At 38.8% G+C, this 206,025-nt stretch overlaps 3 protein-coding genes and 4 non-coding genes across 8 annotated transcripts; 3 read left to right on the top strand and 4 right to left on the bottom strand.

Annotated features, from left to right (window-relative positions):
- Positions 1 to 73,873: 73,873 nt before the first annotated feature.
- On the bottom strand, positions 73,874 to 91,825 carry LOC130916436 (overexpressed in colon carcinoma 1 protein homolog). The gene is made up of 6 exons (XM_057837159.1): positions 91,638 to 91,825; positions 82,487 to 82,511; positions 81,664 to 81,699; positions 77,883 to 77,962; positions 77,506 to 77,590; positions 73,874 to 74,684 (listed from the first exon to the last, which is right to left on the bottom strand). Exons 1-5 carry the CDS (start codon positions 91,678 to 91,680, stop codon positions 77,586 to 77,588), a joined length of 189 nt encoding a protein of 62 aa, XP_057693142.1. The 5' UTR covers positions 91,681 to 91,825; the 3' UTR covers positions 73,874 to 74,684; positions 77,506 to 77,585.
- Positions 91,826 to 98,747: 6,922 nt separating this feature from the next.
- Positions 98,748 to 134,549, top strand: appl2 (adaptor protein, phosphotyrosine interaction, PH domain and leucine zipper containing 2). Its single transcript, XM_057836344.1, has 22 exons — positions 98,748 to 98,885; positions 102,459 to 102,557; positions 102,827 to 102,886; positions 104,457 to 104,528; positions 106,338 to 106,425; positions 107,382 to 107,423; positions 107,510 to 107,568; positions 107,662 to 107,808; positions 107,918 to 108,000; positions 110,398 to 110,550; positions 114,051 to 114,239; positions 114,314 to 114,356; positions 114,429 to 114,485; positions 114,584 to 114,686; positions 115,061 to 115,094; positions 118,298 to 118,453; positions 118,617 to 118,669; positions 118,776 to 118,950; positions 121,820 to 121,856; positions 121,932 to 122,099; positions 125,129 to 125,176; positions 130,944 to 134,549. The coding sequence occupies exons 1-22, from the start codon at positions 98,829 to 98,831 to the stop codon at positions 131,073 to 131,075; spliced, it is 2,055 nt and encodes a 684-aa protein (XP_057692327.1). The 5' UTR covers positions 98,748 to 98,828; the 3' UTR covers positions 131,076 to 134,549.
- On the top strand, positions 115,093 to 115,164 carry trnag-ucc (transfer RNA glycine (anticodon UCC)). The gene has a single exon. It is a non-coding gene; the product is annotated as a tRNA-Gly (tRNA).
- Positions 128,749 to 128,820, bottom strand: trnag-ucc (transfer RNA glycine (anticodon UCC)). The gene has a single exon. It is a non-coding gene; the product is annotated as a tRNA-Gly (tRNA).
- On the top strand, positions 129,108 to 129,179 carry trnag-ucc (transfer RNA glycine (anticodon UCC)). Its single transcript has one exon. It is a non-coding gene; the product is annotated as a tRNA-Gly (tRNA).
- Positions 134,550 to 138,938: 4,389 nt separating the features above from the next.
- Positions 138,939 to 205,182, bottom strand: tubgcp6 (tubulin gamma complex component 6). Of its 2 annotated transcripts, none has more exons than XM_057836748.1 (25): positions 204,850 to 205,182; positions 202,837 to 203,643; positions 199,570 to 199,733; positions 197,084 to 197,297; positions 190,694 to 190,852; positions 188,202 to 188,323; positions 188,009 to 188,072; positions 187,811 to 187,920; positions 187,643 to 187,734; positions 180,393 to 180,532; positions 174,541 to 174,690; positions 168,365 to 168,446; positions 167,823 to 167,911; positions 161,827 to 161,942; positions 161,541 to 161,679; positions 161,393 to 161,464; positions 159,870 to 161,256; positions 155,306 to 155,446; positions 155,059 to 155,218; positions 150,209 to 150,350; positions 147,393 to 147,587; positions 147,194 to 147,326; positions 142,400 to 142,613; positions 142,129 to 142,322; positions 138,939 to 142,056 (listed from the first exon to the last, which is right to left on the bottom strand). In XM_057836748.1, exons 2-25 carry the CDS (start codon positions 203,620 to 203,622, stop codon positions 141,965 to 141,967), a joined length of 5,157 nt encoding a protein of 1,718 aa, XP_057692731.1. In that variant the 5' UTR covers positions 203,623 to 203,643; positions 204,850 to 205,182; the 3' UTR covers positions 138,939 to 141,964. The 2 variants fall into 2 exon arrangements, with proteins under 2 accessions (XP_057692731.1, XP_057692732.1); XM_057836749.1 differs by lacking the exon at positions 204,850 to 205,182 and adding an exon at positions 204,556 to 204,809.
- trnag-ucc (transfer RNA glycine (anticodon UCC)) lies at positions 150,437 to 150,508 on the bottom strand. The gene has a single exon. It is a non-coding gene; the product is annotated as a tRNA-Gly (tRNA).
- Positions 205,183 to 206,025: the final 843 nt, after the last annotated feature.

Below are 206,025 nucleotides of genomic sequence, written 5' to 3'. Positions count from 1 at the left end.
ACTAACTTGTATCATTAGCATAGCGTTCGCGTTAGCTTAGCGTTTAGCATGTTGATTCAGTGAGTGTCTTCTTAAACTCTTGGAAACATACAGTTCGTGGCGTCCAGGTGAGTTTAATTAATTGCAAATAATGTGCTGTTTTCCTGCTGAGTGTGTGTTATCATCATGAAGATGTTGATGTCCTTGTAGACAACAATTATGTGCTCATCCGTCAATTTTTATTCGAAATTGTTGGAAACCTTTTATTTATGTATTTATTTATTCATTGACTAAAACTTTTGAAGTTTATAGATGAAAATAGTTTGAGAATTGTCGACTAAAACTAGACAAAATTTGTCTATTTTCATTGACTAAAACTAGACGAAGACGAACACATTTTGAAATAACTAAAATGTGACCAAGACTAGTAAGTATTTTCGTCCAAAAGACTGAGACCAAGACGAAAAATGGGCTACCAAATACAGCACTGCATTGTATTTAACTCATTGCCTGCTATTGAGAATGATAAAATGATAATATGATGATAAGGGTTAGGCTATTTCCTAACAAGAATAACCTTTTGTGTACTCCATATGTGACTGAGGCATGTTTTGTTTCTCGTTTTTAAAGGGCAACTGAAGAGCTTTTCGGATTTCGCTCTTGAGTGTTTTACTCGGTTGAATTGTATTAAATGCATCATTCGGTGTCTCAAAAAGTCACATAAAAAAAAAATAATAATAATAATTGACCGCGTAGTTTTTGAGTTATGGCCTTAGCAACAGCATAGCAACGAGGGACGCGCCGCCCTGCCAACTGCTACCTGATGACGGAGCTTCCAGGGAGCGTTGCCACCACTCTGAACACGGAAATATAGCACCACGCTATCCTCGCCATATATTGCAAACATTTTCTGGGTTTTACTCGCGAGATTCGTCATGCCATCTCGATGTGAAGCGATAATTTGCTCACAGGAAGACTCGAGACTCTATGAGTGGTCCAAAAAAACTTCTCCTGCAAAGGTTTGGACCGTTTTTGTGCGCATGCATACAGGTCCCCAATCGGCTCATTGTTTTCATCATTTCAGCGACGACAGCTTTGAAAACCTACAACAATGCAACTTTGGTTTTACAAAGATGTAAGTAGACCCTCTGATTCTAAAATTTGATGCAATTCTGTTGATAAACGAGGGGGACTCCGACTGCCTGTTTGTTGAAGCGCGCCATTTTTTTTTTTTTTTGCTGTTGCCCTGTCATAAGTACATAGGTTTGCTGACAGGTCAACTCATGTGATTTTATTACTATATCAATAGATATTATGTAAATTCAAATGTCCCCAGCACCAAATAGGTCCTTGGCTCGTTGTTTTTTGGCCTGTCACAGGGTAAATATAAAGCCTCAAAAATCAATAACATCATTCATTTAGCCACATTTGGGCTAGCTTTACCATATTTAGATCGGTAGGAGCTGTCCCATTACCTAATATCCAGTTTTAGCTATGTGGAGAGCATGGAAAAATATACAACCATGTAATCGCATTCTCTCAAATAAAAAAATCACGATGCTGGACTTAGGCTTACCACTCACTCTCCCGTTTGTGAAGTGTCGAGCGGTCAATTGGCATCATGACGACATCTACTGTGTCAAGTAAATCGCTGTCATCTGACGCCTCAGGTTCAAACATGTAGGGATTAATTGTAGTTCATCTTTCCTGGGAGCCTTTGCCATCGGTAGCGTCACGAAAGAGCGATCCTGAATGGTTACCTTTGGAGGAAATATCACTGACATCGTTGTTGCTGTTATGCTAGCTGTGGATAGTCTTCTCTGTTGCGTCGGGGAATCTACGTCACACTTCCGGGTTTGCGAAGGGACCATTAATGGAGTGCAAAAAAACTAAAAAAAATCGCAAATTATCCTTGCAATTACGTGTTGATAATTTCATGGTTGTTTTGACGAACTCGTCCAAAGTTTATATTCGTAAAATTACACCAAAATCCGGAAAGGTCTTCAGTTGCCCTTTAAATCCGTGTTAAGCATAATAACAAGCAACATTGTTGTCCCAAAACTGCAATCTTATTGGAGCCTAATTTGTTTATCATTAAAAACATTGATTGACCTAGACCAAATTTATAAACTTCCTCCTCTCATATTAGGCTCCAAAATAAACAATATTCCTGTAGCAGGAGAAAATACGAAGGTCACCTCGGAGACTTGTCCTCTCTTTGGGTTCAGAGGATATGCGGCCAAAGTTTTTATTGACCTCCTTATGAGGTGGTGCACGAATGATATACGGAGTAGCACTCTGCTAATGTGCCGAGTGGGTGAGTTGTGTGTGATGGTGGTGAGGGGGAGCTGGCAATGTAAGTGTTGCATACCTCTGTGAGGACAAGCAGTAGCCTTTCACCTTTCAGGCTGTGTGCTGCCTTTGTCTGTACAGAGGTGGACATAAATCAACACAAGTTCTGCACCAAAAACGAATGAAATGGGTGGTGGCATTGTGTATTGTGGAACTACTTTACAGAGATGTTTCATCTGGGAACGTAGCAAATGCCTACAAAAATACAAGGATTAAAGAAACGTGTTTCAATGTGAGTTTTGACTGGTTTGTCTGCACGCAAGTGTTTTAGGTTACTGAAATCTAACTTTTTGGAAAAGCACGATAATTGAGACCCTAGCATTACGGTATTCCGCTGTATCCGTTGTAAGATATCCATGTATTTTCTCTGTCAAAAAAAATAGAATGCAACAAAACTTGACAGTATGTAATAGGATTTAATAAAATTGGAATGTTACCAATGTTGCTTAATTGAACTCTTACCCCATTCACTGCCATTAAAACCAATGCAAATCAAATGTATTAAAACTGGGATCACTGGCATTGATATTCAGGTGCCATTAACAGAGATAGACGTTCCATACCAATTTGGATTTGGATTTAGCTGCCAATGGCGGTCAAGAGTAGGAAGGTTGTAGATGTGTTTTCGTAATTTCAGTGTTGTAAGTAATAATATGCCAAAATTACTGTGTGGTCAATGTAAAAAGAAACAGTAGAGTTGTCCGATAATGACTTAACCGATAACTGATATCCCAATATTGTCCAACTCCAAAAATCCGATACCCATATCAAACCAATACCGATATATACGGTAGTGGACTTGCAGTATAGCTAATTGTATGGTGGTGCCACACTGGATGCTTTATTAATGATAAATGTAACAACTTCAAGGTTTTCCGAATAAACATTCTGTGAAAAGTCAGACACTATATTTAGTGTTGAAATCAAAATAGTGCAAACATCAGTTTTTGGGGGGATCAAGTGTAAGTGCAACATGCCAATAAGGCACTTATTCTGTCCGTAATGTGTGTGTGGGTACACAAATCGATAGATAGAACAAATCAGGCTCCAAAAGGAAGTCAGACGCTGGAGTAACTGCCTTTAATCTCGTCATCTTTATCTCGACAAGGGCACTGTTACTTTTTTGTAAGACTAAACACAACAAAACATTGGGTCAATAATATGAAATAAAGTCACAAAATAAAGCAAAGCATAAACCACATGAATAGGAACTGATAGTACAAGTTGCAAGCTATGAAATAATGTAACCACGTTTACCACAAATGCAAACAAAATGAAATATACACACCTCCAATATACTACATAAGACTCATAATATAAAACAAAGGAAGAATATAACTTAGAATATAACAGTGCTTGTACAGTGCCTTGCAAAAGTATTCGGCCCCCTTGAATCTTGCAACCTTTCGCCACATTTCAGGCTTCAAACATAAAGATATGAAATTTAATTTTTTTGTCAAGAATCAACAACAAGTGGGACACAATCGTGAAGTGGAACAACATTTATTGGATAATTTAAACATCTGTGGTATCTGCACAAGACCTGAGACTGGGACGGAGATTTATCTTCCAACAGGACAATGATCCAAAACATAAAGCCAAATCTACAATGGAATGGTTCAAAAATAAACGTATCCAGGTGTTAGAATGGCCAAGTCAAAGTCCAGACCTGAATCCAATCGAGAATCTGTGGAAAGAGCTGAAGACTGCTGTTCACAAACACTCTCCATCCAACCTCACAGAGCTCGAGCTGTTTTGCAAGGAAGAATGGGCAAGAATGTCAGTCTCTCGATGTGCAAAACTGATAGAAACATACCCCAAGCGACTTGCAGCTGTAATTGGAGCAAAAGGTGGCACTACAAAGTATTAACGCAAGGGGGCCGAATAATATTGCACGCCCCACTTTTCAGTTTTTTATTTGTTAAAAAAGTTTAAATTATCCAGTAAATTTTGTTCCACTTCACGATTGTGTCCCACTTGTTGTTGATTCCTGACAAAAAATTAAAATTTTATATCTTTATGTTTGAAGCCTGAAATGTGGCGAAAGGTTGCAAGGTTCAAGGGGGCCGAATACTTTTGCAAGGCACTGTACACACCTCCAATATACTACATAAGACTCATAATATAAAACAGAGGAAGAATATAACTTAGAATATAACAGTGCTTGTATAAGGCACAAACAACATGGTGAGATGGTAATAACTGCTATTGTACACTGGCTGCAGAAGTTAGCTCATCAATTTAGTTCTCTATTCGCAACGAGCTTGCGTTGACATAGGATTACGTCAGCAAAAGTGCTGGAACTTCTCAAAACTAATGACAACTAGGCGCCAGCAGGGTGTGACAAATCACCAGAAACACAGGCAGGCAATAAGTGGACATGACAGCACAGCCATATGCATATTGGCCCAAAACCGATATAGATATTATCCGATATCCTTTTAAAATGGTTTAATTGACCGTAATTATAGTCTACCCAGTAATATCGGACAGCTTTAAAAAAAAAAAAAAAAAATAAATCTGTTCATTTTTAGAGCAACTCTGGTTCATTCATTGCCATCAATGGAAGCCAATGAGTTAATGTGTTGGCAGGCCATAAAAAATATCCATTTAAATAAAAAGTACATTTTACTTAACTCATTGATGACCATTGGTGGTATTAGATGACCAATCTGTTTGATTTGGAAGAGTTGGTAATAATTATTCACATTCACCGCCAATGGATGTCAATGTCAGCTAATGAGTTAGCATCCCTCCATTAATTGTCACGATAATCTATGTTCTTCCACATGATCGATGGTGACCTAGCATGAAGTCCACCTATGTACAAAACCATCTAAATATGACTCGAAAAGAAAGTTTAAGGTGTCTCTTGTCATACTGTCATCATTAGCGTGTGTAATCGCTCGCCTTTAGCCTCATCTGTCACTCTTCTGGTGGTGGATTGTAAATCGGCGATGCTTATCATCCGTTACGCAACGCAGAAAGCCTTTTGCACTCTTTCTGACTTGTCCCGACAGGTGAGGCCCTCATTTTGGACAAGGTGTGAGATATTTGTCTCCCTGCAATTATCTGAGAGTTGTCAGTCCATGGAGGCAAGGCATTTTTGTGGTTTGATAAATCAAACAAACATTCTGGCAGAAAGTTCCTAATAATATGAATGGCACTCTGCATTGCTTTTCACACAAAATACTACTAAATTCTCATATGGATAACCCCTTGATAATTCCACATGATTTAGGGATTTACTGTGCCTTCTATTGATGTTTATCTTATCTTATTAGGATTAGTAAGTATTAAACTAATAATATCTATTTAAAAGATGTTTAACAGCAGTGTTGTTTTTGGCAGGACTTTTAATTTTTGTCTTAGACTTTTGGACGAAAATATGTTTTTGTCTTATTCGTATTTTAGTCATTTCAAAATATGTTCGTCTTTGTCTAGTTTTAGTCAACAAAATCTCCTACAAATTTTGTGTAGTTTTTGTCGACAGTTACCGTAGTTTCGGACTATAAGGCGCACGTAACTATAAGCCGCCACCCATCAAATTTGACACGAAAACAGCATTTGTTCTTAGATAAGCTGCACTGGACAATAGGCCGCAGCTGTCCTCACAGTAGTATGGCATATTTATACCAAAAGATAATAACCTGTAACTAGGGGCGTCAAACGATTAAAAAATTTTAATCGAGTTAATTACAGCTTAAAAATTAATCGGAATTAATCGGAATTAATCGCAGTTCAAACCATCTATAAAATATGCCATATTTTTGATGGATATATACATTCAACATACGGTACATAAGTACTGTATTTCTTTATTATAACAATAAATCAACAAGATGGCATTACCATTATTAGCATTCTGTTAAAGCGATCCATGGATAGAAAGACTTGTAGTTCTTAAAAGACAAGTTATAGAAATTTTATCTCAAAACCCCTCTTCATGTTTTTGTTTTAATAAAATTTGTAAAATTTTCAATCAAAAAATAAACTAGTAGCCCGCCATTGTTGATGTCAATAATTACTTACACAATGCTCATGGGTGCTGAAGCCTATAAAATCAGTCGCACCCAAGCGCCAGCAGAGGGCGGCAAAACTCTGAAAAACATAACAAGTACACCTTTCACTGTGCTCTCATTTTAATCTGTTTGAGGGGGGCATTTGTGCGTTAATTGCGTCAAATATTTTAACGGGATTAATTTTTAAAAAATAATTACCGCTCGTTAACGCGATCATTTTGACAGCCCTACCTGTAACACTTTATTTGATAGCGGCATCATACGACTGTCATAGACCAAATGAACCACCACGAAGCCTTGAACCAATTGGCTGCAAAGCTTCATTGCTTCAAAAAGCTTAATTTGGCCTCCTTTGGGTACACAGTCAACCTCTGCTGCCACCTGCTGTCAATAATGTTGTCGTCCGACATTCCTCCTAGCATGCATTGCAGCGCTACAGATGTAAATAACAAATTCATGTTCTGTGCGAATTATTTCAGCAGTTCCTGTTCCAGTTGTTTAATTAATTGCTAGCTCTGGTATTTGGTAACACTTTATTTGACAGTGGCGCTATAAAACTGTCATAAGACCATTATAATTATGACATGAGACTGCCATGAGCATTATTGAATGCTTATGACAGATGTCCTTTTGTGCCATCTGGCAAATTATGTCACTTTTGAATAGATGTAAAACATCCGAGCTGGACATAAATGAGGTGGTTGGTGACATAATTTTCCGAATGATACTTAATAACATCTGTCATTAGCATTCATTAATGCCCATAATAGTGTCATAATCATGTCATAATTATAACGGTCTTGTGGCACTCTTATGACGCCGCTGTCAAATAAGGTGTTACCTATTGACCCAAATAAATGAATAAATAAGCCACACTGGACTATAAGCCGCAGGATTCAAAATGAGGGAAAACACTAGCGGCTTACAGTCCGAAAATTGCCGTTCTCGAAATGTTTTCGACTGTAAAATTCCAAAGGTTTTAGTCCAAAAATAAATCAAGCTTTCCAACAGTTTCAAATCAACATAGACAGACTAGCACATATTGTAGTGTCTGCATGGAAGACGCCAACTTCGTGATGATAATATATATATATATATATATTCGCCAAGGTCTATCCCATGGAGGTTGGATGTAGAGGGTTTGTGGCTTCTTCCACCATCAGGCTGCTGAAAGACTTGGGTATCCATGGGCAGGCCCTTCGGCAGACAATTAGATCAATCTCTGAAGCGGCCGAAAGAAGCAGCCAGTGGATCTGGATGAAGAGGAAGGACTCTTGCTGGGCTCATAGATCATAGACCCCCCCCTCCTTTTCCCTCACTAATCTCTTCCACACCTGCACAACATCTGATTGGGCATGGGACACAAGCGCGGGCGTGATCAACCTGTCGCTGGCCACCATCGATGAGGGTGTTTAGTGATCAAAGGCCGAAACACCCCATGATTCGATGGAGCACTACTGATGATGTGTCCCAAAATTGACATCTTCCCATCCCTGAGGGACAGTTCCCTGCCACTCTCAAAAAACCTCATGTGCGTACCATCCATTGGCACAATGGACAGAATACCATCACGTCCAGTGTTTCATGAATCAATCAGCAGGAAAAGCAGTGCGTTATTTTCAATTAAACCCACCTAGAACCCATTAACTGTATGTACAAAAATAAATAAACTTTTTTTTTTAAACTTGTCTGAGCGTTTAAGAGGAGGCTCGCCACACGAAAGTTGATGCTAATACTAACGCAAATGCTATGCTAACACGGCGAGTTACATTTAGTTTGTGATTATAAGCTACATTGCATATTCTCTCTTGCCAAGATGAGAAAACAAATCTTACCATGGGCTTCGAAACAAGCAAGATGGAGTGCAGCCTAGCCTAGCTTGAAACACAGCCTAAATTCCGGTGAAGATAGTGATAGTGCACATCTCACATGAATGACACGACTCAAACACTGCTAGGATGCTGACATACTCAACGTACAATATGAAAATGTCACACGTTGTGAACATATAACCGAAACTGTGTCCCATTTTCATCTCGTTGCCGTCTCATCAGACGAAAACTTTCGTCTCGTTATGTTCTAGTCTCCCAAGCCACGTTTTTAGCTCATCATCGTCCTGGAAAAAAAATGTTCGTCGCCGAAATAGTTTGAGTATTGTTAAAGATGTCATGATCGATCGGGATGTCGATCGATCGGGTCCGATTACGTCATTTTCAAAGTATCGGAATCGGCAAAAAAATATCGGACATGCCTTTTTGTTTTTAAATTTTTTTTTATTTAAATCGTTTTGTAATTGTATTTAATGTTACAGACAAAATGTCTTACACTCATCCAGAGTAGTTTTGGCTTAAAGTAGGACTATCAAATTTATTGCGTTAACGGCGGTAATTTTTTTTTTTTAATTAATCACGTTAAATAATTAATGCATGCGCCACACGACCCACTCACGCATTGTCGCGTTCAATCTATAAAGACGCCGTTTTAACTATAGATAGAGCTAAAAGGCAGCGTATAATGAGTAGAGAGAATTTTGACAGCCTTTGGAGCCATTTTTTTATGTGACTAAAGCCTTACAATACCTCTCTCAGCAATTAAAAATAACGTGGGAGGCAATGTGGGGAAGAAAGGTAGTAGTTGATCATTTTCTTAACACCCTATGTTCTTTCCCAACGCAGAGAAGATATATCAATTGGTGCCCTTACGCACAGTCATGGTTGCACTTCCCATCATGCATTTGGGCAGAAGTTAAATGGCTGCAGTATCATTTACTGAAAGCTCAACAAATACACCAAATGGCAATATTTTGTCACAATATACAAAGTCACATTTATCCTATAAGAATTACAAGTCTTTCTATCCGTGGATCCCTCTCACAGAAAGAATGTTAATAATGTAAATGCCATTTTGAGGATTTATTGTCATAATAAACAAATACAGTACTTATGTACTGTATGTTGAATGTACATATTCGTCCGAGTTTTATTCATTTTTTTCTTAATGCATCGCCAAAATGTATATGATCGGGAAAAATTATCGCGAATGATTGGAACTGAATCGGGAGCAAAAAAAAAATGCAATCGGATCGGGAAATATCGGGATCGGCAGATACTCCAACTAAAACGATCGGGATCGGATCGGGAGCAAAAAAACATGATCGGAACAACCCTAATTATTGTTATTGATGACAAAAACAAGACTGTTGAACAGTATAAGTTCTTATTACATTTTGTACAAACTCATAATTAATTCTTTGAAGACCACACCATATCTTACTGTGACCTAATTTTGTTTTGACTTGACGACCTAATTTGTTAATTTTTCCTTGCTAATCTGGCTGCATAATAAATAAAAAATATTCATGTGGCAGATGGTTACCTAAAAATATTAACGCAGCTTCGGAGACTTGTCCTCTTTTTCGGGTTAGTGGCCATCACACTCCTCCAACACGTTGTATATTTCTGCATCCATGACAGGTTTCTAAAACCAGGATATTTTTTGGACAGACCATGCAACCTGTTGTGAAGCCTTTACACAGATATTTATACACCGGATTTAAAAAAGTTTGGACACCTTTGCATGCTAAACTTTGAGAAAGGAATAATGTGCAGTTGCAAGGCTTAAAATAGATACAAATAAAGTGTCAAGCAGGCAGTGGGCAAGTTGGAGGTGGTGACGGCAGGTGTGAGCTGCTACCCAGGTGCAGCTCCACAGGCCATGCATGCAGCACCCGTAATCAGCACGCCAGGGTGCTAATGACAGGGTGCTGTTGTCAGACACACAAACAGCTCCTGTGGCTTGCACGCACATCTTATCGCACAGTGTTCGCTACTGCTTCACTCACAGGTCAGCACATCCATAATAGACTCAAGAGGAACAGCTGTGGGCTTATGTAATCCACTCCCGTTTGCGCTGGCGGATCGACCCAAAGGTCAAACAACACTTGAGGACAATGCATTGGAGGCAGAGGTTGTTGTTTTTGATTGATTTCAAACGCGGACTATGCCATGGGTTGGCAAGGGCTGTACTGGACTTTTCTTCAAGGGATCCTCTACCTTAAATACATGTAGGCTCTAATAAACCACAATTGTTCTCTTGTACTAAAATATGTTGTTAGAAACACATAAAATGTTAAATCAAAGGCAATATTTTATAATATTTAGTACATATTTTGACCAATAGTTGGCGGCATTTCTTTGCGGGCTTGCAATGATGACATAATTGGGATGTTTCCAAATGTGTACCGTGTACAACAATTGCGTATTGCTGCCTAAACTTGCGAAGTAAAATGCCACGATGTGCTGCTTTTGGATGCAATTTCCAGTCAAATGGAAACAAGGGGAGTGACATGAGTCTCCACAGATTTCCTGTTGACAAGAAGAGGAGAAAGGTTTGGCAAAATGCCGGCAGACTGGCAAAACTTCCCAAGGACCCGAGGCTTTGTTCTCGCCATTTTTCTCCTACAGCGTTCGAGGCTTTTAGTCAACGACAACTTATGAAAGAGCTCACCGGAGCGGCTGGATATAAGCGCAGACTAAAACCAAATGCTGTTCCAACTATTTTCCCTCACAAGTAGCCTCAACGTGCTCGGATATCGAGTGAAATGTGTGAAATAGCGCCAAAGACAAACTGCTGAGCAGCCAAGCCGCTCCTGTCACTACAGCGGTAGGCGAACCTTCGGGCGTACCGCTAGTCACAGAGGGAGCTAATAATTCACCTCTACTGTCAGTTCATCAGGTCGATCCCCAGATTTGTTGCCATAAGATGACGAATTTAACGAGGACAGTCAACCACGACACGACTCCGTGTGCATTCATAGTTTTATTAGCTTCAGTGAGAGTTTATAAGAGTTTTACCTAACTCTTGTCTTATCAGGTATTTACTGCTCGCATTTTGCCCTGATGCTCGTCTTGTGAACGACCGACAGTGCTGCCCTGCTCTTCACTTTTCCGATCTGGTTCAAATTGGAAGGGCGAAACCAACAACATGTTGGGGTAGCTAACGAGTGACACGCTGGAAGTTCGGCAATGGGCCCGGTGACATAACAAGAATGGCGACCTATCACTTAAAATAATTTTACAAACTTTTTTAAAACGAAAACATTAAGAGGGGTTTTAATATCATATTATTAGAACTCATACTAACATTTAACTTTTAAGAATTGTCTTAAAGATCGTGGATCCCTTTAAGACAACAGATATGGGCCTGCTCTTTTCTAAATGAGATCAATAATGGTAATTAAAAATGAGTTTTGATAGTGACAATAATTCATTCTCATTATTTGATTATACTATTTTACTTTACTACTACTATTATTATTATTTACATTTCATTACGTGGAATAATTCTAATTAAAATCACTTAAATATTTAAAGAATTCATACAACTTGAAATACATTATTTTTTTCTGCATATCTGGATCATAAATACAAATACTGTGATCCCTTGTTTTACATCGTTTTACATATACAGTGATATGAAAAAGTATCTGAACCTTTTGGAATTTCTCACATTTCTGCATAAAATCACGATCAAATATGATCTGATCTTTTTCAAAATCACACAGATGAAAAAACTGTTTAACTAAAACAATTGAAACATTCATAGGTTTTCATGTTTTAATGAGGATAGTATGCAAACAATGACAGAAGGGGGGGAAATAACTAAGTGTATAAATCACATTTAATATTTTGTAGCCCAATCTTTGGCAGCAATAACTTCAACCAGACGCTTCCTGTAGCTGCAGATTAGTCTGGCACTTCCATCAGGACTAATCTTGGCCCATTCTTCTCTACAAAACTGCTGTAGTTCAGTCAAATTCCTGGGATGTCTGGTATGAATCGCTGTCTTTAGGTCATGCCACAGCATCTCAATGGGGTTCAAGTCTGGACTTGGCCATTTCAGAACATGTATTTTGTTCTTCTGAAACCATTTTGAAGTTGATTTACTTCTGTGTTTTGGATCATTGTCTTGTTGAATGTCCATCCTCTTTTTAGCTTCAACTGTCTGACAGACGGCCTCGGGTTTTCCTGCAAAACATCCTTATAAACCTTTGAATTCATTCTTCCATTGATGATGGCTAGTTTTCCTGGCCCTGAGGCAGAAAAACAGCCCCAAATCGAGATGCTCCCCCCACCATGCTTCACAGTGGGGATGAGATGTTGATGTTAGTGAGCTGTTCCATTTTTCCTCCACACATGACGTTGCGTGTTACTCCCAAACAATTCACAATTCAACTTTGGTTTCATAGTCCACAAAATATTTTGCCAAAACTTCTGTGGCGTGTCCAAGTGCTTTTTTGCGAACATTAATCGAGCAACAATGTTTTTTTAAACAGCAGTGGCTTCCTCTGTGGAGACCTCCCATTAACACCACTCTTGGCCATAGTTTTACATGTTGTTGATGTGTACACAGAGACATTGGACTGTGCCAGTGATTTCTGTAAGTCTTTAGCGGACACTCTAGTGTTCTTTTTTTTTTTTTTTTTTTTTTTTTTACGTCTGAGTATTCTGCGCTGAACTTTTGGTGTTATCTTTGTTGGACGGCCACTCCTTGGGAGAGAAACAACAGTGCCAAACTCTCTCCATTTGTAGACAACTTCTCTGACTGTCGACTGATGAACATCCAGACTTGTAGAGATGGTTTTGTATCCTTTCCCAGCTTTATACAAATCAACAATCCTTGATCGCAGGTCTTCAGACAGCTCTTTTGACCGAGCCATGATGCACAAAAGAAAATGCTTCTCAACAAGACATTTCTCACCAGGTGTGTGTTTTATAGTGGGCAGGGCAGCTTTAAACCACTCATTAGTGATTGGGCACACATGTGGCTTAAAATGTTTGGTAAATATTGGTTTAAATTGCTCTTTAAGTCTCCTCAGGCAGAGGGTTCACTTACTTATTTTTCCCCTTTCTGTCATTTTTTGCATGCTATCCTCATTAAAATGTGAAAACCTGTAAATGTTTGGGTGGTTTTAGTTAAAGCAGACACTGTATTTTCATCTGTGTTATTTTGACAAAGATCAGATCACATTTGATGGTGATTTTACGCAGAAATGTAAGAAATTCCAAAGGGTTCAGATACAATTTTTTATACCATTTTATGTTCATTAATGTTGACTTTCCTATCAAATAAACAAATAAATTAAATATATAAATAATGTAAAATGTATGTGTTAAATTGGTAATTTAATTTTTTTTTTTTTTTTACTTGCAACAAGTTTGTTTCAATTAATTGAAACTATGATATCAGAATATAACATTTTAATGTCTTTTTATTTTTGGGGGGTAGGACTGAATGGGTAGATATTTGATATTGTTAGTCTTTGATGGTCAGTGTATCGCTAGCAGCATGAAGTCGACTCGTCCGCCTACTCTTAAGATGAATATGCGGCCAGTGTGCGCTCCCACTACATTCTGAGGTAGGTAGCCAGGCAGCTGTTCAGTCTTCCATCTTTTGGCTTTTTCATCAGTAACGTGGCTATCTTTCTCATATATACATTTATATACATATATAAAAAAACATGCAAGGAGTTTACTTTTTGTTTCTTGTGGTGATGTCAAGACATATAATGAGGGAGATCGGGCTTGCAGTCTAGCCAGGATGCCATTATGAGATACCCGTGTCACCCACATGCTATTTTTAACCCCGTCCCTTCCCGCTCAAACCGCATTCACATCCAGCTCAAGTGTTTTTACATTCATTCCTTTGACCCTGCCTGCAAATCAACTTTTGTGTGTACATCTCAGACACATATCTCATACTGCTCTTTTTTTCAGCTGAGACAACATGGCAGAGCAGATTAAAAAAAGCTTGGAAAGTGATTGTCCTCTATGACCTTCTGACTGCAAACACTCACTGGGCCTAATATATAAGGTGCTCTGCAAACAGGGCCTCTGACCTAGAGGCCCCACTCTGGAAATAATGAGTCAACCACTGTAAACACTCCAACCAGGTGTGAATCCAGTATATAAGCTACCACAGGTGTCAAATTTATAGCAGCTATTGTTTCCATTATTTTTCCATTATCCATATTCAACCAATTTTATTTTGAATGTTTAAATTTTGATTAAAAACAAACAAACAAACAAACAAACAAACAAAGTTAACACAATGAACTCGATATTCTAAGTAAGCTGTACTTCAGGCAAGTAGTTTGAACTCAACACTATGTTAAATTTTGTAATCATGACCATCTACTGCTAACGATAAAATTACTCCCCCCAGAGTTGGGTAGTGACGCGTTACATTTATTCAGTTATGTACTTTTTCAGAAAAATTTACTTGAAGAATAGTTCTACCAAACCATACACTTTACTTTTATTTGAGTAGATTTGTGAAGAACAAACACTACTGTTACTCTGCTACTTACGGCCACACTAGAGTCATTGGCACTAGCAGGTTCACCAACGAGACGTCGCGACAATAATCACCTGACTCCATTATACTAATTCAGTACTTCTCAAATTGTGGGGCTGCCCCCCCCCAGGGGGGCCAGTGTTTCCCCTAGGAATTTTTTAAGCTGCGGTGGTGGGCTGCATCGGAGTCGGACTGCCTCACCATGTTGTGCTACGGCAAAATTGCGTCATATCATGACTTTTTTTTTTTCCAAATTTTGTTTCCCAAAAGAACCATGACAAAGATCTATTTGAAATATTTCATGAGCCAGGCTAATATCGTAGCTCTCGGCTACGGTTCATGTACATAAAATGCGTAGCTGATTACCGTTACATTACTCTACGTAATAATACCTTTTATTCGCCCTAATATGTACTACATTAACACAACAATAATAGTACTTCTGTTAATGGACCAATAGCGTAGGTTCGCATAGGGACGTTAGGGACATGACACTAGGAACTTTTCAGGATGCTCAAATTGTCCCCACCAAATTTTAAGCAACCTTTTTGCATTATATAATGAGTTCAGTTATAGAGGTCATTTAGATTGTCTTCACATATTTTGTAAGGATAGAATTGACCCTACCATTAAGTTAATGACTTTCCTTATGTTCAGACTTCAAACGCACGTTTGATTGGCAGTTGACTAAATTCCCTTGTTTTCAATCTACTAGAAATAACTGAAATTATCTGCCAGTGCTTTAAGTAAATTTTACTCAGATTTCTTGAAATATGATTATATTTTCAGATAGCTATTTTTAACACACTTATTCTAAACAAAAAATAAATAAATAAACGAATAAAGTTTTTTTTTTTTAATGATATTGTTCAAAACATTATTTAAAAGCATTTTCCCCCTTGATTTTGGTGGAAAATGACCAACCTTTAGATGTATGGGCTTAATTAGAACAAATGGTAATATTTACCTAAAGTAAATTGAATAATCTGACCCATTAATCTGTTAACTAGTCTTTAACACTCAAAACAAGATAGAGAAAATTATTTAAATAGTTTTCAGAAAAATCATCGTATTAAAACATTCTAAATTAGCAGTGTGAAATTTGGTACGTCAATACAGATTTATTTTTGCATTAATCATTTATCCTATCAATTAATTAGGCTCATCTTGGTGAAAAATGTAGCCCAGACCCCCGTTCACCCAATCTGTTGGGTCTTATTACGGTAATGTCCATCCCCAGCAAAAAGTGTACATGGAGGTTATGCTGTTATATCGTCCCTACCAATATTGAGGCCAAACCTACGCCCTTGTAATGGATCCATTTTAAGGAGTAGGAGGAAATGCTAATTGCCGTGTAAAGAAATTTAAAAGTTTCGGTGAGAAAGTGAATATTTTTTTGTTGTTGTTCGTAAACTCCATTTCCACACAAACGCACATTGAGGTACCAATTAGCTCAGCAAGGAGAGTAATTTTTCGAGTGTCCCAGAGCTCGCAAAACTTGGAAAAAAAAAAGAGCACATTTATCAAGGTTTCATCAGCCGCGATTGCGTATATCCGTCCGCCGAAAAAGCCTGGTAGCAGATATAATAACTACGCCTGCCCCTCTGCCATTGAACGCGTTGTTGATATTAGCGCAGTGGCGCTCTCCCCGCCTCTCGGCGCAATTTCATTCAAACTTGCCGTTCCGTCCAAGACGGCCGTCCACTGCTTAATTTCGCCGAAAAGTCCGATCCAAAATACTGTAATGCCCTGGATGGGGGGGAAGAAGGAGAGGAGTGTGTATTGGCTTACCCACTTTAATGTGGCAACAATAATAAAGAAAAACAATAACAAAATAACAGCGGGCTTCCGTGACATGCGACCGCTATCTCACTTCCCTCTACGTCACAGTCCCTCCTTCGATCGTCTCTTAAGTGGGCCTCGCAGAGCTACGGACATTACAATACACAATGAATAGGTTGCCGCTGAACCCTTCACACTAGGCTGCCGCTAGTTTGAAATGGCCTTAATTTTTTTTTTTTTTTTAACATTTGCTTTGCACGGCGTGGCGGCTTTTATTTTGGTGTGGCGGTGCGCCACAATAATTAATATGTAGGGGAAAGCCTGGGGGCGCAGAGTGATGCTGAGGGTGGCGCATGTGACCTTGTGGAACATACTTTTTTGCCGAACTAGAATAAAGTGTAATTGCACATCTGCTGAGTGGGTGGCAGTGGCGCTCTCATTTTTAGCATGTGCGCAGTATTTTTGAACCAAACAAGAGCAAAGAGCACTGGAGATATGAAGAGCTAAGACAAAGAAATATGACAAAGCATATGTAGCATTTGGCTTTTGACTTTTAATACAGTGGGAGACGAGGAAAGACCAGTCTGTTTACTTTGTCTAAAAATGTCCGCAGCGGACAGCAGGATTTTTTTTTTTTTTTTTCCCCAGCAAAAAGGTGCTGAATATTGCCAACAATCGTCCCGCTTTGTCAGTGTTACATCAGTAAACCAGTGAGCACTGTCAGCATCACATAAGGTGGATTACCAAGTTGCTCAATGCAAAATAACCCAACACCACAGCAAAGGAGCTGATACTGACTGCAGCAAAAAATAAAAGTGTCTCTCTGTCCAATGACACTGTTGTTTTTGTTCTATTTTTGTTTTTTCAGTCTAATGGTTTGGCATATTGTCCTCTTGAGTTAATGTTGCTAATCAATTTGACTTCATGATTATTTTTTGATTATATTATCATTATTCTTCAGTAGCAAACTGTCAAAAAATGTATCTTGAGTCTATTTTTACAGTATGGATGTGTTCTTTTTTTAACACTTTTTTTTTTCTTTAATATTAAAAAGGACACAATGTTATTCAGAGGTGTACTTATAATAATAAGAATTTTGTGGACAAATGATACTACGGTATATTTACAGTGGCAGCAGAGAGTTGGGGGGGGCGCGGAACATTTACGTCTTCCTGTGGGGGGGCGTGACAGAAAATAATTGAGAAGCACTGTACTAATCAGACATCACAATACAGTCACATGACCACTCAGATGCCTTCAGTCTGAAGTCCTATCATCGCACCAGCCTGTTTGATCACGTGGAGTCTTCTAGGCGCCGTAAAAAAATAAACCATTTCCTATACAGCATTGCCATCAACATTCCTTAAAAGCGTGGATTTCAACCTCTCTCCCAGTTTTTATTTAGCACCGATAGACCATGGAAAAACTGAGATATGATTGTTTTAATTTCATGGTAGGAAATATGTTTTTTCTACTATAGGGCACTCGTGCTCTTTGGACGGGTGATATTTCATTTCTGTGGTTTTTTTCTAGTTGGAATTTGATGATTTTTGTGTATTTCTTGGGCGTAATGTGGTCATGTAATATGTTATAGTTGTCACGTCTCAGAGGTCTTGTTAATGTTTTGTGTTGATTCATGTCAGATTCTTTTATTTTGGGAGTGGCGTGCCTCCTTGAGTTAGCTTTACTTCCTGCCCTTGCCAGTCAGGCTGACCGTGTACACCTGTGACCCTCTGTATAAATAGCCTGCTTCAAACTTTGCCCAGTGTCGGTTTGTCTGCTATCCTGCCACGTCCTACACGACATCCTTGTGTCAGCCCTTTTTTTTTTTTTTTTTTTGACAACGATTCATGTTTTTGAACCAATGCCTTTTTGTTTCTTGTGAAATTTACTCAGTTGATTGATGTCCAGCTGTTGCTGTGAATTTTTGTTAACTTGCTTCTTTTTTTTTTTTTTTTTTTTTTAGCTTTATGAACTGGAAAATAAACCATTGTTTGGCTTGAACTGTCGAGCATTTGGGTCCTTTAGTGCATCCTTGTCAATAGTATAGTATAATAACAGAGGATGTGCTGAGAAAAACGTACCATTGTTAAAAGAAAAAAAACAATTGCTCATTACTTGAATATCCTTTTCACTGAGTGTTCAAATTCATTCAACCCCACAGTGGATAAGTGTTTTTGTAAGTTTGACATTCGTTTTTCATCTTGTTTATAATCGCATCAAATAATAACATGTCAAACAGACAAATAAAACTGAAATAACAAAAATGTTTTGGGGAATATTCCAATTAATGGTCTTTCTGTGATTACCTCATTGACAAAATTATTCAACCCCCAAAGTCCACCACTCTTAAAAACAAAGGTTTCCCTCAGGTGTTGTCAAACAGCTGATGAAAACATCTGTAGATGTGAACGGATCCTTAATGAGCACCAACTAAGCAGATTTAAAAGGACTGTGACACATGGCTCTTCTTGGCAGGGAATGACATCTTTACAACATGCTGAGGTCCAAGGAATGGTCAAAAAAAGTTCAAAGAGGAGGTTATTTCACTTCATAAGCAAGGATATGGATATAAAAAGATAGCCAAAGGACGAAAAATGGGAGGCTAGTCAGCTAGTTTAAAGCTAAAGGCAAAGTGGAAACGCTACCTGGGCCTGGTAGAAAGAGGTTACTGTCTGCAACTGCTGTGCGATACCTGAAGTGAAAGGTGGAGAAAAATCCCCAGGTGACAGCTGAGGAACTACGACAGGACATGTCATAGGAAGGTATTCAAGTTTCATCCTCGACAATAAGCCGCACACTGCGAAATAATGGCTTCCATGCAAGAACTCTCAGGCGCACCACCCTGCTGAATCCAAAGCACAAGAAGTATGCCAAAAACCATGTGGAAGAACATGACTGGAGTGATGAGACCTAACTTTTTGGGATCAACGGTACGTATGGAGGAGAAAGAATGCCTATAAAGAAAAGAACACCCTATCTACTGTGAAGCACAGTAGAGGTCAGTCATGCTCTGGGGTTGTTTTGCTTCTTCAGGTACAGGGAATCTTCAGCTTGTGAAAGGTATTATGAATTCAGTTCAATACCAGGAGGTCTTGGATGCAAATGTCATGCAGTCATTGACAAAGCTGAGACTTGGGTGAGGCTGAACCATCCAACAGGACAATGATCCTAAGCATACCTCAACATTTACCACATCTTGGTTGCAAAAGAAGTGCTGGAAGATTCTGGAGTGGCCATCGCAATCACCAGACTTAAATCCCATTGGAAATATCTGGTCGTACTTGAAGAAGGAGTTGCAGCACGCAAGCCCCAAAATGATAATGAACTGGAGGCCTTTGCCCATGAGGAATGGACAAAGATACCTGCGGATCGCTGCAAGAAACTTATGTCAAGCCATGCTTCACGTCTAAAGGATGTTATTGTTGCAAAGGATGTTTTACTAAGTACTAAAGTTATACCTAAAAGCAGTGGCGGACTTTGCAATTTTGGGGCCAAAGAGAACATATCCAGGGGCCCTCTTCAAATGTCAGGGGTTAAAAAGGTGAGAAGGATGTGGAAGAAATATGTTCCGGTACACTAGGGCTGTCCTAAACGACACATTTTCTCCTGATTAGTCAGCCGACTAGTTTTACGATTAGTCGACTAATCTAATAGTTTTCTTTTTTTTTCCTTTTTCTTTTTTTAAACTAAATTAGCAATTAAATTTTTGTTGACACTTATTAATTCACAAAACCATTTTGGAACACTTAAATTCTTTATTAAAGTACAAATCATCATTTAAATAACAATAATTAATCACAAATAAACAATGAGGTTAAATGCTGATAGCATTTACTAGTGCAAAAGAATGGAAAGTTAACAGATTCAGAACACTGACTTTGCCTTTCTAACATTATTCAAAACAATTCTTTAAAAAAAAGTCTAGCATTATTATTATGGTATACTACTATATATAATAGTAGTATAGTAATTATAATATTTATTCATTGCCAATCATACTTGTCAAAAAGAGTGTCATTTGAAAGCTATTCTTGGTGTTGAATCTGTATTCTGTAGTATTTACTCTACATATTATAAATTAATTCTGAAGTATGGGGGGTTAACTCCAGAAATTGTTATTTATATGACGAACATGACGTGCTTTTATTTTGAAAAGTTCACCGAAGGCACGTTCTCTAAACTGCTAACCGAAAGCTTTACACTCCGGAAAAAAACATTCTTCGTCATTGCTTGAGTGTCACTAATAGATTATTATTTTTTTGTTTGTTTGTTTGCAAATGCTGTTAACCAGCTGTTGAGTGTTATTGTATAAGTGATTGGAACTGTACTGCATAATTTCGCCACAGGGTGTGCTGTCGTGTATTTTATGTTCGGTGTGAAGAAGAAGAAAGTTAAAAGAGGCATTAGCGGCCTGTTCTCAACTTCTCCCTCACTGCACTTTGGCTCTCATGGAGAGCACTTTTGCCCGTGTGTGCGAAATCAACGATAGCCGACGTGCAAAGTAGCAAGTGAGCTGTAAAAATAGCGAGCTTAGTGGCGTGAAAAATGCAGGAGAGCTAAGTGAAGCTAACGAACAGCTAAGCTATGCTAAACGGAGCTAAGCGAAGCTTAACGGCTCTAAATGAAGCTAAGCGACTGATACTCAGTCCGTCGTCGTGGAACAGTCCATTGTAGTGCAGGTGTGTGGGAGAGAGATAATATAAATGCAGCATTCAAATGGCTTTCTTTTTTGTTTGTTTGGTATGCTGACATAATTATACATGACGAATAGTAGGGGGTGCTGCTGGCTCCGGTGGCCCAAGCCCTTGCTCGTTGGGGCAAGGGCAGCTGGTTGTGGGCCCCTTACTGGTTGGGGGCCTAAGGCGATCGCCTACTTTGCCTTAATAGTAGATCCGCCTATGCCTAAAGGGTTGAATAATTTTGTCAGTGAAGTAATCACAGAAAGGCCATAAACTGGAATATTCCCCAAAATATTTTTGTTGTTTCACTTGTATTTATCTATTTGACATGTCATTATTTAATGCGATTATAAACAACATAAAAAAATAAAAGCCAAACTTGCAAAAACACTTATCTACTGTGAGGGTTGAATAATTTTGAACACAACTGTATTTACTTGAGTAAATTTGTTAGGTGACGACCTTTACTTGAGTAGTATTATTTTAAAGTAACTCTACTCTTGAGTAAGTTTTGACTACTCTAGTCTATTACTTTGGCCTCCTTGCTGTTGGTGGCAGCACTGCAGATTTCAAAGCGGTTGCCAACAAAAGCCACATCTGTCGACTTTCATAAGATTAATCCCTGACATTGCACCTTTGCCCAAATGCGTAGCAGAACATCATACTTTTATCCTTTCATCCAAGTTTCCCGGAAATTGGTCAGCTATTGCGTTATTATGCAAACCTAGAAGCAAACATGGTCAGAGCGTAATCTCCTTGTACGGTCATTATCGGAATTAAAGCACATTACCGCACATTCGGGCATGTTGACCAGAGTTCCGCCATGTTTTATGTAACCACACATTTAGCCGTCGCCACCTTCGCTACAGAGCTGGTAAAGAAAGACCCAAAAGAAAACATCTGTCTTCAACACATTTGTTTTGGATTGTTCTCAGGGTTATCAAGACCAAACAAGGGCAACAGTGCATGGCAACAGAGTAGGGGGGACAGTTGCCAGACAAATGTGTGTGTACTCCTTGGCAACAAGTACTTTTGGGCGGGAAGATGAGGGGATGTGGAGAGGACAGTTGTGGCTTGGCACAGCAGTTCTGCATAGAAAGCTTTTTATTTAGTGAGAGTGAAAGAGACAGAGGGATCATTATGGGCCTGGAATAGCATAATTAGAGAGAAAAGTCTCGATATTTTTTTTCCCCATCATCCTCCTCTGAGTCTAAGGTATTCTTTCAAAATTGTTTCTCTGTTTTTTCACTTCCCTAAATCATATGAAATGGTACAAAAAAATCCTCAAAACATTCGACAATTAGATTTACGCTGCAAGATTTTGAATGGTCTTTGCATGGTCAATGAAGAGTGATTATTGCGTCAAAACAACATACATAAAAGATCCTTTTTCCGTACGATCTGCGTCTGATTAAGAGCCGGAAACATTTTATCAGAAAGTCAAACAACACAAATTGGACGGGTCCGGATTGGAACCGCTCCATTAGGCCAAGATCAGACGCGGTAGCCTAATCACGAGGGAATCTCAGGGAGGGAATGTTGATGGGATGGCGGCTACACACACATGCAGTCAGGACGGGTTCAGGAAGAAGTGGTGGGAACAAGGAAGTGCAAATATTTTCTTCTGTGCTCATGCCAATTTTTCAGGTAACAGTATTTCTTTTCTAAGAAGAGCTGTTGTATATACTGTAAGTGAAAAGTATAAACAGTATAAGGCGGAAAACACAGACAACACTGAAAAAGCGGTTTCTGCTCTTGCAACCCTCTTTAGAATAAACTGCTGTATTTTAAGCCAAAACAACTGTTGTGTTTCATAGAACTATATGTTTATATGCTGCCATAGCAGATTCATGGCGCACTAAGCCTCCGAACTATTTTTAATTTGTCCGTTTACAGACGTCGCACAACCTTTTGTTTCCCACAAGCTTTTGTTTCAACCCAGCCATAAAACGAAGGTACTTATATTTAGCATTCAAAATGTCTGTCATTTTTAGCTTAGAATCATTAATTGATGTCTAATATTTCGTAAAAAAAAAAAAAAAAAATATTCACTCGCATATTTTAAACTTTTAAACAAATTACGTTACAATCAGAAAAATGTTGTCTGTAAAAAAGTCACGGATATCTACCTCATAACTATCGCTTAATTGAATTTTTTCTGTTACTGTCTTATTTTCCCCGATATGTTAGATGATAAATAATCGATTCAAACAAAGAAAATTTGAAAAATAACGTTTAAAAGGGTAAATATATGAAAAAGAAAATCTCGACCACCCCTTGTTGTCTGCGATTTCTGCATCGTGAACCTTGTTATATCACCATGTTTTACCCATAAAATCCCCTAAAAATCCGTCTGTATCCATTCACAGCTGTGTCTTGACACTCGGTGATACATGCGACATGGAGTTTTTGGATCAAAACAAGGTAAGTTCGTGATAATATCTCTGTAAAATTGTGGTGTCTTTAATTGCTCTCGTGTGCTCTCGCCTCCAGTTAAGGTTTTGCTGTTTAAAAAAAAATATTTTTTTTTCAAAACGCCCGTCTGTTCAAAATTTTTCCTCCTCCAGAAAATTGACACTTTTAAGCTTTCCAATGAGGTATCACACATAAGCCTGTCGCAATATGCAATAATTCCATTTATCGCATGATAAATAAAAATGAAGGCGGTAATTTTTCCGCTGCGATTTATCGTCTCACGTGCACGTGCGTGCAGCAGACGTGCTGTTAAAAGTTCGGATTCCTTGTTACCAACTGCGCAAAATTCTTCGTTCCAGGTGTTGTTGACGTGTGGGCGCTCCCGTCAGGGGGTGACATTTCACGCGGGGCGGCTATTTTTCGACACAACACCGGATATTTACAGCGAAGTCCGCCAAAACACTGATACCGAGTTGGCTGCTACGAACAACCTCGCTTTGACAACGGACATGATGAACATTGAGTGGCAAATTAAGATCGCTGTGCTTCAAACTCGTCCTGTTTATGAAAGTCGATTGTCATATGCTGGTGTTGTGCAGTAATGAGCAGATGTGACTTCTGTGGCGTTTGCTAACTTTTTTAATGCGAGCACACACTAGATATCATGAAATAACAAACTAGATGTGCTACGTCCCATGCCATTGGCTACGTGAGCCCAGAGTGATTATGGGACACGTAGTCCTTATACTACATCGATGAATTATAAACCGCCATGAGTGAATGGAAGTTAAGAAGGCCAAATCAATCCATACCAGTGACTATAGATAATGCTGCAAATATCCACAAATAGGATGTCTTGCTCATGTAGTAAACCTAGCTGCTAAGAGAGCTGTAGCAATCAACAGTGTGCCCCGCCTCACTTTACAAACAGTAAAGATTGTTCTCGGCACTTTTATACAAAATTTCTTCAGATAAGTAAGAAGTAAGCACATAAAAATTATGCACTAAAATGCATGTTTATAGGATGGCAATTTAATTTTTGCTCGTTAGCAAAAAAACAACAACAAAAAACCCGAAACAAAAAAATACAATTGTTATTTTCTTTCAGAGCATTAAATGTATTGAATCGAATCGAAAATCGTGTCCCCCGTATCAAAAATCGTACCGAATCATGACTTAACTGTATCGTTGCATCCGTATGGAACACCATAGCAGAAGCTATGAGGGGAAAAGTTTTCATTTGCCTAAATGCTTAAGTTATTAAGTGCAATTTTATTTATTGTTCTTGAAAAAAACATTTATTCTGTTTTTTCTGTGCGGTATTAATATTGTTGTCTTTTACTTAAGAGGCATGGTCTATTGTTTTTAGTTGTGATTTCTTAAAAAGTATTTTTGAATTTAAGAGTAAATATTTGTTGTGTTTAAATGGTGCACTTGATCTATTAATATATACTGTATTCTCACTGTGTTAATATAAATTGGTTTTTGAAAAAATTTGGGGGGGGGCACAATAATATCGCATATCGCAGTAATTTATGAGATAAATTATCTCACACTAAAATTTGTTATCGCGACAGGCCTTATCACACATGCATATAGGACAATTTTGAAATTTGGCAAAATTGTGTGTCTCAGAGCGGAACTTCAAGTCACCTGAGTGTTTTCCGCCATAAACATTGAAGTTTGGTGCATTTCAGATTCCTTAAAATAGTTGAATCAGCACCTGTACTTTTACCATATTTGTTACAAACTCCTACAAGTACTTAAATCAAAGTCAGTCTTGCGGCTGCTTTGACCGGGTAAATTAATTGCTGACCGTAAATGTTTTGTTATAAGTCGCACGTTTGGTGATGTTAACTTCCTGCACTTTATGATTTACATATCAAGCACTGGTCTAACTTCAAATCTTAAACTACTCCATTGAGGTTTTAAAATGAGGATAATTTTGACTTTTACCAAAGCTGTTTTCTGTTAAGATTAGGGCTGTAAAACGTTTAAAATTTTTAATCGTGTTAAATACACCTTAAAAATTAATTAATCGTAATTAATTGCAATTCAAACCATCTGCCATATTTTTCTGTAAATTATTGTTTGAATCGAAAGATACACAAGACCGATATATACATTTAAAATACTGTACATAAGTACTGTATTTGTTTATTATAACAATAAATCCACAAGATGGTATTAACATTATTAACATTCTTTCTGTTAAAGGGATCCACAGATAGAAAGACTTGTAGTTCTTGAAAGATAAATATTAGTACAATTTATAGTAATTTTATATTAAAACTTTTCTTAATGTTTTCGTTTTAATAAAATTTGTTAAATTTTCAATCAAAAAAATAAACTAGTAGCTCGCCATTGTTGGTGACGTCAACATTGGCTCCCTGCCGTTCTTCCAGTGTCTTTAACTACGTAAGGTAGTAATTGTAATACACCACAAGGTGTCAATGGCTAGTTTTAAATTACTTAGAAATCAAGCAAATGAGTGTGTTTTGTCCCTCGACTGACGCCGTAGTTCCCTGTTTTACTGGGTTCATCCATTCCATTGTATTTCAGGGTCATTTGAGTGCTGGCTTCACAACGTATGAGACTTCTGATTGTTTGTATATTGTGACTAAATATTGCCATCCAGTGTATTTGTTGAGCTAAACGATATGTTTGAAATAGTTTGACCAAAGTCTGAGTAAGTTTTATGCGTATTTTGCATAGCTATTTTGATTGGGAAAGCCAGTTCTCTTTGCATTGTTGTTTAACTGTGTGAAATAGGAGTGCAACGGTTTGCGGTTCAAAGCCGAACCGTACGGTTTGCCCTGTACGGTTCAATACGCCTTTATGAACCGCGCCTTTTCGGTTTTGCAATTAATTTATTCCGAACGCTTGTGGAATGAATTGGTCAAGCTCTGTGTGCGACGTGAAGCACAGCTGTGGAGAAATTCCCGCCCCGCCGCAAGTAAATGTCCGATCGCTGTCAAGCACCTGTGTAATAGAAGCCGAGTAACGCCCTCTCTCGCTTACGAGCAAAGTGAAAGTGAAACAAGAAAGAAAACAAAAAGCTATAGCAAGCGGAGGAGTGGAGAGACCGAATTTTGAGGAAGCACTGGCTTCTTTCAAATCTGCGGTGTGGCAACATGTCGGTTTCCCCGTGGACTACAATGCGGTGGGACAGAAAATAGGAGGGAGAGAAAATATTGGGAAAAAAATAATAATATGCAAGCATTGCTCAGCGCTTGTTCCCTATGCTAATGAACATGACTCCAGCACCTCAGCCAGCATCACCCACAGATATCACTTTCTCAAAGCAGGACAACCCCGGAGATGACACCAGTGAAAACACACGGCGGGCTTCGTTAATTTATTTGCAACGCTTAACCCGCGTTACATTGTTCCCTCGCGAACATATTTCTCCAACAACGTATTCCCCGACATTTATGAAATAGCACGCAAAGCCATCGTAGATGACTTCGCTAAAGCACATAGTTTCGCCGTGACCACTGATAGTTGGACGTCCCGTGCTACAGAGTGCTACTACCTAACTGTGACGGTCCACTATAATTCATACCTGTCAAGTTGTACGGTCTCGGCGTAATTTGTACAAGTGAGCACTGATTTTTAAATGTGTACGCCGTACGTTACGTTCAAATTCTGTACGTTTTTCGTGCATTACATTCTTTTTTTCCTCCGTTCGTTAATACGTTGGTTGAATGACGCAAGAAAAGTCAGAGGTACGGAGAGGGAAGAGTGTTTGTTGTGACGCTGTAGCAAACGCGATGCTAGGCTAGGTGGCGCCAATATTTCCTGACTGTAGCCGACACCCTACAACCTATACCTAGATATCTCATTCATATGGAACTACATGCGAAAAGACAGAATTGGTAGCGTTAGTAAACAGCCGCCATTTTAGAGCAGTAAACTTCTCAGAAAGGCTCTGTTGTAGTGAACCTTCCTAGTGAACCTAAGTCACTTTTTATCTAAAATACTCCTAAATCGGCAAAATCTTGACTTGAGTCTATCTTTAAATGATGAAACAGTTTTAAAATTTTCACATGTCAAAAGTAGACAGAAGGGAACTAATGCAAAAACAATTTTATCAACTTTAACGGTTGATTCAGAACATTAAATGGCCTCCAAACATAGCAAAAGTTACTATGTTTTTTTGGGGGTTTTTTTTGTTGTTTTTTTTTTAAATGAAAAAAAAAAAAAAAAAAACATGAAAGGTAAGACCAGTTACTTTGCCAAGTAACTTTTATACTACTGTGTGTGTATTTCCGTAGTCAGTCACTAAACTAGCCAAAGAGCTAAGAGGCATTTTAACAGTTGAACATGTTTACATTTTAAGTGTTTATTTCATTTTCTTAAAAGAAAAATAAAAGCAGTTTAAAAAAAAAAAAAAAATGCAAAAGCAAACCGAAACCGAACCGAAACCGTGATCCCAAAACCGAGGTTCAAACCGAACCGTGGGCTAACTGAACCGTTGCACCCATAGTGAGAATAGGGGGAACCTTTTTTTTTTTTTTTTTTTTTTTAGAGATAGGAACATTATTTTTGTTGTGCTTTCACTAAATGATACTAATGTTTATTGTGAAGGAGTTGCCGAAGCTCATGCCAATATACTTGCCTGGTACACCAGACTCACCGCTGTTCCAGCTATTGAGTCTGGCCACCATTCACTCGGATACAATTTCCAGGGCGGAGCAAGCCACAGCAAACAGACAGCGGAGTGGACCAATCAGCGACGGGCAGACGTGACGTTAGTAAAATGGCGACGGCAGGACGAGGGACCTGCGCGCGGAATTAACCTTTTGAAGAGAGCGGAGTTTATTCAACATGGCTAGCGCGAGACAGACTGTTGTCAATGACTCGTGTCGATGTGTTTTTGGTCATTTAAAACTGATTTTACCGTGGACTGGAACATATTCTCGGCTCTGCCGTTCACCATCTGTGTTGTTGAAGAGACGACTTTCGACGCGCAAGAGTGACGTTGCTCGTGAAGAACACGTCACGCAAATAAACGAATCGGATTTGTGGATTGTGGAACTTAGCACAATGTCACTTACAGCTACAAATCAAGTCAGAAACCTTGGCGTAATTATTGACTCAGACCTAAAATTTGATAGCCATTTAAAGTCCGTCACTAAATCCGCTTATTACCACCTAAAAAATATAACCAGAATTAAGGGGCTTCTGACTCAACAAGACATGGAAAAACTTATGCATGCATTCATTTTCAGCAGATTGGACTATTGCAACGGTATATTTACAGGTCTTGATAAAAAATCAGTCAGGAAGTTGCAGCTGGTACAGAATGCTGCAGCCAGAGTCCTCACAAATACAAGGAAGCTGGACCACATTACACCAGTTTTAAAATCGCTACACTGGCTTCCAGTAAGTCAAAGGATAGACTATAAAATACTACTGCTCGTCTACAAAACACTTAATGGCCTTGGACCAAAATACATGCTTGACTTGTTAGAGTCCTATGAGACATCTAGACCCCTAAGGTCGTCTGGAACCGGTCTTCTGCATGTTCCAAGAACAAGAACCAAGCAGGGTGAGGCAGCATTTAGTTATTATGCTCCTCACCTCTGGAACAAGTTACCCGAACGTCTGAAGTATGCTCAAACTGTTAGCTCTTTTAAATCAGGGCTAAAAACGCTTTTGTTTAGCACTGCATATCTATAACTGTCTATATATTTCAATCTACCTGCTTTCTATTCCTCTTGTTTTTATCTCCATTGCTGATTTCAATTATTATTATTTGTAGTAGTTTTTGTTTTATTTTTATTTTATTTATTTTTATTCTGTGATTAAATGCGATCTTTTGTCTTCGTTTCTACGTTGTGTTGATTTAAATGTGATTTTTATGATCTTCATGTGATGTAAAGCACTTTGAATTGCCTTGTGTTGAATTGTGCTATATGAATAAATTTGCCTTGCCTTTGCCTTGTGGATTGATTTTGTATCTGCTCGAAAAGGCCGTAAATGGGATGGTTCCCAGACTATTTCTCTCAGTGGAGAATAGTCTGGCAGAGCCAGGCAACCAATATACGACGCAGTCCAATGAACGCCTGTGTCCACTCACCTTTTTCTGCCTCTTAGCTCTCAGTGTGCAAAAAATGGCGTCATTGTAATCTGTTTTAGGCAATGCATGAGCGAATCATTCCGCGCATGCGTTAAATGCGTTAAATATTTTAACGTGATTAATTTTAAAAATGAATTACTGCCCGTTAACGCGATAAATTTGACAGGACTAGTTAAGAGACCTGTCTTTTTGACTAAAGTATCTCTTCCAGTGTACGATGGCGAAACCTAGCTGACTGCAATAGCAGTTGTGGCTGTGCCGATGAAAAACAAGGAGCTGAATGTGTCGCCAGGACATGGGTCACAGTTTACACAACAATGGAACAACCGATTTTGGCCTTCGTTAGGTGGATTAGAAGCCTAATCTAAAACACTCCGGGAGCCTCTCATCCTGAACTCTACACACCCTCTCCAGGGGGTCTCCTACCTTCCTTTCTCAACCATAACATTAGACTTCAAATGCTCCATCTGTAACCCCAACCTCTGGGTGCTACCCCCACTTCTTCATGACCTGCCTCCCCCTTCCCAATCTGAGGCTGATGGGCCCATGTGAAGGTGCAGCTGTTGAACAATCTATTGCTAGGTTAATTGCTGGGTGAGAGGCATTTGTTGCCACAGGCCTGCCAGAGCACGTCTGATTAAAGGTTCACCTGCTATCAGATCATAGTGTAGAGGTCATATAGTTCAATAACTCCTTAATGGGTCACATCAACTGTGATGGGTCGGACAGCGAGGACAACACATGGTTTGTTGTGTTGTTTGTTTTGATTTTATAATAGAGGGTCTGTTGTGCAGGGACTTCATTCTGAGATGTCCTATGTTGTGGGTGTCTAATCTAAAGTTCACAAAAGCATAAGTTCAGAAAGTTTAAAGAAAAAGGAAATATTTTTGATGATAAAAACAGTCAAAGGAACTGTCAGCATGCAAAAATAAACATTTACTAAAAGTCGCATTTAAGTATAAAGACATGTAATTCTTAAAAAGATAAATGTTAATATAAGTTATAACGATTCGATATTAAAATGTTAATGTTTTCGTTTTAATAACATTTGTAAAATTAGTAGGTCGCCATTGCTGTTGACGACACAATGCACTCTGGGCGGTGACGTCACTGGGCTGCGCTGCCAGGCTACCACTTTAGCTACCGAAGCATGTCGTCGGTTCTGCCCTTCAAATTTGAACCCGAGTGGAAAAGTAATGAGCAGGACAGCACTGTCGGTATTTCACAAAACGAGCAGCAAAAGCAATTACAGTAAATTAAGGTCTCCAGCAGGATTCGAACCTGCATTTCCCGTGCAATAGACGACTACATAGACCACAGGACTATACTTCTGCATCATGATGTTCCTTATAAACAGGGGTGCACATAATTTTTTTGCCCAGGTTCTCAGAGGAGGACCTGGAGATGTGACTTGATCCTCATTGAGCTTGAGAGCTGACCCGCTTGATGCGATAAATTTATGACAAGCTTTACTGAGAGCCAATTAACTTTAATTAATTATATTAACAATTAATGCTTGATTAACATCAACTGGCACAACAAAATTGCCATTACTTTGAAGTGAAATGTAAAGAAATAAACATAAAAGCACCAATTCAAAATAAAGGGCATTATGCGGCTCCCACATTAACTCCAAGCCTTTTTAAGAGTGGGATGTCCTCCTCATAAGACCTCATTGAACGTGCATGTTTAGCTTTGTAAAATGCGAGCAAAAACACGTTTGTCAGTGCATGTCGCTGTTCATTACCTTTATTCCCCCCTATTCCGCCACTTGTTTGACATCGATAGTTTGCTTAATTGCCACATGCTCTCTGTTTTTTTCGTGCTTTTCAAAGTTTGGATGGCTGAAATTCTTTGACCCTACATAAAATGCGCTGCTCTTATCGGCAACTTTGGGATTCTCACGACACATTTTGTAACGCATTTCCGTGCTAGCATCATTTGCTTCTAGCCATGGTACCTCCTGTAGCCACTTTTCAGCAAAAGTCCTTTTTTTCGGTAGCTCCGGTGACGTCTCTGTCGTCTGTCTGTCTTTTGATGGGGGTGGGGGAACACGGAAGTAATTACTCAGTGTGGCCTGCCTCTTCGACATTTTGAGAAGTTATTTTCTCGTGTCCGCCGCAAATACAATGGTCAGCCATCGGTACGCAAAAGCGTATGGAAACGGTTGAGGCGCGTTTGTCTACGTCCAGTACGCATGCGGACCACTTATGTGCACCCCTGCTTATAAAGCAATCACAACCCACATGCGTTGTCTCTGTCTGCGGTAAAACCTAAAGGTAAACGCAACTGAAAATAACCACGGAAAAAGAAAACGCTGCTCACTTCAGACAGCAAGCAGAACACAATAACATAGGGATTGTGTAAAAGGGTTTCTTGAACACACACACACAACAACAACAAAAACCGCGATTGCAAAAAGGTAGACACAAAAGGGTCCGTGACAGTAGGTCGGGATCAATAAAACAAAAAAGAGGGAAAACAGATGGAAAACCGCGGTGAGAGGCAGACAAACGAAAAAAAAAATCCAAAGCAATGATTCAACCAGCAACGAAGAGTTATTTAAACTGTCAAATGGCAGTCAATATCTTGGCAAGCCGCTTAGGATCGGTTTAAAGACACCGCTCCTGAGCTGGAATTGGATGCAGGTATGACGTTGGGATCTCATCCCACAGCTGTGTAACAAAACAATCCGACCAGCAGCAGAATGTGACAAAATCATGCCAGTTGTAATACCAGCTTTGCTTGTGAGCTAGCACAGCTATTTTCCCAGTCCAGCCCAACTGCGTCATCACCCCCAACGTGCATTGCGTGCGTAAAACATGGCACCCTCCGTAGGTCAAAACATGGACTAAATATGACAGATTTTTAAATCAATGGCAATAATATATGTGTTTCTAATAACATACAGTATTTTGGTAAGAGAGAGAACAATAGTGGCTTATTAGAGCCTACAAGTCTTTAAGTCCAATGTTCACTTTAAAAAACCTCTACTTGCAGTCCAGAAAATACAAAACTTCTCTTGAATGCACATCATTTCAAATATTAACGAGAGTTGCTGGATGCTTAAAATTCTAACCCCTGCTCCAATTATTTCTTTGGGCCTCTTGGAATAAATCGTCCTTGAGTTCTGAGGCTTTGTCATTCTACGAGAACTGATTTTAAAGACTAACCATGATAAATTCATCATTGTGGTTTTTCGGGGAGAGAATCAAGCCAACGCGTAACCATGCTGCTTTGTGCCTCTAAAATCTCTGTTATTATCATGACTGCCTGTGGAAAAGGTTGATTGTATGTCCTAAAGGTCAGCCAAGTTCACAGGGGACACGCTGTTCCTCGCTTCTGAAACATTACATCTGTTTAATACTGTTGGCATGGCAGACATACAGAGAAGCTCATTCAGAAGTTCATCCAACATGCTTTCCCTAACCATTGGCGGATTTTTCTAGTTCGTCCCTTTCCAGCTTTGAATGCAATTGTTCAATTGTGTCAATACGTCTGTGACAGATCATCTCACAGCTGTCAAGCGTTGTTCCAACCATGCATAACATGTTTGTTGGCGAAGCGAGAGTTCTGTTTGGAAAAGGGTTATTCACTGGCTGACTGCACAAAGGGTTGTCAGTCAGATCAAAAAGAAGAGTCAAGTATACAAAACTAACTTGGAGCCAGTGTCTCTTGTTGATTTCAGTCAGTAGAGTAGAATGAAAACATCCTTTGCATCAACAAAAGCCCTCAGCACGCTTCTTTTCACGCCGTTGATTTACGATAAAACTGCTGCTATGGCAACATCTATATACTCATTAATCATTGCTCGCAAGGCGTATTGGCGCAGTAAAAAATTCAGCCCCTTGAATTTTCGTGTATCAACATGAAATTTTTTGGGTATGCCGATCATGAATTAATGCACAAAGAAGTCCTAAAACCCCTTTTTGTAGTTTTACCCCTGGTGGTCAGAGACCGCGAGCATAACAGGAGTAGGCAGGTGTGAATGGAGGAGGCAGTGACAATCAAAGTGCAAATTTAAGATTTAAGATTGAATTAACTCATTTGCCCCCAAAAACGTATAAATACGTTCTATTTTTAATTGTTTCAGTGTCCCAAAGACGTATTTATACGTCTTTTACGTTTTTTAAAAATTTTTTTACAAGAGACATCTCTGGGTTCTGATTCAATTTAGCTCCAAAGCACAAAGCTGAAAATCCATTTTAAAGCAATAATAGTGGCCACTGGAGGGTTGTAGGTAAGACCCGCAACCCGATTCAACGGCAACGAATGGCCGGGCGGCACGGCCGGGGCGCCAGCGAAAGTCGACCGAACGGAGAACAACCTAGAGGATGCCCGGGATGCCAGGTGCTGGACGACCGAGCAGAACGACCGGGATCACCAGTGCAGCGGACGATGCCGTTGAGTCCGTGCTGCTCGCCAAGCAGACACCGCAGAGACTAAAAAAAATCCATCTTTATGAGACAGGCGGCGATAAGGGAAAAGTTTACCCGGCTGTCGCGGCCAACACAGCGTCATCTCTTAGTTCAGTAGTTTAGTTATGTGTAAATAAGTTGTTACTTTGCTATCAAAAGCACTATTTGTCTTGTTGTTTATGTTATTTTGTAGAAAGGAAACAATATTCAGATGTTTGGGATGTCACAAAAGAAAAAAATAGCTGTGTTAAAGTCAGTTATGTTTGAAATGTATGCTTTTACAAAAAGCTCAATTTATCTGTTTTTTTCATCAGAAATTGGAAATCTGCTCAAACTAAGCTATTTTCTAATGCTGATTTCTAAAGAATGGAAAAAGATATGAGCTCACTTTTTTTCCTGCTGAAAGAAGAGAGTCTAATCTTTCTTTTGGTTTATATAGCAATGGAACAGTATTTTCTGTGGGCCTTGCAAAATCAGTCAAAATCCAGTAAATCGGCCGGGAGCGAAGGAGGTTGCACCAGTGAAAATGGCTGGGAGTTAATGAGTTAAAAAAAAAAAAAAAAGCAAACTTTAGGCAACAGACACAGAGCACACAAACATATACCCCAACCCTCTGCACTATGCAGCAAACATGAAATAAAAAGTCCCCAAAAATCCCCACCTAATCCCTAGCGTGACAGGCACTCATAGTGCCCCAAAATACATGGGTTTGTGTTGCTGCGCTACCTAGTGAACTAATACAGAGGGTTACCTACATGATGTGGAAGAACAGATCTGTCATCTTGAAAGGAAATTTAATATAAAAACACAATAGAGAACAATATGCTGAATAAGTGTACAGTGCGTGAACAACGAAATGTGAATATACTGTCCTCACCAGGACGCTACGGCTTGGTCCTGGCTATACAGCGAGCTAAACTCCCAAATGACGATGTTTGACGTCCGTATAATATGCAGCATCAATTTCGTCCGCGATACGAAACAGGTTCGCATCAACATAAATAAATGATAATTAGGTGCTGTTACAGCAAAGACACAAACGGTTAGCATGCGTTCGCTAGCATTAGCACATTGTTCAAACAACCACACAACTGGCTTTAAGTGTCCGATCGCGGGTGAAAAACACACAACAACAGAAAAGATACACACAGGCGTTGCCTCTGTAGAGATATTTTACAAGCATAAACAATGAACGTAGGTTCGCAGCCGTGTTTCTCTCTTGCTAACTCGCCCACTCACTCAAGCTGCGTAGCTGTCCGTTTTCTTCTGCCTTGTGAGCGCTCTTCACGTAAACAAGTGCGAGTGCGCCCTCACGTGGGCGTGAAAGCGCCACAAACTAAAAGCATGCATTTCAATATGAAAAAGTCAATAATACAATTTAACACACATTGCCGAAGGCAGAAAGCGAACGTGGCCATAGCTATTAAGAGTTATTCAGATAACTATAGCATAAAGAACATGCTAACAAGTTTACCAAACCATCAGTGTCACTCCAAAACACCAAAATAACATGTGAAATGATGTCATAATGTGTTAGTAATTTCACACATAAATCGCTCCTGAGTATAAGTCGCACCCCCAGCCAAACTATGAAAAAAAACTGCGACTTATAGTCCGAAAAATACGGTAAAAGGAAAACAACCACATACCTGCTCAAATGCAGAAATTACAGCTCATTCGTAACACCATACCTGAACAGAAAGCCTGCCATTTTGGTTAAAAGTCGCCATTTTAGGTTACTCCATGCACACAGAATCTGCTTCTTCCTCTCAGAATGCACTTTCTTTGGACCCATGGCAGAAATGTCTAGGGGGAAATCTTGTTTTGTGTCATTTGGAAAAGAACTCACTCAATGTGAGACAGGGTTAGGAGCATGGGGGCCATTCAGTGACAGGCTGGGATGGATTGAGCTGGTGTAATCAGTGGTGGAGCTCAAATCAAATTGACTGTAATCTTCTGTTTCCTGATATTAACTGCCACCAGCGATCAAACTGCGATCAGGGGAACTTACCCAAACACATTTAAAAACTGAACCTTTAACATCTTACTAGCCTTTCTCAGAATGTCTGCTTGCTCCCAACTGTAATTAGATAAACATGTCAGATTTGTGGGTACAGTAAAAACAAATAGACAAATCGGCCTCTCTTATTCTGCCAATTAGCCCGAAAGAGGACTGAAAAGAAGTCAACTCATAAAACTTGGATTCGACCGTGGAATTTATAAGTGGGAGACAGAGACGGGAGAAAAAATTATCTGCCACGCTCGAATTGGCTCTGGCAGAGCTTCACCCTGGAATCTTTACTTTTTTTTCAAAAAATGCCTCTGAACTATGAAGTAATCACTCATATACATCCTCCGTCCAGACGACGCTGGCTGGGCTCCGGCCCAACCTAAAAATACTGCAGCATGTCGTAGATTCTTTCATCTTTGCCCCCCTTTTCATGGTGCACGTGAGAGCTTTTCTTGGCCGGTCCCATGCCTTCAAGCCTTCTCCTACGAACTCGCGCCATGCCAAACATCCATTGATTTACTGCTCTGAGCGCACGCTATGCCTTTGCTCTTTTGAGCTATAAACGGCAAAGTGTTATGTCCAGATCCCACTTGCTATATTAACCTACATTCTTTCCAATAGTGGCTGCATGTACTGACTATAACCACATGGGGAGAGTAGGCAAACCTCCCGGTGCCTGGCGGCAGGCTCTCATAAAGGCCGGCTGGAAGTGGAAGGATGGGATTGCAGACTGATACGATCTCTAGTTGAACCGCTCTAGTGTACTATATTAAGGGCAAGCCAATAACATTCCTTTACAGCAACACATCATTGTCTTTGTGACCTTGTGAGACCCTCACCCCCCTCCACATCCTATTAAATGTTTCCTCGGGTGGGACAGAAAGTCCAAAAAGGCCCGCTGAGATCTATAGTGCAAGACACGAGCAAGCCCGTAGGCACACTAGGAACTCTCTGACCTGAGAACATTTCATAGGGGTTCTTTTTGTTCCCGTGGCCCTTACTTGATGGCCTGCTTTTGTTTCTTTCCTCACATGAACGGCGAACGGGTAGACTTGTTTGGCAGCAACAATTGGATGCACGTCAGCAATAAAAGAAACAATAAAGTGGAAAAGCAATATTTGCGGACCAAAATTGTTTTTGAAGCTGGCTCGGTTACACAATGGGTCATGCCTCAACTGTGCCAGTAACCCAACCTGTGAGTGTTTTGTGGGAAATGTTGAACAAGATTCCAGCAGAACCAGTACCTATAATCTTGTGGTGGAGAAAAAGATATTGATAATTGACCACAGTAATTGTTAATGAGAATCAGATAACCAAAGCATTGATGAGCATAGGCGGAGTTTGACTTTTGGGGCAAGGGGGGGCACAACATGTTGATGACCCCAAAACGCAGCGTCAGCTATAAAATTAACTTACAAGAATATTTAAAATAATAAGTTGACAATGAGCGTTTTTTGTTTCCCATCATTCTTGAGGGGAATTCTAAATCAGGCTGCTTGCAACACTTTTCGCCAAGATCGTCATCCATTGAATTTGGTACGCCCGCCGGTTTCGTGCCAATGTAGTTACCCCAGTCAAAAATTGTATCCCCTGGGCAGAGCCATATGAAGGTAGATTTGGGTCTTTATTATTCAATCCAAAAAAAAAGTTGCTTCAATTAAAAAAAAAAAAGGTAACACTTTACAATAAGGGTCCCTTAATTAACATTTTTAGACAATAACTAATGTTTAGGTAAAATTACAATAATTAATATAATTGCTTATCTAACATTTATTAATATATTAATTAACATGAGTTAATGCATTAACTAATGCATTAGTTAAGGCATTAGGTAATGCATTAGTTAATGCAGAACCAGACACTAACTAATGGTTTGGTAAAATTAAAAATATATAGGCCTATATAGGGTTATGGTTAGGGTTTAGGGTTAGGGTTTGTTAACTTAGCATTTATAATTTCTTACTTAAGTATTACTTAACCTTAATTAACCATTACTGAATGTTTTTTGGACCCTTATTGTGAAGTGTAGCACACATATCCCTTAACTAAGAAATTATAAATGCTTAAGTTCCCCCATCTTAACCTTTACTAACCATTACTGAATGCTTTTTGGACCCTTATTGTAAAGTGTAGCACATGTGCCCCTTAACTAAGAAATTATAAATGCTTAAGTTAACAAACCCTAACCCTATATAGGCCTATATATATTTATGATTTTACCAAACTTTTAGTTACTGTCTGGTTATGCATTAACGAATGCATTAACTAATGCATTAACTTATGTTAATTAATATATTAATAAATGTTAGATAAGCAATTATATTAATTATTGTAATGTTACTTAAACATTAGTTATTGTCTTAAAATGCATTAACTAATGCATTAAATCATGTTAATTAATATATTCTTAAATGTTAGATAAGGGATTAAATGAATTATTGTCATGTTACTTAAACATGAGTTACTGTCTAAAAATACATTAACTAATGTTAATTAAGTGACCCTTATTGTAAAGTGTTACCCAAAAAAAAGTTTCTTCAATCAAAATATATATTTTCAACCAAAAAAAAAGTCGCTTCATTGGTTGTCGCCTTGTAAAACTGCACTGCTCTCTAGAGCCCGGCATGAATACTACATAATTTTCATGCGGAATGGTGTACAGCAAGCAACACGTCACTTCTGCTCATTAATATTCATGACGTTAGCAATTGTTGCTAGGCGGGTCAACCTCCCGTTTGTCCCTAATAGTAAATGCATGGAAATAGTGTATGAACGAGATATTTACTGAGCTAAACCTACCAATTATGTCCGAAAATTATCTCCCTGGTGCCAAATTAACTGGTAAAGCTACATACAAATGTTCAGTTAAACAGATGGCTTGAGCGTCGAAGGCTGAAAAAAACGGGAAAAAGAGCTGAGCCAACCTGATCCAGAGGTAGCTTTTTTATCGACACCTTTTTCAGTGTGGATTGCCTTATGCCACTGACAATGACGTTCTCCTGTTTCAACAATCTATCCTTTACCACCATATGCCCTGTCTTTCTTATATATTATATCTTCTGGTTGCACTTCCTTATTTTTCCCCCTTCTGTCATTGTTTGCATACTATTCTCATTAAAATATGAAAACCTATAAATGTTTGGGTGGTTTTAGTTTAAGCAGACACTGTTTTTTGAGCTGTGTGATTTTGACAAAGATCAGATCACATTTGATGGCGATTTTATACAGGAATGTGAGAAATTCCAAATGGTTCAGATAATTTTTCATACCACTGTATATATATTAGGGGTGTGATGGTACACACAAGTCACGGTTCAATACGTACCTCGGTACGGGGGTCATGGTTTGGTGTGGGTTCAGTACAACAGGCAAAATAAAAAGGCATTTTTCTCACAGCATTTGAACGGTAACGTTTGTATGCCATTACACTCTTATACAGGTGAAATTTAAGAAAACGTAAAAAGGGGACCTATGTTTTTTGGGGGATGAAAAAGTTCAATTCAGTCAGTTAATATAAACATACAGTGCCCTCCATAATTATTGGCACCCCTGGTTAAGATGCGTTTTTTAGCTTCTAATAATTCTTTTTTAATTCAAATAATATGGGACCTTAATGGAAAAAAGAGAAAATCCAACCTTCAATACAAGTGCATTTATTCAGTGGGGGAAAAAATCCCACATAAAGAAATAATTATTTGACATCAAATAATGTGTATCACAATTATTAGCACCCCTGGTGTTAATACTTTGTACAACCCCCTTTTGCCAACAAAACAAGTTCTGGGGACTGAGATGGCCATGGGAGGAGCTTGATTTTGTGTCTGGTGAACCATTTCTGTGTACATTTGGCCATATGTTTAGGGTCATTGTCTTGCTGAAAGACCCAGTGACGACCCATCTTCAACTTTCGGGCAGAGGGCAATAGATTTTGATTTAAAATGTCCTGGTATTTCAAAGCATTCATGATGCCATGCACCCTAACAAGGTTCCCAAGGCCTTTGGAAACAAAACAGCCTCACAGCATCACTGACCCACCCGCATACTTCACAGTGGGTATGGTCCCAGGCTTCAACTGGGACCGTGTGCTTTGGTCAGATGAGACCAAGATTAAGCTTTTTGGAACCAAACACTGTAAGTGGGTCTGGCATGTCACGAAAGATGCGCATGCTGAAAAGCACCTCATACCTCAATTGTAATGGTTGGATTTTTCTCCCTTTTTTTGCATTAAGGTCCCATATTATTTGAATAAAAAAAAAAATATTAGAAGCTAAAAAACACATCTTAACCAGGGGTGCCAATAATTATGGAGGGCACTGTATTTGATGTGAAAGACGTTATAAAATTGATCATGTAATAGCATGTTGAACATGAAAAGTATCGTCAGTTACTTTGCCGAGTAACTAATTACTCTTACGTTGAGGTAACTGAGTTACTAACTCAATTACTTTTTAGGAGAAGTAATTTGTAACTAACTTATTACTTTTTTAAAGTAAGCTAAACAACACTGATTCTCACCACGACGAACTTCACCAGAGTTCAATTGTAACTCATCCAATATTAGAAGCACTCCATCTCAAATTGTCTTTGAATTGAGATTAGAAAAGAAGGGGGAGATGTTGCATTGGGAACGTTGTAACACTCGCAAGAGGATCCTTCAACTTCCTTCACCTCAAGATTAGCTCTGCTGTGATCGAGCACCGGTTCTCGCTGGCCTCTGGAATGCGGCGTATGACGGATCTATTTTCCTACATTGTTTCACCTGCTCTAAATGGAAACACATGTTGCACAAGACCGGAGCACCTCTCCTTTGTCTGTAATTAAAAGCACAAGTTAGGCTCCGGAGTAGTCCATTGGAGCCCGCCAAAACCAGTAAAGCGCTTTCTCTTATTCATCCAGTCGTAAGTGGCAGCCTTCAAACTCTAAGATGGACCTCAATTCCGGACTACGACAGTTTGACCTGAATCAAGCGACCCGTCACGATACGTCAAATGCAACACAATGAAGCAGCGATATCATGTGTCGAGTGACTTTTTCAAGGGTGCTGACTTAAATTGGAGTGATGGTTGTGCGTCTGTTGAGGAAAAAGAGGCCTTGACTTTAGAGTTTGACAAGCTTTGAAAACACGAGCCATCATCAAATCCCATCAACTAAATCTTGTATCGCTGACTTGCCAGATTACATAAGTAAGGAACGTCTGCTATTTATCAGCCCCATCGCTTGTGCTAATCACACTTGTCAATGACAGAAACGAGGAATCCGTCAGTTGTAGCTGGAGGGGGTTGAAAATGGATGACTCTGTACAGTTCGCACGAGGTTCATTGCTATTTTATCAATGATATCATTGATGAGGCTGAAACGAAGCGTTTCATGAAAGAAGAAGTCTTCCTTTTTTTTCTCTGTGGATGTTTGAAACCAGTGGACACCTGTTTCTAGGTTTCTATGTAATCCTCTTTGGAATCTGATAAAAAGCTATCTTAATTGGAACTTGACACCTGCTGTAAACTCATCAAGGTAAACCAATAGGAGTTTCCAAGTAGCCTCAGTGCTGTGGAATTGGTATCCCGTTGTACAGGGATGATAAAGGGAAAGTTTTTGACATTAATCTTCGAGTTACCGGGCGTTTACTGTAATTAGTCATTAGAGTTGATTTCAACAAATTCCGTGCAGTTGGTTAACTATTCATTAGTTTCAGGACTCCGGAGTGGCTAAGCTAACATTAGTCTATGGACCCATCCTAGGGTGACCAAACGCCCTCTTTTGCCCGGACAAGTCCTACTTTCACGTAGTATCCTCGTAGTCCGGTGTTCTGCCAAAATATCCTACATCGGCGAAACGTTCTACATTAGTCGAATTTGACACCTAAATTACTACCGTGCGCTCTAAACTTGTTTTGTTTAAATGCATACAAGAATAAGGTACTAAAAAAATGCCTGCAGAAAATACTTAAATGTAGTTATATCAAATAAGGACGGTTTAAACACGCTGCGTGACTAATGTGGTCAACTGCTTCAAAGCTAACACAAAAAAAACACAATGTTAAAAGTATGAGAGGGTAATACATGCAAAAAGTATCTTTGAGGCTGTGAAAAGGTTCTAAATAACTAAATAAAAACAAAAATAGTGAGTAATCGCCGCCTCTAACCGATGTGCGCATGCGTGTGAATGCATGTGCAAGCGCCCTGAGCATTGTATAGGACGTTTCGCTGCGTAGTAAGGAATGGCCGAACACCGGGCGGGTTTTATAAATTCATAAAAATGTCCGGTTTTTATGATTTTTCACAGGACCAATTTGAAGAGAATCATTCCGGCCGCTTGGTGGCAGCGCCTGTCTGCGATGACATGGCTTCTAGTAGTAGGAAGGGAAGGAGTAGTTCTTCATGTTTTTGTTGCCAGTTTACCCCTATCATGAGGCATTACCGCCATCTACTGGTTTGCCGATTTGGCCACAACGCCTGCCCAGTTGTTAAGTTTTTTACGATAAATACGTATATAATGGCAACTGTTGACTTCTGTCGGAGCTTTGACTGTAAAATCCCGTTTGGTGTAGCATCGTTGCGCTGCCGATGATTGTAAACTTTTATAGCAAAGTTTGATTTTTGCCTCAGCTAGCTATCAGTAAGCTAAACCACGCTAGGCATTATGGGAAACGTAGTTTTGAACTGCTACGTTTGGAAACATGCTGGTTGAATTGTTTGTCAGTTTATTTCGGTTATTGTTTGTGTGCAATCTAGAACATTGAATGAGAATATCAATTGAATGGGAATAACAATTCGTCAAGGACAATTGTCGTGATAGTAATTTATAAAAAATGTTTAGTTGGCACATAGCCTACTGTGTGTATGTGTATTGACTGGACTACATTTCCATGGGTCTGCATTCTATATACAGTATAATCAGAGTGAGGGGGCACACTTTAAATATATTAAAGTGATATAGGCATCTTTGAGTGAAATTCAAGTATCTTGATGCCCGGCTGAGTGTCCTCTTTTTTGGAAATCAAAATATGGTCACCCTAACCCATCCTAGCATGCCAATAAAAAAAACAACATATGCACGCAAGAAAACCACCGATCACCCATGTAATCAATAATGTTTTCAGGATGAAATTATTGAAATTTACCATTGTATATCAATAACTGCAGTATGAACTAGGGCTGTCAAATGCTTAAAATTTTTAATGGAGTTAATCACAGCTTAGGTGACTGGAATGGAAAAATAAGACACAAAAAGTACATAAACATTCAACATACTGTACATAAGTACTGTATTTGTTTATTATAACAATAAATCCGCAAGTTGGCATTAACATTATTAACATTCTTTCTGTTAAAGGGATCCATGGATAGAAAGACTGGTAGTTCTTAAAAGATAAATTTCAGTACAAGTTATAGTAATTTTATATTAAAACCCCTCTTAATGTTTTCGTTTTACTAAAATTTCTAAAATTTTCAATCAAAAAAATAAACTAATAGCTTGCCATTGTTGACGTCGCCGAGCGGGACGTCACATGGGCTCCCTGCCGTTCTTCCATAGTGTCTTTGACTACGTAAGGTAGTGATTGAAATACAAGGTGTCAATGGCGAGTTTTAACTTAATCAGAGATCTAGCCAACGAGTGCGTTTTGCCCCTCGACTGACGCCCTAGTTTCCGGGTTCATTGTACCTTACGTTCATTTGATTGTTGACTTCACAATGTAAGAAACCTCTCATAGTTTGTATATTATGACTAAACATCGCCCTCCAGTGTATTTGTTGAGCTAAAAGAAATGTTTGAATAGACCAGTGCTTTTCAATTATTTTCTGTTACGCCCCCCCCCCAGGAAGACGTAAATGTTCCGCACCCCCCCCCAACTCTCTGCCACCACTGTAAATATACTGTAGTATCATTTATATATAAAATTTTTATTATAAGTGCAGCTCTGCATAACCTTGTTCTTTTTAATGTTAACGAAAAAAGTAATATAGATCAACTTAGTGTTAAAAAAAAAAAAAAAAAAAACACTATTCTGTAAAAATAAAAATACACTTAAGATACATTTTTTGACCGTTTGATGCTAAAAAATAAAATTTACTAAAACCAATAAATAATAATGAATTTAAATTGATTAGCAACATTAACTCATTAGGACAATATGTTGAACAATTAGACCAAAAAAAACAAAAATTAATACAACAGAAGGACAGTGTCATTGGACAGAGGGACAGTTTTTATTTTTGCTGTTGGCAGTATCAGCTCCTTTGCTATGGTGTGGGGTTATTTTGCACTGAGCAGCTTGGTATGCCAACTTATATGATGCTGACAGTGCTCGCTGGTTTACTGATGTAACACTTACAAAGCGGGAGGATTGTTGGCAATATTTGGCACTCGCTGAAAACAAATAATTCCTGCTGTCCGCTGCGAAAGTAAACAGTCTGGTCTTTCCTCGTCTCCCACTGTACTAAAAGTCAAAGCCAAAAGCTAAATGCTACATATGCTTCATCATATTTCCTTGTCTAAGCTTTTCATATCTCCAGAGCTCTTTGCTGTGTGCTCTTGTTTTGTTCAAAAATACTACGCACATGCTGAAAATGAGAGTGGCACTGCCACCCTCTGAGTGGATGTGCAATGACACTTTATTCTAGAATGACAAAAATGTATGTTCCCCGAGGTGCGACACCCCCAGCATCGCTCAGCGCCACCCTGGGGGGCCCCGCCCCACTATTTGAGAAGTACTGGAATAGAGTTTGACCAAAGTCTGAGTAGGTTTTATGTGTATTTTGCATAGCTATTTCGATTGGGAATCCATTTAATAATAATAATAATAACAATACATTTTATTTATAACGCACTTTACATTCTCTTTGCAATGAGAGCTTTTCTTGTTGTGAGCATTATTTTTTTAAGAGATAGGAATATTATTTTTGTTGTGCTTTCACCAAATGATACTGTAGCAACTTAACTGTTCCACCCAAACGCATGATGGGAAGTTGGGCAACCATAACTGTCAGTGGTGGCTGCAAATGTTCTGCGTTGTGTTCAATAAAGCAAGTTAAGAAAAAGATCCTGCCACTCTTCCCCACGTCGCTCGCCACAATAGTTATGTTAGTTGTGAAAGAGTTGCCAAAGCTTATGCCAATTAAAGGCGCGGTCCAATGAACGCCTGTATCCTCTCACATTTCTCTGCCTTTTCGCTCTCAGTGTGCTAAAAGGGCGTCATTGTAAACTATTAAGGCAATGCATGAACGGGTCATTCCGTACATGCGTTAATTGCGTCAAATATTTAACGTGATTAATTGAAAAAATTAAGTACTGCCCGTTAATGCGATAAATTTGACAGCACTAGTATGAACAGCAACAGTTGTAATCCAGCAGCTCTGTAGGTAAAAGGCTGCAGTGTTTATGTCGTAGCCAGCAGAAAGCATCCACAGTTTATATTGTTCCTGGTTCTTCATAGGGAATTTGAGGAAACTCTCATTTGCCCATTTCTTCTGTCTGTTTCCACAGCCTCTAAATGCACATTTTACTATGTTGCGGTTCTTCAGTCAAGAATCCGTAGATTGATGCTGCATTCGAGGAATGTGGGAAGTCGGATTTTCCAACCTCCGACCAGGAAAAATATCATTGGAACGCCACTCGAACTGGGAGGCCCTAGTCGCGAAGTCAGGAAAAAAAAGTACCCCGACCTCACGAGTTGTTTCAATCAGAAGTCACTCGACAAAATGCGCTGCCCGTCGAAAAGCGGACCGTCAATATTAAAACTAAAGAAGGCAGTTTACAGTAAGGTCTATTTACCTTAGCCATTGTTTTTTCTCCACTATTTAATCGCTTACGAGAAGGCAGGTTTTCTGGAGGTCAACATGTCTTTTGATGGCCAAAATAAACGCTTTGAGGTCTCAACTGGTACCATGCGAGTGGGATAAGTCCAACTTCCTACCTTCCTCGAATTCAGCATGAGCACGAGTGGCCGAAGAACTCCTCTCTAATGTGGTCGCTTTACGCATCTTAATACTGTTTCCATCAATGGTGTCTTTATCATTGTGGTCAGACTGGCAGGGTTGTCAGTAAATTATCATTTCTCAGTGCTGTTGAGAGTTATAAACGTTCAATCTATTTGAACTGGGAGGGCCTTCCTTACAGTCCAATTGTATAATGTCCATTGCCGTCAATGACAGGAGATAACTTAATCTACCTAACTACATTAGTCCACATACTACTACTTCCTGAACATCAAATGAGATTTATTCTGTGTGGAAAAGACAAAGAGAGAAAATCTTTCACCGGCCACACAAAATGGCACAAAGGCTCAATTTGGTGCTTGGGCCTTGAGTTTGACACCTGTGTCGTTGCAATTTTGGCACCACACATTAGAGATATTTTCAACCGCTGGCTGACTCTTGACTTTTTTTTCTTTTCTTTTTTTTTTTTTTTTTTTCAATCACATCGTATCCCTAAAAAGTGTTTTCAAAGGCCGTGGGGGCAGGAGAAGGACACTGTTCTCAGTTTTCATGGACCAAAAGGAAGGCATCCATTAAATGATGTGTGTCTTTATGCTCCTTCAGGACAAAAGCAGATGAGCTGAAGCCTGTAGTTTAGTGCCACCTGTTGGTGAGGAGACGTCTCCTGTGACATCCAAATTAGCGCAATGGGAACACCCAGCTGTCAAAAGTGTAACTGCACGTTGTGGAAACGGATGCAACCTTGACTAAAATTCTGATTTTTTTAAAATTTATTTTGATTTAGAATGAGCACTGTGATGAAAACCTCAGTTCAATAGAGCTTAATGGGCATTTAAATGGAGCTTAATGGGCATTCATGACAATATGAGGAACTCTTATTATTCTGAGAAAGACGTGGATTAATGTACAAAAGTTTATAAACACGTCTTTTTAATGCATTCCGTTGAAAACTTACATTTGTTGTCTATGATTAAATTGTAAGATAGCAAGACATTAGCGAGTTAACCACTTCAGACCCACATTTTTTCTGCTCTGCAAAAAAAAAAAATCTTGGCTGATTTTTATTCTACTCAAATTCCAGAACAAAGTACAATTTTTTGGTCAGGGATTTCATGCTTTTATTGGTTATTTTCAATGTTAATGTTACATTATTTTTAATGAGGAATTAGCACTTCTGTGTGAACGCAGGGCCGAGAACGAAAAGTGGTATTTGCCATGTGGCATTTTTTTTTTTGCCATGTGGCATTTTTTTGCCATGTGGCTTTTTTTTTTATTATTATTATTATTATTTTGCCATGTGGCATTTTATTGCCATGTGGCAAAAGGATTTTGCCGCGTGGCATTTTTTTTGCCATGTGGCATTTTGTTTTTTGCCATGTGGCAAATGGATTTTGCCATGTGACATTTTTTTGCCATGTGGGAAATGGGATTTTGCCATGTGGCATTTTTTTGCCATGTGGCAAAATGGATTTTACCATGTGGCATTTTTTTTTGCCATGTGGCAAATGAGATTTTTGTCACCTGGCATTTTTTTGCCATGTGGCATTTTGTTTTTTGCCATGTGGCATTTTTTTGCAATGTGGCAAATGGATTTTGCCATATGACATTTTTTTGCCATGTGGCAAATGGGATTTTGCCATGTGGCATTTTTTTTGCCATGTGGCAAAGTGGATTTTGCCATGTGGCATTTTTTTTTTTTTTTTTTTTTTGCCATGTGGCAAACGGATTTTGCCACGTGGATTTTTTTTTTTTGCCATGTGGAATTTATTTTTTTTTGTCATGTGGCATTTTTTTTTGCCATGTGGCATTTTTTTGCCATGTGGCAAAGTGGATTTTGCCATGTGGCATTTTTTTTTTTTTTTTTTTTTCTGCCATGTGGCTTTTTTTTTTTTTTTTTTGCCATGTGGCAAACGGATTTTGCCACGTGGATTTTTTTTTTTGCCATGTGGAATTTATTTTTTTTTTTGTCATGTGGCATTTTTTTTTGCCATGTGGCATTTTTTTTTTTTTTTTGCCATGTGGCAAAAGGATTTTGCCACGTGGCATTTTCTTTTTGCCATGTGGCATTTTTTTGCCATGTGGGATTTTTTTGCCATGTGGCATTTTGTTTTTTGCCATGTGGCAAATGGATTTTGCCATGTGACATTTATTTGCCATGTGGCAAATGGGATTTTGCCATGTGGCCTTTTTTTTGCCATGTGGCAAATGGGATTTTGCCATGTGGCATTTTTTTTGCCATGTGGCAAAATGGATTTTGCCATGTGGCTTTTTTTTTTTTTTTTTTTTTTTTTGCCATGTGGCATTTTTTTGCCACGTGGCAAATGGATTTTGCCACGTGGATTTTTTTTTATTTGCCATGTGGCATTTTTTTTTGTCATGGCATTTTTTTTGCCATGTGGCATTTTTTTTTTTTTTTTTTGGCCATGAGGCTTTTTTTTTGTGGCAAATGCCACTTTGGTTCTCGCTGTCTCTCTACGTTTGCCTTTTTGAAGTTACGTTTTGTCAGTCATTTTCAAACAGCCAAAAATGGCAAAGAAGACGTGCTAAACCTCATGATTTGATTTCGATGTGGAAAGTTTCGTCCAATCCTCTCCCAGAAGTGGCAATAGCAACTAGATTCAGCATATTTATGCATGTTCAGGTCTGAAGAGGTTAAACAAAATGTTTTTGATAACAATTAAAAAGTGAACAATAAAGTTAATACATTTAAATGTAGCAGCAGCTCGTGCATGTCAAGTGTTTCAGATGTTCCTTCCACAGCTGAAATTCTGAATGATTAAAAAAACAAAAAATATAAAAGACAATATATATGGCGGAAAAAACTCGGTGACTCGAAGTTCTGCTCTGAGACCCCAAATTTGGCCAAATTTCAAAACTGTCCTATATGCATGTGTGATACATCCTTGGAAAGCTTAAAATCTTAATTTTCTGGGGGAAGAAAAATTTTTGAGTGGAGTGCATTTAAAAAAAAATGAAATAAAAAGTTCAAACCCCTAAACCCTAACTCGAGATGAGAGAGCATAATTAAAGACGCCCTGGTTTTAACAAGATATTATCGCATACTTACCTTATTTTGATCCAAAAAATCCATGTAGGATGTTTCACCGAGTTTCAAGACACAGCTGTGAATACCCACAGCCAGACTTAGTGGAGATTTTATGGGTGAACGCTGGAATATAATAAGGGTCGTGATGCAGACATCGCAGACATCAAGGAATGGTCGAGATTTTCTTTTTCAAATATTTACCCTTTCAAACGTTTTTTTTTTGTTGTTTTTGTTTTTTTGGGATCGATTATTTATCATATAAAATATTGGGATAAATGCAACAGTAACAAAAAAAAAATACAATTAAGCGATAGTCATGAGGTAGATATCCGTGACCTATTTACAGACAATATTTTTTTCATTGTGAGGTAATTTGTTTAAAAGTTTAAAATATGCGAGTGAATAATTTTTTAAAGTAATTTTTTTTGTCAACTAGACTCCAGCACCTCCACAACTTTCATGAGGAAAAGCGGCATGGAAAATGAATGAATGAATAAATATAAGACATTAATTAATAATTCTAAGTTAAAAATGATAGACATTTCGAATAATAAATATAATTACTTTCCTTCTTTTTATGGCTGGGTTGAAACAAAAGCGGTTGCGCGGTGTCTGTAAACGGGGGTCTCCAGGGTAAAACGGACAATTTCAAAATAGTTTGGGGCCTTTTTGCGCCGTGAAACTGCTTCGGCAGCATACGTATAGACATATTGTTCTATCAAACACAACAGTTCTTGTGGCTTCAAATATAGCAGTTTGTTTTAAAGAGGAGTGCAAGAACAGAAACTGCTTTTTCAGTCTTGTTTGTGTTTTCCGCCATATCTATATACATATATATATATATATATACTTTTTTTGTAATCATAAAATTTCATTTAATTCATATAGCTGCTGGAACTGTAGCCATATGAATTAAATGAATAAATATAAATCAAGTACCTATATACTGTATCAAACTACCTAGAAACAGAATGGTTGTTTGATGATGTGGTCCAGTTTTACAGGTACAAATAAAAAATTTAAGCAGTTCTGAACAAGTTGCAGCTTCCCAATTTATTTTTTGCTCAGGTCTGTCTGGACAAAGTAAGCTCAAATAAGGTGAGCAAATGATAGATGGATAATCAGGAATTCAAAGAAATAATAATAAATCAACATTTTCCTCTAAGAATACAAAAGGATAATTGGTCCCCATTCAAGGAAACCATGCTGACATGAGATTAGAGGTGCACAAAGAGCATCTGGGATGTTGTGATAGAGCAGCTGCACATATGGTGTGATTAAGGATGTGTGCTCCAGCACGTAGCCCTTGCACACAGCTCAAAGCATTGTTCCCATTTACCTGAGAATGGATTGCACAAAAACACTTGGGAAATCACGAAAGTCATAAATGCATAAATGAGTCGGAAAAAAACAAGGGTAAATGAAAAAGTATCATAACAAATTTCAGAGAACCAGTGCATTCTGTGAAAAGCGATTTCCTGGCGCGATGAAAAGTGGTGTTTATTAAAGTGGAAAAAATGGCAAACTGAAATTCAAATTTCTCTTCCTTTGTCTTATTTTCTTTCATGTTGCAATTAATTTACAAGACAACCGAATGAACATGTGATAAAATACACAGATGAATTGAAAGTTTTTGCCCAAAAAAACCCCTAACCCCTAAAACCTAACCCTCAAAAACCCTGAGAAATCCTACAAATTAATTTAAGTAATATCTAGGTCAGGCTAATTTCCCTTACACACACACACACATGCACACACATCCATACATTACACATAACATACAGTGGGGCAAATAAGTATTATTCAACCACTAATTGTGCAAGTTCTCCCACTTGAAAATATTACAGAGCCCTGTAATTGTCAACATGGGTAAACCTCAACCATGAGAGACAGAATGTCAAAAAAAACCAAAAAAACTAGAAAATCACATTGTTAGATTTTTAAAGAATTTATTTGCAAATCACGGTGGAAAATAAGTATTTGGTCAATACCTAAAGTTCATCTCAATACTTTGTTATGTACCCTTTGTTGGCAATAACGGAGGCCAAACGTTTTCTGTAACTCTTCACAAGCTTTTCACACAATGTTGCTGGTATTTTGGCCCATTTCTCCATGCAGATCTCCTCTAGAGCAGTGATGTTTTGGGGCTGTCGTTGGGCAACATGGACTTTCAACTCCCTCCACAGATTTTCTTTGGAGTTGAGATCTGGAGACTGGCTAGGCCACTCCAGGACCTTGAAATGCTTCTTACAAAGCCACTCCTTTGTTGCCCTGGCTGTGTGTTTGGGATCATTGTCATGCTGAAAGACCCAGCCACGTCTCATCTTCAATGCCCTTGCTGATGGAAGGAGATTTTCACTCAAAATCTCTCAATACATGACCCCATTCATTCTTTCCTTTACACAGATCAGTCATCCTGTTCCCTTTGCAGAAAAACAGTCCCAAAGCATGATGTTTCCACCCCTTATGCTTCACAGTGGGTATGGTGGAATTCGGTATTCTTTTTCCTCCAAACACGAGAACCTGTGTTTCTACCAAAAAGTTCTATTTTGGTTTCATCTGACCATAACACATTCACCCAGTCCTCTTCTGGATCATCCAAATGCTCTCTAACGAACAGCAGACGGGCCTGGACGTGTACTTTCATCAGCAGGGGGACACGTCTGGCAGTGCAGGATTTGAGTCCCTGGCGGGGCATTGAGATACTGATAGTAGCCTTTGTTACTGTGGTCCCAGCTCTTTGTAGGTCATTCACTTGGTCCCCCTGTGTGCTTCTGGGATTTTTGCACACCGGTCTTGTTATCATTTTGACGCCACAGGGTGAGGAGGGAGTTGAAAGTCCGTGTTGCCCAACGACAGCCCCAAAACATCACTGCTCTAGAGGAGAGCTGCATGGAGGAATGGGGCAAAATACCAGCAACAGTGTGTGAAAAGCTTGTGAAGAGTTACAGAAAACGTTTGGCCTCCGTTATTGCCAACAAAGGGTACATAACAAAGTATTGAGATGAACTTTTGGTATTGACCAAATACTTATTTTCCACCATGATTTGCAAATAAATTCTTGAACAATCAAACAATGTGATTTTCTGTTTTTTTTCCACATTCTGTCTCTAATGGTTGAGGTTTACCCATGTTGACAATTACAGGCCTCTGTAATATTTTCAAGTGGGAGAACTTGCACAATTAATGGTTGACTAAATACTTATTTGCCCTACTGTATTTACATACATACTGTACATTCAGTACAGGCCAAACATTTAGACACACCTCATTCAATGCAACACAAATGAAGCTCCCCACCCCATTGATAAAGCAATAAATTCCACTAATTAACCATGGTAAGGCATACCTGTGAAGTCAAAAAACATTTTAGGTGACTCTTTCTTGAAGCTCATCAAGAGAATGGCAAGAGTGTGCAAAAAAAGTAAACAGAACAAAGGGTGGCTACTTTTAAGATACTAGAATATTATACGTTTTTAGATATTTCACCTTTTTTATGCTAAGTACATAATTCCACACATGTTCATTCATAGTTTATTACATTCAGTGAGAATTTACAATGTAAATGGTCATGAAAAAAATGAAAATGCACCAATGAGAAGGCGTGTCCAAACTTCTGGCCTGTACTGTACAGTATATGTGTGTGTGTGTAGAGGTGTGTGTGTGGGGGGGTGGGGGGGGGGGGGTATTTATGCTATATATAAAATCATCTCCTTGGCTTTCTCCACTTTTTAATCATTACTCACCTACTCACCTTTTAAGTAGAGGTCTCTCTCCTGTCATCCTCTTTGCTCCTCTGGTCTGACTCCAATTAAGGTGGTGGAGTCATTATTATTCGTGTAAGTTTATGACTATCCACTGATGATAATAATAAGTGAATGAGCTCATACTCATCTATACGTACAGTGAGAAACACAGCTGATGCTCCAGAAGGAAGTCACTCCAAAGAAAGTGGGGGGGGGGGGGGGGTGCTAGCTGGATTATCAGAGATGTGGGCGTTCTCTGTATGGTCAAGTGGAATGGATTGGATTTCGACGCACTGAAGGGGCTCTCTACCTTACTCTATGAAGTAAGGGGAAACTGACAGATTTATTATATTATTTAAGTTAATAATGAGAGGTTATATGATTATTGATTTAAACTAATATTCTGGCAACGTCATAGTAAATATGCCAGCGTTTTTTGAGATTTTTTGGTTTTTTTAATAAACAGCACCAACCTATTTAGGGGGTCTTCAGCCCCCTTGAAATAGACCTAACGATGCAACTGGTGTCTGTAGATGAAAATGAATACTTGACTTATTTTTGTCTTTTCCCTTTTTGCTAGGCAGAGCTCATCCAGACTTATTAGGAAACTTGTCACATGCTAGCCATCACAACTTGTTGTGTCAATAGGAACACGTTACTTTCACATAGTACTTACTTTCTTTGAAGGTTCAATGTTTTGTGTTTACAAAAAGATTTTAGTACATACATTTTTTTTCATACTATTCTAAATTGTCTTTGATGTTCGCCACGACGAGTAAATTAGCATTTTTGAGACTAAATTATCTTTCTGGGCTGACAGTGTATATGGTAAAGTCATTGAAGACTGATTTGGACTGGTTTGATGTTTTCATTGTCAAGTTCATTAAGGCAAAAATCATTACGTTCACCAAAACGTACTTTAAATTAGCTTTGATTTTTTTGTTTTACAAGAACACATAAACTTAAATTATATACAGTGGGGAGATCAAGTATTTGATACACAGTCAACATTGGCAGTGTATCAAATACTTGTTCTCCCCACTGTACATATATATTAGGGCTGTCAAACGATTAAAATTTTTAATCAAGTTAATTACAGCTTAAAAATTGATTAATCGTAATTAATCGCAATTCAAACCATCTATAAAATATGCCATATTTTTCTGTAAATTATAGTTGGAATGGAAAGATAAGACACAAGATGGATATATACAGTACATAAGTAGATAGATACATAAGTATTGTATTTGTTTATTATAACAATAAATCATCAAGATGGCATTAACATTATTAACATTCTGTTAAAGCGATCCATGGATAGAAAGACTTGTAGTTCTTAAAAGGTAAATGTTAGTACAAGTTATAGAAATTTTATATTAAAACCCCTCTTAATGTTTTCATTTTATTAAAATTTGTAAAATTTTCAATCAAAAAAATAAACTAGTAGCTCGCCATTGTTGATGTCAATAATTACACCATGCTCACTCATGGTACTAACCCATAAAATCAGTTGAACCCAAACGCCGGCAGAGGGCGCCAAACACCCAAAAACAAGTAACAAGCGGACATTAGTCATTTTAGTATGTTTGAGCAGGGCATGCGCGTTAATTGCGTCAAATATTTTAACGTGATTAATTTTAAAAATTAATTACCGCCCGTTAACACGATAATTTTGACAGCCCTAATATACAGTATATATACAAATTATATACATAAACTTTATTTTTTTATGTGTAATAAAGTACTGTATCTTTACTTTTCTTCACTCAAGACTAAATTACTTTTGATGTTTGTCAAATTTGCTACAATTTCTTATTTAACCTGTTCAGGGACAGTCGTTACTACAGTGGACAGCTATTCAAAAGTTGATCTTTTACCCTTTTTAGACCAGGTGACTATTTTTGGTCATTTAAAAAAAAAACTTTACAATGAGCAATTATTTATTTTATATCATATTATTTTCTAAAGTATTAATAATTATTGTATTTTGAATTTATACATTATAAAATGTGAATAAAAACTCATTGTATGACATTGATGACGATAGATGTCCAATTCATTTAAACTAGGAAAACTCTGTGAATGCTAATTGTACAGTGCCATTGACGGCGGTGGATGTCTGATCCATTTTGACTGGGAGTTCAAGTCAAAATGGATTAGACGTCTAGCACCATCAATGGAGGCCAGTTAATTAAATGAGTACCCTGTAGGAGTTAACCTAAAAAAAAAATCATAATTCGTGCACGAAAAGGTTAAACACAACATCAATAATCATCAGTCGATATGTACTGACAATTTCCTGCCCTGCTTGTCCCTTGGTGCCTTGTTAAGGAGGCTTGTACAGCCTGCATGGAACCCATAATGCCATGCGGGCTCCTCAGAGACACAAGCTTACTGCTGTGCATTGAGAAAGTAGACCTTTAACGCCTCGCCAAATCTACCAGCAGCTCCTGGCCTACGCACACACCCACTACACAGTCAATTACCCCCAGTGTGGGGGCTGTGATTGATGGCGCCGCATGCGGGCCGCCTGCACTGAGACTACCTCTTCCGTCATGATAATGTCCTCCAGTGACCATTCTTGCTTGATTTTGTCCCTCGCGACACCTCAGCGAGCTCTCATAATCTTTTCGAGCGTCAAGGTTATCGATCACGGAGGGCCAATACGTTTAGGAAAGAGCTGGTAAATAACCACCACTGAAAACAGGTGATAGAAAAAATCTTTAATCGTAAATTGTTGACTCCAGGTTACGGTGAACAGCTTTAGGAGTTGTTTTTGGTCATCAGAAAGCTCCTGATGCTGATATTTTGACTGCCGATCCAATTTATTCAAGATATGTTTAGCTATTACCGATGTGATACCGATTCGATACCGATATTTTTAGAGTAGAGTAAGAAGAGTAAAAATAATGCATTAAAAAATCATGTTTTTTGTCGTAAACCAAGCTCTGCTGGTACCCTCAAGAATATTACACTAGGCTATGTTACTATCATCTAAACTTGTAGATGAATGGAACTTTGTGTCTGGGGGGGGGCTGGACGTGTCAGTGTGAAATGGCTTGACCGATTTTCTGAAATTTTACACATTTGTACTAGAAGCGTATGGGAGTGTTCTTAGATGGGTTTGATCTCTGTTGGCCTCCATTTTGTGCGGGAAATAAATCTGAAACTCCAAAAATTAACATAGAAAATCATGAAAAAATAAAAAATCGTGGAGGTGACAGCACCATCTTTTGGGCAAAAGATGTCTATTGCGATTGCTATCTCGCAGTTAGCTTTCATACTTTACGGTTTCGTGTACAAATTTAAATGTGCTGTGATAATATGTTGTGGCCTTGAGAACTCCACAACAAGATGCTGGATAAAATAAAATAAAAAAAGATTAACATTTTCTGTAATATTACTAATATTATTATTCATTTCGGCTGGATATTCATACTGTAATGACTGTTATTTCTTATGTGTTACGCTCGCAATGGTTCATGGGTAGCTGTGGCATCCATGACCAAAAGTGGTAGTTGCCATTATTATTTTCTGGTTAGTTTCACATTCCTCAGCCTCCCTGAGAAGCTCTACTCAGGAGTAATAGATAGGAGGGTTGAATCTCAGATTCAGGAGGTTTTCATCCGGGCCGCAGAACACTGGATCAGTTCTATACCCAAAGCAAGGTCTGTTGGGTTCGTGGGAGTTCGCCCAGTCAGTCCACATGGCGTGACCTTCAACTCTCACTGGAACGGTTCGGAGCCGAGTGTGAAGCGGTCAGGATGAGAATCAGCACCTCCAAATCTGAGACCATGGTCCTCAGTTGAGAAAAGGTGGAATACCCGCTCCACGTCACGGATGTGGTCATTCCCCAAGTGGAGGAGTTCAAGTATCTTGAGGTCTTCTTCACGAGTGACCGAAAAATGGAACAGGAGACCAACAGATGCATCTGCAGTGATACAGACTCTGCATCGGTCCATTGTGGTGAAGGGGGAGCTGAGTCGAAAGGCGAAGCACTCTATTTACCGGTCTATGTTCCTACCTTTACTTATGGTCACAAGCTGTGGGTCGTAACCGAAAGAACAAGATCCCGGATAGATTCCTCCGTAGGGTGTCAGGGCTCTCCCTTAGAGATAAGGTGAGAAGCTCGGTCGTCCGGGAGGGGCTGGGACAAGAGCCGCTGACCCTCCGCATCGAGAGGAGCCAGATAATGTGGCTCGAGCATCTGATTAGGATGTCTCCGGGGCGCCTTCCCGGTGAGGTGTTTCGGGCATGTCCCACTGGGTGGAGGTTGTGGGGCTGACCCAGGACACGCTGGGGAGACTATGTCTCCCAGCTGGCATGAGAACACCTTGGGATCCCCCAAGAACAGCTGGATGAAGTGGCTGGGGTGAGGGAAGTCTGGGCTCCCTTCTGAAGCTACTGCCCCTGCCACCTGACTTCACAGAAGCGGAAGAAGATGGATGGATGGATGGTTTCTAAAGAGTAGTAGTCTCACTCTGTGGACATATTTGGCTAGTGCAGTGGTTCTTAACCTGGATTCGATCGAACCCCAGGGGTTCGGTGAGTGAGTCTAAGGGATTCAGTGAAGGTAGGAAATGCAGAGCTCTATTTTCGTACACTGATTAAATCTGGGCAAAGTGGCTTTTTAGAACAGGTTTTAGATTGATTTGATTCCGATTTACAGGCTTAATCAATTTCTTTTAAATGCTAGTCCTCGATCTGATGGCAGGAGGAACTGGTTTGCTGAGTGGAAGGTTGACTTGCACTTGGTATGAGGGAATACAACTGACCAATGGGCAGCATGGTCTCAAATTTTGACCTGCTTATAAATCATGCTGTCAAAATGAGGAGAATTATGAACAGGAAGTTATTAGCTTGCTAGCTTAGATATATCGTTTTTTAATTTGAAAAAAAAAAAAAAAGCTTTATTATCTAAATCTGAAGGGTTCGGTGAATCAACATGGGGAAACTTTTGGGGTTCGGTACCTTTAGCAAGGTTAAAGGCTGAAAAGATCAGGGTCGGATCCCATCTTTTCAACAAATCAGACATTGGCCGATATGCCAATAATACCGATACTGAGTATTGGATCAGGACATCCCTAGTTGTAATTAGTGATCTGTGCATAATTTAGAAGGAAATAATACAAAAATAACTGTTACAGTTAAACTGTAATAATAACATCAATGGCATCCAATGAATTCATTTCAAGAAGCATAGTTAATTTTAATTTCTCTAATGAAAGCAGGCTCCTGCACAAAAGACCACATAAATTCATGACTTCAAAAAAGACACCAGTGTGACACAAAACATGTTTCACGGTTATTTCACTGAATAAATTAGTCATACAATAGTCACCGGGGGGAAAAAAATAAATACATCAGACTGTGACTCATATGCACATCGTGCTCCCCTGTGCGCAGGCCATTGATGGTGACATTCATCATAGACAGCAGGAGCCATCTTAAAGGGCAAAGTAATGTGGTTGACAAAACCCGAGAGACAGCAGCCAAAAGCAGGTAACAAACTAGAATAGCACCCAGTCAAGTAAAGACCTCTGCTAAGGTTCAACCCATCACAAAAGTGGGACAGAAAATACTGAAGCACCACATTCATATTTGTTTGTTGATTATTATTTGATTTGCATTTTAGTTCAATGCCACTAACGTATCAAGACCAAATGAATGAAATGCTCTACCACTCGAGAAAATTTAATCGACTCGGGTATTATAGCAAATTATTGAGATTTTTTTATGACCTGTTATTTGTACATTTAGCTTAAACTAGATATACCATAATTCTATAGGTGTATACAGATTTACATTTAATTGTTTGAAGAAATCATTACTAATGTTTTTCCACTGATCCCTAGCTACTTAGCGCCCTCAGTCCAGCTTGGATTTTTTTTCAATTAAAAAATTCATTCATTCATTCATAAATAAAGATGAGCTGTCCTGATCCGATCACGTAGTCTAACTCTCGCTCCTGCTGCTTTTCTTGGTCAGCCAGTGCACTGGAGTTGCTTATTAAAGTTAACGATGATTGACAGACGTTAATGTTTGAAATTGCCATAGATGCTTGGAAGCCGAAACTCCAAAGCGCCGCATGCGTTAATCATTGTTTAGCTTGTTAAACAGTTCCTGTGGCAACTCATTTTTTTGTAAGTGAGCAGCTTGAGTGGATTTGAGTGGACTCACTCAATGAAGCATTGATTAAAGACAAGCATTTTTATACTTTATTCATGTTTAAAAATAATTTGGTGGGACAATTACATATTCAAAAACTTACCATAATTATTACATTTGAAGTACTACATAAAATTTTTTTTTTTAATTATACTTTGGGGAAAAAAGTGAAAAAACATGGCTTATATGTATCTCTTTCCAATGCTAAATCTGAGTAAATACATTGAACACAAAAAAATAACTAAATAATAAATTTTTTAAAAATCTTTTAGTAGGAGTGGGTGCGCTACTTCGCGGTTTCTCCCTTATCGTGGCGGGTTCTGGTCCTCATTAACCGCGAAAAATAAGGGATCACTGTATTACTTGAAATAAAGATTTTACAGTGAAGGCCTAAACGTTCCACGAATTAAGTCAAATTATGGGTAAACTGACATTAAATCATTATTTCTTCAGCATATAGTATATACAGTACGTACTTTGTTGTGTTTTACATGAGAAACAAATAACGAAATGTAAAATAATGTATGGACTGAGACAAAAATGAAAATTCATTTAAATCAAGCCATTGTAGTTATATTTATCCTTTGAATTTCGTTGTATGTATGTCAAAAATGCAACAGACGGGCAGGATTTCACCATTTCCAAAATTATACGAAAATCAAAACAATCAAGATGAATGGGGCAATGAATCAGCAAGAAAATGGTGCAACAAACTATTTCAGGTGTGCACTACATTCACCTTCAAACAAGAGAGTGTTTGCTGCTATATTTGCGTTCAATGATTGCTCGCAGTACCACCAATCACTTTAGACTGATGATGACAGAGTGCTTGATTTTCCAGCGACTGGTCTGGCTTTGTCTACCGTGAAGGGGAAAGCAGCATCCCTTGAGTCCCAAGTGTTTAAAGTCGACCTGATTGAACCGTCCTCCTCCTGCTTTGTGCTCGACGGCACACTCAATTATAGGCGAGCTGTCAAGAGTCTGGCTGACGAATCATCTTGACCTTCATACCTCGGATTATGTTTTGGAGTCTAGTTTTTAGGAAGGGAAGGTGATTTTCCATCTTATGTGATGATAGATACAGTATATCTTTTTGGATTTTATTTTAAAGGAAACCTGGGACTTAAAGACTTGTAGGCTCTAATAAGCCACAATTGTTCTCTTTTACGAAAATATGTCATTAGCAGTGTTGTTAATCTTAATTTTAAAAAGTCATTAATTATAGTTACAAATTACTTCTCCCAAAAAGTAATTGCGTCAGTAACAGTGTTGTCAGTAACGCATTACTTAGTAACTGTAATCTGATTACTTTCTTCAGTAACGACTAATCTAACGCGTTCATTTTTCCAAGCCAGTAATCCGATTAAAGTTAGTTTCCCTAGTGCCTGTGCGTTACTATTTTGTTTTTGCCTCTTAATGTATGTAGAATGAAGAATACTGTAATCATGTACGAAGAGCATTTCTCATCGGGGGGGAAAAAAAACCGATCGATCAGGTCCGATCACGTCATTTTCGGAAGTATCGGAATCGGCAAAAAAATATCGGAAATGCCTTTTTTAATTTTTTTATTTATTTATTTTTTGAATTAAATCGTTTTCTGATTGTATTTAACGTTACAGACAAAATGTCTTACACTCATCCAGAATCTTTAGTTTTGGCTTAAAATAGGGTTATCAAATTTATCGCGTTAATGGCGGTAATTAATTTTTTAAAAATTAATCACGTTAAAATATTTAACGCAATAAACGCATGCGCTGCACGACCTACTCACGCATAGTCGCGTTCAATCTATAATCGCGCCGTTTTACCTATATATAGAGCTAATAGGCAGCGTAACATGAGTAAAGTGAATTTTGGCAGTCTTTGGAGCCAGTTTTTAATTGGCTAAAGCCTTACAACCCCTCTCTCAACTATTAGAAATATCGTGGGAAGCTATGTGGGGAAGCAAGGTAGTAGTTGATCATTTCCTTAACACCCTATGTTATTTCCCAACGCAGAGAAGATATATCAATTGGTGCCACTACGCACAGTCATGGTTGCACTTCCCATCATGCATTTGGGCAGAACAGTTAAATGGCTACAGTATCATTTACTGAAAGCTCAACAAATACACTAGATGGCAACATTTAGTCACAATATACAAAGTCACATTTATCCTTTAAGAATTACAAGTCTTTCTATCTGTGGATCCCTCTCACAGAAAGTTGTTAATAATGTAAATGCCATCTTGAGGATTTATAGTCACAATAAACAAATACAGTATTTATGTACTGTATGTTGAATGTATATATTCGTCCGACTTTTATTCATTTTTTTCTTAATGCATTGCCAAAATGTATATGATTGGGAAAAATTATCGGGAATGATTGGAATCGAATGGGAGCAAAAAAAAAAAAAAAAAGCAATCGGATCGGGAAATATCGGGATCGGCAGATACTCAAACTAAAACGATCGGGATTGGATCGGGAGCAAAAAAACATGATGGGAACAACTCTAGTCACGTGTATTACGGTGCTGTCTGAGGCTGAGCACTGTCTGCCACGGCGGTCAACAACATAGCATTCTGACGAGGCAGTGAAGCTAACAGTGAAAGGCAGGATATATACCGCAAATGGATGCCTTTGCTCACTGGAAATACAGCCATTACTTCACATTTCTGTCCAGTAAAGATGACAAAAATATCTCCGTGTGTTGCAAACTTTACGCTTGCTGAAAATGACTGTCGATCGCTAAATCAACAAAGAGGCACTTGGAATTACAGTACAACGCGACAAAACTTGAAACAGCCTACAGGTATCAAGACAGCCTGCACTTCTACAGTTTGTAACCAGCCTTTATGCACATTTTATTGTCAGTGTTTGTAACCATAGGCGGAGTTTTACTTTTGTGGGTAAAGCATGTTGATGACAAACAAAAGTCAAAAGTTTGGACACACGTAAACATTTTTACGTTTTATACTGTATATTTTTACTACTTTTGTAAATCCTCTCTGAATACATTAAAACTATGAACGAACATGTGGAAGGGCCAAAAAAAGTGAAATAACTGAAAACATATATATTATATATATTATATTCTACATTCTTCAAAGTATCCACCTTTGAGGTGTCGCCAAACTTTTGGCCAATACTGCATATATACATATATATAAAACTGTTCAAGCTCAGTTGTTGTTGGTTGCGTTTGAAAGCTTAGGTTTACAGAAATTCTAAATATCCGTCTTGCCTCTGCAGGTGTAGTTTTGGCTTAGCAAAGCAAAAGCTAGTGTCTTAGGTGCTAGTCAAATGATCTGCTCGAAAAATGATTTTGACCCATTATGACACGTTGTAGGATTCTTGTTCATTTCATTAATTTTTGTTGTTTGTTTTATTGCTTTACAACTTTTGCAGACAATATTTTAACAGCTAGGTCTTTATTTTAAAGGGGAAGTTCAGAATTTTTTACATTAGGCTTAATCTTGGAGTTAGCGGGGGTTTATTTAGTCGTTGGAGTTTATTTGAACAAATTCCGTGCATTTTGTCAGTTATTTGTTAGTTTCAGGGCTCCGGGGTGGCTAAGCTAGCGCGAGTCAATGGTGGTTGAAATCAACTCCATCGACTAATTAAACCCCCGCTAACTCAAAGATTAAGCCTTATGTGAAAAATTCAATTTCATGTGATGACATTTTTTTGTTGTCATTTTTATGTTGAGGAAGCAAAAGGAGAAAAATTGGTAAAAATAAGTTACTTTTAAAATAACTTAGTTACTTTGATAATAAAGTAATCAGTAAAGTAACTAGATTACTTTTTTAGGTGTAATCAGGAATTAATTACTTTTTTAAGTAATCTGTGACAACACTGGTTACTAACATCTCTCCTGTCATTCAAATCCAGTAACTACATAACACGATCATCCAACTACTTAACCCTAAACATTCCATTCACTCGCACTAATGTTGGCAGAACTGGCTTTAGCTACTATACTCCTCTTAAATGGAATGAATTGCAAACTACTCTTGAACTACAGTCAATCATTCATCTTGGTGATTTTAAATCTCTTTTGTCTGATATTTTTACTGTTAATTGTAACTGTTTCAGTTAGGGTATTTTGTGTTGTTTGATATTTGTGAATGTTTCTTTGTACTCAGGCCTCTCTTGTAAAAGAGATATTAATCTCAATGAGACTGCCTGATAAAATAAAGATAAAATAAAAATTTTAAAATAACTCAGTTACCTGAATGTAAGTGTAATTAGTTTCTTGGCAAAGTCACTGGTGATAATTTTCATGTTTTGTTTTTTTTTTTCCTCGGAAACCCCCCCCCCCCCAAAAAACCATAGGTCACATTATGTGAAGTGTAAAGGGTTTTTGGGAAAATTGGCCCTAGCCCAATTTTTTACGCTAATTTACTCTTTACTCTGAATCAACCGTTAAAAGTTGTTAAAATTGCTCTCATTATTGCATTAGTTCCCTTCTGTCTACTTTTGACGTGTGGAAGTTTTTAAAAAATTTTCATCATTTAAAGATAGATTCAAGTCAAGATGTTGCCGATTTAGGAGCATTTTAGATAAAAAGTTACTTAGGTTCGCTAGGAAGGTTCTCTACAACAGAGCCTTCCAGAGAGGTCTACTGCTTTAAGATGGCGGCTGTTTACTAACGCATCTAGTTCTTTATGCATGTTGCTAATGCCGCCGTGCCTGTCATTTGTATCTAGCTCTATAATATCTGATATCTACCGTGGCATCATGTGGGCTTAGTTTGTAGGCTATTGGCTTCAGTCAGTTATTACTGGAGCCACCTACCATCGCATTTGCAACGACATCACTCTCTCATCTCCGTGAGTCCATCTCTCTCAGGCTTTTCTCGCGTGATTCAAACAACATAGTTACGCATAGTAACGCATGCCTTTCCCGCCTCAGTAACGGTTTTTATTGAGACTTTTATTACATTTTCATTGCCTCAAAATACTTTTTGCATGTGTTTCGGGCTCATACTTTTAACCATTGTGTTTTCTTCTGGTAGCTTTAAAGCAGATTGTTGATCTTTTGACCGCATTAGTCACGTAGCGAATTTAAACTACCCTTATTTGATATTATTATGTTTAAGTATTTTCTCAAGCCATCTTTAGTATGTTCTGTCTGTATGCATCTAAACAAAACAAGCTGAAAGCGCATGGTAGTACTTTGAGTGTCATATTTGCCTCATGTAGAACGTTTCGCCCATGTAGCACATTTTGGCAGAACACCGTTTTGTCATACTCTCGTCTCGTTTCATCCCGCCTTTCCTGTTCATTTTGCTTTTGCTGCTTGTTTTGTGAAATATCAACAGTGCTGAGTCTGCTGACACTCATTAGTGTTTCTCTCGGGTTCAAATTGAAAGGGCTGAACAGATGACATGGTATGTCGCTAGAGTCATACTCTGGAAACCCGGCAGCGTAACCCAGTGGCGTCACCGCCCTGGGATGTCAACAAAAATGGCGACCTACTAGTTAAAGTGATTTTACAAACTGTATAAAAATGAAAACATCAAGAGGTGTTTTAATATCAAATTATTTTAACTCATAATAACGTTTATCTTTTAAGAACTACAAGTCTTTCAATCCTTGGATCCCTTTAGGTGTTCAGGTTTGCCGCCACTAAGCATTAATTTTAGTCCTGTTATCTATTTCCTCAGATTATATTAATTTATTCCCAAATGTGTTCCCAACCAGTGTGCTGTGAGTCATCATCACTTTTGCCACAGGAAATGAATTACTCCCAAATTAATTTTTCATCTATCTATGCTAGTCATGTTCTATGAAGGTACAACACTCACATGGTTTTCCATTATTTAGCAGTACTTCTGGTCATAACTGTTGATTTTATTCTCTCTTTATTGGTCATGTTAGTCCATAAATATACACTCCGAACTTCTCTAAATGAAGTATGCTATGTTTCTTGCTCATGGTGAGGCAGTGAGTTCTCATGGATTTGTAAATATGTGACTGGTTGTGTAGCACTAAACATACATTTTACATATTTTAATTAAATATAGTGCTAATGACCAAAAAAATTGAAAAAAATAAATGACAAATATTATCACATAATAAAAAAGTATCAGCTATAAAATAGAGCTTGAACATGTTCCTCAATGTCTTGTTTCCAAAAATGTATCATATCAGATTAGCTTTTCAACATGCACGTTAACTCTTTCAGTGCCATTGACGATGATCAACCTCCAATCAAGTGACGCTTTTCATCCTTATGTTGTGAATTTAAATTTGTTTGTCTCTAGTGACTGTCCAATCCTTTTGAACATCCTTTGGATGTCTGTCGTCATCAGTGGCAGCCAATCAGTTAAGGGAATGTATTTTATCATGGGACAGTTTTCCAAAAGATAGTAAGAGGTAGAGTGAAACATGGAGGGCAGGGCATTCAAAAATATCATCCAATATCCTCTATTTCGGTTTTTAGTGTTCACTCTTTGGCCACAACATTAGGGACGCACGCAAAAACATTGTGGTTGTACAATCGTTGCATGAGCTTTTTGGTTGCCTTTTTCGGCTACATCAGTTTTGTGAAAAACTAAACCACTAAAACACTTCTTTCAGAATGCAGAGTACAAAAAAAGTCCTTTGTAGAGGAATATATGCAGGGGTGCACATAAGTGGTCCGCATGCGCGCATGCGTACTGGACGTAGACAAACGCGCTGGCCCTCAACGGTTTCCATACGCTTTTGCGTACCGATGGCTGACCACTGTATTTGTGGCGGACACGAGAAAATAACTTTTCAAAATGTTGAAGACGCAGGCCACACTGAGTAATTACTTCCGTGTTCCCCCACCCCCGTCAAAAGACAGACAGACGACAGAGACGTCACCGGAGCTACCGAAAAAAAGGACTTTTGCTGAAAAGTGGCTACAGGAGGTACCATGGCTAGAAGCAAATGATGCTCGCACGGAAATGCGGTACAAAATGTGCCGTGGGAATCCCAATGTCGCCGATAAGAGCAGCGCATTTTATATAGGGTCAAAGAATTTCAGCCATACAAACTTTGAAAAGCATGAAAAAAAACAGAGCATGTGGCAATTAAGCAAACTATCGATGTCAAACTCACTCACCCTATGGACAAGTGGCGGAATAAAGGTAATGAACAGCGACATGCACTGACAAACGTGTTTTTGCTCGCATTTTACAAAGCTAAACATGCACGTTCAATGAGGTCTTATGAGGAGGACATCCCACTTTTAAAAAGGCTTGGAGTTAATGTGGGAGCCGCATAATGCCCTTTATTTTGAATTGGTGCTTTTTATTTCTTTACATTTCACTTCAAAGTAATGGCACTTTTGTTGTGCCAGATGATGTTAATCAAGCATTAATTGTTAATATAATTAATTAAAGTTAATTGGCTCTAAGTAAAGCTTGTCATAAATTTATCGCATCAGGTGGGTCGGCTCTCAAGCTCAATGAGGACCAAGTCACATGTCAAGGTCCTCCTCTGAGAACCTGGGCAAAAAAAATTATGTGCACCCCTGAATATATGATATTATACCATTATCTTTACTAATACCGTATTGGCCCGAATATAAGATGGTGTTTTTTGCATTGAAATAATACTGAAAAAGAGGGGGTCGTCTTATATTCGCGGTCTAGACATTATACCCATTCACGACGCTAGATGGCGCCAGATATCATTGAAGCAATGTTCTGTCATGACAGATCTCAGGTACTCTCCCCATTCACGACGCTAGATGGCGCCAGATATCATTGAAGCGATGTTCTGTCATGACAGATCTCAGCTACTCTCAAGTTTAACCAGTTTGCATTATTTTACTGCAATGTTTTTCCTTATTCAGATTTGTTTCAAGACTACAGTTACAGTTAGACTTCACTTTGATGGTTAATGCAGTTATTTCAATTTTGTTGTTTTATCACAATAGATTGGTTTATTTACATTTCAAAAACCAGAAGCCATTCATTTACGAATGTGATTGCACTTTAGTTTACATATTTAAATGTTCAGATATTAAGATTTGAATGAGGCAAAATAACATGGTTTTTCTCTCAAATAATCATTTGTTTCAGATGTACTGTAATTATTTTCTGTATAAAAATTAATTTGGTGTTCAAAAAGTCTTTTTTCAAACTTGAGTCTTGAAAAAGAGGAGGTCGTCTTATAATCAGGGCCGTCTTATATTCGGGCCAATACGGTAATTTATGTTATGATTTATAATTGGCATTTTATCCATTGATTTTCAAAATTTGTTTTGAATTATCAAAAATATAACTGTGCTGCTCAACCTCTTTATTTTTTTTTATTTTTTTTATTACTACGATTACTTTACAGTCGTTAGCTGTGTGTAGTGAAAATTTGCCATTGATGACTTCATAAAAAATGTACACAACTGCCGACAGGTACCACAAGATGGTAGCAAAGTGCTAGTTTCAATCATACAGGGTGATTGCACCTCTACACAAAGCTCCTCACCTCTAATCTACATAAATTTTCAGCACCAAGATGCCCCAAGATGACACCAGGCACTAAGTTTATATTATACATATCACAAAAAAAGTTTTTATTTGGCTACAAAGCCAGTTTGTTTATTTTTCTATTAGAAAGCACAATGGTCGAACCAACTTAAGCGCCCCACTCAGCTCAACAAAGGCATTTGGCAGAAAAGCGCCACCAAATGGAGTCAAATGTTCCAATTGTATCTGTCTGGGCCTTGCAAGTTTGGGACGGAGCTGGAAATTGGGGTGCGTCTGGCCATCACAAGAAAGTGCCAACGATAACGCACATAAGTTGTTTCATAAATGTATTCCTAAACATCTCCCAGATTTGCACTTTGCTAATGATCACTAAGTTTTTGTGCTTAAAAATCATTGGCCAACCAGCTTGCTTTCTGCTAGCATCAGCTAGATGCCTCGTTGACGCCAGAGTGGTTGAGGTTAGTCTTGCGAATAGGGCTAATTATAGACCACTTTACTGTTGGTAAACACAGATGATGTCATTAGAACAGTGCTTCTCAATTATTTTCTGTTATGCCCCCCCCACAGGAAGACGTAAACGTTCCGCGCCCCCCTAAAAAAAAGAACAAATCCATACTGTAAAAATAGACTCAAGATAAATTTTTGACCGTATGATACTGAAAAAAAAATAATAATAAAATTTAAAAAATAATCCTAAAGTCAACTTGATTAGCAACATTTACTCAAGAGGACAAAATGCCAAACAATTAGACTGAAAAAACAAAAAGTAATAGAACAAAAACGACAGTGTCATTGGACAGAAACACAGTTTTTATTTTTGCTGCAGGCAGTATCAGCTCCTTTGCTGTGGTGTTGGGTTATTTTGCATTGAGCAACTTGGTATGCCACCTTATGTGATGCTGACAGTGCTCGCTGGTTTACTGATGTAGCACTAACAAAGCGGGACGATTGTTGGCAATATTCGCCACCTTTTCGCTGAAAAAAAAAAATTCCTGCTGTCCGCTGCTAACATTTTTAGACCAAGTTAACAGACTGGTCTTTCCTCGTCTCCCACTGTACTAAAAGTCAAAAGCCAAATGCTACATACGCTTCATCATAGTTCTTTGTCTTAGCTTTTCATATGTCCAGTGCTCTTTGCTGTGTGCTCTTGTTTGGTTCAAAAATACTGCGCACATGCTGAAAATGAGAGCGCCACTGCCACCCACTCAGCAGATGTGCAATTACACTTTATTCTAGTTCGGCAAAAAAGTATGTTCCCCAAGGTCACATGCGCCACCCCCAGCATCACTCTGCGCCCCCCCTGGGGGGGGCCTGCCCCACTATTTGAGAAGTACTGCATTAGAATGTGCATGCAACTATGGCTCAGATAATAGTCCACTTGTTTAAAAGGAACCTCAGACTTATAGACTTGTAGGCTCTAATAAGCGACAATTGTTCTTTTTTACTATAATATGTGATTAAAGAAACACACAAAATATTGCCATTGACTTAAAAAATCTATAATATTCAGTACATGTTTTGACCTATTAAGGGCGCCATGTTTTATGAGCGCAATGGACGCTCAGGTGATGACGTAGTTTGTCATTGACTAGACGAACACTACCGGTCTTTTGCAATTTCTTCTACGCAGCAAGACGTCTACCACATGCGCACTTCGGTTAAAAGCGGCAAGTCCTTATTGTGTGTTTTCATTGAGTCTTTTATTACCTTTTCTTTGCCTCAAAATACTTTTTGCATGTGTTTCCCTCTCATACTTTTAAGCACTGTGTTTTCTCGTGGTAGCTTTACAGCAGATAGTTGATCTTTTGACCACATTAGTCACGTGACGTATTGAAACCACCCTTATTTGATATTACTACGTTTAAGTATTGTCTTAAGGCATCTTTAGTATGTTCTGTCTGTATGCCTCTCAACAAAACAAGCTGAAAGTGCACGGTAATACGCCTCTTGTAGGACGTTTTGCCGGTGTATCACATTTTGGAAGAACACCGGTTTTGTCATACTCTTGTCTCGTTTCATCCCGTCTTTCCTGTTCATTTTGCTTTTGCTGCTCGTTTTGTGAAAATATCGACAGTAGGAGTGGGAACCTCTTGGCACCTCACGATACGATACGATTTGCGATACAAAACTCACGATAACGATGATCTGACGATATGGCGATACAACGATTATCGATACATTGGTCAGGAAATCATTCTAGAATATTCTACAAACAACTAATAAACATAAAAACAAGCTTCTGCTGTGAATTCGAATGAGTTTATCACTAGTAGACATTCAATCCATTTGACCTGGGAGTGTCCCTCCCAATTCAAACTGATTGAACGTCTTTGGCCGTCAGTGGCAGCCAATGCCAGGCAATGAGGTAATTTTGGGCTATTTAAGGTCGTTTACATGTTGTTTTTACGGGTCACTTCCTGTTTATTTTGCGTTACAGAACAGGAAGTGACCTGGGAATCGCCCGAAATGAATAGGCAGTGACTCAAACTCAACAGGAAATGACATGTAAATGCCCTGAAAATCGGACAGAATGACTGTGAATGCTCTGGTTTCAAATGAACGAACGTTCGCAGTCTAAATGGATTCGGCATCGTGCACCGTCAATGCAGCCTTAGAGTTAACTGAGACACTATTAAGGTGGATGATTTTGGTCGCAACTTGTTGGTTCCTTTTTATTTTTTATTTTAGACATTGACACCTGTTTAAAACGATATCTCGATTCTTGGCAAGAGCATATTGATAACCTTTTGTGATACAAAGTATCACGATATATCACCATTTCGATATTTCGACAGTGCTGTCATGCTCATTAACGTTCCTCTCGGGTTCAAATTGAAAGATGTTGAACAGATGACATGTTCAAGTTGCTAGAGTCATACTCTGGAAGCCCGGCAGCGTAACAATGTGACGTCACCGCCCTGCTACGTCAACAACAATGGCGACCTACTAGTTAAACTAGTTTTACAAATTGTATAAAACCGAAAACATCCAGAGGGGTTTTAATCTCACATTATTTTAAGAACTACAAGTCTTTCTATCCCTGGATCCCTTTAAGTGTTCAGGTTTGCCGACACTAAGTGTATTGATCGCAAAACCTGCTATCAAAAACTAACCTTTCAGATGGACAGCATCTTAACAACCCTTATAACTTGCATCCACTAGCTTCTTCTCTGCTCGGTTTACCCACAATTCTTTAGCCGCTTTTTGACTGTACGAACCTGAGTACTTAGTTCCTATAACTCTTGGCCTCTCCAGTAGTTATAGGAACTATCCTTCACCAGGCAGTCGTGTTCGCATGTGGGTACTGCGCCTGATACGAACTGCTGTGACGCTGTAATCTGCGGTAGTGACACATTATTTACTCGCCACACCCTCCTCTGGCAAAATAAAACCGCAAAAACTAAGCTGAATGGAAAACAACGAAATGGAGACCATTGAGGACACAGCAACAATTCTTGCATGTTTGAATAGAATAGATTCCCTTGGTGAGCAAATCCACCTTCTAATGACGATACTGGAAGTGCACACAGATTTAGTACAGGGTAGTTATTTTAAATATGGCGGCTCCTCACGACGCGCGAGTATGGAAAGGTGTAGCGACTGATTTCAGCGAATCACCAAACACATATGTAATCGAGTTCCTACTGCCCGAGTGAAAGTCCCTACCTCATAGCAGGAACTAAACTGGTTCTCTGAACTGGAGTTCTTGGTCCCTAGTTCCTACATGTGCGTTGCCCAAAAAGTTGTAGGAACAATGGATAGATCTTCAACTTCCTACAGTGCGAAAGTGTCTTTCGCGCTATTCACAGGCACAAACACTTGTGGGTACCCCTCAGTGGTGTTACCAGGATGCCAGGTGTGGGTGGGCATTAGTCTTACCAGGCGGGCAAAAAAAAAAAAAAAGCTACAATGCTCAAGTAGGTCGAAATCCAGCGTAGGGCTATTGCACCTTAAAACATGTTTTGTTTTCTCCTTGAGATAACTGTTGTTGTGATTTGGTCTAAACAAATAAATGTTGATTTGATTTTGACTGAGAACACATCCATAACTTAACAGCATGGACATGCAGGTGACAATGTTTTTTTTTTAGGCAGCCTATTGTGGTTCCTCGGTTTTATTATTACTATTATACTTATTCTTTGTTCCGCAGCCCCTTTGAGCTCAAGTTGACCCCCTTAGAATGCTTCAAAATGCACCAAAATCGGGAGGCAGGTCAAGACAGGTGCAATCTTTGATACCGCTTAAAGACAAATTCCAAATACGCTATGTAGCGCCCCCTAGCAGTCATTCTTTGTCCCGCCGACGCTTTGAGCCCTACTTTGACCCCCTCAGAATGCTTCAAAACTCACCAAACTTAACAGCCAAGTGAACACTGGATAAAACTTTGATAAAATGAAAAAAAAAAAAATCTAAATCAACACCAACATTTCATTTAACCCTTAAAGGCCTGCTATATGAAGCTATAGACCCTACCCACGTGATGTCACAACTCCTTCCTCCTGACTGGTGCCGCCCAATTGTCCGTCAACACATCATGTTTCCCTGTTACGGCTACGTACATTCCTCCTATTTACGACGTGTTTTTCTGCTCGTTAACATTAATAATCAAAATGGTGAAGGCATGTGTGGCGGTCGGTTGCAATAACAGAGAAGATAGACGGAGAAGACGGAGAGACTTGAAGTTCTACCGGATTCCGAGAGACCCGGAGAGAAGAGAGCGAGATGGGCTGCTGCAATTCGACGAGAAAACTGGGCTCCAAACGATTACCACAGATTATGTAGTAGTCATTTTATATCTGGTAAGATGCATTTAATATATATTTAGAGGGTTTGGGGCTGACAACCACAATTAAGATCATTGCTAGGCTAATCGCCGACAACATACACGTATGTATGTAGTGAGAGTGCTATCGCTAAACCATATAAACATTAAAAGCCCTAACTCCATTGACAAACGACATGAAATACATTAGACTTGACAGTGGATGTTAGCAATAACAAAAGATTTTGAATTGAAAATTTCGTAACTCACCTTTCCAAGCACAAGATAGATTCCTGCCGAATTTTCGTGGACGAGGACCTGTTTCACCCAACCAGCAACGAAGTATTTATAAGCCTCCAAGCTCTTAAAGTTTTTCAAACTTTCGTGAGAATAGGCTGATTTTGTGTGGACAAGATAGTTGTACAGTTCAGGGTAGCTAGCAGATGTCAGGCAAATACGGCGGGGACAGCGGGTCGAAAAACATCGATTTAGGCATCAAATATGGATCTGGCGAATGGATAAACTGAAGCTTTTCCACATAACGCCTTTTATGCAACGCATCAAGTGAGTTTACGGCATCCGAAAGCACCGGGTCTTCCATGAAATGCATTATAAATTGCTCGATCAATTGAGACCATTGATAATACAGATACAAAATGACGGTCAAGTGGGCGGAACCATACAGCGAGCACGTGATTTTGTGACGTCGGTGGGTAGGGTCTATTGTCAGAGAATCCCAAAATTTGAAAAATAAGGTCTTAATGAAACCTTTTTTTTTCAAATTTGTAAAAAAGACCAAATTAATATGTGTAATAAGCGCTCTAATATCTATAACCCCTGTTTTTTTTTCTCTCATGGAACCTACAGATGCATGAGTTGACTTGCATCCATTATTTATTTATTTTTTTTGAGCCAAAATATTTCAAAATTCTGAATTAGTCTCAAAATCATAAAATTCTAAGTGCATCAAATGTGATGGATACATTTGGCAAGAAAGTTTTTTTTAATTTTTTTATTTTATTATTATTTTTTTTTATTTAGGTGAAAGAGGAGGTAACAACGCAAAAGTTAAAACTTAGAACACATCAGTACTATATGAATGGGATACCATTCGCGGTGCCCAGACTTTTGTTAGTACTACATCCAGTTTTCTTTGGGTGGGCAGAGCGTGTTCGTGGGTGGGCACTGCCGCCCCCGCCCCGGTAACGCCCCTGGTACCCATCATGAGTGGCAAAAGTGACTTTACATAGTTGGTGAGTTCATGACTTGCGTGTTCTGTGGATAACGGTGTGTACCAAGTAAGGACCTACTCTGTTTACTCAGAGGAGGCTGAACTCCTTTGTTAAGTAAAATTTCTCCCACAGCTAATATATGTACATAGTCAGTGGTCAAGCTGATACAGTCATTTCGAACGTTGAAATGTGCATGCGGCAGTGTTGTTTTTCTGAGGAAACTGGGCCGGAATGATCGAGTGTTAAAGGCTGCTAAACCCTGATATAGAAGGATTAGTAATAGGGTTAGCTGTAGGACCAGTGAAGTATTGCTAGCTATGCCCTCATTCCAGACTCACCCCAATTTCCACACATACCCTCGTCTCGCAAGCCTCTTCTAATTTTAAAGAATAGGTTAGATTTGGAAATGCCAAACCGAATATGAAAATTATGAATCAATTTATTGATAAATTTCTCAATTTATTGGGGAACAAAGCATAAGGTCTGTACAGGTGTTCCTAATATTATGGCCTGTGAGCGTTGCTTGAAGGGCCTCTCGTTGTTTATCTGACATTCTTCCTCTGCGTAGTGAGTCACTAATGTGTTGACCGCTATTTGTGGCGTGCTAATGGAAAAAAACAAATCTTAATTGGCCAGCGACATTTCATCACTGTGACTGACACGCCAAAATGGCCGTCACGACACTCACTGCCTGCTGCTGCCTTGCAGTCCCCTTGAGGGCGCCTGTCGACTTCCACGCCCATCGGTTTATTTCTGAAGGATAATTAGAGATGGTGTCCGTAGAGCTCCATTTTGTGTTGCCTCGCCTCCCGTGAAGAGTTCACGAGGCAGCGTGGTCTTCAGAGACTTAAGGAAATGTCCGCATCTTGACTCAAGCGACGCGTTAAGAGGGCTGACGTGTCAGTTGGTGAGGTCACGGTGCATCCAAGGCGGAGTCCATAGGGGGCGCCTCAAGGTGAATATGTGTGGTGCCTGTCAAGATGAGGAATTAAATTGTCCATCCAGGACAAGACATGTCCAACATCCAACGAATGTTCATTCATGAAAAAAAAGTGTTCATTTTTCAAATTTAGCCAGTCAAAGTGCTCTCAACCCTTGAACACCAAACGTGTCGGCAGTGACAAGTATACGCAAATCATCTTTGAAGCCTTGTCACACTGCAATTACGTCACCCACGTGCCGCTGGTTGGTCTCATTTGAAAGTGCGGAAGTTGAGGTCCACGCCCGTTTTTACTCGAAGTCAGTCGACCTAGTAAAACAGGAGATAATGTCATTTGACTTTTATAGTTTTATTTCCCTCATAAATAAACATTAAAACGCCACATGGACCATGTGTTTTTCAAAACCGAAAGCACCACAAAAAACTTAATTCCTAGGAGCCATTGTGAGGTCACGAAAGACGGACATAATGTGAACATTTTAAATAATTCTATTAATAAGCAAGGCGCCACCTAAGGAGAGGGAGGCAAGGTAGTGAGTGACAGCCGGTTGGATTGGGCGAGCGACTTTGAAATTAAGTTAGATGAGTGACATGCTGACACCAGTAAGCAAACGGTGGAAGAGTGGGCTGAGTGACGTACGTAGCTCTGTGTCTTGTTCAAGAGGAAACTGGGTGGCATGCTTGAAAAAATTGAACTGAACTAGTTTATTGACAATATTTTTGAAAAGACTTTTTTTTTTTCAATGTTATGGTTGACTTCCCTCCTCCCCCACGATCAATGTTTTCAATTTGTATACAGATGTGTGTGTTAGAGAAACTTGATTGTATGTACCGCTACTTTTTTCCTTCATTTTGAATCCTGCGGTTTATAGTCCAGTGTAGCTTTTTTGTTGATTTATTTGGGTTAATAATGACGGGAATAGGTACTATTCTCGCAGAAACTATATAACTGTCTAAATTAGTTTAACACATTCCTTATAGTAAAGCAGTTAGGGAGATGTTACTACATACCATTTGACTCAGTAAAGTTGACCGGCTTATCAGCCCTCGCCTGATAAGCGAAGAAAAAACATCAGTTCTCCGGTGGAGTCAGGACGAAGGAGATGGTACCGTTTCTCGTAGGCACTGTCTAACTGTTTGCATTACTCTAACACACGTAATATAATCAATCAGGGAATTGTATAATATTTCATTTTTACTGTAGGACTTTTTGTATTCCTCTAACACACCTAATATAAAATAAATAGCACTTACACCATAGTTTAATGATAAGAAGCAGAATAGAGGGCATAAAAGATACACAACGCCATCTTATCACAGAAGCCCAACGTGTACGTCATGAGCAAGATTGACGCACCAACTCTCGCAATCAGTTGTCCCGGGCACTCCAGGACAAAGAGCAGGGCGCTCTGTCCTAAAACAAGTAGCATAGGAGAACAGCCTCGCCCAGCCAGGATAATAAAATTGATAGCGCGGCGCCTTGGACGTCAAGGCATGCGTATGTTGCCGTGGTCACCATAAAGGATGACGCACGAACTTGACCGCCCAAACCTGCCACAGAGTGATGATCCTAAGACAACGCCCCGGCACACCTTCCGCCTGGCCCACTCCACCGCAGCTTTCAAAAGACTGAACATTTAGCTAACAACTGTCATTTCTCGGGAACATTCCGATGGTTTGGGGACCTTGGATCCGACACTGCCTCTCCGTCGTCTGTTTTTGCCTTGCTGTTTGACTATTGTCGACGAATAAATTGTCAACCTGTTTTCGGTGAGCCTTCTTTAAACCGTTCAAAATGGAGTCAGTAGAAAAGGTTAACACCGGAGTGAACGCGTGGGATTGGCCCCTCCCAGCCGACTTGCGGGAGCGGTGACAGCGGAACACTTTACTGTCAAATGGCATGAAGTAACATCTCCCAAACTGCTTTACTATAAGGAATGTGTTAGAATAATGTAGACAGTTATATGGTGTCTGCGAGAAAGGTACCTATTCCCTTCAATAGGTAACACTTTACTTGATTTTTTTTCTTCTCATGGCAGTGTCATGTCTTAATTATGATTGTCTAATGACAGTCATATGGCACCACTGTCATAAAAAGTATTACCAAATACCATAACTAGAAATCAGTGAAACAACTGGAACAGTAACTGAAGAAATAATTAACACAGCACATGAATTTTGATTGTTATCTACATAGGTAGCGCTGCCATGCATGCTAAGAGGCATGTTGGACAACAAAATTGTTGACAGCAGGTGGCAGCAGAGGTTGACTGTCTCCCCCAAGGGAGCAATGATGACCAAATGAAGGTTCTTGAAGCAATGATGGTGGATCATTTGGTCCTAGGACAGTCGTATGATGCCGCTGTCAAATAAAGTGTTACCGGTTAACATATTTTCGTGTAAATACCCCATAATACATGGAGGACAACTGTGGCTTATAGTCCAGTGCGGTTTATCTATGAACAAATGTCGTTTTTGTATCAAATTTGTCTGGTGGCAGCTTAAAGTCAGGTGCGTCTTATTGTGCAAAAATTACGGTATATACTTTTGATGAGGTGATGGGTGCCATACCTAATCCCACAAAAAGATATCCTTCAAACCCTTTTTGTGTTAGATTGTATATGTATATACCAGTATATTCATTGTTTTGGATCGTTGCTATACTGCATGTTTTGACCATAGTATGTAGAAAGGACAAAAACACCTATGACCATACTTGCTGTTTCTGTTGAATTATCAAATATAAAACTATTCAGTCTCATTTTTTTCTGTTGAATATTTATCCTAACAAGTTGAAAAAATATTATCAAGCTTCAGAACATCTAATGTTTCGTTGTCAATGGGACATCAATATTACAAATTTTGACAAAAAAATTGTGATTTTTTTTGGTCTATTGGGGTCCTAAATGTTGATTATAATTGGTCAGTCAAAAAACAACAATTTGGACATGAAGGTTATAATGGCCTGAAAAAAGGGACCCAACCAAGCCAGTGTGAACATTTTTTCTTTGAAATATAAAGGTAACATAAAAGGCATGCAAATTCGGACAAAATAGGCTCAGGTGTTAAAGAGTTAAAAGACTTTTCTTAGTGAAATTTGAATGACCTGTGATGAAAATGTTGCACTTACCTCTACTGCGCTCACTTTTAGTGACTACGCTATTCTGCAAGAAGATGATCAGTCACGAGACAAGAATTTTTTTTCACTTTTCACTCTGTAAAAAAAAAAAAAAAAAAAAAAAAGAGGTTATCACTGTTGTTGTGCCGTGGGTACAAAAATAAATCAGCAGATGATTTCTATGTAAGAAAAAATATGTTGCTTTCATATGTCGTTACTGAAAATAAGTGTTTCTGCAAAAAGAGAGGAAAGCAGTTTAATGTTACGATTACAGTCTAAAAACAAAACAATAACGGCAAATTAGCTCAGGCCTCTCCAGATGTTTTTTTAAATGACCAACTTGCTGTCTTCTGTCGGGACCACTGTCCTGAAAGCATTAAGGGATTTACCTGTTCGACTCGACTTGGACTGACTCGCAGCCACCGTTGTCAAGTCTGCCGGGAGACCCACGTACACGCCGCCATAATTCCTAAGTGGAAATCAGTTGAGTATACTTTTGTCATCATTATGTATTTGCATGAACAAAAATATTCAAATACCTGTTGCTTGTACTTTTGCTTTTTTTGTTTTATGAAATAAAAGATATTGTAAATAACAGAATCAAACAATTCAGCAGTGCAGTTCTAACAAGGGCGTAGGTTTGGTCTCAACATTGGTAGGGACGATACAACAACATAACCTGCATGTACACTTTTTGCTGGGGACAAGACATTAATAAGACCAAACAAAAATGATTAAGAATTAATAAATATATATGATTAATAAATAATAAACAAATATTATGAAGATTGCTTAAAAGTTGTTGGGGACAATTTGAGCATCCTGAAAAGTTGGTAGTTTTATGTCCCTACCGTCCCTATGCAAACCTACGCCCTTGAGTTGTAAGGTGAACTTTAACTTTCTAACACCATTCTGCAAAACTGGTCTTATTTTCCACATAGGACAGAATGAAACTTCTCAAGAACAATGCCATGTAAACCAACAATACAGTTTTTACTTTTGTACAGTAGTATGAAAAAAATATCTGAACCTTTTGGAATTTCTTACATTTGTGCATAAAATCCACATCAAATGTGATCTGATCTTTGTCGAAATCACACAGATGAAAAAACGGTGTCTGCTTTAACTAAAACCACTCAAACATTTATAGGTTTTCATATTTTAATGAGGACAGTATGCAAACAATGACAGAAGGGGAAAAATAAGTATGTGAACCATCACATTTAATATTTTGTGCCCCACCCCTTTGGCAGCAATAACTTCAAACAGACACTTCCTGTGGCTGGAGATCAGTCTGGCACATCAATCAGGACTAATCTTGGCCCATTCTTCTCTACAAAACTGCTGTAGTTCAGTCAGATTCCTGGGATGCCTGGCATGAATCGCTGTCTTTAGGTCATGCCACAGAATCTCAATGGGGTTCAAGTCTGAACTTTGACTTGGCCACTCTAGAGCGTGTATTTTGTTCTTCTGAAACCATTCTGAAGTTGATTTACTTCTGTGTTTTGGATCGTCTTGTTGCAGCATCCATCTTTTTTTTAGCTTCTGACAGATGGCCTCAGGTTCTCCTGCGAAACATCCTGATAAACCTTTGAATTCATTCTTCCATTAATGATTGCAAGTTGTCCAGGCCCTGAGGCAGCAAAACAGCCCCAAATCATGATGCTCCCTCCACAATGCTTCACGGTGAGGATGAGGTGTTGATGTTGGTGAGCTGTTCCATTTTTCCTCCACACATGAGGTTGTGTGTTACTCCCAACCAATTTGATTTTTGTTTCATCAGTCCACAAAATATTTTGCCAAAACTTCTGTGGAGTGTCCAAGTGCCTTTTTAAGAACATTAAACGAGCAACAATGTTTTTTTTTTAGACAGCAGTGGCTTCCTCCGTGGAGTCCTCTCATGAACACCATTCTTAATAATAATAATAATAATACATTTTATTTATAGAGCGCTTTTACCGGTGCTCAAAGGCGCTTTACAGTTGAGGGAAAAAAAATAAAAATAAGGCTCACACAACGTGGGCAGTACAAAACAATAGAGAAAAGAATCATAAATTAAAAGCCTGTCTAAAAAGGTGAGTTTTTAATAATTTTTTGAATGTGGGAAGATCAGAACAGGTACGGATGGTTTTCGGGAGTGCGTTCCAAAGTGAGGGGGCAGCAATGGAGAAGGCTCTGTCCCCCCAAGTACGGTGTGTTATTTGTGGGGGCAGTGCGAGAATGTTTCCATTAGATGAGCGGAGGTGACAGGAGGGGGTGTGGGGACAGAGAAGGTCCGTGAGGTAAGGAGGAGCCAAGTTACTGAGTGCTTTGTATGTGAGAAGGATGATTTTGAAATGTATCCTGTGTGAGATGGGAAGCCAGTGCAGTTTGTGAAGGACTGGGGTAATGTGATTCCTTTAGGGGGTACGGGTAAGAAGGCGTGCAGCGGAGTTCTGGGTATATCGTAGTTTATTGAGGAGTTTGGCTGGAGATCCGAAAAGAATGCTGTTACAATAATCGAGTCTGGAGGTGACGAATGCATGTATGAGGGTTTCTGCAACAGAGTAGGTGAGGGAGGGGCGGAGGCGGGCTATGTTCTTGAGGTGGAAGAAGGCAGTTCTGGTGATGTGGTTGATGTGCTGGTCGAAAGTAGTAGTTTATTGTCGAAAATGATACCTAGGTTGCGAGAGTGTGTTGAGAGAGGGAGGGTGCAGTTGTCGATGGTAAGGGTGAATTGACTGTTTTTGATGTGAGCTGTAGGGTCTATGATGATTATGTCCGATTTGTTGCTGTTGAGTTGAAGATAGTTAAGTTGCATCCAGGATTTAATTTCGCTGAGGCAGTTGTGAAGTGTAGATTTGGTGCTGTGTGAGATGGTTTTTGTGGAGATGTATATTTGGATGTCATCGGCGTAGCAGTGAAATTGCAGTCCAAATTTTCGGATGATCTGACCAAGGGGGAGGATGTAAAGAATGAAGAGGAGGGGGCCAAGAACTGAACCTTGGGGGACACCTTGTGGTAGGGAAACAGCAGGGGACGTGCAGTTGTTAATGCTGATGAATTATTGTCGGCCGGTGAGGTAGGAGTGGAACCAGGAAAATGCAGTACCAGTGTTCTTGGCCATAGTTTTACATATAGTTGATGTGTGCACAGAGATATTGGACTGTGCCAGTGATTTCTGTAAGTCTTTAGCTGACACTCTAGGGTTCTTTTTTACCTCTCTGAGTATTCTGCACTGAACTCTTGGCGTCATCTTTGTTGGAAGGCCACTCCTTGGGAGAGAAGCAACAGTGCCAAACTCTATTTGTAGAAACTGTCGATTGAGGAACATCCAGACTTTTAGAGATGGCTTTGTATCCTTTCCCAGCTTTATACAAATTGACAGTCCTTGATCGCAGGTCTTTAGACAGCTCTTTTGACCGAGCATTAGATAATGCTTCTCATCAAGACAATTCTTACCAGGTGTGTGTTTTATAGTGGGCAGAGCAGCTTTAAGCCACTCATCAGTGATTGGGCACACACCTGACTTAAATTGTTTGGTCCAAATTGGTTTCAATTGCTCTTTTGGTCTCCTTAGGCAGAGGGTTCACTTACTTATTTTTGCCCCTTCTATCATTGTTTGCATGCTATCCTCATTAAAATATGAAAACCAATAAATATGTGGGTGGTTTTAGTTAAAGCAGATACTGTTTTTACATCGGTGTGATTTTTACAAAAATCATATCACATTTGATGGTGATTTTTTTTTGCAGAAATGTGAGAAATATCAAAAGGTTCAGATACTTTTTCATGCCACTGTAAGCAGCACTTCAGCCACTGCATTGTCACATTTTTTAAATGTATGTTACTTTTATGCGAGTACAAAACGGAGAAAACCACTGTAACAATAACTAAATCCAAAATCTTCTGGTGAATATTGTTCTTTTTGTACTCTCAGGATTTTCATCTCTTAGCAACCCTTTTTGAGACTGCTCCTTAGGGCTGCAAAAAAGGGTGGAGCTTGACGCACTGCAGGCTGTCGATTGGTCGACTGAGAAGCATTAAACCGCCATCGCACTGCTCGATGGAAACATGGCTTGAATCCCTCTAATCAAACATTGTTAATTCTCCAGCATAGGAGCGTTATCACTGTATGTGTTAAGAATTTTAAATGAAGTTTAATTACGTCTGAAGAAGACAAAAAAATACCTTCTTTTCTCATCGTCTGCCAAGGGATCTTCTGTCCTGATTGAGAGAAGACGCACATGTCAGCTCAAAGCTTTCCCCCTTCTCACAAGTGCACTTGTGAGATTTACGCGAGCCCAAGCAACAAATAGGCTTGATGTTTGGATTAAGCCGCCTGTTATGATTGGGGTGGCTTATTTATGGCTCTATTTATTCATTTATAATCATCTTTTCCCCCTTGTTTATTCAAAGACCTGGACAAACCCTGATTAATATCACAGTTACTGCAAATAATTTACTCTTGGGATGTACTATTCACTTTATTCTCATGTTTCAAATAGTGTGTACGTGTTTGTATGTGTAGGGGGTGCACATGTGTGTGTTTGGTGATATTTTGCTGCGCAGCGCGGTCTTAACATGCTGCTGTCAGCTCTCATGAGTCCTGTGCAGCTCTGATGTTTATCGAGGAACACACACGCACGCACTCACGTATGTACAAACTACAAACAAACACACACACACACAAATGTGCACACAAACTGATTCCGAGATTCCCAAAGCCCCTCCCTAGGTTTTAATATATCCTTTTTATTAAAAGCAAAAGGACAGGCTGCCCTCTATAAGAAAGCAAAAAGAAATCGCTTTCATATCCTTTATTTATTCTCATTGGTCGTTTAGTCACAATTATCAAGCGTGCATGTGAGGGATTAATAATTTAAGAGTAAGGGCAGACTGTTTTCCCTGAGGTAAAAGATCTAAAGTGACCCTTTGAAGTTGATTATGTCGCACAGTTACTATTTCCAAGTGAACTGCAACAAAAAACAGACTCAATGATAGATGTACTCACACTTCCCTGGAGGCTTCGGCTGGCCCTGAAAGTGAAGAAAAGATGCTTTATCTTGGTCAAATAGAAGTACAGTTATCTCTCGTTTTTCGCGGTTAATGGGGACCAGAACCCAGCACGATTAGTGAAAAACCGCGAAGTAGCTGTGTTTAATGTTTTCCTTTTACAAACAAAGACAAATAGAGTTTTTGATAGCAAAGTAACAGTTTATTTACACATAACTAACTGAGAGATGACGCTGTTATGGCCGCGACAGCCGGGAGAAACTTTTCCCTCATCGCCGCCTGTATCTGCTCGGCAAGCAGCACGGACTAAACGGCACTGTCCGCTGCACTGGTGGTCCCGATCGTTCTGCTCGGTCGTCCAGCGCCTGGCATCCCGGGCGTTTTCCTAGTTGTTCTGCTCGGTCGTCTGCCGCCTTGCATCCTGTAAGTCCATTCGGTCGTCTTCTGTGCAGCCCGGCCGTTCTTTCCGTTGAATCGGGTTGCGGGTCGTACCAAATGTGCTACCGCCCTCCAGTGGCCAGTTTTATTGCTTTGAAATTGATTTTCAGCGTTATGCTTTAGAGCTAAGTTGAATCAGAACCCAGAGATGTCTCTTATGAAGAAAACGTAGAAGACGTATAAATATGTCTTTGGGACACTGAAACAAATAAAAATAGAACGTATTTATACGTTTTTGGGAGCAAATGAGCTAAGCACTTTAAATGTAATAATTACAATACGTTTTAAACATGTTACTGTCCCACCAAATTATTTTTAAACAACAATAAAGTAGTAGAAAAATGCTTGGCTTTATTAAATGCTTCATTGAGTGATCCCACTCAAATCCGCTGAAGCTGCTCACTTAAACACTGCAAGTTGCCACAGCAACTGTTTAACAAGTTGTTTGACGCATGCGGCACTTTGAAGTTTTGGCTTACAAGCATTTGTGGCAAGATCAAACCCAAACATCTGTCAACACCGTTTACTTTGATAAGCAACTCCAGTGCACGGGCTGATGAACATAGAGCAGGGAGAGGGAGGGAGCGAGAGTGAGACTGGCTCGGGACACTTCATCTGTATTTTTGTTTTTTAATTTTAAAAAATCGCAATGGACAGAGAGCGCGAAGTTTGAAGCGTGAAGTAGCGAGGGATTACTGTATTGAAGGCCTCCACTCGAAGGATTCATTTACTAAAAGGGACAGACAACACCTTTATCATCAGCAACCGAGTGGAGAGAATCTTGTTTGTTGTTTGAATTGAAAAAAATATTTTTTTCAATTTGTAATGGTTAAGAAAAATGTACAGTAAATAAAACCTAATATTTCCAGAAAGTGCGAGCATAATTTATCAATGCCGGTACAATTTTAGCCAATCAAATGTTATCACATGCACCTGGGAGCATGGGTAGAGCTGTTTACATGGTTGCGCTCCAAGAATAGATGTCATGTTTGTATTTACATGGTTCCATCTCCATTCGAACGATGTCGCAATTCCGCTTGAAAACGATGTAATATTCAAGCCGGGCCCTAGAGGGCAGTGCAGTTTTACAAAGCGACAGCCAGTGATGCACTTCCTTGACAACAACCTCCTCAGCACGACGACACACCCACACACTCAATACATTTTTTTTTCTCCATGTTTTAGTTTGCAGTTTTATTCACGGTTTTTGCTGTATACTTAATTTTTCTCTCGCATTTTTTGTACATTTGCTGTTCTTTACGAGTTTAAACGATTGTATGACATTGCTTGTCAATAAAAAAGCACTCGAAGCAATGGCGTCCAACACAATTGTTGCAATTAATTTTAACTGGAAAATGGATTGAACTGAACCAGCTGAAATGGATTGGACGTCTATTGCCGTCAATGGATTTTTCAATAACAATGTCCTTCTTTTATGAACTACCATAACACATACTCCGTGACCTGGACTGGCAGTGAATGAATTAAACATTATTTTCTCCATTATCATAGTTCTTAGGAGTTTGCAATATTCATACAACACAAAAAGTGATACTGCTTATTAGTGCTGCCATTTTTTTTTATACTTCAGTTATACCCACTCACATACACACTAATGGGCTCGAGCCCAGGTGTATGTCATGTTAGGTGTTAATGATGTAACGGGAATGGGCGGCTAATGTGGGATACTCGGCATTTTATTGATTAAAATAGTATCAACATTATTAAATGTCTGCCTGTGTCTGCTGACCACTTTCTTGGAAATACTGGCTTTTAATGATATTTTTCTCCACTATTGCACATCAGAAAAATACAATTCTGTTTTTTTCAATGAATTACCGGTAATTAAGATTCCACTAGGATGCAAATGATAAAGGTGCAGTGTTTCCCTATAAATATAAAGCAAACAAATAGCTTTCCCATGAAGGTGATTTATACGAGGTATTGTCTGTCCCTTTAAGAACGTTAAGAAGAAGAAAGAAGAAAGAAATGGATTTAACTACCGTATTTTTCAATTTTTCCCAGTTTGGCCTGGGGAGCAACTTACAGAATGTGTAAAATTATTAACACATTATTATATCGCTGATGGGGCTTTTGGGTTGATATCAACAGGATGTGTCCTCGAAATGTCCCCAAATCAACAGGAAGTAACCCGATATCAATAGAACGTGTCCCCGAAATGTTCCCAAGTCAACAAGAAGTGAACTGATATCAACAGGACATGTCCCCGAAATGTCCCCAAAACAACAGGAAGCGACCTGATATCAACAGGACGTGTCCCCGGAGTGTCCCAAAATCAACAGGAAGTGATCTTTGTTCAACTGGAACTGTCCCAAAAATGTACCCAAATCAACAGGAAGTGACCTGATATCAACAGGATGTGTCCACAAAATGTCCCCAAGTCAACAGGAACTGACGTGATATCTACAGGACGTGTCCATGAAAGGTCCCAAAATTAACAGCCAGTGTTCCCAATATATCCCCAAATCAACAGAAAATAACCTGATATCAACAGGACGTGTCCGCAAAATGTCCCCAAATCAACAGAAAGTGACCTGTTTTCAATAGCGAATGTCCCCAAAATGTCCCCAAACCAATAGGAAGTGACCCCGAAAAGCCCCCATATCAACAGAAAGAGACTCCAATACGACCTAAAATCAACTGAACGGGTCTTCGATCTGTATGAAGCGTGATGTGCGCGTCCGTGAACTGGCTCGTCAGTGCGGCCGTAGAATGTCTACGATTGTCCGCCTCCATTTGCCACTCTTTATAAGTTAAGGTGAAAATAATTATTATTGTAACATCGCCAAAGAAATCACCAGCTACGTCAGGTTTTTAAATATTTATATATATATTTATAATAAATATTTATTTCAGAACATGTGCAACACAACATGCCTACTGTCTGCCACAGCTGACGCCCAACAACAGAACACGAAAAGTAAAAACTCTAATGCACTCTCTCACTCTGTCGTCAGCTACGCGGTGCGTTCAGGTACACCTCGTTACATTATTACAGGTATTATTATTATTACTATTATTGTGTTATTATTATATTATTATTAGGGCTGTCAAACTTATCGCGTTAACGGGCGGTAATTAATTTTTTTTAATCAATCACGTTAAAATATTTAACGCCTTTAATGCATGCGTGGAACGACCCACTCATGCATTGCTGCAAACAGACTACAATGGCGCCGTTTTATGTATATTGAGAGCTAAGAGGCAGAGACAAGCAAGTGGAGTGGACACAGACATTTATTGGGGCCGCGCTATTTATTGGCATAAGCTTGGGCATCTCTTCCACTACAATTATAACTAATGTGGCGAGCGACGTGGGGAAGAATGACAGGAGATTCTTTTTCTTAACACCCTGTATTGAACACAACGCAGAGAAGATCTACCATTTGCAGCCACCACTGACAGTCATGATTGCCCAACTTCCCATCATGCATTTGGGCGGAACACTTTAGTAGCTACAGTATCATTTACTGAAAACACACAAAAAAATAATAATATTCCTATCGCTCAAAAAAAAAATGTTCACAAAAAGAAAAGCGCTCAATGCAAAGAGAACTGGCATTACCAATCAAAATAGCTATCCAAAATAATACTCAGACTTTGGGCAAACTTTTTTCAAACATTTCGTTTAGCTCAACAAATACACTAGATGGCAATATTTAGTCACAATATACAAACTATCAGAGGTCTCGTACATTGTAAGGTCAACACTCAAATGAACGTAATGTACAATGAACCCGGACACTACGGCGTCAGTCGAGGGGCAAAACGCACTAGAAAAACTTGGCTAGATCTCTAATTAATTTAAAACTCGCCCTTGACACCTTGTGGTGTATTTCAGTCACTACCTTCCACAATGGCGAGCTATTAGTTTATGTTTTGATTGAAAATTTTACAAATTTTATAAAACCAAAACATACAGAGGGGTTTTAATTAGGGCTGTCAAACCATTATAATTTATAATCGAGTTAATTACAGCTTAAAAATGAATTAATCGTAATTAATCGCAATTCAAACCATCTAAAAAATATGCCATATTTTTCTGTAAATTATTGTTGGAATGGAAAGATAAGACACAAGATGGATATATACATTCACCATACGGTACATAAGGACTGTATTTGTTTATTACAACAATAAATCAACAAGATGGCATTAACATTATTAACATTCTGTTAAAGCGATCCATGGATAGAAAGACTTGTAGTTCTTAAAAGAAAAATGTTAGTACAAGTTATCGAAATTTTATATTAAAACCCCTCTTAATGTTTTCGTTTTAATAAAATTTGTAAAATTTTCAATCAAAAAATAAACTAGTAGCCCGCCATTGTTGATGTCAATAATTACTTACACAATGCTCATGGGTGCGGAAGCCTATAAAATCCGTTGCACACGAGCGCCATCAGAGGGCGGCAAAACTCCATAAAACACAACAAGTGAGTGTTTCACTGTACAGTCATTTAAATCTGTCTGAGCGGGGCATCTGCGTTAATTGCGTCAAATATTTTAACGTGATTCATTTAAAAAATTAATTAACGCCCGTTAACGCGATAATTTTGACAACCCTAGTTTTAATATAAAATTACTATAACTTGTACTCACATTTATCTTTTAAGAATTACAAGTCTTTCGATCCGTGGATCCCTTTCACAGAAAGAATGTTAATAATGTTAATGCCATGTTGAATGTATATATCCGTCTTGTCTTATCTTTCCATTCCAACAATAATTTACAGAAAAATATGGCATATTTTAGAGATGGTTTGAATTGCGATTAATTACGATTAATTAATTTTTAAGCTGTGATTAACTCGATTAAAAATTTCAATTGTTTGACAGCCCTAATTTATCATATTATTATTCCAAATTTTATTCATAATTTATTTGTTTTTGCTCTTTGTAATTGCTATTTACAATAGTAACAGCAGTATTTATGAAGGATTTAGTGTAGATTTTCGGGCTGTGGAACGAATTAATGGAATTATAATGTATTCTTATGGGAAAATCCTACTCCACATACGACCATTTCAATTTAAACACGGTCCTGGAACGAATTAACTTCGTATGTAGCGATACCACTGTAAATAGAAACAACTGAGAAGGACCAAACAAAAGAAAATCATATTCTGCAGATTACAAACTGCGAGTAGTAAAATATGCAACCGGAAACGGTAATCGAGCAGCAAAAAGAAAGTTTGGAATTAGCCAGAAACTTGTAAGGGACTGGCAAAATGCGGAGATTACTCAAAACAAAAAAGCTAATTGTGGGCTAAAAGCTAGGTGGTGTAGATGTTCTTTGTGCCATAGTTATCTGAATAACTCTTAATAGCTATGTTATGTTAACATACCGGACACGTTCTCAGTTCGTCGTTGATGCGTCATGGAATGTTAGCATACCATACACTTATTCAGTCTGTTGTTCTCTATCCATCCATATATTCATCCATCCCTTTTCTACCGCTTATCCGAGATCGGGTCACAGGGGCAGCAGCTTCAACAGGGAACCCCAGTCTTCCCTCTCCCCACCCACATCATCCAGCTCCTCTTGGGGATCCCAAGGTGTTCCCAGGCCAGTCGGGAGACATAGGATAGGTTCATACCCCAGATCTTAATGCACAATTTCGATTTTTTTGTCATATTTATTTTTTGGGCGTGCCTGTTCAGACTGCCTTTGTCCAAAGAGCCCATTCAAGTATCACGCATGCGCACTAATTCGCAGTCTGAGATGCGCAGAGCAAACTGACCCACATACTCTGGATCATTAAAACAAATGACCACACATACTAGCTCAATGTCATGAAAGGGTGACTAATCATATTTTGATTTCCAAAAGGAGGACACAAATAACAGGCATAAATAATCCCAGTTTAGTCTTATATTCAAAGTTTATATGGATCGATAGCATGTACGCACTTTCCGTGCATGACACACACAGACATACGGACAGTTAGCTTCGACTCTCGGCCGTGTAAGCATTCTTGAAATATTGCTCATTTGGAGCGTAGAGAAAACCGAGAATTCACAGGCTTACCTTCAACCTATTTTATTTTTTTATGACTGCTGTATATCCCGCCCCTTCCCCAAAAGCCGCGTTCAAGCTAGGCGCTAACGCTAATGCGCAGCTGCACCGCTACGGTAGCGCCCTGTCTTTCTCGCTCTTTGCTGACGTAATTGCTGAATGAATTCCGATCTGGTGGACTTGACGGTTCAGACCGCAGCCACATTCTGGAAATTGTGGCCCGGATCGGATTTTAACCACATACGAAAGTGACCTGGATCGAATTTGAAATGGTCCACTTTTATGCGAGTTTGCCCATTCAGACCATCAAGTTAATGCCTCACTCGAGTCGGAAAAACACGAAAAAATCGGATTCGTGCATTAAGACCTGCGATGTGAACCTATCCATTGTCTCCCCATTGTGTCCTGAGTCGGCCCTGTGGCCTCCTCCGTGTGGGACATGCCCAGAACACCTCACCAAGAAGGCGCCCTGGAGGCATCCTAATCAGATGCCCGAGCCACCCCATTTGGCTCCTCTCGGTGCGGAGGAGCAGCGGCTCTACTCCGAGCACTTGTTCTTGGCGTTGGATTTTATCAAACAAATTTCCCCCCAAAAATGCAATTTATACTCTGTTGCAACTTATAGTCCGAAAAATATGCTAATATGGCTACCACTTACAGCGAAAGACATCCAATCCATTTCGACAGGGAACCAATGATCGCTGCCAGTCCTTCCAGTCAAAATGGATTGGATGTCTATCGCCATCAATGACACTGAAACATGATCATGTGGACCGGATCGAAAGAGATATTAAGATACACAAGGAAGGATTTCAGGAAAACGTGCTATGTGCAAGATTGGTATCTCTGTGAAATTGAAGTATTTCCGTGCATGGAAAAACTGTGACTTTCCCTTACAGCTGTCAAAAAACAAGGTCTGCTGACATGACAGAGGGGCCCATTCAGAGGCCAAACAAAAGCTCATTCATATCTCAGGAATCGTAAATAAGGGCAAGGATGGGCCGTACAGTGTGTGTCTTGGCGGTAACTCGAGTTTACTAAGACCACAGCTTGAAATTGAAAAAACGGACGCGCGTGACTCAGCCGCTGTGCTTCCAGTATGACTGATGTGTGATTTGATTAGTTATGTTGAAAACCGTGAATGGGTGTAGTGATGGAGTACGGCCAATGTTGCTGAAATGACAAGGAAATTGTCTTTTGGCTGTGGTCGCATATACCCAGGGTGATGCTTGTTTTCTTTCCAGCACCTTCTCTCATTGTGACGGTTCAAGTGACCCAATACCGATTGGATTCCCCCAAGTGGTAAAAATCAGAAAAGGAAAGTCACTTAAATCCTAACACACACAACATAGCCAGACATGTCTTTGTTGAAGTTATTGAATTTACACATTTCTGCCAGTAGGGGATGGCGATGAATCTTCACAAGTTGGCATTTTCATCACCAACAAGGTTTTGGATCAGGCTCTGACCTTGTAAAACTGACTGAATAGTGTTTTATGTCAAGTCATAAAACTTTGCAGTCATGCTTCACGCACATGTGACGAGAACTCAGGTTTTCTGTACTAACAAATGAAAAAAAATCTCAAGGACTTTTTTATTTTTAGACGAAACCACTGTAAACAGCGGAATTAGTTATTGCACTAATAGTGGCAAACTGTGAAACAGACAAAAAAACAAATAATGCTTCCCCTAAAAACATATTCAATGTTAATATTTGTATAGATGCATGCTAAACAACATCTTTCACATGCCAGCGTAGTATTTTTGTCGACAGTAGAGGATGTTATTGGACAAAATTAATTCATCTATTTATTATTCAATGAACAAAATATAAATTAAAATGCTGTGTTTCAACCAGTGGCAGCACATAGAATAGACTCTTGAAAAACTATACGGTGTTTTGCGTTTAGTTCCCCTTTAAAAACAAGAAAGCCTTCAAAATAGTAATTTCTTAACACCATATCAGATCTGGGTCACTTGACTTTGTAGATAATGCAGTTGTCCTTTGTGTGGCCTTTCTGTTCTGTGTTGCATTCACTGACCGTTCTCAGTATCACTTTGTTGGAAATTGGTGGAAGCTGTTTTTTGTATCTGTAACACGCTAATGTCGAAACATATGCAGTAGGTGGACATTTGAACATTTTGTATAAAAGTCATGAACACATATACTGGAAATAAGCAGTAGTTATTCAACAAGTGTTGGGTCACCTCGCTTGCTTGTTTGATGGACATTAGAATAGATGGAGGGCCTTTCCTTTGCACCTCTCACAAAGTTGACTGCATAGTCCGAAATGTTTCAACAAGCTTCAGTGATGTATGGATTTTTAGACTGCAACAGCTCATTCAAAGATGTTTGGCTGAATGGGTATGAGTTTTTAAAAAAAATGTCAGCACAATATTTTCACGAATGAATTCTGGTCCTAAATCATGTATACTTAATGCACCCAGGCAGAAGCTATCAATGCACAAATTAACTATATTAAGAATTACTAGAAGTCAGTGGGCACACTCGCCATGCAAATGCTTTCCTTTCATTCATTCATCAGTGACTCCAAACCCAACGCACTTCATTTACATTCTAATCGCCTTCCAGCTTTGGTGCAGACACTGATAACTCTCCGGCATGATCGTGTCTCACATTCCTATGAAAAAAAAAACAAGAAAACACTCACCCCCCCCTGTGGTGCTGGCGGCGGACGAATTGCCACAACCCATGTTTGCATGGACGCAGCCGTCGTCCGAATGGGAGCGTCAGACACCCGGCGACAAAGACGAGGAGGTGAAGAATGAGCAACACATCAGGAGAGGAGGAGAGGGAAGGTCAAGGAAGCGTCTCCCACAGTTACAGTGAGAGTGAGCCAGGAAGCACACGGCGAAGGGCTTTTATACACATGCTGGGGGAGTGGAGTGTGTGTGTAGGGGGATGGTGGGGGCTAAGAGAGAAAGATGCTTTGCTTTAACGTGATTTGCTCGTCTGTTACACCCTGACATGGTTGCCCTGGAAACCAGGAGTGGGGAGTGTGTGTCGAAATAACCAATGGGGAGCCTCCATTTCATGTTTTAAACTTCATGCATCTGTACATACAGTTCTGTCCTCAAGTTGCACAAATGGTCACTGACAGCAAATGCACATCGGGTATATAGCTGTGATGAAAGTTGGTTCTGGACCTCATTTTACTGTCAAGTGAAAAATTAGGACACCCACTAGATATTGAGTTCTTTATTAAGAAATGTTCACATATCAATGTCTGGCCCTATTTTTCTTTATCTCTGGAAAATAAAGTAATTTAATTGCAGGTAAACAACAAAAAATAACATTGTTTTACTCACTAAAACAAATATATCAACAAAAATGCATATTCTAGCTGAGGAAAAAGTTAAGACACCCTACCACCTGATAGCTAGTGTTACCCCCCTTTCGCTGAAATAACTTCAGATGCTTTTGTAGCAATCTACCAGTCTTTGACATCAGTCTAAAGAATGTTTGCCCCACTCCTCAACGCAGAATACTTTCAACAGTGACTGATTGTTGAAGTGAGAGAAAACAGCATGGCAAGATCAAAAAGAGCTGTTTGAGGCGTTCAAAAAGAACACTGTAGTCACGTTTGAGCCTGGTAAGGGGATTTCAAAAGATCTCAAAAGAATATAAAATCTTTCATTCCACGGTCAGGAAAATAGTCTACAAGTGGAGAACATTCAAAACAACTGCCAACATACCCAGGTCTGGCCGTCCAAGCAAGTTTACCCTGAGAACAGACCACAAGATGCTAAAAGAAGTCTCCCAAAACCCTAAAATGTCATCACAGGGCCTATAGCAGGCTCTTGCTTCTGTTGATGTGAACGTGCATGCCTCTACAATCAGAAAAAGACTACACAAATTTAAAACATTCATTGGAGGTTTTGAAGGAGGAAACCTTTGCACTCCAAGAAGAACATGAAGGCCAGACTGAAGTTTGCCTGAGTGAATGTAGACAAAGACCAGGACTTCTGGAATAATGTTCTTTGGACAGATAAATCTAAAATTTATTTATTTGGACACCAGAACAGAGGACATATTTGGTGTGAACCCAATACAGCATTCCAGGAAAAGAACCTCAGACCAACTGTGAACCATAGAGGTGGAAGTGTCATGGTTTTGGGATGCTTTGCTACAGCAGGACCTGGACAGCTCACCATCATAGAATCAACCACGAATTCTATTGTGTATCAGAAGGTGCTTGAGGAACACGTGAGATCATCTGTGAAGAAAATTAAAACTGAAGCGTTACTGGACCCTGCAACATGACAATGACCCAAAACATACCAGTAAATCCACAAAGGACTGCGGAAAAGAAATGGAGAGTCCTGGAATGGCCGAGTCAAATCCCAGATCTTAATCCCATTGAGATGCTGGGAAGTGACTTGAAACGGGCTATACAAGCAAGAAATCCCTCAAACATCTGACTTTTGAAAGTATTCTGCGTTGAGGAGAGGGGCAAACCTTCTTCAGACTGATGTCAAAGACTGGTAGATGGCTACAAAAAGTGTCTCACTGAAGTTATTACAGCCAAAGGGGGTAACACTGGCTATTAGGTGGTAGGGTGTCCTAACTTTTTCCTCAGTTACAATATGCATTTTTGTTGATATATTTGGTTTGATAAGTAAAACAATTGTATTTTTTGTTGTTTACCTACAATTAAATCACTTTCTTTTTCATTGATAAAGAAAAACAAGATCAGACATTGACATGTGACATTTCTTCATTAAAAAATGAAGATTTAATGGGATGTCCTAATTTTTTCACATGACTGTAAGTATCTAGTGGTAAGTCATTTTAAGTGAGCTTTCCATGTGATTTGAAATCTCCTTTAAAAATACAAAAAGAAACACTGAATCACACTATGCGTACTGTAATGTTATATGGGCTTGAACTTTTTTTTTTTTAATCCTGTACATACATTAAGTACATTTCAACTTCAAATTTACTTTCAAACATTTATGTGGTTTCAATGCTAAAGCAGTATCTTTCTGGTGGACACTATAGCCTATTACTATTGTATTTTAATTGTGGTCATGATGGTGGTCTTTGGGGAACTGAGTTGAACTTATTTGAGGTGGTACACCCCTCGCATTTCTGCAGATATTTAATTAAATCTTTTCATGGGACAACACTGACAAAATGACACTGTGACACAATGAAAAGTAGTCTGTGTGCAGCTCATATAATAGAGTTCATTTATTTTCCCCTCAAAATAACTCTGCAGAAATGCGAGGGGTGTACTCACTTTGGTGATACACTGTACTTGTAAAAAATCTGAACTGTCTGGACTAACAAACAAAATAAGAAGAGGTGGGTAGAATAGCCAAAGATTTTACTCACGTAAGAGTAACTTTACTTTATTACTCAAGTAAAAATAGTCATCCAAAAATTTACTCAAGTACAAGTAAAAAAATATTTGTTGGCAAGAATACTCAAGTAATGAGTAACATTGTGAGTAACTGGTTACAATGTTAGATTTTTTAAACATTTTCTTTTTTAGTAACGGTATATTTTTTCCCAGCACAACTTTATCTATATGACTTGTTATTATTATACTGTACTATAATACTACTACTACTACTACTACTACTATATACTGTACTATAACCTACTACATGACCATATTAGGCCAAAACAATGACACAAAAATCATCGAATTCAGGCCACAACAACACTAAAACATCACCTGTCCAAAGTGAATGAGTGCCCTCTTGAAAAAAAATGTTACCTCTGATTGGTATAATGGAGTCATGTTTTTTGTTGCAATGTCTCATTGGTAAAATTGAGACAGTTACTGTCGGCATCTCTGGCAAAAATAAAGTCAATATGTAGAATAAAAAGGAAAAATGTAACTAATCTAGTGTAGCCCAAAATAGAAGCAAGAGTAGTGTTTCTTCTTCACCAATCGACTCAAGTAAAAGTAAAAAGTATTGGATGGTAAAACGATTCTAAGAAGTACATTTTTTTCAGAAAGTTACTCAAGTAAATGTAACAAAGTAAATGAAAGAAAGTTACTCAAGTAAATGTAACAAAGTAAATGTAACGTGTCAACTCTGAAAATAAGGCATGTTGGCGGAAATAACATAAGGATGTGTGTGGATGTTTCTGCCACAATGTTTTGCAGGTGTCACAAGTTGTGATTTCTGACCAGTGCTCCAATGATAATCAGTTCCAAGAATGAATTAAAATATTGTGTGTGTGTTTGGGGTGCATATAATTATGTCATCTCTGCTCTTTCTTGTCTTGGCAGAAATGACCAAATGGAGGCCAGGCTTAAAATTGTTCCGCTTTTTCATTAGGTTTTGTTTTAGACCTTTTTATCATTCCAAACCTATTTTGTAGTGGCCTATAACTTACCTCGTCTTTTGCTCCTGCTGCTGCTGCTGCTGCTGCTGTTGTTGTTGAGTAACCTCTGATCAAGTGTGTGCCACCTTTTGCAGTCTGGACTACTGAAGAAAAAAAACGATTTTCTCTTTAGGAGATGACGACACACAGTTAAGGAAGAAAAAGGGGGCAATAATCACCTAAGTTAAATACATTTAGTCATTAATGAACAATTAAAAGCAGGCTGGCCTGGACCTCGTCCCTTGAGTGCCACATGCTCCCCTCGAGAAGATTCGATGTCAGGCCTTCCGAATCATACTTTTTATTATTCCATATGTGAATAGGCAGGCTGATGCCAGCCCACAAGTTAACCCTGTGAGGGCACACGAAAGTGGAATTTCACTATGCATGCAGCTGCACCCGGATCACAATAACATTATGTGCTTACAATGATCTGAGAGGAAGCTGAGAGCTCCTGTTCATATCTTATAGTCATCGTAGTTATAGTATCTAATAGTCACAAGTTACAGACAGTTAGTGAATAAGACAATATGGAAATTAATATACCAAGTAAAATTAACAAATATAAGGTAATAAATATTTCCACACTACTGTACACTCCTGTTTCATTTGACCATGTTCAAGGAATTGAGATACAGGATAAATGGCTGAACTAGTGATTTAAGCCTCCTTTTTTTCCAACATACTTTGAATTTGTGACGTTTAAAACTACGGTATATTCCCCGTAGCAAATTGTTTCAATTTTAATGGTATAGTCCTGCATGCGATACGGTTAGCGTAAGATAGTGGAAAAGCCATTATGTTTTGCTAAATTGACATAACTGGGACAAAAAGCTTTCTATAAACTCAATGGTGGAAGTTTTCAGTCTCTCCCTTTAAGGTGGCTTGAAATTACGTTATACTCTGTATAATGACAATTAGGGCTTTCAGTTCTATTCTATTCTATTCTATTCTATTCTATTACAATCTCTGACATGTGCCGATTTCCGGTTTCAAGGTATACTGTGGTAGGAAAACATCAACGTTTCAAAACTGCAAACATTTTCTGTCATACCATCCCTACGGTATCAGCTATTTTTAATGTCCCAAAAATGCATGGAGAAATCCCTCGCTTGCAGCTGCAAGGCTCAACCCCACCGGTTGTTGCTCAATGTTAGTGAGTCAGCTGTGCTAAACGATGGCTGGAGGAGGTGAAACTCCTGAACATTTTCCCCCATCAAACAAAACAAAATTGCTGGAATGGCAATATCAGCAATTTCGGCTACAGAAAAGTTAGTGATGGCCGCGGCTTAGAGGGGGGCCAACCGACATGTAAAACATATTTGCGGAGGGTGGCTGCCGAGGAGGCAATACCTCCAATTTGATTTCGCATTAATACATAATTAAAGGTTAGTAAACACAGTCATGATCGTTTCCCACCAGCTACGAGAGTTAACTCCAGCATGTTTAGTGTGTCTAGTGGTGGTAAAACATGCATGCAGTGTTTTTTTTTTTTCCCTACCAACTGTCTGTGTTGAGAAAGAGAGTGTGTGTATCATGTAAACTTGAAACGAGTCATACACACGTGCTTTTTATGGAAATAATTCAATTATTTTTGTTCTGACGATAATCATGTTGAGATTTGGCTGTGGGTTTAGGCTCACCTAAAGGGTTGCATTTATTTTAATTTTATTTAGATTTTTTTCTAAATTTTAACTTATCATTATACTTATGTTCCAATTTGCTAATGTTTTTTTCATTCATTTTGAAAACTGAAAACCCTGTTCAGTGGGAAAAAAAGATTTTATTTGTTGAACCCAGATATCTCAAAGTAACACATTTTAGACCTGTAATCGAGATACCATGAAACTGGGATATTTTGGCTTAAGGTTATCATACCGTCAGAATATCATACCGGGTCATGCCTTATTCTATTCTATTCTATTCTATTCTATTCTATTCTATTCTATTCTATTCTATTCTATTCTATTCTATTCTGCCACTAGTCTTATGATCTTTTTTGTTAGATTTGTATTTGATTGGTAAAAAGACCCAATAGAGACCCAGCCATTATGAAAAAGTCAATTCTACTTTTAAGTTCCCTGTAACGGCTTTACTGTTCTTAGTTTTTAAGAGACAATTATTGTGAAAAATGAGAGCGCTGAAAAGAAAACGATTTTTGGCCTCCTTCAAATTGCCTCACATATAATCTGAAATGTTATATCCGATGCTTGCAATCTTCCAAATAGTACAATTTACGTCCTGTGTTCAAGTGAATCACTATTTTGTTTGAAATTAAATTTATCCATCGGCGGTAAGCAAATAATTTTTAATGTCCGCTTTGAGTCGCTCTAGTGAATCAACCCAGTCATCTGCTTCAGAAACATCACGTAGCCAATTAAAGTGCCAACCTGTCCGCTGGGGAGGGAGAGAGAAGTAACGGGGCTCCATCTCAAGCTGTGTGTGTGCTGCTTGTCAAGACTTGTCTTTTTTTTTTTTTTTTTTTTTTTTAACGGCTACCCTGCAGCATTTGCATTGCAGTTATCATTGGGTCACTATTCAGGGCCGAACCCTCTCAGATTATGCAAAGGAAGCTGATTACTCAGCAGTTTATGAAAGCACTCTAAACAGTGTGCTTCTGTAACATGTTTAGCACTTCTTGATTAACAGCTTTTGTTGTGGTTCTCAAGCTTTTTACACCAATCACTACTTTGATGATGAATATCACCAATGATTGCTTATTATTCATCATAATTCCCCAACTTTTACTCTCTTTATGTTGCTGTTTTTATTGTTATTAGTGGACTGATTGTATCCGCTGCCTAACAATTACCATACTGTACTCTTTTGTTGTTGTTTTGTTTTATATTTGTTGGTCTGTGCTTGTGTTTTTCTGCCCAAGTAGAGTATGATGAAAATCAAACGTAAGACAACAATGGTCTAACTCATTATAATTGTGCAACATCCTTAGGAAAATAATCAATACAATTACATAATCTTATTCATCAAAACCAAGACAACTGTATTATTCTTCACAAGTAAATGACTGTGAATGAGTTTAAGCCTCTGTAACAAGCAGCACTGCACTCATATATATATAGTGTTAGAATATACAGTTAAAAAAATCAAAAACATTTGGAATTCTTGAAAAAAAATTTTTGAATGGACAGCTCTTGGTTGCAATTTATCATCATGCCACTCGAGGCCGCTGTTTACAACATTAATGCGAAACCCCAACACGACGAGAGCTTGTAATTGTGCTGCTTTTCTTTCATTTTTTGAGATAATTAAAAAAAAAATGTATGCATTGATTTATGAGATAAATATTAATAAAAACAATTATTAAATTTCACTTTGTCCTCTTTGACTCCCTAATAAATTGTAATAACATGAACGGACGCGCCTACAATACAATCCGTGCTCTTCCGGTTCAGTCGCGCAAAGAACACTGGGAAATAGAGTTCAACGTGCTTAATAATTCAAACCTTTCACCATTTCTTTCTTCTCCGCCGCTCTCAAGATGCCGGCCGTACATCATAAACTACTCCTGGAGGACGCCCTGCTGGACAGTCCTCAAGTAAGATTTTATTGTATTTATCCCCTTTCCACAAATATACGTCACAGCATGAACAACAATGATGAACGATGCTAGTTAGCCAACTAGCATGGGCAGCTCCTGTTTTGTAGTCTGTTTCCACTTGCCGATGACAGCTCCCAGTTTTTACAATGACAACATTATCAATAACCTTAACACCGTAAATATAAATTGAACGTTTTTTTGTGCATTAATGTGAGGTTTATTGTGTCATTCAGTTCTCGCCTATTAGATTGGTATTCATGCGTTAGCCCGCAATCTAAGGTATATGTATAAAAACCACAACAATAATGTGGTACAGCATTGTATTATTGTAAATGGTACCAGGTTAAGACGTATTCAACTTCTGCTGGGATTTAAAGTGTGTCTATCATGTCTCAATTAACACTAGACGTCACAAGATGACGAGGTTGTCACATGTTAATGTTTCTGTTGGGACTGAGAAGGTATAATGTCTCTAGTAATTGAATTTTAGGCCTCACTTTCTGGATGTAATCCACGTGTTGTGAGAATTGTTATCCTGCATATATAATGATTCACTACTAATACAGAGGGTTGCTTGGGCCTCTTAATGGCTTTGGCTAAGTGCAACTCATGCTTGAGGCTCATTCTCCGCTTTCACTTTGCATGTTGTTGGCACAGAATAGAAGCTAAAACTCTTAGGAGTTCTAAGTGTATGTAATGCAAAATAGTTAGTGTACATTTTAGGTAACTATATGCTAGGCCACTCCATGTTAAGTAAGTACCGTAGTTAAATTAACACTCAGGTGACTTGAAGTTCCGCTCTGACAGCCCCAATTTGGCCATATTTCAAAATTGTCCTATATGCATGTGTCAAAGCTTTAATCTAAATTTTCTGGGGGAAGAAAAATTTTGAACAGCAGGCCATTTCTAAAAAGAAAAAGAAAAAAGAAAAAATTAACAGTGAAACCCTGACTGTAGGTGAGAGCATGAGAGAGCATAATTAAAGACACCATGATTTTAATGAGATATTGTCACATACTTATCTTGTTGCAATCCAAAAACTCCATGTGGCATGTATCACCGAGTGTCAAGACACAGCTGTGAATGTCCACGGACGGATTTTGGGGGATTTTATGGGTGAAACATGGTAATATAGCAAGGGTCCCGATGCAGAAATAGCAGACATCAAGGAGTGGTTGAGATTTTCTTTTTCATATATTTACCCTTTTAAACGTTTTTTTTTTCTTTTTCTTTTTTTGGATTGGATTTTTTGAATGTAGCAGTCCATTATTTTCCCCCTCATATGCACATTTGATTGGCTGATGACTTGATGCCCCCACCCCTCTGGACACACACCATTATGCACACCCACATAGCCCTGACAGATTTACATGTCGACGACATGCCACCTCCTCCGCCCACTTCGATGAGAGAGGGATATTAGAAGTTTTCTTTTTTTTTTTTTTTTTTCCTCGGTCAACAGCAGCAGCCACTGTAAGTAATGTAAAAAGACATCAATGTTGTGGAGGTGGGGAACACACCACTAATTATGCTACTGAAAGTCCAGCCAGCATCAGAGTTAGTATAACATTAAACTGTGTGAATTTGCTAACCTGCAAAACCCGAGTAGGAAGCTGCTAAGAGAGAAGATGTTATTATCAAGTTTGTATTTATTGTGTATGTTGTTAATATGTTATGTTCAAATATTGCAATTTTAATTTGCTAGTAAAATCTAGACATTTATTCTGGAAGTTTTCAAAATGTTTCATGAGTAGTTTTTGAAAACAACGGTTTTAATCGAACGGTGTATCACCTGAACCATATGGAAGTTAGTATAAGTTAATACAGATTTATTTTGCATTGATCATTTAGCCTATCAATTAATTAGGTTTATATTAATGAGAACTGTAACCCTGACTCCCGTTCACCCAATCTGTTTGGTCTTATGCTGTCCCATCTCTTGCAAATCTTTACATGCAGGTTATGCTGTTATAACGTCCCTACCAATCTTGATACCAAACCTATGCCCTCGTCTAAAGTACATGGTAATATTGTACGATGATAGGCAAAGACTTTGGCCATGACAATTTTTAAATGGTTAAAAAAAAGGTTATGGTCATGCAACAAATGTCAAATATAAAACTAGAATTGGAGTCTGAAACTTTTTGATACAGAGCTACTTCTTGGGTAGTGATTAAATATATGATTAAAGATCAATAAAGGGCTACTAGTTTTTTTTTTTTTTTTTTAATTAATTTAAAGCAAGTCATTGAGTGAAATTCATATAAATCTCTGCGTCTTGTTACATGTTTAAATGAATACTGCAACATTCATAGGAAAATGACTGGTCAGCAATTTTATTGACCGGTGTTGTGGAGTGATACTTGGGCATTACCTCTTGGTGACCTATATGCTAGTGATTACCCATGATGTTAATCCTCAGTGGGTCAAATTAAAAAGAACGAAGCACGCCGTATGTGCCATGTGAGTTAGAGGAACCTACACAACAGGCCATGCATTATTTATTATGTTGGGTCCATCGCCCTTCTTACTATAAAACTTGACTTTCACTAGTGGGTTTGCTCCTGTTTGGTTTGCCTGGTTTTGTCTGTTCAAGTACAAAGACACTCTGTTGGTTTCGCGTTGCACGCCTGTGGGATGGTCACATTATTGTGCTTTGAGAAACACCTGTTTCATTTCTTGTGCTCTCCCACTTTTCCACACCCATCCACATATTTGAGACATGAAAACAATACAGTGTTACGTTGTGGACTTTCAGTCAGTTGTGATAAGAACTGTTTCTAACTCTTTGATTACCGTATTGGCCCGAATATAGGACAGCCCTGATTATAAGATGACACCCTCTTTTTCAAGACTTAAGTTTGAAAAAAGACTTTTTGCACACGGAATTAATTTTTATACAGAATATAATTACAGTACATCCGAAACAAATGATTATAACGATATATTTGAGAGAAAAAGCATGTTATTTTGCCTCATTCAAATCTTCAAATCTGAACATTTAAATATGTAAACTAAAGTGCAATCACATTTGTAAATGAATAGCTTCTGTTTTTTTTAAATTTAAGTGAACCAATCTATTGTGATAAAAATACAAAATTGCAATAACTGCATGAACCACTAAAGTGAAGTCTAACTGTAACTGTAGTCTTGAAACAAATCTGAATAAGGAAAAACATTGCAATAAAATAATGCAAACTGGTTAAACTTGAGAGTAGCTGAGATCTGTCATGACAGAACATCGTTTCAATGATATCTGGCACCATCTAGCGTCGTGAATGGGGAGAGTAGCTGAGATCTGCATTGACAGAACATCACTTCAATGATATCTGGCGCCATCTAGCGTCGTGAATGGGTATAATGTCTAGACCGCGAATATAAGACGACCCCCTCTTTTTCATTGTTATTTCAATGCAAAAAACACTGTCTTATATTCGGGCCTATACGGTACTTGAATAAAAATCAGGCTGCATTCCTAACACCACTGTAAACTTCAACTGGAATAAAGGGCTGAAATAAATAAATCAAGCTATAGCTTGTAGTCAAATGTCTTTTTATCACTCCCCGCAGACTCGTTCCTTGCTCAGTGTGTTTGAGGAGGATGCGGCCAACCTCACTGACTACACTAACCAGCTGCTGCAGTCCATGCAGCGTGTGTTTGGAGCTCAGGTACTGATATTGTGTCTCTGAGCCAGAACTTTACACTATATCTAATGAGAGCTAATGTAGAAGATTGCTTGAACAAGAATTTAAATGCTCAAGCATGATACATTATTATCTTTGGAATTGTAAATGCAGATTTCCGTTTATGTTTTTTTTTTTCTTTTTTTATCCAGCTCTTGTAATGGATCTCACTACAATATGCCACTATGACTAATATATGTAGCATGTGTGTGCAAAGAGGGTATATTTATATTTATCTTCTATTCATTCCAAAGAGTGAGATGGGTTTGGCCACAGAGCAGCTCTCAAGACAGCTTCTTGCCTATGAGAAGAAAGTAAGTATCCTGTTATGGACAGTGACTCCAACTGTTGAAGCAACACTTGGTAACTTTTCAACCTTTATAAAATATTTTCACAACATTTGTGACGATATGTCGACTGACAACTAGTTGGATGACACCTCTTTTATACCTTGAGGGGGTCTGTGTCACTTTCACCAGGACTAATTAACTTTGAGGAGGGTGGTAGGTAGAGGCGTGCGAAATATCCGATTCTTAGATTATTCGCGATTTGGCCGTGGAAGATTCGAGATTCACAAACATCCAAATTCCGATTATTTAATTATACAAGGTAAAACGAACTAAAACACAGTCAGCGCGGTCTTCAGGACACAATGAGGAACGGACCTAGAGTAAATATCATGTTCATCTCATGCTGCTAGATAAAAAAAAAAACAATAATACCTGACTGTGGCCGACAGCCACTACAAACAACGTTCAGTTGCTAGTTGCTACAAACGTACGGCCAAATAATGCTACGGTGGATATCGCACATATATGCAACTAGATACGAAATTCCAGATGACGGCGGCGTTAGAGCATGTATAGAGAACTAGATGCGAAATGACAGACTTGCCGGCATTCGCAAACAGCCGCCATCTTAAAGCAGTAGACTTCTCTGGAAGGCTCTCTTATATCAAACCTAAGGAATTTTTTATCTAAAATACTTTTACATCTAAACTACTCCTAAATCTTGACTTGAATCTATCTTTAAATGATGAAACACTTTTAAAACTTTCACATCTCAAAAGTAGACAGAAGGGAAATTATGGAATAACGGGAGCAATTTTAACAACTTTAACGGTTGATTCACAACATTAAATTAATTGAATGTAGTTTAAAGCTGCTGATACAGAATGGGGACTTGAGTATTTTATTTACTGTTTTGAGCTGTTAACTTGATACTGAAATAGTTTGGTTTAGCCTGAGAGGATTTTTTAAAAACAATTTTGGAACTAATGTACGAAACATAAAAACCGCAGGGGGTTGGGGGGGGCATCGAATCGTAGCCTCTGAATTGGAATCGAATTGTTAGGTGCCCCAAGATTCCCACCTCTAGTGGTAGGAACCTGCCACACAAAAAAATAAGAATGTGCTGACTCCTTTACGGCATACGTCACCTCCCCCTTTCCCCATTCATTGTAAAGACGGAAGTCGATGCGAAGGCTTTCGCGCGAAATCTGCAAAGATGGCAGAGCAACAAAAGAGACAAAATGTTATAGTAGTCTGAGGAGGAAAAAAAGGATAAAAGGACACTTAAGAATAAACATTGGCCCGGCTTTCCCTCGCTGGCGTGACGGTTAGCCAGACAAAGGTTAGCCACACAAAGCCACACATTGTTTAACCACAAATGTCGTTTAATCCATCTGCAGGCGACCGGTAGATGAGCATCTTACGACAATGGTCCTTCTGGGAAACCCAGTCTTCCTTATAAGGCAAAACACTACCGCTTTTGTCCAACGGCGTCGCTAAAATCGACCAAAACTGAAAAGTTAACAAGTGCTGCTTTAATGTGTTTAATGTGACTAAATTCTGTTGCATATTAATTTTTATTTCTCCATTTTAGAATTTTGCCCTCGGGAAGGGTGATGAAGAAGTGGTGAACACACTGCAGAATTTTGCAACAACGGTGGAGGAGGTGAGACCTTGATGTGGCCAGACTGAGCCTTTCAACAAAACTTGTTACAATAAACATTTGCTGCCATTGACATTGATAGACATCTAATCCATTTTTACTGGGAGATGATGGCAGCGATTGTCAAGTCAAAATGGAATGGATGTCTATCATCGTCAATGGAAGTGAATACGTTAATGTGAATTTTAGATGGAAAAAAATATTAACCTTGTAGTAACATTTTGAGATACAAGATTAATTCAGTTAGTAACCTTGCTCACAAGTCAAGATCGTTCCTAGGACTGCCACTGTAGCTAATCTGGTGAACTTTAGCACTTGCTTGTTCTGTAGATAAGAACTGAGGATTAATGGCAGTCTGAAAGTAGGCCTGGGCAATGAATCGATTTTAGAAATCAATTCAAATAGTTTTGGAAGTGAATGAAAAAAATAATTAGTGTGGTTGTTTGTTGTTGTTGGTTTTTTTCCAAAGAGGAATTCTAGCAACCAGCTATTCAAGAGATTATTTCATGAGTCTGTTTCTTGGTGTAGTTATTACTTTGGATCACAGACTTCACTGTCAGTTGACGGGACACGGGGCTTGACCTAAAACCAAAACAGACACCTCCCATAGGCATATATGAGTCTGCATGAGCAGCGCCATAAAAAAATTCAAAGTCGTTCCCTTATAAAATCCCGCTTAATTATTTTTTTATACAAGTATAACAAAGCTTAAAATTGCTATCAAATTCTCAAAATGTACGCTAGATGCACAAAAATTACCAAATGCTGAGATAATCACCTATATTTTCAGGCTCAATAGCAATATTTAATATATCAATTAAGTTTTTACTCAAAATAGCAACTTTTTTTGTTGTTGTTGGTTTTCAACAGCTAGTCACTCAATTTTCACATCAGAAACTCAGCTATTGTGTAGCGATACAAAATCCAACATGGCAGCCGTCACGAAACAAAGAGCTTTTTAAGTTGAAAATTCTTGCAAATAAATGCTTACATCGCGTAATTTCTATAGATATGAACGTAAAACAGTCTAGATTCTTGATTAAAAGCAAAAAACCGGGGAGTTATCGTTCATTTTACGTAAATATTTCAAGCCAAAGTTACAGTATTGTTTAATCCAACATGGCAGCCGTCACGAAACAAAGAGCTTTTTAAGTTGAAAATTCTTGCAAATAAATGCTTACATCGCATAATTTCTATAGATATGAACGTAAAACAGTCTAAACTCATGGTTAAAAGCAAAAAAAACCACACAAAAAAAAACGGGCAGTTATCATTCATTTTGCGTAAATATTTCAAGCTAAAGTTAGGCTATTTTTTTCCATTCATTTCATTGTATTCACAACGTTTCAAAGTGCATGCATGGTGCAAGAAATATTATAATTACCTTGAATCCTCCACCAAATCACTCTTGAGACACTCCTGCCTGCTTGTATGCAGTAAAACCTTTGTCCTATTTCCACCTAAATCTGGCGTTAGAACGCAGCGTGTGTTTGAGTTTATCACAGTGAATAGTAAAAGCCACCTAAACACTCTATGGGTCGGCCCCCTACGGGAAGGCAGGCGCAAAGTATGTGGGACTTGTCTTGTCAACTGATGGTGGAGTCTATGTTTGAATTTGGGGTTTGACAGCACAAATAGGGGAAGTAAAAAAAATATATATAATCAAACCATATCGCCCAGTTCTATGTGAAAGTTATGGGTCCACAGTTACATAGTGTGTGGACATTTTTTTGTAAAGTTGAAGTGAATATTATATACATTTTTCGGTAAACATTTTGTGTTGTCCTTCACTATCTGTTTCGTGTCATCCAGCTCAATGCTCTGCACTTGGAGCTTGCCAACCAGATGGCAGACACCATGGTATTCCCCTTGATCCAGTTCAGAGAAAAAGACCTGACGGGTAGACATGCACGATTTCATAATGCGTGAGGGTCATTCCAGATTTGGAGAACATCTTGAGTTCCACCCTTCAGATTTCATCAATCCACAAACAAAATATTAAAATATGCAGTTTTTGAGTAAATATACTTTTCCTGAGACCAAATCTATAAAAACGAAAGTGAAAAGAATGCTTGAAAATATTTTTGGAAATATCAAATAAGTCTGGATTACTCAAAAAAATGCATTTTTTCTCTTGTTCCAACCACTCAAATGATTAAATTAAACCTCAAATGAAACAGTTTGTTTCCCTTGCTGTCTCTTTATTTGCCATCTTGTTATAATAGACATAATATTTCAAATATCAATTATTATTCGAGGAACATGTGTCCCACAACATACGTGCAACCCTCTTAACAAAACATTTGTATTATGGTAGAACAATAAAGCAGTGAACCACATGATACATCATCAGTTTTCCAAATCAATGGCTAAAGCAAATTTATCTTTTATTTTTCATAATTTTGTAAAATAGCTAGCCTTTATTGAAAATCGCACTCAACTTTATAATGTATTATACAACCCTGTTATGTGTATAATCAGAATAAGACAATTGATATTTAAGTTCATCGTCTTGGCCAGCAGTAACAGCTAGCTAAAAGCTCACTTGTGCTAACATTACACAAGCTAACATTAGTACAGATTTACAACCCTGTTACTGTGAGTATGCTAAGTATATGATATTTACATTGAAAATATCACCATTGATTTGAAAAGTGAGCTAACCAAGTATTTGATCCTTTATTACCTATAATTGACGAATATGTTGCTGAAAATCATAAAATGAAGTCTTATTATTGAAGAATTCTGAAGCCAAGATGTCGTCCAATTCTGGAATTATCCATGAAACACATGAAACAAACATCTTGTAATACATATTTCAATCATATTTTCAATTCTTGTACTATTATTTTACAGAGATAAGCACGCTGAAGGAAATCTATGGCATCGCCACCGATGGCAAGTTTACAAATCACATCCAAAAAAGGGGAGTTTATCGTTAATCTCTCTTCTACGCATCACTTATATATCTTCTTCTTATCTAGAGCATGAGGCGTCCATGGTCAAGTACAGCCGCTTACCCAAAAAGAGGGAGAATGAGAAGGTAGTGTTCTTCCCCACTACTGATCTCTAATGGATCTGTAGTGCTCTCATTTGCAAGCCAAATAAATGCAATAAATCGCTCCCCTCTGAAAAGCTGAAGGCTGATCTGGTAAAAGAGGTGGCGTACACTCGAAGGAAGCAGCACCAAGCCTCGCTGCAGTATTACTGTGCACTCAACGCGCTGCAGTACCGCAAGAGGGTGGCCATGCTGGAACCCATGCTGGGCTACACGCAGGCACAGGTATTAATGCGTAGATGGCCTTATTACATGTTATTTCTGCACAACAGAAAAAAAGAACAGAGAAAATATTGAGTCCATTATACAATAAAAACAATCTATCCTCTCTTAGGTCGTTTTCTTCAAGAAAGGGCTCGAGTTGGTGTCAAAGAAGATAGACAACTTCCTCTCATCTGTGTCCAACATGACTAAAAAGTAAATACTGCTCATCCTAACCACCCTAAATCATTGGCTGCCAGTGACGGTACTTGTTATCGAATACATTTTGAATGGGGGGGTTCATTCGCCTCAAAATGGATTGGACATCTTGCGACGGCAATGGCAATGAAACGTGCATTTACTGCCATCCTCCCAGTTCAAATGAATTGGATCTCTTATAGCTGTCAATGGCAGGCACTTCTGCTGAAAGAATATACTAGTCCTTTAAAAAAATGAGCATATTGTGATAAAGTTCATTATTTTCTGTAATGTAATGATAAACATTAGACTTTCGGATATTTTAGATTCATTACACACAACTGAAGTAGTTCAAGCCTTTTATTGTTTTAATATTGATGATTTTGGCAAACAAGTCAAGAAAAAACAAAAATCCCTATCTCAAAAAATTAGCATATTTCATCTGACCAATGCAAAAAAAGTGTTTTCTAATACAAAAAAAGTCAACCTTCAATCAATTATATTAGCTATGCACTCAATACTTGGTCGGGAATCCTTTTGCAGAAATGACTGCTTCAATGCGGCATGGCATGGAGGCAATCAGCCTGTGGCGCTGCTGAGGTGTTATGGAGGCCCAGGATGCTTCCATAGTGGCCTTAAGCTCATCCACAGTGTTGGGTCTGATGTCTCTCAACTTCCTCTTCACAATATCCCACAGATTCTCTATGGGGTTTAGGTCAGGAGAATTGGCCGGCCAATTGAGCACAGTAATGCCATGGTCAGTAAACCATGTCATTCGGAAATCAATGTGCCAGAGTTTGGAGGAAGACTGGGGAGAAGGAAATGCCAAATTGCCTAAAGTCCAGTGTCAAGTACCCACAGGCAGTGATGGTCTGGGGTGCCATGTCAGCTGCTGGTGTTTGTCTACTGCAGGGATGTCCAAACTTTTTGCAAAGGGGGCCAGATTTGGTGTGGTAAAAATGTGGGGGGCCGACCTTGGCTAACGTCCTTTATGTAGAACAATACATTTAGGCAAATTTTAGCAAGCGATTCTGTGTGTCACATTTTCTTTATTATTTTTTTAATTAATAATTTCAACAATATCGCAACTAGCCTTTGTGGCGTTCTCTTTCGGCTCTCGGGCCCTTGTGAAATACTGCTGCTGTAAAATTAAACTAGCTTCAAGTTGCTTCAATTTCTAGCTAAGTATCTTCCCTGTAATCTTGTACATGTCTGCATGTCTTGTTTGCTAATATCGCCTCACATTGAACTTTTTAAAAACACCGACTGTCTCTTAGCAAATGAGGCAGACACAGTTGTTGAGTATTTTAGTGAAGCAATAGTCCAATTTCCACCTGTCCTTGAAGCGTCAGCCGTCGCAGTCAACTTTCTTTTTTTTTGTTGTTTATTGTCGCCATCTTAGAATATTGGGAGTAAAGGGTCACACAGGGTAATGTTGCTTAGAGTGCTGCCACCTTTTAGTGAGTAAATAAGGAGCAGCATTTAGTGTGTAAGCTGGTAGCAGTACTGCTGACCAATTTATTAAGTCTGTGTGCAGGCCAGACGTTATTGATTTTATGACAGAGGCTGGGGGCCGGATGAAATTTGACCACGGGCCGCATTTGGCCCCCGGGCCGGACATTGGACATGTCTGGTCTACTATTTTGGAGAACTTTATGCTTCCATCTGCTGAAAAGCTTTATGGAGATGGAGATGAAGATTTCATTTTTCAGCACGACCTGGCACCTGCTCACAGTGCCAAAACCACTGGTAAATGGTTTATTGACCATGGCATTACTCTGCTCAATTGGCCTGCCAACTCTCCTGACCTGAACCCTATAGAGAATAGCCCATGCCGCATTGAAGCAGACATTTCTGCAAAAGGATTCCCGACCAAGTATTGAGTGCATAGCTAATATAATTGATTGAAGGTTGATTTTTTTTGTACTAAAAAACACTTTTTTGTATCGGTCAGACAAAATATGCTAATTTTTTGAGATAGGGATTTTTGTTTTTTCTTGACTTTTTTGCCAAAATCATCAATATTAAAACAATAAAAGGCTTGAACTACCTCAGTTGTGTGTAATGAATCTAAAATATATGAAAGTCTAATGTTTATCAGTACATTACAGAAAATAAGGAACTTTATCACAATATGCTCATGTTTTGAGAAGGACTAGTAAGAGCATTTGTTTTAAACTTTCTCAAGGCTAGTGTTGATAAATGCTCATTTGAAAACCAATTTTTGATTAGTCAGTTAATTGCGGTGGTTAGGTAATGGCCGTTGAAACGAAAACAAACACGATGTAGTCCCTGACAAAGTTGAGGTTCACACCTCTGCAGAATGCACTAGAGGGAGCCAGTGTACCACTGTTTGTACTTGTACCACACTTTGAAAACCACTAAATTTGGCTCCGAAATGTGCTTCGTATTTAGCATCCAGGCCCAACTGGACGTGGAGGCCGAGGTCATGCGTGTGTCCCAGAAGGAGCTCCTGTCCGTGGATGACTCGGTCTACCTGCTGGATAAGGAAAACGAGCCCGTCAATCGCACACTCATTCAGAAGGCGGGCTTTCTCAACATCAGGAAGTAAGAATTCTTCAGGAACAAATATACACTGAAAATGTCCAAAATGCTCTGAGGAATAGAGTAAGGATTTTTTTTAGATCAAGCTGCTCAAGAAAGTGTTGAGTCTGCTTTTAGAGGATACTGAGCTAATGGCTTGCCGTGAAAAAAAGTTCAAATTATACTCTGTGGAATGGGGTGACTGCTTTGAGGTCACACAGAAAAGCAATTTTAGATTTAGCTGATTGGGTACACGAGGTTGACTCACGGAGGCGCCTGTAAACGAGGGGAGTTGCAAATTTGATTCCAAGTCTTGCGATCATGCATGGGTCAGCCAAGGCTACTTGTAGTCTAGCAAAGGATAGTCTAAAATTTTCAACATACGGAGTGAAAAGTCTGTGTCTTTTAAATTTAGAAAAAGAAAAATGGAATATGAGTCTATTTCCGGTTTTTATATTCATGTGTAAAATGGGAAACTGGTTGTGTTCTGTTTCTTGATTAATAATTGGAAAACAAAAATGGTAAATGAAGCTTCAGCCATTGTTTCATTGAGAGTTTACTTAACACAGGACAAGGGGAAAAATACGGCCATTATTTAATTTTTTTTGCCACCAGGTTTGCATTGCTGTGAACAGGAAGACGTTCTTCTGTCGCTTTCTATTCTGCGGCTGCAGGGGGTTTTGCAGAACTTACGCCTCATGTTGCTAATAATTTATGAGCTAGTGCGATGATTTAGAGGCAGACGATTGCAGGAGTCATTATGATCCAAGTCACAAGTAAGTCCCGAGTGTTACCTGTTGTAGGCAAGTTGAGTAGAGTCACGAGGTTATGTCGATTCGACTGGAGTCGAGTCACGAGGTTATGTCGATTCGACTGGAGTCGAGTCACGAGGTTCGTCAAGGCCTTCGCCATTGTTCCCCAGCCCACCCACAAAGCACTCAAGTTTATCTTTGAGGGAAACCTTACTGTCAATGAAAAAAATAATAAACAATGCAGTGTTGTCTGCAGGAAATAAACCAGCATTAATGTGTTCCAAGCGGATCACTGGCAGGTGGGAACCAATCTGCGATCCAAGTTTTTGATTCAGCTTGTTGGGTCTCGAGTCATTGTCTCACGAGTGGAGTCAAGTTTTGAGTCTCGCACCCTCCCAGCTCAAGCAAGTCAAGCCGGAGTCTGCATTTTTTTTTCTTTAAGTTCGAGTCGAGTTGCAAGTCAATCATTTTACAACTCAAGTCAACTCAAGTCGGGGTACCGGTGACTCGAGTCCAATTGTCCGTTTACAGGTCTCCAGACTTAGAAACATGAAGTACATTGCTGCCAACATCCCTATTACTAATCGTGTGCAGGATTGAGTCATATTAGAGCAGGGCGGTAAACCGAAAATTTACCGTCACCGAAATTCTTAACGATGACCGACGTAATTTTGACCATGTCGGTAAATTCGGTAAATTAATAAAACAAGAAAATAGTCTTTTCATCCCGCTTTGATTCTGTGTTGTTCGTCTATGTTCATTCCCCTTTAAGAAAGCAGTGAATGTGCTTACGTAGGGAGTCACGTGATCATCAGGAAGCCAATCAAACAAAAGCCCGGTAAGCTAACGCTAGCAGCTAACGCTACAAGCAAAACGTGATGGAGTGTGGCTTAAGGGAGGTTCACCAAACTTTCAACCGACATTTAGTAGACTCTTGGTGGCATCCAGACGGGCTTTCACCCGCTGTCCTCCTTTGTTCTCATGATTTCCGGAGATGGTGCTTTCAGTGCTTTCTACTGGTAGCCAGGCTAACGCTAGCTAGCGGCTAACGCTACAAATGAACGTTATGGAGTCGGATAGAGGCTCTAACCTGGTCGAAACGGCTGAACTTAATGAGTGGATTGGGCACGGACTGCATCTAGCAATTACTATGTGGCGTTATTTTGTATCTGTCTGTGTGTGTGATTCCTCTGATAGCTTTTGTGATGGTAAAGAATTCTGCATAAAGTACAATCCAACGGCGAAACTTATAATGACCGAGAAATGGCCCCAGCTATTTTTATTGTGCGTGCATTTATGAAAAAATGCACTGGGGGGGGGGACCCTTAAACCATAAAGTAAACACTTGTATTTAATAATTATATCACAGCAGCCATTAACAATAAGTTGTCTTTTTGAAGTGTACTGTTCAAGCTGCAAGTCATTTGTGTTACAATTACATGTTTACACAGGCATATTGATAATGTACATTGTTCAAGTCATACACGCTGTTATAAATGTTCATACTTGAATTCTTATTGCTTACAATACATTTTTATTAGGGCTGTCAAACGATTAAAATTTTTAATCGAGTTAATTACAGCTTAAAAATTAATTAATCGTAATTAATCGCAATTCAAACCATCTATATAATATGCCATATTTTTCTCTAAATTATTGTTGGAATGGAAAGATAAGACGCAAGATGGATATATATTTTCAACATGCGGTGCATAAGGACTGTATTTGTTTATTATAACAATAAATCAGTTCTAAATCAGTTATAGAAATTTTATATTAAAACCCCTCTTAATGTTTTCGTTTTAATAAAATTTGGTAAATTTTCAATCAAAAAATAAACTAGTAGCCCGCCATTGTTGATGGCAATAATTACTTACACTATAAAATCAGTCGCACCCAAACGCCAGCAGAGGGCAGCAAAACTCCGCAAAACACAATTAACAGGTGGGCCTCTCACTCTAGTGACATTTAAATATGTCTGAGCTGGGCAAGTGCGTTAATTGCGTCAAATATTTTAACGTGATTAATTAAAAAAATTAATTAACGCCAGTTAAGGGGGTAATTTTGACAGCCCTAATTTTTTATAAATTTAATGTTTAGACTGCATGTACAATTGTTAAATACAGTATATCAAATTGAATGCTGGTAAATAAATCAACAAGAAATAGTTAATCTGTATTTCATGCATTGATTCAGATTTTCAAACTATATAACAGTCCGCTTGGGCGAATTTATCGTCATTTATCGTTATCGAGATAAATCTGCTCAATTTATCGTGATACATGTTTAAGGCCATATCGCCCAGCCCTAAGTCATATGTATAATTTTGTTGTGGGAATTTTTTATCTCTACAAGAAGACGATATGACAGTGGAGAATGTCTACTCAAGATTTCAAAATTTTAGCTCTAGCTAAAGGAGTAAGAGGCATCAGAAGAAGAATGTCTTTCGGGTCACGGCAAACTGAAATTGGGGAAAACAAATTATAGTTGTATTATTATTATTATTTTTTTTTGTTAAATATATCATTTCTGTTTTATTGGAACATCGCAAGGCTCGTTTTTCAATTACCGGTTATGAATCAGAAGCTGCTTTCGTCTGTTTTTTTTTTTTTGTCAACCCACATGAAATGAAAAACAGAAATAAGCTCATTTTCTGTTTTTAGAAGAAAAACAAATCGACAAAAGGTACACGGATCAGGAAAGGGGTGACTTTGATTTAAAGTTGCACAGAAAAGTACTCTGTAACTCTAATCTCACCTATTATTTCTCCAGTAAAACAGGCCTGGTGACCACAGCATGGGACCGCCTGTACTTTTTCACGCAGGGGGGCAACCTCATGTGCCAGCCACGGGGGGCTGTGGCAGGGGGCATGGTGCTGGATCTGGACAACAGCTCAGTCATGGCTATCGAGTGTGAAGACAGACACTACTGCTTTCAAATCACTTCCCCTTCTGGAAAAGCGTAGGCATCTATATTTTCTCACAAAAACATCTGCTCTTTCTCCATTATTGCACATTTATTCTTTGTGTCTTCAGGTCTATGATCCTACAAGCAGAAAGCAAAAAGGAATATGAAGAGGTAAGATCCTTCCATTTTTCCTTTGTGTAGATCTTTAGCTTTAAACGGTCATTTATCTTGTTTCCTCCTCAGTGGATTTGCACTGTGAACAACATCTCCAGACAGATCTACCTGACTGACAACCCAGAGGTAGAGGACTCCGCTTCAAAACTAAAACATCCATTCTTATGTTAATATGTGTCTATGGGAACATGTAAACTCATTGGTTTTGTCTTATACGTCACCAGGCTGTGGCTATTCGACTAAACCAAACCGCCATCCAGGCGGTCACGCCTGTCACCAGCTTTGAGAAGAGACAGGAAGGTTCACCTGACCCTGATAGGTCTGTTGGTATTGTATCTGGCAGTGAATGATCATGTTTCAAGTCAAAATGAATGGGATGTCTATCTCTGTCAGTGGCAGCAAATGAGGCAAACAATGGTTTGAAAGAATGAAAATGAGGTTCAAAACAACTGGCAAAAAAAAGGTGGTTGAAAAAGATGAGTGATGACAATAAAGGCCCACATAAAGCAAAAGCTCAGCAAAAACTTGATATTCAAACAAACAAAATCAAGCAATGACAGAAGAACTGTTTCATTTGAAGTTAGGTTGCGTTTGCAGTTTGGCTAGCACATGGCCATTTATCTGCATTTCTGTCAAGGAGTATTCCGCCTAGAAGAAAAAATGTGGTTCTATGATTATATGAGTATATCTGTACTTCGCAGCTCATTCTAACATTCAACAACAAAATCCAACAGCGTTGGTGGTATAGTGGTGAGCATAGCTGCCTTCCAAGTAGTTGACCCGGGTTCGATTCCCGGCCAACGCATAGATGAGTTTTTCTTGATTCCGTGACATTAACCTAAAACACTTTAAATATGATGTCTTGCTTTTATTTTTAAGGGACGTTGTTGACTTAAACATTATCTGATCCTGTTTTTTGAGCCACTTGATAGGAATTATATATTTTTTTATATTTACGGTTTTTATATTTAAAAAAACGACTAAAAGCTTTTATTGTCCAATTTAAAGGAAAAAAGTACAAATTTTTAAAATTCGTTTTATTCATTTTTAAAAGGAAAAATAATAAATATTATTTTTTAAATTAATTTTGTTAGTTTTTTGTTTCCTAATTAAAACACAAAAATAGGAAACATTCTCAAAAATATACAAATTTACTAATTTAAAATAATAATAATAATGATACATATATATATATATTTTTTTTTTTTTAAGAAAAAAAACTGGATAGTATGTTGTCCATGATCTTGCATTGCTGACTACACACATTTTATTGAAATTTCATTTTAGTGACAGAAAATGAGGTCAGTGCCCATGAATTATTGAATTTTCGTGGGCCATACAGTATAAAGTGGCGGCCAGATCTGGCCTCGGACATGAACGAGCTCGACACCCGTTTTTTATTATCGCCTTTTTCGTGAATTTTCCACAGAAAATTGGTAATGATAAGTCAGCAAAACATTATTTGACCTTATAAAGCAGGGGTCCCCAAACTTTTTCCTGTGAGGGCCACATAACTTTTCCCTTCTCTGATGAGGGGCCGGGTCAGTTTGTAACAGAAAAAGTGTAACAATTGCAGGAGTGTCTAAATGTAAAAATGTATTGTTTTTCAGAGAGCCACAATCAAATAACCCATTCTGGATTCTTCACGGAACAAAAGTAAATAAAATAAAAATAATAATATAATATAATATAATATAATATAATATAATATAATATAATTAGGGCTGTCAAACAATTAAAATTTTTAATCGAGTTAATTACAGCTTAAAAATTAATTAATCGTAATTAATCGCAATTACTGCGATTGGCTGGCAACCAGTTCAGGGTGTCCCCTGCCTACTGCCCGTAGTTAGCTGGGATGGGCTCCAGCACCTCCGCGACCCTCGTGAGGAAAAGCGGCATGGAAAATGAATGAATGAATGAATAATCGCAATTAATCGCAATTCAAACCATCTATAAAATATGCCATATTTTTCTGTAAATTATATATATATTCTGTAAAATAAATTGTTGGAATGGAAAGATAAGACAAGAGATGGATATATACATTCAACATACGGTACATAAGGACTGTAGTGGGCATTTCACTCTACTGTCATTTAAATCTGTCTATGCTGTCCTCACTCCGAAGCGTCTACTTTTTCCAAAGCTAGACAGCTTGTGAACGACGCCTTAATAATTAGACTTCTTCCTTTTTCATCTGATTTATTAATAAAATGGCCTCAAACCATTGTCCTCTTTAGACCGTCGTAAAACTACAAAATAAAAGTACACAAACATTGCATTAGCAACAACGTTAGCTTAGCACGCAATACAGGTTCACTAAACATAAACAAAAAGCGTCTCATACAAAAAATATAACATTACGCTTACTAACATAATATGTACATTCTTTACAACAACCATACTTATGGACAAATCTTGTCCAAGGATCATATAAGCACAACATTATCAGCCCGAGACGTCGTGGAGCCATAATGAAGAAAGAAAGAAGAAAATAATAAACCATGTCGCAAAGCGACCACAAGAGTTCGCTGTTGGACAGCGCAAAAAGCCTTGCTGTAAAATTTACCAAAAGGCAGAATACTTTCTGAGCGGGACATGTGCGTTAATTGCGTCGAATATTTTAACGTGATTAATTTAAAAAATGAATTACCGCGCGTTAACGCAATAATTTTGACAGCCCTAAATATAATATAATATAATAATAACACTATTAATTAAATAGATAATAACCAAATAACCTTGTCTGGGTTCTGCACAGAAAAAAGGCCAGGAAATAAATAACACTATTGAGAAAAAAAAAATCTAAATACTCTCTGGTATTGTTCAGGGGGCCGGACTAAATGTGGAGGTGGGCCGTATCCGGCCCGTGGGCCGTAGTTTGGGGACCCCTGCTATAAAGGGTTTTATGTGGGTCATTTAAAAGCATTAAAAGTCACTTAATGGATTTTGTCAAAATTCAGGCCTTAAAAAGCGTTAAACTAAATATTCGAGGCATTAAAATTATGTAAACTTGACTATTAAAGAAACCTTTTTTACATAGTTTATTATTTTAAATAATTTCAAAATGAAAATAAATCATTTTGATATCTGTTTTTCATTATCGGTTTTGGGCCAATATACATGTTGCCTTCTGCCTTCAAAGTGAATGTAGAAGCCTTCTGCTTTTGTTTATGGGCTGGTGACAGCCTAGCACAGCAATTATACTCATTGACTAGTAGCTCTCTCTAAACTAAGATGCTTGGAATTTTTTATGTGAGCATACCATTTGCATTCATTGTGCAAAAATTAAATGAACAATAAATGATTGAAAAATAATGAATTATAAATTCATGACATACCTCATTCACTGTAGTGAAGCTGTGTGTCTTTGTTATTATTTTGAGCCAGAAGCACTCTGTGAGCCATATATGATATAGCAGTGTCTTATTGGCACCTTGCACGTGCACTTGTTCCAAAAACTGATGTTTGCACTATTTTGATTCCAACAATAAATATAGTGGTGCAATATAGGCACTTTTTTGATAACTTCAGTTGAAGTTGTTCCCCTTTTTTTCACAGAATATTTATTGGAAAACCTAGAAGTTGTTACATTTATCATTATTAAAGTATCCAGTGGGGCATCACGATACACTTTAATATGTTAAGCCCACGACTGCGTATATTGGTATCGGATTTTTGGAGTTGGACAATATCAGGATATCGGTTATCGGTTAAATAGTCATTATCGGACAACTCTATTTAAAAAGTGTGTTTGTGAAACGATCTGCAGTTGGACATGGGGATTAAGTTTGTTTAACGTGGCATTGAAAGTGACACAAGCATTAAATTAGATTTGCTTGTACTTGTAGAAACCCTGCTATAATAATGGCATCCAATCCTATGTGCTATTTTTTTGCCCTGATAACCTCATCACCACCTTCGTTTCCCTACAGAGCCAAGCCAGGAGGCGTCTACTCCACCAGCGCTGCATCACAGAAGTCGGGAGCGGGTCCGGAGCCGGAAGACCTGATCGCCCCCGGGACGCCCATCCAGTTTGACATCGTGCTGCCGGCCTCAGAATTCCAAGACCAGAACCGGGTGGATGGGAGGTTAGCGCTCGCTCTTTTCGACAAACAAGCAGGAGGTTGACTAATTTCCTGAACACCCTGTACTGTTATTGACTTATTATGTCATTTCCCGGAGGCCAAGAAGCCTCCTAATGGGTCAGTGAAGGGCTGTAATTATTATGTTTTTCTCCTTGCTTCCTGGCAGGCGCACAAATCCGTTTGGCGAAACGGATGACGACTGCTCCCACGAAAGCGACGGTGAGCATTTTCCTGTTTTCATTCTCAATTAATTAGGGAGGTGTACGTTGTTTTTAGCTACTTCCTGTACACAACCCTGCCTGAGTGTTAATCTGGGGGTACGCAGACTCCCTCTTGCAGCAGGTTTTCGCAGTGCGCTTCCTGGGCTCCATGGCGGTGCGCTGCGGCGACAATCAAGAGGTGATCTATGAGGCCATGAGGCAGGTGCTGGCTGCTCGAGCCATTCACAACATCTTCAGGACCACCGAGTCGCACCTGATGGTGACTAGCAGTAGCCTCAGGTAATATCACAGTTCAAACGAGAGTGTTCAAACCGAGCTGATGTTGACTTGATGGTAAGTTTGATGTTAACATAAACACACGCTGCAAGATGCAACATGTATTAGCAAATGTACTATGATTCGCACAATCACATCAATTGGAGATGGCAATTTGACATTTTCTTGTCACAGGATTGGGAAAAGTACACTTGGCCAATTCATCCACCAGGTGGCGCGATTTGACTAAAATCACAAAGGATGAGAAATCCTAGAAGGCAATTTATAAATTCAGGCATGAAAATCACTCATTTTTCGGGGAAATTCGCCGTTTTGAAGTCAAAAAGCGTGACCTACGTGAATTGTGTAGATCCGAGGAGAACATTTTTAGGGGGGGGGGGGGGGTCGTAAGTCCATCTGACTAACTAATGACATTAGGCCTGAACGATATTGGAAAAAACTATTGCTGCGATTTTTTTTGGGTTTGCGATATATTGCGATATTATATTGCGATATTAAAAAAAATGTATATATATTTTTTTTAAGAAATTTTCACAAGATGACTTAAATAGCTGTTTGGAAAGCCTTTAGATGACTCACCATCACCACAGTGTACAGTCATCCCTTGTTTTTCGTGGTTAATGGGGACCAGAACCCGCCGCGATAGGTGAAAAACCGCGAAGTAGCCCCCCCCCCATTTAAAAAAAAAAAAATTCTGTGTGTGTTTTTTGTGCCCAATGTATTTATTCAGATTTAGCATTGGAAAGAGATACATATAAGAATGTCCATGTTTTTTTCTCACTTTCCCCCCCAAAGTGATTTTAAAAATTTATATAAATAAATGGTTTTTAAGCACTTCAAATTTCATAATTATGATAAGTTTTAAACATAACTGTCCAACCAAATCATTTTTTAAACAAGAATAAAGTACTGTAGCAGATAAATGCTTGGCTTTATTAAATGCTTCTGTTTATCTACTTTAGCTGTGACCGTTGAAGTGACATGTAGAAATTTCAAACTCCTCATGATCAATTCTGGCATTTAAATGTCTCCAACGTCCCCACAGTACACACATTCATTCCAGCGCGGCTTCCTTTCAACTGTTTAACAAGTTAAACGATGATTGACAGATGCCCGTGTGAAGTCTGCTTCTTTGGCCAGATCAAAGCCATTGTTGTGCCGCAGTGACTGAGAGGATCAAAAGGCTGGGAGAGGGAGGGTAGGAGGCTGTGCGCAGACCAGAAAGTGAGGCGTATGTGGATCAAAAAAAAGAAAAACTATCGCACGTGCTTGCGATGGGACTATCGCGCACACGCACATCGCGATGGCGATGTTTAAACGATATATCGTTCAGGCTTAAATGACATGTTTTATTGAAGTTGCTAAGCCTGTCTCGATATGCAATGAGTCCATTCATCGCAAGGTAAATAAAAATGAGGGCGGTAATTTTCAAGGCTGCATTTTATCACTGCGTGCGTGCATACATTTGTGCGTGCGTGTAGATGACATAGGAGACTCCAGCTGTTGTGTCCAGATGTTTATTGGTCATCAACACGCCGTAGAATTACAGTTCACACATACAAAATAAGGAAACACATCTATATTAAACACTGTAAACGTTAGCATAGCTACATTGACACTAAGGGAACAAAAGACGACCTACTTTAGCCTGCTATAAAACTTTGGCAGTCTTCTCCAAAACGCAAACTTGCGGTTTAAAGGTGACACTTCAAACATGAAAAATCGCTGGTGAAGAGCATTTGCAAACAAAAAAATGAAAGGAAAAAAAAATGTATTACTGACACCACAAGCAATGACGAAAAGTGCTTTTTGCGAAGTGTAAAGTTGTTAGCAGTTTAGCGAACGTCTTTCCGGTGAATATTTAAAAATAAAAGCATGTCACGTTCGTCATATAAATAATGATTTCTGGAGTTAATTCTGAAGTATGTGGGATTAATACTATAATATGTAAATACTATAATACTAAAGAATTCAGATTCTTCACTATGAATAGCTTTAAAATGACACCCTTTTTAAAAAAATATGACTGGCAATGAATATGATATTATTATAATAGTGTACTATTATATATATATATATATATATATATATATATATATATATATAGTAGTATTCTATAATAATAATGCTGCATTTTTTTTAAAAAGAATTGTTTTGAATAATGTTGGAAAGGAGAAGTCAGTGTTCTGAATCTGTTTACATTCCATTTTTTCGCACTAGTAGATGCTATCAGCTAAGCTTGCGCAATTAATCGTTTAAACATCTCCATCGAAATGTGCGCATGCGCAATAGTCATATCGCAGGACATGCAATTGTTTTTTTTTTTTTTTTTTCAACATTTCAACTTTTGTTTCACTTCATAAACGCAGCAAGCGTGCAGATCCTGTATTAAACTGCATTATAAATTTGGGCCGATGGCGCCATTTTTCAGAGCATCGGTATCGGGTGAAAAAGGATCGGGTTTTTTATTCAAAAACAACATACATTCATGTTTTTCTACTTCATGCTCGTACAGCGCCACAGCGTCTCACTCTCCCTCCTGCTAGGCAGAGCGACAAAACTGTTTTTCTTTGTCAACAGTGCAGCTATTCCAAATGGAGCTATTAAGTTATTTGGTGAAAATTTTCTCGTTTTAATATCGCAAACTCCTCAAAAATCGCAATGATCGTTTTTTTCCAATATCATAAAAAAAAGTAAAAAAATATTAGTCGACTAATCGTAGAAATAGTCGGCTAACTAATCGGGAGAAAATTAGTCTTAGTGAAAGCACAATCGAGGAGCAGCTGAATACTGTTAATTCTTGAAAGTCATCCCATGTTGCGTAACCTATTAAGTTAAAACCAGGCTAAAATGTTTCCGTATGTTTTGACAGGCTGATCGACCCTCAGACTCAAGTGACAAGAATAAGCGTAAGTCAGTTGTCAAGTTGGCACTTCCTTCGGTTTGCTTTAATGTGGGCTAATTGTCGCCTCTTTTCTTTCTAGTTCCAGCTTGGAGAGGTGTGTCAGTTTGCGGCCCATCAAGAAAACAGCAGGTTGATGGGCTTTGTGGTGGAGGGCCGCGACTGGAGCGGCGGTGGAGACAGTGAAGACCAAAATGGGGAGCCCTCCTTCAGCGCCTTCGTCTTTGAAAGCAATACTGAGGGAGAGAAGGTGCCGCTGGACTTACTGTATTTTTCGGACTAGAAGTCGCACCTGAGTATAAGTCGCACCAGCCATAAAAAAAAAACATATATAAGTCGCACCGGAGTTTAAGTCGCATTTTGGGGGGAAATTTGCTTGATAAAATACAACACATAGAACAGATATGTCATCTTCAAAGGCAATTTAAAACCGAAATAAAATAGAGAGCACCATGCTGAATAAAGTGTACAGCATGATAATGTTACATGATGCATGAACAACGAAATACGACCGTGGCCGGTATGTTAACGTGTTATAGCTATTAAGAGTTATTCAGATAACTATAGCATAAAGAACATGCTAATAAGTTTATCAAACCATCAGTGTCACTCCAAAACAACATGTGAAATGATATAATAATGCAGTAATCATTTCACACATAAGTCGCTCCAGAGTATAAATCGCTTTCCAAGCCAAACTATGAAAAAAACTGTGACTTAAAGTCCGAAAAATACTGTACTTTTTTTGAATGTCAATTGTGCTGATACTTTGCAAAGCAAAGTTCCCAACATGTAAAATTCATAATTTTTTTCCCCTGTCCACTTTTACCATATGCCACATTTCCTTCACACTTTGACTGGTTCACTCCGTTCCAACCACAATATGTTCCGAAAAATCATGTATTGAGGACTCCTTTTGTTTTTTTTGTTTTTCTTTTACAAAACAGCCCCATTCATGTCCAATATTCAAAATGCTACTTGTCCTGCAGTTTTTGACAAATCACACAAATTCAAATTCAAAACCTTGTTCTGTTCATTTAGACATAAAATTTATTTTTCCCGTTTTTCCACCATCAGGTCTTTCAACAGTTTTAATTTTGATATCTGCAGCAATGTGTTCGTCTCGGATCCAGACAGCTTAGCCTTAGGCAAGTTGCGCCTACTCTGTCTTCCGCTCGCTCTGCCTCTACTAGCTTCCGTCAACAACAGAAACGCATATAGTGACATCACAGGTGAGCAGTGTTGTCACAGATTACTTGAAAAAGTCATTACTGATTACACCTCAAAAAGTCCTTTAGTCACTTTACTGATTACTTCATTACCAAAGTAACTAAGTTGCTTTAAAAGTCATTTTTGAGTTACTTTTAATCAATTTTTCTCCCTTTGCCGCCTCAACATAAGAATGACAACAGAAAAATCTCATCGCATGTAATTGACTTTCCGATAATTGAATTAAAAGGGGTAGATAAGAATTGTTCACATAAGGCTTAATCTTCGAGCTAGCGGAGGTTTAATTAGTCGATGGAGTCAATTCAACCACCATTGAGTCGCGCTAGCTTAGCCACTCCGAAGTCTTGAAACTAACTCATAACTGACAAACTGCATGAAATTTGTTGAAATCAACTCCACCGACTAAATAAACCCCACTAACTCGAAGATTAAGCCTGATGTCAAAAATTCTGAATTTACGGGTTAGGGTGTAGTAATTAACAGCATCGTGTGTCAATGTAAAACAATGCAAATTTACTGCACAATAATCAGCAACACACAAATGAATTGCACAGTGCAATAAACACAAAGGTGGGGGCGGGCGTCAAAGCGCAAACAAAACATCGAAGTACGCTGTGTCTCACACATCTTAACACTTGACTCGAATGAACACCCACCTGGCCCACGCCTTTCTCAGTCCCACAACACGTAGCGCGTGTGACTCGAGACCAAAAACAGGAAGTAGCGGTGAGTGGTTACCATGGAAACATGCACCAGGAAATTTTCTAGTGTTTTTTTATTCAAAATGCTCTTTGTACATGACTACAATATTCTTCATTCTACATACATTACGAGGCAATAACAAAATAGTAACGCACAGACACTAAGGAAAGTAACTTTAATCAGATTACTGGTTTGGAAAAATGAAAGCGTTAGATCACTCGTTACTGAAAGAAAGTAATCAGATTAACAACACTGCAGTTGAGGATTTTTTGTTCCCAAATTTTGGCATAAAGTGTTTTCATTCACGCCGATCGGATTAACAATCTGCATACACCACCCCTCTCATTTGGAATAGAATCTTGATTAGTGCTGCAATGATTAATCGATTAACTCAAGTGATTCGATTAGGAAAAAAAGCTTCGAATCAAATTTTGCCGCTTCAAGGATTCGTTTAATTCGAGTAGCATTGTAATGGTTTGATTTGAAAGTGTTTGCATTTAGTTTTCTTCATTTGGGAGGATACACTACCCTCTAGTGGCAACAGCAAATATGATATAACTCATATTGACTGTTTGAACAATTTGTTAAGTGCATTGCAAAAAAAAAAAAAAAAAAAATGATGTATAGCATTTAAGCTAGCAGATTTTTGCAATGCAGGCTGGCCAATTGTTCTTTTTTTGTACTAATATCCTCATGTATTAATTTTTTAAACCGTTTGAGGCTAAGTTCAGGTATTTTAATTTTATTTTTAAATGAAAGTGCAATCCTGCATAGTTTGAACAAACACTTGGGAATTTTATTTTCTATTCACATTTAATGCTCTTTTGAAAGTGCAATCTTAGCTTTGTTTTAGATCTCCTAAAATGTATTCTGCTACACAATAAATTTTCCTAATCCGATTCCTCGATTATTCGAACTAACTAGTTGATAGATTAATCTAAAAATGATCTAAAACTAAAATAATCGATAGCTGCAGCCCGAATCGGATTAGAACATTCTGAATGGGGTGTATACATGAAGCATTTTTATTCCGGTTAGGTTTTTAAACAGAATAAAAGTGTCCATTTAAATGTAGACACTCAATTTGTTTAAATTGGAAGGACTGGCTTTGAATGCTCAATCTTTATGTGCCATTGACGGGGCTAGGCGTCCAGTCTATTTTGAATGGGAGGGGCGAATGAATGGATTGGATCCCCAGCACTTTCAATGTCAGCCAGTGAGTTAATGAGTTACCTAAAAATGCCCTAAATTTAGAAGGGAGTGACCCATGAATGCACAATTTCACCAAAAATTGCATTTACTAGTTCTCATAATAAACTACTAAGATGACATTTTTTCCCCACACAGATATGCTATACCATGAGTTTGGCCAAGGACATTACAGAAGCAAAGAAGGTGAGTTTTTAAGTTCTCGATCCTATTACATTGATATGACCGTGTTGGCCCGAATATAAGATGGTGTTTTTTGCATTGAAATAAGACTGAAAAAGAGGGGGTGGTCTTATATTCACGGTCTAGACATTATACTAGTGATGCACGATAATACATTTTTCAACCGATATCGATAACCGATCATTTCCTGGCCCTTCCACCCGATAACCGATAATGTCACGCTGATAATTCTATTCTAATATGTATGTAAAATTTTAAAGTATACAAAGATCAAATGTTACTGTGCAAAAATGTAATTTAGTGCTATTTTTTTCCACATCAAATGTGAACAAGTAGTAAATTCCAACATCTAAACAATGGCAATGACATTGTGTAATTGTAAGCTTTTGGCAACAATTACTTAGAGAGTAAACACCCAAGTTGCACAAAAATGCCTTTAAAAGTAAGCCATTCCTAACATATATCACATTACTACACTGCAAAAACACCTCCTTAAAACTAGCAGAATTGGACAAAACTGTTGATTGCGCACATTTGGAGGCTAAATCAAGTATATAATTATCGGATTGCATTATCGTTTGAATTTCGTTTTATCTGGATTATCTGTGTGACATCATAATTGCCATTATCGGCCGATAATTATCGGTGACCAATATTATCGTGCATCTCTACATTATACCCATTCACAACGCTAGATAGTGCCAGATATCATTGAAGCGATGGTCTGTCATGACAGATCTCAGCTACTCTCCCCGTTCACGACGCTAGATGGCGCCAGATATCATTGAAGGGGTGTTCTGTCATGACAGATCTCAGCTACTCTGAAGTTTAACCAGTTTGTATTTCCTTATTGCAATGTATTTCCTTATTCAGATTTTTTTCAAGACTACAGTTACAGTTAGACTTCACTTTGACGGTTAATGCAGTTATTGCAATTTTGTTGTTTTATCACAATAGATTGGTTTATTTACATTTCAAAAACCAGAAGCCATTCATTTACGAATGTGATTCCACTTTAGTTTACATATTTAAATGTTCAGATATTAAGATTTGAATGAGGCAAAATAACATGCTTTTTCTCTCAAATATATTGTTATAATCATTTGTTTCGGATGTACTATAATTAATTTCTGTATAAAAAATAATTTGGTGTTCAAAAAGTCTTTTTTCAAACTTGAGTCTTGAAAAATAATAATCAGGGCCGTCTTGTATTCGGGCCAATACGCCAGATAAGTAATGCGTTGGCTGGGAATCAAACCCAGGTCAGCTGCTTGGAAGGCAGTTATGCTCACCACTAGAGCTGGGAATCTTTGGGCACCTAACGATTCGATTACGATTACGATTCAGAGGCTCCGATTTGATTATAAAACGATTATTGATGCACCCCCCTCCTTTTTTTTCTACTCTTTTTTTTAAAAAAATGTTTTGTACATGAGTTCCAAAATTGTTCAAAAATACTCTCAGGCTAAACCACACTACTATTTCAGTATCAAGTTAACATATAGCAGTAAACAAATATACAAAAATAACATTAAATAAAAAACTCCAGTCCCCATTCTGTATCAGCAGCTTTAAACTACATTCAATTAATTTAATGTTGTGAATCAACCGTTAAATTTGTTAAAATTGCTCCCGTTATTCCATAATTTCCCTCTTGTCTACTTTCGACATGTGAAAGTTTTAAAACTATTTTAAAGATAGATTCAAGTCAATATTTTACCGATTTAGGAGTATTTTAAATAAAAAGTTAATTAGGTTTGCTTGGAAGGTTCGCTACAACATCCTTGCAGGGAAGTGTACTGCTTTAAGATGGCGGCCGTTTATCACGCCCTCATCTCGCTTTTTGTAGATGTGCTGCTAACACTACCAAATCTATATTGCATCTAGTCCTATATAAATAATATCTACTGTAACGTTGTAATGGATGTACTTTGAAGCAGCTTTTCGGCAGCAGTCAGGTATGTTGTTGTGTTTTTTTATCTCGTTGCATGAGTTGAGCTAGAGCCGTGAGTTGAGCATTGGCATTACCCGAGGGGCCGGGTAATGGGAAGCATGATGTTTAGCTACTCTCGCTCCGTTCCGTCTCGAAGACCGCGCGGCGCGCTGAGTGTTGTGTACTTCCGCTTTACTTCGCATATTTCAATAATCGGAATTTGGATGTTTGTGAATCGTTCTCCAATCTTCCACGGCCGAATCGCAAATAATCTAAGAATCGGAAATTTTGCACACCTCTACTCACCACTATACCACCAATGCGATAATGTAGTAAAAACAACAAAAAATGTTTGGGTTTTTTGGTTTTTGAGAAAGACCCAAACAATGGCATCTAAGTTCATGTCGATAAGCAATTTTGAGTTGCATGCTTAATTATGAGGTAAATTAAACTCATAAATCAAAGTAGCGAGCTATTTTTAATCATAACCCTCTGGTGCATCGTGGACAGTTACCGAAACATACCTTTCTCTTCAATGCATTGCTTTCTATGGTTTAACTGCATCTGAATCAAGACAACCTACCCCCTCGTGTCGACTTCAACAGGCATATCCTGTCAATACTTCTATGCGTAAAGAACTACATTGGTTAAAAAAGAAAAACAAATATGGTATACAGTAACATCTAGCGAAAGTTAACATCTGGTTGGAATGTGAAATATTTGTGTATAAAATACAGAAGTTTACAATTAACCATATGTCCAATGAAGTGGACATTATCATCCTCGGGTATGTTTTTGAACACAAGTCACATAATTGCGGGACTGTTTTTATGACTGTTTTGCTTATAAATTAGTATGTAATTGTTATATTCATAAGCAATTAATTTAGAGACTTCATTTTTTGTGCAGATTAGCTGTAGTTTGCATTACTATATGCAGTTTATCTTATTTTGTAGACTTCAAAAGCAGAAAAGAAGTTTAAGAAGCAGTTTACAGGAGTAGCCCAGGACAATTACATCCACCTCCAGTGATGATGACTGTAGTGACAACATTGATGATGAGTGGCTGCCAGACAACAACAAAGACATTGGTGCTTAGGTGTAGGATTCACAACTATAAGTTTAATTGGTTTTCTTATTCTGGCCTATACTTTGTCCCTATAGTGTTGAAAGTGTTGAACTTTCCCAAAAATTGTTGAAATGTTTATCAAAGCATATAAAGAAACCAGGGTTTCTTTTTTATTTTATCGTAAATTCACATTGTTTTAGATTTAGTGTGCAGGCACAAGGATTCCACTGGATTGGACATGTCTGTAAGTTCATGAAAAAAAAAAGTCGTATTTTTGAAAAATTACAAGACATTTTTAATGCCCTTAGAAGAAGGAAAACACTTCAGAAAACCTTGACCAAGGATTTCATAATTTATGCATCAGAGGATAAATCAGTCAGAAACTGTTTGAAAACAAGAAATCAATGATCAAAGATTTGAATTTTTTTTTTTTTATCCTAAAAGGTTCAAGGAATTTTCAATGACTGCCAATTATTTGAAAGCATGGCTAATGCAAGTTGTTCCCTTACCCCGAAAATAGGATTTCAGCATTTTTAAGAATGAAAATGACGAGACCAAAAAAAACAATGAACACTGCGTTGGCCGGGAATCGAACCCGGGTCAACTGCTTGGAAGGCAGCTATGCTCACCACTATACCACCAACGCTCTTTTGAGATCCAAGGAATGCAGGAAAATTGAGTGAATTTTTTGTCTTTTTTTTTTTAACAGTTATTCACGCAACCCTAATATGTTTGTGCAACCCTAAATATTGGTGCTTTGCACAGCTGTGACGATATTTTAATGAACGTCCGCTTGCTTTATTTTGTGTTGCCACGTCATGCTGAGACGTGCGTTAGTCCCTCATGCAGCCACATCTGGAAAGCATTCCGCTCAGACGGCCATGGAATGCTGCAGACTCAGCACTTCACAACAGTCTGCTTTTTTTTCTCGTTGCGTTGGTGGTATAGTGGTGAGCATAGCTGCCTTCCAAGCAGTTGACCCGGGTTCGATTCCCGGCCAACGCATATCATTTTTAGTTGTATTGAGTTCATTTTGCCTACACTTGTAGATTTTTCTTTTATCCCAGACAATACCTGAAGTAGATGATTTAAAGAGCATACGACAGGAGAAATTTTTTTTTAAATAGCATTATTATGTGAATTAGAATCCTATTTTGAGACGATTCGACTATATACAACAATTTAGCAAAGCGCAGATGATGAGAAATTACTCAGAATTTAATCTGCCGGTTAGCCACGCCTACCATTATAGGGCTCTAGCATCCCCAACAGGTGGATGACGTCAGCGGGACACTGGGCTCATTGGTTTTACTATTCAGCCCATTGAGGGGGAATTATTCAGAACGAGATTAACGCGATGAAGAGAGCCGCAAAATGTCATTGTTTCAGTCTCTCTACTCCAATATTTTTACAGGATATTCTTTTTATCCAAGTATTTTTCCCCAATAGCTAAATAAATGGCTTGAGAAGGACCAGTCAGCCCGTCGAGGGGGAACTATTCACAACAAGGAAAACGCGACGAAGAGAGCTGCAAAATGTCATTGTTTCTGTCTCTTTACTTCAATATTTTTACAGGATATTCTTTATATCCAAGTATTTTCCCCAATTGCTACATAAATGGCACGGTCATGACAAATAACAGTCTTGTGCTAAATGGAATATGAAATAATAAAAATGCACTTATTCAGGACGACATGGCAAAATTACTCCATAATGGTCAAAACTGTCGACTTCACCTTTACTGTCGCACCTCCCGAACGATATTTTATGACACCTAAATCGGATGTATGTAATTTCCCTTCCCCGGCTTCGGAGAATGTAAACAAACCAAGAGGCGTGACAGCTAGCCGACATGCTAACCCGAACTGAGTGATGTTTCAAAGTCTTCGAAGCGGAAAATCACACATAACTAGCCCGGATTATTTGACATGACGACTGGGTTGCCGATTGTCTTTGTGGATCGGCAAACTGCCCGGCGGAGAGAAATTTACAGCTCGTTCCCCGGAGGAGGGCGGCTGCAGTTGTTGTGCAGCTAATGTGCATGAGGAGAGCTTTTTACATGCCTATCAATGATCAAACGTAAGTAGTTCGTTATTTAAAGAAAGTTTGTAGTGTTTACTTTGTAATCGCTGTATTCGTATTTGACATAATACAAAACAAGATGTTTACGCACTTCCTCCTAAGTCCAACGGTCCTACAGTAGTAGGGCTTGTTTTGGCCAATATCCACGGTGAATGGGAACCTTTTGAAGCTCCAAAAAGGCACACACGCCTCTCCCTCATACAGCAAGATTGTTCTGCAGCCGTTTGGCTGCCGTGATGCGAAAAATAAACGTATTAATCCGCAAAATCAGCTGAATCCTTAGTCCTCATACACAACAGTACTGCTGTATAGTGAAGAGGACTCCTTCTCCCATACACGACCCAGCGCCCTCCTCCTCAATGCAAGACCGAAGCCGGAAATCACTCATTTTCATGGCGCGGGATTCAAAAAACTAAATAAATATAGCGATCGCTTCCACACACATCCAAGCAGTCCATATCATTCAGGAACATAAAATACCGCGTGTATTATGAAATAAACATGCTTTTTCGTGTCACATGCACTTTAACTACCTGACATGATTTGGCGAACCCTTCCGCTTTCGTCAGACTAGCTGGTTTTTTAGTCTTGAATTCAACAACGCAAATTTTCAATGGATCGATTAAATAGTGTTTTAATGACAATTATATTATAATTTTATCTTATGTTTGGCTTTTTTCTCATCAGGACCCGGTGGCTCTGGCGCAGCTCATGAAGAATATGCCGCTCACCAACGATGGCAAGTTCCTCCTGCTGGATGCAGAGAACAGTGACACAGCTGATGGAGACGGACCAGAGGATTTAGAGTCGGAGGCCTAGAACCGACAATGACCCGGGACTGCTGTCTCTCCAATGCTGGACCCTCATCATGGTACTTTCGAGGCGTCCCCTTCTCGATACAAGCGTGTTTTTTTCCTTGGGTTGGCATGAGTCGCATTTGTTGAAAGCTGAAATGGTTTGAAGTGAAATTTTTCTTAAACCTTTTCCACCAAAAATGATTTATACCTAAAATAATGCCTAAAATATACTGGACTGCAGTCACCCAAAAGTTTAAGCCACTTCAATGTTTGACTATAGCTATATATTCCAATTCAGGGTCTGCACACTCATCGAGTGCATTGGAGATCAGTTGTGCTTCAAAACTGTGCGAAGGCTTTCCTAGTACCCTCGCAGTCTCGGAATGAGCCCACATCTTTAGCAGTTTTGAGCCACGGCAGCACCGCTGACTGAGCTAACGGCTGCGTCCCAGAATGCTTTTCGTGCTGCTTCCACGGCTAAAAAAAAAAAATCATCTTAAACGGAAGCTTGTACTGATAAAGTCAAAATTTCACGTTTTTGACTAGTGTTGCACTGATACTGATACTGATACTAGTATAGGAAGGGGCCCCCATACAGCTCTAAAAACTAGTGATGGGCAAATGAAGCCTCATGAAGCTTTCCCGCTGGTTCCATAGGAAAATACCACTACTCACAAAACGGATCACCAACACAAACTAACAAAGTGTGAGCAACTCCATTACCGGACTTATACATTCATGAATAATGACAATCATTGGACCACTTTCTGATTAACTGAGGCTTCGAACAATGTCAGTGATGTCACTTGCCAGTAAATACTTTTGGCACAGTAAGATCTATCACTATTGTAAATGTAGACACCGGTATCGACAAGTACAGTGGTACCTCTTCTTACGAAACTAATTGGTTCTGGGAGTAGTTTCGTAACTTGAAAATTCTGTAAGTAGACACACGTTTTTCATGTAAATGCCCTAATCTGTTGTAAGACCCCCAAAATTCAGACATAAATCTATTATAATTAGGGCTGTCAAACGATTAAAATTTTTAATCGAGTTAATTACAGCTTAAAAATTAATTAGTCGTAATTATTCGCAATTAATCGCAATTCAAACCATCTATAAAATATGCCAAATTTTTCTGTAAATTATATATATATTCTGTAAAATAATTTGTTGGAATGGAAAGATAAGACACAAGATGGATATATACATTCAACATACGGTACATAAGGACTGTAGTGGGCATTTCACTCTACTGTCATTTAAATCTGTCTATGCTGTCCTCACTCCGAAGCGTCTACTTTTTCCAAAGCTAGACAGCTAGTGAACGACGCCTTAATAATCAGACTTCTTCCTTTTTCATCTGATTTATTAATAAAATGGCCTCAAACCACTGTCCTCTTTAGACCGTAGTGAAACTACAAAAAAAAGTACACAAGCATTGCATTAGCAACAACGTTAGCTAATCACGCTATACAGGTTCACTAAACATAAACAAAAAGCGTCTCATACAAAAAATATAACATTTCGCTTACTAACATAATATGTACATTCTTTACAACAGCCATACCTACGGACAAATCTTGTCCAAGGATCATATAAGCACAACATTACAACGTAGGCGTCAGCCCGAGACGTCGTGCAGCCATATTGAACTGGCAAGAAAGCAATAAACCATGTCGCAAAGCGACCACAAGAGTTCGCTGTTAGACAGCACAAAAAATACTTGCTGTAAAACTTACCAAAAGGCAGAATACTGTCTGAGCGGGACATGTGCGTTAATTGCGTCAAATATTTTAACGTGATTAATTTAAAAAATTAATTACCGCGCGTTAACGCGATAATTTTGACAGCCCTAATTATAATGCATAAACATGAAATCAGAGTTGTGCATAATGTAAAAAAACCAAAAATAGTCTATAGAATGTCAGAGCAGCTATAAGTATGTTAGGTTCAGTAAACTCTGGGAACTGCGAGTACCAGCCATACTGTATTTTTGCCTTTCGTATCCTGAAATTTCTTTTTCTTTCTTATTTTCCCGTTTAGGTGTGTCTTAACCTGAAAATGTAGAGATGTTCGTAAGTAGAGGTACCACTGTACGAAGAAATAATGCACTGATGCTGCAGAATATTCAAGATTTAGTTTCCAACTGCCGGTCGTTCTTCCAAAGATGGCCGCCAGTTACAAACAACGCTGAAGAAGGAAGAGTAGCGCTAGTTAAGTAAGTTATATAGAATAAGAGATTTTTTTAGCCTAGGAATGTTTTTTCATCCTGGTAAGTGTTGTTGAATGTGCTTATTTAGCAGTCATATTTTCGATGAATGGGCCTTTACTTTAGACTTGCAAACTTGTGTCCTATGCTAGCATGAGTGATTAGCACATTAGCTAAGCTAATGTACTGAATTGATGCCAATTTGAACAAACAATTTAAAAAAAAAAAAAAAAATTGGGGGGCCTTTGTGAGCATTTTCTGTCCAGTTTTAGAGGGGTTCATTCATTTATTGACACCCATACCAGGTAGGCACAAAGGATATTAAGCAGTGTATGCAGTGTATGACCGAGCTATGATAGCAATTTACACCGAACTGAGTGTGCAGTGATTTAGGAATAAAAGGGGAAAAAAATATTTAGTATGTTTTCCAAAAAAAAAACGTGGTATCAGTACAGTATCGGCAGATACCACACAGCCTTGGTAGAGGAATCTGGATAAGGAGTTAAATTACAGTATCAGTGCAACACTGTTCTTAACAGTAGGGTTTTGGTATTTGACCTTTGTTCATAAAAGTTTATAATAAACAACAGAAAATTTCCATTTTTTCACAACACAACCAGGAAATACAGGTTAGACCGTCCCATTTGGTTCCCCTGTAAATGACGTCATATAATTGGGACAATGCTTGTATGATAGAAGTAACACTGGAGGGAGCCGGCGTACCATGATGCATTCCTCACCGAGCCAATGATGAAGAAGAAAGAAGGAATCAACTGGATTTCATCACAAATACATTACATGAATGTCGCCAAACCCCCAAATTTCCTGCCATTGACCGCACTAGACGTCCAGTCCATCTGAACATGCTTCAAACCTACTTCAAAATGGATTGGACGTCTGCTACACATTTAAATTCACAGCAGAAGGATGATATTGGACACTGCATCATTGTCAATGGCAGAGAAAGGGTTAAAAGAAATTAGTTCTTCAAGGGTTTACGATGAAAACTAAAAAGGAAAAAAAAGGAACGTTTTTTTTTATTTGTAAAAATGTAACTTGTAACTGTTTCGTTGAAGGAAAAAAAACTTCTTTGCTTCTTGTAATATTACATGATCATAATATGATCATTTATACCTAAAGGAAAACACCACATTGTTCTTACAACATTACAACCATTGTATTTTTGTTCTTGTTCTCATAATATTCTACATATTTCAGCATATGAAATTTTGCTGACATTATTAATTTATTTCTCCTTTTCTGTATGCTAATTTACAGTAATTTCCCCACTATAAGCCACTCCTTTTCCCCTCGTTTTGAATCCTGCATCTCATAGTCCAGATCGGCTTATTTGTTGATTTATTTGGGTTGATAGGTTTCACTTTCTTTGACAGTGGCATCATAAGACTGTCATAATTATGACATAACACTATCATGGGGACTAATGACATTATGAATTATGTCACTAACTCCATGTATGTCCAGCTCGGATCTTTACATCCATTCAAAAGTGAGATAATTCGCCTGATAACACTAAATGACATCTGTCATAAGCATTCATTAATACTCATGGCAGTGTCATGTCATAATTATGATGGTCTTATGACAGTCTTATGGCACTACTGTCAAATAAAGTGTTACCAAATACCATAACTAATAATTAATTAAACAAGTGGAAAAGTAACTGAAGAAATAATTGGTATAGAACATGAATTTTGATTATTATTTACATCTGTAGCGCTGCAATGCATGTTAGGAGGCATGTTGGAAGACAACAGTGTTGAGAGCAGGTGGCAGCAGAGGTTGACTGTCTTCCCCAAGGAAGCAGTGATGGCCAAATGAAGCTTCTTCAAGCAATGATGGTGGTTCATTTGATCTTATGATAACGCTGTCAAATATAGTGCTACAGGTTAATATCTTTTGGTGTGAATATCCTATATTACAGTGAGGACAGTTTATAGTCCAGTGCGGCTTACCTATGAACAAATGCCGTTTTCGAGTCAAATTTCACATTGTTGTAATACCAGATATTCATTGGGTTATAAAACCATAATTTTGATCAGGGTTGGACAAATTAGCGAGCCCACATTGCAGCTGACTTAAAAAATGTGCCACCCAGTGTACTGTCTAGTTGAGCATTCCATTTTTGTTCTCTTTCAATTTCATAACTTACGGTGAGAAATCCTTTGCATAGGTTTACATCTATTTTTACTTATGACTTATATTGTTTGTTGTTATTTTTTGTCTTATGTGTTAATTTTACCACAGGGTACCTTGACTTATTAGTTTTTTCTGGTAACATGTTCATGAATTCATTGCCTGCCATTGACGCCACTAGACATCCAATCCATTTTCATTGAGCATTCATTCATTCACCCCATCTCATTCAATGGTAAACAATGGGTTAAAAGACTGAAAATGCATTTGTGGCTCTCAGTGTTGTTTTTGGCAGCCCTTTTTTGTCTTATGCCATGTTTATTCCTTGCAGTTTTTTTTTTTTTTTTTTTTAAACCGAGAATCATGCCCTAATACATCCGGATAAAATAATTACGTCTACAGCCAACCGCATTCTTTTAAGTCCATTCATAAAAATGCGCGGAAAATAATTGTCCATAATACCCCTATCGTTCGCATGTTTTTCAATATGAAGCACTGCAAAAGTGTATAAATAAATGGAAGTAAAAAGCACCTGTCTATTAATTACATCTAAACCCAATGCGAAGGTATCCATGTTTACTCCAAATGTAAACATTGGTCTCATGTGTGACCTAGGAACAAAGTTTATCGCAGTAGGTGATGTCTCCACAGATAAATCTTTGGTTATCGGTGTCCACATGATGGCGCTACAAACACAGAATTCACACATCTTCACTTTGGACGGAGTTTTTTAAGAACACTTGTTTTCAATGCACAAAATGTGCGGGTGGATGATAGGCCAAGCCGAAGAAAAGTTCAGTCTTTTTGCCAAATATGCTGCTACGTGTTTTTGACAAAAATACTTATAAATCTTAGTTGTATTTTGGACATTTCAAAATGTTTTCGTCTTTGTCTAGTTTCAGTCGACGAAATCTCATGCAAATTTCGTCTGGTTTTAGTCGACGATGGCTGAAAATGTTTTCATCTGTAAAATTTCAAAGTTTTAGTCCAAAAATAAAGGTTTCCAACAATTTCAAATGAACATGTAGCGTTTACAAGGACACCACCAATTTTGTGATGATAATACACACTCAGCAGGAAAAGCATTACATTACTTTCAATTAAATCTACCTAGAAGCCTCAAACTGTATGTTAAAAAAAAATTGTCCGAGCGTTTAACACCCTCTAGACCAGTGATTCTTATCCTTGCAAAAGGAACCCCACAATTTTCACATGTGGTTTCACCGACCCATTCGGCATTAGATAATAAAGCAATTTTTTTCCAAATTCAAAACCAATATATCTAAGCTAGCAAGCTAATAATTTAGCAAATTCCTCTTCAAAATTATTCTCATTTTGACAGCATGTTTTATAAACAGGTCAAAATTTGAGACCACGCTGCCCATTGGTCTGTTGTATTCCCTCATACCAAGTGCAAGTCAACCTTCCACTGAGCAAACCAGTTCCTCCTCCCATCAGATTGAGGACTAGCAGTTAAAAGAAATAGATTAAGCCTGCAAATTGGGAGCAAACCAGTCCAAAACCTGGTCTTAAAGCCATTTTGCCTTATTGAATCTGCGTACGAAAATAGGGCTCTCCGTTTCTTTACCTTCGCCGAACCTCTTAGACCAGTGGTAGCAATTTCCGGTCCTCGAGGGCCCCTATCCAGCTTGTCTCCCTCCTTTAAAACACTTGAATCAAATGATGAGGACCGGCGTTGGCTACCCCTGGTCTAGACTTACTCACCAAACCCCTTGGGTTCGATCGAACCCAGGTTAAGAACCACTACATTAAACCTACTAACCAGAAATGACAAGTGGCTCTGCTTTAGACTGGCCAGTTTTTTAAGAGGACGCTCGCCATTAAGCTAATGCTAACGTGAATGCTATGCTAACGCCACATTTAGCATCTGATAATCACTCAGTACAGAAGACTAAAGCAACATTGCATATTCTCTCTTGCCAAGATAAGAAAACAAATCTTACCCTGTTTCCAATCAAGCAAGATGGAGTGCAGCCTAGTTTGAAACAGATTCTAAACTCCGATGAGGAGAGTGAGGAAGACGCGCAGCTAATCCCACACGAATGACAGGACCACAACAGTGCTACGATGCAGGCTGACGTACGACGTACTCCACGTACAATATGAAAATGTCACGCGTTGTGAACATATGACATGAAGGATGTCGCATTTTCGTCTCGTCAGACGAAAACTGGCATTTATCTCGTTATGTTTTAGTCTCCCAAGCAATGTTTTTAGCTCGTCATCGTTGACAAAAACAACACTGGTGGCTCTCCTTGCCTATATGCCAGGGCATTACAGTATAAACGCAACCACTACTTTGCTGGCTCGTTTTTCAAGTCAGGGAACTTTAAGTCAAGGTACCACTGCAATTGGAAAAACTGGTAACACTTATTTGAATGCTTTTTATGACCATATATTATCATGACATGACACCTGTCATGAACATGAACGAATGCTTATGACAAATGTCATTAAGTGTCATACCGTAAATTTATAACATCTGTCATAAGCGTCCATTTATAAACATGACAGTTGTCATTGTCATGATTATGACAGTCTTGTGACAGTGTCGTAAGAAGCATTCAAATTGTCACTGAAAAACATTACTCATGTACATTTTGCACACAAAAAAGGGTTAAATAGGTTTTTTGTTTGATTTTTTGCAAAAAAAAAATAGTAATAATTTGAAGGCGAAAGATTGCACTAATGAATGAATTTTACATTCCATCCTCTTGGCAACATGAAACAGTTTGCCCGCATGAGCCTTGTGGCGAATGAAACGTTTGGATTGTGATGTAACATCTTGTGTGTGTGGTTTATTTTCTTGAATTGTCTATGTTCTGATTTGTATGTGCGTTGTTGACAGATTAAAAACAATAAAACCAGTATCTTTGAAGCGTTTTGGAATTATGAGCTGTATTGGCATGTGACACAAAAACCATGCATTTTTACTAGGGTTGTCAAACGATTAAAATTTTTAATCGCGTTAATTACAGCTTAAAAATTAATTAATCATAATTAATGGCAATTCAGATTCAAACCATCTATAAAATATGCCATATTTTTCTGTAAATTATTGTTGGAATGGAAAGATAAGACACAAGATGGATATATACATTCAACATACGGTACATAAGGACTGTATTTGTTTATTATAACAATAAATCAACAAGATGGCATTAACATTATTAACATTCTGTTAAAGCGATCCATGACTTGTAGTTCTTAAAAGAAAAATGTTGGTACAAGTTATAAATTTTATATTAAAACCCCTCTTAATGTTTTCGTTTGAATAAAATTTGTAACATTTTCAATCAAATTATAAACTAGTAGCCCGCCATTGTTGATGTCAATTAGGGCTGTCCCAAACGACTAATTTTAATCAGCCTAACTATTTTTACGATTAGTCGACTAATCTTTTAATTTAAAAATTTGTTTTTTTGCTTTTTTTTTTTTTTTTTTTTTTTTTTTAAGCAATGAAATTTATGTTGACGCTTATCAATTCACAAAACCTTTTTTTTTTTTTTTTTTTTTTTTTACTAATTTAGCAATGAAATTTTTGTTACACTTAAATTCTTTATTAAAGTACAAATAAACAAATAAATAACAATAATAAATCACAAACAATGAGTTCAAATGCTGATAGAATTAACTAGTGCAAAAGAATGGAATGTAAACAGATTCAGAACACTGACTTCACCGTTCCAACATGATTCAAAACAATTTAAAAAAAAATACCTAGCATTAATATTATAGTATAGTGTAGTAATATATATTAGTATTATGATAATTATTCATTGCCAATCAGACTTTTCATAAAGGGTGTCATTTTAAAGGTATTCTTAGTATAGAATCTGAAGTATGTGGGATTAACTCCAGAAATTGTTATTTATATGACGAACATGACATGCTTTTATTTTGAAATGTTCACCGGAAGTACACTCGCTAAACCGCTAACTTGTGCTTTAGATTCCGCAAAAAAAAAAAAACACTTTTGTCATTACATGTGGTGTCTGTAATAGATTTTTTTTTCCTTTTGCAAATGCTGTTAACCAGCGATTTTTCATGTTTGAAGTGTCACCTTTTAACTGCAAGTTTTGGACAAGGCTGCCTGTTTTATAGCCGGCTAAAGTAGGTCGTCTTTTTCCCCATTCACCTCAATGTAGCAATGCTAACGTATATAGTGTTTAATATAGATGTTTTTTATTATTTTGTATGTCTGAACTTTAATTCTACAGCGTGTTGATGACAGAAAAGAACTGGAGTATCATATGCTATCAGCACGCACGCACAAATGTATGCACGCACGCGCGCGCAGCGATAAAACGCAGCCGTGAAAATGACCGCCCTCATTTTTATTTACCATGCGATAAATGGAATCATTGCATATCGCGACAGGCTTGGCAACTTCAATAAAACATATCATTAGTTAGTTAGATGGACTAACAATCTCCTGTCGTTATCATTCACGGCCGACGTGCAGCCAAGCTTGGCATTGAAGAGACAGGACACAACAGTGTCCTTGTTTCTTTAAAAATAAGTCAATGTCTGGTGCGCTTTTTTGACTTTGTGCCGATTTCCCCGCTTGCATACCAAGCGTCCGACATTCGGAACTTTCCACGCATATATATTTTTTTAACCCTTCATTAACCGTCGACGGGATGTTGTGCTCGTCGGCGGATTTACATCATCGATGACGTCAACAATGTCGACTAGTCGGGACAGCTCTAATGTCAATAATTACTTACATTGCTCATGGGTGCTGAAGCCTATAAAATCAGTCGCACCCAAGCGCCAGCAGAGGACGGCAAAACTCCATATAACACAATTAACAAGTGAGCGTTTCACTGTACCGTCATTTAAATGTCTGACCGGGGCATCTGCGTGAATTGCGTCAAATATTTTAACGTGATTAATTAAAAAAATTAACGCCCGTTAACGCGATAATTTTGACAGCCCAAATTTTTACATTTAAGCTACAATGACAATGAAAAGTCTTTACTTTTAGAACATAAAAAAAAAAACTGATGACTTGCAAGCCGTCTTTTTTTGAGATTTTATTAATACAAATGATTTAAATAGCTTAGAAAATAGCCATTGACAACAAAAACTGAAAAATAAAAAACATTGGATTTGTTATATTTTAAGAAATATTTGAGAGTGGATTTAATCAGTACATTTTTAATATGTAACTAAGGAAGAGAATTTTTAATATTCCCCAAATAACTTATTGCCTGCCATTGACGGCACTAGAGGTCTAATCCATTTTGAACAGGTGGGTTGGCCTATCAATGAGTTGAAATTAATATACTAAATCAAAACTTTAAATACAGACTAGTATTGTGGAAATAATTAGAGATGTTCCAATCAATCGGGTCCGATCACGTCATTTTCAAAGTATCGGAATCGGCAAAAAAATTAAATCGTTTTCTAATTGTATTTAACGTTACAGACATAATATGTTACAATAATCCAGAGTCTTTAGTTTAGGCTTAAGGTAGGGTTGTCAAATTTATCCCGATAACGGCGGTAATTCATTTTTTAAAAAATGTATCACGTTAAAATATTTAACACAATTGATGCATGCACTGCAAAACCCACTCACGCATTGTCACGCTCAATCTGTAATGACGCCGTTTTACCAATATAGAGAGATAAAAGGCATCGTATAATGAATAGAGTGAATTAGCCTAGTGAAGCAAGGTAGCAATTGATTTTTCTTAACACCTTATTTTATTTCCCAACCCAGAGAAGATATATCAATTGGTAGCACTACGCACAGTCATGGTTCCACTTCCCATCATGCATTTGGCCATGGCTACAGTATCATTTACTGAAAGCTCAACAAATACACTAGATGGCAATATTTAGTCACAATATACAAAGTCACAAGTCTTTCTATCCGTGGATCCCTCTCACAGAAAGAATGTTAATAATGTAAATGCCCTCTTGAGGATTTATTGTCATAATAAACAAATACAGTACTTATATACTGTATGTTGAATGTATATATTCATCCGAGTTTTATTCATTTTTTTCTTAATGCATTGCCAAAATGTACATGATTGGGAAAAATTATCAGGTGTGATTGGAATTAAATCGGGAGCAAAAAAAAGCAATCGGATCGGGAAATATCGGGATCGGCAGATACTCAAACTAAAACGATCGGAATCGGATCAGGAGCAAAAAAACATGATCGGAACAACCCTAGTAATAATATTAATTAAAAGCGATTTTCCTTAAAAGATTAAATGATGTAAAACTTTTACATAACTGACCTTCATATGAAACTAGAAAATTTCATTTGTAAACAAAACAACATGGTCATTCATAGCCACCCCTCCCAGTTCAATTTGTATGTATATCGTACACAATGGTAGTAAATTAACTTTTGTCAAGAGAAATATGACAAAATCTGTTTATTTAATTTCTACAACATCAATGAAAACATCAATGTTTAAAGATTTCAATAAAACAACAACGCCTATCAGGCCCATTATTTCTTCAACTGAGCGTGTGCGTCTTTTTCTTCCCGTCCTTCAAGAGTCCTTGTAGTAGTTATTGAAATTGATGCGTAGTAGGAAGTCTTCCAAATGGGGCTGATAGCCTCTGTTCACCATCTTAGTCACCACTGAAGAAAAAAAAAACGTGACCCTATGTCATCACTTCTTTAATTGTAAATCGGAGAATAGGAAAAGGTCACCTTTGAATAGGAAGTGCGAGTAATATTTGAAGGTGTTGTACGACTGCTGCATGGCGATGAAGCTGGGGTGTACCGCCTCCCCCTGCTGGCTGGACCAAGGCAGCGCGATCAGCTGCGCGCGAAATTTTAGGATCAAGCTGAAGATGCTGTGGATGATGTTCATCACCGAAGCGGCTTTTTCCGTCAGCAGAGCCCTGAGACACAAAAAAGTCAAAACTGAATATTTTTACAGCATTACATTTTCTTCATGACTCCAAACTAGGAGGAATACCTGAAGATGGCTCTGTTGAGGTAGTCTGCGTGCGTGCGGTGGATGGCGTCCAGGTCGGAGGCGGTGGCCATCTTAGCGGTGAACTCGCTCCACGACACCTGCAAGATCTGGTTGGCGATGTACCCTTGGATGACCTTGACGAAGTGCTGCATTTCATGGCGGTACAGCTGCAGTTGGCGGAATTGCACCGAGTGTCCTGCGCCTTTCACTAACGCTGCCGTACAAAAACAGAAAACGTGGATCGAAAAATTTAACGCGTTGGCTGCCATTGTCTGCGCTAGACGTCAAATTAATTTTGACTGGGAAACCAGTCAAAAGGGGTGGACTGGAACCAAAAAATGGCACTGGCATTTCTGTCCTGTGCAGCCCACCTCGTGTTACTGATGGGACAATAAGAAGGAGCGTGGTGATTTGTACCTTTTTTGAAAAATTCTCTTGTAACTGAAGAAACTTTAGCCTCATGTATCACATACCTGTCAGCCTTGGCCCTTGTAAAATATTGTTTTTTTTCCCATAAAAAATGAAACCAAGCAGGGGTGGGGGTGGTGTAACTGTTAGAGTGTTGTCCCGTATGATATTTACTGTCTGCCGTATCCATTAAAAAGACTGAAAATTCCGTACAAACTATGAGCTGGTAGGAAAAAAATTGCGTCTACGGTCATAGTGCAATAATTAACTGGATTTCAAACCTTCTCTTCTTACTGCATTCAATGGCGTACCGCACGCATGCTATTTTTAGACCGTGACGTCGCATCGTAAAGCAGAAGGGACATTATAGACCCGCCCTCGCATAGAAACAATGTGATTTGTGCTACTTTTCTCCGGTAATCTTTCAAAAACGAACATGCCGATCACACATTGCTTTTTTTGGAACTTGTAGAAACGATGCTAGACATTACGACATATGAAGGATGTTTTCTTCATACGTTTCCCGAAACCAAAAAACTCGGGAGGAAAAAATGTGAAGACCGAATCCACTTGCGCGGACTTTAAAGTGATCCTCTAACTTAAATACATGTAGGCTCTAATAAACCACAATTGTTCTCTTGTACTAAAATATATTGTTAGAAACACATAAAATGTTAAATCAATGGCAATATTTAATAATATTTAGTAAGCCTGTCGCAATATGCAATAATTCCATTCATCGCGCGATAAATAAAAATGAAGGCGGTAATTTTTCCGCTGCGGCAGACGTGCTGTTAAAAGTTCGGATTTGTCGTTACCAATTGTGCAAAATGCATCTTTGTTCCAGGTCTGGCAAAAACTAGCGCCGGAGCCAATCATTCCCATTATATCCTATTGTTCAACGTATACCGGCCGCGTCAGTGCTCCGGCGTGACTGTGGACCATCTATGGCGCGCCGGTGTTGTTGACGTGTGGGCGCTCCCGTCAGGAGTGACATTTCACGCGGGGCGGCTATTTTTCGGCACAACACCGGATATTTACAACGAAGTCCGACAAAACATTGTTATCGCCTTGGCTACTACGAACAACCTCGCTTTGACAACGAACAGCTGAATGAAATTAAGAGCGCTGTGCTTCAAACTCGTCCTGTTTATGAAAGTCGAGTGTCATATGCTGGTGTTGGGTAGTAATGAGCAGACGTGACTTCAGCGGCGCTTGCTAACTTTTTTAATGCGCGCACACTAGATATCATGAAATGGCAAACTAGATGTGCTACGTCCCATGCCATTAAATACGTGAGCCCAGAGTGAGTCCATATACTACCCCGATGAATTCTAAACTGTCATGACTGAATGGAAGTTAAGAAGGCCAAATCAATCCATACCAGTGACTATAGATAATGTTGCAAATATTGTTAATTCAGTACGTGACACAGATGGATTCGGACCACAAATAGGATGTCTTGATCATGTAGTAAACCTAGCTGCTCAGAGAGCTGTAGCAATCAACAGTGTGCCCTGCCTCACTTTACAAACAGTAAAGATTGTTCTCAGCACTTTTATACAAATTTTTTTCAGATCAGTAAGAAGTAAGCACATAAATATTATGCAGTAAAACGCATGTTTATATGATGGCAATTTAATTTTTGCTCGTTAGCAAAAAAACAAAACAAAAAATATAATTGTTTTTTTTTTTTTTTTTTAACGGAGCATTAAATGTATTGAATCGGATCGAAAATTGTGTCCCCCGTATCAAAAATCGTACCGAACCATGACTTAACTGTATCGTTGCATCCCTATGGAACACCATTGCAGAAGCTATGACGGGAAAAGTTTTCATTTGCCTAAATGCTTAAGTTATTAAGTGCAATTTTTTTTAAAAAACACATTTGATTTATTCTGTGTTTCTGTGCGGTATCAATATTGTTGTTTTTTACTTAAGAGGCATGGTCTGTTGTTTTTAGTTGTGATTTCTTAAAAAGTAATTTTGAATTTAAGAGTAAATATATATCGTGTTTAAGTAGCTGTACTTGATCTATTAATATATACTGTATTCGCACTGTGTTATTGTAAATTGGTTAAAACAAAATTTGGGGGGGCGCAATAATATCGCATCTCGCAATAATTTATGAGAATAATTATCGCACACTAAAATTTGTTATCGCGACAGGCCTAATATTTAGTCCATATTTTGACCGTTAGTTGGCGCCATGGTTTGCGGGCTCGCAGTGATCACGTCATTGGTATCTTGCGTGTTCAACAATTGCTTATTGCTGCCTAAACTCCCGAAGTAAAATGCCACGATGTGCTGCTTTTGGATGCAATTTCAAGTCAAATGGAAACAAGGGGAGTGAAGTGAGTGGTCAAGGTGGAATTATTATTTTTACTGAATAAATGCTCACAAGTGAAAGCTTCTCCCCCTTTTTGGTCCCTGTATGCACGCATCCTACCCACCACGCGTTACAACAAGCGCCCGAACATTTTTCCTGGATCCTCAGTCAAGTACGGGATCTGTCTATTTTCTGGATCCGACGGTCCCATCGCGTCTGCAATATTGGCTTCGGATCTGTTCATTTTTTTGATTCGTCGGTCCCACAGCGGCTTTTCGGATCAGTCTATTTTGTGGAATCGACGGCCTAATCGCAGCTGCAACATTTCCATGGTATCGGTCTAATTCCTGGATCTTCGAGTGAGTAAAAAAACGCAGATTTGGACTACTATTGCTATCTTTTTTGTTGACTATTCTTCGTGGGAGTTTTCCCCAAATCAAAGTAAATAATTAAAGCACTATGGCACGCTATAGTGACGACAGTGACTCTGACGTGGACCTTACAACAATGTTGGGAGTTCGTCAGGGAACGCGTGTTTGCGTACTGCTGAGCTCCCGAGTGAAAAGTGGTCAAGGTGGAAATATTATTTTTTGTGAATAAATGTGCATAAGTGGAAGCTTCTCCCCTATTTGGTACTTTTATACACGTATCCTAGCTACCACGCGTTACAATGTACAATGCAAGGTGTGCTCTTTGGCCTGTTCTGTATGTAAAGCACACGACAGCTCTGGATGCTAACAATCTACATAATTATATTGGGATAAGTTTGAAAACGCAATATGCTCACCTTGAATATCTGCTAGTAAAACCGGACAGCATACACTCTCGCTCCCAACCAGACTTCCCAACAGGACTCTCTCGCATCACCAGTTTTGCCCAACTTTTGTCTTATCAGGTATTTGCTGCATGCATTTTTCCCTGAAGCTCGTCTTGTGAACGACCGACAGTGCTGTACTGCTCTTCACTTTTCAGATTTGGTTCAAATAGGAAGGGTAGAACTGACGATATGTTGGGAAAGCTAACGAGTGACACGCTGGGATTTCCGCAACGGGACCAGTGACGTCACGCACTGCGACGTAACAAGAATGGCTACCTATCACTTAAAATAATTTTACAAACTTTATTAAAACAAAAACTTTAAGAGGGGTTTTAATATCAAATTATTATAACTCATACTAACATGTATCTTTTAAGAATTACTTGTCTTAAAAACAGAGGATCCCTTTAACACCAGCTTGGCGAATCCATTCACATTTCATATGCAGTAAACATTTTGTTGGGTTGGCATGGTCTTTCAGACGACAAAGAGGTAAGCCAGTTTTATATTTCTAACTTATTTTTTAGCATGACGTTGTGCCGTACTGCTTCTGTCTGACAATGAATGACCTGAAAAGGATTACAATGGTATCTGACTGCTACTGTTATTGTTTCTGTTGTAAAAAAAAAAAAAAAAAAAACTGTGACTGGGAGTGACTCCCAGTTCAAACGGATTGGACGTCTACTAGTGATAAACTCATTCCAATTCACAGCAGAAACTTGTTTTTCTGTTTCGATAATCGTCGCATCGCCATATCGTCAGATCATCGTTATCGTGAGCTTTGTATCGCAAATCGTATCGTATCGTGAGGTACCAAGAGGTTCCCACTCCTAGTATAAATGTTTAGTTTTCCCATTAAAACTTAAATACAAAACATTTGTTGTCTAAATTTGCTTGTAAGTGCTTAGAAAAAAGCCTGGTGACATTTGATTTGGCCACTGATGGCATCTTGACATTTCATGATTCTTATTTTGTTTTGTGTTATTTTTATGGCTAAAATCAATGTTAATGACATTTTTGTCCGCGTTTGAGCCTTTAACACGTCGCCGTCCACCCCTCAGTGATAACAATCAATACAAGCATAACGCTATTTTCTATATTCGTTAAAGGACAAGGGTTGAGTAGTCTAAGCGCCGCGCCGCTAATCAATAGCCGGAATCGATAGCGCGAGGTGAAAAAAACAAGTTAACGGTCTGTGTGAATACAAAGCGGCGTCCCAGAACACATTGGGGGCTCTCACCAGTCCTCTTGAGGTGGAACCAGACGTCTCGCAAGCTCCATAGCATGTGCTTGAGCTGGAGCTGGAAGGAGAATAGGCGGTTGTACTTGTTCAGGCAGCTGTCCGTCATGATGATGTTGAGCGGCCAGTCCACCTGGAAAAGCCCAATTTAAATTTCAAGCTTAAAATTTTCGTTCTTGCATATTTTGCCTCCTCGGACCTTGTACCGCAGTTCCAAGCAGTTGAGGGAATCGGGGGCGTGCGGGTGGAAGGTTTCGGGCAGGAAGCGCAGGGCGAAGGTGAAGTTGGCGGCGAGCGGCGTGTCGCCGTGAAGGCTGTACTGCAGCGCCTTGCTGAGGATGGAGTTGAGCACCAGCGGGGTCAGAAGCTCGCCGGGGGTCTGACCACTTCCCAGCTGTCAGAACAGAAGTTTTAGGTTCAGTAGGAAACGAATAAGCCTGTAACGATCCGCGTATCAAAACCGAAGTCGCAAAATTCGATTCTGTCTCGAGGTGTGAGAGGATAGAATTGTGACATACATTCAAGCCCAGTTCAAACTAAAGTTGTCCAATAATATCTGCCGATTAAAGCATTTTGAAATGATATCGGATAATATCGACATCGGTTTTGGCCCATTTTATATACATTTATTATTTATCAATAATTTTTTCAATGAAAAAAATGTAAATAAAAAATCAATACAATTAAATTGAATAAAAGAAGAAATACACTTTGGTTATAGCCCTCAATAACAGTATTTTTCAAATTTTTTCATAGTATTTTATTTGTTTCCTTCTACATACAACAATAGATGTCCAAATCATTTAACTCTTAAAGGGGCCGTGGACAGCTATTCAAAAGTTGACACATAAGAACCATAGACTTCATAAGGATATTAACGGGACGCATTCCCCAAACACTGCGCCACGCCTTTAAGTAGGGTGTCGTCCCACACTCTGCTTCAGTCAGTCGAAGTTGGTCGCATTTATTCTCAAACACATGCAGCGAGCCAACGACGAATTTAGGTTGGAAAAAAAAAAAAAAAAGTATAAAAGCTGTACAAACAGGAAGTATTGTCTCAGGAGTGATTTGTTAAAGGATTCAAGGTAATTATTATATTTTTCGTACCATGCATGCATTTTGAAACGTTGTGAAAAAAAATCAATGGGAGAAATTAGCCACTACTGCATTGGCATCATAGTTCGCAATATTTACGTAAAATAAATGCTAACTGCCCGTTATTTTTCTTATAACCAAGAACCGAGACTGTTTTACGTTCATTCTATATAGAATTCAGGGATTTAAGCATTAATTTACAAGAGTTTTCAACGTAAAAAGCGCTTTGTGGTGATCAGGCGGTGCCACAGTGGCTTAAAGTGCATTTGACACGAAAAAGCATGTTTATTTCATAATACACGCAGTATTTTATGCCCCTGAATGATATGGAGCGCTTGGATATGTGTGGAAGCGATCGCTATATTTATTTAGTTTTTTAAATCCCGCGCCATGACAATGAGTGACTTCCGGCTTCGGTCTTGCATTGAGGAGGAGGGCGCTGTGACATGTACGGTAGAAGACGTCCTCTTCACTATACAGTGTACTGTTGTGTATGAGGACGAAGGATTCAACTGATTTTGCGGATTAATACGTTTATTTTTCGCATCACGCCAGCCAAACGGCTGCGGAAAAATTATTCTGTATGCGGGAGAGGCGTATGCGCCTTTTTGGAGTTTCAAAAGGTTCCCATTCACCGTGGATGTTTACTGTGGGACCATTGGACTTACGAGGAAGTGAGTAAACATCTTGTTTTGTATTATGTCAAATACAAATACAGCGATTACAAAGTAAACACTACAAACTTCCTTTAAATAAAGGACTACTTACGTTTGCTCATTGATAGGCATGTAAAAAGCTCTCCTCATGCTCATTAGCGGCACATTAGCTGCACAACAACTCCAGCCACCCTCCTCCGGGGAACGAACTGTAAATTGCTCTCCGCCGGGCGGTTTGCCGATCCGCAAGGACAATCGACAACCGGGTCGTCATGTCAAATAACCCAGGCTAGTTATGTGTGTTTTTTCGCTTCGAAGACTTTGAAACATCACTCGGTTCGGGTTAGCATGTCGGCTAGCTGTCACTCCTTCTGGTTTGTTTACATTCTCCGAAGCCGGGGAAGGGAAATGACATATGTCATAAAATATCGTTCGGGAGGTGCGACAGTAAAGGTCAAGTCGACAGTTTTGACCATTTATGGAGTAATTTTGCCATGTCGTCTTGAATAAATGGATTTTTATTATTTCATATTCCATTTAGCACAAGACTGTTATTTGTCATGACCATGCCATTTATTTAGCAATCGGGGAAAATACTTGGATAAAAAGAATATCCTGTAAAAATATTGAAGTAAAGAGACAGAAACAATGAAATTTTGCCGCTCTCTTCGTCGCGTTTTCCTCGTTGTGAATAGTTCCCCCTCGACGGGCTGACTGGTCCTTCTCAAGCCATTTATATAGCTATTGGGGAAAAATACTTGAATAAAAAGAATATCCTGTAAAAATATTGGAGTAGAGAGACTGAAACAATGACATTTTGCGGCTCTCTTCGTCGCGTTTTCCTCGTTCTGAACAATTCCCCCTCAATGGGCTGAGTAGTAGAACCGATGAGCCCAGTCTACCACTGACGTCATCCACCCTTTGGGGACGCTAAAGCCCTATAATGGTAGGCGTGGCTAACCGGCAGATTAAAAGACTAATTTCTCGTCATCTGCGCTTTGCTAAATTGTTGTATATAGTCGAATCGTCTCAAAATAGGATTCTAATTCACATAGTAATGCCATTTAAGACTTTTTTTCTCGTGCCGTATGCTCTTTAAAGACTAGCAGGACATTCGACATATTTACGCAAAATAAATAATAAAATCATAATTTGTGGATGAATGTGTTGAAATTGCAAGGACAGACTGTGAATGCTCTAGTACTGACAGCAATACAAATGAAATAAATGGAAGCCTTGACAAATACACTTGAGCAGACCTAACCTTTTCAAATAGCCGATCGCTAAGCGACTGCGCGAATTCGCCGTCCTCCATCAGCAAGAAGTGGCGCAGTGCCTCAAAGTGGCGCTCCACCCCCAACTCCACGAAGAAGTAGTCTACCACTGCTTTGTTGACCAGCGACACGCTGCAGGCAGAGGGGGAAGGGGGACAACATGAATCACAATCAAGTAACTCTGTAGAGCAAGAGAGAAGAAAAAAGGAAAAAAAAACTGCGTTGGCCGGGAATCGAACCCGGGTCAACTGCTTGGAAGGCAGCTATGCTCACCACTATACCACCAACGCTGTGAGAACTCAGACGTAGGAGCTTGTACAGAAGTGGGAAACTGCATTCCACAGCCAGATGTCACACGTGCTTCATGACAGGGTTGTGAAAACATTTACTGAGACCCCAGATGTGAAATAAACATCAAAATAAAGTTAGGACGTATAAGGGAAGCCTTGCACGTTTTTTTTTTTTTTTTTTTTTTTAAAGGGGGGGGGCATTTATTTTTATCTTTGCGGGGTGGGAGGCAGAGGGGGTGTTAACCAGCAGTAGCAGAGAGGAAAAGTGTAAGGAAACAGAAAAATGGAAAGTCAGCATAAGTGTGTTTGTTAACCCATTCACTGCCATTGACAGTGCATAGACTTTATAAAGGAATTGACCGATCAGATTGCTCATGCACTGTGCCTCGCATTCAAGTAGGGGGCTGCCCACATCAAGCTATTCACACACACACGCAGGCAGCGATCTAACGCCGGATTTCAGTTGAAAAAGTACAAAAGTTGTACCGCATACAAACAGGAAGGATTGTCTCAGGAGTGATTTGTTCGAGGATTTAAGGTAATTATTCTATTTTTCGTACCATGCATGTATTTTGAAACATTGTGAAAAAAATCAATAGGAGAAATTAGCCCCTACTGCACTGGCACCATAGTTCGCAATATTTATGTAAAATAAATTCTAACTGCATGTTTTTTTTTTTTTGCTTTTAACCAAGAATCGAGACTGTTTTACCTCCATATCAATAAAGCATTAGGAGATTTAAGCATTTATTCACAAGAATTTTCACCGGAAAAGCTCTGTTTACATCAGGCTGCCGCTAGCTACATTCACAAACAGACTAGCATTGTACTTCGACATGTTTACGTTACATAAATGCTAACTGCACTGTTTTTTTTTTTTTTTTTGCTTTTAACCAAGAATCGAGACAGTTTTACATCCATATCTATAAAGAATTCAGGGATCTAAGCATTTATTCATAGGAATTTTCAATGAAAAAAAGCTCTTTGTCTGTGATTCCACTCAGTCAGCGTTGACAATGAAGGCCCCCTATTTATTGCCCCGCGCCCCATGTAATATACATTATGAAGTCTATGGATAGTGACAGACATCAAATCCATTTCAACAAGGATGCCTGCCACTGAGTGATCATGTTTCACTGCCATTGACAGCGATGGAGATCCAATCCATTTTGACTGTGTCCAGTCAAATTGGATTAGACGTCTCAAAACGAATGAAATATCAACTAAAAACACAAAAGGTATGACGGTTTGCTGGTTCCCACTAAAGTATAGCCTAGTCTGGATGGAGTTGAGAAAAGAATAAAGCCTTTATTGTTATCGTACAGAATTTCAAAGCTTCGCCATTAGTGCTGCAACGATTAATCGATTAACTCGAGTAATTCGATTAGAAAAAAGCTTTGAATCAAATTTTGCAGCTTCGAGTATTCGTTTAATTAGACTGGCCTTGTAATGGTTTGTTTTGAAAGTGTTTGCATTTAGTCATTATTTGGGTGGATACACTGCCCTCTAGTGGCAACAGTGAATATGACACAACTCATTTAACATTGCTGAATGTGGCTGCTCCCTGTTAAGGCTAATAAAAGGTAGGTTTTTGTTTGAGCTTTTTTTTTTTTTTTTTTTTTTTTTTTAAATGCATTCGTACTTTAGTTTATAGGTATATTTGGCCATTTTTTGTGGGAAAATGTGAACGATTTGTTAAGAGCATTGTTTAAAAAAAAGTTAGCATTTTGTAGCATTTAAGCTAGCGGACTTTTGCTATGCAAGTTAACCAATAGTCCTTTTGTTGTCCTAATTCAATAATGTTTTTATATCGTTTGAGGCTATGCTCACGTATTTTAATTCATTTTTAAATTTATTGCTCTTGTGTAATGAAAGTGCAATCCAGCATCGTTTAAAAAAAACTCGGGAATTTTATTTTTTATTCGCATTTAATGCTCTTTTGAAAGTGCAATCTTAGCAAGACTTTGTTTTACATAACCTAAAATTGATTCTGCAACACATTAAATGTTCCTAATCCGATTACTCGATTATTCGAACTATCTAGTTGATCGATTAAATTAATCGATAGCTGCATTCCTATTTGCCATAACATGCACCACATAAAACAAAAGCAAAAGTATAATAAGGCGAATATAAAAATACAGGTGGACTAAGTGACCAGCAGCAAGTGGCAATATAATGGTAATATAACAGGCTAGAAGACAGATGACTGACTTGATATAATAGTGCAAATGACCGTTTGTGCATAGATATTGATGCAACAAGTCCAAAAATGTTATAATGTACAGTGGGGAGAACAAGTATTTGATACACTGCCAATGCCCACTGTAACTGCAAATATTGCATATTCAGTACCTGTATTATGCACTACCCAGATTGAGACATGTGTCTGGGAATATATTATTTAGTCACATGCATGTGACAATGTTATGGCATTAGCAGTGCAATGACAGCGACATTTCAGTGCAAACTTGAGTTGACCACACTGTGGCATCTTTCTGCCACGGAACGATGTTGAAGTTGAGGAGCTTCATTTGGACCAGGAGGGTCCAGACTATGGCCCGTTTTTTTTTTTTTTTTTTTTTTAAATTAGCCTGCAGCAAATTAGAAAATTTAATTGAAGAAGCTTGAGTTAAGCCTACATTCTTTTGCATTTCTTTGCTTCAACACCAGATGGCGCTAGTCACTTAAGCAGTGCCTAAGCACTGGGGGTGGGTCAGTGATGCTGTGGGGCTGTTTCGCTTCCAAAGGCTCTGGGAATCTTGTTAGGGTGCATGGCATCATGAATGCTTTAAAATACCAGGACATTTTAAATCAAAATCTGTTGCCCTCTGCCCGAAAGCTGAAGATGGGTCCTCACTGGGTCTTTCAGCAAGACAATGACCCTAAACATATGGCCAAATCTACACAAAATCAAGCTCCTCCCATGGCCATCTCAGTCCCCAGACCTCAACCCCATTGAAAACCTGTGGGGTGAGCTGAAGAGGAGAGTACAGAGGAGAGGACCCAGGTCTCTGGATGATTTAGAGAGATTCTGCAAAGAGGAATGGCTGAAGATCCCTCTTTCTGTCTTTTCCCATCTTGTGAAACATTATAGGAGAAGATTAGGTGCTGTTTTGTTGGCAAAAGGGGGTTGTACAAAGTATTAACACCAGGGGTGCTAATAATTGTGACACACATTATTTGATGTCAAATAATTATTTCTTTATGTGAGATTTTTTCCCCACTGAATAAATGCACTTATATTGAAGGTTGGATTTTTCTCTTTTTTTCCATTAAGGTCCCATATTATTTAGAAAGAAAGAAAAATATTAGAAGCCAAAAAACACATAATTATTATAAATCCAATAATAATGGAGGGCACTGTATGTCGCCTACAGAAAGTAGTGTGAAAGTTGAACAAAAAATGTACTTCAAATACAAAAATATGTTACATAACATAAGTGAATTAAGTAGTGGTTCTGTGAGATCCAAATTTAATATTTTGTACGACTTACATGAGCTTCAAGTACTGCATCCATGTGGTTCGGCAAGGATTCAAACAATTTATTGATGAAGTCATCAGGAACAGCAAAGAAAGCAAAGTCTGGCATGCCTCCCATAGTTCATCAACATTCTTGGGTTTCGTCTTCCATGCTTCCTCTTTCATCGTGTTCATGTCTGGTGACTGGGCTGGCCAGTCCTGGAGGATCTTGATCTTCTTTGCCTTGAGGAACTTTGAGGTAGAGGTTGAAGTATCCGATGCAGCACCATCCTGCTGCAGAATTTGTCCCTTTTTATGGTTAGGAATGTAAGAGGCAGCTAAGATTTGTTGATATTTCAGACTATTTATGTTGCCTTCCACCCTGCAGATCTCTCGCACACCCCCATCCTGGATGTAACCCCAGACCATGATTTTGCCACCACCAAACTTCACTGTTTTCTGAGTGAATCTCGGGCCATGCGGGCTCCAGTAGGTCTCCTGCAATATTTGTGGTGACTGTGGTGTAATTCAAGGGAAGATTCATCTGAAAAATCCACCTTTTGCCACAAAACTGTGAATTTCAAGTTGGCCTTTGCATCATTTGATTTCTGTGAAAGTGGTTCAAACGTTTGGACACCCAATATCCAACAAAATTGAAGTTACGCTGCAATATCGAGGCATTGTATAAGCAAGACATTTTGAGGAAGCAGCCTGAGGAGCTTCATTAAGAAAAAAGAATTGCGTTGCCACCATCTATACAAAATCGAGTTCATCCATTACTTTTTGCCTACACTCCACAAGTAGTGGAGGTTCCCTGTAGTTAGTCTAGTATGGGATCTCATTAGATTGTGCAAGTAAATGACTTGAAAAGTGCAAGGTCAGAAACATTTCCAAAAAGGAATTGCAAATGTGGCTTCTAACTTTGAGAGATAAAAGCTTCAACCAGGAACAGGGACACGTTACCACGCCTTCTCAACTGCATCGTAAGCAAAAAAAAAAAAAAAAAAAAAAAAACCTCAAAAGATGGAAGATAATGATAATGTCCCACATCCCCCGAGGTAGCCACGCGTGTGTCTTTCCTACTCACTGCGTGATGAGCGGGGCGGTGACCGAGTGTTTGATCAGAACCGGCAGGGAGACCATCTCGCTGAGGTGCACGGATGAGTCGTCGGGTGCGTGGCGCAGGGCGGACTGCGCTAGGGGACCACGGGTCACGTGTTTGAGCAGCTGACATTCAGGGGACGACGCTATGAGAGAAATTGGTAACATTTTATTGGAAAGTAATAGTAAACTTTGTCCATGTTTAAGCATACAAAAATACAATAGTGACTGACCCATGAGGCTGTAACAGTCTTCATAGTGTTCCACTTGGTACTGAGCAGACAAAGCCTCGAGATATTGTTCCGACTTCTCTCCAGGTGATAATACAAATCTGCTGGCCTCCGCCTGCTGCTCATGCGTCTCTGCCTCACCAGCTGTTGACAGTGTACATTAGTTAAATCAGTGCTTCTTAAAGGGTATTATAATACTAAGGGGCTGTGAGATATTAATAGAACCGTTATGTGGCAAAATAACAAATATTAATAAAGTTAACAAAAAATAAATCACATTCATGAGCAATTGTCCAAAATAGATCGAAAATTACGAACATTACCGAAAGTATTCCGGAAACAGCAGAATGGGGCGGAGACCTCACAACAAGGAAAAAAAAGGTCGAGGCAGGTGCCATTGTTGTTTATCGACGAGAGAGTTGCGTTCGTGTTTTATCAAAAAATCGCTAAAATGGTTCAAACCTGTCATGCTATGTGGTGTACAAATAGCCATTTGTCGCAATGTAGTACCCATCAGTTCCCGAACGCGAGAAAAAGAGCTGGACTACGCAAACAATGAGTAAAGTTCGTCCGTGCTAAGAGGGCTAATTTTGCAGTCCTGGCCTCCGGCACGGTTTTGTGTGATGCGCCTTTTACACCTGAAAGCTATTCGAACTATGGACAAATGAAATCAGGTTTTGCTAAGAAATTGCTGCTGAAAGCAGATGCGGTGCCCACCATACACGCGCAGCCACCTAAATGTCCCAAGATATCAAGAAAGAGGACGATGACTGGCTCTGATGAGTCCACCCCAGGCTAACCAAAGGAGCGGAGCAGCCAAGATTGAAATGGCCAGAGTGAGTACTCTTTTATAATAAAAAAACATCACGCATTGGATATAGGACTGGACACATGTATAAATGATTGCTCGTAAAATATATAAAACAAATCCTCTAATCCCATTCATATTTGTGTCTGTTGGCAGAGCGAAAACCTATGATCGCACAATAAATGATAATTATTTTATACATTACTTTATTTTGCGGTCACAGTGTATCAGCTTCACAAAAAGAAATGCAAAACAAACCATTCAGTGTTTCTCACACGATCTGTTGCCGGTGGTGCATAGTATGATTGCTTACCTCAATGATCCTTTCATTAGGCTGCATCGGCTTTCGTTTGGGCTTAAATTGATAACCCAAAACACCAAAGAAAGGTTCATAACTCTCCTTGTCACCATTAGAAGAATGTTCGTTACGTCGGATTCGTCGCTGCAACTAGAAACAAAATTGTCCGCAATCATCGCCGCCATTCAGTACTAAGCACTGAGCCGGTTGTTTCCTTGTAGTGACGTCACGCACACAATATGCTAGATTTCTGGGATCTCGGGGGTGGATCCTTTTAGCTTCACAATCGATCCAAATTTCTATCATTTTCTTGGTGTTGCGATGTGTGTAATTACACGAAGTGGCATGAAAGGAATCCAAAAGGCATGCGTTTATGTATAAATGATGGAATATTAGCATTTCCCCAGGTGTTGTAATACCCTTTAAAGGGCAGGTGAAAACTTCCATTCATGAGCGTTTTATTCGGGTAAATTGTATTGAATGCATCATTCGCTGTCTCAAAACTCAAATTATCAAAACATTTTTTTTAATTGACCGCGTAGTTTTTGCGTTACTGCCAGAGCAACACCTTGGCAACAAGGGATGTGCCTCGCTGCTGGCCGCTACCTGATGACATCTTTTCCCGAAGACCTCGCCAGCACTCCAATACGAAAGTATAGCACCAAGCTATGCTCGCCATATACTGCAAACATTTTCTGGGTTTTACTCGCAAGATTCATCATGCCATCTCAATATGTAGCGATGAATTGCTCACACAAAGGCTCGAGACTCTATGGGTGGGTATCCCCGGCTCCTTGATAGAGTCTTTGCTTTCAACATTTTAGTGACGACAGCTTTGAAAGCCTAGGAGGATACAACCTTGGTTTTTCAAAGGTGCAAGTAGACCCTTGCTGGCTTTTCCAATTCTAAAATTTGATGCAATTCTGTTGATATAGGAGGGGAAAACCAACTGCCTGTTCGTTGAAGTGTGACCTGTTTTTTTTTTTTGTTTTGTTTTGTTTTGTTGCTTGCCTGTCATAAGACAGCTGACAGGTTGTCTATTCATGTCAATTTGATACATTTATTACTACATCTATATACAGTAACTACTCGTCTGTTTTTGCAATTAATGATGATTATATCACAGAATGACTAGGAAAAGAAAGGTTCAGAGAGAAATCACGTTGTAACTCGCTGAGTCCCATCCTCTGCGCCCTACCACTCTTCCTTTCGTGAAGTGTTGAGCTGCCAACCGGCATCATCACCAACGTCTGCTATGCCGAGTAAATCGTCGTCATCTGACTTTCCTGGGGGCCTTTCCCATCGTTAGCAATGATGCTATGCTCCCTGTGGACAGTCTTATGCTACGTTCGGGAAGTTATGTAACACTTCTGGGTTTGGGAATGCAGTATTGACGGAGTAATAAAAAACTTAAAAAAACGCAAACTACCCTCGCAGTTACACATTACAAGTGACATGGTTGTTTCGACGAACTCGTTCAAAGTTTATATTCGTAAAATGACACCAAAATCTGAAAAGCTCTTCATCTGCCCTTTAACTCATTCACGGCCACTGACAGTGACAGAAATCCAATCCATTTGAACTGGGATGGCTGGCAAAAAGCAATCATGTTCCACCTCCATTGACAGCGATAGACGTCCGATCCATTATGACTGAGAGGGCTAGCAGTAGTTATTGTTCGATCAAAAAATAAGAAATTTATAAAAAATTTTAATTTTATGATTTACTCTAATTTATTTTTTAAAATATTTTAATAATTTTCTAGATACTGTCATACTGAATACTAAGGGTGTAACGATACCTGTATTTGTATTGAACCGTTTCGGTACGTGGTGCTCGGTTCGGAACGGAGGCGTACCGAACGAGTTTCTGACGTAATGTAACCTTTACTTTTCGAGGCTGTGAGTCGATCGGGCTATAGTTTCTTTGTGTAGATTATATTTACTCAGTCTTCTCTAGTATAATGAGGACCAACACGGTAGGACAGTATAACCCAGAAACGTCAATGGCGCAGCAGAAACGCGGGCGTTAAAGTCAATCAGCCGATGTACACCAGTCGCAGTGCGGCCGCGTGTTAGACGTGTCCCAAAAGCGGCTCAACACGACGCACGCGAAAAGACCGGCAGAGTTTTTATTTGACGCGAGACGCGACCCTCCTGCGTCAATGCTACTACCGGTAGCTAGGATCGGGCAGACCGGAAGTCACTCGTGTAAAAATTAGGTGGATCCGGTCGATTTTCAAACTAATATGCAATCGTAACCCACTGTTTGAGTCCATCAGATCTCTTGAGTGGTAGATCGGGGCACAGTTGACTTGTCTTTGTTGATTTACTGCTGTCTTCTCTGCTATAATAATAACCAACACGGCCCCCGTGTTCAATACAAAACCCACCTACCACAACAAAACAAGTAGGAACTAATATTCACATAGGAACTAAAGTTATACAACATAAAATATACAATATAAATGAATACCACATCACATTTGTAAAATATAAACACATAATAAAATAAATAATAGCCCATTTAAATAAAATAAATTGAAATGAGCTAAAACACCTGTAATTAAATAATAAGAATAATACACAGATCCTGCTTACACAATTAAATTGATCAATTTCTGTGTGGCGCTTTAACTTGAGAAAATCCACCAATGAAGCTTTCGAAAACCGTTCATGAGACAGAAAAATGATCCATTGAGGCATTTCATTTGTAAAATACATGTTAAAATCTTTGCCATTGTGATTGCTTTTCTCTTTAGCACAGGACTTCTTTTTTCTTCTTTCTTTCAGAAAGAAAGCTGACCAATACGCGGGGTCTGAAAGGCAAATTATCTTTAAATACCCGCTACTTTTTGAGCAGAATTCTAGCTTTGTATAGGCTAATGTTCCTACTGCTGAAAGCACAAAGGTGTGTAATAAACAACTAGCACATTTATATTTTGCATTTTGTTTTCTTACTGTACCGAAAATGAACCGAACCGTGACCTCACAACCGAGGTACGTACGGAACGAGATTTTTGTGTACCGTTACACCCCTACGTGAATACTGTATTTTTCACTGAACATTTGTGGCTTTCTCGTAAAACATTCAACTATGTTTGTGTTCTTTTCTGTTGAAACTCAACTATTCACTGAAAAATTCACTTATCGGTGATTGTAACACTCAAATATGCCAGAAGTGGCATTATTGTATTTTCTAATTAAATTAATCTTACTATTTTGATATTAAGGAGGTACAATTCTGGTACTCGTAGTGCAACACTAGAAGTATTGATCAATGTCAGGCAATAAGTTAACATGAAAGTTATTAGAACAGTAGGGAGGTTGTTGATGTGTTTCCTTAGTTTTGGTGTTGTAACTGGTAATACGCCAAAGTTACTGTGTGATCAGTTTAAAAACAGCTCATTTTTAGACCATCAATGGAAGCAAAGTATCATTTAATGTATGTAAAGACCTTACCTTTTACATCCTGGTTTTGTTCAGCCACTTCACATCCTTTCCCGCTATCTAGCTGTACGTGTGGTATCGCGTCCAACACCACGCAACCAACCCCCAAAGCTGAGTCCGAGGAGTGTCCGTATTGACTGCCGGGCAACGGGGATGGATGGGGGTTGCTCTGGGTGACCACGCAGCCGACACCCAAGTTGGAATTGGAGATGTGGCCGTGAGCACCTCTTAGGGGTGCTGAACTCGGTACCTCGCCTGAAATCACGCAGCCTATCTGAAGAGTAGAGTCGGAGGCGTGGCCGTACTTGCTCCATCGAGGCTTAGCTTCGGACACGTCCGAGACAAACTCGCCCACTTTGATGTTAGCATCCGATGAGTGCCCGTGGATGCTCGGCACGGGCAGCGGAGAAAAAACGTCCGAAACGTGTTCGCCCACTTTGATGTGGGCGTCGGAGGCGTGACCGTAGAGGCCAGGAGAGGGAAGTGAAGAGACAACATCCGAGACATTTTCTCCAATTTTCATGTTGGAGTCCGAGGCGTGACCGTGGAGGTTTCGGACAGGAAGTGACTGCACAAAGTCTGACACATTTTCTCCAACTTTGATGTGAGAATGCGAGGAGTGCCCGTGGACGTTCGGGGAAGGGTTAGGGGTTTCGATGTCCGAGACGTGCTCGCCAATCTTGATGTGTGAATCTGAGGGATGTGACATAGGAGTGTGCAAAGTTTGAGGGGTACTCAGGTTTGAATATGCCTTTGAAGAACAAACCTCTTTACAATTACAAAGAATGCCAAGTTTTTCTTGTAGTAAAGGATGCTCTTCATCTTTCTTAGCCACATCTTCCTGTAATTCCGGAACCTGGCTTTGCTCCACATTTAAGTAACTGTCACCTTGTCCTAGTCGCATAACATCCTGAGAAGTCGGCCCATTAGCTTTGGATTCGTTTTGAGGAATCTCCGGAACGTACTGTTCTAGGGAGATGTTAGATTTGGTAACAATGCCAAAGGGACTAGCCGCGGGGAGGCTGTTGTGGATCAGAGGCACGTTCTCCCCTACGGGAAAGTGGGAAAAGGAGGGATGGTTGTGGATCACATCTGGCTGCAGAAGAGTAGAACTACAAGGAGGCCTGAGGCGGGCTGGCGATTGCCGCCCAGCGATTCCTTTAAGCGGACTGAAGAGGGCGCTGAAATCATAGTCTATAAGCTGTGCAGTGGGACAGGCCTCAGGAATGTCTGAGCCGATTTCCCGCAGGGCTGCATCCAAATGCTGGGTATAGTCAGGGTCTGGTGACCCCACACGCGAATCGCCAGAGATGAAGGCATTCATGTCCATTGTCTGAGACGGTTCGGATTCTTGAGGCGCCTCTGTTTTCATTTTCAGACACTGCTCGGTGGGAATTTCCTGTTAAAAGAAAATGGATTTCAATTTTTTAACAGATTTGAAAATGATTCACTTTCACCAGTCTCGCGAGGAACTAGAGGTTCCTGCTGCAGGGTGCACACTTTTGTTATTTAGGTTTTTAATGATAATTTCATACCGGTGCGAGCAAGTCCCAAGTTGGTGAAGCTGGAGGTCTCTCTTGACCCAAAGGATACTTCTTCAATATGTCCTGGTAAAAAGTCGCATAGCATTTGGTTGCTAATACAACCTTGCACTTGGTATTCAAACAACCTCACGTAACACACCCGTAACTGTTGCTGGTTGAGCGCGAAAAATTGCAATCGAGCCTCGTTGAGTCTCATCCTCTGCGCCCTCCACAAGGCTCGTCGCTCCTTACGTGCCGCTTCTTCTGAGAGGTGGCTGTACTGGGCGATCAGCTCCTTCCTGCGGTTGCAGAAATCTTTTTACAAGAATGAACATCAATATTTTTGGGATGAACTAACACAAGAGCTGTGAAAATGGGTGGAAATTAATCCTGTCTGATGAAAGTCATCAATCATTTAGCAATTGGTGATCAATAAGCAGTCAGACCTGGCTCTCTGCTCCAATTGCTCCTCTAGCGCTTGGAGTCTCTTTTCCCGGTCCCTCAGTTCTCTGGCGAAGCTGAACTCATCTTCCTCATGCTTTTTCTTGGCCATACTGCGCCACTTTGAGGGTCAGAGCACAACATATGATAACTAGGGTTGTTCCGATCATGTTTTTTTGCTCCCGATCCGATCCCGATCGTTTTAGTTTGAGTGTCTGCCGATCCCGATATGTCCCGATCCGATTGCTTTTTTTTGCTCCCGATTCAATTCCAATCATTCCCGATAATTTTTCCCGATCATATACATTTTGGCAATGCATTAAGAAAAAAATGAATAAAACTCGGACGAATATATACATTCAACATACAGTACATAAGTACTGTATTTGTTTATTATGACAATAAATCCTCAAGATGGCATTTACATTATTAACATTCATTCTGTGAGAGGGATCCACAGATAGAAAGACTTGTGACTTTGTCTATTGTGACTAAATATTGCCATCTAGTGTATTTGTTGAGCTTTCAGTAAATGATACTGCAGTCATGCCCCAATGCATGATGGGAAGTGGATCCATGATGGGAAGTAAAACCATGACTGTGCGTCGTGCTACCAATGGATACATCTTCTTGGCTTTGGAACTTGAGGTGTTAAGACAAATATCAATTGCCACCTTGCATCCCCACATTGCTACCCATGATATTTCTAATCATAGGGAGAGGGATTGCAAGGTTATAGACGATCGAAGGAAGGCTCCAAAGGCTGCCGAAATTCACTCTACTCGATTAGCGCTGCCTTTTCACTCTATATAGGTAAACTGGCGTCATTACAGATTAAGCGCGACAATGAGTGAGAGGGTCGTTCAGTGCATATATTAATTGCGTTAAATATTTTAACGTGACACATTTTTAATAAATTAATTGCCGTCGTTATCGGGATAGTTTTGATAACCCTACCTTAAGCCTAAATTAAAGACTGGATGAGTGTAACATATTATGTCTGGAACGTAAAATACAATTAGAAAACGATTTCATTAAGATATATACTGTATATATTTAAAAAAGGCATGGCCGATATTTTTTTTGCCGATTCCGATACTTTGAAAATGACGTGATCGGACTCAGTCGATCGGTCTCTAATGATAAGTACTGTGTAGGCAAATATAGCAAAATATATTTTCCTGGCTCTGGTGCTATGGTTCGATTTGGAAGGGAGACATGGGTACTTCTGGGTACCTTATGATACAATAGGATTTGTGATATGGCGAGCCAACAATTATCGCTACATGGGTCAGGGAATCAATCTAAGATACCATAAACAGAAAAGCAAGCTTTTTCAGCCTTCTGTTGTGAATCTAAATTATTTTACCACTAAAGTATCAGTAGTACACATCCAATCCGCCGTCATTGGCAGCCAATGAGTTAAAAATAACATAGACCGTCCCAACAATTAGTTTATTAGTTTTAAGTTAATTAGTTTAGCAGTTAATGAACCTTCGTCCATTTGCTGTTACTCTTCCACTTCAAATGGATTGGACGTCTACCACAGTGTTTTTCAACTGGTGCACACTAGTGTGAGAATTGTCAGGTTTGCTGCGAGAAATTATCCAATGTCTTTTTTTTCTTTTTTTTTAACGTCGTCGGGTAGAGTTGCCGTACAAAGGACAGTGTGGTAAGTAGAAAGTTCTCGGTCGTGTGCAGATGAGCGAGGTATTGCTCGTGTCACTTTCCAAGAACTGTTCGTATTTCAAGTAGGGCTGTCAAACGATTAAAATTTTTGATTGAGTTAATCACAGCTTAAAAATTAATTAATCGTAATTAATTGCAATTCAAACCATTCTAAAATATTCCATATTTTTCTGTAAATTTGTAAAATTTCCAATCAAAAAATCCCTGCTGTTCTTCCAGTGTCTTTAACTACGTAAGGTAGTGATTGAAATACACCACAAGGTGTCAATGGTGAGTTTTAAATTAATTAGAGATCTAGCCATCGAGTGCATTTTGCCCCTCGACTTATGCCATAGTTTATAGGGTCATAGGGTTCAATGTACCTTACATTCATTTGAGTGTTGGCTTCACAACGTACGAGACCTCTGATAGTTTGTATATTGTGACTAAATATTGCCATCCAGTGTCTTTGTTGAGCTAAATGAAATGTTTGAATAGATTTTGACCAAAGTCTGAGTAAGTTTTATGTGTATTTTGCATAGCTATTTTGATTGGGAATGCCAGTTCACTTTGCATTGTTGTTTAACTGTGTGAGAATAGGGCCTCATTAATACAGATTGAAGCGCTTTTCTTTTTGTGAACATTATTTTTTTTGAGAGACTGGAATATTATTTTTGTTGTGCTTTCACTAAATGATACTTATGTTTGTTGTGAAGGAGTTGCCGAAGCTTATGCCAGTAACTAATAGTTAATACTTACGCCTGTGTCGACTCGCCTTTCTCTGCCTCTTAGCTCTCAATGTGCAAAAAAACGTCATTGTAATCTTTTTGAGGCAATGCATGAGCGGGTCATTCCGCACATGCGTCAAATGCTTCAAATATTTTAACGTGATTAATTACTGCCCGTTAACGCGATAAATTTGACAGCAATAATTTCTAGCCATCAGCCACCTTGCTGTCTGCAAAAATGTGGACGTCTACTGTACATCATTGGATTAGAGTCGTCAAGTGTCGATATACACGAGTGTGCTTTCCATTTTATCCGTATGTGACGACCGTCAATCCTCCCCGTGTTTTATTCCAACACATTGTCGAGGACAGCAAGGTGGCTGATGGCTAGAAATCCGAGCAGTTCTTGAACGTTATCCAACAGCACCATGGTGTCAAGCAGGATTAAATGTCATCTCCAAACGAAACATTTGTCGCTTCAAAACAAGTTGATGGACTATTTTGTTCACCTTTGCGAAAGCAGGCAAGTTTTTTGAGAAAAACTACAAAGGTAAATGAGAAAGGCCTCAAAGCCAGTTACCTTGTTGCTAAATCCAAAAAGTCCTACACTGTGGCAGAGACATTAATACTACCTACCTTCAAAGCCATTGTTAGCAAGATGCTCGGTGCTGATGTGGTTAAAGACATTGCTAAAGTCCCCCTTGTCTGATAATTCTGAGCTTTTCAAGCCTAACTGCTATAAAAACAGAGAGAGTCGGAGAGCTGTTGAAGATTCCTGCCAGGATATCAGCTTTGTGTTCATCTAAACAGGCTCAAGTTTCACAGTGAGCAAGTATAAATTCTGAAAATTTATTTTATAATTAAGTAGACTGTATGGAAAGTAATTTTGAAACGTTTTTGGTTTGTGGTGTGCCACGAGATTATTTCCAATGTAAAAAGTGCCGTGACTCAAAAAAGGTTGAAAAACACTGGTCTACCATGACAGCAAAGGAGTTAACATGGACAGTTTGTTAACAGTGTGTTAAAATTTGCTAGCAACCCGTTGGTTCAGTTTTTTTGAACAGTGATAATTTTAAAATGATATACAGATTCCTTTGTGGGAGCATATCGATAACCAGTTGGCATACAAAGTATCGTGATATATCACCGCAGTATGGAAGACTAAAGCATAATATGTTGTCTTTCTAGAGTATATATAACTGAAACTAGAGCTCTTTTCTGTGGCAATTTGCGCTCCATTCAGTGGTCGCGTTAACCGAATATTTTCCGTCGTTGACCGGTTTTTTAAAACGGTGACGGAAAAAACTGAAGTCCGTCCGTCATTTTGACAGGTTGCAATTCACACCCCAGACCACAGGGTGGCGAGTGAGCATATTAATTAGCTATTGTCTCTCTTAATGCATGACGTCGTTGGTTATTCTGTCAGGATATTGTAGCGTCTCCGGGGTCTGGCGGCGGCACCGTGATTGACACATCAACGCGAGGTTCTTATTGGTGCACCCGGTGTGCCAGCGCGTCATCCAATTGGTGGACTAGACTGCCGCCTGTGTATAGACCCCAATCACATGACGTCACAACTCCGCCCCCCTGACTGGAGCCGCCATATTGTGTGTCAGCTCGTCGCGTTTACACATTACACTACGTACATGCCTCCTATTACGGCGTGTTTTTCTGCTCGTTAACATTAATAATCAAAATGGTGAAGGCGTGTGTGGCGGTTGGTTGCAGTAACAGAGAAGATAGACGGAGAGATTTGAAGTTCTACCGTATTCTGAGAGACCCGAAGAGGAGAGCGAGATGCACTGCTGTAGTTCGACAAGAAATCTGGGCACCAAACGATCACCACAGACTATGTAGTAGTCATTTTATATCTGGTAAGATGCATTTAATATATACTTAGAAGATTTTGGGCTGACAACCACAATTAAGATCATTGTGTGACATTGGTGATTGGGGTCTATATCGTTGCCTCTTTTTCTTTGGGGGCGGAGTTGTTGTTTTGTTGGTGTTGTTGGCGGTAAGCAGAGTAAAAAGAGGGAAAAAAATACCACGACTTCCGTGTCTAATTTTTCGCCGCCAAGCAAGCGTTACAATATTAATTAAAAATGAAAGAAAACTAAATACTATTGAATATGTCATCATTATCATTTAAAAAATTTAAGTGACGGGTAAAAATAGATTATGACCGGATTTTTATGACCCAGTCAGTCAAAATGACAGACAACGAAAATGTCTAGTGCAACCTCTGGCTCCATTATACAATTTTTTAAAATTGGCTTTTTAATGTTACAAGAAAATGATCAACTGGTGCAACGCCTCACGCAATATTTAAACTAAAAATCGAATGTTACAAGTTTCATAATATTTTACTGTTTTAAAAGTGAGGGCAGGCTAGCTAAGTGGTTAGCATGTTGCATTTAGGAATACTTCCTGTGGAGAGTTTACATGTTATTGTTTGTTCTACTCTTTCCTTGGGTTTTCTTCCACATCTAAAAACATGCATGCTAGTTTGATTAAACATTCTGCTTTGCCTGAATGAGGGAAAGCCTATTTGTCTCTTTTGCGCAACGTCTATTCCTTAATCACAAGTATAAGTTTCTTCCTATTTTTTTTTTATCTGTGTAGCCCTCAGCAGAAAAAAAACTACTGGTTTAAACAGTCATTGTAGGCAATTCTCAACTTTTTTTTTTTTTTCAGGAAAGATGGTAGAGGCGTGCGAAATTTCCGATTCTTAGATTTTTCGCGATGGAAGATTCGAGAACGATTCACAAATTTCCAAATTCCGACGATTGAATTATACCAGGCAAAGCGGAAGTAAAACACAGCGCGGTCTTTGGGACGCAATGAGGAATGGACCGAGAGTAAATATCATGTTCAACTCATGCCGCTAGATAAAAAAAACAATCATACCTGACTGCGGCTGACAGCCACTACAAACAGCGCCCAGTTGCTAGTAGCTACAAAAATACGGCTACAGTAGATATCATATATATGTACAACTAGATGCAAATGAAAGACAACGTCGGTGTTAGAACATGTATTATTGAACAGAGATGCGAAATGACAGACTTTCTGACGTAAGTAAACAGCCGCCATCTTAAAGCAGTAGACCTCTCTAGAAGGCTCTGTTGTAGCGAACCTAATTAACTTTTTATCTAAAATACTCCTAAATCAGCAGAATCTTGTCTTGAATCTATCTTTAAATGATGAAATAGTTTTAAAACTTTGACAAAAGCAGACAGAAGGGAAATTATGGAATAACGGGAGCAATTTTAACAACTCTAACAGTTGATTCACAACATTAAGTTAATTGAATGTAGTTTAAAGCTGCTGATACAGAATGGGGACTGGAGTTTTTTATTTACTATTATTTTTGTATATTTGTTTACTGTTATATGTTAACTTGATACTGAAATAGTAGTTTGGTTTAGCCTGAGAGGATTTTTGAACAATTTTGGAACTAATGCACAAAACATTAAAAAAAAAAAAAAAAAAAAAAAAGGAGGGGGGTGCATCAATAATCGTTTTATAATCGAATCAGAGCCTCTGAATCGTAATCGAATCGTTAGGTGCCCAAAGATTCCCAGCTCTAAAACATAGTATACCTGCTGCTCCTGTTCCAGATGCTGCTTTAGCTCCTCAAACCGCTCCCTTTTCCTGGCCTCCTCAGACAGACGCTGTGACACCTGGCGGCCTACAGGAGATAAAGAAGAGTGCCGTAAACTGCTAACGTTTCCACACAGATAAAGTACGCGAAAGCCCTCACGTGCGCACATCAAACGTCATTGCCATCTGCCTCAAACAAATAATATATAAGACGACACCAAGAAAGTGAATGGAGACAGCCAACTTTTGCTTGCAGTCTGCTAAAGTGCCTAGATGATGTGAGGAGTTTGTTAAAAAGTGTGCAAGTGCTGATTAGGCTTTAGAAAAAAAAGAAGATTCTTCAAGTGCAATTAGGCTCACACTCTTACAGCCACAAGTCAACATGGCTGACGTCAGTTCCAACAACACAGCAGAGCTATTTGGAAACTGTAAGCATCATCAAGGCAAGCGGATAAAGCTGTACAGTATATCAAACACTACATCACATTAGACATGCTGTCTGGTGTGTGTGTGTGTGTGTGTGTGTTTGTGCAACACTAACCGCGGATGCTCTCCAGGGTTTTGGCTGCTGACGCTCTGACCTGATTGATCAGCTCCTGGCGTGCCTCCTCCGCTCGCTGGGCCTACAACGATAAACGGCAATCATGCTTAAACAAGGTCTGCGCGCCTGCACCCGTGTGCCAGCTTGTCAGTCAACAAAACATGTAAGCACTGCAAAGAAATCAGTGCAACCTTAAAAAGCCATTTGGAAAATGACTTACTTTTCATTTCCAGGCTATGCAAAATATATATAAAAAAAAAAAAAGCTTTTTAAAATTAAAAACATTACATTAAAATATAGAAATTCATACATTATGAAAGGGTATATTATTTCAACATTTTAATTTGGACTCCTGGTGGATTTTCTGTATTGAGTTGAGCATGTTCTGGGCCAGATCTGGCCTGCCACATAATTTATTGTGTGTCATGTGTATTAGTGGTGGATCCTGGCATTTCAAGGAGAGGTAGCTTAAAGTGTGTCCGCCTGTGAGTGCTTTGTCACGGTGGAGGGACTCAGCGGCACCCGCTGCTTGGTATGAAGTCGGCGTGATGTCACGATGACGTCACCTCGCTTAGCAACGTGTCGCCATTTTGTGAAGGGAGCTCACACAGCTAAACATTCCGTAGACAAACGTCTGAAATTCATATATTTCAGGTGTGTTTTGCATCTTTTTTCATAAAAACGTTTTAAACGTGGCTTACTATTATCACGAGTCACTGCCGACAGACGCGAGACAATTTAAAATTAGCGTTTATTGGCTTACAAAGCTGCCCATACAAAGTCTCAGCTGATAGCTGGATAAACAAAGGAATGGCCTGCAGTGGAGTTCGGAAACATCTACAACTACCTCATAAAGTCACCCATTAAGTTGACCTTTATCAATTATGTGGAATATGTACTGTGTGGAACTGAGAAAATTGGTAGTATATACGAAGTGATTATTTCTGCCGTAACCGGTAATTCGCCTCCAAGCGTTATTTAGCCGTGAACACGTCACGGCAAAATAACTCATTCCCACCAGGCCAATAACATACAGATTGACTAATCAGAGCAGTTCACGGCAAAAGAAAAATAGCGATTTGCGAGTTGCCGGTTACGGTAATAATAACCACTGCCTAGTCTATTGAATCCTAACAGTAAATTGGGGCAAAAATGAAAGTTTACTCACCAGTAATAAAATGTCGGCTGCAAACGTAAATGTGCTTGGATTTAGGTTCCCACAGGCGAGAATAGTCCACGGAACCGTCTTCTTTTACCGTTCCTCGATTAATTGCTTTCAGCCATTTGCTTGTCCTTTTCTTCTCACGAGGAAGAATAAAGAACTTCAAATGCAGCTCTGAACTCTTCCTTGTGGGACAACCCGCAACACAGCAACTTTTAGTCATTCCGATGGAAAAAAAGACCGCAAATAAGACGAAAGTTCAACGCGTTTGTATTACAATGCACAACAGAGCAACTGCTTGTGACTCGTCTTTTGCCCCGTTTCCAATATGGCGACGCTTTGTTGTGACTGGTGACATCATTAATGCCCTGATTTCCGACTTGCTCTATGCAAAGAAACTAAAGTGACAGAAATCAGTCTACAAACACAGGTAGCTGCAAAAGAAAAAAAAAACACACCAGAAAGAGAAACACGATTTTTAACCAGTTATTTCTACCAAAGAATGTGTCACTAGGATGATGAGGAAAGTCTCCGGTTCAACTAAGAACAACAGAATGAAAATTGAAAAATTCTTTCCACGGATGTTAAACAACAAGATCGACGATTCTCTCATTTCGCTGTCACTCATTAAGGGATTCTGTCTCAGACAGATCATCCAATCATCATGCAGAGAAGCAGAGTGTCCGGGCCAGCCAAGCCCTGCCCACTTACCAAAGACCTCTAGAAACGCACAGCTTCTGGTAGGCAGGACAAACCCGGCCTTTAGCCAATGAATCATCTCGTTTCGCAGTAGTGGAAACACGCACTCTCAACTCGAGATGCACAGCCTCCACTGTTTAAAGCAGTGGCCTCCAACCCGGTCCTCAAAGGTCTTGGTTTTTGTTCCTGCCGATCCAGCACAGATAGTTGAACCAATGAAGTTTCGGCTAAAACAAGCAGCACCTGACTGCAATTAACTGATCACACTTGTAAAACTCCAGATTGGTGAAAAAGTGTTGTCATTTGTCTGGTTGAAATGAAATCCTGCACCCACAGCGGGCCTTTGTGAAATAGGTTGGGGACCCCTGGTTTAAAGGATTGTGAAGCTGCGTGAATAAACGAAAAGTCAGTGATAAAGAAGCTGATTCTGAACAAAAGTTGAGCGTTTTGGAATGCATATTTTGTCAATGACATGTACACACAACAATATGCATTTGATCACTTATTTTTTTGACATTTTAGGGAAAGATAAGCTTCCCTTGCAGTCTGAGAGAAATCACCTGATGTTTATCGACCAGGTTTTCTTGCTAAAAAAAAAACGGAATTTCAGATTGTCAGCACTTTGGAAAGATACTGCAAGCATTTTTTTTCATCCCATAAAATTATCTACAGTTCTGGCCAAAAGTATTGTCACCCTGCAATTCTATCAGATAATGCTCAATTTCCCCCGGAAAATGATTGCAATTACAAATGCTTTGGTAGTAATATCTTCATTTATTTTGCTTGCAATGAAAAAATAAAAAAGAGAATGGGGAAAAAAATTAAATCATTATCATTTTACACAAAATTCTAAAATGGGCTGGACAAAAGAACAACCGCTTCCGGTAGCCATCAACGAGTTTGTGGGAATTTTAGACCATTCTTCTTTTACACAAAACTCCAAAAATTGGCCGAACAAAAGTATTAGCACCCTTTGAAATAATGTGATGCTTCTCTTATTTGTGTAGTTAACAGCACCTGTTACTTACCTGTGGTACATAACAGTTGGTGGCAATAACTAAATCGCACTTGCAGCCAGTTAAAATGGATTAAAGTTGGCTCAACCTCTGTCCTGTGTCCTTGTCACATTGAGCACGGGGAAAAGGAAGAAAATCAAAGAATTGTTCTAGGACTTGAGAAGCAAAATGTGAGGGAGCATGGGCAAGCTCAAGGCTACAAGTCCATCTCCAAAGACGTGAATGTTCCTGTGTCTACCGTGGGTAGTGTCATCAATAAGTGTAGATAAAGCCCATAGCACTGTGGCTAACCACCCTAGATGTGGACGGAAAAGAAAAATTTACGGGAGATTTCAACAAAAGATTTTGCGAATGGTGGACAGAGAACCTCGACTAACATCCAAACAAGTTCAAGCTGTCCTGTAGTTCGAGTGTGCAACAGTCTGAATGAAAAGGGCCTCTATGGTAGGATACCCAGAAATACCCTACTTCTGACCCAGAGACATAAAAAAGCCAGGCTGGAGTTTGCCAAAACTTACCTGACAAAGCCAAAAACATTTTGGAATAATGTTCTCTGGTCAGATGAGACAAAAGTAGAGCTTTTTAGGAAAACGCATCAACATAGTTTAAAGGATAAAAACGAGACATTCAAAGAAAAGAACACTGTCCCCACAGTCAAACATGGCGGAGGGTTCCCTGATGTTTTGGGGTTGCTTTGCTACCTCTGGAACTGGACTGCTTGACCGTGTGCATGATATTATGAAGTGTGAAGACTACCAACAAATTTTGCAGCATAATGTAGGGTGCAGTGTGAGAAAGCTGTCTCTCCCTCAGAGGTCATGGGTCTTCCAGTAGGACAATGACCCAAAACTCACTTCAAAAAGCACTAGAAAATGGTTAGAGAGAAAGCACTGGAGACTTCTAAAGTGGCCAGCAACAATTCCAGACCTGATTCCCATAGAACACCAGTGGAGAGATCTGAAAATGGCAGTTTGGAGAAGGCACCCTTCAAATCTCAGAGACCTGAAGCAGTTGGCCAAAGAAGAATGGTCTAAAATCCCGGCAGAGCATTGTAAGAAAAACATTGATGGATACTGGAAGCGGTTGTTCGCAGTTATTTCATCTAAAGGTTGTGCTACCAAGTATTAGGCTGAGGGTGCCAATACTTTTGTCCAGCCTATTTTTGGAGTTTTGTGTAAAATTATAATGATTTATTTTTTTTCCATTCTCTTTTGTGTTTTTTCATTGCAAGCAAAATAAATGAAGATATTTCTACCAAAGCATTTGTAATTGCAATCATTTTCTGGGAAAAATTGAGCATTATCTGACAGAATTGCAGGGGTGCCAATACTTTTGGACAGCACTGTATATTATTGGTTAGTGATTTCAAAAGCGGGTATCAAATATGATACCAATGATTAAAAAAAATGAGCTGATCTCACGGTCATGACGGCCCTCCGAGGAAACCATAACTGCAATGTGGCGCGCAACAAAAATTAATTTGACATCTGAGTATAACTAACTATGTAATTCTCACACATTCATTCAAGTGTCAAAATTGTCCAGTGGTTGTTTGCTGATACGTGATTGGATGGCAACCAGTTCAAAGTGTTTGGCATTCAAGTTAAAAATGTATTCAAATAGTGTTCTGCAGTCATATTTTACACTTATATGACAGTAAAGAATGCCAAGTGCTAGTGAAAATTGTTTTATACCCTGAACGACCTTATAGTGCTTGTGACACAAAAAAGCATGTTTATTTCATAATACACGCGGTATTTTATGCTCCTGAATGATATGGACCGCTTGGATGTGTGTGGAAGCGATCGCTATATTTATTTAGTTTTTTGAATCCCGCGCCAGGAAAATGAGTGACTTCCGGCTTCGGTCTCGCATTGAGGAGGAGGGCGCTGTGACGTGTACGGTAGAAGACGTCCTCTTCACGCTACAGTGTACTGTTGTGTATGAGGACGAAGGATTCAGCTGATTTTGCGGATTAATACTTTTATTTTTTGCATCACGCCAGCCAAACGGCTGCAGAAAAATCATTCTGTATGCGGGAGAGGCGTATGCGCCTTTTTGGAGTTTCAAAAGGTTCCCATTCACCGTGGATATTTACTGTGGGACCATTGGACTTACAAGGAAGTGAGTAAACATCTTGTTTTGTATTATGTCAAATACGAATACAGTGATTACAAAGTAAACACTATAAAATTCCTTTAAATAAAGGACTACTTACGTTTGATCATTGATAGGCATGTAAAAAGCTATCCTCACGCTCATTAGCAGTTAGCTGTTAGCACGTTAGCTACACAACAATTCCAGCCACCCTCCTCCAGGGAACGAACTGTAAATTGCTCTCCGCCGGGCGGTTTGCCGATCCGCAAAGAAACTCGACAACCGGGTCGTCATGTCAAATAATCCAGGCTAGTTATGTGTGATTTTCCACTTCGAAGACTTTGAAACATCCCTCGGTTCGGGTTAGCATGTCGGCTAGCTGTCACTCCTTCTGGTCTGTTTACATTCTCCGAAGCCGGGGAAGGGAAATGACATATGTCCGATTTAGGTGTCATAAAATATCGTTCGGCAGGTGTGACAGTAAAGGTAAAGTCGACTGTTTTGACCATTATGGAGTAATTTTGCCATGTCGTCTTGAATAAATGGATTTTTATTATTTTATATTCCATTTAGCACAAGTTGTTTGTCATGACCATGCCATTTATTTAGCAATTGGGGAAAAATACTTGGATAAAAAGAATATCCTGTAAAAATATTGAAGTAAAGAGACAGAAACAATGACATTTTGCCACTCTCTTCGTCGCGTTTTCCTCATTGTGAATAGTTCCCCCTCGACGGGCTGACTGGTCCTTCTCAAGCCATTTATATAGCTATTGGGGAAAATACTTGGATAAAAAGAATATCCTGTAAAAATATTGGGAGTAGAGAGACTGAAACAATGACATTTTGCAGCTCTCTTCGTCTCGTTTTCCTCGTTCTGAACAATTCTTCCTCAATGGGCTGAATAGTAAAACCGATGAGCCTAGTCTACCGCTGACGTCATCCACCTGTTGGGGACGCTAAAGCCCTATAATTGTAGGCGTGGCTAACCGGCAGATTAAAAGACTAATTTCTCGTCATCTGCGCTTTGCTAAATTGTTGTATATGGTCGAATCGTCTCAAAATATGATTCTAATTCACATAATAATGCCATTTAAGACTTTTTTTCTGGTGTCGTATGCTCTTTTTAAGGTTTCACTGCATCTATCACTCAAAGGCACAAGCAATATTTGTAAACGCCGTTAGCGCTTGTGTTTGAATACCTGCACTTCCCGGCTGACAGCGCTGTGCTTGGCGATTCTCTCCATGCGGCCGCGGTACACGGCACAGTCTCTCTCAATTCCCTCCACTTCCTGCAGGGAGAAGGTGACGGCGATGCGTGGCACGGGAAGCTCTGACAAGCAAATGTAGTGCTGCAGGGATATGGAAATAGACATTTTATAATACAGTAGTAATAACGGTTCCTCTTTAAGACCACGTATTCAGTCCCTGACCATGTTCTTAACTCCAAACCCTTCTGCATCAAATCATCTCATCTCATTGAAATGAAGGAAAGTCGTTCCAACCTTGCTCTGTGCGCCTTCTGGTGTGCGTGTACTGACCACCAGGGGGCGGTATGATATAGTCAAAGAAGAGTTCTTCAACTTAGTACAGTACTGTCTTTTTTTAACAGAGGACAATTAATATGTGAGATCAGAGTATCATTACGTCGGTCCATTGTGTTCAAATCAGTATTGTTAATCTTACTTTAAAAAAGTAATCACCGTTACAAATTACTTCTCCCAAAAAGTAATTGAATTAGTAACTCAGTTACTTCACTGTAAGAGTAATTAGTTACTCACCAAAGTAACTGACATTACTTTTCATCTGATTTTTTTAATAAAAAAAAAAAAAAAGTCACACTTTTTACATTAAAAAAAAAAAAAAATCATCTATATAACAGCGTAACGGTATACAAACTTATACTGTATACTAACTTTCAAATACTGAGAGGAAAAAAAGCTTTTTTTGTTTTTCCTGTTGTACTGAATCCCTGTACTGAGGTATATTTTGAACCTGTTGTACTGAATCCCTGTACTGAGGTATATTTTGAACCATGACTTGTGTGTTTCGTCACACCCCTAAAATATAAAGATATACAGTGGGGCAAATAAGTATTTAGTCAACCGCTAATTGTGCAAGTTCTCCTACTTGAAAAGATTAGAGAGGCTTGTAATTGTCAACATGGGTAAACCTCAACCATGAGAAAAACAGAAAATCACATTGTTTGATTTCTAAACAATTTATTAGAGTGGAAAATAAGTATTTGGTCACCCACAAACAAGCAAGATTTCTGGCTGTCAAAGAGGTCTAACTTCTTCTAACAAGTTCTAACTAGGTCTAACGAGGCTCCACTCGTTACCTGTATTAATGGCACCTGTTTTAACTCATTATCGTTATAAAAGACACCTGTCCACAACTTCAGTCAGTCACACTCCAAACTCCACTATGGCCAAGACCAAAGAGCTGTCGAAGGACACCAGAGACAAAATTGTAGACCTGCACCAGGCTGGGAAGACTCATTCTGCAATAGGTAAAACGCTTGGTGTAAAGAAATCAACTGTGGGAGCAATTCTTAGAAAATGGAAGACATACAAGACCACTGATAATCTCCCTCAATCTGGGGCTCCATGCAAGATCTCACCCCGTGGCAACAAAATGATAACAAGAACGGTGAGCAAAAATCCCAGAACCACACGGTGGGACCTAGTGAATGACCTACAGAGAGCTGGGACCACAATAACAAAGGCTACTATCAGCAACACAATGCGCCGCCAGGGACTCAAATCCTGCACTGCCAGACGTGTCCCCCCGCTGAAGCCAGTACACGTCCAGGCCCGTCAGCGGTTCGATAGAGAGCATTTGGATGATCCAGAAGAGGATTGGGAGAATGTGTTATGGTCAGATGAAATCAAAATAGAACTTTTTGGTAGAAACACAAGTTCTCGTGTTTGGAGGAGAAAAAATACTGAATTGCATCCGAAGAACACCATACCCACTGTGAAGCATGGGGGTGGAAACATCATGCTTTGGGGCTGTTTTTCTGCAAAGGGACCAGGACGACTGATCTGTGTAAAGGAAAGAATGAATGGGTAGTGTAAAGCGCTTTGAGGGCCAGGAAAGGTGGAAAAGCGCTATACAAGTATAAAATAAAGGTTTAGGACAGGTGACTATTTTTGTTAATAAAAGATATATATATACAGCACCTTATTTCAGGGGTTCCCATCTGCCGGGCCGCGGACCGGTACCGGTCCGTGGTGCATTTGCGACCGGGCCGCAAAGAAAAAATAATTTAATAACGACCAAATTCTGGCCGAATTAACCCTGTGCTCCGGCTTAACACACCAATATCTCTGTCTACTCTACATATAATACTACGGGATAGATTACATTGATGTCATAGAAGTCCATTGATTTGACTGCTAGCAGTACTTCTTGTTTGTGAATATAATATATCTATGTGCGCTTGTCCTCCATAATAGCGCATTACTAGGCCGCGGCGCAGCACATTTGTTCCCGGAAATAATTAGCCCCCACACGAGCGAAGATAACAGGAAAACAGACGTCTTTGGAAATATTTTAACGGCGAAAAGGGCACCTGAGGAGCCTACAACCTCGAAGACCCACGAACTGCGAAAGAGTGGATTCGTGACCCGTTTGTGAATAAACAGAGAGATCGCAAATGACGGCGACCTTATTAAACGTACATTTGAGACAACAACTCTACCGAGGTTCTGGATTAAAGTCATTCTGGAATATCCTGACATCGCGACAAGAGCGTTGAAAACCTTGCAATAATTTCCAACATCGTATCTTTGTGAAGCGGGCTTCTTAATTAATGTTCAACGACAAGGCGAAGTCGTTAATGGTGAGCGCGGTGTGCAGCTGTCGTGTGAAGCTTACATGGCAGGATGAATCTGAGGAGAACTTTTCTACAAGTCCTTCCATGATCAAACGTAAGTTAATATTCCTTTCTTTCAAGAAAGTTTGTAGTGTTTACTTTGGAATCGCTGCATTTGCGCATTTTGCGGCTATGTTTAACGTTACGCGCATGCGCAGAACCGCATCGTTGCAATTTTTGATGGGTTGCAAAATTTGTCAGAACACCGGTCCGTGAAAAAAAAAAGACCCAAATAACACCGGTCCGTGGTGCAAAAAAGGTTGGGGACCCCTGCCTTATTTCATTGTAGCGTCCACTAGGACAACACCAACTTGGTAATGATAAAACCCACGAACCGTATGTAAAAAAAAAAAAAGAAAAAAAAAAGTTGCCCGAGATTGAGACGACATTCACCTCGCTAAATGCTAATGCGAACGCAAATGCTATGCTAGCGCTCCGAGCCATCCTGCCCTCTATCATCGTATTTGCAACGGCACCACCACCCCCTTCCGTCTTCCCCCTCTGTTCTCTCCCAGGAAGCTGTGACAAAATCAGACAACTCGCATTTCACTCAACCAAACTGCAGTAACGCACCCCTTTCACATCTTCAGTAACGGTAATGGTGTTGCAAAGATGGGAAAAGTAATTAATTAGAATTCAGTACTGACGAATGAAAAAAATACCGCCGTTATTAACAACACTGGTTCAAATATTGCTTTAGAATTTTAACACAGCAACACTGATGCTATACGTATATGTTTGCCTATTAATAGCAGTTTGCATTGTGTGTTAGCACTAAGCTAGCAGACTTTCCTAAAGAAAAGTTATGTGGTTGTTTTAGAAAAACAAGGCAAATTACATGTGCATTGTGCATGTTTTACATTTTTTTAACAGTACAATAAAACTAAAAGTGGCAATAAATACAGTTGAAACTTCTATTTAGAAAAATTGTAGCCATCTGTCTAAACTGCTTGAGTGAGTTGAGCTGTCACCATCATTAACTTGCAAATTGAAATGTATGCTCACAAAATAATGAAAGCAAAATAATGTAAATAAACAATGCTGTCTGTGTGTGAAGTAGCTAACCTTTTTTTATAATTTTTACAATTTGCTTTAGGGCAGCTATGTTAGAGGGGCAAATATTCCGTTGTGTCAATCCACAACCGCGATAGCAAAGAAATGTATCACGGATAGCATTGAGCAATAAAAATCACATGGACAACTTATTTTTTTTCCAACCTATTTTTTGTCTGGATTTTTTAAAATTGCACAGGTTTATTTAATGTTTTCAAAGTGTTCAGACTGACCTTGTTCAAATTGCTCAAACATGATTGTGCACAAATGGAGTCAACATGGAAAAAGTGATCTGAGACAAAAAGCAGAACCGTGTGCTGCAATCCGTCACACTCAAGTCTCAGCACGTCCAGATGATGCATCATCACAGAGATGTTAGTGTATTGATAAGGATTTGAAAGAGACAGTGACTGTTCCTGTTCCGTCTCTTTATTGATTTGTCTTTCCTTGCAGGCGGAGTCGTTTTTTTTTTTTTCTAAATGGATGACGGCAACGTGAGCTGCCGAAATAATCATGCAACAGGCTTTGAAAAGAAACAAGGAGATGATATATGGTCAGGTTATGTTTAGCCTGATGATATTTTTAGTGGACCTAGGTCATATATTTTACAATTTGATGGGATATTTTAAGGAAAAATATGATTCTAAAGTCCAGATCAATAAGAATCTAAAGTAACGTTAGTTTAGTTTTTCTTCTTTTTTTGCACTTTCACCACAGAAACGTAAAGAAATGGCAAAGAGGGAAACTGTGATGGGAATCACGGAATAAGAAATGATACCATTATCAAAGTGACATTTTGCACAATGTCAATAGACCATGTAAGGGTAGCATTAGTGCTGCAACGATTAATCGATTAACTCGAGTAATTCGATTAGAAAAAAGCTTTGAACCAAATTTTGCTGCTTCAAGTATTCGTTTGAGTGGCGCTGTAATGGTTTGTTTTGAAAGTGTTTGCATTTAGTTTTATTGATTTGGGTGGATACACTGCTCTCTAGTGGCAACAGTGAATATGACATAACTCATTTAACATGGCTGAATCCAGCTGCTCCTTTTAAAGACCAACATAAGTATTTGTTTGAGGTAATAGTTTTTCTATGCATTTGTAATTTTTTTTAATGGGTATATTCAGGATTTTTTGTGGGAAAATATGTTTGAAAGATTTGAAGAGCATTGTAAAAAATAAAAATAAAAAAGTCAGCATTTTATAGCATTTAACCTAGCGGACTTTTGCTATGCAAGCCAATTTGTTGTACTTAGATCCTCATTTATTTATTTATTTATTTATTTTTATACCGTTTGAGGCTAAGCTCAGGTATTTTAATTTATTTTTAAAAGAAAGTGCAATTCTGCATAGTTTGAAGAAACACTTGGGATTTTTATTTTGTATTCGCATTTAATGCTCTTTTGACAGTGCAACCTTAGCAAGCCTTTGTTTTACATCTCCTAAAATTTATTCTGCAACGCATAAAATGTTTCGAATCTGATTACTCGATTATTCGAACTAGACAGATTAATCGGCTACTACCTAGTTTGCTTAAAAAATGTATGTACTGTATGACAGAAAATACAAACAAACAAACAAACAAAAAAATGACAAGAAATGTAATTGCATTTATATTTGTTCTTTATATTGCATTGGTCATTATTAATTCTTATCTAATTACTGCAATTCCCAAACTATAAATCGTATATTTATTAAACATAAGCAGCATTGGACCATAAACCACAGGCGTCCACATTAGGTTATGGGATATTCATTCCAAAAGTCATGCAGTTCATTAGCCTTTAAATATCCACAAATAAGCCGCATTAAAATGTGAGCCCCAGGGTTCAAAGTTGTGTTGATTCTTTTGTACTGAAACAAGAGCGACTGCTATTTTTATTTTCTGTTATACATTTGTTTGCAGTTTGAAGAAAACTATAGAAAAACGTGATCAAACGCTCTTGCAATGTCTTCTTTGATTCTCACAATGTTATTTTTGTCACCTGAATTAATTTTTTAAAAAGCCAAGCATTGCCTAGGCTGTGCAAACGTTTGTGAAATAGTGACAGTAAACATGATTTACAAGTGGGGTTTAAATGTTTTAAATTGATGAGATACAAAAGTACAATGAGACAAACCTGAGGGCAGCATATTTTAAGGAGGTTGATGGTCTTGCCACAGACATACACATCGTTCGCGATGTGCCTCAGGAAAACAGGGACGCACTCCTCTACGTCTTTTGAGATCAAAGTGTATCCTTGAAACCAGAAGTGTTTGTCTGCAAAAAATAAAAATAAATAAAGACACCTCTAATGTAAATTTGAATCAAGCGATATGGGATTTTCAAGGCTGACGGCGATACAGATTAAAAGACACAAATTTAGCCGATTGTCGATGTCTAAAGCAGATTTTGTATGCTGAATCTTGCTGATATGCATTTTTAAAAAGCAGGTTGATTATAAAAGGTCATTAGAATCACTTATGATATAAATGTTTACATTAGAGGTTTAACATTTGATCTTCTACTTCCCTGTAACTATGGCCACTAGGTGGTGCAAAGTCACAATTAACAAAGACCATCACCAAAACGGTGAACATAACAGTTATCCTATTATAGCGGTCGAGCTTATAAAAAAATTCATATATCTGCCCGATATATTATCAGCCAACATATCAGTCGACCTTTATAAGAAAGATTGTATTGTATCGGCGATATATTGGCTGATGAGCGATCTTGAAAAAAGTCCATATACCAGCTCGATATATCGGCTGACGATATATCAGTCGACCTTTAGTCTGCATAAACAAAAAAGTGTGGTTGCTTGAGTAATTTTTATTAGAATGAGGTGAGCATTTGTGTCTCCTGTTAAGTAAACACAGAAATGAAACAAAAATAGCAAAAGGGAAATTTCAAATGTTTTACTGTTTTTAAGTCTGGCAAAATTTCCCTCTAAACAAGAGCACAATTCCTTTTTAAGTGTGAATGTTTTTTGTCTCTATGTGCCTTGCAATTGGTTGCCGACCAGACCGGGATGTACCGTCATCTGTAGCCTTAATAAAGAAAAGCACAATAGAAAATAAACAGATGGATGTAACTGAAACGACTGTCACAGTATCCTCCTGATCACAGAACCCATTAAGAACTCACACAACTTGTATTATTACTTGGACTCCTGCTCGTAAACCGCTGAGCTCCGTTGATCCTGACCTAAAACCACAAGAGCATGTGAACACGCCGAGCTTCCGGAGCATTTTACAGCCAAACGCGCTTAGTCCGTTGCTGATTGCTGCCCCACCACTCGACACACTTCCGAAGGAGCGGTGACATTTGGGCGCCCTCCAGACAAGCGGGAGCGTGGGGTGCACCGGGTTCAAGTGCGGAAAGTTGATGAGGTGGAGCCGACGAGCAAATTAACCTCTTAGCCAGACAAAGCAACCGCCGTGGCGTAACCTTGAAAGACGTGACAAACTACATTTGGCCAAGCAACACTGAATCGCATGCATACAAGCGAGCTTTATGGAATACTGTTCAAAGACTGCAATCAGGTGGAAATGTCACCTCTGTACCCTAACAGAAATCTTCAGATACATTCATTTCAGTATTACAGGCAAACACGAGTCTTCTTCATGTTAGGTAATAACATGAGCGTCAGAGTCTGATTTCATCCACTTTACAGGCAACATAAATTTGAAAGGCGACATATTATTATTTCCATACAAATAGTTGGGCTACTAGTAATGTTAAAAATAAACAATGTTGGACATAGTTTGTATTTCGAGTCAAATTTAATAACAGGGTTTCTACAGGTATCAGCAAAACTCTTCTCATGTTTTTTAATGCTACTTTTAATGCAACCTTAAAGAGCATACGACAGGAGGAAAAAAAGTCTTAAATAGCATTATTATGTGAATTAGAATCATATTTTTAGACGATTCGACAATATACAACAATTTAGCAAAGCGCAGATGACGAGAAATTAGTCTTTTAATCTGCCAGTTAGCCACGCCTACCATTATAGGGCTCTAGCGTCCCCAACAGGTGGATGACGTCAGCGGGAGACTGGGATCATCGGTTTTACTATTCAGCCCATTATGGGGGAATTATTCAGAACGAGGAAAACGCGACAAAGAGAGCCGCAAAATGTCATTGTTTCTGTCGATTTACTTCAATATTTTAACAGGATATTCGTTTTATCCAAGTATTTTCCCAAATTGCTAAATAAATGGCATGGTCATGACAAATAAGTCTTGTGCTAAATGGAATATGAAATAATAAAAATGCACTTATTCAGGACGACATGACAAAATTACTCCATAATGGTCAAAACTGTCGACTTCACCTTTACTGTTGCACCTCCCAAACGATATTTTATGACACCTAAATCGGACATATGTCATTTCCCTTCCCCGGCATCAGAGAATGTAAACAAACCAAGAGGCATGACAGCTAGCCGACATGCTAACCCGAACCGAGTGATGCTTCAAAGTCTACAAAGCGGAAAATCCCACGTAACTAGCCCGGATTATTTGACATGATGACTGGGTTGTCGATTGTCTTCGCGGACCGGCAAAACGCCCGGTGGAGAGCAATTTATAGCTAGTTCCCAGGAGGAGGGCAGCTGCAGTTGTTGTGCAGCTAACGTGCAGCTAATGTGCATGAGGAGAGCTTTTTACATGCCCATCAATGATCAAACGTAAGTAGTCCTTTATTTAAAGAAAGTTTGTAGTGCTTACTTTGTAATCGCTGTATTTGTATTTGACATAATACAAGATGTTTACTCACTTCCTCGTAAGTCCAATGGTCCCACAGTAGTAGGGTTTGTTTTGGCCAATATCCACGGTGAATGGGAACCTTTTGAAACTCCAAAAAGGCGCATATGCCTCTCCCTCATAAAGCAAGATTTTTCTGCAGCCGTTTGGCTGGCGTGATGGGAAAAATAAACGTATTAATCCGCAAAATCAGCTGAATCCTTAGTCCTCATACACAACAGTACGGCTGTAGAGTGAAGACAACGCCTTCAATCGTACACGTCACAGCGCCCTCCTCCTCAATGCAAGACCGAAGCCGGTAGTCACTCATTTTCATGGCGCGGGATTCAAAAAACTAAATAAATATAGCGATCGCTTCCACACACATCCAAGCGGTCCATATCATTCAGGAGCATAAAATACCGCGTGTATTATTAAATAAACATGCTTTTTCGTGTCACATGCACTTTAAACTAATTCAATGCCCATGCCCAACTGCAGATAGTTTCACACACACAAATTTTAAGTAGAGTTGTCCAATAATTACTTTTTAGCCGAAAACCAATATCACGATATTTCAAAAATCTGATACCCATATCAAACATCCATTCATCCATGTTATGGCTAATTTAGTGGTTCTTAACCGAGGGTTCGATTGACCCTCGGGGTTCGGTGAAACGGTCTCAGGGGTTCGGTGGAGCCTCTGCAGCTGAGGTCAACAGACACTGACTCATCATGTCTATAAGCGATGGCATGTCCCGCTTGGCCATCACTGGCTACAGATGATCACGTGACATTGCTTGGCCAATCAGTGCTGCGAAGAATTTAGTGCACTCAGGAGCGATACAACGTGTGAATGTCATCATAGTATGTCGTATAATTACTTTCTTCATATTTTAATCCATACTATTTTGAGCAAAAAAGAAAGTGGTTGGACGAATATGTACAACATGGATTCTCATGTATCATGGAATGGGATGGGAGTCTGCGTCCTAGCTGCATGATTTGCAATACCAAGTTAAGCCACTCTAGCCTCGCATCGGCAAAACTAAAAGAACACTTCGAGAAGCTGCATGGAGATGGGGAATATAAGAACACAACGCTTGCTGAATTCAAGGTGAACAGAGCCAGATTTGACGATAAGGCCACTCTGCCTGCTCTTTGAGTTGTACCCATTAACAAACCGATTCTCACAACATCATATGAAGTCGCAAACTCGATCGCAAAGCAGGTATGTAATTTGTTGCGAGTTCATGCACTATGTTGGTTTTGTTCTGCATGGTTCATTTTGTGCACTAGTAGAAAAACTATGTCTTGAATTTGGGAAAAAAAAAAAAAAAAATCCCATTTTATTTTACACTTAAGTAGGATTCGGTGTATGTGCATATGAAACTGGTGGGGTTCGGTAGCCCCAACAAGGTTAAGAACCACTGGGCTAATTGTATTGTGATGCCCCACTGGACAATCTAATAATGATAAATGTAACAACTTCAAGGATTTTCGATAAACTTTCTATGGACAAAAAAAGGGAACAACTTCAACTGAAGTTATGGAAAAAGTGCCTATATTGCACCGCTATATTTAAAATAGTGTAAACATCGTTTTTTATTCTTATTTATTTTATTTTTTTATCAAGTGCAAGTGCAAAGTACTAATAAGGCACTGCCATATATGGCTCACTCAGTGCTTCTGGCTCAAAATAACAACAAAGACACAGAGCTTCAGTGCAGTGAATGAGGTATGTAATGAGTTAATAATTCTTTAGTTTTCAATCATTTATTGCTCATTTAATTTTTGCACCATGAATGCAAATTGTCTGCTCACAAAACAAATCCCAAGCACCTATGTTTGGAGACATCTAATGGTCAATAGGCATAACTGCTGTGCTAAGCTGTGACCAGCTCTTGTAAAAAGGTAAAAGGCTTCTAAATTAACTTCAAAGGCAACATGCATATTGGCCCGGAACCGATAACGAAAAACCGATGTCAATATTATCCGATATCATTTTTAAATGATTTTATTGGCCGATATTATCAGCGACCCAATAGTATCGTTTATTTCAACCGCCAAGCTTACATAATTTTCAATGCCTGGAACATTTAGTTGAATGCTTTTTAATGCTTCTTAGGGCCTGAATTTTGACAAAATCCACTTAATGACTTTTAATGGTTCTTAATGACCTGCATGAACCCTGAATAAGAAGAGGGAGAGCAGTGAACAAGTTATAGTGTACAACATGGTTCTGTGGGCTCCTGATTCCTGCTGATTTTTTCCAATAACTTGATGTAATCCTTCAAAAGCACAAGGACAAATTCAGCAGTGCAATAAAAGAAACATAATGAAATCATTCTTCTTCCACGAGAGTATATATCGCACTGGATTTTACAGTTGGAGATACAGCTTTCGAAAAATGAAAGCAGAAGTCTAGATGAGTGTGTGTCTGTATGTGTGTGGATGTCACCTAAAAAGCATTTAGCCATCCATTGTTTTGGTATTCAATTCGTCTATGGACAAAATATTCCAGTAATTGATTTGTCAGATAATTTAAAAGCATAAAAGCAGCCATTTGAATTCCAAAAATGAACAGCCTGCTGCTGTTATTTGTATAAAGTACATATGAAAAGACTGCATATAATCTCAAAGGGGCAGACAACACCTTTATCCTTTGAATAAATTGGAAAAAACACAGAATTTCATTTGTCTGATGTGTGTGGAAAAAGACTTGAATCAACGGCAGTATTTCCAGAATGTTCACCAGTATTATTTTAGCCAATCAAATGTTAGTATCCCAGATCACCTACCCTTCCTCGTGATGTAATTAATACCCATGATCAAATGCACATGCGCACGAGTCTATCAGTTTTGATTATGTGTGGGTAAAGCTGACGTCACAAAAGGCTGCACTCGTAAGTGGCGCCATTTTTTGCATTTAAACCTTTTCTCCACTATCAGAGGTTGAGAAAATTCGCCATTTGTATACTTATATACAGTGGTATCAGTGGATACGATCATTTCAACATCCGACGTAAAATTTGACTCGTTATTTGTCTGACATATGACGACATGCTCAAAATACGACGATTTACAGCAACAATTTCATTGTTTTCCCGTAAGACGGCAAAACGACGGATTTTCTTGTGATAGAAATCAACATGAGTCCCAAAAAGGTTGGTGCAGGTGGGGAAAAAAAAAGGAAAAACGTGACGCTTGCCATTGAAATGAAGATGGAATGGCGTACCGCAAGCTAGACGTCACTTCCGCTCATTAATATTCATGACATTAGGTACTGTTGCTAAGTAGGGACAAGCATCCGTTTGTCCCTAATAGGAAATGAATAGAAATCGTGTACGAAGGAGATGTTTACAGAACTAAGCCTACCAATTCTCTCTGAAAATGATGTGCCTGGTGCCAAATTGACTGGTAAAGATGGGGAAGAACATAAAAATGTTCGGTTAAAGAGATGGCTTTAGTGTCGAAGGCTGAAAAAGACGAAAAAAACGAGCCGACCTAAGCATAGCTTTAGCTTTTTTATCGACGGGACTGACAATGACATTCTCCTGTTTCAACAAGCTATCCTTTACCATCAGCCCTGTCTTTCTTATATATCCTCTGGTTGTCCTACGTCTCTTACCGTTTTTGGGGGTAATTTAGTTAGCTTTGTGTAGCGATCGCAAATGCTACTCAGTGACAGCCAACGAACACTTTTAATTTTTTCATTGATAACACATCTTAATCCTATAATTTACTTAAACTTCCCCCTTACTAAAGTTGTTTTATATATATATATATATATATATATATATATATATATATATAACAGAAACGGTAACAGTGGCATAACAGAAACGGTAACAGTGGCAGTCAGATACCATTGTAATTCTTTTCAGGTCATTCATTGTCAGACAGAAGCAGTACGGCACAACGTTACGCCAAAAAAATAAGTTAAAAATATAAAAATGGCTTACCTCTTTGTCCTCTGAAAGACCATGCCAACCCAACATAAAGTTTCCTGCATATGAAACGTGAATGGATTCGCCGAGCTAGTGTTAAAGTCCGCGCAAGTTGATTCGGTCTTCACATTTTTTCCTCCCGAGTTTTTGGTTTCCGGAAACGTATGAAGAAAACATCCTCATGTGTCGTAATGTCTAGAGTCGTTTCTCTAAGTTCCAAAAAAGCAATGCGTGATCGGCATGTTCGTTTTTGAAAGATTACCGGAGAAAATTAGCACTAATTACGTTGGGTCTATGCGAGGGCAGGTCTATAATGTCCCACTTCAGCTTTACTTCCGCTTTACGATGCGACGTCACGGTCTAAAAATAGCCTGCGTGTGGTACGCCATTAATAGAAAAATATGAGAGTAGTGTGCACGTCAGTGAGCTGGCTCGACAATTTGGCCGGAATATGTCTACGATCTCGACAGTTCTCCTCTGACCTCCGTTCGCCAGTCTTTTTTAAGTTAAGGTGACAATTATTATTATTGGAACATCGGCAAGGAAGTTGCCAGCGTCGTTAGTTTTTTTTTTTATCAATTAATTCAGAACTTGTGCAACACAACACGGCTACCGTCCAACATAGCCGATGCCAACAACAACAAAACATGAATAAAGAGAGTAAAAACTTCCCATATATAAATAAATACCTCTATAGCTGAGGTACTCTTCATTGACTTGGATCATGAACTCGCCATAAACGTCTCGAAACACGCCGCTGTACACCCAGTCGGATACGAACCTGAGAAATGAGATAAGCCGTGGTCAAACACAGAATGTGGATGTTTTTCGGAGATCTGACGGCACCATGCACTGACCTAGTGTACGGCTCGCAGCTACTCTTGAGGAGCGAGAGCAGAACTGGGTAGTTCTCATTGCTGCAGTTGTTCTGGGCTTCGTTGTACAGGTGGGAGAGCAGTTTCACGCCCTGCAATCAACGCCGAGCGGCTTTGAGATCTGAAAAGCGACACGCGGGCCAAACTGGTGTGGAGCGCTGGAGATGAAAAGCAACTTACCACAGGGAAGGCGGCCCGGTCGCCACCCAGAGGGCCGTCCACATGGCACAGTTCTGACAGATACCTGAGATGAAAGTAAAGTGGCTCATTAACTTCAAGGTCCTCTCTGCTTTAATCTAATTGTAAGGGCACCACGAAAGGCTTTAAAATTAAAACGGGGACCTTAGTTGTACCCTCAAAAAAAGTACTTTACCTGAGCTGTTGGCCAACTTTGCGGAAGAGGAAACCAATGGTCAGCAGGCTGAGTCTCGGAGGAGTGCTGAGAACACATGCTCGGTAGTAATGCAAGTACTTTCTCAGACCCCCTGTGAACGCCTTCGGGACACAGAGAAACTGTGACTTAATAGCACCCTCAATACATTGCGTCAAATCTATTTGAACTGGGACGACTGACAGTGAATGATCATCTTTCAGTGCCATTGACGGCGATAGACGTCTAATCCATTTTGACTGTGTGACATGAATCAACGTCTGTTCAGCCAAAATGGATTAGATGCCTATCGCTGTCAATGGTAGCCAATGAGTTCATAGCATGGCTAAGCTAACAACCGTAGTTAGCGTAGCGACACAAAATGGCGCCTCATAAAGTTTCTTAATTTTATTGTTTCATATTTATGAGGAGTCTCTGTATAGGTTAGCGTTCCGACTTGAATATACTATAAATTTATGTTACATTATTGTAGTGAAATGTAAACCAGCATTTGAATTAATTGATATTGTGTGTATATTTAACAGAGTAGTGACTCTCAAAGTGATAAGCTGCTCTAGTATAGAGAATCAGGAGGGTCAAAGTAAAATGAATACAAAGTATTATTAAAATTTAAATATTTCAATATTTTATTGATTTTTTACTTATTTAAAGCAACACTGGATAACTTTTCAACATTCATAAAATATTTTCATAACATTTGTGATGATATGTGGACTAATAACTAGTTGAATGACACCTCTTTTATGTCTTGAGGAGGTCTGTATCACTTTCACCAGCACTACCTAACTTTAAGGACGGTGGCCGGAACCCTGCCAAAACTACAAACTTAGGGACTGCTTTATGGCATACATCATTTCCCCCTTTCCCCATTCACTATAAAGACGGAAGCCATTGTGAACGCTTTCGCGCGAATTCTGCTGAGATGGCAGAGCAACAAAAGAGACAAAAAGTTCTGTCCGAGGAGGGAAAAAAAAAAAAAAGCAGGCTACCAGGATATTCAAGAATAACCATTGGCCCGGCTTTCACTTACTGGCATGACAGACCCCCCATACACACCCGCTCAGGTCGGGTTAGGGGGGTTGGCCACACGGTTGCAAACTGTCATATGCTATTGTTTAGCCACAACTGGACATTACCTTATTACTATTCATCCTTCACACAGCCGCTGGAAACAGAAATGTAATTTAATCCATTTGTAGGCGAGCTTGATTTTTGATTGCTTGATGATTTTACGACACAGTGCAGGTGTGTGGTGGTCCTCATGGGAAACGTTGTCTTCCATAAGGCAAAACCGCTTTTGTCCACCGGCGTCGCTAAAATCGACCAAAACTGAAAAGTTACAATGTGTTGCTTTAAGTATTTAAATATTTAGACATTCTTATGTTAGCATATTTATGTACGTATTTTTATATATATAATAATTTATTATTTATTTGTTAAATTCTTAATTTATTTCATTATTTTATTCCATATTGGCTGTCATTTTTGGACTTTTATTCTGGATTTTTTCATCCATTGAAATAATAACATTTTAATGACATATTTAATTCTTTTTTAAAAATATTTTATCAAATATATTTTTATTTCATTTTGGCACTTGTACTTGACTCTAGTGGTACACGAAAGAATAACTTAGTGCATTCAAATTGTTTGAATGTTTAATACTTAAAATGTAAATCTTTTTTTTACAATAACAAATTACAAATGCTAAAATGTGCCAAATGTTACGTTAGTTAAATGTTCATGTGTCAATGACATTGAAAATGCGTAGCAATACAAATTTTGTCTCGTTTTAATTTGAACAGTTATGCTTCCTATGCTATTGTGCTTTAATTTAGCTAGGTTTATTATATTATTTTAGTTTAAAAACAAGTGCCCCAGAAAAAACACATTACATATATATTTTACAACTAGGTCGGGTAAAAAATAATAAAACAAAACCACCGAAAAGGAACTACCAGGTTCTATTTGCATTTTTCAATGAAGATGAGTGAGAATGCACGTTTATAAACACGTCTTGAATCCATAATTACTAATCACAAATGGCACTTAAATGGCATTTCTCAGTAGGCTTAAACAGTTCAATTTGTACGAATTTATCATGGCAAAATGCAGTTAATTAAAAAGCGTGTTTTATCACAAATAAATCTCCAATTAAATCTTACTTCAATAATTGTGTTGACAATTACATGACGTGCCCTGTCTAAGGCAGTGGAGTCTTATGCAAATTTGAGTTAATTTAAACATGAGAAGCGAGTGAAAGCGTTCATGTGTGAGACGTGAACATGACAAAATGTTCCTGCACTTAACTTTTCTGCCTTAATGTTTTAATCACTACAGCAAGTATACGCAGCAAACAGGAATTAGTCAGAAAATAGAATCGGATTGGCAGTTGGTTGCTGCCACAAAAATACACACAACCCTGTCAGCAAAATTCCTAAAAATTTGTTCATGAGAGCGATCCCAAAAGATACCTGGAAGACAAGGCCCTTCTTTTCAGGGCTCTGCAGAGAAAAGCGACTGAGCCTCAGGTAGTAGGTGCCATACTGGGCCAGCTCTCCCAAAAGACGAGAGACACTTTCCGGAGAGACTCCTGACACACACACGCCAGGGCGGACGTCGAACTGGACGCTCTTGGGAAGAGAATTCATAAACAACGCAGGAGTTCAGCCTAATAACATTTAATAAAGCGTCTGTATGAAAAGATATCACATTTCACAGTGAGTCACGTCCGTTGTGTTTTGTGGTTTATTAATATACGAGCGCGACTGTTCGGTGTTTGTTGTCCTTATGGATTTTTTATGAGAAGTTGCTGGCCAGCACACTTCTGGGAGACACAATATCATGCAATGCAATTTTGTACACAACGCAACAACTGCTGGAGCTTGCGTGACAGTGTTGAGCTCAGCAGGCCACATGTTTTAAAAGACAAAAGATGTTGTAAAACAAAATAACTCATCTTCAGGAGGTACCGAACAGTATATAAAATCTTTATGGGGAAGCAACCAAAAAAGCTCTCTGGTGATTTAATTTTTTTCTGCAATGAGTTGAATTTTTAATAGGTTATTTTATATTCTTGTGTTTTACGCTGTTCTTGGAGTAACTGTAAAGTAGCAGAATAAAAGGGAAAAGGGACAAAACACAGGGAATCTCAAAATAAACTGGTGGATTTCTGATTAAGTTTTTTCTCATATAGCAATGACACAGCTGGCCAAAAGTATTGGCACACCTGCAATTCTGTCAGATAATGCTCAGTTTCACCCAAAAAATGATTGCAATAACAAATGCTTTGGTAGTAATATCTTCATTTATTTTGCTTGCAATGAAAACACACAAAAGAAAATGGGGGAAAAAATTAAATCATTATCATGTTACACAAAACTCCAAAAATGGGCCAGACAAAAGTATTGGCACCCTTTGAAAAATCATGTCATGATTCTCTAATTTGTGCAATTAACAGCACCTGTTATTTACCTGAGGCACATAACAGGTGGTGGCAATAACTAAATCACACTTGCAGCAGGTTAAAATGGATTAAAGTTGACTGAACCTCTGTCCTGTGTCCTTGTGTGTACCACAGTGAGCATGGAGAAAAAAAGAGCTGTCTGAGGACTTGAGAGGAAAAATCGTGAGGAAGCATGGGCAATCTCAAGGCTACAAATCAATTTCCAAAGACCTGAATGTTCCTGTGTCTACCGTGCGCGTAATCAATAAGTGTAAAGGCCATCGCACTGTGGCTAACCTCCCTGGATGTGGACGGAAAAGAAAAATTGACGAGAAATTTCAACGAAAGATTGTGCGGCTGGTGGATAAAGAACATCAACTAACATCCAAACAAGTTCAAGCTGTCATGCAGTCAGAGGGTACAACAGTGTCAAGTGTCAACCCGTACTATCCGTCGGTGTCTGAATGAAAAGGGACTCTATGGTAGGATACCCAGGAAGACCCCACTTCTGACCCAGAGACATGCAAAAGCAAAGCTGGAGTAGAGCATTTTCTGACAGAATTGCAGGGGTGCCAGTACTTTTGGCCAGCAGTGAATCATCAATAGTGTTGTAATATTGTGGTGTTTGTTTAATTTGGGACGGGATTCAATAAGCCCAGGCTTCTCCCGTCAGCCCTAGTTTTTTCTACGGTTTTCTTCGGGTTAATCTTATCACAATGCTATATTGTAACTGTCAATGATACTGATGACAATGACAATAAACAACTAAGCAAAAGACACTCCTTGACCATTTTTGGTAATTAAATTAAATAAATAAAAGTAACTTCATAAATACCTGGTAACTAGGGTGGTTCTGATCATGTTTTTTTGCTCCAATCCGATCCCGATCGTTTTAGTTTGAGTATCCACCGATCCCGATATTTCCCGATCCGATTGCTTTTTTTTTTGCTCACGATTCATTCGTTCCCGATCATTCCCGATAATTTTCCCCGATCATATACATTTTGGCAATGCATTAAGAAAAAAATGAATACAACTCGGACAAATATATACATTCAATAATGTACTGTATTTGTTTATTATGACAATAAATCCTCAAGATGGCATTTACATTATTAACATTCTTTCCGTGAGAGGGATCCACGGATAGAAAGACTTTTAATTCTTAAAGGATAAATGTGACTTTGTATATTGTGACTAAATATTGCCATCTAGTGTATTTGATGAGCTTTCAGTAAATGATACTGAAGCCATTTAACTTCTGCCCAAATGCATGATGGGAAGTGCAACCATGACTGTGCGTAGTGGTACTAATTGATATATCTTCTCTGCGTTGGGAAATAACACAGGGTGTTAAGAAAAAGATCAACTACTACCTTTCGTCCTCTCATTGCTTCCCACGATATTTCTAATTGTTTAGAGCAGGGGTTTTCAACCCAGTCCTCAAGGCACACTGTGGGTCCTGGTTTTTGTTCCAGCCGATCCAGCAGAGACAGTTGAACCAATGAGGCTTCTGCTAAAACAAGCCACACCTGACTGCAATCAACTGATTGCACTTGTAAAACACCAGATTGGGGAAAAAGTGTTGTCATCTTGTTTGGTAAGAATGAAATCCTGCACCCACAGTGTGCCTTAGTGGAATAGGTTGGGAACCCCTGGTTTAGAGAGGGATTGTAAGGCTTTAGCCAATTAAAAAAAGGCTTCAAAGGCTGCCAAAATTCTCTCATTTTACGTTGCCTTTTAGCTCTATGTCTATGTAAAACCATGCCATTATAGATTGAACGCGACAATGCGTGAGTGGGTAGTGCAGCGCATGCGTTAATTGCGTTAAATATTTTAATGTTATTACCGCCATTAACGCGATAAATTTGAGAGCCCTACTTTAAGCCAAAACTAAAGACTCTGGATGAGTGTAAGACATTTTGTCTGTAACGTTAAATACAATTAGAAAACGATTTAATTAAAAAAAACTAACAGTATATTAAAATAAAAGGCATGTCCGATATTTTTTTGCCGATTCCGATACTTTGAAAATGACATGATCGGACCCGATCGATCGGCACATCTCTACTGGTAACCTCATAAATACCTGGTGTCCACATACGTGGAAATCACATTTTGGGTCTTTGCTGCAGGCCTCATTAAAAATATTTGTTATACAAGAGAGGCTTACATGATCCAAAATGCGATGTACACATATGTGGACTAGGCATGTGCCGGTATGAGATTTTCACGGTACGATAACCATGAGCAAAAATACCGCGGTATCACGGTATTGCAATTATAGCTCCAAAATTTTGAGATGTATGGGTTTAAAAAAAAAAAAAAAAAAATCAATTGAACAGGATTTTTTCAAAACATATTTGCAAATTGGAACATGAATATAATGTGAATATAAATAAATTAACAAAAAATAACAAATATTATATAAAATTAAAATAAATAGAACCTAGACTATACCAGCCACAGCTCAAGTTGCTCAATATTAGAGTAAGAACAAAATAATTGCTATAAAAAGTAAAAACACTTCTAAATAAAATTAAAAATATATACTGTATGACTTTTTTTTTGAGGGGGGAAGCTCAAGTGAAGTTTCGCCATTTTCAGCCACTGTGTCAACTCTAGTCTACATGATGCCATGCCTTTGTGTTAAAAAGAACAAAGAATTTATAAGTTAATAAGTTAGTTAAAAATGTATAAGTTAGTTTTATAAATTAGTTAAAATGTAAATATTGTTGAGGAAAGGTTTCATCCAAAAAAAAAAAATAATAAAAAAAAAAAGAGGAGTGAGACCTCTCTCAATTAGCGATCTTTGACGCGATTCTTTTTCTTTCCCCCCTGCATTCAAGCTTTTCTCTCACTCAGCGGCTGTGAGACATAAAAGAAGCTGCTCTCCCAGTTTAGCCTAGGCTAACATTCGTCTTTGTAAGTTTTAGTTAGTTTGTATATTGAATTTGAAAGGAAAATGTGTGTTTTGTTTTTGGCGAACTTTTTAATGGAGCTACTGCTATCCTGTTGAACCTAATCACACATGGAAAAATACAATTGTACAGCGTTTTAAATGTATTTATTTGTATATTTCACCACGATTTGAGAGCTCAATAAATTGAAGAAAAGTACGCCTTGTGTTTGGAGGATTTGTTTTTGGGTTTGCTGGCTGTTTAGTGACACTCACGGCAACAAACGGGAAGGGGTGAGCAGTGCCGCACCAAACCACTTCGGCTGCATTTTGGCACATGAAAAATAGCGAATACCGTACTAAGGTATGACGGAAAATTTTAGTGGTTTTGAAACCGCGACGTTTTCACACCACGGTAAACTGTGAAACCGGTAACCGGCACATGTCTAATGTGGACACCAGGTTTCAATTGTATTTATAATAAAGGTGCTATATGGAGTTTGTCACTGCATAACTGCACCCGGTGTTAAACTTGTGCATGGCGTGCATGCTTGTATGCGCACGAACATAAAGCAACGAGCGTTTGGCCAATAAAATCAGCACCAGAAACACAAGAAACAGCAAAAGAGATTGTTAACTGTTAGTAGTGGGTTAGAAAAGTGGGTTATAAATATGTTTTTGCCAATATTTATTTGCACAATTTATCGTTTGAACATCGCCATTGCAATGTGCGCATGCACAAGGGTCCCATCACACAATGTACAATTGCTTTTTTAATTTTTCTGAACATGTAAACTTTTGTTTTGCATCATAAAATCATTAATAGTGCAGACATGTCCTCCTGAATAACTTTTATATACTGTACAGCCATAGACTTCATAATAATATTGACGGGTCACATCAGTCATACACTCTGCCATGCCTACAAGTAAGGGGGCCTGCTTACATCAAGAGGAGTTATTCTCAAACACACTCACGCAGAGATCTAATGCCTGATTTTGGCTGAAAAAGTATGAAAGCTGTACTGCATACAAACAGGAAGGACTGTCTCAGGAGTGATTTGTTCAGGATTCAAAGTAATTATAATATTTTTCGTACCATGCATGCTTTTTGGATCGTGAAAATAATCAATGGGAGAAATTAGCCACCACGGCATTGGCGTCATAGTTCACTATATTTACGTAAAATAAATGCTACCTGCACGTTTGGTTTTTTTTTTTGCTTTGAACCAAGAATCGAGACTGTTTTACGTCCATATCGATAAAGAATTCAGGGATTTAAGTTTTTATTCACAGAATTTTCAACAGAAAAAGCTCTGTGATGACTAGGTGGCGCTAAAGTGGCTTAAAAACTAGCAGCACATTCGACATATTTACATAAAATAAATGCTAACTGCCCGGTTCTTTGCTCTTTTAACAAAGAATCTAAACTGTTTTACGTCCATATCTATAAAGAATTTAGGGATTTAAACATTTATTCACACAAATTTTCAACGGAAAAAGCTCTATGTGGTGATAAGGCGGCGCTTCAGTGGCTTAAAGACTAGCAGCACATTCGACATATTTACGTAAAATAAATGCTAATTGCCTGGTTTTTTTTTTGTGTTTTTTGCTTTTCAACGTAAAAAGCTCTTTGTCTGTTTTACCACTCGGTCAGCTTTGACGGAGATAGGCCCCCTATTAATCGCCTCCGCGCCGCGTCAATATCATTATGAAGTCTATGATACAGCAATCTTCATCATTCACAGATGACCCCTCTTAGCCTGGATTAAACAGTATTATATTGATACAATGTGGTCATGGTGAGTCAACCACAGTCTTCCCAAACAGAGCTGTTCAAGTCAACTGGTGAAAATTCTTCAAGTTTCAATATCACAATATATATCACAAACCCCCCCTAAAAATCTCAATGTCAGGTTTTTCCAATATCGTTCAGCCCTAGCAGAGACTGGGTGAAACAGAGGTGCTACCATGGGGACGTGCGTGGACGTGCGCAAGCACAAATCAGCCTAGAGTGTTCGATCGAAAGGGAAGAAAAATGACATTTTGGGACAGTCTTCGTTAAAATGTCAGGGCATTGGTGGAATATGTATGGAGTACGAAAGTATTTTAAATTAGCACAAAAAAAATTGTAAAATATCTATAGTATCTTTACTCACAATTGCATTTTTTTATATGAATAAATACAATTATGAATTAAAAAAACAATCAATACAATTAAAATCAATAAAAACAAATACACTCTAGTTATGGCCACCAAACATTCTAAAGTGTTTTTTTTTTAAAATGATATTTCATAATATTTTAGTCATTGACATTGACAGTGATATCCATTGAATTGGAATGGATGGCATTAAATTTTTCATTGCCATTGACGGCATGCTGCCAACCCTTCCCAGTCAAAATGGATGTCTAGTGCAGCCAATGGCAGCCAGTGAGTTAAATGAGTGCATAATAAAGGGTTAAATAACCTTTATTGAATTATTTGGATGCTAACAGATGGCTGGTGAGTGGATCGTACCTGGTTGAGAGGAAAGGTGGTGGACGCCACACCAATCAGCACGTTCAGGAGGTCTCCCACGAGCTGCCCTTGAGAGTCAACAGGCAGTGGGATGAGCGGGGAAGGTACGCTTCCACTGACCACCCTCATTTCGCCCTCCCAGAGGCGATAGAGCTGGTCAAAGGCCTCTCTGCCACTCTCGCTAAGGTACAGAGACTCTCTCCTGCCCGGTGGCCTGGAAAAACACTCATTTGGTCAATAAATGAATCCTGTGCCATTTGTTGTTTTTTTAACACAAAATCAATTTTGTCTGTGTCCATGAATATGTATCGATTTTGCCAAAGGGTTTTCTAGATGAATTTTAAAGCGCTTTAGGCAACATTATCTGCTCATATTCAGCCGAATGTTTAGAATTCATTGGGTGGCGTTTCAGAGTGCAGATGGACAATAACACCCAGAAAGTACCGTAATTTTCGCACTATAAGGCGCACCTGACTATAAACCGCCACCCAGCAAATTTGACATAAAAATTTCATTTGTTCATAGAAAAGCCACGCTGAACTATATGCCGTAGCTGTCCTCACTGAATTATGGGATATTTACACTAAAAGAACTAGGGTTGTTCCGATCATGTTTTTTTTTGCTCCCGATCTAATCCCGATCGTTTTAGTTTGAGTATCTGCCGATCCCGATATTTCCCGATCCGATTGTTTTTTTATGCTCCCGATTCAATTCCAATCATTCCCGATAATTGTTCCCGATCATATACATTTTGGCAATGCATTAAGAAAAAAATGAATAAAACTCGGACGAATATATACATTCAACATACAGTACATAAGTACTGTATTTGTTTATTATGACAATAAATCCTCAAGATGGCATTTACATTATTAACATTCTTTCTGTGAGAGGGATCCATGGATAGAAAGACGTGTGACTTTGTATATTGTGACTAAATATTGCCATCTAGTGTATTTGTTGAGCTTTCAGTAAATGATACTGTAGCCAGGCCCAAATGCATGATGGGAAGTGGAACCATGACTGTGCGTAGTGCTACCAATTGATATATGTTCTCTGCGTTGGGAAATAACATAAGGTGTTAAGAAAAAGATCAATTGCTACCTTGCTTCCCCACATTGCTTCCCATGATATTTCTAATCATAGGGAGAGGGATTGTAAGGCTTTAGCCAATTAAAAAAAGGCTCCAAAGACTGCCAAAATTCACTCTACTCATTTTATGCTGCCTTTTATCTCTCTATATAGGTAAAACGGCGCCATTACAGATTGAGCGCGACAATGCGTGAGTGGGTCGTGCAACGCATGCATTAATTGCGTTCAATATTTTAACGTGATACATTTTTTCAAAAATTAATTACCGCCGTTATCGGGATAAATTTGATAACCCTACCTTAAGCCTAAACTAAAGACTCTGGATGACATATTATGTCCGTAACGTTAAATACAATTAGAAAACAATTTAATTAAAAAATATATATATATATTAAAAAAAAGGCACGGCCGATGTTTTTGCCGATTCCGATACTTTGAAAATGACGTGTTCGGACCCGATCGATCGGGACATCTCTAAAAAACCTTGCAACACTTTATTTGACAGCGGCGTCATAAGACTTTCATAAGACCAAACCTACTACCATTAAGCTTTGAACTAATTGGCTGCAAAGCCTCATTGCTTCAAGAAGCTTCATTTTGCCATCACTGTTCTCTTGGGGGAGATAATCAACCTCTGCTGCTACCTGCTGTTAACACTGTTGTCGTCCAACATGCCTCCTACCATGCATTGCAGCGCTACAGATGTAAATAACAATCACAATTCAGGTTCTGTGCTAATTATTTCTGCAGTTAGTATTGTAGTTGTTTCATTAATTGCTAGTTATGAAATTTGTTACACACACAACAGTTACTGTTGTAGTCGTTTCAATAATTGCTAGTTATGAAATCTGTTAACACTTTATTTCACAGTGGTGCCATACGACTGTCATTACACCATCATAATTATGATATGACACTGCCATGATCATTAATGAATGCTTATGACAGACATCATTTTGTGTCATCCGGCAAATTCTCTCACTTCTGAATGGATGTAAAAGATCCGAGCTGGACATAAATGGAGTTCGTGACATAGTTTGCCGGATGACAATTAATGACATAACATTCATTAATGCCCATCATAATGTCATGTGATAATTATGACGGTCTTATGGTAGTCTTATGAAACCGTTATCAAATAAAGTGTTACCTATTAACTCAAATAAATCAATGATTAAGCCGCACTGGAATATAAAACGCAGGATTCAAAATGAGAAGAAAAAATAACGTCTTATAGTCCAAAAATTACGGTATATTATAATATCTTTTCACTGTGAATTTTAGGAAGCTGACAAGTTTGTCTTTCAGTGACAAACAAGCTGCGAATGTGTCACAAATTGCTCTTAGTTCAAATGATGAACACTGTCAAAGTTGAACCAAGACGTAAGCCTTACCAGCCGACCGACTCCCAGCAGCAGCGCAATCCGGGCTCGAACGTCCGCAAAGCCTCCCACATGTCCACCTCAGGAACGGGGCTAGGCTCTGACTGAGAGTCCGGCGTCAGGTTGGAGGCAGATTGGAAACCTTCATCGTCAGACTGATCCAAACATGGTGGAACCTGCAATCAAGAAAGATGGTGCAATAAAATTGATATTGGTAAACATTTTGGGTAGTAAATAGGCTTCATACTTTGTTATTCTAACTTTTAACCAAAGGGGCGAATTTAATTATTTTCCGGGGTCGGTAATCGGTCGAGGACTCAAAGTATAACTGACTGCGACTATGGAGTCAGTTTGTCACATTAGCCTGCTAGCGCCGCGGACATTTGTGGTCATTAATACGACCGTATAAGTGCACTTGTTGCAGATTTCCATACATAGGGTTATGCATGAAAGCATGTTTGTGCTTGTAATGTCAGCCGTTTCTTGCTACTTTAATGTGAGACGGAGTGAAATTTGTATTGACATGCTATATAATCACTGTGTGGTAATTGTTTTATGGCAGCTAGATGGCTTCATTACCATATTTGCCGTTGTAAGTTACTTCAGTCAGATAATACCTGTTTAGTGAAAGCTCACATTTGGCTTCCATTCAAACTGTTCCAGCATTATAAGGTATTAAGATGAGATAAAAGCTAGACTTCCAGACTTGATGTAATTTATTAAATTATGTAAATTCTCTTCTATCTTATCAAGTTCTTTAAACCTTGTGTTTTTTTGTTGTTTTTTTTGTAAAGCAAAATAATGCTGCATTTTAATTTTTGGTAAAAGAAACTGGAATTTAGTAGTTTGAAAGAAAAGTTTTAAAAGGGACTATTTGGAGTTTGTCACTTTTTTTACTCACGACTGCCACTTCTGGCATACAGCGTAACTAGAACTCTTGCACGCTTGCATGAGCACTAACATAAAGCAAAGAGCGTTTGGCCCATCAAATAAGTCTTAGAAATGTAAAAACTAGGGCTGTCAAAATTATCGCGTTAACAGGCGTTAATTTTTTTAATTAATCACGTTAAAATATTTGACGCAATTAACGCACATGCCCCGCTCAAACAGATTAAAATGACAGCAGTGTAATGTACGCTTGTTACTTGTTTTTTTTTTTATGTTTGGCGCCCTCTGCTGGCGCTTGGGTCCAAATGATTTTATGCTTTTAAGCACAATGAGTGAGCATGGTGTAATTATTGACATCAACAATGGCGAGCTACTAGTTTATTTGTTGATTGAAAATGTTACAAATTTTAATAAAATGAAAACATTAAGAGGGGTTTTAATATAAAATTTCTATAACTTGTACTAACATTTATCTTTTAAGAACTACAAGTCTTTCTATCCATGGATCGCTTTAAGAGAATGTTAATAATGTTAATGCCATCTTGTTGATTTATTGTTATAATAAATAGGGCTGTCAAAATGATCGCGTTAACAGGCGGTAATTAATTTTTTAAAAATTAATCACGTTAAAATATTTGACGCAATTAACGCAAGAATGCCCCGCTCAAACAGATTAAAATGACAGCACAGTGAAATGTGTACTTGTTGTGTTTTTCGGAGTTTTGGCGCCCTCTGCTGGCGCTTGGGTGCGACTGATTTTATAGGGTTCAGCACCCATGAGCATTGTGTAAGTAATTATTGACATCAACAATGGCGGGTTACTAGTTTATTTTTTGATTGAAAATTTTACAAATTTTATTAAAACAAAAACATGAAGAGGAGTTTTAATATAAAATTTCTATAACTTGTGCTAACATTTATCTTTTAAGAACTACAAGTCTTTCTATCCATGGATCGCTTTAACAGAATGTGAATAATGGTAATGCCATCTTGTTGATTTATTGTTATAATAAAGAAATACAGTACAATATTATTTGCACGTTTTACTCACTGACTATGCCATTTCTGTTTGTTATTTATAATGTTTTGTGTTTGTCACTGAATAAACAGGTCAGTTTCTTGTTACCAACCGTTGTGTGTTATTCAAACTCACCTAATTCAGCTGGCTAGTTGTTATCAAGAGTACTAAAACCTTTTTCAACATGAGTCTGACAACTTAGTAAGGAGGCTAAATAACTTTAAACTTTAACACATGCTCAAATAAGTCAGTTTCGGTATCGGCCAGTATCGGTATCAGATCGGAAGTGCAAAACAATATCGGTTTTGGATCGGAAGTGCAAAAACCTGGATCGGGACATCCCTAGTACTTATGTACCGGATTTTGAATGCATATATCCATCTTGTGTCTTATCTTTCCATTCCAACAATAATTTACAGAAAAATATGGCATATTTTATAGATGGTTAAAATTGCGATTAATTGCGATTAATTAATTTTTAAGCTGTAATTAACTCGATTAAAAATTTTAATCGTTTGACACCTCTAATAACAAACAAATACATTACTTATGTACCGTATGTTGAATGTATATATCCGTCTTGTCTTATCTTTCCATTCCAACAATAATTTACATCTACATCTACAATATAGATGGTTGGAATTGTGATTAATTACGATTAATTAATTTTTAAGCTGTAATTCAATCGATTAAAAATTTTAATCGTTAGACATCCCTAGTGAAAACAGTTAGTAGCAATTCTAAGATGGTGAGAAGAGTGCTCGCCCAGAGTGGTTGACCCGAACCTTCTCTATTGAAGGTAAGAAAAAGGGTGTTTTGGGGCAGTCTCAGTTAAAATGTCAAGGCTCTGTTTACATATCAGAGAATTGGTGAAGCATGCATGGAGAAGAAAATTATTTTGCATTAATTCTAAAAATTCCATAGAGTCCCTTTAACTTTTTAATTTTTTTTTAGGGAACTACAACATGTTCAGCTAAGAAACAAAGGCTTGTTTCACAAGTAATTTTTTCATTGTTTTACAATAAAACAGGAGTTGTTAGAATACTAAAGGTGCATGTTGTTGTTTAAGAAAAAAATCAGGATCGGCAAAATTTGAGATTGGTAGGTCAGGCTTTTAGAAAAATCGATGATTGGCCCAAAAATTTTAAACTACTCTACAACAAGTAACAATCCACAGAAAAAAAATAAATACGCAGAAAAAAGTACTGTCTGGAGCGCATTTCCGAATTCTATCAATCAAGGAACAAAGTGCTGTACCCGTAAACAATTTTTAATTTGTTGAGGGTAATTTTGCATGTATAAAAAGGCACATCCAATTTCTTTGAGGTTCATTTAACTGTGAGAAATGAAAAGCAAAAAAACAAGCCTCATACCCTGATGGCAAGTCCAGTTACATCTATGTTGCTGGGCACAGGAGGAAGGCCCAATTTGATATCCAAGTCTGAAGTTCGAGTGTGCTGCAAGGCTCCAAACAAGGTCAACCTGGTGTCCTTTTCAAATCTTTCCTCCGCATCCATTCTAGTCTTGAGAGTCAGCAAGCCCGCGCACGGCTGAGCTTCCATCAGGTTCTGAGTCTCACACAAGCGTTCCAAGGACGCCCATTCCTCCCCACATACGAGCCCCCAGGCACAGGCCTCCAGCCTCTGAAGCTCCTCACACTGGTAGGGCCAGGGCGCGGGCCTCCGTAGCACGGGCCTCTCCCGCCTCATGTAGTCCCGACTGAAGGAGGGTGGCGGCGGAGGTGTGGAGCCAGCCAGGTGCACCAGGAGCTCGAGGATCGAATCTACCTCGTTCAAGCCGGAGGACGCCCCGTCCGGAAGCTTCTCCAGCAGCTCCTCCAGCCTCTCTGCCTCTTCCCGGCAGCCTGCCACTCTCAGGTCAAAACATATCATCAGGACTCTGTTCCTTGGAGGCGAGTTCACCGTGACGCCCGACAAGGCAGGTGCTTTGGCGGCACTCTGGAAAAGCTTGGACAGCAGAGCACCGTAGGCTCGCTTCTTCAGAGCTCTCCGAAAACCTTCTCTTGAGACGCCTCCAAGGGCCCGACGCTTCCACGACACACCGGCCAGGCTGCTGTCACACAAGGCGGTCAGCAGCTCGGGGACGCTGCAGTTTGTGTTGAAGCCGGACTTGATGGGATGTTGAGAGCTTGGGTACATCTTGACTCTTTCTTGTCCAAGCTTGATAAGAGAAAGGATGATGAAAGACAATGATTAAATTGTTGAACTATTATTTAAAGAGCATTCATATAGCATCTGATCTGCTGTGAATTGGCACTAAATACAGTTATTACAATAACATTTATATGAAAGAATAGAATCAGATCAGGAGTAGCAGATTGTTTTTTTAATATTACTTCAGTTTACTTATTTTAAAGTTATTTTCTGTCTTATAGGGCGAACCAAACTATTGAAAAGTCTCCTTGGTAGTTTTACTGAATATAAGAAACCGCACCTTTTAAGTATTTAAGAACTTGCCTTAATACTCAAATGTTTTGAGGTACGTCATCATTCAAGAGGATGAGAAAGTGCCTCAAAACCTTTGACCAAGGGTGTACAGTCTTGACTATGGCAATAAAAATTATCACAGCTAACTTTGGGCAGTTTTGCCCACTTCTCTTTACCGAACCAGCGAAGTACTGATTGCACAGCAATGTCTGCCACCAAAGATGTTTGATAGACTTTAAGTCTGGTTAAACATTGTTCCACCATCACCCCGATCTGTAGTCAAGAGCACTTTGGAGCAGGTTTTCACGGATCCCACCCACATTTTCTTTTAATAACAATGAGTGCATCCGGGATGTTTACGTACATGGTTGCATTCATTCACTCCTGACACCGGCATGCATCCACAGCATAATTCTGCTTTGCACATGAAGTAAATTAACGTATTATTGTTACTCCCTTATAGGTTATTCGAGGCTCATCATCGTTCTTGGATTTTAACTAACATTTTTTGGGACAACAGTTCTTCAACTTGACAGATTAGAACCAAATGATGCCCAAACAATGCCGTCAGAACGACACAAATAAATCACAGACTTGAATTAGCTTTCGAAAAATATAATGAATTAAAACTCAATTGCAACTCACTGGTCACATAAACTCCAAGTGATAAATACGAGGTTTCCCAGGTTTTTCAATGTAGCTTCCACGTCCAGTTCATATGGGTTGCCATCACTTTATAGCTATCATAATTCTTAAAACTCTGGGGGTAAGGCGAACATGTGAAACATATAATTTAAGATATGAATCTGGATTTCTTAGAGATTACTTGAATGGCATTATTCATCTAGGTTTTCGAATATATTGATGTGCATATTTTGTATCTTAGCAACCCTTAGCATGTTTTCCAAATGACGCATTTAGTATTATTTGCAGCCATACCGCTACGATGCATAAAGTCGTCGGCTCATTCGGTTTCAGGGAGTATCATCCCGATCCAGTCCGGGTTAGGTTCTCCATGAGAGATTCATTCCAGCATCCTAATACATGCTAACTGTTATTAGCAACACTATAGCTATCCTGCTAGCTCAAGAGCGTTCCATACCAACCCCGGTCACAGTATTATTTATTTCAGTAGCACAATGAACTAATAGTTGGGTTCTTGTTTTTGAGAATTGAACGCCAAGTCGCCAATTAAATGCGTTATTTAGCTGTGTTTTTATTTGTATGTGGCTAATGGTTAGCCTGTCATTTGCCAAGTAGTCTACATGCCAACCTCCTTGAAGGCGATTGGAAAACCAAAAGACATATAGGCGTTGATTGGCTCATTCATTCCGTGGTCCACGCTTATTGGTCAACAGTACGAGTCATACACCGCGCTTTGGAAATGATGCATTCACGTGACGCCACAAAAATGGTAAAATATCATTTCTTGCCGTACCTAGAGCCTGGCTACTTTTGAGTTTTACATATATTGGGGGGGTGGGGGTGGGGGGGGGGGGTTGCCGAATGAATGTAACAATAATATCCTGATATTTGTAGAACATATTTTATTTTAGCATTTCTTATCAACGCCATACAGTTTTGTATTACATCTGAAATATTTATTCACAAATAGTATACAGCGGAAAACACTCAGGTGACTTGAAGTTCCACCCTGAGACCCCCAGTGTGGCCAAATTTCAAAATTGTCCGATGTGCACGTGTGATACATCATTGGAAAGCTTAAAATCGCAATTTTCTGGGGGTAGAAAATTTTGGAACATGAGGGTGTTTTAAAAAAAAGAAACATTTTAAATTAAACAGCCAAACCCTAACTGGAGGTGAGAGCACGAGAGAGCATACTTACATGCGTACTTACTTTGTTTCGATCCAAAAACTCTGTGTAGCATGTTTCACCGAGTGTCAAGACAAAGATGTGAATGGCCAAAGCCGGATTTTGGGGGGATTTTATGGGTAAACATGGTAATATAACAAGAGTCGCGATGCAGAAATCACAGACATCAAGGAGTGGTGAAGATGTTCTTTTTCATTTATTACCCTTTTAAACATTTTTTTTTCCAATTTTTCCTTGTTTGGATTGATTATTTATCATCGGGGAAAATGCGACAGTAACCA

Source organism: Corythoichthys intestinalis, chromosome 5 (genome assembly GCF_030265065.1).
Source record: "Corythoichthys intestinalis isolate RoL2023-P3 chromosome 5, ASM3026506v1, whole genome shotgun sequence".
In the NCBI taxonomy this organism is placed as follows: Eukaryota; Metazoa; Chordata; class Actinopteri; order Syngnathiformes; family Syngnathidae; genus Corythoichthys; species Corythoichthys intestinalis.
This window is presented reverse-complemented; position numbering and strand designations above follow the sequence as displayed.

Excerpts from the sequence above, each read along its gene's own strand:
- LOC130916436 (XM_057837159.1), bottom strand. The coding sequence starts at position 91,680 with ATGGGTTGTGGCAATTCGTCCGCCGCCAGCACCACAGGGGGGG. Across the intron at positions 81,700-82,486 it reads GCCGAAGCCTCCAGGGAAGT|GACAGAAGATCCCTTGGCAG; the intron begins GTGAGTACATCT and ends TCTCTCAATCAG. Across the intron at positions 77,963-81,663 it reads GCAGACGATGAGAAAAGAAG|GAATTATGGCGGCGTGTACG; the intron begins GTATTTTTTTGT and ends ATTTCCACTTAG.
- appl2 (XM_057836344.1), top strand. The coding sequence starts at position 98,829 with ATGCCGGCCGTACATCATAAACTACTCCTGGAGGACGCCCTGCTGGAC. Across the intron at positions 102,558-102,826 it reads AGCGTGTGTTTGGAGCTCAG|AGTGAGATGGGTTTGGCCAC; the intron begins GTACTGATATTG and ends TTCATTCCAAAG. Across the intron at positions 110,551-114,050 it reads GGCTTTCTCAACATCAGGAA|TAAAACAGGCCTGGTGACCA; the intron begins GTAAGAATTCTT and ends TTATTTCTCCAG.
- tubgcp6 (XM_057836748.1), bottom strand. The coding sequence starts at position 203,622 with ATGTACCCAAGCTCTCAACATCCCATCAAGTCCGGCTTCAACACAAAC. Across the intron at positions 161,943-167,822 it reads ATCTGGAACAGGAGCAGCAG|TGGCGCAGTATGGCCAAGAA; the intron begins GTATACTATGTT and ends TGACCCTCAAAG. Across the intron at positions 161,465-161,540 it reads TCAACCAGCAACAGTTACGG|GACATATTGAAGAAGTATCC; the intron begins GTGTGTTACGTG and ends ACTTTTTACCAG.